The 234,108-nt window shown below is 48.9% G+C and overlaps 1 protein-coding gene across 5 annotated transcripts; it reads left to right on the forward strand.

The window, feature by feature from the left end:
* Positions 1–1,191: 1,191 nt before the first annotated feature.
* UBR4 (ubiquitin protein ligase E3 component n-recognin 4) lies at positions 1,192–137,177 on the forward strand. Of its 5 annotated transcripts, none has more exons than XM_046015857.1 (107): positions 1,192–1,409; positions 8,474–8,571; positions 9,809–9,912; positions 11,335–11,464; positions 11,578–11,717; positions 12,230–12,332; positions 12,453–12,594; positions 12,753–12,877; positions 15,470–15,594; positions 16,150–16,209; positions 16,295–16,485; positions 20,399–20,498; positions 20,633–20,770; positions 21,232–21,349; positions 22,166–22,353; positions 23,812–23,971; positions 24,093–24,178; positions 31,836–32,005; positions 33,268–33,550; positions 34,171–34,306; positions 35,221–35,300; positions 35,949–36,077; positions 37,754–37,936; positions 38,089–38,211; positions 38,301–38,530; positions 40,782–40,903; positions 42,277–42,374; positions 43,684–43,841; positions 44,619–44,828; positions 46,051–46,152; positions 46,458–46,558; positions 46,789–46,987; positions 47,381–47,569; positions 48,195–48,258; positions 49,752–49,943; positions 50,701–50,771; positions 50,863–51,010; positions 51,478–51,705; positions 52,356–52,526; positions 54,031–54,213; positions 55,179–55,337; positions 55,669–55,821; positions 56,220–56,447; positions 56,750–56,907; positions 57,881–58,052; positions 58,299–58,500; positions 60,020–60,183; positions 60,606–60,822; positions 61,842–62,058; positions 62,807–62,839; positions 63,999–64,062; positions 64,500–64,634; positions 65,592–65,766; positions 66,640–66,780; positions 67,618–67,739; positions 68,419–68,530; positions 70,976–71,106; positions 71,228–71,405; positions 71,867–71,971; positions 73,517–73,654; positions 74,476–74,650; positions 80,768–80,864; positions 81,510–81,617; positions 82,050–82,166; positions 83,086–83,295; positions 85,180–85,329; positions 86,803–87,030; positions 87,800–87,878; positions 88,421–88,666; positions 89,798–89,966; positions 90,425–90,569; positions 91,110–91,195; positions 91,871–91,958; positions 92,212–92,405; positions 93,860–94,099; positions 94,450–94,588; positions 95,525–95,650; positions 95,732–95,860; positions 96,872–97,215; positions 98,848–98,938; positions 99,558–99,642; positions 99,812–99,939; positions 102,956–103,085; positions 103,198–103,355; positions 104,048–104,157; positions 104,790–104,931; positions 105,305–105,386; positions 105,698–105,871; positions 108,201–108,322; positions 109,231–109,428; positions 110,129–110,209; positions 112,541–112,628; positions 113,134–113,261; positions 114,727–114,834; positions 115,380–115,499; positions 116,245–116,435; positions 116,873–117,046; positions 117,422–117,521; positions 121,944–122,162; positions 123,042–123,155; positions 124,393–124,535; positions 124,956–125,081; positions 126,140–126,334; positions 128,987–129,211; positions 132,340–132,430; positions 133,031–133,193; positions 135,513–137,177. In XM_046015857.1, the coding sequence occupies exons 1-107, from the start codon at positions 1,240–1,242 to the stop codon at positions 135,575–135,577; spliced, it is 15,573 nt and encodes a 5,190-aa protein (XP_045871813.1). In that variant the 5' UTR covers positions 1,192–1,239; the 3' UTR covers positions 135,578–137,177. The 5 variants fall into 5 exon arrangements, with proteins under 5 accessions (XP_045871813.1, XP_045871820.1, XP_045871816.1 ...); XM_046015864.1 differs by having other exon boundaries at positions 73,523–73,654; XM_046015860.1 differs by having other exon boundaries at positions 66,643–66,780.
* The last annotated feature ends 96,931 nt before the right edge of the window (positions 137,178–234,108 follow it).

The raw sequence follows: 234,108 nt of genomic DNA on the forward strand, positions 1-234,108 counted from the left end.
GTAAAATAAAGCTAACGTCCCAAGAGCCACTCTAAGATTTTAAGCCTTCTCCTTCAGGCTGTTTCAGTATCTTTAATTAGTGCAATACTTACCGTTTTAACTTTTTGTATGTTTAAGAAACCTGCCGTTGTCCATTATTATCCCCAGGAAATAAAGGTAAATCTCTACGGTTATCATTAAAGCCACATTTTCCTCCAAGAGTAGCCTTGACGGCATTTTATCCCTAATGCAAAATAGCTCTTTTCTCCTAGTGGAAATCGATAATCAGGTACCAATTTATTTATCAGAATGACACGGGTAACAAAAGGAGGCCCTCCAATACTTTGGGAAGAATGTCAGGGCTTCAGGATTTCAAACCGTGCACAGTTCTGGCGAAGATGTCTTTATTTAGGCAGACGGGGTCACAGGGCCTAGGGTTTAACGTCCTCCACTGACACCCCCCCACCCCGGCCCGCCCATAATGTCCTCGAAGCACGCATAGTTTTCCTTGAGCCAACTGTCAAGTCCAACTGCTTTTCCCTCTTAGATCTGGAACTCAGATCGCTAGATCGGCAAAAAGCCCGTTATTAAAGCTTACATTCTTTCTTTGCTGGTAGAAAAATGGGGGAAACACAACCTGCCGGGACAAACTGCAAAGAGCGATGTAACATGCAAGCTGGTAATATTATTAGTGAGGGTAATCAAGACACAACAGGGGTTTGGGACTAGTGACTGTAACAGCGAGAGGTGGCGCGGGGAGCAGAAAGTTTTGTAGACTACGTAGCGCTGTCGTATCACTTAGTGGGGGACCTTTGGGAGGGGGGCAAGCGGGTCAGTGATCAGACTCTGGTCCTTAGCTGTCTCGGGTCGGGGCCACTATGTCCGCAGATGCAGAGCCTGTTCCGCTGTCCTGGTCTTGCTAACTTCAACCAAATCTCCAACTCACCTTTCCCCGATGGCCCGGAGCCACAATGCTCCCACCTACAGAAACGACTCCCAACGCGCAGGCGCGGGGATTACGGCGCCCCCCCCCCCCAACCAGGCGTAAATCCTGCGCAGGCGCAGCTCCTCCGGCCCGCCTCCGCGCGGTGCCGCCCTTCTCCTGAGAGCTGAGGGAGGTCGCCCTGAGCGTCGCGTGTTTTGCTCGGCGACTGCGTCGCACAGTCTGACACACGGATTGCGTCACTTCCGCCCCCTCCCGGGAGGCGGCGCTGGGCCGGTGGCAAGCCCCCGAAGGGAGCCGCAGTAGTACGACGGAAGATGGCGACGAGCGGCGGCGAAGAGGCGGCGGCGCCGGCGCCCGGGGCCCCGGCCACGGGGGCTGACACAACCCCGGGCTGGGAGGTGGCGGTTCGGCCCCTGCTGTCTGCGTCCTATTCAGCCTTCGAGATGAAGGAGTTGCCGCAGCTGGTGGCCTCAGTCATCGAGAGGTACCAGGCGGCGGCCCCGGCGAGGCGGGCGCAGAGAGGGGGAGGGGAGGTCGTGCCGGATAGTCTGGACCCGCTTCCAGGGCCGCCTTCTGCTGCTGGGCGACCCCCGCCCCAGCCGCGGCTTCGGGGCTCCCCGATCCAGGCGGACGAGGGCTTGTCCAGGGCTCCTTCTGCCGGTCCATGTAAATTATCGTGCCTCGATTTCCCTTCCGAGGAAAACTTTTGAAGACGCCCTCTTCAGAGGGCGTGGCTGGACCCGTTTGGGAGTGACTTCGGGACGCTTCGCGCTCTTTGGGGAATGTCCCCGGGGCTGCCCCCTGTGTAAAGGTCATAGCACTGATGAGTTTGCATTTCTTGCCCGAACTCATCCCCCTGGCCTGGGCCAAAGCGGAGCCTGGGGTTTAAATTGGAGATGTGCCACATAATTTAATAACGGTCTTTCCGTGGCGCTGTAATCACTGGGGGCACGTGCTGTTTCTGTGGCTGAAGCCACTAGTGACCACTCAGGACTCTGTTTTCAGGTTGCACTTACTGTATGTTGCTACTGTAACACCGTAACGGTCTTTGATGAAACCATTTCAGTGTTAGTCTGAGGTCATTTTCCCACAGAAACAGTGCCCTCGCTTGCGCGCGCGCTCCCTCCCAAAATAAATAATCTTCAGGCTCTTACAAATGGGGTCATTTATTGGTTTGGTATTAAATCGCTTCGTCATTTTGTCCAGAGTTCTTAGATCGTGATAGTTGTGTTCAACAAGGCCATGTTATCAGGATGCCTGTGTTTTCCTGACTTAACATTGCTCAGAGGAGTCTTTCTTTGGTTTAATGGCAGACGTGCTTTTAAAGGGAGTCTCACTTTTATTTTGCTAGTCAAACCTTACTCCAATAATCTGCAATTGCTGACTGGGTCATTTTAGCTTCTTGCCAGCAAGGGTATATCTTAATGTCATCCAGAAGGTTAGAAATTGCTATTTATTGCTAAGGAATGCCCATGACTTGACAGATTGTTTATTGCAATGCCTGTTGTTAGGTTTGTGATGCTTTGGATGCAGTTTTTTTTTTTTTTTTAAGATTTTATTTATTTAGTTGACAGAGAGGTCACAAGTAGGTAGAGAGGCAGGCAGAGAGAGAGGAGGAAGCAGGCTCCCTGCGGAGCAGAGAGCTCGATCCCAGGACCCTGAGATCATGACCTGAGCCTAAGGCAGCGGCTTAATCCACTGAGCCACCCAGGCGCCCCTGCAGTTTTTTTTTTTTAAAGTTATAATAAAATAGTGGCTGGGTTTGGTAATTTTACTGTTAACTTTACAGATGGGTTTTCCTATCTAATTATTAAGCCCGGAATATTTTAAAGATGTAAGCAAGTATCAAGGTACTGCTTTCAAGTTAATGTGGCCTTTTTTTAAACTGTTTTAAACATTTGGCTTGGTGGTATTTTTCCTACATTATACTCATCATGTGACTGTTAATGGACAATATACCACTCTAAAGTATTTGCATTTTTTAATTTATTTCAAAGATTTTTAAAAAAGATTTTATTTATTGATTTAACAGACAGATCACAAGTAGGCACAGAGGCAGGCAGATAGAGAGGGGGGAAGCAGGCTCACTGCTGAGCTGAGAGCCTGATGTGGGGCTCGATCCCAGACCCTGGAATCGTGACCTGAGCTGAAGGCAGAGGCTTTAACCCACTGAGCCACCCAGGCGCCCCAAAGATTTTATTTTTAAATAATCTCCACACCGGGGCTCAAATTCTCAAACCCAAGATCAAGACTTGCATGCCCCACTAAGCCAGCCAGCTGCCCCTGCTTTTATGTGTGTGTGTGTGTGTTTTAAAGATTTATTTATTTATTTATTTGACAGACAGAGATCACAAATAGGCAGAGAGGCAGGCAGAGAGAGAGAGGAGGAAGCAGGCTCCCCACCGAGCAGGGAGCCCGATGTGGGGCTCTATCCCAGGACCCTGAGATCATGACCCAAGCCGAAGGCAGAGGCTTTAACCCACTGAGCCACCCAGGTGTCCCTGCTTTTATGTTTTTACGGACGTGACACTCTCCCATTCATCCGGTATTCCAGATCCATCTTTTCAAAACTATAATGGTTTAGAAACTCCATCAAGCTTGTAGAAGGAGCCAAAACCGAATATATCAAACTAGGTTTGAATTTTGCTAAATGAGTGACAGTGCCCCCTCGTGTACCCTAAGGTAATCAAGAGTTGCCTGTGTTTGTAGACACTAGTTAGAGCTCTCTTCACGATTTAGGAAAGATATCCAAACTAATGGATGTTTAGTAACAAAAGCTTTTATTGTAAGGCAGGATCCCTGGAGTCTTGCTTCCAGTTTTGTTGCTCAATTCACTTTGAAAGGTGGTTCTGTGTCCTCTTTAGGGTCTCTGAGAGGAATATGATCCTAAGAAAAGTTTTCAGAATACCTGGTTTACAAGTTCTTTACAGTAAAAAGCAACCAAACTTACTAGTGTTCAGTTTGGTGTAGAGCAGAGGTTGGCATGCCTTTTTTTCTTTTTTTTTTTGGGTAAAGGGCCAGAGAGTAAATATTTGCAGGCTGTACATTCTCTGCCTGGATTAGTCAACTCAGTCATTGTATAGCAAAAGCAGCCTTAACACAAGATGTAAGTGAATGGGTGTGGCTGTGTTCCACATCTTATTAGTGGACACTAAAATGTGAATTTCATATATTTACATGTCACAAAATAGTTTTAACAGTTATTTTTCCGCCAAATAAAAATTGCAAAAGCCATCCTTAAATATGGGCTGTTAAAAAAACAGTGCCAGACCTTGGTTTAGAGCAGAAGTTAGTACCCTGCTGTTCTGTTTCTCATAAGTTTTTGCCTTTCAAGAAAAAAAAAATGAGGGGCGCCAGGGTATCTCAGTCGTTTAAACGTCTGACCCTTGCTTTCAGCTCAGGTCATGATCTCAGGGTGGTGAGATGAAGCTCAGCACAGATCTGCTTGAGATTCTCTCTCCCTGCCCTCCCTGCTTGCACCTACACTCTTTAAATAAATAAATAAAGTCTTTATTTTAAAAAAATTTTTTAAAGAAGATTTTATTTATTTGGCAGTGAGAGTGAGAGAGCACAAGCAGGGGGAGCAGCAGTAGGAGAGGGAGAAGCAGGCTTCCCGCTGAGCAGGGAGCCTGATGCCCAGGTTCCATTCCAGGACCCTGGGATCTTAACCTGAGCCAAAGACGGACGCTTAACCGACTAAGCCACCCAGGTGCCCCAATAAATAAAATCTTTAAAAAAAATGAACTGAAGGTGTCAGAATTGTGAAAGTATTTCTTGAATATAAAGTTAAGGCTATCGAGTATAGGACCAGATCAGAGTCATCACTGTACAGATGCTGTGGTGGGCTTAGGTAATCAAAGGTTTAGTAGTGCCTAGGCTGCTACTTCTGGGATTGCTTCTCTCATTTGGGGTTCCCTTTCTATTGTCATGACTGTCATCCATGTTTTCCTCCCTTGCCTCCAGAGAGCTGTTTTTCTGTTGGAATCTGCTATTCTCTGCTTCCCTTTTAGATGTCCTTTTAGATGCCAGCTCTTCCTTCCTGTCTGACAGCCCGCTCATCCATTGAATTTCTCCCTATTTGACCACTGGGGACAATGACTTGCCCTGAGACTCCTCCGTGCTCCACCATTCTGCTTGCCATCTCTAGTTTTTCATACCTTTATAGTTGGAATTGAACTTTGGGTTTGAAGAAGAGGTAGATAACAATGTCTAGGTCTGATCCTGTTAATTAAGTTTGGCTTTGCAACCAGCTGTGAAACAAAGGGAGAATAGATTAGCATGGATAAACTGGGAAACATACTTTCAAAAGTGTCCTTCGGTTTTTAAAAGAAAAACATACCTGAGTTTACTTAACAAGAAATTTATTTTCATTTCTACTGCCTTTTGCTAGCATTTGTTTTAATAGTAAGGATTGAAAATCTTTACAGTGCTCTTACTTTTCCAGACCAGAAATGGAGCTAGAATAAGCTCTGTGGAGCACGTGCCATATATGGGATTAGTTAGTACAATTGCTGAACGTAACCTTATATTTTAAGGTGCTGTCAAACACAGAATTCCTTTCAAAGCTCTGTGTGAGATATGTTGGTGACCATGATTATCATTGAACACTTAGACCTTTCATAAATTACCAAAAAAAAAAAAAAAAAAAAAAAAAAAAAGTCCATATCCCATGAACCAGTCCTTCCTAGGCTGTCCTGGCCTCTTAACGATGTCTCAGTCTCTGCCTCCCAGGTATTCGATGAAATTTAAGCCAGAGACCTACTTGGGAAGGTGGAAGCTATTATAAAATCTCTATTAGATAGTTTGGTCATTTCCTAAATCTCTTGAAAGGGAGAAAGGGATACACTGATGTCACGCTTCTGTCAGGCTATAGGACAGAAATTCATGATTGACCTACAGGAAATAAAGCTTGCCACCAAATGATAGCGTGTAATTGTGAGATTAGTCCTCATGGCTGGTTAATGTCTTAGTGTACATTCACCACAAGTTTGTCAAGAGTGAAGGAGGTACCGGAAAGCTTAACTGTGTGCTACTCTGTGACATACAACAGATCATTAAGCATATATTTTTTTAATGCTGTTATTCTTAAATTGTATTCATTTTGCTTACTTGTTTCCTGATTGTGTCATGAAACAGGCATAGTGGATTCTGTTCTTGGGAGTTTATGACTGATGAAGGGAAAGGGGTGTGTGGAGTTTCCATAGTTCAGAAAAAAGATATAGATAGTATAGTGTCTGAGGGGGAGAAGGAAGGTGAATCTGTGGTCTTTTATTTTGTCCTCTTGGCATTCCACCTCTTCCTAAAAAAACCTAGATATTTCCAGACCTGAGCCAGTTATTTTTTACTTAGATGTCAAATTAGATTTCTGTGACCAGACTGCTAGCTGCTGTTTCCCTTTGTTCTCTGCCTCACATTTATTTTGTATGGGATATAAGCGTTTCGGATTCCCTGTTTTTCAGCAGTATTTCAACCCCAGCGGTGTTGTGGTTGGAATGTTTGTTAGAAGAAGCAGATGTTTGAGGAAGATAGCTTGACTACCCAGAGGAGAGAGATATTTTTACCTATAAGTCTTATTTTCCTTTCCCTTTGTTATATTTGCCTGTGGTTCTTCATTCTTCCCCATTCCTACCTAACTTCTTGCCCTTTGTCCCATTTTTTTCCATTTCTTTGAGTCTTCTGGTATCTTGGTGTTTTTCAGATTGTTGGGGAGTGAGGGTGGCAGCAAGTCTCTATTAGGCTACTCATACACACTTATTTCTTTAAAATGAAGAGATACGATAATGTCCTTTGGGCCACATGTCCACATGTCCTACTCCTTCCTTCAAGTCTTTTCAAATTAATTTCCCTATGTTTATCCTTAGTTGCCCTAAGCAAACTGTAAGTGCAGCTTGAGAGTGCTCCATTTTTCGCATGCCAATGTCCATCTTTCCCCAAAGTACATTCTTCGTTTTGTTTTTTTTTTTTTAAATTGGAATAAGGCAGTTGTGCATTTCTAGAGCAGGAAAATCACAAAGGGACAGCATTGAACCAGGCAGTTAAATGAGCTTATTCTTGTTTTATGGATGTATTTCATTATCTGAATGGAAATGAAAGCAACAGAATAAGTTCATCCTTTGGGTGAGTAGTTTTTCTCTTAGTTCTAGTAAGCCTGTTCAGCTGAAAACCATGGGGTTAAGCAGCTCTGAACTTCTGAAATAAAACAGAAGGTAAATGACTCAGTAAAATACATCAAATTACAAGGTGGGGAAACCTTAGAACAATGACTAAGAAAATACAAGGACGAAAGTGAAAGAACAACTAAGTGTATGAGGTAGAAGCGGGGATTTAGTAGAAGTTTTCTGCTGAGTAGGATATGACCTCTACCAGTGTGATGGCCACCAAGTTGAGCATTACAAGTGTTTAAAGGTTTTTGTTTCCTCTTTTTTTGTCCATCTGACAAGTAGAAATGATCCTTGGTGGGCAGGAAAGCCCTTACACACTATAGATGCTCCATAAATATTTTTTCTTGGTGAAGCAGTTCTTCTGAGATAAGGAACTGATCTTTGATAAATCCCCATTTATCCTAGATAAATCCCCACATAGCAGAGTGTTTGCAATGCCAGACTTGTAAGTGCTATTTGAGGTGATTCATCACTCACACCGGCACCTCCCCGGTATTGAACTTCTCTTTTTGGCTCTTATGTTGATTTGGCAAGTGGATAGAGTCCTGACTTTGTATATTTCCCTTCAGAGGCTGATACTTCTGGCTGGAGAATTAACTCACTGAGGAAGCTGTTTAGCCATAGCCTTCCATTCTTTCCATTTAATAAGATATGTTTTGTTTTATTTTATTTTGTTTTCATTGTCTTCTTGTTTCATGGGTTGTGGATTAGCATCTGATTTGCTAGAATTACATAAATGTATAGTTTTAAGATTTACGGGCTCCAGATTTTCATAGAAGAGGGCATTTCCTCAGCTCAGGATAAGGGATATGGTTAAAATCCCTGAATTTGTTGTGATCTAGCTGTGTCCTGGTTGGAGATAGGGGAGCGTGGGGAGACAGGAGAGCTCTGGTACCTGGTGAGTTTTGGGTTTTAATATTGATCAGGTGATTTTTCTCTGAACTGTTGATTCTTGCATTATGGACTGGTCTTGTGTGGTCTTCAAAATGGGTTGTGATGACCTGTATTCCCATTAACAGTATTTTGAGTGTTCTTGGTCTACTCCCTTTTGGCCAGCACGTAATATTACTAGCTTTTGGTCTTTGGCAACCAGTAGTATAAGACAAAATGGCATCCTGTTATGTTTTAACTTGTACTTCTTTAATTCTAAGTGAGTGTGAAAATGATTCCTGCCTATTAGTCTTTGCCAGTCCTTAAGCCTGATGCACCTTGAGCAAGGTGCTTACTTTGAATTTGCTGAGCTTCCCTTTCTCAATCTTGAACATAGGGATGGTAACAGTGCCTCCCAAATGGGGCTGCTGTAAGTGCCGTAATGCCTGTGAAGGGGTAGGGTGTCTGGCGGATAGGAAACACTAAGTGAATGCTAGCTGAATTTTTTTCTTTGCAGTGAATCCGAAATCCTGCACCACGAGAAGCAGTACGAGCCCTTCTACTCCTCTTTTGTTGCACTTTCCACACACTATATCACAACAGTTTGCAGCCTCAGTGAGTATTCCGGGCTTGTCACTCCCTTCTGAGGGCTTCGGGATGGGGGGACGGTTGTGTCTTCTCTTTGGAGGTTTCTGAACAGGTTGTTAACGAAATCTGTTTTAGCACTCCTAACCTGTTCACCTAGCAGTGGAGACCACTGGCCGTCTGATAAGGCTCTGGAAGTTCCTTTACATAGGCCAGCCAAGAGGGGTTTGCAGAGTACTTGGTTTGGATGTCTGCTTCGTAATCTATTAAGTTAAACTGTACCTTCTTAATCAAAAGCATTTTATTGGTTTCATACATGCACATGTAATTACCAGTGTGTTAATTTCTGGGGGCTGAGGGGGGATGGGCGGATACCAGCTTGAGGTTCGGATGCCACTGATGAAGGTGCTATTCTTTATTTGGTTTTGGTGAGAAAGTAAATTCTCCTTTTGTATTCTCTAGTATGTCAAGGGATTTCAATTTCAGTTCCCCATCTTTTAAACTTTTTTTACTCTTATTTTCTGCTATTTCTGAATTTTTACATTTGTTTAAATTTGTTTGTTTAAAAGAAGTCCTTTAAAAAAAAATCTAACTCAGAGTTTTGAAGAATTCGAATTATTTACTTAAATAGTTTGCTAAGCAAGTAAAATGAAAGGAAGCTATAAGGTTGCTGGGTAACTGTTGTGTGCTGTGGTGTTTATTAGCACCACTGGCTACTGGTGGAGGAGTCACTTTTAGCTTGAAGAAATTTTGTGTAGGAAACCTCTTGTAAAAGACCTTTAGAACCTATGGGAAAGGAGAAGTAGTATATTCTAGTAGTTAAGAGCTTGAACTCTAGAGCCAGACTTCCTGGATTTGATTCTAGCCCTGTGACTTTGGGCAGGTCATTTAACCTCTCTATGGTGTAATTTCCCTATCTGTTATGAAAAAGAGGGGGAGGGGGGTAACAATCGTACCTACTCAAAATGTTGGTTTAAGGATTCAGTGGGTTAATATATTTGAAGTGTTTGGTACTTACTGTGTTGTATTTTCTATTATAATGAATTTCCAGTAGATATGAGATAGATTGATCTAGAAGCAGTGGATGGTATCAGTGCCAGGAAGCCTTTGTCAAAGGCCCTTGGATTTTTGGTTCTGAATGATTGTTATTATGGAATCGTGTTGGGAATGCTGGGCACAGAGCTTGGGAGTTGTCTGGTTTGATGTACTAGCCATGAGGCTGACCAAGCTATGGCGGTCTGTTAAGTCAAGTCCATTTCTTTCTCAGTTCCCCGGAACCAGCTTCAGTCGGTGGCAGCAGCCTGTAAAGTCCTGATCGAGTTTTCTCTTCTGCGTTTGGAGAATCCAGATGAGGCTTGTGCCGTGTCCCAGGTGAGAGTGATGGGTTCATTTGTGGCCCTTATTTTGAGGTAGGACTCTGACACACTAGTGGAATGATGGAGAAGGGTGGTATAGAGCAGGGACTGGTGATCTTTTCCTGTAAGAGGCCAGATAGTGAACAATTTGCTGACCATTTGGTCCCTTTTGCAACTAGTCTCTGTCTTTTAAACTCTGCCTTTGTAGTGTGAAAGCAGCCACAGACAATACATAAATGAAAAAGCATAGCTGTGTCCCAGTAAACTTAATTTATAAAAGCAGGCAGTGGGCTGAATTGGAGCTGTGGTTCACCAGCCTCTGGTACAGAGGGCTGCAGAGGACTTTGCAAGGATTGCAAACTTCCACGTTTCCAGGGGTCAGGCAAATAACATCAAATGGGTGAAGCGTGCCAGTTGAAAAGGGTGCCTGACCCAGCTATGAAAGGCCAATCACTGTGTAGCTCCAGTCAGTCGTTGCCAGATAGGGGTGGAGACTCAGTTGCTGTGTCTTGTGAATTATTGAGAAAGATAAGAAATCTGGATTTGTCTGTTGAACCTTCCATGTTTAAAAAAGTTAACTATAGGGGCGCCTGGGTGGCTCAGTGGGTTAAAGCCTCTGCCTTCGGCTCAGGTCATGATCCCAGGGTCCTGGGATCGAGCCCCGCATCAGGCTCTCTGCTCGGCAGGGAGCCTGCTTCCCTTCCTCTCTCTCTCTCTGCCTCTCTGTCTACCTGTGATCTCTGTCTGTCAGATAAATAAATAAAATCTAAAAAAAAAAAAAAAAGTTAACTATAACTGCAAGTAAAAAAATAAAAATCCAACAACACTGTGAGCATAGAAAGACAAATTTGCAAACCAGATGTGGTCTGAGGACCATCAGCTTATGATCTCTGCTTTAGTGTTTTCCCTAATTTCAGTTCTTTTTTTTTTTTTAATTTTTTTTTTTTTAAAGATTATTTATTTATTTATTTGACAGAGAGAGAGATCACAATTAGGCAGAGAGGCAGGCAGAGAGAGAGGAGGAAGCAGGCTCCCCGCGGAGCAGAGAGCCCGATGCGGGGCTCGATCCCAGGACCCTGAGATCATGACCTGAGCTGAAGGCAGCGGCGTAATCCACTGAGCCACCCAGGCGCCCCTTTTTTTAATTTTTAAAAAAGTTTTATTTATTTATTTGACAGACAGAGACCACAAGTAGGCAGAGAGGCAGAGAGAGAGGGGGAGCAGGCTCCCTGCTGAGCAGAGAACCTGGCGCGGGGCTCGATTCCAGGACCCTGAGATCATGACCTGAGCCAAAGGCAGAGGCTTAACCCACTGAGCCACCCAGGCACCCCCCTAATTTCAGTTCTTGATATGAACCTGAATTTGGCCCTGTGCCAGTGAGAAGTCTTAAAAGAGTAGTATCTTCTGAAAGACATATTTGTCTTTGTTTTCTTTTCAGAAACACTTGATTCTCCTCATCAAGGGCCTGTGTACTGGTTGTAGTCGACTAGACAGGACTGAAATTATCACGTTCACAGCAATGATGAAATCAGCCAAGCTGCCGCAAACGGTGAAGACACTCTCAGACGGTGAGCCTTCACTTGCCAGACCTAGTTCTTTGACTGCTTCCCTGGCCAACTTTTTCCTGCTTTGGCTTCTAGTGGCACTCTGCTCATCCTTGTTTTTGGTTTTATATTTATAGTGGAAGATCAAAAAGAATTGGCCTCACCTGTAAGCCCAGAGCTGAGGCAGAAGGAGGTACAGATGAATTTTTTGAATCAGTTGACGTCGGTTTTCAACCCTAGAACTGTAGCATCACCACCCATAGGTCCACAGACTCCGGTGAGTTACTCCATCCAAACATCCTCATCCCTTGGGGTTTTTAAGATGATAATACTAGAAAAAAGTAACAAATGTATCTAACATTTGTAATGTAAATGATGTATTTGCCTAGGGTAGAAAGACAGAAGAATACAAACCAAAAAGAAAAAGCGAAACTTCCCCTAATTTTCTTTCCACTGTTGATATTATTTTGATGATCATTTCTTCTAAAATTTCTCAATGCAAATAAACATATAAAAGACATGTACACTTTTCTGTAAAAGGCATCACACTTGCTGTTAGTTGTAGAATATATGTATCTTCAAGCTTTGTATTTTTCTCCCCTTGGGAAAATAACTTGTATTTTCCCTCACATTAGAGAGGGATTCCCCTCCTCATTAACTGGGAATTCTGAAGAGTATCCATAGACCTTCTGCTTAGTTTTAGCTCTTGCTTAGATTCTGAACTGTAGGGCCGTTGTCAGCAGGTGTTAATACCATGATAGGCCTTTCACATCCTTTGTTTTTCTTCAGGCTGAAGGGGAAAATGATGAGCAGTCATCCACAGATCAAGCCTCTGCTATCAAAACCAAGAATGTGTTTATAGCTCAGAATGTGGCTAGTCTTCAAGAGCTGGGTAAGACTCTTAATTGTCATAAAGCTGGTTTCTCTGCTTTCAAAAATTCCGTTAAGTGGAAAAAAAATCAAGCAGCAGCCAGAGGCCCACTTGTAAGGTCGAGCCTTGTCATTAATGCAGGTGGCTCCGAGAAGCTCCTGCGCGTGTGTTTGAACCTGCCCTATTTCCTGCGCTACATTAATCGGTTTCAAGATGCAGTGTTGGCCAATTCTTTCTTCATCATGCCGGCCACAGTAGCAGATGCCACTGCTGTTCGGAATGGGTAAGGTGCTCCACGATGGGTGCTTTGACTTCTAAAGCTGCTCTCGAGAGAAACCGGGTGGTTGTTTATGGCATCCTACCTTTCTTTAATTATCAGATTATAGAAGCAAGGGATTCAAGGAGACACTTTGGTTAACCTCCTTCTCTGTCATGTTGTAGTTTTCATTCACTGGTGATTGACGTAACCATGGCATTGGATACCCTCTCTCTCCCCGTGTTGGAACCTCTCAATCCTTCTCGTCTGCAAGATGTGACCGTCCTCAGCCTAAGTTGTCTGTATGCAGGTGAGGGGTTGTGATGTCTGATCTCATTTTCTCAGTTCGGTGCAAGTATACTTTCTGGAAGCCATGAGATCACCCTGCGTGCTCTGCTCTCTACCCCTTCCTTGAGCCCTTACCCCTGAGGATCATCTGCTGTCTCATCTAGGTGAAAGGAGGTCTCCGTAGGGATCTTGTGAATTATCCTGCGCTTGCACAACTGGTGGCACGTGATGTGCGCGTGTGCTGTCGTCGTCTCTGCAGATAGTCAGTACCTGCTTATGAAAGCAAAATGCCAAGTACTGTTGGGATTTTGAGATGAACCATGTGTAATCCATGCCGTCAAGGAGCCTACACTGAGAACAGTTAGGGCCACATGGACTAATACACGGTAGGGGGTGATAAAGGCAATAAGAGAAGTGAAGAGTAGTTGGGTGCACAAAGAAGGGGGAGATGGAGTCTTGCTGTGGGAGCAAGTCTGAGGAAGCCTTTACAGAACAGGTGGTTTCTGTTTATATTGATAAATACAGCAGATGTTACCCTTCATGCTCCCCCCGGATCCCCTTTCTTCCTGTTGCTCATGCTGCCTCGAGAGTGGGGATTGACAGCTGGTGTTTGCTCTCTTTTAAGTTGCTATGACAGTGCCTTTTTAACCCAATTCACTGATCCTTGGTTTTCAGTACTGTAGTCCTGTATGTCTGGGAAGGTATACCAATTTCTGATGTTTACTTGGTTCTCTGAGTGAGGGTTTGAACAGCTTTGACATCCTGACCTTGGGGACACCAATAATTGCTGAGGTTGATCATTTCCCTACATTCTTTCGATAGCTTTATTTTGAACATCTGGATATAAAAAGGATATAAAGAGAAAGGCACTTTAAATTGGGTAAAGCGGTAGTAACGAAGGAGTTCTGTAGGGCAGGCGGGATTGCAACTTGGCTACCCTGAGGTAGAGGCCAAAGCAGGACTCAAAATACCCTAGAGTTTGGGGGAACATACTGTATAAGTGTGTGGAGGGAAGGGATGAAGGGAGAGGATATGTGATTAGTGGGTATTATATAGTCAGAGAGAACGGAGGACACAATCACAGAGGTCTTAGAAACGCAGTCTAAGTCATGTGGACAGTGTCCTATAAACAGTAGAAACCACTGAAAATTCTGACCTATATTCAAGAGCAGTGTGCAGGATATTTTGGTGTGGGGAAATTTGGAGGCAGGAAGCTCTGTTAGGAGGATTTTTTTGTAGTCATTCAGGCAAGACACGGTAAGAGCCTGAGCTAGGGCAGCAGCAGAGGGACGAGAAAGCTAAAGATACATGGGACAGTGTATTCTCCCTCAGCTCATCTGTAATGCTCATTTCCTCATCCTCTGTCTTTGATTTTTTGCAGTTTTTAAGTTGGGATTATTTAATTTTTAGGAAATTTCTTGTATCACATGGCTGTCCGTGTACTTAGTCAATATTGGTTAAAGAGTCCTTAAAATTTTTTAGTTGGATTAAAGATTCCAGGTTTGGGTTGTTGAAATTTGATGGCCTGGGATTTGACATAAAGACAAGGATTTGGCCTTAGTGTCTTTGAGGAACACCAGACATGGAATGTTTTTCCCCTTGACAGAGATCACAAGTAGGCAAAGAGGCAGGCAGAGAGAGAGAGAGGAGGAAGCAGGCTCCGTGCTGAGCAGGGAGCCCAATGTGGGGCTCGATCCCAGGAACCTGGGATCATGACCTGTGCCAAAGGCAGAGGCTTTAACCCACTGAGCCACCTAGGCGCCCCAATAGATTTTATTTTTAAAGGAGTTTCAGGTTTATAGAAAAGTCAAGCAGGTTATACAGAGTTCCTGTCTACCCTGTCTCCCCAGTACCATTTCCCTTATTATTCATGTATTGCATTACTAAGGTAATGAACTTTGTTATAATGATGAACCCAGCATTTGATACACTATTATCTGAAGTCCATTGTTTATGTCAGGGTTTCCTTTTGTTAGGTGGTTCTGTGGGTTTTGACAAATGTGTAATGTCCTGTACTTATCATCACTGTGACACAATATAGTTTCTCTGCTCTGCAGTTCCCTGGAGTTCCGCCTAGTAATCCCACTGTCCTGCCTGCCCGCGCTGCCAGAAACTACTGAGCGTTTTACTGTCTCCATGGTTTTAACTTTCCCAGAGTGCCCTAAAATTGGAATCAATTATACATTATATTGCCTTTTCAGACTGGCTTCTTCTGCTTGAAGTGTGCATTTAAGTTTCCTCCCTGATTTTTTTATGACTTGATCACTCACCCTTTTTTATTGCTGAATAGTATTCTCTGTGTATGTGTGCCATAGTTTGTGGTCGAGCATCTCAGTTGCTTCTCATTGTTGGCAGTTACAGACAAAGCTATAGTAAGTGCTCGTGTGCGGGTTTTGATGTGGATGCAAGGGTTCAGCTTGTTCAGGTAAATACTCTGGAGTGTGATTGCTGGACCGGATGGTAATGCCATCTAGTCTTGCTCTTGTGAACATTAGTCTCAGTCGTCAAATCATGGAATGGTTTGAGGGGTAGGTTGTGTTTTCTGTTCCTGTTTTGGTGGACTCCTGGGACTGTGCCATGATTGGAATCTGTGCATCTTTCCCTCCCCCTCCAGGTGTGAGTGTGGCAACTTGCATGGCCATCCTGCATGTGGGTAGTGCCCAGCAGGTGCGGACGGGGTCCACGAGCTCCAAAGAAGAGGACTACGAGAGCGATGCGGCTACAATTGTCCAGAAATGTGTAAGCCAGGTCCCCTGTCCCCGGGGGCCTCCGTCGTTCAGTGAGGAGGTAGTGCCAGGTCCACCCTCTTCTCCATACCCTTCCCTTCGGTAGTAGGTCTGAGAGGTGGGCATTCACATGGTTGGCTCTGCAGAAGGCATCGCGTCATCGTGGTGGCGTGGACCTTGTGAAAGATGAGTCACCCAGTCTGCACGTGTGCTGAGGGCTTGCTGTGCGTCACTGCGCTTTGAGAGGAGGCCCGCAGTGCACGAGATAGTCTCCCGGAGTGGTGGCTGTGTAGGATGCATCCCTGTGAGGTGCTGCGATCTGATGGGGGCCTGGCTGTGTTGCTTTAGGTTGTGTGGGGAAAACATCTCTGAGAAGGTGAGCTGTGAGCTGAGTGTAACAAGGAGTCAACACCATGTGAAGGTCAGGGAAAGTGTGGTGGAATCCTGTCATTAGAAAGTGACTTGAGGATATTAAATTCTCCAAGTGAAATTAATTCGGGTGGGATTAAAGTTTGTAATGAAGTAGGTCAGCTCGCTCAGATTTCTGTGTATGTTTGATGTTGGACAGCTTGAAATCTATGACATGATTGGACAAGCGATCAGCAACTCCCGGCGGGCTGGTGGAGAGGTAAGAAGTATGTCTCTGCTACATTCCTGTCTCATAGCTCGTAAGATCACCGCGGTCATCCTTTTCTTTTGTACTTTTTCAACAGCACTATCAGAACTTCCAGTTGCTGGGTGCCTGGTGTTTGTTAAACAGCCTTTTCCTCATATTGAACCTCAGTCCCACTGCCTTGGCCGATAAGGGGAAAGAGAAAGACCCACTGGCTGCACTCCGAGTCAGAGACATCCTTTCTCGAACAAAAGAGGGAGTGGGCTCTCCTAAATTGGGACCTGGGAAAGGGTACGTGTCTACTTGACTGCTGTTCATGTTGTGTTTTGTGTCACTGCCGTTTTGTATTGATGGGGAGCTAGGGTAAGCCCTCTAATCTTCACATCAGTGGAACTGTTTGCCGCCGTACCTGGTTAAATTTAACAACTAAGGTGATTATTGTCTCTTTTCTACATCATAGCTGTGTGATTTTGGACAAATTGTTCATTTTTTTCCTGAGTTTGCTTATCTCTAAGAGGGGGAAATGTCTGTGTAAGGTAACTTTCAGGGTTTTTAAGAGGTTCAAATCAGAAAAAAAATGCCTCTGTTTTGTAGAACGGGCTGGTGTGACTTGCAGGTAATTACTCACCTGCATGTTTGACCTGGAAGGAGGATTGTCAGGTCCTCTTGGCTTGCTTCCTAAAACATTTGTTGCCGTCCTGATGCAGTCTGGACAGTAAGCCCTGCTTGCTCGGAGAGGACTTAGAGATAGGAATTCCATGTGGTTCGAGGTTTTATTTTCTAAGCCCAGGCATTTCTGGATTTTATTTATCTTTTGAGTCCCTACCACATGCTGGGCTCTTCCAGGCATGGAGGATGTAGTGCTGTTCAAAGCAAATGTCTGTGCTTTCATGGAGCTTATTTTCTAATTGGAGCAACAGTGAACACAAGTACACTAGTAAGTTCAGATTGACTCTCATAGGAGTGTTATGAAGAAAAATAGGCCTCAGCGAGGGGCTGGAGAGTGACGGGGGTGTTATTTTAGTTGGGATGATGAGGAATGGGCTCTGAGAACAAGGTGGAGAGAACATATGTGAGGTGACAGAGTGAGCCATGCAAATTTTAGGGGTACAGTTCAGATTTGGAGGTGGAGGTATGATTGACTTTTTTTTAAGATTTTATTTATTTATTTGACAGATCACAAGTAGGCAGAGAGGCAGGCAGAGAGAGGGGGGAAGCAGGCTCCCCGCTGAGCAGAGAGCCTGATGCAGGGCTCGACCCCAGGACCCCGAGATCATGATCTGAGCTGAAGGCAGATGCTTAATCTGCCTGGGACCTAGTGGGGCTTAATCCCAGGACCCTGAGACTGTGACCCGAGGCAAAGACAGAGGCTTTAACCCCCTGAGCCACCCAGGCGCCCTATGATTGACATTTTTAAGGATCAGCAAGGTCAGTGTGGCTGGAGTGGAGTCCTTGGGGAGAGTGGTAGAAAGTTATGTCAGAGAGGTAGCCAGGGGCCAGATCTGCCTGGGCCAAATGTAATCTGTAAGTGGTGGAGGGTTTTCCCCAGGGGAGTGATCTGATCTATCAGTTCTTAGTGACCCAAGAACCCAGCTGGCGTGGGAGGAATAAGACTGCAGGGTCTAAGGCAGAAAGGAGAGAGAGTAGTTGGGAAGCTCATGCATTATTCCAAATGAGAGATGAAGGGACTTGGAATAGGGTGCTTGTGGGAAAGGCAGAGAGAAGAGGTCAAAGCCGCATGTGTTTGGAAGGTACAACTGACAGGATTTGGTGATGGCTTGGATAGTGAGTGTGAAAGATATGGCATCAGAATTTTTTCACATGAGCAGCTGGGTTGCATAATTTATGGAGACAGGGAACACGGGTTTACGGCTTGGGTGGCAGGAAGGGGAAGTATAGAATTTCATCTTTGCCATACTGAATTTGAGATGACTTTCAGACCTCTCTTTGTGAGATGGTGAATGGGCAGTTGGTATGGATGTCTGGAGTTCAAGGAGGAAGTCCAATTCTGGACCTCATTCAACAGATTATTCATTGAATATCTTCTCTGTCCTGAGCTCTGTGTCCTTTCTGGAATGCTGCGATGTATATTAAAAAAAAAAACAACCAAAAAGCAAAAACACGTTTCTAAGAGACGTGAAGAGGTCATGTCAGATTGTATCTAGAGAGTATTCTAATCAGGGCATTTGGCCTGGGCAGAGAAATCAAGGCAGGTTTCCTTGAGGAAGTGTTAAATGAGCTGAAGTTCGAAATAGAAGTTGGGATGGTGGATACTAGATACCAGGCAAAGAAGGGAGGTAAGCATGTTCCATAGAGAACAGTAGTTTGTGATTTTTTGAATTTCTCTCTTCACACTTGGCACTGTAGAAGGAAATGGGAGGAAGCCAAAAGGTCTATCCTTCAAAGTAACAGTAATGTTTAAAAAATAGCTCTTGTTTCTTGACATTTAAAAAGAAAATCTATACCTTATGTAAGTTGCAAACCTTAAGAAAGGGGAAAATAAGTCATCCCAAATTCTACCTCCCAAACTGGTTAAACACTCTTTGAGACATTTTTCAGTGCACATGTTTAAGATGTGTGTGTTTACAGAACAGGATTGCTGTTAGAAAATATCATAGATGGGGCGCCTGGGTGGCTCAGTGGGTTAAAGCCTTTGTCTTCCGCTCAGGTCATGATTCCAGAGTCCTGGGATTGAGCCCCTCTTCAGGCCCTCTGCTCAGCAGGGAGCCTGTTTCCTCCTCTCTCTCTGCCTGCCTCTCTGCCTACTTGTGATCTCTGTCAAATAAATAAAATCTTTAAAAAAGAAAAAAAAGAAAAAATATTGTAGATAATTTTTCAGTGGTGTCGTTTTGGATTCACTATGAGTGTTTAATGGCTGGCGGTTTTCCACCATATGAACATGCCGTTGTTAACTAATTACCCTATTGAAACACTTACTTACGCTGTATTAAATTTCTTGTGTTGATAAACTATGCTTTGATAAATTTTCTGAATGTAAATCTTTGTGAACTTGTTTAATTATCCCCTTGGGGTAAATTCCCAGAAGTATGATTGTTGGGACAAAAGGGCATACTTATGTAAAAATTTGCAGGGTTTTGCTAAACTGTTCTGATAGCACTCTCACTAGCTGTATGTGCCATCTTTGACAGTGGCTGTTATTAATCTTCATGTTTGTCTAATCTTAAAAGAAAAAGATGCTGTTACATCACTCCTGCTTGTGTTTCTTTATGAGTGTTGCTGTAACTGTCTTTTTACCCCTGTTTTCTCTTCAGTATTTCTCCTTTTTTCTTACCGATGGACATGAGCTCTTTGTGTATTAGGTGTACTAATTTTTTGTCCTGTGGTCATTTGGACAGAAAGAAAAAGTTTTACTCACATTTAAAGTGTAAAACTTTGTTTTTATTCTCTTTAGTTTATGACTAGATACTTTATAGAAGTTGGTGATTTTTATCCTTTGTCTTCTCAAAAGAATGACTTTTTTTCTTAATTGATGAGCAGTTTCTTCTAAGAGGCTATCACTCTGGAACAGCAGATGGAAGAGATACCTAGGGCAGAGTGTGGGGAAACAGCGCAGAGCATCCCTGCCCTCCGACACATACCACTCTCTTATTTCCCTCTGTTTATCAGCCCAGAAGCTCTCTGAAAAGAGTAACTTTTATTATTTTTTTAATTTTAAGTTTTTTTTTTTTTAGAGATTTTATTTATTAGAGAAAGAGAGTACAAGCAGGAGGTGTTGCAGGCAGAGGCAGAGGGAGAGGGAGAAGCAGGCTGTCCACCGAGCAGGGAGCCTGATGCAGGGTCCCTGAGATCATGACAGCTGAAGGCAGATGCTTAACCCACTGAGCCACCAGGCATCCAAAAGAATGACTTTTTAAAAAGTTCAACCACCCTTTGAATGTCATCATCTTTCACATCACCCTGTAAATTCAAACTGATAGTTTGAATTCCAAAATGCTGGTGTTTGGAAGCCTTTCTGTAGTCCTGGAGTTCTTAATCTGAAGCCTATGGGTCCTGAGGCAGGCTGTGAGTGGGCTTCAGGGAGACGAAACTTTTGAAATTACATGTAGATATTATGTGTGCATTTTTTTTCCTTCTGGGGAAAGGTCCATAGTTTCTGAAAGGGGTCAAGGCCCCAAATGGCAAGATGCCCTCTTTTTGAGGTTGTAATTTGTTTGTTTGCTGTTTTGTTTTTTTGTATGTATAGGCACCAGGGATTTGGGGTGCTCTCCGTAATACTGGCAAACCATGCTGTCAAGCTGTTAACCTCTCTCTTTCAAGACCTACAAGTGGAAGCTCTGCACAAGGTGAGGGCTCATGCTTGGGGTCAGCATCTCCATTGCTGGCTTCACTTCTGGGGGAGCTCCCATGAGCCGTCTGATCCTGCTACTTCCTGCTCAGTTGGAGGACATGAATTCTTTTTTGCTACGGTTCCCTTAAGGGCTGGGAGACAGATGGTCCTCCTGCGGTCCTGAGCATTATGGCCCAGAGCACCTCCATCCAGAGGATCCAGCGGCTGATTGACTCTGTTCCACTGACAAACCTGCTGTTGACATTGCTCTCAACCTCCTACAGAAAGGTGGGTGGTGTCAATGCTTCTGAGAATTGGAAGCTCTTACATAACCCTTTCAAAATGAAGAAGAAGATTGTATACCGTGGCCTTCATAATCTCAAGAGTTGTGGTAATGGTTTTGAAGATGAGCAAAATTCTTAAATGATTGCACATTTGAATCTGTTGTTGATTGCAGTGTTGTGCTACATTTGATTGCTTCATGCTTGGAGACGGTTGTCATGCTGATGCAGTAACTTAGAGGGCACTCTGGAAACACTCCTGATTCAATTCTTGTCTGTAGCTTTGGCTTTGGAGGGCCTTGGTGGGGTAAAGTGATCAGAGCCTAGAAGGAAAGGTGCTATTAGAAGGACTTCCTAGATTTAGAGTAAAGGAAAAGACACAGAGAAAGTGTCTCATGTGGTGAACGAGGTGAAGTAGGGCGACTCCATTTTTGTGACCAGCAGTTACAAAGCCTCCTGCTTTCCTAGGCCTGCGTCCTGCAGCGTCAGAGAAAGGGCTCCATGAGCAGCGACGCCAGCGCCTCGACGGACTCAAACACCTACTATGAGGATGATTTCAGCAGTACGGAGGAAGACAGCAGCCAAGGTAGAGAGGGCTCTTTTTGGTCTCCAGGAGACCGGCAGCAGAGTGCAACGGGAAGTTCCCCCATGGCTTCCTTTAGTGTTCTGTTTGCTGTCTTCACCTGCCTAGTGTGGATCTTGATTTTCTGTGCTCTCAAAGGTGACATCTTACTTAGGAGTAATTTGAACTGTGGAGACTGAAGGACAGAAACTACTCTCAGTGAAGCCCGGATTGCTTTTTAGTCCTTCCCCTCCAAGATTAGAATACATCTCCGTTCCTCTTTCTTTTTGTGTGGACCCATTTCGTGAACTCTGTTCTGAGCTTTCCCAGTGAATCTCCAGAGGTTGTGTATGAGGGATTTGGTTTGGCTGTTGTCATCGGTGTGTGGCTTGGGGAGGAGTAGGTAGAGGAACTCCAGCCTCTGTTGCAGTGAACAACAGGGCAAAACAAGCACTCCCTCTTGTCTTAGTTTGGAGACTGAATAAGAAAAATGTCTCAGGTTCTTTATAATCAGGTTTGTGGGTGTAATGTTGAAAGGTGCAGCTCTTAATTTGGGCATTACAACTAATAGACAAGTAAAAATCTGTTTTTCAAAATGTTTGGGTTGTTGCCAGTAAAGTGATGTCATTTATCTTCATTGGGTTCCTCTAAGAAATACCAGTTTTATTGAAGTACAGTATACATGCCGTAAAATGCTCCTGTTTTAAGGGTACATTTAGATGCCACCTGAAATCAAGATATCCTTGTGTTCCTTTTGACGTAGACACTTGCATTAAGCAGATGTACTGAAAATTTTGTAAAAATGTGTGATTTTTATTACTTCTTTCTTTCTCTGTTCAGATGATGACAGTGAGCCTATCTTGGGGCAGTGGTTTGAGGAGACCATCTCCCCCAGTAAAGAGAAAGCGGCACCTCCACCCCCTCCCCCGCCCCCTCCGCTGGAGAGCTCTCCTCGAGTGAAAAGCCCCAGTAAACAGGCCCCTGGTGAGAAGGGCAACATTTTGGCTAGTCGCAAAGATCCTGAGTTGGTAAGAGTGGATTTCTGAGGTTTAGGGGAGGGAGAGATGGGGAGAAGGGGTGTGAAAAGCAGATCGTTTGAACTAAAACATTTTGTAGGTTGGATTAACTGTAATATTTAGATATTTTTTCTTAAGACTTAAGTGTACCCATGGTGTTTGATTGAGTTGTACTCTTGGTATTGTTTCTTTGATTGAGAGTTAGTAACGTGACCTTTGGAGTTAGAAGTGGGTTTGAATCCTGCTTCTGCCACTCCTGGATCTGAGACTTTGGGCAAGAGTCTAAAACTTCTCCAAGCCTCAGTTTTGTCTTCTGTCATATGGGAGTGATTGTCTCTGCCTTTAGGGGTGTTGTGAAGTGCTCGCTCCGGCAGCACATATACTAAAATAGGGGTGTTGTGAAGTGCTCGCTTCGGCAGCACATATACTAAAATAGGGGTGTTGTGAAGAATGAAAGAGCCCTTAGCGTAGGTGTGGTCCATCCTAAGTGCTTGCTAAATTATTTGTTCAAGCAGCGTTTCTAGATGATGTACTACGCGTCAGCGCTGTTCTAAAGGTAGATTGATAAACAAGGCAGATAAGGGGCACACTTTCATACAGCTTCATCTCATCAAGGTTGTGGGCATAAAACGTTTACACAATAATTCAGTTCATTTTTTTTTTTTTTAAAGATTTTATTTATTTATTTGACAGAGAGAAATCACAACTAGGCAGAGAGGCAGGCAGAGAGAGAGAGAGAGAGAGAGGGAAGCAGGCTCCCTGCTGAGCAGAGAGCCCAATGCGGGACTTGATCCCAGGACCCTGAGATCATGACCTGAGCCGAAGGCAGCGGCTTAACCCACTGAGCCACCCAGGTGCCCCTAATTCAGTTCATTTTGAGGAACAAAATTGTGTGTGTATAAATACAGGCTTCAGAATTCTTTCTTTCTTTCTTTCTTTTTTTTTTTTTAAGGTTTTATTTATTTGTCAGAGAAAGAGAGCACAAGCAGGCAGAGTAGGAGGTAGAGGAAGAGGGAGAAGCAAGGTTCCCTGCTGAGCAAGGAGCCAGAGGCGGGACTCGATCCCGGGACTCTGGGATCATGATCTGAACCGAAGGCAGCTGCTTAACCGACTGAGCCACCCAGGGGTCCCAGAATTCCTTATTTCAGTAATGTCCTTGAGCTGAAGAAATTCAGGGCCTTAGAGGAATGACAGAAGCAAGTCTATCTAGAAACCTCTGTCTTCCCATGGTGTTTTCTGAAGTCTTTTGTGTTCAACTGGTGCCATTTTGTGTAACTGGTAGAATTATGTGGGAAAGATTGTCATAATTAAATTTTGTCCCACTGTAGGGGATTTAAAATCTGACCCTTTAATTCGTGGCTTTTGTTGCATCATATCTATGGGCGTGTTTTGGTTCTCTTTGTATTCAGGATTTGGAGGCAGTCTGGGCTTATGGACCTGACATAAGGTTCTTTATGTTTTTTTTTTCAGTTCTTAGGCCTGGCTTCCAACATTTTGAACTTCATCACTTCTTCCATGCTGAACTCGCGGAACAATTTTATCCGAAACTACCTGAGTGTGTCTCTTTCAGAACACCACATGGCCACCCTGGCCAGCATCATTAAGGAGGTGGACAAAGATGGACTCAAGGGTCAGTAGGCAGGATAGGGGCCTGGTGAATTTTTTTCCCCCAGTGGCGTTTGGCTGTTGGCAGGGAGGTGTGATGCGTCAAGGGGCTGCTTGAATAATGAGTGTCCTTATTTGCTTTCCAGGTTCATCAGATGAAGAGTTCGCTGCTGCTCTCTATCACTTCAACCACTCTCTGGTAACTTCTGACCTTCAGTCACCCAATCTGCAGGTTTGTCTGCACCGGTACCTTCGGCCAAGTGCTGTGTGTCTGCTCCCAGTAGGCTGTAGTGTTCTGATTACAAAGGAACATGGCTTGTTGTGGAAACACCTTCACTGGAAAGAGTTTGAGAGATTATTCTACTATGTCCCGCTGCCCCATCAGGATCATTTCAAGACAGAGAAAATGTGTTCTTTATCCTCAGTCGTTCAGTAAGCTTAAAGCAAAGGAAAAACTACAAAACCAGCTCCTAATGAGTGTCCTAGTAAGATAGGTGGCAAAATAGATAAGAGGGCAGTTCATAAAAAAGGGAAATATCCATGGCTAACAATCCTAGGAATTGCTTAACTCCACTGGTAATCCAAGGAATCTGTGTTGGAAATGTGTTCTAAAAGAGTCATTCAAATTATAGGAGGTAGATGCTTTCTGATACAAGCTTCCTTGCAAACTCACCAGCAAAAATAAAGCCTAGGATCTTGATTGAGGCCTTAAAAAATCTTAGGATTTTTCTCCCCACTAGTAAGTGATGTCTTGAATCCTGTGTCTCGAATTCCCCCTTTCATTAGTTTTATATATATGCTTATTTTTACATTTATATTCTTTAAATTTTCAAATTACTTGGTTGCTTTTAGCTTTATAGTAAATGATACCATCCTTTCTATATATAGTCTTGTTAGGTTTTCTTTTTTCATTTAGTAATTTTCATTATATTGCCAATATTTATCTGTGCTATTGCTAATTCTGTAGTTCTTGTTTTGACTATTATATGCTGTGCCATTGTGTTTGTGACTGTACCGATTTATTCATCTCCCCTCTGCTCCCACTGATGGACCTTTTGGTTGTGTCAGGGTTTGTTGCTACTCCAGGTGTTGCTATGATCTTGTACGTGTCCCGTGGATAACCTGGGGGTTCTCATGGGCAGATAACTGGGAGTAGCTCTGGGAGGACACCGAGTATGTGACTGTGCAGGTAATGCCAGACTGCTCTCTCAAGTGGCTGCACCAGTGCGGTACCTGTGGCTGGTTCAGTGTGAACAACGGGCGACTCTTGATCCTGGGGTTAAGTGTGAGCCCCACATTGGGTGTAGAGATTACTTTAAAAAAAGGGGGGGGGGGCTCTCTGCTGAGCAGGGAGCCTGCTTCCTCCTCTCTCTGTCTGCCTCTCTGCCTACTTGTGATCTCTGTCTTTCAAATAAATAAATAAAATCTTTGGGGAAAAAAAAAAGCACCAAGTTTTATCATTACCAGCAATGTGTCAGATTTATGGATTTACATTTTTTCCCACCATTTGACAATGTGGTGTTTTTTTCCCAATCTCAACTTGAGGCTTGAACTCATGACCCTGAGATCAAGACCTGAACTGAGTTTAAGAGTCCGACACTGAACTGAGCCACCCAGGTACCCCCACAGTGTCGTATTTTAATAATAATTTTTTAATGTGGTCAGAGTTAGTGATTCTCAGTCTCTTAGTGTGCATAAAGATCTCTGGGGATTTTATTTAATAAATGCAGATTTCTCTTGCAGCTACCCTTCACTTCCCCTAGAAGAATTAAATTTGGTAGATCTCTCCAATAGTTTGCCCTAAAATTGTCGTGAAAATCTTTCATTATTTATTTATTTATTTTTTTAAAAAAGATTTTATTTATTTATTTGACAGACGGAGATCACAAGTAGGCAGAGAGGCAGGCAGAGAGAGAGGGGGAAGCAGACTCCCTGCCGAGCAGAGAGCCCGATGCGGGGCTCGATCCCAGGACCCTGGGATCATGACCTGAGCCGAAGGCAGAGGCTTTAACCCACTGAACCACCCAGGCGCCCCAATTTTTCATTATTCTTAAGATTATTTTGGTGGATTCTCAGAATCAGGACACAGTTCAGGGGTTTGCACTCTACCCCAAGGGAACTTAGGAATCTAGGAATTCTAGGAATCTAGGAAACTAGGAAATCTAGGAATCTATTTCAAAAGGTTAAACTTGATTCTTAGCATCCTTAGTTATTTGAAAAATTCTTAAAAATTTATTTAATTATTTAAAAAGATAATTATAAAACCTGTTTATATATACCTAGTGTTAGATGAAAAAAATTGCTTTGGGGGTGCCTGGGTAGCTCAGTTGTTAAGCATCTGCCTTCAGCTCAGGTCATGATCCTGGGGTTCTGGGCTCAAGTCTGGCCTCGGGCTCCCTGCTCAGTGGGAAGCCTGCTTCTCCCTCTCCCACTCCCACTGCTCGTGTTCCCTCTCTTGCTGTGTCTCTCTCTGTCAAATAGCAAATAAAATCTTTAATAAAAATAATTATAAAACCTATTTATACAAACATTGCTTTGGGGGCACCTGGGTGGTACAGTCAGTGGAGCGTCTGACTCTTGATTTTGGCTCAGGTTGTGATCTCAGGGTTCTGAGATCGAGCCCTGTGTTAGGATCCGTGCTCAGCGCAGAGTCTGCTTGAGAGTCTCTCTCTCTCTCTCTCTCTTTTCCTCCACCCCTCTCCCCTGTGCATGCATGTGTGTGCACTCTAGAATTCTCTATCTCTCAAATAAGTAAAGGTTAAAAAATGATTTTTTAGCAGGAAAGGGAATATAACTTGAGTGGTAAAGTTGTTGACATGAGATGAAGAGAACGAAATGCTTCCATTAGTATGTGGCCTGTAGCACCTTCTCAGACTATATAGGGTCAGGATGTCCGGCCAAAGTTAGCTCCTTGCTGAGATCTAAATTTATTTAGGGAAATTTCAAAGTTCATGGACTTGGCCCTTTCCTGCCTAAACTTGTCTAAATAATGGGGGAAGAAATACTTTCCTATAGAGAATAGGAGTTCTTAAGATTCCTCTAATGATGTTGCCCTCTTAGCATTTAAAAAATAATTCCAGACCTTGTGTGGACGTGCAGTTTGGCCTCCCATAACCACTGACTTTATGGAGAGCAAATTATCAAACCTCCCTCTTCATTCCATTTCCAAACATGAGACTTTAAATTCTTCCCTGAAATTTCATTGCTATCATGGAAGAAAGTGAAGGATGGTTAGTGTAATTTAACTACCTGCTATTGATATTGTTTCTCTGGAATCATGTCCAAAGTGTTTTTTTGTTTTTTGGGTTTTTTTGGAGAGAGAGCACGTGTGTATGGAACTGGGGCAGGGGCAGCAAAGGGAGGGGTAACGAGAGAATGTTAAGCCAGCTTTACGCACAGCCCAGAACCCTGAGATCGTGACCTGAGTTGAAAGAAACCAAGAGTTGGACACTTAACTGACTGAGCCACCTAAGCACCCTGCATAACAACAAAGTTATGTACCCAAGGTGTCTAACTTGCACTGCAAGACATACACAGTGTCCTTTAAGGGAGGTTAATGAAATGGACCCCACCCAGTCTTTGAAAGAAAACAAATGTAAGTTGCATCATAAAAATTTTCTTCATCTGTCAGAGTAATAAAAAACTGGGTCTGAGCTAGTAAGACTGCTAGGCTTTCTCTCCTTACAGAAGAAATTGAAACCTGTTTATTGAAGATGACTTATGAACATGTAGCAGAGAGAGGACTTTCTGCCAAAAGGCCACGTGCTTGGTTGGCATGGCCTCTCTGTTCTTTTCTTTCAAATTTGTTTAATAGAGTAGTCTACTAAGATGATTTGTGTCTTCTGAAGCCAAATGAGAAAGCAGGCTTTGTCTGGCTTTCCATTGGCATTCTGCTCTATTGGCCATTGGTGATTAACTCAAACTCTAGCCCTGGTTGGAGATAGAACTGAAAGGTTGGGGATCCAGCCCTCTAATTATGTGGTTGGGTCTCTGGCAACCAGCCCCCCTCCTAAAGCTGTTTAAGGGCCTCATTATCATAAACACAGGTAATATTGGAAGGGACTTATTACGAAGAGCAAAACATGTTCTTCTTACCCCATCAGGAAATGACAAGATTTTAGGATCTTTGTGCCAGGAGTGGGACAAAGACCAAATAGGTATTTCTTCTTGTATCACAATATTAATATTGTATCACAATGTCACAGGGAGTTAGTGTTTAATGGGCATAGAGTTTCAGTTGGGAAAAATAAAAAAGTGCTGTAGATGGATGGTAGTGATGTTTGCATAGTGTATATGTACTCAATGTCACTTTAACTGCATCGTCAAAAATGATTTAAGTGGTAAATTTTATGTTACTTAATTTTATCATGATGTAAGTAAAATAAACATACCTGGCACATAGTACTAGTGCCTACTAGAGATTAGCTGCTGTCTTTATTAGTTTGCTACTATTACTGTTATTCATGTTATATTTATTAATATATTTAATGTCTTATGTTTATTACTATTGCATATAGGAGTATGATGATTTAGTATTACATGGTGGTATATATTCACTTATCCATTCACTGAATATTCATTGAGCACCTGCTGTATACCAGGTAGTGTTGTAGGCACTGTCGAAATCCAGATGACTGGGATTAGTTTGGGATCATGAGGAAAGGGGGCGATAAGGTGTGGATAAAGGGCCTGCGGTAGAGATCTTGAGAAATTATTTGAATGGGGTAAAGGACAGCTCTTGAGATACTGCCTGCCTTTTCAACCCAAATGAGACCAGAAGGGTGCTGTTGTCTCATAGAAAGGGGATGTCAGCCAGAATTGTTGGTTTGGTGGTAGAAGGAGCCGTATTGAATTCGCAGGGAGCTCACTCTCCTAGGTTTGAGTCAGCTCTTGGGTTCTTTTTACTCAGGGCTAGCTTATTTATTGCACGTTTGCTCAGAATGATCCTCTGGGTTCTTGAGCTACACAAGATGCATTGTGCCATTTTCTTTTCGTTCTGAAAAACAAGTCATGTCTGCTTATCCACACCACTAGGAGTCCCTTGTGGTCGGCCAGCCTGGAAGCCAGTGTGCGGTACAGCTTGAGTGCAAAGCTTTCTTTTCATGAGGGAGTAAGCTAGAGGCAGTGAGCTGTGGCATTACCATGGGACTGTGTTGTTCCTGTTGGAATGGGGAATTTTATAGCCCTTTTAGTCCAGTGAGAAAAGCAGTTTGTATGTTCTTGTATATGAAAATTACATATGAGTTTTGTATAAGAATTGGACATTTTATCAATGTTTTTAGTTAAAATAGTTATGACTACTACTATTAAAAAAATCATGTTAAGTAGGATGGCATTTTGAGGTTCCAGTGGGTTGAAGACGTCTAGAAGGTAGTTGAAAATGTGAGTCTGAAATTCAGTTCTTAAAAAATTAAGATGGAGGGGCACTTGGGTGGTTCATTTGGTTAAGCGTCTGCCTTCAGCTCAGATCATGGTCTTAGGGTCCTGGGATGGAGCCCCACATTGGGCTTCCTGCTCAGTGGGGAGTCTGCTTCTCCTTCTCCCTCTGTCTCTGCCTTCTACTCATGCTTGTTGTCTCTTTCAAATAAATTAAAAAAATCGCCCCCCAAAATTAACATTGACAATGGAGTTTTGAGAATTAAGCACTAAGAGGAAGTTGTTGAAGTAACGAGAACAGTTAGAGGGTTGGAAGATGGGACCTGAATTAGGAGGGTGGAGGAAACAAGCCCAGGTGTGCAGGCACTAGAAGGGGTGGGGACAGGGCACCCGGAGGGCTGGAGGGAACGCTTTAAGCCAGGCCTTTGTGGGTGTGCTATGGCTCAGTTTTACTTAGAAAGTCAGTTCCTCTTAGGGCTACTGAGAGTTGGAGTGGATGGGGAAAACCAGGTTCTGAGGAATGTTTGCTCATTTCTTAGGGCTCTGAGGCCTGAAACAACTCGACACAAAACAAAAAATCCTTTTAAAAAAATATGATATCAACATTATAACATCATATCCTTCCACCAAATTCATGATGTACATTTTTTTGTTTTCTTTCTAGTCCGTATCTGTATAGTTGCACAGTTTCACAGTTAAAATCAGAATATCGATACATCTCTTTTTTCCGCTTTTTAAAATTTTTCTGCTTCAAATATTGTTTTCCTTGGTCTTTATAGTTGCCACTATTATGGCTGCATGTTTCTTGATTTGAATTTTTTCTGAAAATTTTAAAAATTATTATTACAGGAGTGCTTCAGGTAATATTTTTTACATAGCTCAGGCATGTTAATTTTTTTGAATTGTTTCCTTGAGTTAGGAGTTGAGAAAATCTTTAAGGCTGTGTGGAGCATAATGATTAAGAGTGCAGATTTTCGAGATTAACCTGGCTTGGACACTTGGGAATCATGTGTCTTAGGTTGTGTTCTTAAACCACCCTGAGGTCTATTTACCCCATCAGTAAAATGGAGCACGTACCCACCTGAAACTATAACTCTGAGCATTTCGTGGGACATTATGTGTGCAGAGCTTAGCCTGTGATAGCTGCCCAATACATTTGAACTACTCTTTTTTTTTTTTAAGGATTTTATTTATTAGAGAGAGAGAGGGAGAATGTGCATGAGCCGGGTTGGGGGGGGGGGTGGGAGAAGCCGGGTTGGGGGGTGGGGTGCTCCCGCTGAGCAGAGAGCCTGATGCGGGCCTCGATCCTCGGACTCTGGGATCATGACCTGAGCCAAAGGCAGATGCTCTACCAGCTGAGCCACCTAAGTGCTCCATGAACTACTCTTGATATCTGTGACATTTTGAATATTTCCAAGGAGTGGGGTCCTCTGGGATGTTTTATAAGAATATAATTTAATTTGACAGACTTAGAAATTTATCCTATATCCCGAGGTAACTATGATTTGTGTCTTCTGAAGCCAAGTGAGAAAGCGGGCCTTTGGTTTTCCATTGGCATCGTGTTCAGTTTGTGTGTGTGTTTGAGAAGATAAGTTGCAGCTTAGATAACTGAGCTGCAAGTCAAGCTCATTTGAAAGACACAGTGCAACTGGAGACAAAGACAACCCTGACTAATTTGGGGTGCCTTGACATCTTAAGAGGCAGACTTTCTCTGCTAATACTGCTGTGGAATACAAGTGGCTGGACCTGTGAGTTTCAGGACCTTCCCACTTTGAGTTACTTGTATATAATTGGTTGTGAAAGAAAAACTGTCAGCCCGTTTGGATAGTCATCCAGGTTCTGCTGTTTCAGTGCATCGCTCCTTTTTAGGACCCCATGTCTGACACTAACTATAGTTGTGAACGGGGTTAGATTAGGAATTTTCCCTTTATAGTTTTCTTCTTTGTTGAGTGAATGACCTTTCTCCAAACCAGGTCTAAATCTGAATTTCTGCATGCTCTTTAAAATACTCTTCCAGGGGGGCGCCTGGGTGGCTCAGTGGGTTAAAGCCTCTTCCTTTGGCTCAGGTCATGATCCCAGGGTCCTGGGATTGATCCCCGCATCGGGCTCTCTGCTCAGCGGGGAGCCTGTTTCCTCCTCTCTCTCTCTGCCTGCCTCTCTGCCTACTTGTGATCTCTGTCAAATAAATAAAATCTTTAAAAAAAAAAATACTCTTCCAGGGGCGCCTGGGTGGCTCAGTGGGTTAAAGCCTCTGCCTTTAGCTCGGGTCATGATCCCAGGGTCCTGGGATCGAGCCCTGCATCAGGCTCTCCGCTCAGCTGGGAGCCTGTTTCCTCCTCTCTCTGCCTGCCTCTCTGCCTACTTGTGATCTCTGTCAAATAAATAAATAAATCTTAAAAAAAACATAGAGTAAAATACTCTTCCAGCATTAAAGAGTAACATTTAGGGCTCATGGGTAACTTTGGGCTTCGTTCTCTTTTTCCTAATGGTTTCTTGTATGTCTTCCTTGGCAGAACACACTGTTGCAGCAGCTGGGAGTAGCTCCTTTCTCTGAGGGCCCTTGGCCCTTGTACATTCATCCTCAAAGCCTCTCTGTGCTTTCACGCCTTCTGCTCATCTGGCAACATAAAGCCGGCGCTCAGGGTGATCCTGATGTCCCTGAATGCCTTAAAGTTTGGGACAGGTAAGAGAATTCCAGGAGAAGCCCTGCAGAGGTGGTTATGTGCTTTTTTACAATCTGTTTGACTTCTTTGTAGTTAACCCGGGGCTCTGAGACAGGTATGTGATGATAGTGGTATAGTGGTGGGGGCGGAGGAGTATGTTTCTGATGGTGTTGGGGGAAGATACGCTGTTTAAGAAGCAGAAATACTTAAACTGTGGTCTGGAAACAAAATCATCCCTTAGCACATGGGGGATGTGGTTGCAGTTATGAGACAGAACCTGAATCCTGAACGTAACCAATTTTATCCTGACCTGATTTTTTGAAAGACGGAATGAGGAAGCCAGCTCTGTCTTTGGTTATTTTGCTCTTAACATGAAAACCACTCAGAGTGACTTGTCTTTTTTGGACAACTTTTAAAGAATTTTTTTACTTGGGGGAAGCTCACATTAATCATCTAAATCCTCTTTAGATGGACCTATATTTGCCATTTTTGTTTACATGGTTAAGAGTCTTCAAAGCAGTTTGTTTTCCTAAAAGGCTTTGCTTTTCTCTTCCCCATACTGTGATCAAATAGCTCTAATGCTGGATTTGAGAAATCATAAACCTCCTTGAATGCCAAAGACCCACTGTATTTTTCTTGATGGAATCTTGCAAAAAGGCCAGGGAGTGGGGGAGGGGGAGTGGGAAGGGGGGTGAGGGAAACCCATGTTAAAACACAAATCTCTTTCCTAATAGCCAAAGACAGTGGAAACAGTTGACTATATTCATTCCTTTTTTGCATAAAAGCTTTTGACAAATTCTCTGAATAGTGTAATTTATTTTTTACTGCTTTTTAGTACATTGAGTTATTTTTGAGTGCTATCATGCAGTGATTTTAACCTGTAGTGTAAACTCTCAAGATAAGAATTAAGCTGTAGAGTCAAATTATAGAGAAAAGTTAATTGAACTGTTTCTAGTTTATAAAACTGTCCAGGTTTATTAATTAAAAAATGAGACATCTTTTGGGGGAGCTTATGGTTCTTTTTGTAGTCATAAGGGGCAGAATGGGTTTTTTTACGCTATTGCCACAGTTGACAAGGGAAAATGCTCTGTGGCCGAATTTACCTTTTTTGTAGCCAAGATTGAGTTTTTAATCTTCTCTTACATGTAGATTTTTGTCTTCCTTGATTTGTTATAGTAGTGCCTGGGTTTAAAAAGCGTAACTCTTCCAGGCCTTGACATCGTAACTCTTGGGGGATGTTCTGACTTCTTCCACCAGACACGTTCTCCTTTCCTCTGGGTAGGTTTTTGTCGACAATGAAGCAGAATGCCCTGCAAGGGGTGGTGCCCAGTGAGACGGAAGACTTGAACGTAGAGCACCTGCAGCTGCTGCTCCTCATTTTCCACAACTTCACTGAGAAAGGCCGGCGGGCCATCCTGACCCTTTTCGTGCAGATCATCCAGGAGCTGAGTGCCAACATGGATGCTCAGGCGCGCTCCGTGCCCCTCATCCTGGCTCGCCTTCTTCTGATCTTCGATTATCTGCTTCATCAGTACTCCAAAGCCCCTGTGTATCTGTTTGAGCAGGTATAGATGAACACGTTGTTTTTGCGTTGTTCTTCTTGAGTTGCCATGATCCAAAGCAAAATGACCTGCTAACTTTAGGTTTTAGGCATTTGTTGTGGTAGGTTCATGATTAACCTTAGGAAGACCCCCGGACTTGTGTATGTGTGCTCACACTTCGTGTCTAGCTAGGAGCAGTAAATGTAGGTTATTCAATTTGATGGTTCTGTGAAAATTGGATTATAGGTTCTATTCACAGGTGTCCTTTGAATTAACCCACTTTACCTGGTGTCCAGCTCAATGCCCTGAGCACCTGCCCTTCTTGAATATTTGTTAGCAGTTGAAGCGGTGGTGGAGCATTAAGTTTTATGGATTAGTGAACTCTTCTGTTGTAGGGATCCAACATGAGGATGGGATGGGCAGTTAAGGATTTTTCAGCATTTCCTAAAATGTTTGCTTGTGCCCTGTTCCCATCATACTTTGGCAAAAAGATGCTCCCCAAAGAAGTCACAGAAAAATCAAAACTTTCTGTTGGTTTGTGAGTTTCCCAAGCTTTGATATATTGATCAGTTATCACACCTGCAGTGAGATGTGGAATGTGGCTATGTATCTTTTTTTTAATTTGAGTATTTGTGTTTTAAAAGGTGCAGCATAACTTGCTGAGTCCTCCTTTTGGGTGGGCAAATGGATCCCAGGACAGCAACAGCCGCCGGGCAACCACCCCTCTCTATCATGGGTTCAAAGAAGTAGAAGAAAACTGGTCTAAGCATTTTTCATCAGGTCAGAAAGAAGATTGTCCGTAAGAAGCTGACTCATTGGTTTTCACTGAGGGGATTGAATTTGGTGCTTATAGACTCTTTAAGATTTAGTCTGTTCCCTACAGGTGGCAAATACCAAGGAATTCAAAACAGTTTCAGAAATAGACTGTCACATACCCCACATCGATTTAAAAACAAAAGGCAAAACAAGATTGAGGCATGAGAGTTAGGAATTCTTGTGTCTACTCACAGAGTACAGTAAATGGATTCCTGCCACTCTGAATGATTACATTTAATTTTCCATAGGAATGTGGTTTGAGCTCATAGGCTAAATATCTTTTTGGGTCATGGTGGGATACTGTTCAGAAAATAATGGGAGCCATGACCTTCTCTGTGGTGTCTCTCAGGAGCGGTTGTCCATTCTTTTCATGAAGTGCCTCTTGTGTTTATTTTTAGTGTGTGTTTGCTCATCCTGAGACTTGTTGCTGTTAAATGTATTTTGTGGAAACTCTCATCAAGCCTGTGTATGAATTTACTATCACTGGGATCTATTACCTAGTCCCTTTGATATTGGGGAGACAGCATTTAAGTTTAATGCAGTTAGTCGAAGGACCCAGTTTTGATGATTAACTTGGTGATTGTAAGAGCACCTCTGCTATCTTCTAGAGGAGTGGTTCTTAACTAGGGATGATTGAGCCCCTCCCCCAGTGCGGACCCTTGGCAATGTCTGGAGACCTTTTTGGTTGTCGCAGTGGGAGGGTGCTGAACATGCTGTCATGCACAGGACCGTAGCAGTTATGTGGCCCTGAGTGTCAGTAGTACCAAGGCTGTTTGTGTCTTCAAGTGTCCGAAGTGTTTTCTTAATTTTTACATTTTAGACTTGCTAGGAAGAGTTGAGAATGAAACCATTCTTTTAACCAGCCCATTGTTTTTCAGATGCTGTCCCACAACCCAGATTCTACTGTGTCCTGTCCCCAGAAGCCTCAGAGGATGATTTGAACCGACTCGATTCTGTGGTACCAGGAATTTTAAAACCCCATTTTACATGTGGGTCAGATGGTTTCCACCAAAATCAGTCTGTCAGGGGAAAAAGGGAATGACTTGGTTCTTGTAATGAGGGAATTTGGCCTGTATTAGGATTTGAACTTATTCTAGAAGGAAAATGTTATTTGCTGGGCTCCACTTTCGCTGTAAGGGCACCTTCTTCCTATCTCTGGCATCTTCACTTGTAGATACATTTTTTTAAGATTTTATTTATTTGTCAGAGAGAGAAGGGGAGAGAGGCAACACAGGCGGGGGAGTGGGGAGGGAGAAGCAGGCTTTCTGCTGAGCAGGTAGCCTGGCGTGGGGCTTGATCCCAGGATCCCAGGAACATGACCTGAGCTGAAGGCAGACAGTTAACGACTGAGCCTACCAGGCACCTCCCAGATATTTTTAATGACAAAAATAGTTGCCTCATTCTAATGCCTGCCCTTCTGTGCTCATAATAGCCCATAAATCAAGAGAGGTCCCCGAGTGGGAATCTTGCTGCAACGAGAAATTCGTACCTATAATTTGAATGAGGTATTTTGCCAGTCATGAGGTTAAATGATAGGGTATGGATGGGTAGTAGACAATATATTTCAGGAAGTAAGAAAAAGTATTTTTTTTCCCCTCAATATTAGGCATGTGATGTTCTTTTCTCTAAGCTTGTCAAGTATGATGAGCTTTACACCGCACTGACATCCCTGCTTGCAGCTGGATCCCAGCTTGATACCGTCAGGAGAAAGGAAAACAAGAACGTAACAGCCCTGGTAAGAGCATGGAAGCCCAGGCTGATTATTATTACTATTATTTTTTAAGATTTTATTTATTTATTTGACAGAGACATAGCGAGAGAGGGAGCACAAGCAGAGGGAGTGGGAGAGGGAGAAGCAGGCTCCTCGCTGACCAGGGAGCCTGATGTGGGGCTCCATCCCAGGACCTGGGGTCATGATCTGAGCCGAAGGCAGACATTAAATGACTGAGCCACCCAGACGTCCCACCCAGGCTGGTTTTTAAAGAGTTGAGAATGTGATAATTAGGTAGTGGTTCTACCAGAAATTTCTTTTTGGGATCTAATCAGTTACTGAACTACCTGTTTGCAGAACTGACAGATGCTTAAGTTTTTTTTTTGTTTTTGTTTTTTTTAAAGATTTTATTTATTTGCGAGAGAGAGTGAGAGAGAGATTGGGAGTGAGCATGAGTGGGGAGGGAGCAGAATGGACAGAATGAGAAACAGGCTCCCCCTGAGCAGGGAGCTGGATGTGAGGCTTGATCCCAGCACCCGGGGATCATGCCCTGAGCTGACAGTAGATGCCCAACCAACTGAGTCATGCAAGGCGCCCTGATAGTTCAGTATTTTTATGTGTTTGGGTAGTTATATTCACTTTAGAGATAATTTAACCATTTTTGCCTTTCTTTTTGTTACATTGAGGGACCTATATGACTTTGAGAGTTAATGGCAACCTAAATATCAGACTTCAGTGAATGGTGCTTGCTGTATGACAGTGAAAGTCTTCCACTCGTGTTTTTTCCCGTGATTCCATGACTATGTCTCTACCTCTAGAAGCCGTAACAGCAGTTTAGGCCACTTAAAGGGACATCTAATGATGTGGTTGCTGGCCAGGATGATCTGCTCTCTTTTGGTTACTTGGTAAATTCTTGGGGAGCCAGAGTTGTCTTAGAACAGTGACTTTGGCCTGTGAGATGTGCACAGGAGGAGCAAGTTACTATGTGTGTGTGTTGTTATTTTCTGCCCTTTTTTTTTTTTAAAGATTTTATTTATTTGACAGAGAGAGATCACAAGTAGGCAGAGAGGCAGGCAGAGAGAGGATTTGAGCTTATTAGGATTTTGAACTTATTAGGATTTGAACTTATTCTAGAAGGAAAATGTTATTTGCTGGGCTCCGCTTTTGCTGTAGGGGCACCTTCTTCCTGTCTCTGTTAGCATCTTCACGTGTTGATATAGATTTTTTTAAGATTATATTTATTTATTTGTCAGAGAGAGAGACAGGGAGAGAGGCAACACAAACGGGGGAGTGGAGAGGGAGAAGCAGGCTTCCTGCTGAGCAGGTAGCCTGGCGTGGGGCTTGATCCCAGGATCCCGGGAGCATGACCTGAGCTGAAGGCAGGTGGTTAACGATTGTCTCTGCTGAGCAGAGAGCCTGATGCGGGGCTTAATCCCAGGACCCTGAGACCGTGACTGGAGGTGAAGGCAGAGGCTTACTTAATCCACTGAGCCACCCAGGCGCCCCTCTTTTCTGCTTTGTTATTAGATATATTCTCTGTAAAAGATGAGCGGACCAGACTTGTGAGTCAGATCTCAGCTGAAGATCAGGACTGCACACAGTCTGCTCTAAACAGTGTACTGGAACGGTTCTTGCTGTCTGGAGGTTCATGACACGATACCAAGTGCCACTGCTGTGACCGGTCTCTTTGCTTCTTCCAGGAGGCCTGTGCCCTTCAGTGTTACTTCTTGATACTATGGAGGATCCTGGGGATTTTGCCACCGTCAAAGACCTACATGAATCAGTTGGCCATGAACTCACCTGAGATGAGTGAATGTGACATCTTACACACCCTGCGCTGGTCGTCCCGCCTCCGCGTCAGCTCCTACGTCAACTGGATAAAGGTACGACGGTGTCACGTACGGCTTTCTGCTGAGGGGTGGCCAAAGCCACCATGTTCTGTGCTTGTGGGAACTTGTCAGTTTTTAAGGGTAATGAAAGGTTTAGACTCTCTCTGTATTAATCTCCTGAGCACTTTTTCTTGCTGTCCAAATAGGATCACCTTATCAAACAGGGAATGAAGGTGGAACATGCTGGTTCTCTCCTAGAACTGGCATCCACCAAATGCAGCTCAGTGAAATATGATGTTGAAATTGTAGAGGAATACTTCGCTCGACAGGTATGTTCGTTTTGGGTCCATAATGCCAGGATTTAGCTTCTGCTATAGCCCTTTGCCACAACTAATTAACATCTTGGGTACTTTTGAAGATCTCATCATTCTGTAGCATCGACTGTACCACCATTTTGCAACTCCATGAAATTCCAAGTCTGCAGTCCATCTACACCCTTGATGCTGCCATCTCGAAGGTCCAGGTCTCCCTGGATGAGCATTTTTCCAAGATGGCTGCTGAGACGGATCCTCATAAGTCGTCTGAGATCACCAAGAACCTGCTTCCAGCCACGCTACAACTCATTGACACCTACGCATCGTTCACTAGGTGTGATGGGCTGCCTGACCACAGATGTCGGAAATGGGGAGTTTAGATTCTTGGGTGGTTTATTTTCTTTAGAAGCCTGAAAATTCTTCAATTTGAACTTAGTGGTTCTACTTACTGTTCACTGTGCAGATCCTTAATGACTCAGAATCTTATATTTTTTTCTTTTTGTCAGCCTGAGGTTTTTTTTTTTTTTCTCCAGTAAAATGTTTTTTTCTCTAATATAAAGAAAGGGATGCCTGATGAGAGAATTTTCAAATAGTTCAGGAAGAGTCAAGAAGTTATTTGATTTCTGTGAACCTTTAAATATTTTCTAGCATTTTATTTGTAGGATACAAGGAAAGATAATGAGATTTCCCCGAACATGTCATTTTTGTCATGCACTAAGATGAAGCTTTAGATGCTCTTTCAGTTTCATATAGGTAGAGAGACAAATTTTGTAATGAGTCAGGGAGTGTTTTGAAATCCAGTCTTTTCTAAAACAATACACGTTGCAAATTTCATGCCCTATAGAACTAGCTCTGCATGATGTTTAATTTACTTTCAGTGTATGCTGGTGGGGAGTTTATTCACAAAATAAGATTTCTGGCTTTTCTTACATGGGATGAACTGGTAAAACCGGGTCTGACTTGCCACATGACATTAGCACACCGTAGTCAAGGGGTGGCTACCCCACGTAGCTATTCTTACTGGGCCCCTTTACGCTCATTTACTTTCTCTGGTCTCAGTAGGATTTCGCCATTCAGCTCCTCCTCTGTGGAGCTTTTTTTTTTTTTTAAAGAATTTATTTATTTGATAGTGATCACAAGTAGGCAGAGAGGCAGGCAGAGAGAGAGGGGGGGAAGCAGGCTCCCTGCTGAGCAGAGAGCCAATGCAAGGCTTGATCCCAGGACCCTGAGATCATGACCTGAGCTGAAGGCAGAGGCTTAACCCACTGAGCCACCCAGGCACTCCTGCCCTGTGGAGCTTTTATGCTAAAAGGGACTTGGATCGTTGTGAAGCTTAATTAATGCCTAAGTTTGAATGTCTTGCAATAAGTAGATTGAGACCTGTTGTTGGAGGCACAGTTCTTGACGATACACAAGCAGTAGGCATGAAGAGCAAAAGGGAGTGCTTGCTGTGTGTCAAGTACTTCTCTAGGTGCCGGTGGTGGGGTGGGTATGGCAGTAGCAAAGCTGAGCAAGTCCCTGCCCTCTGAGAGCTTCTAGGCTTCAATCTCGACCATTAGGCCAACTCTTTTGTACACTAAGCTGTGAATAAATACTCCTGGCAAGTAAGTTTGGGAAGTCTTGAGTAAATAACGGTTGAACTGCTTTTGAAAAAAGTGTAGTACGGTTGACCTCTGAACACCATGGGTTTGGAGGCACCAGTTCCCCTGTGCAGTTGGAAATGTGCGCAGAACTTTTATTTCCCCCAAAACATAACTTACTGATAGCCTACTATTGACTGGATGGGGAAGTAAAAGGACTTGAGTAGAACTGGAGTTAAGGGCGGTAGTTACCCTCTAAATTTATAGCTCTTTGTATTTTCCTGAATTGCAGTAATTGCCTTATTGAAAACAAAGAGTCTGTTGGCACATATTTTGTATATCTATGTATTATATCCTCTATTCTTAGAATTAAGCTAGTGCAAAGAAAATGTTATTAGGAACATCATAAGGAAGACAGAATATGTTCACAGTATTATATATATATTTTATTTATTTATTTGATAGAGATCACAAGTAGGCAGAGAGGTGGACAGAGAGAGGGAGAGGAGGAAGCAGGCCTCAGCAGGGAGCCTGATGAAGGGCTTGATCCCAGGACCCTGGGATCATGGTCCGAGCCGAAGGCAGAGGCTTTAACCCACTGAGCCACCTGGGCGCCCCCACAGTATTATATTTTATTTACTGACAAAAATTTGCATGTAAGTGGATCTGTGCAGTTAAAACTCCTGTTATTCAAAGGTGAACTATACTTCTCAGAGCCTTCAATATATACACGCCCATCTTTCAGGGCCAGGGGGAGGTGGGTAGATAGTGTTCAATGTTTGCCAAGCTCATTTGTCCTGGAATTGTGTTTTGGGAACATTTCAGAGGATGGGATGTTCTTTGGAAGACAGCTGCCCCTTGGAATTTTTACGAGATTACAAAGGGGCAGGGACTGTACACTACATTTAATAGGGGTGCAGGTGTTTCAGTTTGTCTAAGGCAGTTTCTTCTAACTATGATGGGAGTAGATTCTTCAGTTTTCATGTATCCCGTTTTTTTTCTCAGAGCCTATTTGCTACAGAACTTTAATGAAGAAGGATCCACTGAAAAACCTTCCCAGGAGAAACTGCATGGCTTTGCTGCTGTTTTGGCTATTGGCTCTAGTAGGTGCAAGGCGAACACTCTGGGTAAGTGAATGTGCTTTTGAAATGTCTTTGCCACTAGTCGGACTAGTCCTACCACTTCTCTTCTCACTACACTTCTCACCTGTGTACTGACATTTACCACTTACTGGAACCTTTCTGCTTGTTGAATGTTGACATAGATTTATCTCTGTCACTCTTCTTGGGAGCTTTATGAAATGTTAGTTTTCCCTTTTTACTCCGTAGGAGACTAAATCTTAGAGAAGTTAATTTGCCCAAGATCCTACATCTTGCAGGACGTGGCGGCTGGGATCCAAACCAAAGCCATTTGGTCCTAAAGCATTAGCCTGTGTTTCCGTTTCATTTGTGGAGATCAGGAAGACTAGCGAGCTGCTGCTTTGTGCTGGGCAGACCTCTTCCCTGTGTTAGGAATGATCTGGTAGAAATGGAGGATGGGGATGCAAAAGGATCTGAGGAGGACTGGAGTTAAGAGCAGGTGTTACAGTCTCGATTTATAACAGTTTGTATTTTCCTGAATTGCAAGTGTTAAAATACCCTTTCAGTGTTCAGGTAGTCACACTTCTGGAAATTAAATTCTCCTACCTCATGGAATGCTGGCGTTTTTTGTTTTTGTTTTAGATTTTATTTATTTATTTGGCAGAGAGCACAAGCAGGGAGAGCAGCAGAGGGAGAGGGTGAAGCAGGCTCCCCGCTGAACAGGGAGCCTGACGTGGGGCTCGATCCCAGGACCCAGGGATCATGATCTGAGCTGAAGACAGATGCTTAACCAACTGAACTACCCAGGTGCCCCTAGAATGCTGTTCTTGATGTGCATTAAGAATCCTTGCCTCAGGGGTATCTGGTGGCAAAGTCAGTTAAGGGTCTGACTCTTGATTTTGGCTCAGGGTTGTGGAATCAGGCCAGTGTCAGGCTCCGTGCTCAGCGGGGAGTCTGCTTGAGATTCTCTCCCTCTCCTTTGCCCCCTACCTTTCTCTAAAATGTATAAATAAACCTTAAAAAAAAAAAAAAAGAATCCTTGCCCTCAGATTTGTCTTGAGAGCAGATCAAAGTGCTACTTGTCAGTGGAAGCTGTGGGAGAGTCTGAGTAGCAGTCTTAGCCTGACTTGTAGTCACACACTCCCACTTGCATTCTGTTTTCAGTTGTTGTCTTTAGTTGCAAGATTAGAAAGTGAACATGATAGGAAATGAAAACCTTATAATTGACATTGTTAGCTATTAAGCAGTTAGCTAGTTCTTGGATGTAGTACTGCTATTGAAAGATCCATCTAAGTGATCTTAGTAATTATGCTGACAGCTTGGGCAGTGGTGTATCTTTGTGCGTTTGGGCTTGGCTTTAAAATAGTATGTGTCATTCTTTGTCCCTTGTGATGAGTCGTCATCCTTCCTGTCGCCTCCAGGTCCTACACTGGTTCAGAATTTACCATCCTGGGTGCAGGCTGTGTGTGAATCCTGGAACAACATCAATACCAACGAATTTCCCAACATTGGATCCTGGGTAAGTGTCTGCTCTCACGGTAGAGATGCGGAGCGCTAGCCATCTGTGCTCTGTTCTTATTCCTTAGGCTGAAATTACCTGCCAGAGGCCTTGGTGGGCTGCAGTGTATCTGCTGTGGCTGAATCGATGACCAAAGCCTTGATTTACCCACATGGTACCTAAGTGGTTGTTTTGTTAAGAAATCTGTTACTGTGTTGTAAGACAGCTGTTTTATTACTGGAGGTCTCCATTTCCTTCTCTTCTTAATACTGGGATGTGAAGATTAATTGTATTAAATCTAAGGTACCTGGTACAGTCTTTGGCTCCTGAATTCTCAGTAAATATGAGCTGTTTTCATTTTCTTTTTAGGAAAAATGTCAGGAACCTCCTTTTGTCAGAGTTTTCTAGGGTAGCTTTCAGATTCTGGAGGCTGTTAGAAGACTGTGGAGTCTCCTGTCAGTTTACTTGACCTTTGTGTCTGCTCTGCCCAAGTTACCTCTATTAATAGATTATTCCCTTGATAAAGTTTTTTGGGAGAGTCAAGTATTATAATCTTGTTATCCCTGCTTTATAATCATGAGCTCTATTTACGTCACCCAGAGCTGTGGCAGAAGGATAATGAAGATATTTTAACGGAGGAGACTCTGATGCTTTGCAAAATATGCCTCCTTAATTATTGGAGATTGTAGTTTTAGTGTTAAGTAGAATATATTATAGTTATTTGAAAACTGGTATTGGCTGTCTTAACTTTGTACTAACATTTTCACTTACTAGCTTTTTTTTTTTTTTTTTTTTTTTAAAGAGGAGGGAGGGGAGGGGCAAAGGGAGAGAGAAAGAAGCTCAAGCAGACTTCCCCACTGAGTTTGGAGCCTGATGCAGGCTCTATTCCATGACCCTAATAAGATCTAATGATCTGAGCTGAAACCAAGACTTGATGCTCAGCTGACAGAGCCACCACGCGCCCGAGAGAGAGAGAGAATCTTAAGCAGGCTCCATGCCCAGTGCAGAGCCCAACATGGGGCTGGATCTCTATGACCCTGAGATCATGACCTGAGCTGTTGGACACTCAACCGACTGAGCCACCCAGGCGCCCCTTAACTTTTTAAATTTTGTGTTACCTTTGTACTAATTAAAATTTGTTGACTTCTTCCTTTGCTTCACCATGCTTTCCTTCCCAGGATGAGTAATAGTGTATACTGAGTAGAGCCATTGTCTCGAAACCTCAGTGGGGTCTTAGTTTATGCCAGTTGGTTCTTTTCCCCCCACATGAGAATTTTATCCTCGGTAGATAGATGGTCTGTCCATTCATGTCTGTTTTGCTTCCTTTCAGCGCAATGCCTTTGCTAATGACACCATCCCTTCAGAGAGTTACATCAGTGCTGTGCAGGCTGCTCACTTGGGGACTCTTTGTGGCCAAAGTCTGCCCCTGGCCGCTTCCCTGAAGCACACTCTCCTCTCACTGGTCAGGCTGACTGGAGATCTTATTGTGTGAGTAGCTACTACAGAGCCCTGCGTGCTCTCTGTTCCTGTGTTCCTTCGTAGCTAAATGAAGATGGAGTTTGTCAACAGTAATCATGCTTTCCCTGCATGCTTCTGTAGCAAAGAGAGTCTGGTTTCAGAGTGGAGTGTGAGCATTGACCTAGAATGTGATGTGAAAGGTAGCAGAATACCTCCTTCCCTCTTGCAGGAAAGACCATGCAGGCTTTAAATCATACCGTAATTTTGAGGTGCTTTGGGTTGGAGTTTTAAGGTGGAGTTTTAAGGTGCAGGATTTGAAATACCTTTAAGGAGGTATTTCAAATCCTGCATCTCCAGAATCCTCGTGGAAGTGAGTCTCTGCTCCTATGGGGCCTGGGGCAGGCCAGTGTAGGTACTGCTTTGGCTGCCTGTATGTAGGGCCTGGGTGAAAGCCTCCATCACATTGCCTTAACCGTGATCCAGGTTCCTGGCAGTCCTGTGAAAGTTGTCTGGGACGGGTTGATATTCTTTTCTGAATATTGGAAAATGCATCTTATATTGTTTAACATTTTAATAAATGTGGTTTATGTGTGGAAATGGTTTTGTTTCTGATACAATAATGAAAAATGAAATTATGAAGTTGTATGATTAATGATTATACCTATGTAAAAAATAACTATCAGGGGGCAAAAAGACGGGACTAAAAGTCCTCCTGTTTCAGTAAATGATTGAGTTGCCCTGTCCTTGCCTTTGCACTTTTGTGGGGGGAGTATATTCACTAACATGGTTCTGTTTTCTTTGCTGAAGTTGGTCCGATGAGATGAATCCGCCACAGGTAATTCGGACCCTTCTTCCCCTTCTTTTGGAGTCAAGCACTGAGAGTGTCGCTGAGATCAGTAGCAACTCCCTTGAGCGCATCCTGGGCCCCGCCGAGTCTGAGGAGTTCTTGGCTCGAGTGTATGAGAAGCTGATCACTGGCTGTTACAACATTCTGGCCAATCATGCAGATCCCAATAGGTGAGCCTGATGGGGACAGTCAGGTTCCCATGACCTCCTGCTGCTCTCAGCGGAATGTACCAGCACTGGCTTCTATGTGTCTAATTAATGGCTTATTGTGTTTTTTAACAGAAAGTTCAGTACTTGTGTGCATTTTATGTTCTTGTGAACATGCACGAAAGGTTATTTGGAATCTGCTTTTATGATTAATTGTTAGGAATCAATGTTGAGAAAGCGGAAGGCTTAAAGGTTCAGATTTGGAAACTTTAAGTAATTGAACAGATGCTTATCAAGCGCCATACTTGATGTAATGAACTGTACAGAGGAGCCTCATAAAATTTCTTTTTCTTTCTTTTTTTTTTTTTTGCTTCATAGAAGGACCTCTGAGATGGGTGGTGGGGAATTAGGCAGGTGGTCTCACCACCATTTGACTTTGGTGGTTTAGGCCATAGTGATGTGGGTGGGTCCCCAAGAGCAGTGGAGAAAGTTGCAGCTTCGTCCCACTGAGAACTGTACTAATGTACTTCCCTCCCTTCCTTCCTCTTTTTCTCTCTCTCTACTTCTTTTTCTTTCTTTTTTTTTCTATAATTTGAAACAGCAGCAATGATTCTTTGAACTCTAAGCTGTTGACTACATTCTTTATCTAAGATTTTAGGAACTTTTTTGTTTTGTTATAGTTTAATGTATTAGATATACTGAGCTCATGTGTAGCCAGGCTTAATGCTAAGCTTTGAAAATTTTTTAAAAAGATTTTATTTACTTATTTGACAGAGAGAGAGGGTGAACACAAGCAGGGGGAGCAGCAGGTGGAGGGTGAGGGAGAAGGAGGCTCCCCGCTGATCAGGGAACCAGGTGTGGGGGATGATGCCAGGACCCTGGGATCACGACATAAGCCGAAAGCAGACATTTAACTGACTGAGCCACCCAGGCATCCCTTATGCTAACCGGTGGCTCAGTAGGTTGAGCCACTGCCTTCGGCTCAGGTCATGATCTCAGGGTCCTGGGATCGAGTCCCGCGTCGGGCTCTCTGCTTGGCAGGGAGCCTGCTTCTCTCTCTCTCTCTGCCTGCCTCTCTGCCTACTTGTGATCTTTCTATGTCACATAAATAAAAAAAAAAAATCTTAAAAAATTGACTATTTCTCTTGATGTTCAGTTATAAAGTTTGGATTTTTAAAAATCAGTATTAGGAAGACATTGAAACAGACCTTTTTTCTGGTAGTTAATTTTTCTTTTTAATCCTCAGTGGACTGGATGAATCCATCTTGGAGGAATGTCTCCAATATTTGGAAAAGCAACTGGAAAGCAGCCAGGCTCGTAAAGCTATGGAGGAATTTTTCTCTGAGAGGTGAGCTGTATTTTGTTTTACTCAGTGAACATTTTTTGAATGTCTTAGGTATTTTTTTTGCTCAGGGAACACTTGAAGCCTGCTTTAGGTATTTGTACTACGGGGAGGACTTAGATTAATTGCTCATTCTTCAGGTTGAAGGGGTGACATCATGATGAGGGGTCGACTTCATGAAAAACTAGGGTCGTTGACTGATGAGTGACCAGTTCCCCTAGGGGAGATGACATCATGAAGAAATAGAAGCGGATGCCTTTTTATATGAGGCTTAATGTGATTCTCCCTTTTCCCTCCCTTCTGCCTCCCAGTGGAGAACTCGTGCAGATCATGATGGCGACAGCCAATGAGAACCTCTCTGCTAAATTCTGTAACCGAGTTCTGAAATTCTTCACCAAACTCTTCCAGCTGAGTGAGTGACAGCTTTTAGTAATCTTCTTATGGGAACTTTGATGTCCAGCTAATACTGTGCATATCTTCTGCCCAAGTGTAACTACCGAGTAACAAGTGCAGAGAATCCCTGCAAGGAAGTTGAAAACTTGCTCAAAGCCTTTCCTTCCCCCTTTCCGGGCTCCCAGTTGGCACCTTCCCTCCTGTCCCTCACCCTCCTTCACTGACCGCAGCCTTTCGGTCTGTCCCTAGCTGAGAAGAGCCCTAACCCGAGCCTTCTGCATCTCTGTGGCTCTCTGGCACAGCTGGCTTGTGTGGAGCCAGTGCGCCTCCAGGCCTGGCTCACCCGCATGACTGCGTCGCCCCCCAAAGACTCTGACCAGCTGGATGTGATTCAGGAGAACCGGCAGCTGTTGCAGCTGTTGACTACGTACATTGTGCGGGAAAACAGGTAGAACAAATGCATTTGGGTCACATATCCCTAAGGGCCCCAGGTGAATGTTGGGAGCATTTGCTGCATTCTTCCCTTCAGGCATTGGTCCTTAGCGTTTTGAGCAATTCGGGAGCTCCCTGCAGTAGGCGAAGGAATCTAGTAGAGCTCCTTAATTTCTCCTGTGGAAAAAGTTCTGCGTGACTGGGCCTGTCAGTTGTCAGATGGGTGACTGTTTTGTGCTCTCATAGCTGAAGTCCAAAACTGGGTGCATATATATGGAGTGGGGACAAAGGGGACAAGGAGCGTCATGTGTTGAATGTTTAATTTTCAACATCTCTTACTTTTATAAATTTAGAAGTACAATCAGATTCCTGTTGTTTACTTACTAATTTGCGGTTTCTTGTCTACCAGCCAAGTTGGGGAAGGTGTGTGTGCTGTGCTTCTAGGCACCCTGATCCCCATGGCGACAGAGATGTTGGCCAATGGTGATGGGACTGGTTTCCCTGAACTCATGGTTGTGATGGCCACCCTGGCCAGTGCAGGTCAAGGTGCTGGCCATCTTCAGCTTCACAATGCTGCTGTGGACTGGCTGAGTAGATGGTAAGATGATGAAATTGAAGGGGCCCATCTATAGGTGCAGCATTGCTCTTAGAAAAAAGGGGGATAATGAATTGCAAGTTATTTGTAGGTTGGAGTGAGTATAAAAAAACTTAAGTATGTGTTTTTTTGTTTTTTTTTAGATTTTATTTATTTGTTTGACAGAGAGCACAAGTAGGCAGAGAAGCAGGCAGAGGGGAGGAGGGGGAGAAGCAGGCTCCCTGCTGATGTGGGGCTCGATCCCAGGACCCTGAGATCGTTACCCAAGTCGAAGGCAGAGGCTTAACCCACTGAGCTACCCAGGTGTCCCGTCTCTACCTTTTCATTGGGGATTGGGGGAGTAGTTTGTAAGTGTTCATTTGAGACTCAGTCTACATTCTTAGTAGGGATTCCTCTTCATTATTCCTAGGAGAAGTCTTAGGAAAATTGTATCAGGTGTCAGTGATAAGACCAGAGTACCCCACCACACCTAAGACCAGAACACCCCACACCTAGGTGTTTTCTAAGAATGCCTTTGCGTCCCAGTGTCACAGATTGATGCAGGATTCATGAAACTGCTTCCTTTTGTTTAATTCCTTGGGTGATTTTTGTGCCTCCCCCGCCCCTCCTTTTTTTTCCTTTGGGACAGCAAGAAATACCTATCACAGAAGAATGTGGTGGAAAAACTGAATGCCAATGTAATGCATGGAAAGGTAAGCGAAGTGCAGTGTGGCAGCAGTGAGGGAGTGATGATTTTTCTTTGTGGTCATGTAGAAGGCTCTTCTTTCGACTGGCTTCTGGCCCTGGCCAGCCTGCCTACAATTTCAAAGCCTCGGGAGTGTGTGTACCATGAACTGCCTGCCCTCCTCGGGTCTCTGCTGGGTCATGAGGAGGGATGGGGGGAAATAACAGGGTAAACAAAACATCCAGCTGAATCCTTCTTAACACCTAGTGAGTTCTTGCTATTTTTTAGACATTGGTATGCTGTAGAAAATTGTCCCCTCCTCCTGCATTGGAACTGTGCGCTCTGAGTAGGTCACTGACTGCGTTCTCAGCTCTAGTCCACTTACTAGAATCCTTTAATTACCTGAAAGTTCAGGTCACTGCTGTGAAGAAGGTTTTAAACTGACAGAAATTGTGCATTCAGGCATTCTTTTCTCCCACCTTGCCCCACCATGAACCTGACATAGGTGGCTAAGAGCAGCTAAGTGGCTCTGAGACCCAGCACTGTACCATTCATGTCTTCTTCCTTCCTTGTTAGTCTTTCTCCTCTCAGCTCTGAATTGTCAGAGTGCAGAGGGAAGGGACTTAGAAATCTGAGGCCTTGATGCCAGGCTGCTGGGATTTTAGGCAAACATGAGCTACTGGCTATGGTTTGCTGGGCAACTTTTTGCTTGATTTTGAAGCTGTTCCTCCCTTACTACATTAATTTAAAACCCAGTAATGTAAATGTCTTTCACTAATGGTTAAAAAAATGTTATTCGTAGGTAAAAAGCTAGTGAGAGCCCATTCATACTTTTAATCTAGTCTTCTTTTTTAAATTGAAGTGTCCTTGATATGTAATGCTATATTATTTTCGGGTGTACAGCATAATGATTCGATGTTTGTGTAGGTTGTGAACTGATCATAATCCTAAGGCTAGTTAATATTAATCTGTCTCTATACATAGCTTGAAATGTTTTTTTCTTAAAATGAGAACTTTGAAGATCTGCTCTCTTACTTTCCAAATATGCGGTACAGTATATTGTTAACTCTGGTCCTCGCTGCATGTGCATTATATCCCTATGACTGTTTATTTCATAACTGGAAGATTCTGTCTTTTGAACGTCCTTCATCCATTCTCCACCCACCCCCTACTCCTGTCTCTGGCAACTACCATTCTGTGGTGGTCTGTTTTTGAATGATTTTTGCCTCCAGTTTTACTTATTTCAATTTTACCTCCTATTACGACATTTTGTAGAGAGTTGTTTTCGTGCTTAAGAATGAACGGATCACATTAATTCAGTACAGTGTGTTGACTGACTGCATGCGGTCACAGTGTTCAGAGCTGAGGAAATAGATAATTAAAGCCTGTTTTTTGGTCTGCTTTTATACCATGTCTCTGATCTTGAGCTTTATTGGGAAGAGTTTGAGAAAACATAGTACACAGTAATCAAATACGGAGAATTTAAGTTTCTTGGTTTGTGATGGTGGTCTTCTCTTCCAGCATGTGATAGTCCTGGAGTGCACCTGCCACATTATGTCTTACTTGGCTGATGTCACCAATGCCCTGAGCCAGAGTAATGGTCAAGGCCCAAGTCACCTCTCGGTGGATGGAGAGGAGCGGGCCATTGAGGTGGACTCAGACTGGGTGGAGGAATTGGCAGTGGAAGAGGAAGACTCCCAGGCTGAGGATTCAGTAAGTACCACGTCACCATCCAGGCGGCCGTGCTGGGTTATTAACGGCTGACTGGCAGTGACAGAGCTCGTGCTAACAAGCCTTTGGCCCTCTTTTCTAGCTCCTGTGAGCTTCAAAACTCTGCCACTCCTATCTGCTTTCTCCCTGCTTACATGGCTAATGGCAGACTGATTTTATAGGTCTGCAGAGCAAGCTGTAGGGATCTGATCTCTTAGGGAAGGGACTGTTTAGTAAGCACATGGCGTCTTTCATCCAGAGTCACTTCCTCTGCAGTTACTCAGTTTTTGTATCCTAAATGGAGCCTTAGGGATGATTTCTTCATGTCAGTGGTCTGGGTTCCTTTACAGAGAAAGCGTAAGATCTCATTTATTTACTTTTAAAAAAGAGAGGGAGGGCGAGCGTGTGTGAGCAGGGGGAGGGATAGAGGGGGAGAGCAAGAATCCCAAGCAGACTCCCTTCTGAGCACGGAGCCCGATGCTGGGCTCGACCCCACGATCCTGAGATCATGACCTGAGCCAAAACCGAGAGTCAGATGTTCAACCGACTGAGCCACCCTGGCGCCCCTGGATTTATTTTTTCTCTAACCATAAAACCTTAATCTCTCATCTGGAATTGTAGCACGTTTATAGCTGCAGATTATTTCCAGGAGTAAGTTTTATTGGTCATTTATGAATCGACTATTTATTCTCTAGGGTGTATTTTTGAGGGTGGTTGTGTAGGATTTATTTCTGACTAAAAAGACTTACTATCTTTGAAGGATGAAGATTCTCTTTGCAATAAACTCTGCACTTTCACAATCACTCAGAAAGAATTCATGAATCAGCATTGGTAAGTGAAGTTCTTTCTTCTGGTTGAGTATTTGTTGGGTCTTGGACTGCTGACCCTGCTGGGCTCATTTGCTCATTCTTACTCTTCGTAGGTACCACTGTCACACCTGCAAAATGGTAGATGGGGTCGGTGTGTGCACAGTTTGTGCGAAGGTGTGCCACAAGGATCATGAGATTTCCTATGCCAAGTATGGTTCCTTCTTCTGTGACTGTGGAGCCAAGGAAGATGGCAGCTGTTTGGTGAGAGCTTGGAACATTTGCTGGGTTAGCAGGGGTGACTTGTTAGTGACACGGGAATGCTGAAGCCAAACTAGGAAATTGCCACATCACCTTCATGGTGGCCCGGGTCTAGGAGCAAGTTCTGGGTCTGTCACTGATCATGGCCTACTAAGCACTTTGCTTAGAATGTTAGAACTTGCAGGGTCTTTAAAAATCTTGTAGTTGAAAAAAAAAAAAAAAAGAATCTTGCAGTTTTTTTCTAAGACCTGCCACAGTTTCAGATGTTGTAATTAAGAACTGTGGCTGAGAGTGGTGAAGTATTTTTGCTACTAGGTGTGTACCATGAAGCTTAGAATTCAGGTGTTTGGATAGCATTTCAACGGTTGGCCAATATCTCCTCCAAGTCTGGATTTCCCACCAAGATCTTAGGCAGTGTTTAATCTGTGTTTGTGGTTCAAGCTTGGGTTTCTGACATTTTCCGTCTCTAGGCACTGGTGAAGCGGACTCCCAGCAGTGGCATGAGCTCCACCATGAAGGAGTCAGCCTTTCAGAGTGAACCCAGGGTTTCCGAGAGTCTGGTGCGCCACACCAGCACTTCTCCAGCGGACAAGGCCAAAGTCACCATCAGCGATGGGAAGGTTGCTGATGAAGAGAAGCCCAAGAAGAGCAGCTTGTGCCGCACAGTGGAGGGCTGCCGAGAAGAGTTGCAGAACCAGGTGGGGGTTCTGGTGGTGCCAGGGACGCTGGGTGGAGTGCGGAGCCGGCTTGGTTGGTTCCCAAGCAAGCCATGCGCAGGGCTCTCCTTGCAATGCCCCTGCTGGGGCTGAGAGTTGTTTTCTCCTTTCTGAGTTTACTCATTTTCATGGGATGGATCTGATAGGACATGTTGTAAGCTCCTGCCTCATAGGGAGGGATTTGGGACTGAGGAGCCCTATGGGGGTTTGTGGGAGGGTGTGTTTGAGTTGTGTAATACCCTAGATCTCCTTTCTTGGCCAGGGTTCCTCATCTAAAGCACAGAATACAGAGAGTGATTTACATGATTGTTTTCTCAGTTTTTTCGAGGATGGCGCGTAACTAGAGTAATTCTAGATGCACAGGAGAGAATTCAGCTAATTCTGAGGAATGTGTCCTAGCATTAGGGTGTCAACATGGGACTCCTGGTTTAGAAAGATTGCTCTAGAGTTAGTAGCACGAATCCAGTATTACTGAGAGGAAGAGGTGGCTCGAATATTAAATTGGAAGTGCCCAGATGGGTTTCTAGATTCTGAAGGGTGTTATTGGCAAGATGTATTACGATGAGTATTATCCATAATTTTTCTTTTCTTTTCTTTTTTTTTTTTCACTTGTGTATTTGGATTTTTCTCAGGCCAATTTCTCCTTCGCTCCTCTCGTGTTAGACATGCTCAATTTCCTCATGGATGCCATTCAGACCAACTTTCAGCAGGCTTCAGCTGTGGGGAGTAGCAGCCGGGCTCAGCAAGCCCTCCGGGAGCTGCACACAGTGGACAAGGTGGTTGAGATGACAGACCAGCTGATGGTGAGTGTGGCAGGAACAGCACATTAACTGAGATGGCGAGGTGTACTGGATCATCTGGGGAGTATCCTGAGGATGGCCGATCCCTAGCTAGCCAGCTGGAGATCCACATGCGAGGTGTGTCTTCAGAAGACACAAGAGCTCATTTGGGCCAACTCAGTGAATAAGTCCACTTTTCATTTCATAAGAATATACGTACCCCCGAGATGTGAGGAACAACATCTGGGGACAGTTATACTAGTGAGACGTTTTTTTCTGTATATAAAGTAGGAGACCTAAGGTTTCAGTGGCTTGCAGAAATCATGTAAATCATGTTGTCTTCTGCTTATAGCCCTTCGGGCAACTGTCTTTAGTTCTTTAATAAGAAATGACTTAGAAGGGGCGCCTCGGTGGCTCAGTGGGTTAAGCCTCTGCCTTTGGCTCAGGTCATGATCTCAGGGTCCCGGGATTAAGCCCTACATTGGGCTCTCTGCTCAGCAGGGAGCCTGCTTCCTCCTCTCTCTCTGCCTGCCTCTCTGCCTACTTGTGATCTCTCTGTCTGTCAAATAAATAAATAAAATCTTTTAAAAAAAAAAAGGAAGAAATGACTTAGAAGTTGTAAGTCAGTATCTACTTTAAAACCTATTGCTCAGCACCAAGAATAGGAGTTCTGGTGTGTACTGCCTATCCTGTTTAGCAACGTGTAAAATAGTGGAGACCAGTGTAAAGTGTCTGTAATTCTGAAAGGGAAGTGTACAAATGAATGAGGTATAGGACTAGATCTCAAAAGGAGACTTTTTAAAAAAAGATTTTAATTTAATTTAATTTAATTTATTTATTTGGCAGAGATCACAAGTACGCAGAGAGGTAGGCGGGCGGGGGCGGGGGGAAGCAGGCTCCCAGCTGAGCAGAACGCCTGATGCGGGGCTTGATCCCAGGACCCTGAGATCATGACCTGAGCTGAAGGCAGAGGCTTTAACCCACTGAGCCACCCAGGTGCCCCAAGGAGAGTGTTTTTAAGGGAAAAATACTCCCTCAGAAATACACACATGTACTTGCACACAGATATTCTGGTATTGTAGTGAAAATGAGTCCCAGTTTTACAGCAGTGGCTTTTAGACCTGGAGCTATTAAAGAGGAAGTAAGTAAGTATTGGGATGGTGTTGGTGATCCCTAAAGTTGTCAACTCAGTTTTGCCAGGTCAGGTCAATGAAAAACATTCCTATCTGTTACCTCCATCATTCGACTTCCAACAAAGGTGTATTAGCATTTTAAGAAGCCAGTACTTTGTATTAATTAAATTTAGCTTTGTGAAACATTCACTACGTTGTTTTTATCAGATTGACAAAATTGCTTTGATAGGCTTACCTGACTGTCCCTGGGTTAGAGACTGGAACCTGTTACTTTTTGAACGACTGCATCGTGCAGCATCTTGGTCTGCAGTGTGGTCTTTATCCATAAATAGTGGATGAATCCACTGGCTCTCTCTGGTTTACTCCTGCCTATTCTCTGCTTCCTTCTTTGCCAGGTTCCCACCTTAGGCTCCCAGGAAGGCGCCTTTGAGAATGTTCGGATGAATTACAGTGGAGACCAGGGCCAGACTATTCGACAGCTTATCAGCGCCCATGTGCTCAGGCGCGTGGCTATGTGTGTGCTCTCCTCTCCGCATGGGCGCCGCCAGCATTTGGCTGTCAGCCATGAGAAAGGGAAGGTGGGTTTCCAGTTCTTTCTTACTCATTTTAGGTCATGTTTATCTTAAATGCTAACAAAACAGAGGACTATGCTCAGACTGGCCCCCTGGGAAAAAGTCTTTTGGGTTCCAAGAATGCCTTACAGGACAGAGCTCAATGAGCTTTTCTACTCCAACTCTGAGTTGGTTGATAGAAGCAATATGACTAGAACAGTTGCCGTTTCTGATGAGTAGTTTTTTACTCAAAACCTATCCTTCAAGCCCTTGAGAAAGGTAATGACAAGTGACTACCGATGACAGCATGGCTCCCAGACGTGGCATGGTTTGGTTATGCTGGAGGGGAGGGCACAAGCCAAGAGATGAGAGTCTTCATGAGAAGACACAGTGTTCCTCATTTAGTTCTTTCCTGCCCTCCCAGCCTGCTGCGGACACAGGGGAGCTTATGTCATTTTAGAAAGCCAGTCAGTAAAAGTTGGAAGGGTGGTAGGTATCATTTTTCTGTATTCTGGCTTCTCTAGTACTAGTGAAGTTGTTTAAGTTTATCTTAAGTGAAAAACAAACTAGAAATCTGATATGTCTATAAGATCCCTCTAAAATACTTCAAAACAAAACAGAAACAAAAAAGAAAAGAAAACAAAAATACTTAAAAAAAACACACAATACAGCAGTGCTGCCGTGGCCCAGCACTGGTATCTGTTAGGAATCTGTACAACAAAAAGTTGTACGGAAAACTGGAAAGGACGATAGTGCATAGGGACTGGGTAATTGTTTTCATGAACTGTGTATAAAGAGCTGGTTTCATTACTCCTCTCTTTTGTGGTCACCTGATGGAGGAAGTGAAAGGCATTCCATCTCTCTCCACGTGGAGAGAGGGTTTTCCTAAGAGACTTAACTGTGGACTAGGATCGCACGGGAGGAGCTTTTGTAGGCTCTGGGTTCTCTAAGAGGATGGGGGTTAGAATAAACTGGCAATTGTCCCCTTGCAGATAACTGTTCTGCAGCTCTCTGCGCTCTTGAAGCAAGCAGATTCCAGCAAAAGGAAGTTGACTTTGACCCGCCTGGCTTCTGCCCCCGTCCCGTTTACTGTGTTGAGCCTCACTGGGAACCCCTGCAAGGAGGACTACCTGGCCGTGTGCGGGCTGAAGGTAATAACCTGATGCAGATTTGAGTCCTTCACGCCATGGACCCTCTTCTCCTCTCCTGTTTTCAGTGCTGCTTTCTCGTACTCACTGTTAAGCTTAAAATCTAAAAGCCTTTGGAATATAAAAGGAATCTTACTCTGGATTTCTCCTAGCTCTTGCAGATCTTTCTTGTATTGGAAATGATTTTTGTGTGTTCTTGGAAGCCGAGTGTATTACTGGACAGTGTGGATAATACCCGGAGGCAGGGAATGTCAAGGAAGACTTGAGAGAGCTGAAATGGGTTAGTTTACTTCCCGCCGTCTTTTAACTAGTCTGTTCCTTAAACCCTGTCCAGGACTGCCACGTGTTGACCTTCAGTAGCTCCGGCTCTGTTTCGGATCACTTGGTGCTGCACCCACAGTTGGCGACCGGCAACTTCATCATCAAAGCTGTGTGGCTACCCGGGTCACAGACCGAGTTAGCCATTGTCACTGCGGACTTTGTTAAGGTACAGTTACTGCTCTTGGGTGTTGTGGTTCTAGAATTGTTTTGTTTTTAAATCCAGAGTGGCTGGTCTCCATTATGTGCTAGCTTCTCCCAGGGTGTGGGCTGGAGCTTTCTGGGTGTAGGCAGTATGACATTGTTTCTGATTCTCCCCCTGCTTTACGAAGCGCATGGGTCTTCCTGTACTTGTCACAGAAGATGTAGATGCCTTTCTCTCCCCTAGTCATTCCTTGAGGGAGAGTAAAAAGATACTCATCTTTGTACGCTCTGTGCTCGATACTTGCAGATGCTTGCTGGAGCGAGAATTGATATCCCTTACTCACCAATGGCAGGTCTTCGGATTCGCCAGGGTGATTTGGGGGTGCGACTGAACTAGATCTCCCCCTTCCTTCTGTCCTACAGATTTACGACCTGTCTGTTGATGCCTTGAGCCCAACCTTTTACTTTCTTCTGCCAAGCTCAAAGATAAGAGATGTTACCTTCCTCTTCAATGAGGAGGGAAAGAACATCATTGTTATAATGTCTTCAGCTGGTTACATCTACACCCAGCTCATGGAAGAGGCCAGCAGTGCCCAGCAGGGACCCTTCTACGTCACTAATGTGCTGGAAATCAACCACGAGGACCTGAAGGTTCGGGCAGGTGTTGCTTTCTCCTTCTCTTACTGATGGATTAGCTTGGTAGCTCCTCCATTGTTTTTCATTTTTGTTCAGTCTCCGACTTTTCCCCTATTTGTAGAAACTCTTGTCCTTTAGGACCAAACTGGTTCATTGTGAAGTTTCTTGACTCTCATGCTTTTTCTAAGATTTACCCACATGACTTAGATTATGAGAGCCCACAGTCATGATTTAACACTAATAAGCTGCAGAACTGAGTGCTGGTCCTGGAGGCGGCATGGGAGGTTAATGCAAGTGTCGTGTCTTTGCCCCGACAGGACAGTAACAGCCAGGTGGCCGGTGGCGGTGTGTCCGTCTACTACTCCCATGTGCTGCAGATGTTGTTCTTCAGCTATTGTCAAGGCAAATCGTTTGCAGCCACCGTCAGCAGGACAACTCTGGAAGTGTTGCAGCTTTTCTCCATCAACATCAAAAGGTGGGAAGGCGCGCTTCACGCTGAGCTTCCACGGTACCCGCGTTCAGCGGGAGGCTCCTCTGGCCCAGCACTGGTGTCTGTTAGGAATCTGGCGAAGCTTTGCCCCAGCAGGCTTCTCCCTTTTGAAGGCAAGAGGCACCCAGTGTTGGCAGGTTGGCTGTCTGCATGGTTTTGTCCTCCACCGTGCAGACCCCAAGCTGTTAAGAGGTAGTCTGGGGACTGCTGTCACTGAGGAGAAGCAGCTCTAGTCAAGGCAACACACCTGAGTTTGGAGAGGGGAACAGTAGTTGCTCCTAGACACTCATGCGGCCAAAATGCCCTTTAAGTCTATCCGCGGGGGTAGTTGATCAGAACACAGAGCATGGTGTCAGCAGTGATGGCGTGGTCGGAGTAGGGAGGTGAGGAGGGAGGTAGAGGCCTGCATCGGTGTCCGGATAGTAGAGGTGCGTTTGAGGTGCTGAGTGTTATTTTAGGGAGCTAGGGAGAAGCAGCTTAGGCTTTCTTCCTGTCTCTCTTATCTGCCGCTGAAGAGCCTTAAAAGTGCTGTAGGCATTGTTTCTCTGGCCTCTGTGTTGTGAAAGGTTACCTGCTTGGAGATGAAATCAAATGGGGTGCCATTCACGCAGAACTTGGTGTGCTTGCAGATGCTTAATGGGACCAGGGGTCATGAGCCTCAGCCAGCTCCGTGCAGTAGACGACCTCTAGGCACATTGGGCCACCTCTTCCCTCAGACAGCAGGAGCCAGCAGGGGAGATTTCTAAACCAGGACTCCTGCCGTGGGCACGGAGTGGGGGCGGTGTGCGAGAGTATATGCATGGCTCAGAATAAAGCTGAGACTCATGGGTAATTCGAGTCCCTGGGCACATACATTGCTGTGGGAGTCAGGTGTTTGGTAGGTATGGCCTTTAAGTCGAGCAAAGGATGACCAGGTGGTGATTGACACCCTGACTGTGGCCAGTTTTCTTGTCTGCAGTTCCAATGGTGGCAGTAAGACGTCTCCTGCCCTTTGCCAGTGGTCCGAGGTGATGAACCACCCTGGCTTGGTGTGTTGTGTCCAGCAAACCACAGGTGTGCCGCTGGTAGTGATGGTGAAACCAGACACTTTCCTTATCCAAGAGATTAAGACTCTGCCTGCGAAAGCAAAGGTCAGTGCCGAGCTTCCACCACTTGGCTGTGAACCTGGTCTAATTCTATATTTCTGTATTTCTATATTTGTCCCTTCCTCGATCCTTTCGTTAGAAGAGGCTTATGAAAGAATTTTCGCCCGTTTTCTCCCTGTCACTCTTCTGCACCCCCTGATTGACTGCAGAACTAGTTGCTTCTCTGCCTCTTTCTATAAGTTCTGATCTCTAGTTATGGGAACTAACACCCTCCTTTGTCCCCTCTGTCAGATCCAAGACATGGTTGCCATTCGGCACACGGCCTGCAACGAGCAGCAGCGGACCACAATGATCCTCCTGTGTGAGGACGGCAGCCTGCGCATTTACATGGCCAATGTGGAGAACACCTCCTACTGGCTCCAGCCGTCCCTGCAGCCCAGCGGTGTCATCAGCATAATGAAGCCTGTTCGGAAGCGCAAGACAGCTACCATCAGTAAGTACCCTCCTCAAAAGACTGGTGGGGGAATGGGGATGGCAGTCTTCTAGTCAAGACATGGAAAAGATGGTGGTAAGTGTGAAGAAGTGACTCTTTCGGGGCGCCTGGGTGGCTCAGTGGGTTAATCCTCTGCCTTCGGCTCAGGTCATGATCTCAGGGTCCTGGGACCGAGCCCCGCATCGGGCTCTCTGCTCGGCGGGGAGCCTGCTTCCCCCCCTCTCTCTGCCTGCCTCTCTGCCTACTTGTGATCTTGGTCTGTCAAATAAATAAAATCTTAAAAAAAAAATAAAGAAGTGGTGATTCTCCCACTTTCTTGTTTGGTAAAGGTAGAGAATAGGTACTAGCTGATTTCCCCAAAGCAATGCCATGTTTCCTGAGGCCAGCAGTGTTTTTGTGGCTTTTAGAGACCCGTTGTACAAATGACAAGCGTTCATTCGCTTTCCACTTGTGATCTGCAGTTCTCTGGTGCCCAGGAAAGAATGATCTCATGGATCTTGTGGGAGAGATTTTTCTCTGTGTTTGGGGAAAGCAGCTTGCCTGATGTGAAGTCTGAGACGAAACCAGTGGAGGATAGATTGCTTCCACTCGTCAATTTCCCACGGAGTAGTTAAGAACCTGTCATAGGTCTCGGAGCTGGGAGTCTTGCTCCTGACTGATAGAGGACGCTTCAGGGTGTGGAGACTTGAATTCAGGAATGAGTGATCGCGGCTAAGCAGAGACCTTTGCAGGGGTCGTCCCATGACTGAAGTTTGTGTTACACTTTATTTATTTATTCGTTTGTCAGAGAGAGAGAGAACACAAGTAGGGGGAGCTGCAGAGACAGAGGGAGAAGCAGACTCCCCACTGAGCAGAGAGCCTGATGTGGGATTCAATTCCAGGACCCTGGGATCATGACCTGAGCCAAAGGCAGTCGCTTAACCAACTGAGCCATGCAGGCGCCCCTGAAATTTGTTTTAGAGTCCATCTTTGAGATGACAATGCAGCTCATTCTCTTGTAAAGGAATAGTTTCTTATTGTTTGCTTTATTTGTTTTTTTAAAAGATTTTTAATTATTAGAGGGAGAGAGCATGAGCAAGAGAGGGAAGAGCAGACTTCCCGCTAAGGAAGGAGCCTGACCTGGGGCTCGATTCCAGGACCCCGGGATCATGACCTGAGCTGAAGGGAGACACTTAACCATTTGAGCCATGCAGGCTCCCCTGATTTGTTTACTTTCAATAAACCAGCCACAAGGGAACCTGTTCTTACTAACTGTACTCAATACCACACCTGAGTTCTTTGTCCTGCTGGGTCAGGGTGTGGTTAGGGATGAGGACTGTTGGACTGTGGGCCACGTGCAGGTATCACACTGATGCAAATGTTCACATCCCGGTTGTCTGGAAGAGGTTGGAGTGTCCTAACCTGATAGAGGTTAGGAGTGTGGCATCAGTCTGGGAAGGACTTTCCCTGAGGGGTGGGTGCAGAGGTGGGAGTGCCACACTTACTGATGCTCTGTGTCTGCTTGTCCTGTGTCCCACAGCAACCCGCACATCTAGCCAGGTGACATTCCCCATCGACTTCTTTGAACACAACCAGCAGCTGACGGATGTGGAGTTTGGCGGGAATGACCTCCTGCAGGTGTACAATGCGCAGCAGATAAAGCACCGGCTGAACTCCACCGGCATGTACGTGGCCAACACCAAGGTGAGGACTGCGCTGTGTGGGGGCTGTGCCTGGGTAGAAAGACTTCTGGATGGTGTGGCTGGAAAACACCTGTCCTCTTAGAACGCAGGTGTGAAACAGATACTTACAGTCACTAACCCTTACGTTCTTGCTGAGTGGTCCCTGGAATAAATGGCTCTTCTCAGCTTCTGCAGAGAAGGGCTCCTATTTCAGTGTTAGCAGCAGGAGGTGGTTAGTGGTGGGGAGAAAGTAGCTTGAAACTGGAGACTGTCCCACTCCCTGCCTTTTTTTCCCCCGCTGTCCTTGGAGGTAAGGAAATCCTTACCAAGAAGTTAGGAGGCTAATGGACTTGCCTGGGGTCACACACTTCGGCACCAGCAGACAAAGGGTTACAGGTTTACCCTAAAGAACTTGTTGTTTGACTTGTGCCTGTCTCCCTCTAGCCCGGCGGCTTCACCATCGAGATCAGCAACAACAACAGCACTATGGTGATGACAGGCATGCGGATCCAGATCGGGACCCAGGCCATTGAACGGGCTCCGTCATACATTGAGATTTTCGGCAGGACCATGCAGCTCAACTTGAGTCGCTCCCGCTGGTTTGACTTCCCCTTCACCAGAGAGGAAGCCCTGCAGGCCGACAAAAAACTGAACCTCTTCAGTGAGTCGCTACCCCCTGGCATGGCCTCCCCTTCTCATTTCTCCGTGACTGTCTGGTAGTCTGGGAGCCCTCTGCTCTCTGCTTCTCAGTGGTCTCTGCCGTCCTCAACCTCTGAACTTTCCTGGAGATGGGCAAGGGAGGGGCGTGCTGAAGAATGGGAGGGGTGAAGACAGGCAAACCCTGCCTCTGCGTCTGCTTTGGTGGGCCTGGCTCAGCTTTGCCGGCCCGGCTGCCTGTGTGGGTGGGCAGAGAGGAGGCAAGGTCAGTGCATGAGAGCAGCAGGTGTTCTTAAAGCACACGTGCCTCCTCGAGAGGGATGTGTAGCGACGCCTGGGCTTGGTGAGCTGTCGAATACTTTAAACCCTCAGAGAACAACTCCCTGAGCCTGTCAATAGCCTGGCATCTTCCTCTGCCATTTACTGACCGCCTGTCTGATGCTCTTGCTCCTAGAAATAGCTGCTGTTAGGATGAATGATGATTTGTGTTTTGAACCAGGGGGGTGCTTAGAGCTCTCTGGGGAGTGGAATCTGGGGGATGCGGTGCCCCAATAGCACTGGAAGAGTCCTGCTGTGATGCTAACGGGCTCTTTAAAAAAAAAAAAAAAAAAGATTATTTATTTATTTATTTAACAGAGAGAGAAAGAAGGAGATCACAAGTAGGTGGGGTGGGAGGGAAGCAGGCTCCCTGCCAAGCAGAGAGCCCAATGCAGGGCTCGGTCCCAGGACCCGGAGACCATGACCTGAGCTGAAGGCAGAGGCTTAACCCACTGAGCCATCCAGGAATAAGGGGCTCATCTGAGAGCTGGACTTCCTAGGCCTTTGGTCAGTGGGACTGTTTCATGTATAGTCAGTGTCTCCTCAGGGTTCAAGTGCTGTTTGAGTCTCAGGAGACAAGGTTCCTCCCTGATAAAAATTGGTGGGATTTGCTACTTTGCCCTCTTAGTCTGGTCTCCGCTTTGGAGGCGCTCACTTTCGCCCTGTAGAGAATGTGCTTCCTAGAGCTCCTCTCACTTGTTGCAGTTGGGGCCTCGGTGGATCCGGCTGGCGTCACCATGATCGATGCCGTGAAAATTTATGGCAAGACCAAGGAGCAGTTTGGCTGGCCTGACGAGCCCCCGGAGGAGTTCCCTTCTGCCTCTGTCAGCAACATCTGCCCTTCCAACTTGAGCCAGAGCAATGGTGCTGGAGACAGTGACTCCGCAGCCCCTGCCACCACCAGTGGAACTGTCCTGGAGAGGTACCAGCGCTGGCAGGAGTCAGGCTCTGTCCTTGCCATTTCCCCCTCTCCCGGCACAACCTGTTCTGAGGGAGTAGCCTCTCGGAACTGCCCCAGTGTAGCCTGTGAGTTTCAGGTCGTCCCCCAGCAGCCCAACACCCTGTGTCTCCTTAGTGAGCACAGAGCCTGGCGGAGTGCTGAGAGCCGTGGGATCCTAGTCGGCCTGGGGGTGTCTGTGCCTTCTCTTAATGCTGGAGGAGCCAGAGGTTGTGGAGTAGAAGATGCTTAAGTCACCGCTAGAGATTTGGGTTCAGTCTTGCTGAAATTAGAGGGGAGAGTCTTCTGTTCATTCTGATGTCATCATCTTCTCTTGCAGCGGCCAGGTGGTAATGGCACTGCTGGCCAGGTGCTGGCTGCAGCACCTGCGGCAGAGTTCAGAGCCTCCCTGGGCTCCCCCTGGTGGCCTTCTGAAGCATTGCGCTTGGCTTCTTTGTGCTAGGCGGCTGCTGGTTTGCCGCGATAGATGAGGCGACTCATGATGTAAGACGCTGAGTTTCTTACATCCTAAGTCGGAAGAGTAGCCTGGCTTGAAATCACTGCCTCCCACTGTCAGACTGCCCCCTCCCTTCTCTCTCTCTCTCTCTCTCTCTCTCTGGTTTCTTTTTTTCCCCCCTCCCTTGTTCTTATATTATTTGCTTAGGATGTGTTACTAGGTTTCTCTGAGCTTCACATTTTTTTCCTTTTTTTTTCCCTTTGCTTCTCCCCCAAGTTCTGAAACTGAGTCCCTAACCAAGCTGGACCGGTTAGTATGCCCTCTTTCTTTTCTCTGCACGGGTGAGTGTGTGTCAGAGAGCAATGTAACCAATGGTGTGGCTTCGCATTGATTCTGCTTCTGTGGAAGAGTCTTCCTGCTTCTTTCTGTTCTGGTCCTTGCATGGCTGCAAAGCTATCCTGTGTGAGAGTGGAGTGTGTGGAGGGTTGTACGTGCACACTTGGTGGTAGCCACTCCAGAACCTGCTAGCTCTCTCTTCCACACCCTGTCCCTCTGCTCCCTCCCCACAGTGGGTGAGAAGGAGGTGGGTATGGGCAGTGGGTGGTGGGAAAATCCTAGCATCTGACAAGCCAGTGGAGAGCTTGTTCTGCCCAACTTCGTTTTATGGCTCAGGCCCCTCTTCGCTTGCTCTTGGTTGCTCTCAGCTACCCCTTGACCCTTTTCTCTCTAGCTGCCTTCTCCATACCGTTCCCTTTGTGCCTGGAGCCTCGGCAACCTCAGGATGTTGGTCTTTTCACCATGGCACAGTAAACTCCCAGGAGTAAGCCCTGAGGAGCATGTTGCTAGGTGCCCTTTAACAGCTGGGTTTCCAGTTCCTTTCCCAGAAGATAGTGGCTCAGTTTTCTAAAGATGCTTTGTTGTGCCCTGTGAATGTTGGCAATTGGCATGCTCCTGAAAACAGTTTGTTTTCTCCCCATACTTAATGGACTTACGGGAAGTGCCTTTGTGCATTTTCTCGGAGATATACGTAAAATATAATGTGTACCTTCCCAGCATAAGAAGGTAGTTTTAACCTTTCCCTTTGTGTATCCTTTTGCCTCCTGATCTGTGGGCACCTGAGCTTTGGGTCCCATTGCATCAAGACTGTTAAGCCCCTCTCAGTGATCCCTGCCACAGGCAGCAGAAGGAAGCACACTTATCCGCTTTGAGGAAGAAAAGCCCCGTCTTTCAGTTACGGATTATGAACATGGCCTTAGGTTGGTTTCCAAGTGGGAGCCAGGTTTCTTCTGGCCTGTAACACAAGGAAACGATATGCATGGTGCCTGTGGCAGGTCTTACTGTGCTTTGATTTTGTATTTGGCATTCATTAGCTATCCCCAAGGTCCCCTGACTATAGTTTGCACAGGCTAAACCACAACCAGAGAGAGGGGTGGTGGTTGTACTCAAGCCAGCTTTTCTGTCTCCCTAGGCTGGTTGTGAGTTCTTTAGAAGCCCTGGAAAGCTGCTTTGCTGTTGGCCCAATCATCGAGAAGGCAAGTAACTTTTTCAAAGCGCATGGGAGCTTTCCGAAGAGGCAGGAAGTCAGTGGAGTTGTCAGAGGCCCGAGGCCTTGCAGCTAAAGAATACTTACAGCATGATCTTGATTTGCAAGAAAGCTCCAGAGAAGTCTATAGCTTAAGGCCTCTGTCCTACTTTTGGGGGATCCATTGTGAGAGTGTTTCATAGACTAGGATGAGTGCTGGCAAAAAGAACAGTGTTTCCAGGAGTCACAGGCTTGGACTCGATTCCTGCTCTTGTCTTGTGGGAGGATTGTAATTTCTGAAATTTTTCATTTTGCTCTTAGCAGTTCATGGGGCATAATCTAGCCCTTGTGGTCTAGAAAAGAGGAAGGGGGAAGGGCAGCGTGTACCCAGTTGGTTCTGCATGGATTTGGTGGGGTCAACGATTACCCTGCTGTCTTCCGCATCAGGAGAGAAACAAGAATGCAGCTCAGGAGCTGGCCACTCTGCTGCTGTCCCTGCCAGCACCTGCCAGCGTTCAGCAGCAGTCCAAGAGCCTTCTGGCCAGCTTGCACACCAGCCGCTCGGCCTATCACAGCCACAAGGTAATCGTTCCCTCCCTGGATGCCCTCTGTAGCAGGGCAAGGTTTGGAAGTTTTGGTACCGACAGGGAATCAGGCCAGTTGGCTTTTCATATGGAAAGTGAGGAGGACACAGTGAAGTCACTGAGATGAGATACCCACACTCTCTAAAGTCTCTCCTGAGAAACGAATGACTCCCCCTCAAAACTGGGGACAAGCCAACTAATGGGCCATTGGTTTGCATTGATTTTTTTGTCACTAGTAGGATCAACAAGATCTAAGTGAGACTGGCTTCTCTGGAATAGAGCTAGGGCAGGGGAATCACTGAGGTCCCTCCTCCAACTGTGGCACAGCTCTCTCGTAGGTGTCCTCGCTTGTGAGGAAATTGCCGAATGATTGTTGGAGAGATTCTGAGGGGGAGATCTGGGGCCAGGGGAGGGGCTTGGGTCTCACTTATAACCGAGAGTGGGAGCTGAGGGCAGTAAGTTGGGCCAGTTGCCATAGATGACTGTTTCAGTTCCGTGAGGAAGAAGCCAGCAGCCCAGGTGCCTCCGTGAGCTTTTGTGCCTCCAGCCCAGAGGCTTGAGAAATGCAGCTTTAACCTGCTGAACCTCTTGAGGGATGGCAAGTTGAGAAACAGAGTCCTTGCGCGATAGGAACTTGCAGAGAAATGGCTCTTCTGCTCTAGCAGAATCATCTGGGATGTTAACAGTTCTAGAGAATGAAGCGGTTCCACATTTTCCTATCGTACTTCAGTACTTAATGACTTTCGAATTTTGTGCCTTTAATGTTTCATGATTTAAGAAGTTTACCTGTACGGGACTGCTTTGAAGACTTGTTCCAGGTAGTTGGCGGTAACTAACCTGCTCTCCTGAGAGGAGGTGGCCATCCTGATGACCTGCCAGCTGTCCTTTCCTCTTTGCTTTAGTACCCTACCCAGCCCTTGCTTTTGGTTCATCCCCTGCGATCCTTTCATTATAGGATCAGGCCTTGCTGAGCAAAGCTGTGCAGTGTCTCAACACATCCAGCAAAGAAGGCAAGGATTTGGACCCTGAGGTCTTCCAGAGGCTGGTGATCACAGCTCGCTCCATTGCCGTCATGCGCCCTAACAACCTTGTCCACTTCACGGAGTCCAAGCTGCCCCCAATGGAAACAGGTGAACTTGGCCTACATGGTCGTGGTCCTGAAATCTGCTTGATGCATCTTCTATACCTTCTCCCCCTCTTCTTGTTGTCTCTGGCCTCCGCCTGACTGCATGCTCTGAGACGGGTTTTATTCTTGTCTTTGTACCTTGTAGGGCTTTTGACATTTAGATTTTACCATTTAAGCAAATACTCTTTGCACTGCTTACCCCTTGGAAAATCATGAGTTTATTTAGTGCTCTGCATGTCGGATATAATCTGTCTCTGAACTACCTACCTCTTTGGGATCTTTCAGGGCAAAGCTAAGCTTTGGGCCGGTTGCTTTAAAGAAATAGGGTCAAATCTTGCTTTCGTGCTATTCTTTGGCCAGTGTTTTATTAACATTGCTGTGGGCTTTCCGAGTGCTTGATTCTGTTTCCTCGTCTCTCCTCCTGTCGGCTGGGTACCTGACTTGTTTTGCGTCATCACATAGAGCTTACCTATGCCTTTGCAGTTCTGTTACTTACATACTCCCATTTGCTGTCGTCGTACGGTTCCTCCTCCTAATGTTCTTATCCAGGAATCATGTCAGAAAAATGTCAGCTGTTCCCCTAGTTTTTGGAAGTTGAGCAGCTGGACCTGAAATCCCTGAGTCTGCTGTAAAGATCCTGAATGCTCCCCTTTCTACTTAATTCTAACATACAGTGTTTTCTGTGATATTCCTTTCCCAGACTGTTTTTTTCCTAGATGTGCCTGCTGGAGTCTAGGGATAGTTGGCATATTGATTGGGGCCCCACTTGAAACTCCCTCCCCAGGCAAGCTTCCTTGACCTGAGTTAACCTTAAAACAAATTAAATTCCATGTCAGATTTACCATCGTTAATCATTTTCTTTCTCCTGTTCTATTAGAAGGAGTGGATGAGGGGAGAGAACCTCAGAAGCAGCTGGAAGGAGACTGCTGTAGTTTCATCACCCAGCTGGTGAATCACTTCTGGAAACTCCACGCATCCAAACCCAAGAATGCCTTCTTGGCACCTGCCTGCCTGCCAGGTACCGTATTTAAAGGGGTAGTTAAAGCCCGATCGGAGTTCTGTCTTTGAACAGGTTGAACCGTTATCCTTTCGCTTCATCATCTGTCTCTTCCAGAATTAACGGAAGATCAGTGCATTCTTTTAGACACAGGAGTTACAGCAGTGTGGCAGAGAAGTGGGATTTTCTGGTACTGTAGCTTCTGTGGGGTTGAATATTTCACATAAAGAGGAATTTTTGTGTTCCTGTGTATCCTCAGTGGTAGTTAAAAGTGTTTTGAAAGCTTGGGCAAAGCCACTTCAGAAGGTGAAAGTGAAGCATCACCTTGAGAATTGTTTTATTTCCCAGCTACTCCTGTGTTTGGCATCTGACTTCTCACTGTCCAAAGCTTAAGTGGAAAGGTAAGGATCCGAAGAGCAATCTAGGAAAGTAGAGTGAGCCCTGGTGCCCATTTGTGTTTGAGGTTGCTTGGGCAGTCAACCTAAAAGGTCAGAGGCCAAGTTTATCATCACCTAAGGTTCGGGGATTGTGGGGAACAAGTACAGTCTGCTCACCTCTTCACACTTTCCTGCCCTGTCTTTTGATATCCAAGAGTAGAGAGTTACTTACTTCTGTGAAGCAGGATACCTGCAAGGGCTTTTGAGACCATTTCGGAGAGGAGGAGACGATAATAAAGCAAGTCACAGATAATGCTGACAGCCTACAATCTGTACATGTGTGCTAGTCTGTTTTGCTGTGTGCTCACCTGCCGTTGTTTTGTTAGGCTGACCTTTATGCGGGGATAAGAACTGGCCCTCACCTTTATTCTAGATTCTCAAGTAGCCGGATGTTTTCCTACCATGTTTTCCTCCCCCGTAGGCCTGACTCATATCGAAGCTACCGTCAATGCCCTGGTAGACATCGTTCACGGCTATTGTACGTGCGAGCTGGACTGTATTAATGCAGCAGCCAAGATCTACATGCAGATGCTGCTGTGTCCGGTACGTATCATTCACCCCAGATGATTCCGTACTGGTCTGGGAGTGTCTAGAAGTTTCTCTTTTAAACAAGTTTGTTAAATTAATGAAATACAGTAGAAGGTTGTGTGAAGAAAGAGTTTTTAAGTGTCAATAAAAGTTTTATGATCTCATTCATTCCATGCAAGGGAAAGGTTTGAAATGGAGATGGGTTTTGTTGTTCTTGTTCAGCGCTAAATCCCAAGGGAATGTACTGATGTTGCTGTGTTGTTAGTGCTGAGTTAGTGTTACTTAAATGAGCCTGTGAATGAACATCGTCAAGATGCATTTCCAGGGACGGTGTCATAGGGGCGGAGCGTTAGAAGTACTGACTTTAGCCCAGAGCTAAGATGAGCCTGCTATCTGACGAAAAGCCAGAATCCATTTGTAGAGAGCCAGTGTGACCTCAGGAGCAAATGACCTTCCAGTCTCTTACCAGGAACTGAGATTCGGAGACGTGGGGGATGGGTCTTACCTATGCCACATCAGGAAGTGGGATTAACACTGAACTTGGTCAGCACAGTTGCAAGTGAGGGTAGGTAGATAGGTACTTCACATGCATGTCAGTGATTGGCCAAAAAGAAAGTCCTTTGTAGACGATTTCATTAATTACAAATATAAAGCCTAAGCATATTTTTGTTGGTTTGTTTGTTTTTAACTTCAGGATCCTGCTGTGAGCTTCTCTTGTAAACAAGCTCTAATTCGAGTCCTAAGGCCCAGGAACAAGCGGCGACACGTGACCTTGCCCTCCTCCCCTCGCAGCAACACTCCAATGGGTAATGTGAGGTCTGGGTTTAGGCTTGTGTGTGCATGTGGTGGGGCTGGGGGAGAGGGAGATATAGCCTTAGGAGGGATTGCTCATGTGGACCAAGGTCCTGGAAACTTTTGTTTATGTATCCATTGTTTTTACCCTACCTTATTCCATGAAGACTTTACGGTGGCACTTAAAAATGCATATGGTAAGTAGAATAAAAAAAAATTGAGGTCATAGGAAAATAAAGATGTAAAAGCAAATCAAGGATGCAGAAAATGTCTCTTTTATTTTTTAAGATTTAATTATTTTAGAGAGCGTGTGCACGCATGTGTGCGTGCATGCACGTGAGCAGCGGGAGGGGCAGAAGGAGAGGGAGAGAGAGAATCTTAAGCAGACTACTTGGCTGAGCACGGAGCCTGATTCGGGACTCCATCTCATGACCCTGGGATCATTACCTGAGCCAAAATCAAAAAAGAGTTGGACACTTAAGCAGCTGAGCCACCCAGATGCCCCTGGTGCAGAAAATCTCTATCATGAGATTCTTGATGTGTCTTGTGTTATTGCTAAGTGAGAGTCTTTTCTTCGGCTGAAACCATCCCAAGAGCTTATAGCAAAATTAAGAATAGTCAAAAAATCACAGGACCATAAAGAAAAAGCAGCCATTTTTCAGGAAAACTATATTTTTCGTGGCATAAAAAAACTCTTCATTAAGGGCCAGCTTTGCTGCCTAAGGGGTAGTAGCCCCAGTGGACTTAACCTACAGTTGGTTTGATAGCAAATACCGCAAGAGATTTCCCACCTGATATACTTGCACATAAGTCAAGGGCGTAACATTGAACATTTTAGTAAAAGCAGTTTTGCAAGGTATCTGAATATCAGCATTATTATGTAACTCTCTGTTACTTAGTTTTGCTCCAGACGAAATTTCCACCACAAGTCACATGTGTAATTTTAAATTTTCTATTAACTCCATTATAAAGAGCAAAGAGAACTACATTTGGCATATTAAAAAAATACCATTTTAAGGGAGTTAATATGAAAAATTAATGAGAAATATTCCCTTTTTTTGGGGGTGCCTGGGTGGCTCAGTTGGTTAAGCCGCTGCCTTCAGCTTAGGTCATGATCTCAGGGTCCTGGGATGGAGCCCCGCATCAGGCTCTCTGCTCAGCGGGGATCCTGCTTCCCTCTCTCTCTGCCTGCCTCTCTGCCTACTTGTGATTTCTCTCTGTCAAATAAAATAAAATAAAATAAAATAAAATAAAAAGAAATGTTCCCTTTTTTTTAAAGGATTTTATTTATTTATTTGAAAGAGTGAGCGAGAAAGAGGGAGCACATGAGCAGGGGCAGAGGCAGAGGGAGAAGTAGGCTTTCTTGCCGAACAAGGAACCTGATGCAGGACTCGATCCCAGGACCCTAGGATCATGACTTGAGCCAAAGGCAGACACTTAACTGAGCCACTTAGGTGCCCTGAGAAATCTTCCTTTCTGTGAATTTTTTTTTGCACTGCTTTTAGAATCTAGTGGATAGTTTACACTAAAACCACATCTCCACTTGGACTAGCCGCACGTGGCTGGGGACTTCCTTACGGTACACTTGCAGATCTAAAGGAATGTGTGCAACTTGGTGGTCTTCCGATAATCTTCCTTGAATATCATTTGTTGACATAAGCTTGAGTTAGGCAACTCTGTGTGCCTCTTTTCTCTGGTGAGAAGCTTGAGTACAGGGAATGATGTTTCCATTTCAGGCCGCGGTCGCCTGTTTTCACATCCCGCACATCCCAGTGAGTGGAAGTTGAAGGCTCCACCCTCTCCTGACAAGTAGGAGTCTAGCCCTGACTTCTCCTTTATGCGGAGGGCTTTACTTCACACAGAAGCCAGCTTGGGCAGGACTTGTAGTGGAGTTCTTCAGCTTCCACGCGATGGTTTTACATTTCAGTTCTCGTTCTCCTCGTAAGGATTATGTAGTGTGAAAACAACTACACTGACCCAGTTATTTTGGACGGGAGTAAAATGATACTCTGGGCTACCATGACATCACAGATAAACATCTCCGGTGTATTATTTTCCCGGTCTTGCCCAAGGTCTCCTGCAGTTGGTGGGAGCTCATGGGGCCTGCTGGTTTTTATTTCTCTGCCCTTGGAAATCTCTTGGGAATCCAAGGGTTTTTTTTTTTTCTTTGTTTTGTTTTGTTTGTTTTATTTTGTTGTTTTTGTTTTTGTCACATCATCGGCTGTGGGAAGGTATTTTCCTAAGGGGACAAACTGTCACTGCCAACCCTGTCTTCCCAGATCCTGCTGGGTCCAGGAAGTGGGAGGACAAGGCTGGGATGATCTTGCAGCTTCCCTCTGAAGCATAGGGCTCTCACTGGTAGCTTGTCTCGGGTTTGTGTTGCTTTGTGACTTACCGCACCACATACCAAGGGAGGAAAGAACAGGCATCTTCAGGTGACTGGGGTTTCTCTGACTCAGGAGACAAGGATGATGATGACGATGATGATGCAGACGAGAAAATGCAGTCATCAGGGATTCCGAATGGTGGTCACATCCGTCAGGAAAGCCAGGAACAGAGTGAGGTGGACCATGGAGATTTTGAGATGGTGGTGAGTCTCTGGCAGCAGGAGAGAGGAGGACGAGTCTCACAGCTCTCTTCCGGCTCTCACTCTGTGGACTTGCAAAAGCTGCCGTTTACCATGGGACACTGACAGAACTCTCTCTCTGCAGTCTGAGTCAATGGTGCTGGAGACAGCCGAAAATGTCAACAATGGCAACCCCTCTCCCCTGGAGGCCCTGCTGGCAGGCGCAGAGGGCTTCCCCCCCATGCTGGACATCCCGCCTGATGCAGATGACGAGACCATGGTTGAACTAGCCATTGCCCTGAGCCTGCAGCAGGACCAGCAAGGTAGAGGCCATGCCAGGAACAGAGCCGCCCGGTGGCCTTACACAGCAAAGAGGGTTTGGCAGTTACTGATACCCAGCTGACTTAGCTTGTCCCCAGATTTGGGGAGAGGTTGATCTGGGTGAGAGCTGTTCAGAGACACAGGTGGAGAGTGAGAGGGACGTGGTGGGATTTGCCATCTGAGAGTCCATCTCCTCATTTCCGTTAGTTTGGTCTTTGGGATTATTTCCTCCCAAATCTGTTAGATTACTCCAGCCTGTGTCTTGCCTGAGCTGAAGGAAGCCTTCCACCATGTCTGTAGCCAAACTTGGTGGGTAGACGGTGGTGGCTGTTGATTAACTTCCTCTAGGCCAGAGGGGGTCACACGCTGGTGAGTTTAGGCTCCCGAGGGCAGCAGGTGGCCAAAGCAGCGCTGTGGAGGGGGTTGGAGGGAATGCTGTGCTCACTCTCCACTTGTTTCCCAGGCAGCAGCAGCAGTGCCCTGGGCCTGCAGAGCCTGGGGCTGTCCGGCCAGGCACCCAGCTCTTCCTCTCTGGACGCAGGAACCCTCTCTGACACCACAGCATCAGGTAACTGTCCACAGCAAGGAGCACGGCTCAGGGCCCCAGGACCCTCCAGCCTTGTTTCCAGTGCTGTGAGAGTGGAACGGGCAGCTGCTTTGACAGGCCATTCTGGACTTCCTGCTTCTGCCTTTGCTTTAGAAACACGGGCATGGAGGGCACAGTGCTGCAGCTTGGCAAAGGCGCTCATGGCTCTGCTTCCTCACACTTTGCATGCTGCCTGGCTCCTGCTGGTTCCCAGGGAGAGGCCAAGAGAGCGGCTTGCAGGGTGTAGGGGTGCAGTGACAGCTTTTAGGGCTCTTCACCAGAGTCTGGACGGTTTTAGACAACAGGAGCAGGGAGACGAGAAGTAGAGCTCATGCCGTGCACTGTTTTCTCTTCATCTACAAGGAAAAGCGAAGCTGCAGGAAGCCAAGTCCTGCCTCATGTCAGCGTGGCTCGCCGTCAGGGCTGTGAGCTTGGGAGGTAGCGGTGTGTGGACAGTTAAAGTGCGTAGAAACTCTTCAGACGTCGTGTTGTCTTCGCACTCAGTCTCTTTGCTGATCTGGTAGAGGAAAAGAAAATGTCCTCAGTAGAGAGTTGGACCAAATAGAGGAGGGAACACCTGAATAATCACCTCCTGAGGAATGGAAGGGTTGGGTTAGAGTTCTCCCGAGTGCTGCTTCCCTGTGTTTCTTTTTTCTTTTCTTCCCTTTCTTTCTCTTCTCTTGGGAGTGTTGCTCTGGGTAGAAGAGAAAGGGAGACATTGGCTGTCCCCTCTCACCTGCTGCCATGCGTGTCGCTTTCCTCACTTCTTGTTAGCTGTTGTCCCCTAAGGCTTGGAGGTGGTTGTCATGCTGTGCCGATTGTGTTCTCTTGTGCTCTGTGGCTGTCTTGGCTTTCCTCCCCCATGTATCTCATTCAGCATTTTCCTCCTGTCTCAGCTCAGCCCTGATCCTGGATGCTGTGGCTGTCTCTGGGGGATTTCCTTGCTTCATTCTTAGTGTCTAAGGAGGATGATGAGGAGGGGTGAAATTTCCCCATGAGCTCCCCTCTGGACCACCTGACCAAACCAACCAACCAGCCAACCAACCAAAACCAACAAGGTTGATTCGAGAGCTCATGACAAGTGATTTCCTACCATAAGCACAAATTAACTGATCGCAAAACAACTATCATTAAAATTCAGAGTCCCATGCTTTGACCGGTCATGGGCAGTTTCTGATCTCAGCAGGTGTCAGTAACACCTAGACAGTGGTGGCCATGGGCATTCTAGCTAGAAAACTGAGTGTCCATATCACAGTTCTCGTTGGATCTCTGCGCTGCTTGCACTATAGCGTAGCAGCAAAGGAAATGCCCAGCGAGCTGGGGTTTCCTTCTGTCTCAGTACTGTTCGCAACGCTCCGTGTATAGTGTTTGTTCCTGTTGGTGATGAACCAGCAAAGCAGATCTTTCCCTTTTTCCTTCGACGACAGGGTGTATAAACTGCATCGTGTCCTCTGCGCTATGTGGTTTGATGCTGTCGCCCCCAGGAGGGGTTTTTTTTACCTGTAACAGCTCTCGTTACTCTCTCAGCTCCAGCCTCGGATGACGAGGGCAGCACGGCAGCAACTGATGGCTCCACCCTTCGGACCTCCCCTGCTGACCACGGTGGTAGTGTGGGCTCGGAGAGCGGGGGAAGCGCCGTGGACTCGGTGGCTGGCGAGCACAGTGGTAATGTGGCTGGAGGTCCTGATCTCCTTGGGCAGGGGTGGAAACGCACTAGGAATCTCTCCCTGGCTCCTGGGATTGGTGTCAGCAAAGAGAAATTTTGAGGGCTCACTGAAAGTCTGGTGGAATTAACTTGACCTAAACACTGGAGTTTCAAATGTTTAGTGATAGGAGCTTAGGCATGATGTGGTTAATGTTGGAACATTTTACAGGCAGATTTTAATTGTGTCTTATTGGAAGAAAGCAAGGATATGTGTTATCCCAACACAGGAGTAATCTAAAATAGTTATGGTATGACCTTGAAATCCATCATACTGTGGCTTTTGTCCCCTCTGTTGGGGGAAGCTGTCGGGCAGTCTTCCTCTTAACATAGTGGGCTGCCTTCACTGTCTGCGGCTGACACGGTGGGGCTGTGGAATAAGGAAGCATGCCGTTTTGGTTTGACCTTGTAAGCCAGCCTGTGGTTAAAGATCCGATAGCAAAATATTTTAGGGAAGGGATTAAGAGTAGCTGACAGTTCCTAGATTCCCAAGTTAGTGTACATTTCCCCTGGGTTAGGAGATGGAAATGTATCAACAGCAGAGGTTGTTCTTGTAGGTGGATCTTTACCTACCGCAGAAGGGTGAGGGGCTACCCTGAGAGTCTTGTAGCATAGTGCTCTGGGGCCAGAATCTTGAATTCAGTCCTTATTCTCTTCTTCACACAGAAGAAAAAAATCTCTGAAGCGAACAGGCATCTCTCAGCTATTGCTGACTTCAGAGTGTATTGGATTCCGTCATGCTTGAGGATTTGATTTACACTTTTTTTTAACCATTTCCCTCTAGTATCCGGCCGGAGCAGTGCTTATGGTGATGCCACGGTGGAGGGGCACCCAGCTGGACCAGGTAGTGTCAGCTCAAGCACTGGCGCCATCAGCACCACCACCGGACACCAGGAGGGAGATGGCTCCGAGGGAGAAGGTGAAGGGGAAGGCGAAGGCGATGTCCACACTAGCAACAGGTTAGGACCTAGTCATTTGTAGTCAGGAGGCTATGGGAGAGTATTTCGGGAATAAGGTGATGGATCAGTTGCAGGAGGTGGGTAGATGTTAATAGTGTATTTATTATTTTTTTTTAATATACAGGAATAAACTCAGGAAACTGTTCAAGATCGTAGGAAGCATTCTAGGCCTGTCTTCTTTGTCCTAATGAGAATTACATCAAATTAACTGCGGAGAGAATACAACATGTTTCTTTCATTAAGGCCCTCCAATATCCCTTATCACTGTAAAGTGATTGTCTTGAAAACGTGTATCCTCCTGCTCAGCTGTCTCTTCTTTCATCATTACCGATAAACTCACTTTGTAGCATTCTCTTTACAAGTGGCACTCTTCCAGGCTTCCATCAACAGTGATGGCTGTTACGTGTATGCTAGAAATGGCTCCTTGTTCAGTGGGTCTACAAGGTAGCAGAGGAATAAGGCAGACCAAATACATATTTACGTCTAGAAATACCAGTGGGAGGGCATTTGGCAAACTGAAAGTAATCTATAAAATCCTGCTCCATCCGCTTTAAGAAGTTGTGGTGGTTGCTGCTGGATTGGTGGAGCGAACATAGCTGTAACTGAGAAAGGGAGACTGGAGAAATACATTTGTGATCTAATGTTTGTTAAATTTGTTAAGGCCCCAGATTTTCACATTAGTGCAGTGCAGAAATAACTAGCATTTTGGATCAATGATTTCTATCCAAATAAAAGGTCACTGAAACTGGCGGGCATAAGACATTTTCAGAGGACATCAAGGAGTGTCTCCTATACTGTTTCCTGCTGCTTCAGCTTCAGTTCTTGGAACATCTCTTGGGTGAGGGTGACTTCTGGCTCCACTAAGTGATGATATTTTGATGGAGTCTGTTCTTTAACATTTTACCATAAAGGGGATTTTACTTAATCTTTTTCTTTTTCTCTTAACAGGATGCCTATGTTAATTCCATGTGTTTGGAGATGTGGTCTTTGTGATTTTTTTGTTTTTTGAAATTTATTTAAAACATTTTTAATCCAGTCTGCCATTGCTTGTGAATTGAAACAGTTAAGTTCATTTGTGATAAGTGTTAATTACTGATGAATTGGAGTTTATGCCTACCATTTACTTTCTGCTGCTTATTTGTTGTGCCTGTTTCTATGTTTTTTGTCTTCACAGTCCTCTTTTGGGTCAGTTCGCTATGTTTTCATCTCTTTTTCTTTTCTTTTTTCTGCCCCTCTCCTACATTTGCAGGTTGTTCACTGTTTCTAGTCTTTGGTGGTTACCCTGGTCATTTCAACATGTACATTTAACTTACCCAAAACTAAATTTATCTCACAGCTGCATCTTCTTCCTGCATAATATAGAGGACCTTGGAAGACTTGACCCCTTCTTACCAATTTAAGCTGTTATTTTTGTGTGTTTTAATTCTTTTTCAAAAAAGGCTTTTGAAGCTTTCAAGGTACTATTGCTGTTTTGTACAGTTTGTGTGGTCAATGTTTGTTCACGTTTACTCACATGCGTACCACTTTCTGTACTCAATATTTGCCTGTGCGTGTCAGACCTTCTGTCTGGGATCATTTCTTCTTCTTCTTTTTTTTTTAAAGATTTTTTTAATTTATTTATTTGACAGAGAGAGATCACAAGTAGAGAGGCAGGCACAGAGAGAGAGAGAGGGAAGCAGGCTCCCTGCTGAGCAGAGAGCCCGATGCGGGACTCGATCCCAGGACCCCGAGATCATGACCTGAGCTGAAGGCAGCGGCTTAACCCACTGAGCCACCCAGGCGCCCCTGGGATCATTTCTTCTTGAAGTGCGTCGTTTAGATTTTCCACGAGGGGAGGGCCACCACTTATAAAATCCCAGATTTTCTTAGTCTGGAAATGTGTTCATTCAGCTCACATTTTGTGGGCATGTTTTTGGTGGGTATAGAGTTTTGTGCTGGTAGTTTTTCTCCCCACAAATTGAAAATGATATCCACTGTTATTGTCAGTGAGAAGTGACCTGCTCTCATAACCGCTGTTTACTTGAATATAGTGTTCTTACTGCTGCTTATAAGATCTTTATTTAGGATATAGTTCGGATGGATTTCCTTTTTTCTTTTTAAGATTTTATTTATTTATTTGAGAGAGAGAGAGAGGGAGAGAGTGAGCGAGAATGTGTGCATGCACGATTGGGAGGTGAGAGAGGGAGAAACAGACTCCCCCGTTGAGCAGAGACCCATGCCTCGGGCTGGATCCCAGGACCCTGAGATCATAACCTGAGCCGAAGGCAGACTCTTAACCAACAGAGCCAACCAGTTGCCCCAGGATAGATTTCTTTACATTTATTCTGCTTACTCTGCTTCAGGGACTCCTGAATGTTTGGGTTAGAGTCTTTTATCCTAAAAAATGCTCATCTTTTAGTCTCCTTAGATACTGCTTCTGCCTCATTTTCTGTCATTTTTCTTCCTGGGACTCTATTTACATAGTTTTACTATCATAGTCTTTTTTCATGTCTAATGGTATCTTTTTTTCTTTAAAAAAAATTCACTGTGCTTAATTGTTTTTGGCTTCTTAAGATCTATTTGAGTAGCAGGCATAAAACATGAAATATAGGGCTCCTGGGTGGCTCAGTCAGTTAAGCGTCTGACTCTTGGAAGCAAGAAAAAAATTGAAGAGTTCGTGTGATGTTGTCGTTATTGCACCTATAAATTCTTGTAAAAACTCAGCAGCGGAGTCATCTGGTTCTGGACTTTGTTTTTTTTTTTTTTTTAAGATTTTACTCATTTATTTGACAGAGGGAGAGATGGAGAGATCACAAGTAGGCAGAGAGGCAGTTAGAGAGAGAGGTAGCCTGATGCGGGTCTCGATCCCAGGACCCTGAGATCATGACCTGAGCCGAAATCAAGAGTCAGATGCTTAATCAGCTCAGCCACCAAGAGCCCCCATAATTTTTTTTTAATCATCCTTTTAATGTCTTTAGGGTCTGTAGCAATGTACCTTTTTTCATTTTAATGTTGGTAACTTATATGTGTGTTTTTTTTCCAAAGGTCAGTTTTTCTTGGAGTTACCAACTTTATTTACAAGAAACTAACTTTGGCTTTTCTGTTTTATGTCCATTCTTCTGTTTTATCTCCATTCTTATTTCCTTTCTTTGCTTAATAAGCTTTTATGGTACCTTTTGAGAGTTAATTTTTTCTTCTTTTTTTAGCTTAATAGAAATTTGAATCACTGATTTTAAACCTTTCATTTTATTTTATTTTTAAAATTTTATTTATTTATTTAATAATGGTTTTTTTTTTTTTTTTAAGATTTTATTTATTTGACAGACATCACAAGTAGGCAGAGAGAGAGGGGGAGGCAGGCTCCCCGCTGAGCAGGGAGCCCAATGTGGGGCTTGATCCCAGGACCCTGAGATCATGACCTGAGCCGAAGGCAGCGGCTTAACCCCCTGAGCCACCCAGGTGCCCCTAAACTTTTCATTTTAAATACGTATTTGAAACTAGGTATTTCTCTCTGAACTTCCCTTTCAGGTCTGCTTTGGCTGGGACCCATATATATATATATTTTTTTTCCATTTTATTTATTTTTTCAGCATAACAGTATTCATTGTTTTTGCACAACACCCAGTGCTCCATGCAAAACATGCCCTCCCTATTACCCACCACCTGTTCCCCCAACCTCCCACCCCTGACCCTTCAAAACCCTCAGGTTGTTTTTCAGAGTCCAGTCTCTTATGGTTCGCCTCCCCTTCCAAATGTGGGACCCATATATTTTGATGTGTTGTATTTTTATTGCTATTCAGTTCAGAATGTTTTCTAAATTCTGTTGTAATTTTCATCTTTGGCCCATGGGATTATTTAGAAGTATGTGGCTTAATTGCCAAACCTTTGGGGAATTTCTAATTATTTTTCTGTTACCAATTTAATTTACTATGATTGGGGAACATACTGTATGATTTCAATCCTTTCAAGTTTCTTGAGACACCACATTGCTTCTAAAATGATATTCTGTCTTTTTTGGATTTTTAATGTTTTTTAGGAGGACTGTTTTAGGTAACCTAGCCATGTTAGAGTAGAAGTCTAAAGTGTCTTTTTTTTCTTTTTTTTAAGATTTTGTTTATTTGAGAGAGAGAGAGTGAGAGAGCTAGTGAGAGAGCAGGAGTGGGGAGGAGAGCGAGAAGCAGGCATGCCCCCCTCACCCCCGCCCTGCAGAGCAGGGAGCCTGACAACAGGGCTCTATCCCAGACCCTGCGATCATGATCTGAGCCGAAGGCAGACACTCAACCAACTGAGCCACCCAGGCGCCCCTAATGTGGTTATAATTAAACTTTTTTTCAAGGATAAGTTAATTGAGTAATTATTAAATGACTTACTTTAAATAATATCGTAACTAATTTGTTTTTAAGTCACTAAAGAAATGAAACTTGTAATCTTTGGTATAGGGTTTACTTTTTTTGTTAGATTCTAAGAGTTTAAAAAGCCGTAGTTTGACAGCATCTTGGTCCAGGTCCAGACTCTGCTCATTTTGTTGCCTTTTTCTCTCATACATGTACATTCACAAGTATGTTCTGCCAATCTGAAGACTTGCATCCATCTCAAGTAGAAACTGAACTGCTAAATTTGAGCTGCCGTTGTCCTTTTACTTCTCTTTGCTGTGTCTTGTACATTCTTGAGCAATTCTTTTTTTTTTTTTTTAAGATTTTATTTATTTATTTGACAGACAGAGATCACAAGTAGGCAGAGATGCAGACAGAGAGAGCAGGAAGCAGGCTTCCCACAGAGCAGAGAGCCCAATGTGGGGCTCAATCCCAGGACTGTGGGATCATGACCGGAGCCAAAGGCAGAGGCTTTAACGCACTGAGCCACCCAGGCGTCCCATTCCTGAGCAATTCTTACTCATTTGGTCCCCACACAGCTTGCTTTATTCTTTACATGTATGTGTGAACTTTCACGTGTGACCGTATTCTGAAGGACTTTTATTTATTTATTTATTTAGTTTTTAAAAGATTTTATTTATTTATTTGATAGACAGAGATCACAAGTAGGCAGAGAGGCAGGCAGAGAGAGAGGGAGAAGCAGGCTCCCTGCTAAGCAGAGAGCCTGATGCAGGGCTCGACCCCAGGGCCCCGGGATCATTACTTGAACTGAAGATAGAGGCTTTAACTCACTGAGCCACCCAGGTGCCCCTGAAGGGCTTTTAATAGCTCATGCCTTTGAGTTATTTTTGGAATCATGGTCATTTATCAATCAAGTAAGACCCCATACTTTGATTGAAATTTTAATATTTTCAAAATAATGTAGTTATCTCCTAGGTATATGTTACACATGAAAATCAGTTTTTTTAGGCATATGTACATCTGTGGTTCATGATACACAGTCTGTAAAGTAAAATGAATCAAGAACAGTTGATGAACTATGAGAGTGAAGGCATTGATTCCGCAAATTTGTTCTTCATCTGTGTAAGATTGTGCGTTAGGTAGGACTGCCAACCAGATTGTCAACAGGACTGTACTTAATTCCTTTCCATTTTGGTCCTCTCTCGAATCAGCTTATTCACCCAGAGGCACACATACAGTAGGGAAGCCCCGCCACGTTATTGCCCACCTGAATATATGGGAGAATTCATGGGTCCAGTGTGGAAAGGGTAGAGTTGAGATTGAATTTTCCGCTAGGAAAAATGGTAGGCGAGTTGAGGGGGTAAAGCAGTGCCAGACCTTCTGGGAAGCAAGAAAAAAAAAGGACTGGGTCACTGCAACTGGATGACACAGACTTTGTAGATGGAGTGGTCCCAGAAGATAGTTCCAGGAGGCAGGCTGGGGTCGTGTGTTGGAAAAGGCCACAGAGTGCGCTACTGAGAACAGCTAGGGCTGATTGCTTGAGAAATGCTAACTTTTCCTGTAGCAGGTTTTCAGGGCCATCTGTTGTATTTTGGACTAGTTTGTTCCTTTTTACAGAGCGAGATTTCTCCTTCTGTGTTGGTGGTGTTACCAGATACGCATTTCTGAACATTTTGCTAATGGTAGGATTGTTTCTAAGCAGTAGGCTCCTTGTTTACCTTGGTAGCAGGAGGAAAGAACTGTTTGCAGCCGGTTCGTGGTTGTGAACTAGCTCACATCTCATGTGTTTTCCTTGGCCTTTTAGACTGCACATGGTCCGTCTGATGCTGTTGGAGAGACTGCTGCAAACCTTGCCCCAGTTACGAAATGTTGGAGGTGTCCGGGCCATCCCGTACATGCAGGTATCCCCTCGGTTCACCTGGGTCTGTCCCACTGTGGTCGGACCACCCTTCAGCATGCTCACATCTCTCTTCTAGAGGCTCTATAAGGCTTTGTTTGGCATTAGGTCAGAGAATAATGGAATGCAATTTTGAACTTCAAGTTGTAGCCCTTAATGCTGTAGATGAAAAGGCCGAGAGTCTGAGAATTGAAAGAGATGCCTGCAGTCATCCAGCTAGTTATTGACAGAGCCAGGAGCAAATGTCTGCCCCTGAGATTCTTAGTGTGTAGTGAGTCTTTATTAACACCATGTTGGAATGTGGTCTGGTAGCTGTTCTCCCACTAGCTGCCTTCCCCTTAAGTGGAAAGTTCTTTACTTTTGAGCACAACACTTCGCCCTCTGTCAAGCCACTTTGGTTGGTTATAATGTAGTTTAGTCAATTCATTTTGTAAACTCTTTGCAAAATGTTTTTTGTGATGCCAAGAGTGGCATGTACCAAAATTGACTCTTAAGACCTTTGGATACCTTGGGATTTAGGATCTTTTTGTGGATTACATTTATGATTGATTGGGTAGTCAGGAAGATTGGGATTTCCTCTGAACCCTGTGTGTCTGGAGTCCTCTTTAGGGTCCTGGCGCTCATGTTTTCTCTTTCTGTTGACTTCCAGGTCATCCTGATGCTCACTACAGATCTGGATGGAGAAGATGAGAAAGACAAGGGGGCCCTGGACAACCTGCTGTCCCAGCTAATTGCTGAACTGGGCATGGACAAAAAGGTAAGATTGGAGAGTCCTGACATGGGAGAAACAGGGACTGAGGTCCATTCTCTTAGAGGAACTTCGCTTAGTTTCAGGGATAACCGCCCACTGAGGGCTCCAGTGCTGTTGATGGCACAGAAATGTTGGCCGTGCCGTCTGTGGCCCAGGCTTCCTGTTGGATCTGGATGTAAATGAGAAACAGACTGGGTGCCTGCCCTCACGGACCTTTTGTAGTTCCCTAAGCTGAAAACAGTAAATTAGTTGTTTGTCCCTTAATACAGCCTCTTAAGCATATTGGGCTCTAGGTAATCCGGATATAGTCCTGCTGGCACCTGTTTTGACTATAATTCCATGTAAGGAACAGTTAGTGCTGATAGGCTGAGGAGAACCTTGTTGAGTGGACGCCTCAAGCTTAAAGTGTGGGCTTCTGGGCTCCGCGTCTGCCTACAGGACGTCTCCAGGAAGAATGAGCGCAGTGCCCTGAATGAAGTCCATCTGGTCGTAATGAGACTCCTGAGTGTCTTCATGTCCCGGACCAAATCCGGATCCAAGTCTTCCATCTGCGAGGTACTGTCGCTTTGAGTGCGGGGGTGTGGGGAAAGGTAAGAGGATTGTCAGCTAGGGCTGCGGGCAGAGGTGATAGTTAGAATAGGCTATTGTTGCTGTAGAGGAGAAGGAGTCTAAGCTGTCACTTCTTTAAGAGCAGAGCCACCACCTTTTCCAGAATCCCTTCCAAGCCCTGATCTTTGCCAGCAGGCCCTCCATTGGAGGGGTTACAGGGTTTGGAAGTTCCATTATTGAAAAGAGGGGACTGTTCTGCCAGGCGCAGGGTGGCTAAGAGGATTCCCCTACTGCGTGTTGCTCTAAGGTATGGAAATAAAGCAGAGAGAAAGCAGTGTGTGTGTGGTGGAAAGGAGATTAACACAAAGCAGAGAAGGTAGAAATGGAGGCTGGACTGCATCCAATCTTAATGAGCTTATGAGCTGTGGGGTTTGCGGGGATTGGCAAGGCTCTCCTAATGGTTTTATTTACAGTGGCTTTTCTCCCGCTTTTTTTATTCATGGGATCACTTACCCCAACTCCTTTAGAAGCTGGTTTGGTGGGGAGAGCCCCTGTCTGGAGGGTGGGGTTGCTAAAAAGTGCTTGGAGTAGAAAGTTTTCTGTCTCCTTGAAATGGGCTTCTTTTCTGGTTGCCCAGGGAAGAAGAGAACCTGCCCCTCCCAAGGGAAAGGTATCCAGTCCTTGACCCCCTTGGCCTCTAGCATGTGCGCATGGGCGAGTAGAGCCGGGACCTGTGGTTGGTTGGTTCCTAATATGCCATTGCTGGAAAGAGATGGGGAGCGTTTGAGTTAGTCGGGAGACTTCTAACTCAAGAGACGAGCTCCCTCCCCCAGCGGCCCACTCTGAGACTGTCACTGGTGGGTTTCCTACCCCTGCCCCCAGCGGTCTTACAAGCCCTTCTGCCCCCCCTCCCTGTTTCCCCCAGTCTTCTTCTCTCATCTCTAGCGCCACAGCAGCGGCCCTGCTGAGCTCCGGTGCGGTGGACTACTGCCTGCACGTGCTCAAATCCCTGCTGGAGTACTGGAAGAGCCAGCAGAACGATGAGGAGCCCGTGTCCACCAGCCAGCTGCTGAAACCGCACACCACTTCATCCCCGCCGGACATGAGCCCATTCTTCCTCCGCCAGTATGTGAAGGTGAGGCCTTTCCCCGGATGCAGGAGCTCTCCTGCCTTCCTCCAGAGCACTCTCCTTGCATTCTGCTAGTAGGGCTGAAGGAGCCAGGGCAGGAGCTGTCGGAGGCAGACCGTGGGCCCTGGGGGACTTTGGTCTTGGTGCTGTTTAGTGAGTAACCACTTCTCCCGCCCTTCTGCTGGGGTTTGGACTCCTGACTCTGTAAAGCAGAGGAACCGAATGAAATCAGATAGACCTGTTCTTTCATGTTAAGTTCCTTAGAAAAAGGGGAGCAGGGTAATGTCACAGGTGGATCACGTGTGTGTGTCAGGAACTCCCCCGGCTGTCGTCAGAGGCCGTTGAGGGAGCTAGTTTAGAAGATGGGCTTTCTGATCAGGTGAGTTTGGGAACAAGCATTCCCACTTACCAGCTGGGAAGCTCGGACAAGTTATGTGCAGCTTTCGTGCGCCTCGGTTTGCACACCTAGAAACCGAGGCTCACACGGGGTTTGCTGTGTAGGGTCGTTGTGAGCACTGGCTGACCTGACGCAGGAAAGCTCAGTGCTGAGTGCGCCAGGGCCTGTCCACGTCCAACATCAGTGCCTTTTCTGCACATTTGTGTCTGGGCAGCCGCACGAGTGCTCCTTGCGGCACACTCCAGCTGCTTCGACTGCAACATAGATAGAACAGGCGTAAAATGTGAATTGCATCACCTTCTTCTCTTTTCTTAACCTTTGCTGGTTTTCTAGAACTTTTAGGCCAAGAAGTTCTTTGAGTACCCCAGCTATGAACTTAACTCTCTAGCTGTGTCACTGCTGCCCCCGGCATGCAGTCCCCATCCTGTGCCTTGCCCCAGATGTGGCACACTGCCTTCCTGTTTCCTGTCCTGAGCTGCTCTCCCTCTGCATCGCTTCTTTCCCCTCTGAGTTAATTCCTAGTCTTTCAAGACCCGGCTCACACACTGGGTCCTGGGAAAAACCTCCCCAACATGCACTTCCTGCTAGAAGGTCAGATCGAGATGGTCTTGCCCTCGGTCCCTAGAGTGCCCTGTGCACACGTGGTGTGTACCCCTTGCTTGCATCCCTAGTGCTTGGCAAAGACCTGATGAGTAACTGGTGGTTGAATACGTGAGACACGTTGTGCCTCAAATTCTTGTAGGCTCTTCCCGGGGGACCATGTGGCCTGCAGGATAGCTGCTGCTTCCACCGTCCTCACACCCCTCAGCTCCCCTTCCTCTGTGGGCTATGCATTAAGTGATCCTGGCCGCCTTGGTTGGGTGGTTGGGTGGTTTCTTTCTTTTTATAAGATTTATTTATTTCAGAAAGAGTGAGCACATGCGTGCGCACACTCATGCATGCATGCGGGTGAGGGGAGGGGCGGAGAAAGAGGGAGAATCTTCAAGCAGACTCCCCACTGAATGCAGAGTCTGAGGTGGGGCTTTATTCTAGGACCCTCGGATCATGACCTGACCTGAAATCCAGAGTTGGCTGCTCAACTGACTGAGCCACCCAGTTTATTTAAGGTCTCTTGATATCCTAGAAGGTTTTGGTTCTAGGGAATAGACTGCATCTCTCACAGGAAGTCAGAAATCCTTCACTGCCACTGTTTTCCCATTTTTTTTTTTCCCATTAGAAGTTTATTTTTTGTGTAAGCAAAGTACAGTCAGCCCAGGGACCAAACCCAGAGTGTAATTTTGGGACTTTGGAGACAAGTGAGGTCTGTGTCCTGGAGCCTGGAGCTTTGCTGGGTTTAAACCAAGCTGTCAGGCAGTGATGGCTCCAGCTTTGAAAGATACCGTTTACAGCTCTGGTGTAAGCTGTGCCTAATGAGCAGCAAGCCAGCCCTTTTCCTGACTGTGGTTGTGGACAACTGTCTGTCACAGGTTCTTACACAGATGTTCTTCTCCCAGGGTCATGCTGCTGATGTGTTTGAGGCCTATACTCAGCTTCTGACAGAGATGGTCCTGAGGCTTCCTTACCAAATCAAGAAGATTGCTGACACGAACTCCCGAATCCCACCTCCTGTCTTTGATCATTCGTGGTTTTACTTTCTCTCAGAGGTAAGTGAAGCCCAGGCAATGCATCAAACAAGGAGAGGACGTTGCTGTGACTGCCTTTTTTTCCTTTTCTTTTTCTTTTTTTTTTTTAAGATTTTATTTATTTATTTGAGAGCGCATGTGGATGCAAGCACGGGGGGTGGGGTGAGGAGGAGAGGGAGAAGCGGGCTCCCTGCTGAGCAAGGAGCCCAGTGCGGGGCTCGATCCCAGGACCCCAGGATTATGTCCTGAGCCAAAGGCTTCACTTAACCAACTGAGCCACGCAGGCACCCTGGCTCTGATGGCCTTTATGGCCCCCTTCTGTCCTCACTGTCAGGAAGCGTTTCCCCTAGCAGCACCACTCACGCCATGTAGGTCTTGCGCCGGGTGCGCTGTGTGGTGAAGCTGTGGAAGATGGCTGTCAGAACAAGCCATGGCTTTAGTTTCTGATTCTGTACGTTTGACTGTTTCTGTATAAGGGATGAGTTCAATAATTTGGATCCTGTCTGGAAAACAGAAAATGTACTAGGTAAATTATAGAGAGATTTTAACGTAGGGAGTTGGCTGAATGTCCACTAAGGAACCGAAAAGAAAAACAGGGAATGTTGAGGTAACACAGAGACCCTAGCTACAGGCAGCAGCCGCCAGCAGACCTGTGTCTGAAGAGGAGTCGGCCTGGTGGGCCTGAGGAGGGAGTGCTGCTTCTGATACCCCAGGAACTGAGGGGATGTCATGTGGTTGATTCTGGAAGTATGGAAAAAAACTGATGATTAGAACCAACTATAGTTGGTTTGTCCCTGAATACCAGAGAGCTGATGGGGGCTGCCAGAACGAAGGGCTGCTGTCAGGGTAGCAGGCAGACAGGAAGGAGCCAGTGTTTTTTCCTTGGGCCCTCTGGTGTTCTTTTTGTTCCCTCCTGGCAGGACCTGATGGGGAGCCAGCTGGCAGAGAAGCATTGTAGTTAGTGTACTTTGGGGCCGGCCATTGCAGAGCAGTGTGTGGCCAGGGTTGCGGGGGGAGGTTGGAGGCAGCTGAGGGACGGTAGCTCACAGTTAGCTGCCGTCACGCCATCACAGCGAACTTAAGATTTACTCTGGGAAGACTGACATGTTAGCAAACCCCAAATGACCATTTTGGGCTGTATGGATGGAACAACAACCCAACCTTTTCTGTACTTCTTTGACCTGAAAGATTTTGAAGATGTTTTCCTGACCATTTCATTCTGGGTGGGCTGGAGTGGAGTTCAGCTTCCTTGTAGATTCCAAAGGACTCCCAGGAGGGGAGCGGGAATATTGCTGTTTTCCCTTCTTCGACAGTTTTCTTTTCCCTGTCCACTCTGTAAGGAGTACTGAATTCACTAGGGTCTAGCTTGGCTATGAGGAAATAGCTCGGTGTGTGTTTCTTGCAAGTTTCTAACAAAAGTTCAAGAAAACCCAGGGCGCCGCTGCTAACACCGTTCCTGAGTCGTTGACTCTCTGTGTTGCCTTTCCTCTCAAGTACCTGATGATCCAGCAAACTCCATTTGTGCGCCGTCAAGTCCGCAAACTTCTGCTCTTCATCTGTGGGTCAAAGGAGAAGTACCGCCAGCTCCGGGATTTGCACACGCTGGACTCCCATGTGCGTGGGATCAAGAAGCTGCTGGAGGAACAGGGGATATTCCTCCGGGCAAGTGTGGTTACAGCCAGCTCAGGCTCTGCCTTGCAGTATGACACACTCATCAGCCTGGTACGAGTGGCGAGGGGGACGGTGGGGCAGGGAGCCTCATGTGAGGCGGCTCAGGGAGGTGGGCAGTCGGCTGGAGGAGTACAGGGCTTTTATATATTCAGAAAACGTCACAGCCACAGTCGAGCTCAGGGTGGGTCCATAATGCTGCATATTAAGTGTGGTTGGCTTCAGGGTCTGCGATTTCCCTCTCACCGTTCCTGCTCCCACGTGGTAGTGGTACCTCCATTATGAGGAGGAGTGGTTTGGGCTTCTTACCTGTGTCATTGGCTCATATGGGCAGAATTGACCTGGAATTTGCCAACCTTTGATTTTTGCCCTTGAATACTAAAGAAATGATGGGTCTGAAGGTAAATTGTTTGGACTTCGGGGAAGCAAGCAGTATATTGCATGGAAGCCTCTAGGTGAGAATGTCTTTGGTATTCTCCTAAACTAGTGTCTTTACTATTGTGCGTTCACAAGAAAAAAGTAAACTGGGAGGGGAGGAAGGGAAGGAAAGAGAAAAGTAAACTGGATTGTAGTTTCCCGTCATGGCCTATCTTTTCTGCTGCTTTACTGAGTGGTATGACGGACCCCTGCAAACAAAGGGCATTTGTGTGGTAGGAGCTGAACGGAGGAGGCTCAGTAAGAGTGACAGTGTGGGGCCTTGGTCCCAGGTTCCCTGGGGCACTGGATCAGCAGCCTCGAACAGACCCCTCAAGGCAGCAGGTGTGGTAGGTGCAGGCTGTTTGGTGGCATTACTTACAGTTGGGGAGGTCGGTTTTCATTTCAGATGGAGCACCTGAAGGCTTGTGCCGAGATTGCTGCCCAGCGAACCATCAACTGGCAGAAATTCTGCATCAAAGATGACTGTAAGCAGTGCAGCGACTTTTGGTGGCTGTTGTTCATTCATTCATCTCTTTGAGAACTGTTTACTGAGGCCTGCCCTGTGCCAAGCACTGAACTGGAGACCAGAGATGAGGCTATGAGCGAGACACTAGGACACTAAGAACTAAGACCTTTCATGTTCTTAGAACTCTTGTTCAGCTGAGAAGACAAGTCAGAACTTCAGAGTGATAAGGGTCATAGATAAAATGTGGGGTGCTTGGGGGTACAGTAGGAGTCGCTGACCTCCAGACTGTGGGGCGAAAGCTAAAGAGGAACCTGTGGAGTCTAGAGAATCATCTTAGTTGAAGAAGTGGAGGCTGGGAGCCGATCCTTAGGTATCTGTTAGGATGTTTACCAGCTCATTTCTATAGAGGGCGGGAGCTCTGGGCAGCATCTGGCAGAGAGGACTCGGAGTACAAGCTGGTGGGGAGGGGAGCAGTCCTGGCCGCGGGCAGACACAGCTCCTGTGACGTGTCCGCCCAGTGCATATGTGTCTGAGCTGAGCCCCCATTTCCTCTGCCTGCAGCTGTCCTGTACTTCCTCCTCCAAGTCAGCTTCCTGGTGGACGAGGGGGTGTCCCCGGTGCTGCTGCAGCTGCTTTCCTGTGCCCTATGTGGCAGCAAAGTCCTCGCCGCCCTAGCTGCCTCGGCCGGCTCCTCAAGTGCTTCCTCCTCTGCAGCGCCTGTGGCTGCCAGCTCTGGACAGGCCACGACGCAGTCCAAGTCCTCCACAAAGAAGAGCAAGAAAGAAGAAAAGGAAAAGGAGAAGGAGGGTAAGCGTCACTCTCTTGTCTTGGTGACCTGGGTGAGATGTTCTGATTTCTCTTGGATCACATGGCTTATGCTCCTCCTTAGAAAGAGCTTTTTTTTTTTAGATTTTTTTTTTTTTTTCTTGGCAGACAGATCACAGGTAGGCAGAGAGGCAGGCAGAGAGAGAGGAGGAAGCAGGCTCCCCGCTGAGCAGAGAGCCCGATGCGGGGCTCCATCCCAGGACCCCGAGATCATGACCTGAGCCAAAGGCAGAGGCTTTAACCCACTGAGCCACCCAGGCGCTACTAGGACTTATAATTCTCCTGCTTTCCAGTGCCTAGTTTTCGTGTCCTTGTCAGTTACACCTTGAACATGTGGCTTCCTATCCCAAGGAATGGTCAAAGTGCACTAAATGGTTTTAGTAGGCCAAGTTTGTTTTCCCGTGAAATAATAAATGACACTGGCTGCATGGAGACGTTGTCAGTGTCAAATGATGCTTGCAGACGTGCCTTGTGAACTCTTAAATGTCTGCATCCGGAAGCTGTTTTAGCTGATTCCTTATTATCAGAAAGGCAAAAGCCTTTTCTGCTTCACAGCTTTTCATGGTCCTTGGAGGCCTAGATGGGTGATGGGGGTGGAGAGCAGTGGAGGTGGTTTACCTTCTCCCAATTAATTATTCAGCTAGCTGTTTTGGGTAGCAAACCTCTGAAAGGAAATGCCTCCTCCAGGGTGGCTGTGCGCGTGCTCGGTGTCCCTTCAGGGTGGCTGTGTGTGTGTTCGGTGTCCCTCCAGGGTGACTGTGTGCATGCTTGGTGTCCCTCTGGGTGGCTGTGCACGTGCTCGGTGTCCCTCCAGGGTGGCTGTGCGCGTGCTTGGTGTCCCTCCAGGGTGGCCGTGTGCGTGCTCAGTGTCAGGCCTGTATCGGCACTTTTTCCTGTGCTTTTTTGGTAGTGTTATTGTCGCATGTCTCATATGGGGCTGGCCTTTGTTTTCCAATAAACCAGTAAAAGTTGTTTTCAAATTAGAACCATTTAGTTGAAGAAACTAAACTCTCAACTCTTAGATTCCCTCCCTCTCCATCTGGTAGCACTGGCTCTAAGACCCTAGAGCCTGCTTCCTGCTCTCCAGTCCTCAGGTCTTCTATGATCTTGCAGGTGAGAGCTCGGGCAGCCAGGAGGACCAGCTGTGCACAGCGCTGGTGAACCAGCTGAACAAATTTGCAGATAAGGAGACCTTGGTTCAGTTCCTGCGTTGCTTCCTGTTAGAGTCCAATTCTTCCTCGGTGCGCTGGCAGGCCCACTGTCTGACCCTGCACATCTACAGGTAGGGTCCTGGGCTAAGTTTTGATGGTCTGCATGGGTCCAGGAGATGAGCGGTTGATGTAGTTCTGTCTTGCGTTGTGTTACACACTCATGGTCACGGTGCCCATATTTGCATCAGCCTGGATCCCTTTGACTTACAGATGTCTTCATCTGATTATCTACTTTGAGCCATTAAACTGACATCATAAGCAAGACATGATCACTTATTCCCTGAGCGGGCTATGTTTAGAAGTTTGTAAAGTGACCAGGCTTGACTCTTTAGGCCACCTTCTGAAGAAAGGAAAGGACTGAGCTACACCTGTTAGGGTCTGCTGTCGAAAGAGTGCAAAATGATTCGAACTTAAACCCTCGCTGTGGGGACGTAGACATATCTACAGAAGCAATACCTGGGTCTTGTTGATAAATAAAAGGAACCTCAGGGTTTTCTGCTTGGTAACATGAACTGTCCTTTATCTACAGAAACTCTAGCAAATCTCAACAGGAGCTCTTGCTAGATCTGATGTGGTCCATATGGCCAGAACTCCCAGCCTACGGTCGTAAGGCTGCCCAGTTTGTGGACCTGCTAGGATATTTCTCTTTGAAAACCCCACAAACGGAGAAGAAGGTAACAGCTGATATGTGGTTAGAGGGGCTAACTTTGTGTATTTGACATTTTTTCTCTTGAGTTAAGGACATCGTGACCAACCTGCATAGGGGGTACCCATGTGAAATCTCTTGAGATGGATCTTAAGCACAGCCACCATGTGTCCCACACAGATGACACACACAACTAAGTACAGGCTGAATTTGCCTTAGGCAGCAGGAGATCAGGTGGGAGGATAGTAATACAGCCCATTATAGTTGCTTTAGGAAAGAAGGTGTCCCCCTGGTTTTCCTGGTAGCCCTGACAACATCCCTAAAAATGTCTCTGCAACGGGATAACCATTTTATTACTTCTGCATGGGAATAAAAATTACCTTCATCCACAGGGTCTGAAAAGACAGCTGTTGCAAAGACTGTGAAACTTGTAGGAGTTAGGCCCAGCTTTGTATGACTCTGGTGGGGTCTTCTTGGGCAGTCTTAGTGATACAGTAGAAGACCAGAGTCTTTTGCAGTAAGACTTTTCCTTGGGCTTTAATGTGGTCTTGATTGATTTCTGTTTCAGTTGAAGGAATATTCACAGAAGGCTGTGGAGATTCTGCGGACCCAGAACCATATTCTTACCAACCATCCCAACTCCAACATTTACAAGTGAGCTTGTTCTGCTTTGTCCCAATTTGAAGCTCCATTAACAGTCCCAGTTGCTGTTTCCACATCAGTTTTCTCTTACCCAAGAATCGATATACCTCTCTCTGCTTGGTCTTTGAATCGCCCCCCTCATAGCTGGGGCGTTGCACACACAGGGTACTCAAAATACAACTGCTGACTTAGGTTTTGGTATGCAGTCATTTGAGAATGCCTCTGATTTACGAGTGTCTAAGTCTAAGTTAGGTAAGATAGGTTTACAGAAAATGGCTATATTTAAAAAAACTTATTTTCCTGGTTTAATGGTCACTCTTTTTTTTCCCTCTAAAGTTCATTAAGGCATCATTTATATACCACAGAATTCACCTATTTTAAGTATATAATTCAAAGATTTTTAGTAAATTTAATTGTAAAATTTCTTGGAGTCAAATTTTAATATCGCTTTTTTAGGATTCCTCTGGCCTTGGAACAGCTCAGAAATAGGAAACATCAAGGGTTGATTGGTTGAAATTCTCTTCCTGTGACTTCAAGGCCCTATTGGGATTTCTTTCCCCTGTGTTCTTACTAGGGTGGGGCTCGCTTTAGGGAATGTTGAGCTGTGGTTCATTTGTGGCTTCTTTGTGAAGCTCAGTGCTTTCTAAGATGAAGATTTCCTTATGCTGAGACTGGTTTCTTCTTTAGCACCTTGTCTGGCTTAGTGGAATTTGATGGCTATTACCTGGAGAGCGATCCCTGCCTGGTGTGTAATAATCCAGAGGTGCCGTTTTGTGTAAGTGCCGTCTTTCACCTGGGTGATCGTGAGTCTTGGAGGGCCTGTGGGTTTCTTGTTTACAGAGGTTGAGTGTAGCTACATAGGTGTTCAGTCACCAGTGGTATGAATGCTTACCTGCCGCACTTACCACCTTGAATAGAAACTTCATCCATGGATGAAGAGTGGGCTACAGTGATCAGTTTTGAAGGAGGCAGGATGAACCAGTGGCCTTGAACTGATACAGTGTTTTGTGTGTTACTCCCATGTCTAGTATATCAAGCTGTCTTCCGTTAAAGTGGACACGCGGTACACCACCACCCAGCAGGTTGTGAAGCTCATCGGCAGCCACACCATCAGCAAAGTGACGGTGAAGATTGGAGATCTGAAACGGACAAAGATGGTGCGGACCATCAACCTCTATTACAACAACCGAACCGTGCAGGCCATCGTGGAGTTGAAAAATAAGTACGGGCTCTTCAGACTTGGGGAGGGGCAGCTTGTCAGGCTTAACACCGGTTGTTGGCTTTGATGGCTGTACTCGGGTGAAGCAGCAAGTCCCTAGAGAGGCCTGGTATGTCCTCTTACACACTGGAATCCTGACTAGGGACAGAAGTGAAACACAGTTTCTAAGGGTGTTGACAAATGTTCTTTTAAAATCTGTCCGGTGGAGTCTGTGGTGTCTAAGGAAGCAATTCAGCAGCCCATCTCAGGAGGGGAAGCTGAGTGGGGACTTTAAGCTTTTCCTTACCCATGTTAAGTAGGGCAGTTTTAGTTTTATATAACACCTGTGTTGGGAAGTAGTTGTCATTTCTTGGGTTAAGATGCTGTTTGCTCACAGCTCAGGCAGTATCAGGAAGCTTCTCTGGCACATAGTCCTTCCATTTCTGCATGGCACGTTTTCTCTGTATCTGCCAGTGTTGGATCTTTCTGCTCAAGTATCCCAGTGCCTGAATAGGGGCACACTTTTTGTGGGCCAGAGAAGGCGCCAGCATGGGGTAGAGTGTTGACTTCTGGAGACAGTGTTCTTGTTGAAATCTCAGGCGTTGCTGTCACCTAGAGGATGTGGGGAGGTGCTGCTTGAATAGTAAGGTGCTGTTCTGCACGGAACGGAAGTTCCATCTGGTATTATTCCGAGAGACAGAATGTAGCTAGAGTTCACCACATCAGCAAACGGAACTCTTCCTGCTGGAAGCTTTTTTCCTTTGTGGAGCAGTTCACATTGGTGATCTGCTGGTAGAAGCTGCCCATTGGGATAACCCATTCCCTTCTGGAGGAGAAGGGAGATTTAATTTTCTGTTGTGTAGAGTCAGCCCAGCAGCTGGTAAAACTCTGACTCTGCACCCCAGCTCTACTACCCATGTCTCTTGACATGGGAGAAGCTGTGTAGCCTTGTCTTCTTTAACCATAAAGTGGAGATCAGCCCACTCTCAGGGTATTTTTTTAAGGATTGAGTTTGATGTATGTAAAGTGCTGAGAACAGACCTAGCACACAGTAAGTGGCCAATAAATGTTATTTGTAATTACTGTAATTATTCTAAGTGATTACATGCCTTTTCTTTTTCTGCCTCTACGTGGCACATGGTACAAGGCACCTCTTAGGATTATAAGTGTCCGGGTGGCATACTTGGAGAGTAATGTCTTCCCTTGATATAGACTTTGTTGTTTTTCTGGAATCTGAAAAATTATCTTGTATAGCATCTTAAAGCACTTGTGTTATATCCTTTTTTTATAGAGAATGTTTTTAAAATTAGGTTGCTGTCACTTGCCAGGTCTCCTTTTCCTAGAGGAACCATTTCACTGCCTTAGGAGAAGGCATGAGGACAGTCTTGCTCTTTGTCTCCTCAGACTGCCCTTATGGATGAGTGGTACGTGAATGGCTCTCAGGCCCTTGCCCCTCTATTTGCCACTGTCTCTTCTAGGCCGGCCCGCTGGCACAAGGCCAAGAAGGTTCAACTGACCCCTGGGCAGACAGAGGTGAAGATCGACCTGCCCCTGCCCATTGTGGCCTCCAACCTGATGATTGAGTTTGCGGACTTCTATGAGAACTACCAGGCCTCCACAGAGACCTTACAGTGCCCGCGCTGCAGCGCCTCCGTCCCTGCCAACCCGGGGGTCTGTGGCAACTGCGGAGAGAATGTCTACCAGTGTCACAAGTGCAGGTGAGGGAGGGAGTGGCGCCCCGGCCAGGGCCACGTACGTTCCTTGTATCTCCTCCTGTAAGAGTCTCAGTGTGGGCAGTCATCATAATTAGAGGGTTATGGGTCTGGAGTCCGAGGCTGGAAGGTGGGGGCGAGAAGAATGGTGCACACGTCTGTCCCAGGGTGGTCTGGGAGTGGGGGGGTGTCCCTCGGTTTAGATCCAGGTCTTCTTTTCTTGTTACCTGGTTGTGTGAGTCACCGTTGCCTCTTGTCATCCCGATACGGTTCCAGAGAATGTGTGTGGCACTCATAGTCACCCTCCCCCACCCCAACCTCTGCTGTCCCCGGACTCAAACACTTTGGTGTTTCAGGTCTATCAACTACGACGAAAAGGATCCCTTCCTCTGCAATGCCTGTGGATTCTGTAAATACGCTCGCTTCGACTTCATGCTCTATGCGAAGCCTTGCTGTGCAGTGGATCCCATTGAGAATGAAGAAGACCGGAAGAAGGTGAGGCTGGGTCCGACCTAGACTCAGGGCGGTGTCTTTAATGTGAGCTTGGGGCAGCAGGGTCGGTGGAGGGTAGTTTGCTTTTCTTCTCTCCCAAGTCTTCCTCGACTCAGCACTCTCTTCAGGGCCCAGCTTTTGGGGGTGAGCAAATAATGGCAGAGGGTATATTGGAACACGTGCTTTGTGTAGCACTCAGAGAAGTGTTGGTTGGGAACGAACTAGGATGTCTGCAGGGGCAAATGACTTCAGATTTGGAAAGGCAGGAGTCTGATGAGTGCCTTGCACTGGTTCCACAGATGACTCGTGTTACAGCTGTTGGCCTTTCCTCAGTGTCTGCTTATCCGGGGGCTGATTCTCAGTCTGCATGGTGTGGTGGGACTGGGGATTAGGTGGCAGTCAAAAGTGGGAAGCTTTTTGGGGCACCTGGGTGGCTCAGTGGATTAAAGCCTCTGCCTTTGGCTCAGGTCATGATCCTGGGGACCTGGGATCGAGCCCCACGCGGGACTCTCTGCTCAGTGGGGAGCCTGCTTCCTCTTCTCTCTCTACCTGCCTCTCTGCCTACTCTCTCTCTGTCAAATAAATAAAATCTTCAAAAAAAAAAAAGTGGAGAGCTTTTGGGATTGCTGCTAGAAGCAGCACATGGGAAGCAGGACAGCATTTAGCTGTGGAGTCAGAAGGACAAAAGTTCCAGTTCCGGCTGTGCTTTTTTGGCGTCAGTGATTTCTCTAAGCATTGCATGCTTACGTGTATGCTGTTATACAGTACGTTGCATGTTGTTACAAATAACATATGAACAGTGTGGATTATTGTGAGGAATAGAAATAATGGATGTGTGAAACACAGTGCCTGACGTGTGGGAAGTATTTCAGGAAATGGTTAGCAACTGGGATCACTCAAGGAGAAGCCTTCACATGTGCCCCTGTCTTTTCCTGCCAGGCGGTTTCCAACATCAATACACTTCTGGACAAAGCTGACCGAGTGTATCACCAGCTGATGGGACACCGGCCACAGCTGGAGAACCTGCTCTGCAAAGTGAACGAGGCAGCCCCTGAGAAACCGCAGGTAACCCCAAGCTAGAGGGGCAGGTGGAGAGGACTCTGGGTTAGAAGCAGGAGACTCAACAGCATGCTTCTTGGGTTGCAGGACGATTCGGGGACGGCCGGGGGCATCAGCTCCACTTCAGCCAGCGTGAATCGGTATATCCTGCAGCTGGCTCAGGAGTACTGTGGAGATTGCAAGAACTCTTTCGATGAGCTCTCCAAAATCATCCAGGTAGAGAAATGGGAGCCACTCTAGAGTGTTCTGTCAAGCATTTCCCATGCTGTTTTCAGAGACGTCCTCTTGCCCTGCTCCAGCAACTGGAGTCTTGGGTTTCCCTTATCCGATTGGCTGGAAAGGCAGGGTCTGGGTGGCTGCACCATGTAACTTCTTTCCCACTGTAGTTTCGGTACTTGGCAGAGACATGAAGGTAACAGATTATTACACACGTGGTTTCCTTAACCCGTTCACAACCCATTTTTTAGCAGAGGGCTTGCTAGAAAAACAGGGTGTTAGGGTTCTGTTCCCTCTTCTTCTGATAAGCCGTGTTTGTAGGCTGGAAGGGGAGGGCCCACCAGTGCCAGTCAATGAGGGTGGGCCGGGCAGCCAGTGGAGTGTTACCGACCTGATCTCTGTGGGACAGGAAGCTGGCCGCAGACAAGCTGGCTCCTTGCTCCCCAGAATTGCCTTTGGTGCCTGGGCTTGCATCTCTGATCTTTGTGTTTGTTATGAGAGAGCGTTGCATGGGAGTTAAGGACATGTGCCTGTGATCAGGGGCTGAGTTCTGTTTTTGCCACTTGCCTTAGGCAAACCAGTCCTCTTAAGCTGCAGCTTCCTGCTCTGTAAAATGACGATGAGGTATCCAATTGGTGGGGTCATCAGAAAGGTTAAATTAAATAACACATATAAAGTGGTTTTTCAGGGGCGCCTGGGTGGCTCAGTGGGTTAGGCCGCTGCCTTCGGCTCAGGTCATGATCTCAGGGTCCTGGGATCGAGTCCCGCATCGGGCTCTCTGCTCGGCAGGGAGCCTGCTTCCCTCTCTCTCTCTCTCTGCCTGCCTCTCTGCCTACTTGTGATCTCTCTCTCGCGCGCGCTGTCAAATAAATAAATAAAATCTTAAAAAAAAAAAAAAAAAAAAAAAGTGGTTTTTCAGACCAAAGCTGATTTCCAGTTCACTTTCTCTTCTTCCTTCTTTTAATTGCTGATTTTTCTTTTACCCCCCCTTTTTTTTTTTGCAATCTTTAGAAAGTCTTTGCTTCACGCAAAGAGTTGTTGGAATATGACCTGCAGCAGAGGGAAGCGGCCACCAAGTCGTCCCGAACCTCTGTGCAGCCCACCTTCACTGCCAGCCAGTACCGCGCCTTATCTGTCCTGGGCTGTGGCCACACATCCTCCACCAAGTGCTACGGCTGTGCCTCGGCCGTCACAGAACATTGTATCACGCTGCTCCGAGCCCTGGCCACCAATCCAGCCCTGAGGCACATCCTCGTCTCCCAGGGCCTCATCCGGGAGCTCTTTGATTACAATCTTCGCCGAGGCTCTGCGGCCATGCGGGAGGAGGTCCGCCAGCTCATGTGCCTGCTAACTCGGTCAGAGCCTGCATCAGGATTGTGGGCCCGGTAACCCCTGCTAGCTTGGGGGTGGGTGGTGGCAGCGACCCAAGGAGCTTAGGGGCGAAAAGTGTGGCGTTTGTCACAGACAGGCCGCCACTTATGAGGGAGGGAGAAGGAGAGATGCCCAAGATGTGGGTGAGTGAACTCCATGAGCATTTGGGGCCAGGTTTTCTTGTAAACAGAATATTTGCCTTGTACTTTGTTGGTTCTGGTGAGGTTCCCTGAACAGTCTGTCTGGGCTCTGGTGAGAGAGGAGACAGGAGTGATCAGGCACTTGGACTCCAGATTCACATGGAAGAGGCCAGTGGAACAGCGGAGCCTAGAGATGAAGCTTAGGCTCCGTGTCTGATCCTCTGTGGCCTGGACAGCTTAGCTAACTTCTCTGAGCTGAGGTTTTCCTCGTCTGAAAAATACTGATGGTCGTAAATGCCTTAAAGGCTTGTGGTGAGGGTGGAATGGAGTACTTCCTGTGGGCAGTGACTCGTATTGTTGAGTACTTACTGTGGCCAGTGCAGTCACCAGGGCTGGATTTACGGAGTGTATGGCATAAGTTCTGGAACACGTTAGGTGACGGCTAACCATTTCTTGCTGTCTTAGTCACTCAGCGGGGCTTTTTTGAGCATCTGCTGAATGCCAGGCACTGTTCTGGACTCTGAGTGTGCAGTAGTGAGTGGAGTGGAGTGGAGTCTCTGCTTCCTGGAGCTTGCAGTCCAGGTGGGGAGAACTGCAGAAGCGCACTTGCACAGTGTGGTGTCTGTCAGGAGATCGGCTTGCGAAGAGAGGCACAGCTGGGGTGGCTCCCCTGACCGCAGCAGGGCTTGCTTCTGGGAGAAGAGGGTCAGGGAAGACCTCTGAGAGGTGATGCTTGAGGAGGCGTGTGTGCAGTAGGGGACAAGCCATGCAGATGTCTCAGCTGTGGCTGTGCACGTAGGGCACATCATGTGCAAGAGCAGGAGGCGGGGCTCTGCCAGCGACGGAGTGGGAGCTCCAGAGGCCCACGTAGGTGGAGTGAGGGCCCCACACGGAAAATGGGCAGGAGAACCAGGAGTCTCTGGGGGCCAGGTCCTGGGCGATCTAGGCCATTGTAAGGACTTGGGATTTTATTCAGAATGGGGTAGGAAGCAACAGAGTGATCTGGTGCAGTTGACATTGTCAGCACTAATATAGATGTTACTATAGTGGGGTGTCGGTGGGAAGCGTGGGTACCTTGTGGGAGATAAATTGGCGGCAGATGGAGATGAGGAGGAAAGTGTTGTGACCCATCCTGGCGGGACACTGTCAGTTGCAGAGGTTGGAGGCTTTGGTGTACCAGGCAGCACCTGGGGGCTCCGCAGCCTGGGCTCTGCACAGGGAGGGAGGAGCTCTCCTGGGTGCTGGTGCTGCTCTCCCCTCAGTGACAGCTGCGGGAAAGGCAGCTGAGATGGGCACTCTGTTACAGACCCGTGTCTTGTGGGGCCACTCTTGTGGTCGGGCCACTCTTGTGGTCAGGCCCCTGGGGAGGCCAGGTAACCCTGGGCATTGAGTGCCTTTTCTCTGTGCTCCTTCAGGTGGGAAGGAGGGACACAGCCAGTGGTAGATAACAGGACTCCTATTTCTTTGCTTCTCCAGAGACAATCCAGAAGCCACCCAGCAAATGAACGACTTGATTATTGGCAAAGTCTCCACTGCCTTGAAGGGCCACTGGGCCAATCCTGATCTGGTGAGCAGGACAACGGCCCTTTGACTCTTTCCTCTTTCTCTTTCTGCATTCCCTCGATTTCTTTCCAGCAGTCTCCCCGGGGTGTTTGGGAGGGAAGGAGCACCAGTCTGCAGAGCTCTCACCTTAGCATGACTGTCCCAGGTCAGAGCCAGCCCCAGAGGGAGAGGAGGAATGGGTGGTTGGCCAGATGGAGGACAGGGGTCTCCACTCCTCCTTTCTCTTTTTCTTCTTAAGTTTTTTTTTTTTTTATTTTTTTAAAGATCTGTGATCTGTGTATCTGAGAGAGATAGGGAGAGAGATCACAAGCAGGGGTAGGTAGGTAGAAGGAGAAGCAGACTCCCCACTGAGCAGGGAGTCTGATGTGAGACTTGATCATGTCTCTGGGACTCATGTTATGAGTCTCATGTCATGAGACTCTGGGATCATGACCTGAGCCGAAGGCAGACGCTTAACTGACTGAGCCACCCAGGCACCCAGTTCCTTTCTCTTTCTGACGGTGCCACCGGGTACCAGACATCTTCAATCCAAGTCCCCTGAGCAGAGCTTGGACATAAGTCCCAGTCCCGAGTCTTACCTGCAGACCTTCCTCTTCTCATGTCTCCTTTCCTTGGCCTTCTAGGCAAGCAGCCTTCAATATGAAATGCTGTTGCTGACAGATTCCATCTCGAAGGAGGACAGCTGCTGGGAACTCCGCTTACGCTGTGGTGAGCTTGGGCCACCTCTGGTTAGAGGCTTTTCAGAGAGGGATGGGGGCTTTGGGTATAGTCCTAGCTACAGAGGTGGCGGGGTGGGGCAGCCGCCACACACAGCCTTGCTGGAGCCAGGTGCAGGGTGCTCTGTGACCACAACTTGGCCTGTCCTTCCCATCCCTAGCTCTCAGCCTTTTCCTCATGGCCGTGAACATAAAGACTCCCGTGGTTGTGGAGAACATTACCCTCATGTGCCTGCGGATCTTGCAGAAGCTGATTAAACCACCTGCTCCAACCAGCAAGAAGAACAAGGTACTGGGCAGGGGATCACAGAGGGCAGGGCAGGATGGTAGCCCCCCTACCCCGGCCAGCACCGTATCCTGCCTCATAAAGGTCTGCCTTACTCTGTACTCGCCCTGCCCGTGGCAGGGCACCAGTGCTTTCTTTACCATAGTTCAGCAGATAGGAGTTGGGATTTTCTAGAAGGAAGATTTTTTTTTTAATATTTTATTTATTTGACAGAAATCACAACTAGGCAGAGAGGCAGGCAGAGAGGGAGGAGGAAGCAGGCTCCCTGCGGAGCAGAGAGCCCGATGTGGGGCTTGATCCCAGGACCCTGGGATGATGACCTGAGCCGAAGGCAGAGGCTTTAACCCACTGAGCCACCCAGGCGCCCCTAGAAGGAAGATTTCTTGGAGGAAACTCAGGAGTAAGATAAACGTGAAAATACGAGAGCCTAGAACAGGGTGGTTTCCTGGAGGACTCTCTCTCCAGTTATGTCAGAGGACTCCCAGCTCCCAGAAAGCAGTGTCCTTTTCTGCCCCTGTGTGTTCGCCTGTGCGGCATGGCGCAGTGGTGAAGGTCCTAGGCTCTGAAGTGGATGTCTTGATTTCACGTCTCGGCTCTTCCCGTTTAATCGCCTGTGACTTTGGGCAAGTTCTTAACTCAGGCTCCTCAGTTTGCCCTGCTCTGAAACGAGGACACAACACATTGAAGTGTTGTAAAGAATCAGTTACTTGATGCGGGTCCCGTGCACTGAACGCTGGCTCATATTAGTCCTCAATGAATGCCGGCTGTGGCTGCTTGCGATCTGCTCTGCGTAGAACCTGCCCTCTCTGTGAGCTGCTTGTTTCTCTAGAAGATCCAGTGCTCTGCTTGGCTGGTGTGAGCTCCTTGAATCCAGGGATGTCCGTTTAAGAGTATTTTTTATGTCCAGGGCAGACTGTAATACCTAGCAGATGATAGCCACTCAGTGAATTAGTAAGTGAATGAGAAAAGCCCAGTTTTTATTCTAAAATAACCATAACTGAGCCCCAGATTGATCTCCCTGCACCGGCTTGTGGAAAACACTGGCCGTAATTCTTCCTCTCAGCCATGCCTGAGGCTCTCAGTCCCTTACCCCTCTGTGGTCCTTGGGCTGTTTGACTCCTCCATTTCCTGATGGAATCCTTTGGTAGAAACAGAGTCGTCATCATTTCAGGAAGGCTGCTTTCTGAGTGGTAAGCACTAGGGAGGAAGCTGGATCCTGAAGAGTTGACTACATTTTCCTTGGCTCCCGTCTTCCTAGACAAAGGCAGGTTTGCGGGTTCCCACCTTCCTTCCCTTTGATGAGGTTTTTTTTCCCTTCAGAGCTCGTTCTCAGCAGATAAAATCAGTCCTTGATTTAAGAGGAACCCCATCCGCACATCACTTACTCCCTTTTTCCCGAGTGAGGCACAGATTTTCAGAGTTGCTTACCTTCTAAGCACTGGAGCCCAGAGTCGATGTTCGCGCTGTGTTTAGTTTTAGCCTAGAGAAAGCAGCAGTTCTCAGAATGTGTGCTCCCAGGTGCCTGGGTGTTCCCCAGACTATTGAGGAATCTCTGAGGTTATCCCACGACCTTGTTTGCCCCCTGTGGTCTGGCGCTGTTGGTGCTGATGATGCACAGTCACCGGGGGGTGAGGCTGCCAGGGCCCCGGTGGGAAAGGCAGTGGCTCCCAGCTACCCTCCTGGGCTCTTCCATTGCTGTGCACTTTGGCTCAAGGGCATCCTTGAAGCCCAAGTGGCTATTAGTAGATCTTAACTCGGGGGTCCTCATGTTTTGCACACTCAGGGTGACAGCGTGGAAGGACACAGAGGAGCTCCTGTCGCCCACCGAAGTGTGGCGCTCGTCCTGAGAAGCACACGGGTGGTTGTTTCAGAGCAGGCTGAGCCAGATGCTTTTCTTACGCAGCCCCTGTGTGCTTGGGAACATGTGTGCCAGGCCGGCTGTGGTTATTCCGGATCGGGTGGTTGGGAGACATTTTCTTGAAAAATGATTGAAGCAGGTCTGTCACGTCCAGAGGAATTGGCATAACTCAGTGAGTCAGTATTTTCCGAATGACCAGCACATGCTACAGAGTCATGCATGGGTAGAAGATTGAGTTTTAGTGTTAAGGACTATGGAAGGTTTATCTGGTGATTTCAACCTTCGCGTAAGAGCTGCTCTTTAAGAACCTAGAACTTGCTAAAGGCAGTATCAAAGAAAGAAACCTGCAATTCAATGAGAAGGCTATTAAAACAGTCATCTCTTTTCTAACTATGTATCTGTGTGCAGTTGGGTGTTTTTCACGCATTTTAACCCAAACACATTCTCCAACAGTTGGAACACAGAAGCAGGTCAGAGAGTCCAGCTGTCTTATTAAGGCAGTCATTAAGCAAATTTTTAAAAACATAAAGTAGTGCCATTCCTTTAGATGATTTTCCCATTTAGGTACATAGGTAGTGGATTTATTATTTTAAGATGGAATTAGTAGATATTTTAGGGTTTTCTCATGCTTAATTTTTAACATGGTAATTATTGGTAGATAGCTAGAACCACACGGACAAAAGTTGTTTAGGGTCCTCAGTAATTTTAGAGTGTAAACAAGTCCCGAGGCCAAAAAGCTTGAGAACGGCTGACTTAGAGTTCTATGTGGGTCTCTTTATTGTACGTTTGTTCTGCTCAGTAATGGCTTTTAAAATTCTGGAGACCGCTTGGGGACTCCTTGAAGATTGACGTTTAGGAAACAGTTGGGCTCGGGATAGGAGCTTTTGTCTACGGCCGTAGGATGGTCTGGAGGAAGCGAGCTCCATCTGATCCTGCATAGTCAAAGCAGTGACCATCAGTCCAGCACGGAGATGCTGCTGCTAACTAAATTGGGCCAAAGTGCTTGAACAGGAACACATGTTGGGGCCTAACTGATACGAATGTTGATTCTTCTGATCTCCTTTTGCGTATGTCCCTCTGGGACGTCCGTGCCATTGTGTTGGAGCCCAACTTTTAGTTGTGCTCTGAAGCTCCCCACCCTGTTCGGCTTTCACACTGCAGGATGTCCCCGTCGAGGCCCTCACCACAGTTAAGCCGTACTGCAATGAGATCCATGCCCAGGCCCAGCTGTGGCTCAAGAGAGACCCCAAAGCGTCCTATGAAGCCTGGAAGAAATGTCTTCCTATCAGAGGTCTGTCTGTCTCTTCAAGACATACCCTCTTAGCCCTGTCCCGCAGCCCTGCATTGCGCCCTTTCTTTCACTTCCTTTTCCTTATTCTTCGCTGCACCCCTGTGCCTGCTAGGGGTTGACGGCGATGGGAAGTCCCCCAGCAAGTCAGAGCTCCGCCACCTCTATTTGACTGAGAAGTACGTGTGGAGGTGGAAGCAGTTCCTGAGTCGTCGTGGGAAGAGAACGCCCCCCTTGGATCTCAAGCTGGGCCATAACAACTGGCTGCGGCAAGTGAGTGACCTCCTCCTCCGCCCTGTCCCTGCTGTCCCGGCTCCCGAAGCCAAACAGCGCATTTCTGCTCCTCCTACGTGTCTGTTCTGCTTTTGCTTGCAGCAGAGGGACGTTCTTGGCGGCAGCCACCAGCGTGGTACACTGGCCAAGACAGGATTTTTCTGTGCCGTTCTCATCAGGCTGGTGGGCTTGCCACTCCCCTCTCTGGCCACCTACCAGAACTAAGTCTCGGTGTCACCCTCTTCTCTCCTCCTCTCATCCCTACCTCCTGCTGCCTTCCCTCTCTTCTTTCTAGTGAACCCTGTGAAGGATTAAAGTAATTAAGGGCATCTGTGGTCCATTAATACATAAAATGAGAAAGACACTGTTGGGCCCAAGCAGTTAGCATGTCGCTATCCCCAGAATACAGTTAGTAGAAATTTGTGCTGAGGAAAGTACTTGCTGGCTTGCTTTCCTAGCTCAGTCATCTTAGGCGTGTTCTCCAGATTCCTTGAGGGAGAAACTTTCCATGAAATTGTGGGCTCCCGAGCAGCCACAGTTGCATCTGGCATCAGCTGGTGGTTGTCACCTTTGACCTTTCCCTGGAGAGGTGGCCAGAGGCCTTCTGAAGGGTGGCAGTGGACTGTGCTCTGCTGGGGGCCTGGTGAGACCGGCTGTCACCTGAGCTGGGGCTTCTCTCCCATGTCCCACAGGTGCTCTTCACTCCGGCGACGCAGGCAGCGCGGCAGGCGGCCTGCACCATCGTGGAAGCTCTCGCCACCATTCCCAGCCGCAAGCAGCAGGTCCTCGACCTCCTTACCAGGTACCGCTCAGGCTTCACCTGGGGTCAGCCTTCCCTGTGTTTCCACTAGGTCAGGGTGATGGAAGGCACATCTGGGCTCCGTACCCATGCCGTGCTGCATAGAAGAGCGCAGGGACAGGAAAGGGTAGAAGCTGAGTGGTCGCCCTGGGAATGGTAACAGAGCAGCGGTGCCGGCCTCTCATGGTCACAGAGGTCTAACGAGCGTATAAACGCGCAGCCTGTGCCATCTTCTTCCACCCTCGCGGTGGCCTGGGCTTGCTGCAGCTGGAGGATTTGTCCACTGAAGGCAGGGTTGGAAGGCAGTGGTCTTCCAAAGCCCATACCATCAGTCGCTAAACTCTGTGGCATTCTTGCCTTCTCCCTGAGCTGCTCAAAACCACTGTCTCGCCGCTCAGAGACGCACCGTGCAGTTGGTCCAGAAGGGTGTAGCTGACTGCATCACGCTCCTGTTCAGTGCTCCAGATTGTCCCCACCTGTGGGGAATTCCCGAGGGGGACATTTGGAGTTTTCTCAGGTGCCCAGAAGGAAGGGGGAGCCCAGGACAGCAGAGGACGTGGGGTGGGGGGAGGAGAGGGGGACAGCTGGTGTCCCCAGAACTGTGTTCTCACTGTGCCCTGTGGCTTCCGTGGCAGCTACCTGGATGAGCTGAGCATAGCTGGCGAGTGTGCCGCAGAGTACTTGGCTCTCTACCAGAAGCTCATCACTTCGGCCCACTGGAAAGTCTATCTGGCGGCTCGGGGAGTCCTGCCCTACGTGGGCAACCTCATTACCAAGGTAGCCACCCCTGCCCTGAAGAGCCCTTCCCCAGTTCTTCTCTGATCATAGTACCCTGATGTAGATTTCAGGCTACTCCTCTTTGCAGAGAAGAAAAATATTTATTGGAAAAAATCAATCGTTTTGGCTCTGTGTCATAGGAGGTAGCAACCTGCTGGGGTATTGTGGCTGTTTCCGAGTCTTTAAGCTATCCCTTAACGTCACTGCCACTTCCCTCGGCTTCTCAGGAGTTCTGCAGGGGTTCAGCTCAAGGGGTCTTTGGAATAGGACAGTGACTGCAGAGTGTGCGGTTGCTGTTGTCGGCTCCTGGACCGCAGCTGGAGGGGCCGATGCTTCAGCACTGCTGTCACTGACTGCTTGTCGTCCTGTGTAGGAAATCGCCCGCTTGCTGGCCCTGGAGGAGGCCACCCTGAGCACTGACCTGCAACAGGGCTATGCCCTCAAAAGTCTCACAGGTAGACGTAGCCGCTGTGCCCTTCCTTTAGGCACCCTGGGTCTAGTTTGGGGGCTGACCTTAGTTCCTGGGGCGCGGAGGTTGACAGTGCCCTCTTGTGTTGACTCAGTACATATGTCAGTGCTGCGTGTCCCTCTTAGGTGGGTTTACGTTTTTGAACAGCTGTTCTCAGTTGAGCAGTTCACTTCCTTGAGCGCCCACTCTCTGCTCGGAAATTGCCTTGGAATTGCTCATGACCTTTGGAAGATGTGGAGCTTCCCCGCCTTCGTTCTCATTCAGAGCCCTCGCAGCAGCTTTTTCCTGTCCCCACAGGCCTTCTTTCCTCCTTTGTCGAGGTGGAGTCCATCAAAAGACACTTTAAGAGTCGCTTGGTAGGTACCGTGCTGAATGGGTACCTGTGCTTGCGAAAGCTGGTGGTGCAGAGGACCAAGCTGATCGACGAGACCCAGGACATGCTGCTGGAGATGCTGGAGGACATGACGACAGGTAGCACCGCCTAGCAGCCCGGAGCGGGGACGTCGTTCCTGCTGGAGGACAGGGACAGGCATCTCTCTACATCCGAGGAGAGAGGGCAAGCAGCTCTGGTTCTCAGAGTTGTGAAATTCCAGAGCTGGGCTCAGTCTGTTTAGACATTTAATTAATGAATTAATGTATTTATCTAACGTTTTATTTATTTGACAAGGGCGGGGGAGTGTGCAGACAACAGGCAGAGCAGTAGGCAGAGGGAGAGGTAGCCCAATGTGGGGCTCTGTCTCAGGACCCTGGGATCATGACCTGAGCTGAAAGTAGTTGCTTAACTGACTCAGCCACCCAGGCATCCCCCATTTAGACATTTTATATAAGCTTATAGAACAGAAGGAACTATGTGTCCTCAGATTAGTGTCTTTTGCTGGTTCTGGAAAATTCTCCACCATCATGTCCTCTGTTGCCTTTGTCCTGGTCTTTCTGTCATCCTTGTAGACCCTGCTCTCTCATCTGTCTCTTTACCGCTCCATCATGGGGCTCATCGCATGGTCTCTTTATGCTGACTCTGGAGAGTTTCTTCAGTTCTTTGATTTAGTTTGTTAATTTTTTCTTCACTGTGTTGGTTCTTTAGTCTTAAACTGTTGAGTCCTTGTGGTTCTCTGTAGGTTTTATAGTCTGTTTTTCACTAACACTTCCCATTTCTCTTGTAGTTTGCAAAAATAGCAAACATTTCTGTGTCTGATAATTTTAAGGCTTGAAATATTTATCCATTTGATTCTGCTGTTTGTTATTCCAGCTCTTGCTTCTGGTGCCTTAAATCTTTTTGTTTTTTTGTGATTTTTGACTGTGAGCTCATGCACTCATGTTTCAAGGGGTTTATCTCTGGAAATTCTTTTTTTTTTTTAAATTTTTTTGAAAAATTTGTTTTTATTTTAAAGAGTATGAGCGGGGGCAGGGGGCAGAGAGAGAGGCAGACTCTCTGCTGAGTGCCAGGGCCTGACATGGGGTTTGATCTCAAGACCCTGAGATCATGACCTGAGCTAAGCTGAAACCAAGAGTTGGACACTTAACTGACTAAGCCCCCGAGGCTCCCTCTGTGGAAATTCTTTAGGAGCCAAGCCAAATACGGATTTCTCCAGTGAGGATTTGTGACTGCTCCTGTGAAGCAGCTCCCAGCACTTCTGTCACAGGGTGGTCTTGAAGGAAGTTCTGAGCTTTGGCTTTCTCAGTCTCGTAGGTAGGATGAATTTTGAGCCACCAAGCCCCGAGAAGGGCAGCCTGTTAGTTCTCTCAAGAGACATATTTTCCCCCTCTACTCAATGCCACATTGTAAGGGAAGAAATTTTGTTTCAGTGACTTGCCTGGGGGATATGGAGAGTTATTTCTAGTTGACCCTGGTGACACGGTATAGCTCTTTAGGGGACTCATACTTTTGTTGGGAGAGAGGTGTTCCCACTGAATTCTCCACATTGGCTGACCTGGGGCTTTGCATCTAGCTCTCAAATCCTGGCAGGTTGTGGAAACCAAAGCTTAGATACCAGCTTTAGAGTTTTGCTAACTGCATGGGTTCTGAATTTCTCCTGGTTTTTGGTTTTTGATTGATCTTTGCTAGTATGGCAGTTCACTGATAAACATTATTCAATATTTTACATTATTTTTAAGCAGTGAGGAGTGAGAGTAGGTCAAGAAGTGTGGTCTGCCATGTTACCAGACACGGAGGCCCTTTTGGTGTATTTTCATCATGCCATGCTGAGCCCACAGCCCGTCATGGGGCTTGATCCCAGGACCCTAAGATCATGACCTGAGCTGAATCCAAGGGTTGGATGCTCAGCCGTCTGAGCCACGCAGGCGCCCCACTGTTGGACCCTTTTGAAGCATAGTTCTTCCTTCTCTTGTGATTTGAAATTGTCTCTTTGGCGTATAGAGGGCCGTCCACCTAATTGTTTTAAGACTGAAGATTAAAGTTATAACTTGCCTTTGATTTTCCTGGAGTACAATTAGGATTATTATTTGACATTTTGGAGTACCTCTTTTAGGCAAGGGGATACTAGCTGAATAAAGCATAGTTCCTTTCCTTGAGGTGATCATTTGAAGAGGAAGCAAGAGGTATACACAGCCAACTATGATGCAGTGTGTTGACTTGGGTGCTGGGGCTTTCAGATGGAAGGAATGTGGTCTGAGCATCGAGTCAATCATCTTCAAGTTTCCAGTTGAAATACTGATACTGCCATGGAGGGCATTTGAAAACTGACCAGGAAGAAAGAACCTGTTGGTGACTGTACCTGTAAAGTCTCATTGTGTGTGTGTGTGAAGCTCTCTCCTAACTGACGTGGCCACTGATTCCTGGCAGGTACAGAATCGGAAACCAAGGCCTTCATGGCTGTGTGCATTGAGACAGCCAAGCGCTACAACCTGGATGACTACCGGACGCCTGTCTTCATCTTCGAGAGGCTCTGCAGCATCATTTATCCTGTAAGCGGGGCTTCTTCCTGTGCCTCCCAGGGTTTCTGCGTGTGCCGTTCTGCCGGGAAGCATCTCGGTCATGGCAGTCTGACCAGCTGTCGGCCATTTAGTCAGCATTTTAGAAAGCTCTGCTGATGTCGCAGTCTCCTAATTTTCCTCCTCCTAATGATGGGAAATCTGAAGACCTTCCTTCCATGGTCTTACTTCTTAGATTTAAGGTCTAGGTCAGTCTTCTTAAAAAAAATGGGATCTAACCTCCGATTGCTAAGATCCTGTTGCTTTACCCATTCAGTATGTTATGAAAGACACAGTATGGAGCTAAAGTGAGAAGAAATCACTCTTCTTTCTTACACCTGTGTTTGGTTCGTACGCACACGTGTGTGTGTATGTGTGTGTTTCCCTCGCCTAGCTATCCAAGAGCACGGCGTGGTTCAAAGACAAGGCTGAAAACCACCAGAGTCGTCAGTTAATGATGAGAGGTCTTTGGGGTTAGGCACACCTGAGCTTTATGTAATAGAAGGACCCTCCTCTCGACGTGGGGATTATCGGTGGCAGAGTCGTCCAGCTGCGGATGAGTTAGCATTGCTTGAGGCGAGCAGGAGGGAAGCCCCCCTCCCCTTGGTTCAGTACCATGGCTTTGATACATTGCCCGCGTGCTCATTGTGGTAGGCTTTCTCCTCTCCCACCCTTGAGTTTCAGAGGAAATGCTTAATATTGAAGGCTATTTGAAGTACATTTGGAATCCATTCTGAGTTTCCCATCATTATATCTTAAAATGTGTAAGGGGCTGGATGAGTTTGTGTTTCTCTCAGTGTCCTTGGAATGAAGTAGAGTCGTCTAAATCTGAAAGGTCTCTCCTGTCCTTCTGTGATGTCTTCTGCTCTTCCTGCCAATGTGTCCTTTTCTCTGTCCTTCAGGAGGAGAATGAAGTCACTGAATTCTTTGTGACCTTGGAGAAGGACCCCCAGCAAGAAGACTTCTTACAGGGCAGGATGCCTGGGAATCCATATAGCAGCAATGAGCCAGGCATTGGGCCACTTATGAGGGATATAAAGAACAAGATTTGCCAGGACTGTGACTTGGTGGCTCTCCTGGAGGATGACAGTGGGATGGAGGTAACAAGCATAAGACATTGCCACTGTGGCTAAGAACTCGGGCTGGGGTGACATCCAGGTTCCTCCCTACTTAGTAGCTGGTTAACCCTGGGCGGGTAGTTTGCTTCAGCTTCCTTCTTTATAAATGGGGCCAGTGGGTCCCCCCTACGTACCTTACCTGGTGTTGAGGTTAATTACCTATAAAGGGCTCTTCCCAGTGCCTGGCATGCAGTAAGCAAATGGTTAATGGCTCTTGCTTATCACGGAGTAGGAGTTTATTATTCTTATTGTTCCAACAGAGACTTCCCAGGAATTCCAAGTTAATTAAGCTCCATAAAACTAGCGTAGTGGCTCCTGTGAAGATTTCTGGCCCTATGTCTGGTACCTTGTGGTAGACGACCTCCAGGGTCTGGCCTTGTCACCTAGGGGTGGAAAGCATATTGGAGAAAAGAGAGAATGGTTTTTCCACCGGAGCCTGAGGGGGTCTCTGGGTGGGATCCTGGAGTCCGTGGTTTGGGATAAGGGTGGTTGCTGCCTCTGAAATTGTGTCCCAGATTGTGTGTGTTGTGCACATACGTGTAGTTTTTAGAGATGAGGAGTCGATGGGTCCAGAACACAAAAATGATGAGTTATGAACCACTGCTGTAAAGTGTCTTTTGACCTTGAAATGTACTTGCCTTATAATTATTTGGAATAACTGCTCATCTCCTCTGCTCTTCAGCTTCTAGTGAACAATAAGATCATTAGTTTGGACCTTCCTGTGGCCGAGGTTTACAAGAAGGTCTGGTGTACCACGAATGAGGTATGTGCTTGTTTCCTTGCTTGGAGGTGGGGTTTTACTTTTCTGACTTATGCGGACTTGTACCGGCAGGAGCCGTTGTTAATCATCTCTACCTGGCTGATAACCACACTCCCACAGCTGGCCTTCCCTGTTTGTGGTTGTGGAGAAAACCAGTCGTCTTGTTCTCCTTTTGAGGCATCCAACCAGAGGTAGAAGAGCTTCAGGGAAGGACGAGCGTTTCTGGCCGTGTGTAGTCGGACTGGGCAGTGTCGGAGGAAGCATGTGATGGGGCGTGCTTGCTGTCTTGTACCCTTTATACATGGACACTTCTTGACCAAGACGAACTCTCTGCTTCTAGGGGCCTGCTCACTTAGAGCGTTCTCCTGTGGCGGCGGCAAGGAGCGAGCATGGTTCCGTGATTCTAGCCAGGGAATTGAGATGCAAATAGGCAGTTGTTCTTGAGGGGGAAGGGAAGTGGAGGACACTTGGTGCTCTGGTCCTTTGGCCCCCTCAGTATTACTTGACCTGTCCTAAGGGTCTCAGATACTCCACTTCCTCCTCCCTCTTTCCCTTCCCTTTTTCCCGTTCCTTCCTTTCCTCCTCCTCTATTTCTTTCCTTTCTTTCTGTTTTCTTCCCTTTCCTTTGGTGGGGTAATTTTTAGTCAGTGAGTCAAACAAGGAACTGAAGCAGGGCGAGCCAGTGTGCCACTGAAGCACGGTGAACTTTTCTGTGTTTAGTCCCAGTATTTCTGGGGAGTTTAAGACACTACATTGCGTCTTCATGTCTGCTAGTACGTTTTGACTTTCAGTCTGTCACATGCTTTTGCTTGTTTCCTTTCTGTTCTGCTGCTGTGCTGGGAATCCTGGTCAGTTGGTACTGCTGCCGGTTGGCAGAGGTCCATGTCGAAGGTTGCCCCATCTAGTGATCTTGTCATTGACACTTGAGCATCAACACAGAATGGTACAGATGTGATCCCTGGTACACAAAAAAAGAAAGACCAAGCTTGTATGGCTGCCCTTGGAAATGGTGGCACGGAACCCAAAGAACATCCATGGGCAGCTCCCCTTTGGAACCACGAGGCAAGGAAGAAGTTGAGGGGCACTGCCTTTCACATTAGGACTCAGTCCACCGATGGGTTCTTCTGGCAAAGTCCAGAGTTTGTGGTACCTTTTTATCAGGGTCTTCATCAACTTGCCTTTTTCTCCACTCTGTTTCATGGATAAACAACCTGTCTCTTTAGCTGCTGGCTAGAGCCTGTTCCTGTTTTCCTTTTCTTTTTTAAGATTTTGTTTATTTGAGAGAGAGAGAGCACACCAGCGGGGAGAGGGGGAAGGAGAGAGAGATCTCCAGGAGATTCCATGCTGAGTGAGGAGCCTGATACGGGGTTCAGTCTCATGGTCCTGAGATCATGACCTGAGTTGAAATCAAGAGTCAGACGTTTAACAGACTGCGTCAGCCAGGCGCCCTGAGCCTATTCTGTTTTCTCTGTCTCTGCCTTTGTTCTCCTGCTGTTCTTTCTGTAAGTTCCCATTGGGCTCCCATAGCTGCAAGCAGCCTTTCTGACCGGGAGGTTCTCTCCCTCGAGGGTTTCCTCTCCTGAAGCTGGGCATGGGGTTTAGAGGCAGGTAACTGGAATTAATGTGGTACCTGCTCTTCAACTTCATTTCTTACAGGGTGACTTCAGACCCGTTTCTTACCTCCAAAATGAGAACGATGTAGATGGGAGAGTGCCTAACTTAGTACCCAGCGCACAGGGACCTGTCATGATCCTTCAGTAAAACCTTGAGTAACTTGGGAAGAACTCTTTCCTTGTTACATGGTTATGTGAAGACCTCAGGATTGGATTATGCTCTTGCTTTTGATTCCTGCATCTTGAATCAAAGCTCTTTGATCTGATTGATCTTGCTTGTCGTGATTCTTTGGGAAGTGGTCCCCATTGGTTAGAATTCATGCTCCTGAAGGAGGCACAGGCTTGGAATTAGACTGTGCTTATCATTGGAGAACTCTAAAAAAGTCGCTTCACCTAGTGTAAGAGGATGATGTGAAATGCTCGGTTAGCATAGAACTTAGCACAGAGTAAAACACTCAGTATGTGATAGTGGTTATCTTTGTTATGTACAGTTCTAATGAAATTAACAAAATCGTGTTTATAAAATGTTTCACACAACTCCTGGCCCATAATAGACACAACGTAAAATTAGCTGCTCTTCTCCTATGTGAATTGCAGCATGCTTGGATTCTAGATGTTGTGGTTAAGATCTTGTAGAGAAATAGAAGAATAGGGCCTGGTGTTGAGTCCTTGCATTTACTGGACCTGTTTATAAGTGTCTTTCTCCACTGCCTCTGCTCAGGGAGAACCCATGAGGATTGTGTACCGCATGCGAGGGCTGTTGGGCGATGCCACCGAGGAGTTTATCGAGTCCCTGGACTCCACTACAGGTAGGCCCTTCCCACAGACACTGCTGTGCCTTGGGTGGAGGGGTCTGGGGCAGTGAGTGGTTCCCGTTCTGGGATTTAGGGGTATTCTGAACACATTCTCCTCTAGTTCCAACTGGAATTGATGGGAGGTTACTTCGCCAACTGAAGAAAAGTGCAGGCATCTATGACTTGATTCCGATCCCTCGGGTCAAACAACAACAGACTAGGGATAAAGTGCAGTTAGCAACAGACTTGAGTTCAGATTTATTTTTAGTTTAGATTTTATGTGTGTGTGTGTGTTTGTTTTTTTGTGGTGGTGGTGGTTGTGGTGCTTGTATTTTCACATACAGTACTTGTAATTGGCTTCAGTCTCATAGTTTAATATCCAGCTTTGATACTTCCATTGCTACGCTTTTCGTGGAGACAAGGAAGAGGGAACCAGCTCTCAGCCTGGAAGAGGATTATCTGTTTTTTTTTCCATCTTTCCCTTCCCTTCCATTTCTGTTTGGCTTCCCTTCTCCCTCAGATGAAGAAGAAGATGAAGAGGAAGTATATAAGATGGCTGGTGTGATGGCCCAGTGTGGGGGCCTGGAGTGCATGCTCAACAGACTGGCTGGGATCAAAGATTTCAAGCAGGGACGCCACCTTCTCACCGTGAGTTGGGGGCAACAAGGTGGGAGCAGCCCTCTGCTTTGAGAGCAGCCCCTGTGGGGAGAAGCTCGTGGCCACTGTGCTGTGTAACTCTAGAGGGCGGCATGGTGCCATAGGCCGGGGCAATCCAGCCCAGGGCCTGGCAGCCTCCCTGAGCTCTCTGGCCCCTGGGGTGTCCCGTGTTGTCGGCGTCTAACCCCCCCACCACCCCCCCCGGTCCCCTGCTTCTTGGCTCTGCTCTCCCCACCCGAGCCAGTGCATTGGCGCCTTCAGCCGCGTCTCTTCAGTCACCTGTGGAGCCAGTGCCTGCCTGTTTTTCCTCGCCAAACTGCGCTCGAGTCCATTATTACTGCTGGTGCTTTTTAAATTGATGTTCTAGGTAGTTCTTTCATTTTTTTGGTAGGATCTTGCTTGGATCTTCATCTGTCTCCTAAGGAGTAGAGGATCCCAAAGGCACCATAAATATTACACTATTATTTTCGGCTCCTGAAGACATGAGGACGTGTATTATTATAATCATGTTTTAAATGACCTATGTGAAGATTTTTAAAGGGCATTAAAAGAATTAAAATCTGAAAAATGTAAAAAATTTCTCATATCTTGATAAAAGAAAAGTGTTACTTGAAAAAAAAAATAAATGACTTATATGGTTCTGAGTTCCCACAGGCCGTGAGCTTTGGGACCTGTTTACTCTTAGAGTCTGAGTTAGTAGTGGAATTTCCTTGAGACAACAAAAGTGTCACCTGTTCCACTGGGAAGCGGTGTCATTGCTATACTTGTAGAGACGGTAGAGACATGCCAAGCCCACGTGGACTGTTGCCAGAGAACATTGCTATTTAAAATGCCAGTCTGGCTGGAGAGCCTCCTCACCTTACTCTATGTCTTCTCAAGAAACACTTTTCCTTACTGTTCCTACAATTTGGGAAGAGTACCTACTGATTGTACATGACCCCTCTCAGACATTTTTTTCTTGCTGTCCCCACGTTTTATACTCTTAGATGGCCTCTTGAGTTTTTTTTTTTTTAAAGATTTTATTTATTTATTTGACAGAGATCACAAGTAGGCAGAGCAGCAGTCAGAGAGAGAGAGAGGAGGAAGCAGGCTCCCCGCTGAGCAGAGAGCCCGACTTGGGGCTCGATCCCAGGACCCTGGAATCATGACCCAAGCCAAAGGCAGAGGCTTTAACCCACTGAGCCACCCAGGAGCCCTGCCTCTTGAGTATTTTTTTTTTTTTTTTTTTTTTTAAAGATTTATTTATTTATTTGACAGATGGAGATCACAAGTAGGGAGAGAGGCAGGCAGAGAGAGAGAGAGAGGAGGAAGCAGGCTCCCTGCCAAGCAGAGAGCCCGATGCGGGGCTCGATCCCAGGACCCTGGGATTATGACCTGAGCGAAAGGCAGAGGCTTTAACCCACTGAGCCACCCAGGCGCCCCTGCCTCTTGAGTTTTGACCAACGTTTCTTGGCAGGTGCTTCTGAAATTGTTCAGTTACTGCGTGAAGGTGAAAGTCAACCGACAGCAGCTGGTCAAGCTGGAAATGAACACCTTGAATGTCATGCTGGGGACTCTAAACCTGGTAAGGAGTATGGGCTGCAGATGACAGAGTGAGCCTCAGAAGTCCTGGGTGGAGGAGGGGCATCTCCACTCTGGGCTCAGATGAAATGGCTTTGTGGTCCTTTATCTCTGGCTGACTGCCCCAAGGCATGGATCATTTAAATTGTCTCTTTTCCTGCTGGCTCATCCCTGTACTGCTGCCAGGACATGCAAGACCTTTCCTGGTCCCTTTCCTGAATTCAGATCAGAGATAAGAGGAAGTCAGTCTGTGAAACAGTCCAGACTGCACAGCGTTGGAGAAGTAATACCAGTGTCCTCGGGGCAACCAAGATAGAGATCTGGAACATTACAATTTCATTGTCTGTAAGAGTCCACACACTTACCTCTCAACACACACACACACACACACACACACACACACACACACACACGCACACGCACACAGATACATGCACATGCACACATGTCTCTGGCAATAAGGCCAGGAAGGACATTGGTGAGGAGCAGATCCCATTAGCAATGAGTGGTGTGGTCTTACTCCCAGAGTAACTGAGTCTCCTCTTGCAGGCCCTGGTAGCTGAGCAAGAAAGCAAGGACAGTGGTGGTGCAGCTGTGGCCGAGCAGGTGCTTAGCATCATGGAGATCATCCTGGATGAGTCCAATGCTGAGCCCCTGAATGAGGACAAGGTGCGTGGGACCAGTCCATCTGTCTGCAGACACTGGGAGCAAATACTGTGTCTCGTTGCCAGCAGCAGGCTTGTTTGTGTGTCCAGCTGTGTCCCCCAGGAATGATTGGATGTGTCTGGTCAGAGAAATGACAACGCTCAGCTAATGGTGACGTGATGGCATCGAAGCTTGAATTCTGTGGATCTGAAGGAAACAAAGCTGCTAAGGATAGTCTTTGACGCACAAGCTGCTCATTAATGGAATGCTGACATGTTCCAGCGGATAGACGGGGCCTTAGCCCAGCCCCTCATTGTCCAGTTGAGGGAGCTCCCAGCCCAGAGAAGTAAAGGAAGCTGTTCAGTGTTCTGTAGTTGGCTGCTGGCAGAGTCAGGCCGAGAACCTGGGTCTCCAACTTCCCAGTTCAGTGTCTCTCCACTGATTTCACCCTTACCTTCTCCTGTCCCTCATGGTACTCAGTGTTTTGGCTAGAGGTATGAACAAGTTGAGTATGAGGCAGCCTGTGTTCTCCTGGGAGAGGGGAGATTGTATTAATATTTTTGACTATCTGAGACTATGAGTAGCGCCACACAGAAACTTAGCAACTAGTATCAAGTGGAACTCACACTGTTCATTAGTCTCCAGGAAGTACTGAGACAATTTTTCTAGGGCTGCTTCTGATGGAGGTGGGTGACATCTGGGGTTCAGATACTGGCTGACCAAAGTCCTGACCCTGTTTCTGAGCCTTTTGTCGTCTTTTCTGCTGCAGGGAAACCTCTTGCTGACAGGTGACAAAGATCAGCTTGTGATGCTCTTGGACCAGATCAATAGCACCTTCGTTCGTTCCAACCCTAGTGTGCTGCAGGGCCTGCTCCGTATCATCCCGTACCTGTCCTTCGGCGAGGTGGAGAAAATGCAGATCTTGGTGGAGCGGTTCAAGCCATACTGTAGCTTTGACAAGTATGTGCTTGGATTTCAGATGGCCACATGAAGGTCTTCCCCAACACCGAGCTAGTTCTGTGAGACTTAGGAGAGGAATCACGATTTTTGTTAGATTTTCGTTTCCTTGTCCGGCCTTTAAGGGGTTCATTGTAAGTGGGGAGTCAGTATGTTGTATTGGCTCAGCAGAGGGGGTGAAGGGACTGGCGAGATGGGACAGGGGCATGACAACATGGAGAGAGTCAAGTGTGCAACAGCATGAAAGCGCGAGAGAACGTTGGGCGTGTGGGGATATAGCTGGTGAGGAGGAGTGGCGGGAACCAGACCAGTGGGCTTCTTGTGTCATGCCAGGAAGTCCAGACGCGATCCGTAGACTATTGAAGATCGTTAACCAAGAGGACAACATGATGCACGTGTGTCCTCTCCTTCATACCCTGGGGCTCTGCTCTGTGCTCCAGGTACGATGAAGACCACAGTGGCGATGATAAAGTCTTCCTGGACTGCTTCTGTAAGATCGCAGCTGGCATCAAGAACAGCAGCAATGGGCACCAGCTAAAGGATCTGATTCTCCAGAAGGGAATCACCCAGAGTGCACTGGACTACATGAAGAAGCACATTCCCAGCGCCAAGAAGTAAAGAACAGCTCTGTCAGGGTGGCCACTGTCCTTTCTCTTCTGGTTCCTTTTCTCCTTCATTGCTGTGGCCTAAAGCTCCATGCAGTCCCCTTTGGCCCTCCTTAGGGTTTCCCTCCCCTTCTAGAAACCATCAAGGTGACCACTCAGCCACCGCAGAGCCCTTGGGGCTGGGAACGGGGTGGGGACAGCCTAGTGCTTCCTGTTTAGAATACTCACTTCTGTCCGGCTGCCTAGCTGATCTGGGTGATGCTTCGTGATTCTTGAAGGCCCTCTGGAAGGGTCCCTTTTAAAGAAGCCGGAATAGAATCAACAGCTGGTTTCTACATAGGTTTTGCCGCTCTGGCCTGCTAATCAGCTGCTTTTCCTTTTCAGTCTGGATGCTGACATCTGGAAAAAGTTCTTATCTCGCCCAGCCCTGCCGTTCATCTTGAGGCTTCTTCGTGGGCTGGCTGTCCAGCACCCTGCCACCCAGGTGAGTGAGTAGCCAGTGTGCCCATGGGACCTTACTCTGGAGGCGGGACACATATGCTGAAGGAACCACACACTCTGATCTCATCTGTCGTGGCTGAATAAAGAGAACCGCCTCGATTAGCCTTAGGTTGTGACTTCCCCCAGCATGTAAGACCCCTAGAGTAGAGGGGCCTCGCAGAGGTCATTTTTCTGGTTCAGCTCTGTGTGGAGAGGAGTAAGCTATAGTGACTGACTTCATCCTTTGACTCTTTCTTACGTGGGGCTTTATTATCCCATGGGTCAGCTGAGCAGCAGTGGAACTGAAGGTGCGGCTGGCCAGAGTGTGAAATAGTTGTGATTTCTGGCTGTAGTCGTTGGGGTCATTTGGGAGATTTACAGAACCAGCACTGCCCTCTCCTGCTCTGCTTCGGGCAGCTGGAAACTTTGTTCTCAGAGAGACCCACCATTCGTTTCTGCTGCTCATCCCTGATCTATCTCCCTGCACTGAGCGGGAGTATCTGGTACCCCTCACAGATCGTTACTGGCCCAGACAGGCGGCCAGGCTGCCTTTTTCCTAAAGTAAACTTCATTTTTAGGTAATTGTAGGTTTACCTGCACTGGTTAAGGAGAAATCCCATGTACCCATTTCTTGATGGTAACATTGTACGAAGCCATATACAGTATCATAGTTGGGATATTGACACTGATGTAGTCAGGATTCATGACAGTTTTGTCATCACAGAATCCCTCGTTCCCTTTTATACCCTCATCCACCCGGCCACTGATCCCTCGCCGCTGTCCACGGCCATATTCTTGTCCCTTCAGGAGTGTCACATCAGACAGCACGGAGCCTTTCGGGCTTGGCTTTTCTCACGCGGCATCGTTCTGGGGGCTTCTGTGGGTTGTGTGTATTGACAGTCTGTTCTTTGTGTTGCTCAGTAGTGTTCCGTGGTGTGGGTTCCACAGGCTGTCCCACGATTCACCCATTAAAAGAACACCTGGGCTGTTCCCAGTTTTGAGAAGTCACAAATGAAACTGCTGTGAACATTCACGTGCAGTCGTTTTGTGTACGTGTAGAAGTCTTCATTTCTCTGGGGTAAATGCGTGGGCATGGAGTTGCTGGGTTGTATGGTGGTGGCGGATTTAATTTTACTAGAAACTGCCAAGCTGGTTTCTGGAGTGGCTGCCCCGTTTTATGTTCTCACCAGCAGTGCGTGAGTGAGCTACTGGCCTGTGTCATCACCGGCATTTGGGGGCACCTAGCCACTTTGATAGGTGGATGGTGATGTCTCATGGTGATTTTAATTTGTATTTCCCTATGGTTAATGGTGCTGTACATCTTTCCATGTGCTTTGTGTGTCTTGAGTGACCTGCCTGTGCATATCTTTTGCCCATTTTCTAATTGAATTTTTTTTTTTTTTTTTTTGCGGGGGCGGGATACTGAGTTTTCAAAGTCCTCGTGGTGGTTTTTCTTCTGTGAATGCTGTTCTTCATGGAACATAATCCCATGTTCTCACTTGGTGATCGGTTCTGATAGCTCATTCCAAAAGTAGGGTAGGGTAACTTGGCTATAGGATTCTTACGTCTCACCCATTCTGTATTGTTTTAAATTTCTGTTTAGTTCGGTGGGGGCGTTCATAATTAGCACACCTTTGTGGAGGTGATTATTCTTGCATGGGAGTCGCCACATATATTAGTTTCTGTGCTCCTGTCTCATCTGTTTTATATGCTGGTGAGTCCAGGAGTGGGGCTGTGATGTGGCCATGTTTGGGTCCGCTGATTTCCAGGCTTCTTTGGACTTACTAAGTCAGATTACTTTCTTCAGATGAGGACTTTATTTATTTATTTTTTTTTAAAGATTTTTAAAATTTATTTGACAGAGATCACAAGTAGGCAGAGAAGCAGGCGGAGGGTGGGGGGTGGGGGAAGCAGGCTCCCTGCTGAGCAGAGAGCCTGATGCGGGGCTCGATCCCAGGACCCTGAGATCATGACCTGAGCCAAAGGCAGAAGCTTTAACCCACTGAGCCACCCAGGTGCCCCCAGGTGAAAACTTCAGTTAGGGAGTTGGCATTCGCACTTGACTGTTCACTTCCTGGCATCATGCTGTTAAGCGCTTGTGTACCTGTGCCGTGCTAGGCTGAGGCGACATTGGCCACCAGGGTGGTCACAGCCTGTGCCTCTGGGAGCTCGCTGGTGGAAGGTAGAGCCATGTACCCGGTGACGAGTGCAGTGGGGAAGGGGCCAAAAGAAGGAGGATGCTTTAGAAGAAAGCATGGCATCTGCTAAGTCTCAGGAACTGAAGGCTGCTGGGAGCAATCGGGGGTTGGCAGCGGACGGGGCCTGCGAGAGCTGACCCCAGTGCAGCATGGGTCCAGGGCATATTCTCCAAAGAGAGGAGTATGCGTTTTCTCCTGAGGGCCGTGACCCAGGGCATGAACTGGAAGGAGGGGAGATGACAGATAGGAGAGACAGTTGGTTGCCTTTTATCGTAATCCAGGTAAGAGGTGAGGGCAGCTGAGCTAGCGCTGGAGGTGGACAGTGGGCGGGGCTCAGCACAGTGTGGGAGGCAGAATGAATGGGATTTGGGGATTGGTTGCACATGAGGGGTGAAGAAGCTGGATGAGTCAAGAACTCTGCTCAGTTTGGGGTTGGGCGACAGGGGAGTGATGGTGCCCCTGAAGGACATCCTAGGAAGTTTGAAGCAGGGTGCAGGAGGGCTTGTTCCGTCAGACTGCTGATGTGCGTCTGCTCGCCCAGTTGGAGTGTAGGCTTCAGGAGGATCGGGCCTTTGTCTCCCCAGCCCCTGATGCATGGCTTCCTGTGGATGTGTGCACGCGCACGCACGCAGCGACCACCCGGCGTGAGGCTGTCGGGGTGCTTCTGCAGGAGTTCCCCAGACCGTTGTGCTGTGAACTCAGCATTTAGGAGCAGGAGACAGGAGGTGACCTATAGTTTTGCTGAGGTGCAGGTTGGAAGTATACCTGCTATGAGGGCAGGTTTATAAGCCGCGAGTGGTCTTAGTTGAGTGCTAAGCTTTCGCATTGCAAGTCGCTTCTATTGTTTGTCGTTTATTGTCAAATCCATATGGTAGTAATTACTGTTAATATACTTATGCAGGGGGTCGGGGGATTTTGTTGGGACAGTGCTCCTTCTCCACTCACCTGGAGAGCTTTGTCGAACCTGCCCTGCTTTCCGTGTTCTGTTCTCCCGCCCGTGTCAGTGACATGATGCAGGCATGCAGTGATTGCCAGCCTTCTCAAGCACAGGGGTTTCTGGGTGATACCTATTTGTTTTTAAGATTTTATTTATTTGTCAGAGACAATGGGGGGGAGAGAGAGGTAGGCAGAGAGAGAAGCAGGTAGAGGAAGAAACAGATTCCCCGCGGAGCAGGGAGCCCAATGCAGGACTCAATCCCAGGACCCTGGGATCATGACGTGAGCCTAAGGCAGATGCTTAACCAATTGAACTACCCAGGCGTCCCTGGTGATAGCTGTTTTTTAAAAAGTGTCTTCTTATCCCCACTCCCACTTGTAGTTTTATCTCTAACATCCCTAGGTTGAGAAAACCCTGTGTTCCTGGGTTTGGTGGACACAGGGCTCCCAGAGGAAGAACTTAGCATAGTTCCTATGAATGTCAAGGTCTGCTCTGCTTGGGACCCTGAGCCCACCACCCAGGCCTCATTGGGTGCTGCTGCTGTAGGGAATCTTACCTGAGCCCCTTTCTCTTTCAGTGTGCTGGATGCTTTACATCCAAATACTTGTGACTAATTTTTAATCTTCACTGCAACCGTGACATTATCCTTTTTATTTTATTTTACTTTTGATTTTTTTAAAGATTTTATTTACTTGTTTGACAGATACAGCAAGAGGAACACTAGCAGGGGGAGTGTGGGAGGAAGAAGCAGGGCTTTCTGCTGAGCCTCAGGCGGGGCTCCATCCCTGGACCCTGTGATCATGACCTGAGCCAAAGGCAGCCCCTTAACGACTGAGCCACCCAGGCGCCTCTATCCTCTTTTCTTTTTTTTTAAAGATTTTATTTATTTGGGGGGAGGGGGCGACAAGCCAGAGGAGAGGCAGAGAGAGAGGGAGAATCAGACTCCCTGTTAAGTAGGGAGCCTGATGAGGGACTCAATCCCAGGACCCCAGGATGATGACGTGAGCCGAAGGCAGACGCTTAACTGAGCCACCCAGGTGTCCCTATGATCCCCATTTTATAGATGGGGCACTGGAGCCAAAGAGGAGAGTGACTGGTCAAAGATCAGGGACAGGGTCAAACCCTCCTGCATTTGTTGAAAGTTTTGAAGCACACAAAGGATCTGATTGAAACTGAACAGATGACAAGAGATTGAGTACAGTCTGTTGAGTTTTCTAAACCTACAAGCTCCTGGATAGAATGCTTGTTCACCTAACCGGAAGCATATATCTCTGTGGTCTCTACTTGGTAGGTTCTGATTGGCACAGACTCCATCACAAACTTACATAAACTGGAGCAGGTGTCCAGTGATGAGGGCATTGGGACCCTGGCGGAGAACCTGCTGGAGGCATTGCGGGAGCACCCTGATGTAAACAAGAAGATCGACGCTGCCCGCAGGGAGACTCGCGCTGAGAAGAAACGCATGGCCATGGCAATGAGGCAGAAGGCTCTAGGCACCCTGGGCATGACGGTAAAGCCACTCTCCGGGAGTCCCCGTGTTCTTGTCTATGCTGCTGAGGAGGAGATAGCCATGCTTTGGGACAGAGCTGGGTCGGGGACAGTGGAGGTGAAGGCTGGCGAGGAGAAAGAAGGAACTAGGTGTGCCAGGCTCTGTGCCAGGTTCTTTACCTCCTGTGATCTTCCTGAGAACCTTCAACAAGGTCTGTGACTGTGGTCCTGCTGCACAGATGGGACTCAGAGGTTAAATAACTTAACAGGTTCAGGGAAACGTAAAAATGGGGATGATAACCCTTGCTCATGGAGGATTTACTGTTTGCCAGGCCCTATGCTTAGGCACCTTGCTTGTAAGACTTTATTTAAGCTCTCATGTGGTTCTGTGAGGGTGATATTACTGTATTCGTTTTCTGGTTGAAGTCATAGAGGCTGAGAAGCGAAGGAAGTAGGCCAAGGCGCATGCTCAGTAAGAGGTGGACAAGAGCATGAATGCACGTCTCTTGGACCCCATAGTCTGTTCTTGTTGCCCCACGTTGGAAGCAGCAGTAGTTCTGTGAGTGCCTTCTCCAGAGCAGCAGGCTGGGTGTGGGCAGCTTCAGAACTCCCATGGGAACCGTGAAGTGAATCCTGGTGCTACAGCCCTTGGCGGCTGAGACTTGGGAGTGCTGGCGCAAAGAAAGGGGGCTTTTCTGGTGGCACGTGGCAGTCTGCAGGAAGAGAAAAGCAGAAGAATCTGGGTCTCTACCCTCATTGGAAGCCACCTAAAGAGGTTTTCTTTCCATGCATCCTCCCTCTAGTGTCTGTGGAAGGGCAGCCCCGCTCCTGAGCATCCCCAAGCTAGGGTGGGGGGTGGGTAGAAATCCCTTTCTGACATGCCACTTGGGTTCCCCCGCAGACAAATGAGAAGGGACAGGTCGTGACCAAGACAGCGCTCCTGAAGCAGATGGAGGAGCTGATTGAGGAGCCGGGCCTCACGTGCTGCATCTGCAGGGAAGGGTACAAGTTCCAGGTAGAGTGCTTGTCCTGGGCCCGGTGGGCAACCTGGCTGCTAGCTCCGGTGGCATCCTTCTCCTGCGGGCCTCCTCATTCTTAGATGAGCTGGTGTCGAGGCGTGTCTCAGGGCCAGCTGTCCTTTTTTTTTTTTTTTTTTTAAAGATTTACTTATTTGACAGAGATCACAAGTAGGCAGAGAGGCAGGCAGAGAGAGAGGAAGGAAAGCAGGCTCCCGGCCAAGCAGAGAGCCCGATGCGGGGCTCAATCCCAGGACTCTGGGATCATGACCTGAGCTGAAGGCAGAGGCTTTAATTAACCCACTGAGCCACCCAGGCTCCCCCCGAGCTGTCCTTTCTAAAATGAGGAAGGCAGACTGCTCTGAACATAAGCCTTCACCGTCGCCACCATCACCTCCCCGACTGCCACCGTGCCACCACGCTGCCATCACCACTGGCCCCACCACCCCTGCCACCACCATCACCGTGACCACCACCACCATCATCCTTGGAACCGCCACTCACCGGATTCCTTTTGTATGCTAGTCCCCGTGCCCAGAGCTTTCTGTAATTTTGTCTTTAAAGCTACAGAACCCGTAAATTATGGATGGGAAAACAAGGGTCACGTGACAAAGCCAGAATTCTAGCCCATGCTTCTCTGACTCCAGACCTGGGGCTTTAAAAAAATATATTGTGCTGCTTCTAACCAGGATATCTGGGAGAAGATCAGGACTTCTACCAAACTAGATTTACAACTGGAAGGATCAGAGCAGCAATGACCCATTTGTTCCCCTAAAGGCCTACAAGGCGTCCCCGTCCCTTCCAGCTCGAACGTCCTGCTTAGCGTCCATGCTGCTGAAGGGCTGCAAGCCTTCTAAGTCCTGCTAATGGCACAGGCTCCTGGGAGCAGCCCAAGAAGTTTTGTAAAGCAAGTGACTTACCCAGAAGGCACTTTATTCTTTCTTTTCAGCTGTATAAAGCAGCCAAAAGAGAAGAGTGACAATGTAGACTTACTTCCATGTCTGCCTTCCCATTCGCACAGCCTCTGCTTTACTTTGGTTGCTCCCCATGTTCCTCGTCTCCCTAGGGCTGTGTCTGGCCAAGTGCTTAACCAAGAGACCAAGGTGCTGGCCCAGCACTGCCGCTCTGAGTGCATTCCTTCTTGGTGGGGGAGGCCTGCGGGTCCCTCTCCTCTGCTTCGCCTCCTCCCAGAGCCTGCCTTGGGGGTCACCTCACCTTCTCCTGGTGTCTTTACAGCCCGCAAAAGTCCTGGGCATTTATACCTTCACCAAGCGGGTAGCCTTGGAAGAGCTGGAGAACAAGCCCCGGAAACAGCAGGGCTACAGCACCGTGTCTCACTTCAACATCGTGCACTACGATTGCCACCTGGCTGCTGTCAGGTAGGCCCGGGCTCCTCTGTAGGCTGCTTCCTCAGCTGTTTCTGTCCAGGCCCGTGCTGTGTCAGAGCGGGGGCAGCTTGCCCAGGGCCCCGTACTGGGAGGAGGGAGGATTCTGACTGTGAGGTTTTCGTCTCGGAAGTAGGGTGTCGTGCCTTAAACCACACAGGTCCAAGAGCCACCCGTGCCATATGACTAGGAAATCCACTGGGCTCGTGGCCTGAGGCTGGAGAAAGCAGCCTTGCCTCCCCGAAGCAGCAGTTAGCGCTCACTGCCCTTCGATGGAGAGGGCTGAGCCCTCTAGAGCCAGGTGCACGGGCTAGCTTCTCTCCTTAGTGGTAGCAGACCTTTCCCCACTCGCACTCGCCCAGGTTGCCAAATCAGTCCCAGCAGTCACTTGTCCCTGCTCTCCTCCCAATCCAGGCTGGCTCGTGGCCGGGAAGAGTGGGAAAGTGCTGCGCTTCAGAATGCCAACACTAAGTGCAACGGACTCCTTCCGGTCTGGGGACCCCATGTCCCTGAATCTGCTTTTGCCACCTGCTTGGCAAGGTGAGTGTTGAGCGGTGTGTATGGCAGAAAAGAGGGGCTTGCCAGGAGAAGGGGGGAGATCAGCAATCAGCTCTGTCCGGAGACCTGTCGCTGTCCTTGGGAACCCTGGTCTGTCTGCGTGCTGGCAGGGAAGTTGCGTCTGAAAGAGGGAAGAACTCGGCTGCGAGAAACCAGCATCTTCAGCGTCTGGTACACCACGTGGAACTTCTGGTTATCCATTCCCTCTTCTCCCTTGTTGATCTCAGGGCATAAAACACGGGACCCTGACTTTGTCCTCAAAGCCGACATTTCTGAGATTTCTCTTCTGCAGCGTGTGCCTCTGAGGTTTAAATAGCGCAAGTAGCTGGGCAGCATGGGAGTATCAGGCTCCTTTCAGGCCTCCCTCATTCTCCAGAGTTGAGTCGCTAAAGCTTTGATGAGGTGCCCGCTCTTGCTGATGCCCTGGGGAGTGGTGCCCCACCCTGCATCCTATTAGAAGGCTCAGGTATGGAAAAGGTACCTACCAGTAACAACGGTGGGCAGTGTATTGAAATGCTTACCATGTGCTGTTAACTACACACATTCATTCTCTGGATGAAGAAGTTGAGGCACAGAGAGGTCAGGCAAATCACCGAGGTCACATAGGCAGAGCCCAGGCTGATGATGGCATACACTGACGTAGAAAAATACCTTTTGTTTGGAAGTTGAGAAAACATACTTATGGATAGATCACCTTGTCAGAATTAATACCTTCCACATTTCTTCTTCCAAAATGTACTTTCAGATTTGGCTGTGAGACATTCTGTGACATTTGTCCATCAGGAATTGAGCCCCCCAAAACTGGCGAGCTCTCCTCAGAGCTTGGAGAGCATCCTGTTCCGTCCTAGCAGAAACGGAAATGTCCTCTGTTCCCATTTTCCTGCGGGTGCCGCTTCCCATCCTCGGCTTGGCCTTTCTCTCCTCTGCCTGCGGGGCCTTTGCAGCCATCAGGCCATGCCGTGCTGGGGGCTCTGCCATCCAAGCCGGGCTGTCCCCAGGGAACTTGCTTTGCTCACGATGTTTGCTCTGTTGCTCCCCAGGCACAACACTTACCTCCAGGAGTGCACGGGCCAGCGGGAGCCCACGTACCAGCTCAACATCCACGACCTCAAGCTGCTCTTCCTGCGCTTCGCCATGGAGCAGTCGTTCAGCGCGGACACTGGCGGGGGCGGCCGGGAGAGCAACATCCACCTGATCCCCTACATCATTCACACTGTGCTTTACGTCCTGAACACGTCAGTATCTCAGCCCTGTGGGCAGAGGCCATCTGGTCTCCCTGTGCCCCTCTGTCCAACAAGGTCTCCACTTTCTGGGCAGCCGAGGGCTGTGTCTTTGGACTGTCTCTTACCCAGAGGGGAGCAGGAACTGGGCGAGGCCAGACCACCAGACTTCCTTAGCTTCCATTGCCCTGTCGCCTCCTCTCCTCATGGGAGTCGGTGCTCTTGGATGGGGGAGGCTGTGGGTCAGAGCTGACACAGTCACTGTCAAGGGCACACAAGGTGTAACAGGAGAAGGTTTCACGACCAGGGCCTGCGGCAGAACCAGGGACCCTTCTTATAAATGGAGAACTGGACTTGCCGTACCTGTTTGCTGTCCGGTGAACAGCGCTTCTGGCAAGTTGAGGGGCAGGGAGTGTTGAAGATTATTGAGAAGGCTAGGTGGTGATAGAAGGAGAGAGGGCCTGTGTTTTTATCGATTTCAACTGTCCCACGTGGAACAGTTAGACTGATAGTGAAAAGTATAGTTTTAAAGAAGCAGTTAGGGGAGAGAATAGTATTCATTCATTTCAGCCTAGATTTTTAAAAGAGAATTGGGAGATTTAATATACTTGAGCTCTTAGTTTGGACAGTTTTGTGCTTTAGGCCCTGTTTCCCCACAAGAGTCTGACACCTGCATTGGGCAGGGAATCAGTGGCTGTTGAAAGGCCGTGTGCCGTCTGCCCGAGGCAGCTGCAGGCCAGGTGAGGCAGCAGACAATTTGTCTCTTGTCCTTTCTGGTTTTCTGCCTTCAACAATGTTGTTTTCCCCTTCCCTTCCATTTCCCGGTGAGCTAGAAGGCTGACCTTGAGCCGCAGCCCTCATTGTTAAAAAGATGCATGGGCAGGTCTCTGTCAGTGGGTGACCTCATCTGCTAAGCTGTTGAGACCGTCAGAAGAAACACCCACATCATTGACAGCACAGATGTTCCCACTCTCCAGACTGCTGCAGGCCTGAGTGGTGCTAATTACTGGTGTTCGTGGGGCCTTTGACAGAGTCCGTGGCTTTGTGGAGACCTGTCTCTTGGCGGCTGTGAGGCAGAGTGGACTGCTCACTCCAAGGGGGGGCACAGCCCTACGGAGGCAGCGTGATTTGCCCGACAGAAGAGAACCAGGGACTTTGTGGCACTGGGTTTCTCAGGTGCCAGATACTTGTAACTCTTGCTCAAGTCCCTTGCTTAGGGAGTGAGTCAGTTGTGTCTCAGAGGTCCGGTAGAAGCTGACCAGAAGCTTCATGGAGAGGCACTGTTGCCCAGCCACCAAGCACTTCCCTAGCTGGTCACTTCAGTGTGGGGTGAGCTTGGTCACAGCAGGGCCTGGGTGGCACATTTTTGTGTCCACAGGCAGGAAGTTCACACTGAGAACCAGAGCAGAGTTGGGCAGGTACTACAGTGTCAGGGAGCTTCTGACTCCCAGTTCTGGAAAGTCAAGCTGGGAATGTTCATCTGTGTCATCCATGTCCGTTCTTCTGGAGCAGAAGGAAGCAGGGTGTCCTTACACTGTCTCCTCCTGCATTCCCACAGTCCCATGTCTGCTAGTGCTGTCTGCAGGCCTGGTGACTTCCATCCCTGTGGCTGCTGGAGTCATGTTTCCTTTCCTTTCCTCCCACAGGATAAGGTTAGAGCATCAAGTGCCCTTGTGAGAGCACTGTTCAGGCTATAGGGCAGGAGTACGTGATAGGAAGGTGTCCAGTGATGTCCCCGTGCTGTTCCAGTGGCTACTCGCTGAAGCTGGTGGCGGGGCGGGGGGAGGTGTATGTGTGTGCAGTGTTCATGGGGATTGAGAATGTGGAGGTTTGGCTCGGCATCCAGAAGCCTAGGTCTTCCACTCCCCAGTGTGTGACTTCGGGCAAAATAGTTACCTTTTCTGCAAATTCCTCTTCTCCATTGTTTTCCCTTCTGTGGAATCGGGGTATTACCTCTGTCCTAGGGCTGTTGTTAGGAGTAGGTGAGATGATCCTTTTTATGCTCCCAGAGTGGTGCCTCGTGGTGCGGTTCATGATCACATCCTCACACTTGAGGCGAGAGGGAGAACAGGGAGCACTGCTCACCCAGAAGTAGATGTCATAGACACATAAGGAAACACCGAAGTGGAGTGCCCAAGTGCCCAGAGTGGGGACCAGTGTGAACGTAGCACTCACAGCCTAGCTGTGAGGACTGCGTGGACTGAGCGAGAGCATAGGCGGGCTCACAGAATCCACATCTGGGCTCACACTGGCTCCTTCACTCATGGACCTGCTGGCTTTGGGAAGGTCACTTCACTGCTCTGGGCTTCAGCTATTGTGGTAAAAAGGTGCCAACTGTCACCTTCCAGAGCTTTGATGGTGGAGTGTTTGTGAATGTGCCCTCCATGTGCAAGGGGGCTCAAGAGCTCAAGTTGTTTGAAATTGTTTCAGAGCTGAATGTGGGGTGGGTGCTGGTGAGGGAAAGGAACATGTCACCGGGAAGGGCTTGGAAGGGAAGCAGCAGCCCTCGGAGCGGGGATGGGAGAGATAGTCAAAGTGGGTGGCTGTGTTCCATGATCCAAGTGTTCCAGAAGCTTAAAAGAAGAAGAGAAATTGACCAACTTTCATTTCCTCTTGCTGCTGGTGCCTTGCTTCTACCCTGGCTTCATTGTGTCCCATTTGTTCCAGAACCCGAGCAACTTCGCGAGAAGAGAAGAATCTCCAGGGCTTTCTGGAGCAGCCCAAGGAGAAGTGGGTAGAGAGTGCCTTTGAAGTGGATGGGCCGCACTATTTCACAGTCCTGGCCCTACACATCCTTCCCCCCGAGAAGTGGAGAACCACACGTGTGGAAATCCTGCGGAGGCTGTTGGTGACCTCTCATGCCCGGGCAGTGTCTCCAGGGGGAGCCACCAGGTCAGTCCCTGCTTCAGGGGGTACCATCTTCGGGGCTTCCTAATGTCTGATTTGTGTACTCCCTGTGTGTTCTACGTGAGGGCCTGCTCACTCGACTCAGTGCCTTCTGTCCCTTCTCATCTCCGTCTTTCATGCCGAGAGGCTAGGCCCAATGGCTGGCAGGTGCCTGGCCACTTCCGGGTCTCTTGTGTTCAGCCACTAGAAAGGCGGAGCCAGGTTCCAGTCTGGACGATTCCAGAGAAGTAGCCAGCCCGGCGCAGGACGAGGCTACTGATGAGGAGAATTAGGGCCAGCAGGGAGCTGGGTCAGGTAACTGGGTTTTCCCAGTCCTGCTGGGCTGGCCATTAACTAGGAAGGCTTCCCCATGACTGCACTGGGGATTTTCTCTTCTGACCACAAAATGCTCATTATCTCTCTCCTTGGTCACATTCCTGTCCTGTCTCCCCGATGTTCCACGAGCCTTTCTTGTCCTGTTCATGTGGACATGTCCCAAAGAAGGAATGACATTTCAGGAAGGAAGTGTCTTTGTTTTCATGACCTGGTGCTGTGATTTGGGTCAGATGGGCGGCATCCTAAGAGAAACGACTATATACAACGGGAAGCCCTTTGAGATGACCGCGGATTTCCACACATTGCGTGGACTCCGTGGGCACTCCTCTAGGCACGTGGTGGCCCTGTGCAGCCTCCGCCTGTCCTGGAGTCCAGAGTAGGCTGTAGGTTTGTCAGCTTGCTTCTGCCACTTCCCTGGAGTGGAAGATCTGGGCTCATCTGTCTGCTTTTGCTAAAATCTGAGGGAACATTTCCACATCTGCAGGCCAACCAGGGAGTGGAGGAGGAGCATTCCAGCCCCTGACAGTGACAGACCAAAGGGGCACAGACCAGCGGGGGTGAGAGCCGTGTGCCTGGATTGGCACATCCGGTACTTTGACCCCCACCGCTCTGATCGAGGCCACCTTGCTGGCCACAGGCGCCTCCCACCCTCAGAGAGACCAGGTCTGGGTTCTGGTGTTGAGTCTGGCCGGTACCAGCTGCTCTGTGGAGAGGAGGAGGGGGCGAGTCTTGTCAGCCACTTCACCCCTCCCCCATTCCAGTCGTAGCACCTTCCAGTGTTCCCAGAGTCCAAAGCATTCATGCTGAACTAGCTGCTAGAAATCAGAAGTTCCATCCGGAAGATAACAGGTTGTTGATAAGCCAGGCTCAGCCCGTCTCCGTGGCACGGAAAGTGGCTCTTTGTGGGGCACTGGCTGTGAGTGGCAGGTGTGGAATATGAACCCACAGGAGCTCTTCTGCTTTCAGTGAAGAGACCAGAATTCGTCACTGTCCCAGGCAGTTCAGGAGAGGCCCGTGTGGCCACAGCTTATGCAGAAATGCCGGTGTGGGCTCTGCTCCCAAGCTGCCGTTTTCTCTGTGGCGGTTTAGTCACCTTTGCTAATTAGCCTAAAATAATTAATTTGGGCAGGTCACTCATGATTCCTGCTTAGCACAGCGCAGCAGCCACCAAACCTGGCATGGGGTGGAGGCCCAAGCGGGCACCCCTGAGACAGAGTTGGGGAGGTGCCGGGCGTGAGCCCCATATTGGGACACCCTCTGAGGAGAGACCGTGCTGGAGGGACACTCAGAGGGCGACATCAGAGAGTGTCCCTTGCAGGAGGCTTTGTCATAAGTCCACGATGGGGTGGGAGGCAGCAGCTGATACAAGAACCTATAGGGATCTGCACAAGAGAAGCTGGCTGCTTCCGCTGTTCACAGAAGAAGGGTTCCTCTGCCAGCAACTTGCCAGTAGTGAGGCCTGGGACTTCCCAGAGGCTTCCGTCAGAGCCTTATCTGGCGGCTTGTATGCAGCGTGCAGAGCTGCAGAGGGGCGGGTGTCCCCCTTGTCCCCTGGCTGGCCTGGCAGTCGACTTCACTCGAGGCTGCAGAGTCCCCCATTCAGGGCCGCTGGAGAGAGAGGGTGCTTTGGAGGACAGTGGAGTGCAGGGAGGGAGCAGAAAGAATATTGAGCAAAAGAATTGTCTCATTTGTTATTGTTTTACTTTACTTTTGTTAATGAATTTATATTTATTGTGTGTGGGCTTGGATGGCCCATGCCCGGCTCAGCAGTCTCTTCTGCTTGAGGCCCATATGGGATAGTCTCGGCTTCAGTGATAACCTCTTTGCCTGTCTCACTTCGCTGGTTCTTACATACACTTAATACTACATTTTAGTCCCTTTAGTTATGAGCTTTGTTCCAGTGTGTTCTAAGATACAGGATTCCCATGACAAGGGCTCATCTAGCTTTTACTTCGGATGTGAGGCAGTTTGCAAACAAAACCAAACCCTTGGTCATAACCTTGCACTGATCTTTCACTGCCGGTGCAGAGGGCGTCAGGGCTCTCTGTCACAGTGGCTTTACCACTGTGATTTAGAGTCATTGCTCCTCACACCAGCATCGTCTGCCAAGAGGGCAGGGGATGGTGTCACAGGCCGCCCCCGGCATTCTGAGGGCCTGCTGCCCTTTGATCCTGCACTGAATCACTAGGTTGAGTGGAGATGGTCCTGGGCAGGGGCAGAGGGTGTGGTGGCAGCTCTGGGATTAACCAGGACTTAGGAGGTGTCCTAGATACTACTCTTGCTCAGCCCCAGTGCCCCCCCACCCCTGCCAGCTCGCTGTCTTTCTAACACAGCCTGTGGTTGCCGAATCCCTGTGCTTGGCTGGCTTGGGTCTGCTGTGTGCGAAAATTCTCCCGGGGGAATGTCAGGAATGAGGGAAAACCCTGTTTCCCACTTCCTTTATGAGGGCCCATGAAGTCCAAGGGCTTGTGTTGGGGCTGAAGACCAGGACATGTGGGACTCCTTGGCATATCTTCAAGGCGGTGGTCTTGGGTTGCCACGTGCACCTTATGTCCCCCTGGTTCTGATTCACCCTGATCTGGAAGAGAGTCCGTACGACGGGTGAGTATTTCATGGATCGTTGTCCCGGCTTCAGAGATTCCTGCCCACAGCTGCTTTTTTCTGCCAAGATAGGTGGCGGGAATGGAGTGGCGCACAGATTAATGTGACCCTGGCCTTGCTGCCATCGTGCTCTGCTCTGTCCTCGTGCATGTCGGGCCAGGGTCTTCATGGGCATGCCATCGGATTTTCTTTTCCAGGCTGACAGACAAGGCAGTGAAGGACTACTCTGCCTACCGCTCTTCCCTTCTCTTTTGGGCCCTCGTCGATCTCATTTACAACATGTTTAAGGTAGGGAAGCTGCTGGAAGCTCGGCTGGTTTCTGCGAGGGTGTGAAAGGTCTGTGCTGCTGGCTGCCTTTGCTCCACGGCCTCTCACCGGCAGCAAACCACCGACCGGGGAAGCATCTGCACGCTCGCTGAGAGCCTGCCGTCTGTGATGCACGTCTGCAGCCGAGGCCGCGCTGCCCTCCGCGTCGCCCTCGTTTGTTCTTATCTGCTCTGGGTGACCTGCATTGCCTTGTGTGAGTGTGACTCACTCCGGCCCAGCTCACAGGACAGACACTGCCCTCTGCCTCGAGAGAACCCTGGGGTCGGGGGATGCCGGTCAGTTGAGGCATGGTTAGTGTCCTTTTCCTGGGGAAATGCAGATGGGACCTGTGCCAGGAACAGCGGTCACTTGTAGCTTGGAGGTCACGTGACGTGGTGCATCATTAAGGGGCTACAAGAGGAATGACACGAGACTTTGTTGTTCCTAGAAGCAAACACATCCTCCAGGGAAGCTTTGATGTGGGGGGAGGGAGGAGGGCTGCTTTTTGGCTTTGAGAGCGCCTGACTGACTCGAGGCATTAAGTAATCCAGCCCCGGGCCTGTCTCCTGTTGGTTCTTGTAGAAGGTGCCTACCAGTAACACGGAGGGAGGCTGGTCCTGCTCTCTAGCGGAATACATCCGCCACAACGACATGCCCATCCATGAAGCTGCTGACAAAGCCCTGAAGACCTTCCAGGAGGAGTTCATGCCAGTGGAGACCTTCTCGGAGTTCCTCGATGCGGCTGGTCAGTGTCAAGGATTTATCCATCAAAGATCTTTTCCAGCAGAATCCTCGTGTATCTTAGCGGGGCTGATCTTAGCTTTCATCTCCTCAGCAGCAGACACACAAGCAAGATCTGGGAGGGAGATGTAAACACCAGGCCCCTGATAGTAAGCACAGCGGCTGGGGCATGTGGGGACTCCTGCCTTCCAGGCCCTGGGCTGCTCCTGTGTTTGAGGCGGGGACCATGGTTACCCCCACTTCACGATGGGGTAACTGAGGCTGTGGGGATTAGCTCTCTCCTGTGGGGCATACCTGAAAAATTGGTAGAGCCTCTTTTCAATTCCTGGCTTTTTATGACAGAGAATTCACATCGAGCTGACCTGCATTCTTCCTGCCTCTTGGGGACTGAAACTTCTGTCACAGCTACCCAGGGCAAAGAGGGGAGTGTTTAACTCTAAAAATAAGTGGTAGATAGGAGAGCAGAGCAAAGAGCATCTTGCTTGGAGAAACACGGCAGCACTTTGAACTGTTGTCCTTCGAGACACCCTTAGACAGTCCCTCATCCCACAGCTGGTGAGAAGTTCTAGTTCTTTCCTGGCCACAGTGCTGTCTACAAACTTGTCATCCTCCTTGCAAACATGGCATCTCATCAGCAAGCCCCCGGGACGGCGGCAGAGGTCGTTGGGGAAACGCATGCGGGTTTGTAAAGGCCCCATCAGGCTGCGGGCTCTGGTGCATCAGAGTCTGGTCTCTGATGAGACCAGACCAGACCAGAGTCTGGTCCCCGGCCTTGCCGGGGGACAGCTGCCAGAGCCAAGGCCGAGGGAACAGGACCTGCCCTGCTCCTGCTTTTTGTGAAGTGTAAGGAAACTAGAAAAAAATTCTCAGATCTCGCTATCAAGAGAAAGCCTCCACTAGCATTTTCCTATCTGTTGTCCACTGGGAACCATAGCCCAGAGGTCCGGAGCGATGCTCCTTGGGATTGACTCCTTCCTCCCAGCTCAGTGCCACCTGATGGAGTGCCCACGTGCTCTGGGGCTTCCCGTGTGGCCATGCTCTGAGGTGGCGTCCGTGGAAGCTGAGCACAGCTGTGCCTTTGTTGGCCTGGGGCCGACCCTGGGATCTGGTGGTCACGCATTGGCACTGCTCAGCGCAGTGTCTTAACTGGTAGCCTTGACGTTTCTCCCCAGGAGCGGTCGGTCCCTGCCTAAGAGCAGGTGGCCCGGGTTACGTGTGTCCTCAGTGCCACGCTCTGCCCGGCACCAGGGCTCTGGGGGTGTCTGAACCAGGCCGTGAGTGGGAACAGAAGAGTCTGAGTAGCGGGAGGAGGTGGCAGGGGAGGAAGGTGTTCGTCTCATTCCGGGGCTTCCCAGCCGCCCTGCAGCTCGCGGCAGTGCCCGTGGCCTGGAGCCGGGGAGAGCGGGAGCCCGACGGGCGGGGAGCCTCTGTTGGCTTCACTCAGGGCCGGGTTTTACAGCACAATTTTATTGCTTTGTTTAAACTGGTAGAAAATTTCAGAACATCGGACACACCCTACTCAATGCAAAGGCAAAAACAGCTTCCAAAGCCAACAAAGGGTGACGGGTGCCAGGCTTCACTCCGCTGGGGTTGCTGCGGAGAGAACTTCGGCGTGAGTGGCTCCAGGCCTCGGGCTTGACCACTCATGACTGTGAAACGGGAGCGCCCTGCTCGGTGAGGGAGGGCCACAGGGGCCTCTGTGCACCTTCCGTGCACTGGCACGTTCACATCCGTGGCCTCATTTAATCCCCCAGTGACCGAACCAGGACTTGTTAACTGCCCCCATTTGCCGGTTGCGGAGACGGAGCTGCTGAGCTCTGGCGGCTCACTGGAGGTTGGGACGAAGCCCGGCTGAGCCCGGGGGCCTACTACCCTGCTCTCCTCCTCCCCGCCCTCGGGGGCACCCGTATTAGCTTTTCCTTGGCCCTGACCTCTCCGAGAATAGGCTGAATGCTGTGGGCTCTCTCCCCTCAGACGACCCCTCGGCTTCGCACTCAGTGTCAGCGGACCGGAGCTGTCGCCCCACCCCCTCCCCCCGTGCGGTGGTCCACGGACCCGGGTTAGGAGCTCTGCCCTGGGCAGCCGTAGGGTCAGCCTCTGCCGTGTTAACACCTTTAAACATGCAGTGGTGCCAAGTCCTGGAACACAGCTAACTCCTCTGATAGGACGAGAGTGCTTGCTTGGTGACTGTCTCCCCAAGCGGCCGTGTCGGAGCTTGTCGGGCACACCATGTTCTCTATGTGGATGGGGCAGCCGTGACTCAGTGGGGCCGGGGGCTGTGTGTGCCCGTGCCTAACGACCTCTGCCCTCCCCTGTTTTCCAGGCCTGTTGTCAGAAGTCACCGATCCCGAGAGCTTCCTGAAGGACCTGTTGAACTCAGTCCCCTGAGCACCACACGGAAGCTGCCGTGGGCAGAGACCGAAGCTAGCTTGCCTTCCGTCCTCCGCATTCTTCCCTCCTGCGCGTTGACTCCCCCTGCGGGACTCTGCGGCATCATTCCTCCCTCCCCCCCTCATGTCTTCTTGGAGTGGCTTGGGGCTTTTAGGCTTCCTGTTTTATCGTGTGTGTGTGTTGCACTAGCTATGAAGTTGTCTGTAACCCAAGCCACGGAAGGACCTGTACGTACCTAGGAGCCACGAGCTGGCCTGGCCGACTCAGCACCTGAGTGTGCACATCTTGAGAAATAAACGACTGACTGACTACACATTGAGAGAGAAGGTGTTGCTGCTGCTTAAACCCACCCTCAGTGCCCCTGGCTGGACGCTGTCCTTGGCCGCGCGGCGCTTTCTGGCGTGAGCACAGGAAGACTGACATAGCCGAGTTGTCGTTCTTGTCAGCACCAGACGGAGCCCGTTTGCTCTCGGCCAGCAAGCTGGGGCAACATGTTTGAGGAGTGTGAGCTTTCCTAAAACAGATCCCTCGGCCTCTCTTAGTTTTTTGGCCTTAAGAGTTGGAACCCAAAGACTCGCGAAGCCGATGCCTGCAGTCCTCGGCCAGGGGCAGGCGCGGCGGAGTGAGGGCGTTTGACGTTCCTGCTCGCTGTGTGTCGGAGAGCTTTTGGTGACTTGCTTCTGGGTTCCTGTGTTAGGAGAGGGCCCGGGGCTGTCGCTGCCCTTTCCTGAGCTACTCTCTGCCGGGCTCCAGTCTCTGCGGGGGGTGTGTGTGTGTGTGTGTGTGCGCGCGCGCGTGCACTTCTGCTCTTCCCAGTGGCCCTGCAGGAAAGGATCTGGGGATGGGCATCGTTGGTGGTCTGTTGCCCTGAAGCTGTGTCCTGTGCCACGGTGGCAACTGCCTCTGGGCGCCTTGAAAGCCACTTCCCCATGCTCTTGGGCAACGGCCCTGTTGCTAGTGAGGTAGCAAGACCCACAAGGGCCTCTCCCCAGATTCTGGGGCAAGGCTGTGCCAGATGTGGGGCCTCATGGGGAGGAAGAGCTCGCTCATGGCCATCTTTTGTTCTCCACGAGCCACTCTGCCAGCCTTCTCTGAAGACTGCCGCCTCTGTCCCGATGCCCAGCTTATGTGGCTCGTTCCTCAGGCCAGACCTTTTGGGACAGGAGGTCCCTCTGGACCCCTTTAGAAGACATACACATCCAGGAGGACTTGGTGCCCCTCCCTCAGAGCCGCTGACCAGATGGGCACAGGCAGGCGGGAGTGTCCTGCTTGGGGCTTCGCCAGAGAGACAAAGGCGATCGGTGGCAAAAGCCCAGCTGGCGGCCTCGACGGGCGGGAGCGTGTGTGCCCGCGTGCACAAGAGCACGTTGGTGTTGGTGCTAGGCGAGGAGCTTTCTGGGGCGCTGATGGGCGCTGGGGAGGGGCTCTTCCTCCTTTGCTCAGATGCCAGCTCGGCTGCCTCGCATGTCTCCACAGCCTCTCCTATAAGATGGGACTGTCGGCAGGTGCAGCAGAGGGCAGTTCTGGGGCCAGGGGCTCAGCTGCCTGCCGTGTAGTAAGGAAATGGCTGCTCCTACTAATGAACTCGTTTTCAATCCACCTGAGTTCGCCTTTTTCTTTAGCAAAACTCTGTGTCTCAGTTGAGGTCCAAGTGTGTCTAGTGGAGGAGGATGAAGGTCCTTAGTCTTAGGGACACAGGCTTCTACCACCGACCGTAGCAAGCTCACACCGGCTCGCGCCCCTCGCCTCTCACTGGCTGCTGGTCTCCCAAGGGCCCGTTCCAGGTACATGCTTGTGTGCTGGATTGCTGTTCGGTGACCTTCCAGCAGGGGAGAGATTGCAAAGCCAGCAGGGAGAGTGGGGGAAGGAGCCAGGGTAGACGGTGGGGATGACCCTTGCTTACCAGGTGCTGGGCCGGAGCCACCTTCACAGTGACCCCTTAGGGCATCATAAGTGTGGACAAGGCACCTGCAGACGCTTACCTACAGTCTGCTTCCTTTGGCCTGCAGAGCCGGAGTTGCCAAAGCTCACTGCAAGGTGTTGGTTTATTTTTCTCTGCCCTTCATTTTTGCATTTCTTGCAGAGGCCTCGGGGAACTCTGACTCCAGCCCAAATGCCCCAGCCTCTTGCTTTCACTGCTGCAGCTTTCCTGTGACTGCCGCGGTCCCAGATGGGCAGCTGGTGTGGTGGCCGCACAGGCTCTGTGCTGGTCCCAGGGTGGCGCCTTAGGCAGAGCTTGGGCGGGAGAGGGAACTGGTCCAGGGACAGACTCAGCCTTCTGAGCCCTTGCCTCCTGACCTCAGCGTCAAGGAATCCCAGGCAGAAAGCTGCTTCGTGCCTTCCTGCCCTGAGCCATCTTCTGGGCTCATTGCTTCTTGGACTCCTGTCGTCTTCAGCAGGCAACCTCAGTTGGGGAGTTCAGGTGGTTCCAGACGGGCAGCCGTGGTCACAGCTGCAGTGTGTCAGCCCCTCAAGTCTAGATGGCATGTCAGCACTTCGCTCCTGGGTCGCTAAAGCCTCTGGTGTCCTCAGTCTGCGTCATGTCTCTCCTGGCGGCTGGCTTTCTGAGTTCGGTTTGCTGTGAGGGGCTACCTGGGAGGCTGGGTGGCCCCGTCTTCACAAGGCCCTCTCTCCCCTGCCCCCAGTTACGTTTGCTGAGAACCAGGGGCTGGCCAAGTCCTTTGCACGTGGTTCCCATGGGGACCCTGCAGGTTATGGTCTTAACCCACTTTGCTTGAGGTGACAAGCCCCCAGAGGGAGTGTCTTGCCTGCCGGGGGTCAGGAGCTGTGGGTGGGACTCCAGAGAGGTCTCCCCACCCTTACTTAACTTCTGCACGCAGGTCTTTGCATCCAGTTGGCACCAGGCACGTGCTGAGGGCATGACGGTGTGTCATCTCTGTCCCCATAGAGCCCAGGTTCCAGCAAGGGGCACTAGGTAGGAACAGGTAAGGGTGGGCAGGCAGGTGGCAGTACGGGGCTTCAGCCACCACACAGGATGATCGGGGCGATTGGGTCAGTGCGCTTCCCCTCTAGCGCACCCATGCCCACCTCTCGCCCACTTGTAAGGGGCCAATCCCAGCAGGGCACCGGGTCTGTGTTTGGCTCCCAGCTATCCCTGCTGCTTTGGCCAGGTGGGCACTTTCAGAGCCTAGCCCGATAGGGAGGTTCAGTCTGCTTTCTGGTTTCAAAGTACAGAGTGTCCTGTCATCCTCTAGCCACCTGTCACCATGGCTGCACCCTTGTCTCAGGAACCCCCCATGGCTGTCCCTGCTTCCCTTCCGCCCCGTGCAGCCTGCTGAGTTCAGGCCGATGCTACCTTACTTGGACTCCCAGTTCATGCGTTCACCTCTACGGTGGAGCCTCGGCTCTGTCCCCGAGCCGGTGGCCGCCTGCTCAATCCCACCCCCTGCCGCCACTCCAGGGGGAGTCCCTGCTGTACGCTTGCTGTCCCTCACCGTCCCAGCAGCACCGAGGGGACGGCAGATGGGGGACGAGGCTTAGACCGACTCCTCCAGCTTCTCTAGGCCACCTCAACCCTCTTTCTGCCTCAAGACGGGTTTATCGAGACTCAGATGCAGCGGAGGGAGCAGGTGGGCCTCTGGACAAGAAAGGATGAAGATGAGTCTTTCCCAAGTGCCCGCAAGGCTCTTTGCCTGCGGCGCCTCTGTCAAGCCCTCGTCAGAGAGCATTGCTGGCGTGGAGAGAGCTGGGGCGGCTGGTGCTAGTGGGAGGCCCTGAGGAGGGGCTAGGAGGGCGGCCTGGCTTGCTCCCTCCTGTCCCCGAGGCCGGGGGAACCCTCGGCGGTCTTTGCTGGCACAGGCAGCTAGACTGGAGGAGTCTGCCACGTGAGCTCCGAGGTGGTCATGCTGTTCTCCACTCTGCCGGCCGTGAGCCATGTGATGTCATGGGGAAGCGCGGGGCTCGGAGAAGGCTCAGCTGTGCTGTGCACCGGGCGGTGGCCTCTCAGAGTGAGCGGGAAAGGAGGGGATGCCGTGGAAGTGATGCACGGCCCAGGCACGGGTCCCCTTAGCTGATCGCGTTAGTGTATCGTCCCGTCGGGGATCGCAGACTGGCCGAGGTCGGGAGCGCTTGGGAGTGTGCCCCCCCTCGTGTCATGGCTGTCGGGCGGATGTTCGGCCTGGACGCGCATACACACATGGGCACGTGCCCGCATGTCCCACAGCCGAGCCCGTTGCTTTGGTGACTGTTTGCTTCCGAGTTACTTCTGCCTCTGCCGCTCTGCATTCCCTGTCCTGGGTGCCGCTCCCTTTCCTGCCCGGCCTTGTCTGTTGCCAGATCTTGGAGCCTTGCGGCCTGCCGGCTCGCCCACTTTGGCCTCCTAGAAGCCTGGAGCGGCTGTGCAAGGCCTGGCCAGGGGCAGAGCACGGGGGCCCAGGCGGTGAGGGGAGGTGCCTGCCATCTGCACTGCCCCTGACGACCCCTGGGCTGTGCCTGGCCACTGTCGGTCAGGACTGGCATCCTCCTACCTCTCATCTCTGCCCCTTTGCCGGCTTTGGGGGTGCAGAGAGGAAGGGGGACTTGCCTGATGCCCACATCCCACGCCTACAGGGTCCGGGCAATCAGGCTCGGGGACTACTCCTGGCCTGTCACCCTGAGTGCCTGAAGAATGATTTCCACATACTGGCCGACAGCAAGAAAGGGGACCAGGGATGGGCTCAGAGGAGAGAATGTTCTCTTTGGGAAGAGAAAGTGGCCAGTGGGGTATGGAGCCCATGAACTTCAGCATCTGGAATGGGCCCTGTGCTTCTGCCTGAAGTGGGGTGGGGGGTTGGCCTGGCCCCTCAAGGAGCAGGAAAGATGAGTGCCTCGGGTGTCCCAAGCAAGAAAAGAGCTGGGTGAGGCCAGGGAGCTGGGACAGGGCCAGAGTTAGCCCAGGGTGACCAGCTCACAGGGCCATCAGCCAGTGGGCCCAGAACTCCCACCGCAGGGCTCGGCGCTCGGTGTGGGCAGCACTGAAGGAGATGGGACTCGAAGGTCTTGCTGGTGGTTCTTTGGACTCTGTACTTCAGGTCCCTCTGCCACCTTTGCCCAATGTCCTTGTTACCCCATCTACCTCACCTGTCCCCTAGCCTGCTCGGCCTTCACGGGAGGGGGGGTGGTCCTGCTGGACCCCTTCAGGCTCTTCACCAATTTAGATATTTGGGGACCCCCCCCCCTACTTGTATTTACTGGGAACCTGCTCTGGGCCAAGCACTGCGGCAGATGTGATCTCAGCCTTGGTCACTTGTTCTTTCCCTCAGGTGAGTTCACTCGCCCAAGGCTGCACAGCCCGTACGGGGGATGCTGCTGCTGTCCAGCCAGCCGGACCCCTGCTCCTTCGCATGGATTTGGTCACATCCGCCCAGCTCCCCACACAAGGGACCGCTCTGGGAGCCAGGGCCCAGCCAAGTGCCCACAGGCAGATGGGGTGGCCACGCGCTGGGAACCATGCAAAGGGCGGGAGAGACGGGAGGCAAGGCCCTGGGAACAAGCTCCTGGATGGGATGATCGGGCGGATCCGTGGGCCCCACTGGCCCTAATGCCAGGGCAAACAGGGCCATTAAGAGGTAGCTTTTGTTTGGTGGGGCCCGAGCGCCGGGCTTGGGAGCTGCAAGTGAGCGGCCAGCGGCCCAGTCCCCAGTCACATGGCTGCCCTCAGCCCCTCTTCGTGGGGCAGGAATCTGCGCGTTCATGGGGACGAGGTCACAGCCCTGTGGAACGTGACTGCACGCAGCAGGACAAAGACACTTTGTTTCCTCTCCTGGCTCCGGAAGTGGTGGCCGGTGGGCTGATTCTATTCATGGCACAGGACGCCAATCCTTCCCTCCTTCCCTGCTCCCAGTAGCCAGAGGGGCTCCGGCTTCCTCAGTGAACTCGCAGGCGGGAGTCCCAGCCTGCAGGGACGGGGCCCACCAGCCTTCCCTTTGCCCTCCCTCTGCTTTCCCTGGCCGCCGCGCCCCACACTCATGGCTGTTACGTGCACACCCATGGCGGTGGGCATGAGCAGCTCTGATAAGAAGAGGGACTAGAGGCTGGAGGGTGGGAGTGCCTCGCCCAGAATTGGCCCTCCGGTAAGGGTCGCCAGAGGAAACACTGAGGACCGAGCCAAATTCGAATTTCAAATCAATGACGAGTTCAAATCCTAACTACTGCATAGGACCATTTTTTAAGACTACAAGTATATCCCATGCAACAGGACATACTCATACCATACTAAAACATTTATTTATTTATCTGAAATTCACATTTAAGTGCATGGCCTGCATTTTCATTTGTTAGGCCTGGCAACTCTAATTTGAGTGGTTGTCAAACAAATTTAAACAAACCCAGACCCCGATTTTGAGGGAGCCCCTTCGACTTCTGTGGGAGAGAGAAGTCCCAGATGCAAACCCCTGCGGTGGGCTTGAGGGAGCACCAGGTGCTCCGGCCTGGAAGCTGGAGGGAGCCTGGTGTGTCTGGGGAGCTCGCAGGCCTACAGGCCTGGAGTGTAGGGGAGGGGGCACCGGGACTGGTGAAGAGGTTCCTCCTGAGAGCCGGGAGGAGCCTGAAGTGCGGTGAACAAGGGGAGGCAGGGATGAGAAGCCTCAGCTCTCACCCTTTGTCCCTGGACTCTGCGGAGACCCTAGGGACTGGCCCCAATTCCCTCCACAGCACACGCACCCTTCTCTGCCCCACCAAAGCCGCTCAGCTCTGGGGTCATGTTTGAGCTCAGCTGGCCGTGCAGCCTCGGACCCAGTCCTTCTGTCCGGGCTTCAGTTTCTTCAGATGAACGTGCCTCACCTGGTGAACCAAGAAGGCACTTGCACTGTGCCTGGCCGAGGGGAGGCTCTGCAAACATGATTTGTTGGGATCGGGAATGACTCAGCTCTGCGAGGGGCTTTCGCAGATGTGGTTTGGCTTCCACTGAAGAAAATGTAGCCGCCGGCAGGGCTCCTGCAGTGGCAAGCCGTTTGGAGGGAATGAGTCTCCTGTCATCGGAGGCATTCCGCCAGAGCTGTGCATCAGACATGCCATAAGGGGGATGATGTTGTCTAAGGTCATTTCCGACTCTAAGGGCTGGGCAGCAGGTGAGGAGTTCAGGGGCTTTGAGGTCAGGCAGTGCTGGGTTCTAATTCTGCCGCCTCTGCCCTGTGTGACCTTGGCTCCCTGCCGGCCTCATCCTGCAGCTCAAGTTTAGGCCCCTGTGAAGGCGATCAGCAGGGCTGCCTCCCAGGGCAAAGGTGACCGTGTTTGCAAAGTGCCCAGCGCAGAGCAGATGCCCACGAGTTGTAGGTTCTGAGAAGCATCTCCCCAGTGTGGGAACGGAGGCTTCGGAGGCTCTGCCGGGAGCCACATGTCCCCTCCCCTGTCACTCTGGCTGTCCCCCAGCAGGTGGGGCAAGGCTGCAGTGACGGTCACCCAGGTGTACTTAGAGTCCAAAGGGCACCTGGGGGAGGCAGCAGGTCAGAGAGGGTTGTGGGTCCCGAGTCTGGGCGCCGTGGTTTGAGGCAGCTGTGAGCCTGACGGGCAGGTTGGGGACCGGGCCAGGCTGCCCTCCATGCGGCCCTGTGCTGCCCCAGGTTGCTCTGGCCCCCTGGAGGAGCTGCCGGCCCAGGACACACACACGTGCACGGAGGCTTTCGTTTTATGAACTCCTGGAGGGTGGAGGTGCACAGAATGCTGTCCAATTAGCAACTTTTGGGGAAACTGAGGCCTGAGAGGGGTGGGACTCGCACAGGCTCGTGGGTATCCGGCACCGTGGGGCAGGCAGCCCCATCAAGAAGCTGGCGGAGCAGAGGCCCCAGACCTCTGGGGCCACAGGACCCGTCCCTACTTCATACCTGCCAGCCGACGTGGGGTGCCTCGTTCCTGGATAAGTCATCCCCATTCCACAGGGAAGGAAACTGAGGCCGCCCTGTCAGATCAGAAGCGGCAGCACAGAGCTGAGTCCAAGTCCGCCTGGGGCCTCAGCCCTTCGCCATCTCACCTCTGTCCCATCCCAGCCGGACTTGGTCTTGGAGATGTCTGGAGGGTCTTGGAGCGGCCGGAGGGGTGGAGGCTATCGTGAAGAGTTTCTCTCTGTCCCAGAGGCTGAACGTGGCAAATCAGTTCAAGAAGGGTTTTCAGGGGGCGAGACACATCTGGCTTGTGTTTGTACAGCCCGAGCGTAAGAATAGTTTGTGCGTTTCTCTAAAAGGTTGGCAGAAATACAAGAACAGGGAACACAGACCGTATGTGGCTGGCTGAGCCCCAAACACTACCACGTGTCTCCTTGCAGAACGTGTTGGCCCAGGCCTGGTTCGGATGGAGGGTCTGGTGGCTTACGGAAGTGAGCCTGGGGACTGACCCCCACATCCCAACTCCCTAACACCCTAAGCCATCCTGCGCCTGAGGTCACGCTGCTGAGCATCGCCTTGCTGGGAAACCCTCGCAGGCTGACTCCCCAGTGTGTCCCTGGGTCTGCCCAGGGCCGCGGGAAACAGCCCTGTGACCAGGGATGGGCTGTAGGTGTTTGCTGTGGGAGTCGGAGTGGCCGAGAGGCTCCCGTGGTGAGCGCCAGTCAGCCCGGGCAGTGAGGGGACCCCGCTGTCTCGCCCACCAGCACGTCCAGAGCGGAGGCCCTGGGGTGCTAGATCCCGTCGGGCCTGGGGCGCTACCAGTCTTGTCCGTCAGCTCTGCCCCAGGCTGGCTGACCACGGGGTCCAGGCGTCACGTCAGTCCGTGGTGATTCCTGCGTCTTCTTCTCGGGAAGCCTCTCTCGGAAGCCTCCAGAGGTTTCCCCTCCGGTCTCGGCTTGGCTCAGACAAACCCGCGTGTCTCTGGGGCTCCCCCAGCAAGGAGAAGAAGGCGGGATGCTGTCGGGTGCGCAGTGACTGTGCCTGCCCCGTCCATCCTGGGGCCCCCTGGCACACCTCACTCCTGCGCGCTTGCTATCAGAACCCGTCACGTCGGCCACCGCAGTCCACCTGGACAAGCCTGTGCCCCATGGCCACGGCCATCCCCGCTGGCCCCCGACTCGAGGATCCTGTTTCTCCTCGCTTTGGCTTCAGAGTCTGGGCGGGGGCATCCGAATGGCTAAGGGGGGCTGGGAAGGCGAGATCCTGGACAGCCTCGGGGGCAGTGAGGCAGGGCCCCCGAGACTCACAGGGGGGTTCAGATGCTGGGTAGTCAGGAGGCCAGACAGAAGGACAGCCGTCCACCTCAGACAGACTGGCGGTGACCTGGAGGGACAGAGAGTGCCCATCAGAGGGCAGCTTCAGTCTCAGCCGGCCTGAGTCCCTTCCTCCAGGAGGACATACGACCCTGGACAGCAGGGTTAAGTGATACGATGACCACTGCGTGCCGAGTGGTGCTGTCACTGACCCCCCTACAGCCGTCACCGGGAGCCGCCGGTGCCCTCTCGGTTCACAGGACACAGGGCCGGCGTCCAGGGGAGACTCTCAGGAGCCAGGACTCAGAGTCCCAGTGGACGGAAGGAAAAGTGGGAGAGAGAGGGAGAGACCCCGACAGGTTGGTGGAGGCATGCCGGCGTCGGGAGGATTTCTCCGAGGAGGAAGAAGAGGAGGCCTTCGAGGTGGGGGTTCCTAGGTCAGGGGAGCAGACCCTCAAGAGGGACCAGGGACGTCTGCAGTGGGATGTCTCGAGAGAGGCCAGCTCCTGAGGGTGGCGTGTCAGGAGCTGATGGAGGCCCTGACTGGGAAGGCTTCGGGAGAGTCTGGGCATCAGGTGTGCAGCTGGGGGAAGGAGGGAGGGGCGGCAGGTGCAGGGTGCGGCTGGGGGTGGCTGGGGGACAGCAAGGAGGGGAGCAGCAGGACGACGGGAAGCTGGGGGGGCTGGCTTGGCTGCTGTGTGACCCCGGGTGAGCCTCTGGACCTTTCTGGACCTGGCTTGTCCATCTCCAGCACAAGGGGGTGGACTGGATGAGCCCAGCCCTTTCTCCGGCTGCTCCTGGCAGCCCCCAGAGGCTTCCCCTCTTCCCTCTTCCGTCCTTCCCCAAGGACTGCCAGGGGAGCTGGACAACGATGCGGGTTCCGGGGCACCCCCCAGCCCTGTCCCCTCATGTGCCGGGCCGGCTGTGGGGACTGTCCCGTAGCGCGAGTGATCGTACAACCCCTTCTGTGAATGTGTGGCTGGTGCCGGGTCCTGGGGTTCAGAGGTGGACAGGCCGCCCCTGCCCGTCCCAAGTGTGATGGAGGAGCCGCACCCTGAAATGCAGTGACCTCCCACCGCATGTGCGCTGGGCCTGGGCCACCTGCCTGCAGCTCAGGCAGGGACCCTCCCCGGGGGTTGCTAGTGGCCACAAGATGCGAGGTGCAAACACTGCTTGGTGTGGAGTCCTGGGGGGAGGTGGCCCCCAGCCCCCGCGTGAGCTTGGGGGGCTGCTGCCCGACCCTACTGTGTGCCACAGTCCTTCCTGGGCGGCCACCAGGGTCTTCTGGCCCCAGCCCCCTGCTTCAGGAAATCTCCATCTCTTGCCTACTCTGCCTCCTCTCTCCATGGCCTCGTGCAGCCTTATTCCCCCATTTTACAGATGGGAAAACTGAGGCCCCAGTTAGGGGTAGGGGACCTTTAGGGCAGGGCTCAGTGAGTGCTTTCCAGAGGCTGACGGGTGCCTTTTTCTTTTCTTTACGTGTAGCCTTCAGTTTAGTTTTTGTTTTTGTTTTTATTCACTTTTCTTCCAGAAGCTCTCCACCTGGCCCAGCTCTGCCCTCCCGCAATGGCTTTCCAAAGCATTCAGGCCGGTGGTCTTGGAGGCTGTTCCCACCTGGTTTGTCTGGCTGCCACCGTGAAAGGTCATTTAGCTGCTGCTTCTCACCACTGTCTGTCCTGTGAATGGGAGGGCGGGTCTGACGGCTGGATCGGGGTCTCGTCATGACGTTCCGGCAGGTGCAGCTGAGGCTGGGGATGGTGATTGCCAGCCCGTAAGGTCCAGGGGTTCGGCCGCTAGGGATGCCCTTGGTCAGTCGGTCAAGGAGGGCATCACGTAGCACGTTCCTCTTGGTGTCCACTGAGCCCAGGAGTGGACAGGGGCTAGGGCTTTTGTTGGAGGATGAGGCCAGGATGGAGAGGACACTAGTGGCAGGAAGGGGTGATGAATGCGGGGCAGAGGGAGGAGGCACCTGGACTGAGTCCTAAGCAGCTGGTAGGAGTGAGACCAGGGTGGGTGGGGCAGCAGGGGCAACAGGGAAGGGCATTTTGGGCCAGACAGCAGAGGCCAAAGGGGCAGGGTCAGGAGTAGCACGGGGTTATGGGGGATTGCAGGTGAGCGGGGAGCACCGGGGTCACCCCCCGGGAGGGACGTGCGGCCCAAAGCCCATGGCCGGGCCCTGTGAGACCTCGGTGAACTGAGCTTCGGAGGAGCCACCTGCCAGGGTGGGAACTGCGGGGCTGCCTCCCACAAGTCTCCTCGGTGACATCTTCCATGGTGACATCTCTATCTGGAGCACCTGCCAGCCCAGGCACCGTAAAACCTGCTCAGAGAGGGGGTCCTCCTCTCTGCACCTCGTCCTCCGGAAAGCCTCGCTGGCAAAACCCGAGGGTTTCCTGGCTCCTGGCCTCGTGGCAGACACAGACGTGGGCCCCAAAATGGCCCGTCAGTGTGTGGACAGGCCTGGGAAGGGTGGGAGGTCTGGGACCTGTGACAGAAGCATGTGACGCATCTCGGCCCGCCTCCCTCTGGAGTCGGGGGCAGCCTGTTCTTCCCGCCCCACCACCAGGACAGGCTGCCCATCACTCTCGATCGAGCGGGTCCCCGGCCAGAAGGCAGTGACATCACCTCCTCTTGGGCAAGCTCCATCTGCCAGGGCGGGGTTCCCGCCAGGGAGAGGCTGGCACGTGTCGGGGCACCTGAGCCAGGCAGGCCGGGGGGACAGGGAGGCAGCCACGCAGCCAGGATCCTGAGGTCCCTGTCTCCTGAGTCTCGTGAGTGCAGGCCACCGTCCTCTCCTGATGGCCTGGACCCTGGTCTCCACGATGCAGGAATTGTCGTCTATGCTCTGCATCCAAAGGTTAGAGTTAGGGCAGCTTAGTCTCAGGAGACGGAGGAAGCTGAGGTTTCTCTGGGGGCTTGTTCCTAAGTGCCGGGGTAGGGATGGTGGGGGGGTCAGGCAGGTGCCCCCCAAAGGCAGTGGGGCCGCCTGGCCTGTGAGGAAACAGCTGTTATCCACATTGACCTTTCTGTTCCTCCAACAAACCAAACCCTTTCCAACCCCAGGGCCTTTGGTTGTGATGAACGCTCTTTCCTGAGTTTCATAGACCCTTCGAGGCTGGTGCATATGGCATGTCCTCAAAGGGGCCTTTCCCAGGCACTTGTCCAGGGCTGTCCCCCATCCTCTCTACCCCATCGCCCTAATTCACTGTCTTTGTGCCACCTGTCCCATTCTGAAGTTGCCAGATGGACCGCTTGGTTGTTCGTTAATGGCCGGCCCCTGTCTGGCTGTGTCTTGGTCCCAGCTCTCTCCGGCTTGGGTGTAACTGTAGCTTTAACCATCAGCTCCCCGGTACCCGAGACGCCGAGGTAGGAACACAATCTCGTTCTCTCCATACTCTTGGCATTGAACTGGGGATACCTGGGGGTATTTCTACCAGTAGCCTCACGTTAGTTTGGCCTTGCAAGGATGAGCACTTAAGGGAAACCAAGGCAGCTCTCAACTCATTTCTGTCCCCAGCCCCATCTTCCGGACCTGAGCTTGGCCCTGACTGTTCACAGGTGCCTTCTTGACTATCCCGGGACAGGAACCAGGTGTCTGGTGTGCCTCAACGGGTCCTAGTGCCTGGTTGGGGCTGTGTCTCCCGGAGGCCCCTCTGTGTAGTCTGAGTGCCGAGTGAGCTCAAGACGAAGGAGGAGGGAAGGAAGCCAGGAGTGGGCTGTGGGAGGCTCCTAGGTTCCCCGGGTTAGTGGTTTTCATACCAAGTCTACAGAAAGCCCGGTGCCCAAACTCACCCTTAGCCCGTACCTGAAGAGCAGCCCAAGGTCTAGCTCTGGGGACACTGTCCCAGGGGGATCTGGAGTCCTACCTGCCTGGCATGCCCCCTCCCCAAATAGTGGCCCACAGCTGCAAAACAGAATAGTTACCGCTGGTCGGAAATAACAGTCTAGTTTTACAGATGGGGAAGCTGAGGCGTGACCATGTATCCCCTGCCCGTCAGTGGGTGGGAGGGGGGCGTCTCTGTGTGACCTGCCCTTTCCTGGGACACCAGAGCACCCTCAGGGGCAAAGTCGGCCTCCAATGGCCACTGGGGCTGGCTATGGCCTTGTCCCACACCCTGGGGGGGAAAATGCCCCCCCGGGGGGTCCCTTCAGCTTTCTGAAGGGGTTGTGAGGAGGGGGAGCGTGCTGAGATTCAGTGCCCCTTCCGTGGCATTTGGGGGACAAAGGCTGTTCCCACCATGGGGAGTGGTGTTCCCGGCAGGCCAGAGAGGAGGCTCTGTGCTGAGCTCAGCGTGGGGCTGACTCACGCAGCTGCCTTTCCCAGGGGCCCTGCGGAGTCGCCCCGGCCGCAGGAGCCTGGCCTCCCTGGGGATCCCACGAGGCAGCCCGGTGGCATGGGGCCCCATACACGTGCGGGCTGGAGTGGGCCACCCGCCTGCCCTGCTCCCCTGCCTGTGACGAGGCCTGAGCGGAGTCAGTCACAGGCACGGGGCTGTGGGTGCTGCCCTCACTCACTGGCAGGCCTTGGCCCCGGGGGCCTGCTGACTTGGGGTTTTGTCCTGCGTCAGGGCTGGGCCCGCCCTCTGCGGAGGACGTCTGTCCTGGGTGCTCTTGGCATTCGCAGGGGGAAATGGGGCAAGCGAGGAGTAACCCCACGCAACACCCAGCTCCCCCCTTAGTTGGTCCGGCTTCTAGGGAGAACGGGCGTGGCTCTAGCCCCCCACCATTGGATGGCCGGCTTGGAAGGGCAGGGACTGAGCTGCCCAGCCCTGCCAGCTGTGACCGGAGCCACACACTTGGGGGTCCTCGGGAGGGGCTCAGGCAGGGCCAAGGGAAGTGGAGGGGTGAGGTGTCAGGGGAGGGGATGGCAAAGGGTGGGCCTGGTGGTGGATTGCCGTGTTCACACCACTAGCTGTCAGGTTTCTTTCCCACCGAGCCTTGGTTTCACTGACCACACAAGGGGTTTGCTGAGCCTGCCCTCCTGGAGCCGCTGTGGAGACCTGGCGAGTTTACAGAGGGCTTTGTACACTGTCAAGGGCAGCAAAAACGGTGAGCTGTTTTATCACCGGCCCCAGGCAGGCCCGTCATTCCTGAGTTCCTCCACGGCCAAGGTGGGGGTGCCCGGCTGCCCTCCCCAGGAGAACCTGTCCCAGCTGAGGCTTACGGCGTCCTCGATCCCCGTTCCAATTTCCAGCTGGGGATCCTCACTTGGAGAGGAAGCGTGCCCCTCCTCAGGCCTTGGAGGAGAACACAGTGGTGGGCTTAGGGTCTGCAGCCCAGACGCCTGCTTTGGAATCTGCGGTTTGCTATTTCTTGGCTTGGGTAAAGAGAGCGTCCACGGGGGTAGCGTGACCCCGAGGACAGTCAGAGCCCGTGCAAAGGCAGAAGGCCACCCCGTGGAGGGCTGGCCCGGTGGGGGTACCAGAGCCCAAAGGGGCGAAAGGTTGCCCACATGGGGGAATGGCCCCGAGGGGATGCCAGAGCCCGAGAGGGGTGAGGAGGGCACCCCATATGTGCTCGGGGGGCTGTGCAGGGGAGGGGATGAGGTGGGGACAGCCGTGGGAAACAGGTTACATATAAGGGGAGCAGCCAAGTTGGTAAATATGGTAAGAATAAAGGATGCCAAACTTTGTCAACAGAGAAGGGGGCCGCAGGTCCAGAAAGGGAGAGAAGGGGCGGGAGCCCTGTGTGGTCGGACTGCAATTCTAGGTATCTGTGTGCATGCGTGGTTTTCAGTGCGAGAATATGGAAATAAATACAGATTGAAGTGTGTGCACAGGGGGCTGCCTGGGTGGCTTATGGGGCGCCTGGGTGGCTCAGTGCGTTAAGTGTCTGCCTTCGGCTCAGGTCATGATCTCAGTGTTCTGGGATCGAGCCCCACGTTGGGCTCTCTGCTCAGCGGGGAGCCTGCTTCCCCACCCCCTGCCTCTCTGCCTGCTTGTGATCTCTGTCCAATAAATAAATAAAATCTTAAAAAAAATGTGGCACAGGGTACTCCTCACGCAGACACATGTGTGTATACATGTGCGTGAGTGTGTCTGTACAGATAGATTTCCTGTCCCTGCCCCTGTCCCCTGTTCTGCCTGCTGAGAGGGCCTGGGGGCAGCAACTTCCCACTCGCAGGGAGCACATCTAGTACCCAGATGTTGGCTTCTAGGTACCATTCTCCACTACAGGAACCAGGGTTCTTTGGAGACGTGGCTGATTCTAAGGGAAAGTATACGATCCGACTGGGATATCTTGTGGCAGAAAGCAGGGAAATGCTCAGAGAATGATGGAGACATGCCACAGTGTGCCCCAGGAACCACCTGAAGGGGGTCACCCCAGGCCCTGGCTATGTCTACGATCACAAACAACGGTGATAATGGATTGTAAGCTGTTGAATACAGTAAGCAGCCATGGGTCCCTCCTGCTATAACTCAGTAAGAGAATCAATTGAAAGTCTGACAAATCACAAAATACGTATTAATATACTGCTTTTGCAAATTGGACAAACACACAAGCGAATGGAGCCCACTGTGGGGGCTGGGATCCTTGGAGCCTTGGGGCCTCTGCGAGCTCATGCCCCCTTGTCCCCCGGTGAATTTACCTGTGCTCAGAGAGGTACAGTGACTTGCCCTGGGTCTCTCAGTTCACAAGGAAGATTTGACCCAAACTCCCGGGAAATTCCCTCTCCCGTCCTCTCTCCTGGATCTTGCCACCATCTCAGAGTGGGCGGGGGCAGGGGAGGGTGGCGCTCTGTCCGGCTTTAGGGTGGGGCAAGTTAGAAACCCCAGGCTGGGAGCTTCCCAATAATCCATGTTCTTGGGCCCTGGGACCCCGCCTAGACACAGACTTTGTGGGCGGAGCCTGGGACTCTGTATTTTCAACAGGTCCCCAGGTGAGGTGGAAGCGGTCACCCCCATGGGGACACCTGGCTCCCAGATGCCCCCTCCTGCCCCTGTCACCTCTGCGTGTGGCTCCCGGCCAGGCTGGGTCTGGCATTGCGGCTGAGGTCCGGGTTAACTGCTGTGGGCTGAGCGGGCCTCACTCCTCAGGTATGCAATTAGCAGCCCCGAGAACAATGCCCTTGTTTTACTCATTACAGCTTCCAGCTGCCTGGTAATTTGCTGCTGCTTTTACTGCAGTGACAAGCTCTGGCCTGGGAACAGGGGGCGGACCGTCTCCTTTCATCCTGGCATTCCCAAACACCTGCTCAGGGGGCTGTGGGAGAGCAGGGGCGATGCCTCACACCGTCTGGGATAATCTGGGGAGTCTTCCTGGGGGAGGTGGCTGCCAGATGTCCATTGGCAGAATCCAGAAAGGGGCTGGAATTTTGGCCCCACGCTGGAGATGTAATGGCAGATAGATGGGGGCGGGGGCACCACCCATGCCCTGTGGGGCTCCGGCTGTTGGAGGCCAACAAGTAGAGAAACCAGCGCAGTCAGGGGCAAAGGAGGTAGTGGTCAAGAGGGGCCCCCACTCAACTGAGGTGGGGCTGGGATCAGAGCAGGCTTCCTGGGAAGAGAGGACGTCTCCATTGAGCCCTGAAGGGTGAGAGAAGGTGGGCCAGGAGAAGGGGGTGGGAGCAGGCCGGGCAGGTGACGGTTCTGGGCAGAAGGGACAGCAGCTGTAAAGAACGATGAAACTGCTGACACAGAAGGCCTCAGCGGCCATGCTGAAGGGTTGGACCCCAACCGGCGAGGGACAGGTGGTAGACTCTGGTTTTCCAGAGGGGGCTTGTAGCACTATTTCCCATCTCTCTTATCTTACTCTTTTTCCAACACGACCTCGACACTCTTCCCGTCCAGTGCTGGGTCTACTACGTCCCCTTCCCTTGAACGTGGGTGGAGCTTTGTACATGGCAGGACTTAGAGTCTGGTACTCTGTGATCTCCAAGGTGAGGTCAAAGAAACGCCTTTCCATCTCGCCTCTTGGGATACTCACTCTTTGAACCCGGCCATCACGCTGTGAGGAAGCCCAGACGAGTCCGCTTGGGACAGACCATGTGTGGGTGTCCGGCCCACAGCACCCCTGAGGTCCCACTGAAAACCAGCACCAACCAACAGCCAGACGTGTGAGCAAAGACTCCTCCAGATGGTTCCCAGGCCCAGCCCTCGAGTCACCCCTGCCTTCCAGCTTCCCCAGCCGAGGCCCCAACCATCGTGGAGCAGAGCCCGGTCGACGCTTGACCCACAGACTCGGAGCGCAGTCATGCGGTTGTTTCCTGGCCTTGAGTCGCGGGAGCTTTGTTGCTGGGCTCTAGCAACCGGCACAGGTGGCCAAGGGCCACAGGACCCATGCAGGGGGCCAATAGGATGGGAGGGCTGCTTTGGGAAGCTCACCTGATCTGCGGGGTGGGGAGTGGGTTGGCGGTGCTGAGACTGGAGACGCGGTGGGGGGGGGGGGCTTGGTCGGTGAACGAGAGGAAACTTGAAGCCCCCGTCCCAAGGCCACGTGGGTCCGTCCCACCCCCAGCAGCGTCGGAATGCCAGTCCCCCTGTGCGCAGTGACTGGTCAGCCTCTGCCTACGCATGCCTGGGGACCTGACGCTCATAGATCCCCAGGCTGTCCTTTCCTCTGTCCCTCTGAGCGACATAGTGTCTGTCTCATGTCAAATGGCAATCTGCTTCCCCGTAGCATTTCTGTGTCAGACAGAAATTCTGTCCTCGGGATTCCCAAGCAAGCCCTCTCTTCCATTCTGTTCTTCAAGGATGTGATGACAGGAACCCCACAGCCGACGCTTATGTAAGATGAACAGCTCTGGTTGCTCCTCACGTGGCTTTGAGCTGCGGACCCCGGTTCGAGTCCCAGCTCCGCTGCTTGTAGAGAACAGGGGTTGACAGGCGTGCCCACCTCCTCTCCCTGCGTGACGGTGGCACGGGGGAGTGTGCAGGAAGCACCTGGCACAGGCCGACGACTGGCGACAACTCAGACAGCAGGGCCGCACCTGGGTCCTGCCTCCTCTCCTGGCTGTTGAGAAAATCCAGGGGGCCGAGGGTAGGAAAATGCTTTACAAACGGAATTGCCGCGGTGGGCAACGCCGTCACTCTTCTATTATTATTCTGAAGCAACTCACCATTGGCCTCACTTGCTCTTGAGGACCAGGAAGTAGCCAAGGGGGCGGAGGCCATCTTTCAGGGGACACTGGGAGGACAAAGGTGGCCCCACGCTGGGGAAGGCTCTGCGCTTTGCCAGGCTCACCATTTCCCCCTTGGTGTGACGTCACGGTGGGTGGCAGGGGGGCTGGGAGGGATGATGCGACTGGGGTTCACAGTTCCCCTAACTCTCCTTTGTACCCCAAGGCCCCACTCCAACGCCTGACCTTGTCCAGGCTTCCCTAGACACTACCTGGGCAGGTCCACCAACTTGACCATGTTGACTCAGGTGGCTGGGGCTTCCAGACATGGAGGGAACAAGGGGGGCTCCTGGGGCCTTTGCGGGAAGGCATAGGGACTAGAGGGTGAGGGTCCTGCCTCCCCCTCCCTGGCGTCCACCCCAACATTTCCCCTTGGATCTGATTTACATAAGACTTGGAAACAAATCTTTTTTTCTTTTAAAGTAAAACGAGGTTTTAAAAGATCTGCTCGAGTCCACTGAGCCTAGAGAGGGGAATGGATTGCCCAGGTCACTGGCCAAGCAGTGGCAGAAACGCCACCAGAGCCGGAGGGAGTAGAGACCAGCTCACCGCTCCCACCAGCGCGCATCTCCCCAGTTCTGCATTACAGGTGGGGGGCACTGGGGTGGGAGAGGGTCATCCAAACTAGCCAATCCGTGTGCTCCATTTCTTCCGTCTCAGGGGTTGGCTCAACGGTGGGCACGTGACCAAAGCAGGACCAATCAGAGCGAACTTCAGGGCTGCGGGGGGGGGGGGTGATGGGGAGGAGCCCCGGGGCGGGACTGAGCCCCCCACGAGTGGGGCTGGCTCTGCAGTAGCCCCGGGAAGGGGGAGCGATGGTGGCCTGGAGTGGGTCCCTGGTGGTTTTCAGAGCAGCTGTATCCAGCCTCGCCTGCAGCTGCCGGACTTTTGGCTTCTTTATGATTCGGGCCATATCTTCAGTTCAGCCACCCCACAGCGCAGGTGACAGCATCTACCTGGGGACACGGATGCCCTGCTCCTTCCCCGGCAACCGCCGGGCGCTTCCAGGCTCTTGGCGCTTTGACCTCCGAGCCCCTCTGGGTGGCTTTCAGCCGCCACCCTCAGAAGATGCTGGTGGTGGGACCCAGGCAGGCGCCCACACGGGGCTCCTGGCCCAGGCCTTGGAACTCGTGGGGCTGTTTTTCTCACCGGGGCCACCCCCCTCAGCCCACCCACCGCCCCCACAGCCCCAACCCCAGGCACTTCAGACCCTGACTCATCCACCTGCCCCAGCCTCTGCACCTGAGCTATGAGGAAGATGCCTTCCCAGCCGAATTCCCCGCTCAGCCTCTGGCTGCTGGCGGCACAAGGAAGGCTCAGAAGGGGCTGCCTCCCAGTCGGTCATGACCCGGCTGGGCCGCAGCTGCCTGGAGGTCACCCCGGGGCTCTTCCCACGAACGTCTGCCCCCGTTAGGGTTGCAGCGGTCACTTACTACCTGCCCACTGCGTGCCAGGCACCTCGCCAGGGACTTTCAAGGCAGTCCTTGGCTTAATGTATACTGTCTCCCTGGGGGACCGGCCGTGTGGGCGCAGGGACTCGGAGCCAGGTGCCCGGGCTCAAATCCTAGCACTGCCACGTGCTGGCTGTGTGGCCTTCGGTGAGTTGCTTCCCCTCTCTGTGCCTCCACGCTCCTGCAAAATCGGGATGCTGTAGGACGGACTCTTGCATGAGAAGCTGACTGACCCACATCTAGGACTTAGAACAGCAGCGCCAGGCCGTGGCCAGTGCTCTGTAATGTCCGCGATGGTGAGGATCCCCGTGTCACAGATGGCAAAACCTAGGCTCAGAGAGGATGACTAACTTGCCCAGAGCACACTGCTGAGCAACCCAGGTCTGTTTCATTCCAGAATCAATGACCCATTTTATTGCCACTTGAGTGGCATTTTATGGCTCTTAGCACATCACCTGAATGGCTTTCTGCAGCTGGGACCGGCCAGGGCCCTGGTGTTCAACCCAAGGCAAATGTCTAGGGACTCTAGCCCGGCCTTCAATCCCATCCCATAACCTTAGGGGCTGCCCTGAAGGTCGTCCATACCAGCGCTGTCCACTGTGGTGGCCCCTCGCCACGTGGCCGTGGGGCCCTGGGGCCATGGCTCGTCGACTTTGAGCCGTGCTTGAAGTGGAAACTGCGTACTGGATTCAGAAGTTATAGTACAAACAAAGAATGAAAAATCTCCTTCCTGCTTTTTGATATCGACTGTGTGTTGGGCTGATAACATGTGGGATATAGTGGGTTAAATAGCATGTATTATTAGAATAAATTCCACCTGTTGATTTTTTCTTCTTTATATGGCCACCAGGACATCTGTGACTCACCCCGTATTTCCCCCAGACCATGCCGATCTAGGCCATTATCCCATTTTACAGATGAGGCAAGGGAGGCTCAGAGGTGTGATTTGCTTAATTTAGGGATTCCCATGGGCGGGGCGGGGCCTCCAAGTCCCGCCCCCGGGCTGCTTCTGGAGATGAGGGGGGGCGCACAGGGGCAGGGGGGGCATGGGGGCGGGGGTGGGGGGGCTGCCCCATGTGATAAAGAGGCTGGCCACAGAGCTGGCTTCTCCAGGCCACTGTTGCCTCTGCCTGTCGCTCACCAGCTGCCCCTTCCCCACCTACACCAACTCCATGCTCACGGCCAAGATCACCATGTCTGAGAATGCCCCCCCACCACCGGTGATTTCTGAGAGGCCTCTGCGACCAACCCCGTCTGCGGGACGCAAACACCGGGATGCTGTTCTAGAGGGAAAACGCACCTCGGCCTCCACAGACCTGCTGCGATGGAAGTGCTGTTATGCCCCTGACGTGGCTCATTCCGGACTCCAGCACCGTCTCCTCAAAGTCTTCCTGGTGTCTAACCCTTACCCTTCATGCTGCAGTGGGGGCCTCTGCCCCCCAGGCTGGCCTCCGAGGGTTTTCTCAAGAACGGTTGTGGTGGTGTCATGAAAGAACCCCATGGAACATCGGGATGCGGGAGCTCCTAGCAGAGGGAGCAGCTGCTCACCTCCCCGATGGCGGCTGCTGGACCCCCCGCTCTGCCTAAGCACTCAACAGGCCTGATCTCTCCCTGGGGTCTCCTGAGCCCTCACCTCTGGGTGCCCAGAGCACATTGTCATCCCATCCCCGGAAGCTACTTGATAGTAACGTCAGGTAGACGATAACAGAGGGCATTGACTTTCAAACAATTGACCACAACTCACCATAAAAAATATATTTTCCATCACGATCTGGTATACAGCGCACACACACACACCTTGTTTATGAAGCAAGCCTTCCCGTACTATGTGCACTTTTTAAAACTCTTTTCCACCTGCCTCTGTTTTTTAAATGCTGCTCATAGTCTGCCACATCGATTTCACACCCCACTAATGGGTAACAGCCTGCAGACTGAAAAACGCTGGTCTATATGGGCAAGAACTCAGGCTCTGGAGACAGAGTTGTCTGTGCCTGGTTTCTGTCTAAAAGGGAACATGCTCATCCCGCGTCTGGGGCTGTTGTAAGGGCTGGGCAGAAAGCTGCGGCTGTGCCTTGCACACAGTAGGAGCACGAGAAGCAGGTGACAGCTGCAACCGCTGCACAGATGTGCCCGTTGGGAGGGTGGGCAGGGTGGGACGTCACCTCCGGGCTGTGATTTGGGAAGCCAAGTCTCGATGTCTAGGATGGATGTGGTCAAGTATTACCATTAGATAGTCATTCCTTTGGCTTGAACATTGCCCTGCCCAACTTGAGTCCCTTGATGTGTGAGTACACCTTGTTGGGGAGCAGTAGTTCTCGGGTCCCCATGACTTTGCACAGACTCTCCCAGCCTTGAGGGACAGAGGGAAGGAAAACCGGGGGCACGAACGTACCTGGAATGTGGGGACGAGAAACCTGAAAGGTTCTTTCTGGACGCCCAGATGTAATGCCTGATCTCTCCTCCTGACTCCCACCCTGCCAGGCCAGCCAGCTCCGACCTCCCACTGAAGCGACGCTCTGGGGTGTGGATCTGGCTTCACCACACACAAACTGAGTGCTCTTGGGTTGGTCCCTGGTTCCTCTGAGCTCAAGATCCCCCTCTGTAATCCCGGGCTTGTACTCCTCGCCTCACTGAGTCAGGGTGTCAGGCTTCAAAGATAGGGTGCGTGCAGAGTATCCCACCCAGGGGGACCCAAGGCATCTGAGTCAGCCCTTCCCAACACATGTTCCTTCTCCACATACTCCCTAAAACCACCTCTTAGAAAAGATCTGCCATGTGAGGTAGTGAGTTCCCCATTATTGGAAGTATCCAAAACAAACAAACAAACAAACAAACAAACACCGGAGAACCAAGAGAGTTGTTCTGGAAGAGGTTAAGATAATCCTGGTTTCCAGCACGGAGTAGGTGCTTTGTACATGGCTGTGGAATAAATAACCATGATTCCTGTATTGGGAGAGAACCACACCACGGCGGCCACCATAGCGGAATCCCCAGGAGCTTGTAAAGCCTGGGTGTCTGGATCGCACCCCCGTGGATTCGGACTTAATTGGTTGTCAGGGCCGGCGGAGCATATGGGTATTTGCAACATCTGGGGGATCCCACATTTGAGGACAGAACACCAAATTTCCTTCTAACCCCAAGATCGCGAGTCTGTATCAAAGTCATTGACACTTTGTGTAAATTTAAGGGAAAGTTATCTCCTACAGGATGTGATAGAATAAACGGTTTCATACATGGTTTACAAAGTCGTCTCAGATGGCAGAGCCCAGCTGGGTGTTCTTTCTAAGAAGCAGAAAGTGTTCAGCGGGGTCAGCTCAGCTCTAATGCTGAAGGGGAGGGGGCCATCGGCCCCCACGTAAGTGGTCCAGGAGGGTCCACGGAGCACAGTTTGGGTGCAGAACCTTCAGGAACCACTGAATTGAAACAGGAATCTCCAGTTTGATGGGACCTGACTCAGGGGTTCCGGGTCTGATGGTGGAGGCACAGCCCCTGCCCTCAGGAGGCTGCCAGCGTGGAGATGCCTGTCTCTGCTCCCAGCCTCGTCTATCCACTGTCCTCATGAAGTAAAGTTTCTAGCGAGGGGGGACTGGCCCCAGCTGCCAGGGAACTAGCTGAGTAGGTCGTCCTTCTGACCTTGGGGAACTTTCTGTAGAATTCCTCTCCCCGGTATCCTTGGGCGGATGGGAGAGACCCGGTGACCGAGTGTCCTTAGGGAGTCCTTGGTCTGATGCTCTCCCAGGTCCTCGCCCTCCAGTGTCCCGGCAGGAGACCGAAGTGGAATCCCCCTTCCCTGGGAACCTCCTGGCCACGGGGGTTGGCAGCTCACGGTGCCTCCGGCTCTCCGGATTGTAATTGTCTCTTTGGTTGCTTGTCTCCTCCCTCAGATAAGAGCTCCCAGTGGGCAGGGACTCTGTTAGTTTTCTCCGGATCCCCAGGTTTGCTGACTGACTGGCCGATGGACCAACATAGTGAATGGACACGTGAGGGGGTGGGGAAGGGGGGTTGCAGGCAGACCCTCAGCGAAGCCACGTTCCCTGCTTATTTGTCCCCGACAGCCTCAAACCCCTCCTGCTTCTCTCCTTGGAGTCCCTGCGTTCCCAGAGAGGATCGTGTGCATCTCTGCGGGTGTAGACACTCACTGGCCTTGTCACAATATGCCCGGAGGCCAGGTGGAGACTTGGGGCCCCACAGGGGAAGGGTCACAACTCAGCATACAGGGACACTTAGCTCTTTCCAGCACGAATCCTGTGGGGCCCAACAATGAGGGTGGGGCAGGGGTGGGACAGCTCCCCTTCCTGGCTTTGTGGGGGATCCCTTGCCTCTGCTCTTTCTCAGGTGGAAAACCACACGTAGAAAGAGCTGGAAGGAAAGGCACCCAAATAGAACGACACTTGTCTCAGTGGGAGCAGGGGACCCGTGATCACTTCTCTGCCGCTTCCACAGTTCCCAAGTGTGGCCTCAATGAAAAGCCTACTGCATCCTCCCATACTCCTGAGCAAAGCCTGTCCCGGTGGGCCCCCAGCATGGCTCTGCCTGTCCCCTCGGGGTTAGTTTAATTTCTTGAGAGGCACTGGAACGTTCTCCAGGCGCGGCCTGCCAGCGGCCCACGGGTGCCCTGGTTGGTCTGAGCTGTTCCAGCCGTGGTGCTGGTGCTGGTGCTGGTGCTGGTGCAGGTGGGGGGTGGGGTGGGGTGGGGAATCTCTTCCTGTCGCTGGGACAGGGTCCTGGGACAGGGTCTGTGCCAGGAAGTGGCCCAAAAGAGCCCCAGGGGTGACCTAATACCTGTCACTATCTGACGGCTGCTCTGAAGGGGGGGCTCCATCCTGTTCGTGTCCACGTGCTGAGGTCCTGGCGAAGGGGAGAGGGCACAGTCACCCGCCTGCAAAACCTGCCGCCCTGTGAACTCCGGGCTCGTGTCTTCACTGGGCCCCGAGATCTTTCTCTACTTCATCAACCCATTCGTTCCTCTCTCCATCCCTGTATTCGGTGCTGGCTGCACGTTCCTGCCTGGCCTTGCTCACTGCTTTTCTGGTCTCCTCTCCCATCCCCTTGGCCTGTTCTCCCCCAGGAAGCTTCAGGGCACACCCCCTTCTCTGCGCCCGGCCCCACACAGAGTGCAGGGGCCAAACATTAAATCAGCAAGACCCTGGCTTAAAAGAATGCGTCGCTGGGTCAGGAAGAAAGACGGGAAAGGGAAGAATCTGGGTGAACCTTGTCCAGTGAAGGAGTGGAGCAAGGGAGCAGACAGGGTGGGGTGCGCGATGGTTCTATCAGGGCAGGCTGCCCGGAGGAGGCAATGCTTGCATCACAGGAGTTGGCTGGGGAGGGAGTGGAGAAAGACCGTCTGGGCCAGGTAACCGCAGGACTGCCAGCACCACCCGGGTCACCCTCTCCCCTTCCCTTCCATCCTGCTCCTCACCTCCTCCCAGAACCACTGTACGAGGTCACCAGGTGGGGGCAAGGTGAGAAAGGCAATTCTCACCAGCCACTTGGTGGGAGGCTGCGGTGCGGTGAAATTCAGAGCTAAATCAGCTATGGGGATTATCTGGGAGCCTCAATTATCCTGGCTTTAGTTTATCTGTCTATCTCTTCCTGGCTTTATGGCGGGGAGTTAATGGGATTATCTATGATATTGCTTTGGGAGGGACCCAAGGCATCCCAGAGAAACAGCCCCATTTTCCCTTCTGGATGCCGTCCCTCGCCCCCACCCCTCCAGGCCTCCTTACAGGGGACATCCCTGGGGCCACCTGGTCGAGGGGCTGGATCCAGCTCAACTGGGCGTGAGGGACAAAGCCCTCAGTTCTCCGCAGAGCCTGCTGATAAAACTCCTCCCTTAGGAGGTGACCTGCCTTCCAGGACTGTTTGTTTGCTTTTAAAACAAGCGATAAATCAAAACTGATTCCTGCACCCTATGGCGAGCTCCCAGAAGGCACCGAGTATTCTGTGCTGAACTCTGGGGAGGGGTCCAGAAACACCAGCTGATGGGACCCGAGTTAGGGCAAAGCAGAAGGAAGTCCCAGTGCCGCAGGAAGGGGGCCGGGATGCGTGGCCAAGTCTTGGCTCCCGGTGACCACCTGCTCTGCAAAATCTAATGTTTGGCTTGCTTTGGGCTCCCCACCAGGACAGTTTGGCAAGAGACCCCAGGGGTCCTGATTTAAGGGCCAGAGGGGGGTATCTCATCCTGAGGAGGTCCTTGGAGAAATGAGGTGTCAGGAGGCCCCCCCCCGGCCCCCCACCATGCCCTGATGGGTCCCATCAAGGTCACAGCCCGGTGCCGAGCCGGGCCCTGACTGTAGGGGGTCGGGGGGTGGATATCTGTGCCAGGTGGGGTCCTGCCGGGGAGATTGGAAAACATGACCGGCTACACAATGAGCGGGCACCCAGTACGAAAAGGAAACGCAGGCCCCTTGTTCAGAAGTTGTTAAGAATTAGGGATGGGGGACATAAAACACTATACCAAGCAGATGCTTTGGAGCACAGGGCCCCAGGCAGGGTCTCCCCACCCCTACGGGGCCGGCTTGCTCATTTCCAGCGGCTGCTGTAACAAACCAGGGGGCTTGAAATGACAGGGGCATGTGTCTCCCAGTTCTGGAGGCTAGAAGCGTCGGCAGGGGGTTGTCACTTCTGAACGCTCCGAGGGACCCTTTGCTCTCGAGCTCTCTCCCAGCTGCTGGGGTGGGCGATAGCCCGTGGCGTCCTTGGCCTATAGAAGCATCCAGTCTCGGCCTGCACCCGGCCGTCTGCTCCCTGAGGCCCTCAAGTCCTCTTTCCTTGGAGCATGTCTGCTTCTGTGTCCAAATATCCTCTTCCTAAAAGTCCATCTGTCACATTGGGTTGGGGCCCATCCTCCAGACCCCAACTTACCTAATTACCTCCATGAAGACCCTATTTCCAGAGAAACCCATGTTCTGAGATACGGGGGGGTTAGGACTTCAGCATATCTTTTGGGGGACTCAGTTCAACCATAACTCGGGCCCTACCAAAAGGCTCCCTTCGGTCCTGGTCAGCTGGGGGACATCAAGAGACACTTGCCTAAGCCTGGCTATGTCTAGGGGCAGATGAAGCTGCTCTGGAGGGATTTCTCATCCCCCTGGAAACTTCAGAAGGACGCAGAGTGGTTCTTGGGATGTGGTGGCCGGCAGGTCCCTAGAGGGCTAGAGTCCCGGTGGGACTTTGATGGGGATGCCGACCCTGACCTCTGGCTATGGCATAACCCACCCTCTCCCAGGGAGGGGGGTGGCCACTCCCACCCGCACCTGCCCAGCTCCGTCTCCTCACGGCAGGTCCTGTAATGAGCCCTCAGGAATAGCCCTTGCCTGGGAATGGCAACAGATGCCATCCCTTTTCCCAAAAGGATGCTGCCGTGGGGCCTGTGTTGTGCTGAAAGAGAGGGTTTGTCTCCTGCGTGGCCACTGCCCAGCCACCAACCTTGAGTCCCCTCCCTGCCCCCACCCGGGTGTCTGTTTCTCCACCTGGCCCGCCAAGTGGTTCTGCGGTTTCCGAGACAGCCCAGAGGACAGAGCCTGTGAACGGCAGGGACTCAGGGAGAGGCAGCAGTTTGAACCCCATTTTGAGGTGTCTTAATAGAAAAGCCGCAGTCTGCCTGGGAGGGGTGCATAGAGGCCTCACAAACCCCTCCCCCTGGGGGCTGGGAGGGAGGCAGATGTTTGGGAAGTGACGGGATGGGGGGCGAGGGGTGAGTCTGGAAGGCGGGGCGGTGTCCTTGGCACACGAGGCTTGGGCTGGGTTAGGGGCCCTCCACCTGGCACACACCTGGGGCTCTTGTTTTTTTGGCTCAAACCGGGGATGGCGTCATCCATTCTTTCCGAGTGATCATTAATTACCTCCAAGAAAAAGCGCCAGCCATGGGACTCAAGCCTTTTCCCTCCTATTTCTTTTCTTTTTCTTTTAATGAGAGCAATATGCTCGGTAGGGACTTGTGGGAGGGAAGCTGCTCCCTTTTTAGGGCAAGGCGTCTCCCCTTCTCTGACTCATCACCTTGCTTTCCAGCCCCCAAGCGTGCACCTTGCCTGTTAAAGCTGTCGCGGGCGCCGCCCCTCCCTGGGAGGGCGGCCCCCACCCTCGTGTTTGCGAGGCCTAGTCAGCAGTGAGGTCAGCCCTTGGCTTGGGCTCAGACAAGCACCTTCTTGCCTGGCCTGCCCGGTTCCCACTAGCACCCCAACTCCACCCCAGCTGTCGCATGAGCCTGCACCCCGGGCAGGTGGTCAGCCCTTGTTGGCAGACAGGGACTCTGGGCTGCGCTCCGATGGGGGCACCGGGCTGTGAGGGTGAGGAGGGCCCCGTGCCTGCTGGGCCAGGGCCCACGGGCGCCCAGAGGTTTCTATACACCCGACCGTTTGCACTTGGATGCACTGGGGAATGAGAGGGGCAGCACCCAGCTGCCCAGAGGTCAGGGAAGGTAAAGCTGGACATGAGTCCTGAAGGACAGAAGCTGCCAGAAAGGGGGAGGGGGCATATTAAGCAGAGGGAACAGCATCAATCAGAGGGAAAGCAAAGGCCTAGAGACAGGTTTCGGGGAGCGTGTGCGGTTTTCAGGGTGAGCCCCGGAGGAGAGAGCGGGGAGCTGGCAGGGCCCGGATAGTGGGAGGCTCTCGGTCCCACCAGGGAGCTCAGGCCAGGGCAGAGGGGACCCCGGAAGGAACCGAGGCTGGGGAGAGAGCGGTCCCGGTTCAGTTTTCAGGGCAGCGATGCGGTGGCAGGGTGGGGAAGATGGGTGGCTCGTGGCGACGGGGTCAGAAAGCCAGGGTCAGGGTCATCGGGGAGGCAGAGATTGGCTCTGGAGCAGGCAGCCCAGGAGTGGAAGGAGGGAATGGGCTTGGCGAGCTCAGGGCCCCTGGTCCCTGGAAGCAACAGGTGCTCTTTCTAGCGGCCACTCCCCCCTCCATTGTTTCTGGCCTCCATGCCCCTGGTCCATGATGTCTCCCACAAGTCAGCTCAGGCAACGTGTCCCAACGCGTTCAGGCCCACTGTCTGGTCTGTGTCTTCCCTGTCGCCCCAAGGACGGCGCGGGGAGTGGGAAGTTTCTGCTGGTTAAATGAGGGGTCAGGCCAACTGAGGCCGAGAAGGGTCCTAAGCTCTCCTGCTTCTCCGGGGTGGGTGGGCTCCAGAACCCGTCCCCACACCCCAACCTGGGGCCCTCCCGTGGCTGCCTTCTGTCTGCACCGTGCGATACTGGCCTCATGCGCCGCGGGAGAGAGCACCGGCTCCTGAGTCAGACGCAGGTTCGGGGCCCGGCTCTCCCAGCCCCCCGACTGCGTGATCTTGGGCAAATAACTTGACTGCTCTGTGCTTTCAGCTCCCTCACTTGCAAAGTGGGCTGACCCTGGGCCAGTGTGAGACTTGAACGCCTGGCATGAAGCCCGGATATGGTTGATACCTATGACTGTGTAATATAATCATGAGCAAAGCCCCCTGCCCGCCTCCGAATACGGAGTACCTTGGGACATATGGAAGACTCCAGTCTCCTGGTCTCCAAGGCCACGTCTGCCAGGACACCCAAAGCCCACTTAGAGAGCAAGGACGTGTGTCTACAGCAGCTTCCACTTTTTTTTTTTTTTTAATTTTACTTGTTTAGTTGAGAGAGAGAGAGAGAGAGAGCATGAGCAGAGAGAGGGAGAAGCAGGCTCCCTGCTGAGCAAGGAGCCCAACGTGGGGCTCGATCCCAGGACCCTGAGATCATGACCCGAGCCGAAGGCCAGAGGCTTAACCAACGGAGCCACCCAGGCGCCCCTCCAGGCGCATCTAAACAGCGGCCGCCCAAGGTCAGGATCAATGTCTGGTGACAGCCTGAGCCGGCGCCCTCCGGCCCGAAAGACCGTTGCGTTGCCTTGTGCCTGAGGGCCACCGTGTCGCGGGCCCCAGGTGCCCATCCCTTGGGCTCCCTGCTCCGCTGACCGCGTCTCCTCCCAGGGGCTGGGCCTTGGGATCAAAGCAGGGGCCCGGTCTGTGCTGCTTCTGTGGGCCAGCCGCCGCCAGCAAGAAGTGGGTGAAAATAAATCTGTGATAAAACCACCCACCAGCAGCATATCGTCGCGTCTGCCGGGGGAGGGGAGCCTTGGGCCCAGGTCACTAGGATCCATCCCCTTCTATGTCTTTTTCTGGCTCCTCCTAAGGGGAGTGAGGACTCGGAGGCGGTAACTCGTCTGCCCTTGGTAAACATGCCAAGGACATGGTCGGGCTCCACACTGCCTCGAGGACAGTGTCCTCCAGCCGTCGTCAGCGGCAAGCAGCCATGTCCACGTTACCTTGTTAAAAGGAAAGATCCAGGTCCTAAAGAGGGTGTCGACTCGAGTCCTATCTTGTCTAATATATAAAATAGACACACCCAGAAAGGGTCCAGAGTGAAGCCCACCAAGATCGAGGGGAGCAGTGATTTCTGGACGAAGGCTCACGGGCCGTGTTTTCTTTCTAACCTGTTTCTTGCGGGGCCGTGCAGGACGGGGTTTGGCAAAGTGTGGCCTGAGGGCCACGGGCTGTCTGTGGCCTGTTTGTGTAGAGCCCATGAGCTAAGAGCGGCTTTCACATCTTGAAGGCGTTGAGAAAACAAACAAAGAGTAGAAGAGTATGTTAGAGAGAACACACGCGACTCCTGAAACCTCAATTACTGGGCCCTTTACAGAGGAAATTTGCCAACCCTTGGTCTAGAAAAAAACCCCAAAACACATGAGCGTTTCTCATGTCTGTAATAGTAAAAAATAAATGAATAAATAAATAACAAAACAAACAAAAGCCATGTGTTTCCTTTCTGAAATTTTGTCAAATTTAGTAAAATGCTAAATTCCCCCTTAGCGAACAGAGGCATCCAGAACGCGTTTTCGTTTTGCTAACGCACGTATGGGTTGGACACTGTGCAGGGCTCATCTCTCCCTCTGCTCTCCCCTCCCTCCTCCCACATCCGGACGGAGCCCCAGCACCTTCTCCGGTCCAGCGGCTCCCCATCTGACAGGAAGACGGTCCCAGGGACAAGGCACCGTGACTTCTTGGGCTGAGGGCCACAGTGTGTCTGTGGGTCGGGGGCCAGAGGTCATGGGGCGGGAGCATGGACTTTGCCTGGGATGGTGAAGGGTGTTCCAAGGAGGGCTCAGCTGGGAGTTTGCCACGGGGACCCAGGAGCCGGGATGGGCCCCCTGAAGGTGATTCTGAATGCCAGCCGCCTGGGCCAGAGTGCCCCAGGTCAGTGTGGTGACCAAAGGGGCTTTTTTGAGGATTTTATTTTATTTAATTATTTACTTTTAAAGATTTTTATTTATTTATTTGACACAGAGAGAGAGATCACAAGTGGGCGGAGAGAGAGGGGAAACAGGCTCCTCGCCGAGCAGAGAGCCTGATGCGGGACTCAATCCCAGGACCCTAGGATCCTGACCCAAGCGGAAGGCAGAGGCTTAACCCACTGAGCCACCCAGGCGCCCCTTGTTCGAGGATTTTAAGAGTCGCCCATTGACATGTAGGAGACGGGAGCGGACGTTGAGCGGCCAAGACCAAATGAAACAGGGCTCGGAGAGGCGTTTGGGAACAGCAGAGAGCTGTGATGCGGGGATCTGTGGGGGATAAGACTGAAAAGCAGAGCAGCAGAATGTCAGGCTGAGGAGCTGGGCTGCGTCCTAGGGTGAAGGGGAGCCCCAAGGGCAGCCTCACACGGGCTGGGGGGTATGAGGCTCAGAGGGAGGCAGGGAGGCCGGGAGGCTGAGGCACCCACACCCCCCTCCCACCCAGCCGGCTTCGGGCACCTCCTGCAGGCCCGCCCCCCCCCCCCCCGCCCTCCCTCCCATCAACTCGGTCAAACCAGTAGAGGGAATTGGGAAACGGCTGTGTGGGACAGGGGTGGGCAGGCCGAGGACACCCCTTCCTTCCTCTTAGTCATCGAATCTTACTTTCGTACATCTTTGCAGCCTTAGTCACGCCCGAGATGAGCGTGACCTCCCTTAGCTCCCAGGAGAACCGAGGCAGGGAGCCATGCGGACAGGGAGGCTCTGGCCTCAGGCTGCCGACCTGCTGCCCTTCTCCTGGGAGCTGGGGTTCAGCCGGAGGAGACCGACACACGGACCAGGCCTGGCCATGCCCTTGCGCCTCCAGGATTTCTGAACAGCTCTCGGCTGCTGGTCCAGGACTGCAGGCAGGGCTGGGGCTGGGGCAGGGCAGACCACGGTTTGAATCCCAGATCTGCCTGAAGTCTGTGTGACTGGGGGCCAGTCCCTTCACCTCTCTGGACCTCAGCTTCCTTATTATTTATTATTCCTTATTATTTATTAATTATTATTATTTATTTATAATATTAATTATTTATGATATTTTAATTTATTTATTTTATAATTTAATATTTTATAATTTAAATTTTATGATTTATATAAATATATATTTTATAATTTATAAATATAAAAATATATAATTTTATATAAATATAATTTTATATTTATATAAAATTATATAAAAATATAAATTTTATAATTTATAATTTATAATTAAATTTTATAATTTAAAATTTATAATTTAAATAATTTAATTTATTTATAATATTAATTATATAATAATAATTATTATTTATTAATTATTATTATTTATTATTATTATAATAAATATATATATAATTCCTTATATAATAAGGAATAAGATTCCTTATTATTTATTATTATTTATTCCTTATTATTCCATGGAATAACGCACTGCGTAAGGACGGCCTGCTCTCGTGCCCATGAATTCCACAGCAGGCTTGCAATGAACATTCCTCTGTCCTTCGCAGACATATAAGGAAACATGTGAGGCACAGGTTCTGCCCTCAAGGGGTTGCCATGGGACAGAGACAGAGCGACGCCCTTGGGACAATTAGGTACGCTAATGCAGCTGAATAACATCATAGGACTCTGCTCCGCCCTTGGAAATGGCAGTCTATACCCCACACCTTGGTGGCTCCTTTAGGTCATTGCTAACTAGGCTCTGGTCACACAGCACTTGGGGACGGTTGCTCGAACCTGCCAAGTCCCACTGCGGGGCCCTTGGATGGGTGGTCCTCTCCGCCTGCTGCACTCTCCTTCTTGCTACCTCCCCTGTGCCCACCCCACTGGGATCAAATTGGCACCCAGGAGATGGCTCCAAAGCTGCCCTTAGGGTTTTAGACGGAGGGGTCCAATCCGGCCTTTGCAACGCCCTGGGGAGACCTTAATTATTCCAAGAGGTGTCAAGAAACTCTCCAGGCAAGGTTCCTTTTAACTCACTTTGATTAAAAGAGAAATGTCAGCACTTGGTGCTTTGGTGGGTAGGCAGAGGAGGGGCACCGTGCTGAGAAAAGGAGCCAATAGGCCTATGTCCCACTGTCTTCACTGCCCCCACCGTTTGGGTTCCAAGAAGGCCTGCCCCACCCTGGAAGAGGTTGACGGGTCCCTCCCTGGCATGCCCACAGTCCTGGGGACTCTAGTGAAGCCTCATTGCGTTGCTTCCCAGTGACTAGGTCACATGCCTTTCTGCCCCGCTGGCCTGGGGACCGTCTCTGTGCCCCTCACCTTCCCAGCCACCCTGCCCAGGAGCTTGGCAGTGCGTGGTGCACTCTGTCGAGCCCGATGGGGGGATATGGGTCAGACCGCTGCCCCTTGTCCCCAGTTCTTTGACAGCTTTACTGAAGTATGATTTTACACTCCATAAACTTCACTCGTTTTATACATCTGCTTCGACAAATTTTGGTAGATATGCGTGGTTGGGCATCCACGTTCATCGTCAAGGTTTGGGACACTTCCGGCACCCCCAAATTCTCTCCTACCCCTTTGCAGACAAGCACTGCAAATACCAATAAATACCGATGTAATTTCCACCACTGTAGATTTTCTTTTCTGAGAATCGCAGGTAAATGAAATCAAACTGTACGTCATCTTGGGTGCCTGGTTTCTTTGCTTAGGATAATGTTTTGGAGATTGTATCCATAAGCTGTTCCTTTTCACTGCTGAATAGTATTCCAATCAGATGGCTATATCCCATTTTACTCAACTGTTCTCCTGTTGAAGGGCATTGGGTTGGATCAGTTTTTTTGGATTATGAATAATGTGGCTCTGATCATTGGTGTACAGATCTCTGCGTGGACATAGATGTTTTGAATTTGCTCAGGTAGAGACTAGAACTACTACATCATGACATAAAGTGCTTTTTAAGAAACCGTCAAGGAGGGCTTCTGGCTGGATCAACTGGAAGGGGTGTGTGACTCTTGATCTTGGGGTTGTGAGTTCAAACCCCATGTTGGATGCAGAGATGACTTAAATAAATAAAACTTTAAAAAAAAGAAAATATGTTTATATAAAAAAGAAACCTGTCAAGGTGTTTTTCGAAGTGGCTAGACCTTTTGGCATTCTCACCCACAATGCATGGGGTACCATTTTCTCATATCCTCACCCAAACTTGGTATAGTCAGGGGTAGTGTTTGGGTTTTCATCTTAGCCCTTCTGGTGGGTGTGCAGTAGCCCAATGTCAAATGGTGGTGAAGCAGACATCCTTGCCCTGCTCCTGATCTCAGGTAGCAAGCATCCAGCCTCTCGCCACTAAATCTGATACAAGCTGTGAGTTTTTGCCAAACGCTCTATTGGGTTGAGGAAGCCCCTTTCTGTTCCGAGTTGGCTGAGGGATTTCCCTGAGAGTAAATATTGCGTTCAGTCAAATGCTTTTCCTGAATCTCTTGAGATAATTTTATGATTTTTCTTCTTTATTGGATAATATGCTGTAATACATGAATTGATTTTGGGATGTTATGCTAACCTTGTGTTGATAGGATGAATTTCACTTGGGCATGATGTGTTATCCTTTGTATACATTGCTGCATTTGATTTGTTAAGAGTTGTTAAAGGTTTTTGTATCCATATCATGGGGGATATTGATGTCCAGTTTTTTCTTCTTCTTGAGATTTCCTTGTCTGACTTTGCTATCGGGATAATAGTAGCCTCATTACATGAACTGGAAAATGTTTCTTCCTCCTGTATTTCCTGTTTCAGTAAAATTGGTAGTCCTTCTTCCTTGAATATTTAATAGGATTCACTAGTGAAGTCATCTGGACCTGGTCTTTCCTTTGGGGGATGACTTTAAACTACCAATTTAATTTCGTTAGTTGGTTTTGACTTTGGAAGTTGTGACTTCTTTCTCTTTGTGTTGATCATTCTAGCTAAAGATTTACAAATTTCATTGATTTTTACTGAGAATGAACTTTAGTTTCATTGATTTTCTCATGTTTTCTATTGTATTAATTTTTGCTTGTCTCTTTGTTACCCTCTATCTTGTAATCCTTGTCTTAAAGCCTATTCTGTTGGTTATAAATATGGTCAGTCCAGTTCTCTCATGCTTCCGTTTGCATGGGATATTCTTTCCCATCATTACACTTCCTTGTGCAAAGCGTGTAGTTGAGTCTTGCTTTTCAATCCAATCAAAGCGTCTCTGCCATTGGCTGTCAGGTTTAACACATTTGTATTTATTGTATTACTGACCTGGCTAGAGTTGGTCTGCAATTTTGTTTATTTTGTACTTGTCTCTCTCTTAGTTGTTTCTCTGCTTCTTCTATACTTCCTACATTTGTGTTAAATAATTCTTTTAATATATGATTTTAATTCTCTTTTCAATATTTTTGTGGGTTTTTGGTGATTGATGCAGGCACTGCCCTATGCATCTTTACCTTATGGCAATCTAATTTAAGTGAATAATAACTAATTTCCACCCACTCTGTACTAGCATAGTTGCACCCCCTTTCCTCTGACCTACCGTTGTCATATATTACTTCTATTTATGTTATAAACACAGTGTGATAATTTTTGCTTTCAACAATCATATATCTTTTTTTTTTTAAAGATTTCATTTATTTATTTGACAGAGAGAGCGAGCACAGCAGGAGGAGTGGCAGGCAGAAGGAGAGGGAGAAGCAGCTTGCCAAGCCATATAGGACTTGATCCCAGGACCCTGGGATCATGACCTGAGCTGAAGACAGATGCTGAATGACTGAGCCGCCCAGGTGCCCCAGTCATATATCTTTTAATGAAATTAAGAAAACAGAGAAAAAACAGGCCACATAATCACCAATTTCAATGCTTTTCATTCTAACCTGTGGATCTGGATCAGGTAGCATTTCCCTTTTCGCTTTTGTTTAAAGTTTTTACTCAGTTTTCCTCTATCTTTTATTGTAATGCAGATCTGCTGACAACACATTTGCTCAGTTTTTACTGAGCTGCAGCATTCTTTCATCCTTATTTTGCAGGATAGTTTTACTATATAGAGAATTCTTTGTCAACAAGTTTTTTTCTTTTGTCACGTTGAATATGTCATTACAATGTCTTCTGGTAGCCATTCTTTCTCCTGAGAACCCAGCTACTTATATGATTAGTCCTCTATATGTGATGCATCATTTTTGTCTTGCTTCTTTCAAGATTTTATCTTTGTCTTTCAAGTTTGTGATATATCTAGGTTTGACTCTCTTTGTGTTTAGCTTTCTTGTTGAGTAATAGGATCTGTTAGTCAAAGTTTTCCACCAAATTTGGGAAGATTTTGGCCATTATATGTCAAATATTTCTCTGCCACTTCTTTCTTCTCTCTCCTATTGGGCTACGATTAAACATATGTTGGAATGCTGGATACTGTCTGGCAGATTTCTGAGGTTCTGTTGATTTTTCCTCAATCTTCTGTCTCTGTGGTTTTCTTTTTTCTTTCTTTCTTTTTTTTTTTTTTAAAGATTTTATTTATTTACTTGACAGACAGAGATCACAAGTAGGCAGAGAGGCAGGCAGAGAGAGAGAGGGGGAAGCAGGCTCCCCGCCGAGCAGAGAGCCCGACGCGGGGCTCGATTCCAGGACCCTGAGATCACGACCCGAGCCGAAGGCAGAGGCTTTAACCCACCGAGCCACCCAGGTGCCCCTGTCTCTGTGGTTTTCAATCTGGAGACTTTCTACTGACTTATCTTCAAGCTCATGTTTTCTCTCTTCTATTATCTCGCATCTACTGCAGAGCTCATCATGTGGATTAACATTCTTTTTCAGTTATTGTATTTTTTAGCTCTAGATTTTTATTTGATTTTTTAAGTTTTAATTTCCCTGTAGAGAGTTCCTCTTTGTTCACTTCCTCCTAGTATATTTTCCATTCATTCTTTGCATAGATACTCTTTTACTTCTTTGCACAGATTTATAAGAGCTTTTTTGGAGTTTTTTCATCTACATTTAACCCTTAGGCTTACTCAAAGTCAGTTTCTACTCACTGCTTTTTTTTTTTTTTTTTTGGCCCTGATATAGGTCACACTTCCCTGTTTCTTTGTGTGTACAGTGCTTTTGGTTCAAAGCTGAACACTGTAGATAATGTGCTGTGGTAACTCAAGATGATTGGTTTTCCTGAAGTTGTTAGTTTTTTGTTTTCATTAGGCAATGAACTTACCTGGACTCTGGCTGGCTTGGCCCACAGAGTGTGCAACTCTTGACCTGGGGGTTGTAGGTTTGAGCCCCACATTGGGTGTAGAGATGACTTGAAAATAAAATCTTTAAAACCAAAACCAAAAACTTACGCGCGCTCAAACTGCAAACTGTTTTGCAGCGTGAAGCTGCTAATGCTTCTGCTAAAATAAAAAAATTTTTTTTCTATTTTCAGTTGGCTCCATAGGGGTCTCTCCTGTGTCTGAAGAGTTCAAGGTCAACCAATGACTGGGCAAAAGTTATGGTGAGCCATCTCAAGCTAATGAGGATTTAAACCCTGTGCTATCTGAGCTCTGGGTGGGTTGAGGAGCTCGTTCAAAGGTTCAAGTTTCAGGTCTGCTAAGAAGAAGAGGAAGAAAGTGTTCAAGAGTCCTTAGGCTTTCAATTTCCTCAGAGTTCTGTGGGCTCCCCACATTCACGCTTAGCTTAGCATTCAGCCCAAGATGTGTGAGGAGTTTGTTGTTCTCACCTTTCTGTGGTTCTCAGGGTTCTCCAGAGAAACAGAACAATAGGATATATAGATACAGATAAATAAGAGAAGATTTATTATGGGAGTTGGCTCAACCAATTATGGAGGCTGAGAAGTCCCACAGTCTGCCATCTGTGAGTTGGAGAACAAGGAAAGCCAGTGATACAATTCGGTCCAAATCTGGAGTCCTGAAAACCAGGGCGTTGATGGTTTAATCTAAGCCCGAAGGCCTGAGAATCCGGGGGCTGATGGTGCACATTCTGGTTTGAGTCTGAAGAAGACTCAGAAGACTTCTTGAAGGCTCAAAACCAGGAGTGCTGAGGTCTGAGGGCGGGAGACGATGGATGTCCCAGTTTAGGCAAAAAGAGCAAATTCCTCCATCCTCTATCTCTTTGTTCTGTTCAGGCTCTCGGTGGTTTGAGGGATGTGAGGGTAACAATCTTCTTTACTCAGTCTGCCTACCCAAATGCTAATCTCTTCTGGAAACACCCTTGCAGACACACCCAGAAGTAATGTTTTACTAGTTATCTGGAAATCCCTTAGCCCAGTCAAGTTGACACAGAAATTAGCCATCACATATGGCTCGTTTGCTTTCAAAATCTCCCTGAAAATCTTTGCTTTCCAAACTTTCAATGGGCAGTCCTCCAACCACGGCCACCACCTTTGGCCAGTGAAGCGATGGGTTGTTGTTGCCCTTGCTGGGAGAAACCCAAACACCGCCAGACACAAAGGTCACAAATTCACTCCTCCTAACCTCAGCAGCACTTTTTCCTGAGGAAACACTAGCCAAGTTGTTACCTGCCTTGGGTCATTTCCAGTGCTTTGTTAGCAAAATAATTTTGTCCCGTGTTATACTTGTTTTCTATGGAGGAGAATTGCTAAGGCCTCATGCTGATATTAGAAATCTTGCTCATTGCATTTTTTCAGGATTTTATTTTGTTATACAACTAAAGCAAGTTCATCATAAATAATAATTTGAAAATAAGATAATATCTCCAATCACTCATCATCTACTAACAGGAGATAATTGCTGTTAACATTGTAGATACCTCCTTTTGTATATAATTAAGGATATACATTAAAAAATTAAATTAAAAATGGGATAATTTTATGTATCCTTTATTATTGTGCTCAAACACCCATGACATAAAATTCGCCATTTTAACCATTTTAAGTATACAGCTCTGTGGCATGAAGTACTTTCACTTCGTTGTGCAATCACCACCGTTGTTCATTTCCAGAACATTTCCATCTTCCCAACTGGAACTGTGTACCCATTCGACATTTTCTTCTCTCTCAGCCTCTGGCAATCCCCGTCCTACTTTCTGACTCTATGAGTCTGATTACACTAGGTACCTCATGTAAGTGGAATTATGCAATTATTTGTCTTTCTGTGACTGGCATATTTCACTGAGCACAATGTCCTCAAGTTTTATTCGTATTGTACCATGTGGAGAACTTCACAATTAGGTCTGAATTATATTCCATTGTATGTATATACCACATTTTGCATCCCATCTTGGGTCATTTCTCATTGGGGTTATTTCCACCTTCCTGCTATTGTGAAAAATGCCGCTATGAACACAGGCATGCATAGATCTGTTCCAGTTCTTTTGGGTACATGCCCCAATGTAAAATTTTTGGATCACAGGGTAATTCTGTTTAATTTTCTTAGGAATCACTTCAGTATTTTCCACAGCAGCTGCACCAGCAATGCACAAGGGGGTCCGATCTCACCAATCCTCACCAACACCTGTTATGTTTTGTTTTGGGATGATAGCAATGTTAGTAGGTAGGCAGTGGTATCTAATATGGTTTTGATTTCATTTCCCTGTTGATTAGCAACATGGAGGATCTTTTCATGTGCTTGTTAGCCATTTGTAATATCTTCTTTGGAGAAATGTCTGCTCATTTTTTGCCCATTTAAAAATCAGGTTATTTGTTTTATGTTGTTGAGTTACAGGAGTTCTTTATATATTCTGGGTACTAATCCCTTATCAAATATATAATTTTCAAATATTTTCTCCCTTTGTATGTATTGTCTTTTCATTCTGTTGATGGTGTCTTTTGATGCACAAAGTTTTACATTTTGCCAAAGTGCAAATAATCAAGTCTCTATTTTGTTGCTCGTGCTTTTGGTGTCGTATCCAAGAAATCAGTCCCGAATCCAATGTTGTGAAGACTTTCCCCTATGTTTTCTTCTAAGGTTGTTATCATTTTGGCTCTTCCATTTAGGTCTTTGATCCATTTTTCAGTGAGTTTTTGTATATGGTGTTAAGTAAGGATTCAGCTATATTATTATTATTTTTTGCATGGGAATATCCAGTTTTCCCAAAACCATTTGCTGAAAAGCCTGTACTTTTCCTATTGAATAGTCTTGGCACTTCTGTTGAAAATTATTTGACTGTATTAGTGAGGGTTTATTTCTGGGCTTTCTTTTTATTCCCTTGGTCTGTATGTCAGTCTTTATGCCAGTATCATATTATTTTGATTACCATTGCTTTTTTAAAAAAGATTTTATTTATTTATTTGACAGAGAGAGACACAGTGAGAGAGGGAACTCAAGCAGGGGAAGTGGGAGAGGGAGAAGCAGGCTTTCCACCGAGCAGGAAGCCCAATGTGGGGCTCGATCCCAGGACCCTGGGATCATGACCTGAGCCGAAGGCAGATGCTTAATGACTGAGCCACCCAGGGGCCCCCACCATTGCTTTGCGGTACCTTTTGAAATGAGGAAATGTGAGAATTCCAACTTTGTACTGCTTTTTCAAGAGTGTTTAGCTATTCAGGTCCCTTGAAATTTTGCATAAATGGATTTTTCTTGTTCTCTTTTTTAGTTGAAGTATGATAAATTGACATAAAACATTATATTAGTTTTAGGCATACCACATGATTCAATGGTTGTACATATTACAAGATGATCACCGCAGTAAGTCTAGTTAACATCTGTCACCATACATAAACACTTTTTTCTTGTGATGAGGACTTTTAAGATCTATTTTCTTAGCCACTTCCAATGCATTTTTAAAAGACTTTTATTATTTATTTGACAGAGGCAGAGAGCACAAGCAGGGTGAGCAGCAGGGAGAGGGAGAAGCAGGCTCCTCACCGAGTAGAGAGCCCAGCTAGGTACTTGATCCCAGGGCCCTGGGACCATAACCTGAATGGAAGGCAGATGCTTAATCTACTGAGCCACCCAGGTACCCTTTTCTTTTTTTTTTTTTTAAAGATTTATTTATTTGACAGATAGAGACCACAAGTAGGCAGAGAGGCAGGCAGAGAGAGAGAGAGAGGAGGAAGCAGGCTCCCAGCCAAGCAGAGAGCCCGATGCGGGGCTCGATCCCAGGACCCTGGGATCATGACCTGAGCTGAAGGCAGAGGCTTTAACCCGCTGAGCCACCCAGGCGCCCCCCCTTTTCTTTTTAATGCATTATTTATTTTTTTTAAAGATTTTTCTTAGCAACTTTCAAATATGCAGTGTGGAGGATGGATTTTCTATTTCTGTGAAAACGTAACTGGGATTTTGATAAGGATTCCATTGAACCTATAGATGACACACACTACTTTTAAACTATCTTTTTTCACAAAATATTATGACTATATGAACAATATGTCATGAAATCTTTTTTGTTCATAATATACGTCAATGATTTCGTTTGTAATGACTGCATAATACTCCAATGTGTGGCTACATTATAATTTATTTTACCATACCTTATTGTTCAGCATTTTGGTTATTTCCCATTGTTGATATTATAAAAAAATGCATGATGGCTAGCCTTGTACCATTATCTGTTCACATATGGCCTTTTTCTGGGGATGGGGAGTCATCACTGAGTTTTATTTTTTTTTTTTAAAGATTTTATTTATTTATTTGACAGACAGAGATCACAAGTAGGCAGAGAGGCAGGCAGAGAAAGAGGAAGGGAAGCAGGCTCCCTGCTGAGCAGAGAGCCTGATGAGAAGCTCAATCCCAGGACCCAGAGATCATGACCTGAGCTGAAGGCAGAGGCTTTAACCCACTGAGCCACCCAGGTGCCCTGTCATCACTGAGTTTTATTTTTTGAAATTTCTACAAACTTTATTTGTTTATTTGAGAGAGAGAGAGTACAAAGGGAGAGGGAGAAACTGGCTCCCCACTGGGCAGAAAACCCAACTCGGGGCTCTATCCCAAGACCCTAAGATCATGACCTGAGGTGAAAGCAGACGCTTAACCGACTGAGCCACCCAGGTGCTGAGTTTTTTGTTTTTTGCTTTGTTTTTCCCAGGCTCTGAGTTTTAATGATAGAGAGAACATTGATATGAAAAGGAGCTTTAAAAACTGTTTTGTTGTATCTCCTCCATTTTACAAATGGAAAACCGAAAGGTCCCACAGTGCGAGTGATTTGTGAATGGGTCACACCGAGCTGCAGCCACGTTTGAGTCCCATGACTTTATTCACACGACTACCCTAACCTCCCTTCGCGGGGAAAGTGGCAGCAACAGAACTCAGTTTGTAGGGCAGATGGGGCAGCTCTGAATCCAGCACAAAACAGACATTCTGTGAATACTTCTCCCTCTCGCTGGCGTGCAGGGAGCTAGAACCCAGGGTCTTTCCTAACCCAGTCTTCTTTCTGCAATCAGAAGCCTGAGATGCTTTCTGGTTCCATAGTCTCGCTTGAAGGGAAGGGAAAAGCCCTTTCTCCTTTTCCTATCTACCCCCAACCCTGACTACTTTAATGAAGTGATCACGATTTATATTGATCCCATACCATATCTTATGTATTATATTTTATGTGTATTGGCTTATATTCTGTGTGATATAAAATGATGGTTCCTATTCATTACCTGCCAGGCACTGTTTGAGCACTTAAAAAAAAAAAAAAGATTTAATTTATTTATTTGACAGAGATCACAAGCAGGCAGAGAGGCAGGCAGAGAGAGAGGGGGAAAGCAAGCTCCCCACCAAGCAGAGAGCCTGATGTGGGGCTCGAGCCCAGGACCCTGGGATCATGACCTCAGCCAAAGGCAGAGGCTTAACCCACTGTGCCACCCAGGCACCCTGTTTGAACACTTTAAGAGTGTTAATTCATTTTTTTTTAGATACATATTTTTAAAGATTTTATGTATTTATTTGATAGGCAAGAGATCACAAGTAGGCAGAGAGGCAGGCAGAGAGAGGGGTGGGGGGAAGCAGGCTCCACACTGAGCAGAGAGCCCAATGTGGGGCTCAATCCCAGGACCCTGAGATCATGACCTGATCTGAATGCAGAGGCTTAACCCACTGAGCCACCCAGGCATCCCCCATTTAGACATTTTATATAAGCTTATAGAACAGAAGGAACTATGTGTCCTCAGATTAGTGTCTTTTGCTGGTTCTGGAAAATTCATTTAACACCTTGTAGCTGAGAAAGTGAAATCAGCTGGGACCGGATCTGCGGCCGTTTGTCCGTCTGGAATGGCGGACAGGGAGAAGGCCGGCTGCCGAGAACCAGGAAAGGATATTCTCCCGCAGCAGGACAATATGCTGCTGCAAAATATTCTAACAGCTCATGTCTTTCAGGGACTTGCTGAGGAACGGCTAAGATCACAGACTCCCTGGAACTTTGCTGCTCGAACTTTTGTCAGCAGGAATTTGGGGGAAGAATGGAAGGTAAGAATGAAACGCCCCACCTTTGCACAGAAAAGCAACCTCATTTCCAACCCGAGCATGGGGGTTCAGAGAAGGGGTTTCTGAACACGCCGCCCCACCTCTGTCCTCACCTTGTCGTTTCCAAGGAGACAGGACTCTGGGTCCACTTGCAGTCCAGACTCGATGTTGATCTCTTTCAACACGGTCCTGCTTTGCTTTGAGGTGCAAACACTGCTTTGTTTAAATCCCACCCTTCTCCCAAGTTCTACGGTAACTCCGTCTTTGCTTTTGTTTGGTCCCTTGGGTGTGTGTTCTCCCTCATTGCAACGGATTGATAAATAAATCTGACTTTGCCAGACTAAGACTTGTTTTTGGTCTTAGCTCGATTGGGCTGGGATGCACTTTTTAAGCCTCAACTCCAAGGCTGTGCTCGAAAAACGAAACACAGGCTGCATATCACCCCTGGACCAAGCCTTCTCAAACTTGAGCACCCCCCGAATCACCCAGAGAGCTCGGTTGAGCACATATCGGTGGCCCCCACCTCCCAGAGTTTCTGTTTCAGGAGGTCGGGGTGGGGACCCCGAGAGGGACCCCAGAGGGGGGAGGCTGATGCTATGGATTCCAAGGGATCACAGTTTGGGAACGTTGACCTAACTAACCCGCAACACCCTCACCCTGTGGAATTGCGAGGACTAAGTGAGATGTGTGAAGAGCTTAGGTCAGGATTTGACCTAGAGCAAGTACACAATAAATGTGAGCTATTAACTATTATTTTTGAATGAACCACTCAGATTTTCCAGTAATCCATGCACCCGTCTGTTGTTTCTTCCAATCCACTGACAAGTTCACTCTGTGGTCCTCTAGGAGCTTACGATCGGGGCGGGGAGGGGAGGGCAGATAGACAACAAATTAATTGCAACACAAGGCAGAATGAAATAAGCTCCTTGCACAAGTGTTGAAAACACAAATTCAGTGTCATATTATAAATATGTAATTTTGTATATTTTCCCCCACCAACTCTTTTTTCCCCCCATGTCATGATTATAAAAACTTCTGAACCAGAAACATTAGACTGTGTCTTTGCTGAATTCTCTGTAACCATTCTATTGTTGAATTCTCTGTAACCATTCTATTGTTGAATTCTCTGTAACCATTCTACTGTTGGACATTTAATTTCTTCCAGTTGTTACTAAGATAAAGAACTCTCCTGTCAAGATCTTTGTATCTAAACTATGTTAAGACCACAGATGATTTCTTTAGGAATAAGACCTAAAATGGGGCAAGTGAATGGGTCCATAGGCATGAACTTTGCGGACTCTCCCGATAGCTATCGTCAAATTTCTGTCCATCTTGGAACAGGAGGGTTGCTGGAATGAGCTTCCAGATGGCAACATCTGTGCCCCTTTCGCCAGATATCTGTGATTCTAAGCACCAGGCAAAGATGATGTTGGTCCTTGCAGTGGATTCGGTTTTGCCTTTCGCTGCTTCTTGCCGCGGCCGCGTGCACGTGTTGGCCGGATATCCCCGGGCACCTGGCCGCCATTTTCTTCCTTGGTTAGAGGGCAGTCTCGGGCCAGTGTTCGCCGTGCTGTAAGGAACTTAGTTAGCTTCTATTCCCAGTGCCTAATCGTGCATGAATTGCTTTATAGGTTTCAGTGAAACATGAAGCTAATGGGAGTGAAATCATTTCCTGGTGACCTTTATTTAAACCAGAGCTTGGCGGAAGTTTGAATAAACTGAGGCAGGAAGTGGTTAAGTTTATGATCAGCTCTCATTCAAAATAAATCACTCTTCAAAGGGAACAGCCACCTCCGCCACCATCACCAAGGACAAATGAACTGGCCTGGCCTGTGTGTATAGAAGTGGGCATCAGACATCACCTGTTCAGTCTTGCCCTTGCTTCTAAGGACTTGTGCAAACCCCACAGGAGAAACCTCCCCAGATGCCCACAGCCCACTTTTGTCTCTGCACCCCTAAGGGCTGCCCTAGGCACAGGGCTCTTTGCATACCTCATCTTACTCAATACCCGCGCCTATTGGCAGCCCATTTCACAACCGAGAATACTGAGACTCAGAGCAGAGTGGGAACTTGCCCAAATGACAAAACAGGAGAACAAGGGTTGGAAGCCAGGTCACCTGAGTCCAGAGGGTCATCTCTGGACTATGTGCCCAACCCAGAGTCTTTTCCAACTGCTGATTGCTTATATCATGCTTGAAGCCCTTGTCTGTGCACCTGTCCTGACTCATTATTATTTCAGAACTCAGATGCTTGACTCGCTATTCTCTGGGTAACCCAGGCTAAGCACGGGGCTGGGCACAGTGAAGGTGCTCAGAGACGCTTGAGTACGTCTGCTTTGTTTTCCCTTCCTTCTGCCATCTCTCTGCCTCTAAAAGGAATGATACTGGGTGACCAGGCTTGTTTCAAGAAAATATACTGAGGAGGCAGAAATGTCTTCTCTCTACCCCTGTAGTTCAACGCTTTTTAGAGAGAGACCTGAGTTATCTACATCACCCTCCCCGTAAAACCACCACGATCTTAAAGACAGCAATAAAAGTTCTAGATGGTTGAACATTTAATATTCACAAAGTGCATCGAACAATTTCATCCCCAGCCTCCCTGTGCTAAACACCAGGCTGGGAATGCCAGGGGGAAGCGGGTGGCCTTGGCTTTCTTGGTGATCCTCCCTGGGTTAAGATGACAAGCACAAAGCATCAAAACCTGCCCAATGATAGGTCAACATTTGGTGGATTGTTAGTATTATTAGTAAACAAAATGATAAGATATTTAAAGCATATAATGTGATGAATGGATATATATAGGATTCCTCCCATCCAGTTAATTAACACTTCCATCACTCATGTTTGTGTGTGTATTGTGAGAACATTTAAGTTCTACTCTCTTAGCGGATCTCATCTATATGATCCGTTGTTATCAACTACATTCACCATGTGGGACAGACCTCCTTCTTCTTAGAGCTCAGAACATGTACCATTTTACCAACCTCTTTCTGTTTCCCTCGCCCCCCAAGCACCTGGCAACTACTTTTCTCCTCTCTGTTCTCTGAGCTTGACATTTTGTTTTGAGACTTCTTGTACAAGGGATAGCAGGCAATACCCCTCTCTCCTTGTTTGTCTGGTTTCACTTAGCGTGATGCCCTCAAGCTCCCTCCGTGTTGCAAATGGCGGGCTCTCCTTTCTCGTTGCATGTACATACGTACACTGTGTCTTCTTATCCACTCACCTGTTGACAGACCCTTGGGTTGTCTCCACGTCTTGGTTGCTGTGAATAAGGCTGCGATAAACACGGGAGAGCTTTCTTTGAGATCCTGTTTTTATTTCCTGTGGGTAAACACCCAGGAGTGGAATTGCTGGACTGGAAGGTAGTTCTATCTCTACCGTTGTGAAACACCTCCCTCTGTCTTCCGTAGCAGCTGCACCGATGTGCATTCCCACCGACGCAGCGCGGGAGGTTTTCTTTTTCTGCACATCCTGGCTGATGCTTGTCATCGCTTGTCTTTTTGATAGCAGCCATCCGACAGGTGCAAGGTGGCAGCTCTCGGTGGTTCTGATTTGCATTTCCCTGATGAGGAGTGAGGCCGAGCACCTTTTCATGGACCTGCTGGCCATCTGTATGTCTTCTTTGGGAAAATGGCAAACTGGTTCCTCTGCCCAATTTTTCATTGGATTGTTTGGAGATTTTCTTTTTTTTAAAGGGAGTTTTTTTAAAAAAGATTTTATTTATTTATTTGACAGATGGAGATCACAAGTAGGCAGAGAGGCAGGCAGAGAGAGAGGGGGAAGCAGGCTCCCTGCTGAGCAGAGAGCCCAACGCAGAGCTCGATCCCAGGACCCTGAGATCATGACCTGAGCTGAAGACACTTTAACCCACTGAGCCACCCAGGCACCCCTATTTGGGGATTTTTGGCTATTCAGTTGTGTGATTTCTTTGTACTCATTTTAGATACTGACCTCTTGTCAGGTGTATGACTCATGCATAGTTCCTCCCACTCCGTGGGTTTGCCTGTCATTTGGCTGGTGGTTGCCTTTGCTCTGGAGAACACTTTTAATTTGATATTGTCCCACCTGTTTATTCTTGTTTCTGCTGCCTTTGCCTTTTGGCGTCAAATTAAAAAAAATCATTGCCGGGACACCTGGGTGGCTCAGTTGTTAAGCATCTGCCTTCAGCTCAGGTCATGATCCCAGGGTCCTGGGATTGAGCCCTGCATTGGGTTTCCTGCTCGGTGGGAAGCCTGCTTCTCCCTCTCCCTCTCCCCCTGATTGTGTTCCCTCTCTCTCTCTGTGTCTCTCTCTGCCAAATAAATAAATAAAATAAAATAAAATAAAATAAAAATCTTTGCCAAGACCAATGTCAAGGAGCTTACCCCCTTCTGTTTTCCTCTAAGCAGCATATTCTTTATAAGACAAGTATTGCCAGGATCCTGGATGTGAATTTTCTTTTGCTCTCAGGACGAAATCAGGGGAACCATCGCCAGTGCGGGGTCTACTTTGGGCAACCACCCAAGGATCCCTCCGCCCCTCCTTAGCCACCACCCAGTGGCCCCTTTGCAGGGCGTGTCCTGTGGAAGGCAGGTGCCGAGTTCAGCTGGGCTCCTACTGGAAAACTGCTGTTCTATACACTGGGCGGAGGTTCTCTATCACGAAATCAAATCATGATAGTGTTCTTTCGAACCACAGAAAAATTAAAGTAAGGGAAAGAGTATTTTCAGCTACAAGGTTCTTCCTACCTACAGCCTTTCGTCCACACCAATCAATTCAAGATGGCATCAGATTTCACCCCAAATTAGTTTGATCTGTTGATATTTCATAGTGTTCTCTGCAAGACCACTTGAAGACACGGGGGAGCTGCTGGCTTGGACCATCAGAGCTGGAATCTGCCCTCGGGGGCTGCAGGCTCCGTCCTGATTCCCGCCTTCCCGCGCCCAGTGCCGTGTGGTCGGTGCTCCCCTGGCCCCTCACCCCGTGCTCAAGGCATGCTGCCCTTCTCCCATGGAACAGGCCAGGGTTCTGCTTCTTTGCAAGGGGCTCGCTCACAGCTTCTCCCTGCCAGGCATATCTCCCTTCTCACACTCCGTTGTTGCTTCTTTGGGAGGTCTTCCCCGTCCAGCTCCTGCCCACCCCAGGCTGGGTCCAGCCCCCATCATGGGCTCTTAGAGCACCATAGAGCTCGGCGCTAATCACGGCTGCATTTTAGTATTAATTTATGGAATTGTGTGATTCCTCTGTGTGTGTGTGTGTGTGTGTGTGTGCATGTGATTCTTTACCACAATCTCGATTGTGCCCAGCACAGTGCCTGACGCATAGAAAGCACTTGATATATATCTGTTGGTTGAAGGATTGTGTAATGCTGGGTATTTTTTTTTACAATCCCGGTCGTAGTGACTTCATTTCACAAATGGAGAAACCGAGGTCCAGAGATGGGACTTGCATTGGCCGTCGTCCTGCAGCTGGAAGGGGGCGGAGCTGGGGTTTGAACCCGGACCTCTGACTCAGTTTGGCGCCCTTTGCCCTGTTGCAGGCTGCCAGCTTCCCTCGAGGTCTGGCGGGTCAAACAAAAATAAAAAGTTCAGAGGAAACTTACCGCAAGGCAGTGTTTACCAGCGATGAGTTCACTCCAGGCCGGTGAGAGACTTTGCAGAATAGAACTGAGAAGAAAATACTTTTGCCATGAATGAGCTGGACTGCTGGGCCCTGGCTGACTCACAAGAAGTTTTCACTTTATAAGGACTTTCTTGGGGTCCCCTGGGCGTGCCTTTGGCCCTGTGTCCAGGTCTGGGAGAGGGTAGGTGGGGTGAGAGCAGGTTGCATGGCTCACGGCCCGCAGGCCCGGCTCGGCCAGCTGTGTATCCGGCGGCCCGTCCCTCCCTCCTCTGTCTGGAACCTGTCTCTCCTGCCTGGTATGTAAACCGGCTCGTGTTAACAGCACCCACTCAGTGGGTCCGACTGCCAGCTGCTCCTCGGGGTGTCTGGACCCTGCAGAACCCTGCCCGGGGGCCCGGGAGTCCTGAGGGCTCAAACCTGCTCCATTCACCACTAGCCCATCTATCTGTTTGTCCTTCTTTTTGGCCACTCCTCTCCCCTTCTGTGTCTTTTGTCCTTGAAGTCGCTGAAGGGGCATGGCCAGTGCTGTCTGCAGGAATGTGGAAATTCACGCCAAAAGCGGTTTCCCAAAGGTCCCCCAACCCCGCACCGGCGGAGCTGTGTTCTTGGCAGAAGGAGGGGAAGGGTTGTTCTTACTGTTCCCTTCATGCCGTGGTCCCCGCAAACAGCACTTCCTGCCCCTGCCTGGCCACATCCTCCCAGGGCGCCCACACTGACCCCATCTTCCCTCCTCTTCTTGCAAACAACCTCTTCCACCTGAGAGCTGCTCGGGGAAATCTACGCTTGTGCACCGGGCTGACCTCCGGACGGCCCCTGGCTGTGTTCTCAGCCAGGCAGAGAGAACTGTGGAGACCCCTGGTCACTTCCAGGCAGCCCCCATACTCCTCACAGCCCGGGAGGCTGGGTCCTCAGCATCCCCCATTTCAGAGATGGAGAAGCTGAGGCTCAGAGGGGTAGAAATCTGCCAGGATCTCACAGCTGGAGGGACGGAGGTGGCCCGGAAATGGTCCCCCCCTCCTGTGTCCATGGACGGGGCGTAGGGCATTCTCTCAGATCCCTGCCCTCTGTGGAGTTTCGCATCTGGGATCAGGCGGAGCAGGACTTGTAGGAAGAAAGTTAGGAATGCACGAAGGCCATCTCCGGGATTCTTGGCACCTGCCGGCTGATAAAACTCACTGGGGGGTGATGTCACACATTGGTGACCCATTGATTGGCATGTGTTTCTGCTTGTTCAGCTCGGTAGGAATTGGATAATGATTAAGCCAAAGGCCGAGGGTTAGGAAGGGGAAGGAAGTGTGGATTATGATCCAGGGTCGTAGACTACACCCTCCCCGCAGGTGGGAGATTGAACGGGCCAGAGCCTGAGCAGTGACTCAGCAACCCCCGGGTCCAGGGCCATGTCCCCTGCCTTCTTGTAGCTGGGCCAGGAGCCGACTGTGGCTTTGACATCAGGCAGACAGAGCTGCCTGCCATCCTGTGTCTGCCATTTCCTAGCTGGGGGCCTTGGGAAAGTCCGCGCCTGTCCCTAAGCCTTGCATTCTCGCCTGTACGATGAGAATGTAAAGCCCCCTACTTCATAAGGGGGTCAGGAAGGTAACGGGAGATGACCCAGGTAAGGGGTTTGCGTGGATGCTCCGTGGATGTAGGCTTTCACCTCCTCCTGCCGCCGGGAGCGTCAGGGCTCACTTTCATCAGCTCTGGAGAGAGACAAACCCCAGATCTGAAGCCCACCCCCCCTCATTTCCTGCCCGTTCAACCTGGAGAAAGTTATGTCTCCTCCCAAAAGCCCAGCTTCATCTGTAGTAAGAGGGATGATGACACAGCCGCCGTGGAGGGATTTAGAAGGTTCAAATACGATAGTGCTTGATGGTACCTAGCGTGTCTCAGCCTCCTGGCTGAGTGCCAGGAGTCTTTTTTTTTTTTTTTTTTAAGATTATTTATTTATTTACTTGAGAGAGAGCACCAGCAGGTGGAGGGGCGGAGGGACAGGGAGAAGCAGGCTCCCCACTGAGCAGGGAGCCCGATGTGGGGCCCGATCCCAGGACCCTGAGATCATGACCTGAGCCCAAAGCAGGTGCTTAACTTGGCTGAGCCACCCGGATGCCCCCAGGAGTCTGCGTTTCTAACAGGCTGTTGGTGATACCGATGCTGCTGATCTGAGCAGTGAGACGATGGATGAAGGTCAGTGGGGTTGTGGGGGGGACTGGGGGAGGGCGGGGCCACCTGCTTCACAGTGGGCTGTTGTCTTCGGGAGGTCACCTGAGTGAGACAGAGCCGAAGATTACCCGGCATTTAATGCATCTCCGTAATTGTTAGTTCAGTCGACAACCATGTCAGTGCTGGGGGCTGGGGCATCGGCTCCTGTCCCCTTGGAGCACGGGCTGCCGTGGCTTCCAGGACAGAGCCCTGGGCCAGCCTAGGGGGTCATGCCGCCGACTACAGGTGAGGGCCCTCGAGCTGGTGTCCAGGACGGGGAGGAGGCAGCTGAGGGAAGTGTTCAGGCAGGTGTGCGGTGGGGACCGAGTCACACAGACACGCACTGAAGACAGAGTCTGCTCTCACCGTCATCACTTTACAGCCTCCCACGGAGAGCACCCAGGCTTGGGAGACAGGGAGAGCGGAAGTCACAGCTGTGCCATCGACATGCTGTGTCACCCACGTGCTGTGTGACCTCAGGGAGGGACGCCCCTCTCTGGGCCTCAGCTTCCCCTTCTGTGAGGTGGAGGTGACGTGTCCTATCCTGAGTGCTCTGGGCAGCGGGGAGGTACAAAGAGCAGGTGTGGCGTCTGGCTTCCAGCCCCTGGCCGGCCACCATGGTGTCCCTCCCCTGGCAGCACGGAAAGCCAATGTCAAGCGTAGGGGTCCTGGTCACCTGGTGGCCTTCACCAGCATGGGAGCTCTACCCTCTGGCTCTCCATATGCCTCCCCTTCTCCCCCGGTCAGACTTCCAGGCAAGAGGAGATCGGGAAGCATGCCAGGGTCCCAGGGAGACTGGTTTTGTCAGAGCCTGAGACCTTAGCCCCCTGCACTGTCCGACAAGAAACCAGAGACCTGGCTGAGATAAGAAGGCCGTTATCATGGTAGACAGACTCCTCCTGGGATGAAAAGAGGAATAGAACAGACTGTTTGTCTTCCCCTGGCATGACACCCAGCTGGCTTGGCTGCCAGGACCCAGGACCCCTGCTGACCTGACTTAACAGCGCCCCCCCTCCCTTTACACAGAATAGAAACCAGGAGGCTAGGCCCACTCTCCTCTCTGCCCTTAGCTTGCTGTGTGACCTCAGGCAAGTTGTTTCGCCCCTCTGGGTCTCAGTTTTTCCATCTACAAAATGGAGAGTTGGACTGCACTTTCTAGCTCTAACCCTCGATGATCCTACGGTTTAGATGTCCCTCACTCTCCACGCCATGATGGAGGAAATACTGAGGACAGGAAAGATGGTCTGGTGCCAGGAAAAGAGTGAGGAGGAAGGAGCCCAGCTGTCCGCAACTTCTTAAGCACCAACCAACATTTGGAAAAAATCACAACAGCGTCTTGCAAATAGAGCAGCTGGTTGATGTCTGCAAAGCAGGTCGGGCACGGTCTCCTGATGCCCTTGGTTTACTCAGTCCTCGGTGTACCTGTTCATTTGGGTGGGTCCTTCCTTCCTCCCTCTGCTTGTTTATTCTTTCACTGAGGGGTTCACCTGGCGATCGCTGGTGGGGATTCTGATGCTGATTTGCTTGGGTTCAAACCCTTACTCTGCCAATGCCTAGTGGTGTGTCTGCAGCGAGTTGTTTGACTTCTCTGTGCCTCTCTTTCTCCACCTATGGAATGCAGACCACATACCGGCTTTGGGGGAGGGGGGGATGGTGGTTTCCTGTCCAACGTGTTAACGCGTATGGAGTTCTTCAAACAGCTCCCGGCAGTTACAAGGGGCACTGATCACGCTTGCTGCTATTGTTCCTTTTTTCCTGTCATCGTTTCCTAAGTGACAAGCATGTGGCAGGCGCTGGGCTGGGCAGCGACCTGGGATTCCCATCAGAAGGGCGATCCCCAACCTTGAGGAGGTCACACGGGCATAAACAGGCAATTGCAGTCATGTGGTCAGTGTTGTGCAGGTAAGCTCAAGGTGCCATGGGAACAAGGAGGAGGGGCACCCAGCCTGGGTGAGGGTGTGCGTCCAGAAGGATTCCTGGCAGAGATGTCACTCGATGTGGGTGCGGGGACACAGGCACCTGCGATCTGCAAGGAGGCGAAGGGGGTGGGGTGCCTAGAAACTCGGGCGGAGGGAACAGCTTGTGAATCGGCTTGGAGCGGGAAACGTGGATGTCCGGGGACACACGGGGTTTCGTCTGGCTCGCTGCGGGGTGCGGGAGCTGGCAGATGGAGCTGGAAAGGGAAGCAGAGCCTTCAGGATGCTGAATATTCCAGGACAACTAAAGAGCTAGTATTTCATCAGTTAGGCCAGTATCCCAACTTCTAGGATCATGTTTGAAATAAAGGAAAAAAAACCTCCCATTAAATGGACATTTATTTATAAAAAAATCATGTACACATGCTACCAGGAAAATACATCATGTGCATCATAAGACATTATAAATTTATTTCATATAAAATATATTTCATATAAATTTATTTATATATAATTTCTCACAAAGAGAAACATTTAATTGGATTGTTTTTCTTCCTCCCCCCTTGAATTGTATGATATTTTGATATTAATTCTTTACCAGACGTAGGGTTTGCAACTGTTTTCTCCCATTCAGGAGGTTGCCTTTTCAGTTTGTTGATGGTTTCCTTTGCTGTGTGAAGGCTTTTTAGTTTGAGGTAGTCTCACTTACTTATTTTCGCTTTTGTTGCCTTTGCTTTTGGTGTCAAATCCCCCCTAAATCATCACCCGGACCGATATGAAGGAGCTCACTGCCTGTTTTTTCTTCCAGGAGTTTCATGGTTTCAGGTCTTACGTTCAAGTCCTTAATCCACTTTGAGTTTATTCTTTCTGTGTGCTGGGAGATAGTTGTCTGGTTTCCCTTTTCTGCACGTGGCTGTCCAGCTTTCCCAATAGGAAAATATTAAACAAGAGATAAAGTGAATGCATATAAAGAGAAATTCTTGTACCTTTTGTCCCTCGAGCCTATGGTTCTCCTTGTGCATTTCCTGGAATGCATCCTTCCTTCCAGTGAGAACGTCAAAGGAAGGTATATAGAAGGGAGTGGATTTTTACCTTTAAAAGACATCATGACATTTATACATGCTGATATTCCTGAAGAATAGTTTTATATTATTAACCTTGGAGGCAAAAAAAAAAAAAAAAAATTGCAGGGCGACGACTATCTGGGTTGGCCCAGGACTGAGTGCTTTCCCATGACACAGGGTCTTTAGTGAAAAAACAAGCAGTGTTCTGGGTGTGCCCAGTCACCCTACTAGTCTAGAACAATCCTTTTTTGTAAAGAATACAAAAGAGTGGGGGCACCTGGGTGGCTCAGTTGGTTCAGTGTCTGCCTTCAGCTCAGGTCACGATCCTGGGGTCTGGATCCCCTCTGCTTGGTGGGGAGTCTGCTTCTCCTTCGCATTCTCCATCTGTGTTCTCCCCTCCCCCTCTCTCAAATAAATAAAAAAAAATTTTTAAAAAAAGAATATAGAAGAGTTTTTAGAAAAGCACTGGAAGGGTGTTCATCCAAAGATTTTTTATAAAAAAGATTTTATTTATTTATTTGACAGACAGAGATCACAAGTAGGCATAGAAGCAGGCAGAGAGAGAGGAGGAAGCAGGCTCCCCACCAAGCAGAGAGCCCAATGTGGGGCTCGATCCCAGGACCCTGGGATCATGACCTGAGCCGAAGGCGGAGGGTTTAACCCACTGAGCCACCCAGGCGCCCCAAGTTCATCCAAAATATTAACAGCGGTTATCCCTGGGGATGGTATTTTACTTCTGTTTATTAAATGATTTATTTTGGGTTTGCTTGCCTGTATTAAATATTTTCTCAGGAGAAATATGTATTATTGTGTGATTTCTAAAACATCAAAACAAGACAGTTGAACCTCCCTTCATGTGTAGGGCATAGCTCAGACGGGAGCTGAATAAGGCAGAAGTCTTTGGGCAAGTTAGAGGGTGTGGGAGAACAAGATGAGGGATGAGAAGCGGCCTTGGATTTGGCAGTGGTGGGGGGGCGGGGAGAAATAATGCATTTGAGAGATCAGTGTGAGAGACAGTTTGTCCCAAGACCTCCAAGGGATGCTGGGATAGACCCAAACCCTGTGCATATTATGTTTTTTTCCTAGACATACATACTAATGATAAAGTTTAGTCTATAAATTAGGCAGAGTAAGAGATTAGCAATAACCAATAATAAAATAGAACAATCATAAAAAGATACTGAAATGAAAGTTACAGGAATGTGGTCTGTCTCCTGGAAAATATCTGATCCTGCTCTACTCACCCTTATTGGGATAACACAAGATGAGAAAATTCCTGCGGGATGAGATGAAGCGAGGTGAGCGCTGTAGGCATGTGACATAGCTTTAGGCAACTGCCGACCTTCTGATAAAACATCAGAAGGAGGGTCACCTGCTTCTGGACCGCCATTGACCACCGAGGGCTGAAGCCTCAGAAAGTAAAACCAGGGATATCGGTAAGTTTCCCAATGGTGCTGTTAACTGAGATGGGTAATTTGGGAGAAGCGGCAGTTTTGAGAAGAAGGTCTAAAGAGGAGGGGCTAGGAATCTGTGGTCGGCTTGGTTTGGGACACACGGACGTGCCTGTGGGACATGCAGGAGGAAACGCAGGAGATGGATCGATCACTGGAGCTCAGGCAACCAGCTATCTAAAGCCCTGTTTCTCAGCTCAAGCTACCATGACCAGCGCTCTCCCTTTGAAAAATTGTCTAGACGTTCAACAACACGCTCTACTGGCCTGGGCGTCCCTTCTGACTCATGGCCTAGTTTAAAAGGAGTTAAGTTTAAAGACACTCAGCAGTAATCCATTGCTATCACTTGTAAGCAGCAACCGATGACTCATCTGCATAATATGGAAAGTGTCTCTTCTCTACCTTGTAGCTGGAAAAAAAAGCTTGGGCACCCCCTTATCATTTTTTTCCCCTCCAGAATCAGTGTGGTGATTTCAATCCTTTGAAATGTATTGAGACTTGTTTTATGGGCCAGCGTCTGGTGTATCTTGGTGTGCCCTGGATAATGGTTACTTGATTGGGTGGCATGGTCTCTACATGTCAATTAGGGAAGTCAGTCGACAGGGTTGTTCAAGTTTTCTTTATCCTTGCTGACTTTCTGCCTACGTGTCCTCTCAAGTATGGGAGTGTTAAAACTTCCAACTCTAGGTCTGTCTATTTCTCCTTTCTGGACTGCCAGGTTTGCCTTAAGTATTTTGAAGACGTGTTACTTGGGATGTACATATCTGGGAGCTATATCCTCTTGACTGGTTGATCTGTTTCTCATTAATACTTCTTAATCTCTGGTCATATCCCTTGTTCTGAAGTCTACTTTGTCTGATGTTAATATAGCCAGTTTTATTACGATTAGTGTTTTCTGACTATATGCTTTCTCATCTTACTTTTATCTTTTGATTGAAAGTGGATTTATCATAGGCAGCTTTTAATTGAGCCTTGCTTTTAAAATCCAGTCTGACCATCTCTGTCTTTAAATTGGATTGTTTAGACAGTTTACGTTTAATGTAATTATCAATAAAGTGGAGTTTAAATCAACTGTCTTAGAATGCTAAGCAAAATAATTCTGTCAGAGAAAGACTAATACCAAATGGTTTCACACATATGTGGAATTTAAGAAACAAAAACAAATATGCAAAGCGGGGAGAAAGAGAGAAGCAAACCAAAAAACAAACTTTTACCTATAAAGAACAAAGTGATGGTTGCCAGAGGGAAGGTGGGTGGGGGAATGGGAGAGATAAGGATTAAGTAGCACACTTGTCCTGATGAGCACTGAGGAATGCACAGAATTGTTGAATCACTATATTGTTCACCCGGGCCTGATATAACACTGTATATTAACTATACTGGAATTAAAATAAAAAATCCGATAAAAAATTATGATGGAAAAAGATGCTCGTCTAAATAAAATTAAATAAATTATTTAAAAAATCTACTATCTTACTACTTGTTCTCCATTTGTCCCATCTCTTCTTTTAACTTTCCTTTGCTTGGCTTCTTTCGGATTAATTATTTTTATTATTCCATTCTGTTTTCACTCTTTGTTCTATTTTTAAAAGGATTTTTATTTATTTGAGAGAGAGAGAGAGAGAGAGAGCATGAGTGGGAGGTGGGAGGGGCAGAGGGAGAAGCAGACCCCCCCTCCCAACTGAGTAGGAAGCCTGACACAGGGCTCAATCCTAGGACCCTAAGATCATGACCTGAGCTGAAGCAGATACTTAACTGTCTGAGCCACCCAGGTGCTCTGTCTCTTTGTTCTATTTTTTTAGTCGATGCTTAGGGTTAATTAAATGGACCTTACCTTATCACATTATATTTGCATAATATTATGCCACTTCACATATTTATTAGGGTCTGATCAGAAAAATGGTACTAAGAATGATCTAGAACATGGGATTTATTATAGGAGTTTGACCTTATATAAATATATGGAGCTGGCTAAACAATCGATAAAAGGCCATTTTCTTTGTGTCTGGTGCTGGTTTACCACAGACTGAAGGAAAGGAAGTTGGGAAGGGGAGATGGATTTAATGTGGGGAAAGTGTGGGTGAGAGCAGGAACAAACCAGCACCCACCTATCCTCTGATCTCCTCTAAGGTGCCAACTTAAGTGAAGTGAATGACCTATAGGGCAAACTGGGGCATTTCATCCTTTAGCTAAACACACCTAGTCTAGGGACCAGAGAAACTTGAAGGACAATCCAGCAGGAGGTAAAGGAACTGTTGGCCCAACTCCTACCTCCCAATGACAAGGTGACCCAGGAGTTAAGAGATAGAGTGTGTGAACTCTGTCTGCTGTTCCTGTACCAACATTTTGAGTGGGGGGGGAGAAAGCAAGTGGCAATTGCTTCATTCCACCTTCAAGATGTTGCACAAAATGTCTTGTGACCCACACTAGCCTGGAACTGTATAGGGAGAGGAATTCTGGGAAACGGTGTTCCTAAAATAGCTTAGCTGAGTTGACCCAAGACAACTGCACTACAATAGATCACATAAGAAACTTGTACCAGAAGTACATTTCCATTCCCCATTCTGTCCTTTTTGTGTTATTGTTGACATACATTTGCTCTTTCATTAAAAACCCCAGCATACACAGTTAGTATTTTGTTAATCTCTTAAAGAAATTGACAAACGAGGAGAAAAAAGACCTTTGTATTTATTCATGTGTTTATTATTTTGTGTAGAGTCAAGTTTTCATCCAGTAATATTTTTCTTTCACCTGAAGAATTTCTTTTACTATTTCTTATAGTGAAAGGCTACTGGTGACATATTCTCTCAGATTTTGTTTTTCTGAAAAAGGTTGTATTTCTCCTTCATTGTTTAAAGGATATTGTGGTTGGAAATCTAGAATTTTAGGTTGAGAACTTTTTCTGTCAGTGTTTTAGAGAAGTTCCATTGTCTCTTGGCTTGCATAGTTTCTGATGAAAGTCTTTTTTAAAAAGATTCTCTCTCTCTCTTATCTATCTGTTTGTCTATTTAGATATCTATCTATCTATCTATCATCTATCTATATCTATCTATCATCTATCTGTCTATTTAGAGAGAGCACAAATGTGGAGAGGGGCAGAGGGAGAGGGAGAGAGAATCTCAAACAGACTTCATGCTCAGCATGGAGCCCAACATGAGGCATGATCTCATGACATGGAGATTATGACCTGAGCTGAAATAAAGAGTTGGATGCTTAACCGACTGAGTCACCCAGTTGTGCCAGAAGTCTTTTAATTCTTACCATTATTTCTCTGTAATTAACATGGTTTTTTCTCTCTTTGCTTTTAGGATTTTCTTGTTATTACTGGCTTCCAGGAATTTGATTATGAAGTACTTTGCTGTAGGGTTTTTATGTTTATTGTATTGGGGATTTACTGAAGTTCTTGAATCTGTGGGTTTATAGTTTTCAGCAGATTTAGAAAATGTTCAGATATCTTTTCTGCTCCCAAATTTTCCATTTCTCTCCACCCCCCTCTTTAATTACTCATGATAGACTACATGATGTCATATCACAGATCACAAGCTCTGTTCATTTTTTTCTCAGTCTTTTCCCCTGTTGTGCTTTAGTTTTGATAGATTATATTCTTATATCTTCTGGGTCAATGATCTTTTCTTCTGCAGTGCCTAATCTGCTGCTAGCTTCACCTAATGAATATTTTATTTTACTTTTATTTTTATTTTTTGGTAGACAGCAAAGCAAAATTTATTGAGTAATAGTAAAGTTTATTCAGTGAGAGTACAAAGTCCCAAAGAGGGAGGGGACATGAGATGGTTGCCTGAATTTTTTATTTTAGGTATTATATTTTCATCTTTGGAAATTCCATTTGATTCTTTTTTATGTCTTCCATTTCTCTCCTCATTATGCTTATATTTTTCTTTAAATATTTCAATATAATTATAATAACAATTTTAACATCACAGTATATAAATTTCATCATCTCTGTTACTTCTGGGTCCATTTCTATTGACTGATTTTTCTTCTGGCTATGGGTGCCATTTTCTTGATTCTTGACATATCTAGTAATTTCTGACTGAATGCTGAACATTATGGATGTTATGTAGTGGAGGATTTCAATTTTGTTGTCTTCTTTTAAAGAGTGCTGGATTTTGTTATAACAGGCAACTATTTTACTTACAAATCAGCTTGCTCTCTTTGAAACCTGTTTTTAAGCTTTGCTGTAACTGGTCTGGACTAGCCCTCACACTAGGGATATCTCAGCTTACAGTTAAGGCATGACATCTACAAAGTCTTCACTGACTGTTCTAGGTTTTCAGTGACTTCTCACCACTCTGGCTGCTCACAACTCAAATGCCTCCCCTCCTTGGTGAGCTCTGGGAATTGTTCAGCTTGCAACTTCCTAGTTTTTCTTGGCTCAGGATCATGGAACTTCACCCTAGTACTCAGCAACAACTCCAAAGGCCAGATGTAGCTTTCTGGAGCTCTTTTTGGGCTCTTTCTTCTTGAGCTCTTTCTGGAGCTCTTATTATTTTGTGTAGATTCAAGTTTCCATCCAGTAATATTTTCCTTTCACCTGAAGAATTTCCTTTACTATTTCTTATAGTAAAAGTCTGCTGGTGACAAATTCTCTCAGATTTTGTTTTTCTGGAAAAGGTTTTATTTCTCCTTCATTATTTAAAGGATATTGTGGTTGGAAATCTAGAATTTTAGGTTGAGAACTTTTTCTCAAAGTTCAGGTTGAGAACATTTTCTCAAAGGAAGCACACTTCCTCCTTTCTAGAACTTTGCTGCACAGCTTCTAGCTGGATACCTCCAATCTCCACATCCTCAAATCAGCCAGATTAATGTAGCCTGCTTGGGATCCCTTTCCTGGAACCCTAGCCTGGAATATGACTCCATGCAGAAAACCAGGACAATTAAGGGGTCCCCTCATTTGTTTCTCTTCTCTTAGGGATCACATCCTTCCATGCCTGTTTTTAAAAAGTTTTTTTCCTATATCATCCTATATCTTCATCTGTTTTCTAGTTGTTTGGGGTGAGTAGGTAAGTTTGATCCTTGTTACTCTATCACAGCCAGAAGCAGAATCAGGAATTGATATAAAGAAAAACTCTCTAATGGCTCTTTAAATGCTACCCATCTCTCATGAAGTTCTGAATTTCTGTCTCTTCTGTGTTTTATGCCATCACACTCTGCCTTAACTTATAATCACATACACATGTGACTCACTGGACGACATGGGCCGTGAAGGTGAGCAGAGTCTCTCTTAGTAACTTCTCTGAGTCTAGTACATGATAACCCCTTGGGAAGTGAGACTGAGTTTCCTTGTGTGGCAGTGAACTGAAGTGACTCTGATGAGGTAATGGGTATCCCAAGCTGAAACCCAGGAGGACCGGCTCTCTCCCTTGTGTGATCAATGGTAGGCATACTCCCAGGTAAAATCACGAGGGTGCACAATTCTCCCTTATTAGGCAGGGCACCAAGCGATTGGTTAAAGGACTCCAAGCCTGTCCAGACTTGCCAAATACATCATCATGACATTAGAGCTCACAAAGCCTCAGATCTTGGCATAATGGAAGGGTTTGACCACAGGTGCCCTGACAGTGTCACATGATCTCCCAGACTGAGGCCAGATCATTCCCCAAGGGGCAGGTCCTGGAGTGTCCAGGAACTCAGGTTGTTGCTGCTCTTGCCCACTTTCCCCGGAAATGGAGCAAGGATGGGGAGTGACGCGGTCTGGGTCCTTGCCCTAGCTAGGCGACCTTAATCAGATGACTCAGTTTCCCCACCTGCAGATCAAGCCTCAGACAGGTTGGTCTCTAATGCCTTTTCTGCTCTCAAGAGCTGGATCTCGCACCTGATGGCTTGATGGTCCTGGAAGTCTGTGATGCCCTCAGCAGCTGTGTCTAGGCTTCTAATTGATGGTATTGAGACACTGGCTTTTTGTGGCTCTGTGATTAGAACAATCTGTAGTTCTTGAATGATCCATGATGCTGTGAACCTAACCTTCCATAGTTCTGATGGCCATCGTCCACGGCAAATCTGTGACACCGTTGTGTGGCTCTGTGGCTTTGAAGCATTCACCTCATTGAGCTCCATCAGCCCCAGTGGTGCTGGTGTGCCTGGGACCCAGACTGCTATCTGCTCAAGAACTCGTTCCTCATTCATTGCTCCCAGGGTCATTAATCCGAGTGATTCACTTGCAGGAGCCAGTGAGAAACAGAGGTACAGTGAATGCCAGCCTGGCCGCCTTCGGCCTGAAAGGGCTTGATTGTTTGCCTGCCTGAGAGAGCTCTTGTGCTCAGCTGTCTAGTGAGGGCCCAGCTGGGCCAAGCCTGGCTGGGCTGGCACGAGGACACAGAGCAACACTGCACTGTGCCCGTGCTAGAGGAACATTCTGCCCTCCCCGGCCTTCATCCCACATGACACTGTGCACAATGAAGAGGGATGAGCCCGGGGCCCTATGGGCAGGGACCCACTGCTGGTTCTGCTCCTGGTTCCTGGGACCACCTCCGGCTGGGCTTGTGCCTGTTTTGCCAACCCTGGGTGGTGGCCCTAATTTGCCTGGTTTCTGCCCTGACCCCACCTGAGAGTCCTCTGGGCCTGGTTGTGCTGTCTGACTGGGGCCTATGGACACGCCCCCTGGAATGGCTTGTTTCTTTTTCATTTTCCTGTAAGTGAGGACCCAGAAGCTTCTGCCTGAACTTTGGCCTTTGGATCAGGGACAAACCTCTGGCAATCCCATGATTCTTTCCCTGACCTTACTTACAGTCAGATCCTGATCCCCAGGGACAGGCCAGAGGAGAAGAACCCCCTCCCCCCACTCTGTCACCTGTTCCTGTGTGACGACTCATATCCCCTCTCTGAGCTGTGGGCTCGTCAGTCTGTAAAATTGGAGCATGGAACCTCCCTCCCAGTGGCGGTGGGGAGAAATCCATGAAAACCCGTGTGCAAGCGTGCTCTGGGCATGAAGGCTGGGGATTACTGTGCAGGCAACAGGGTGTGTTCTCCAGGAGCCCATGTGAGCCACACCACAGAGGGGTCCCCTGCCCTGGGGAGAGTGTCCGGTAGGAAACTGGGTCTGCCTCTCCTAGTAGGAATTGAAAACTTGCTCCTTCTGGGGCGCCTGGGTGGCTCAGTGGGTTAAAGCCTCTGCCTTCGGCTCAGGTCGTGATTCCAGGGTTCTGGGATCGAGCCCCACATCGGGCTCTCTGCTCTGCAGACAGCCTGCTTCCTCCTCTCTCTCTCTGCCTGCTTGTGATCTCTGTCTGTCAAATAAATAAATAAAATCTTAAAAAAAAAAAAAAAGAAAGAAAGACTTGCTCCTTCTGACAGAGGAGAATGTAGTCAGGAGAAATCCATTCATTCATTCATTCAACATTCATTAGTTCATTGGTTCATTCATTCATACATTGCCAGTCACTCTTTATGCCGCTGGTTTTGGTCTTGGCATTTCTACCTTGAGAGTGATTTCATTACCCTCTGGACTTTGAATGGTGCAGGGTGGGGAGGTGGGAGTGGCCACACCAGCTCAGCCCCCCTGGGGGAAAGCATTCCAGGCAGGGGTTAAGAGTGAGCATGTTGGAGACAGACTCCTATGGGTCTCTGCCATTACTCTCCTCGCTGAGTGGCCTTGGGCACATTGCTTAGTCTCTCAGAGTTTCTGGCAGCTCAACTGTAAAAATGGGGGAGGGTAATGACGATCCCGCTTCCAGAGTTGCTGTGAGGCCTGAATGTAATCAGGTATAGTCCGGAGCGGCCAAGGATGAGCTCCCTAAGTGGAGTGGAGGTTAAGGTCATAGGAATCAGGTGACCAGTTTGAATTTCAGCTCTGCCACTTGTGTGCTGAGGGGCCTTGGGTAAGCCATTTGGCCTCTCCTGCCTCAGTGTTCTCTTCTGTCAGATGGGACTCATAGTGATATTGTGAGGTTAACATGTTTTAAAAGGTAGATCACATAGCACAAGGCCTGGCATGTGGAGGAGCTTGATCAACTGTAGCCAGCGGCATTATTAAATATTCCTTATGATACCTGAGGATTTCATTCAGGAACTTCTCAGGGAAGCAAATGCCCCTGGATGGCCTTGGAGAAAGACTCTGGCCACATGGGAAGCAGGGATTTGTCTTGGAACTTGGGATTTCTTTATATGGAACGAGTGTCCCACACCTGTCTCCCAGTTGGCCCCACTGGAATTTCTAGATTCCTGTTACCGGTGAAGGAGGCTCCCCTCCTCACCCCTTGAGTTTCCAGGAAGGGTTTGGTCTCTGTTTTGGTGCCTTGTTGTGGGGTTTCCATGGGGAAACGGAGCCTGGAGATTGCACTGATCTCAGCTGCAACACCCCTGGGACCAAACCCGACTCACCTTCCGGTGTGGGAGGGGGTAGGGGGAGGGCACAGCCAGGGCTGGGCCTTGATCAAAAACTCCTAACGGATCAGCACTGCTGGGCTCCAGATGAGCAAGAGGACAGCCCCATCCAGGTTGTGCCCATCTGGGCACGCAGCCTTCCTGACTCTGATGCCAGCGTTCTGTTCCCTGTCTGTTCCACTCTGTTCCAGTTCCCGATGTCTTGGGCTGCCAAGGGGCCCAAGAGTGAAGGGGTGCCTGGGTGGCTCAGTGGGTTAAGCCTCTGCCTTTGGCTCAGGTCATGGTCTTGGGGTCTGGGATCAAGCCCCGCATCGGGCTCTATGCTTGGCAGGGAGCCTGCTTCCCCCTCTCTGTCTGCCTGCCTCTCTGCCTACTTGTGATCTCTCTCTCTGACAAATAAGTAAATAAAATCTTTAACAAACAAACAAACAAAAAAGAGAGTGAATCTGAGCCTGATACCCAGGCTCCAAAAGCATGCATTCATTCACTTATTCATCCCAGATCTCACTGAAATTCCTGCGCTGGCATCTGGGGAGAACAGTGGTGGACTTGCCCTCAAGAGGACCTGGTCAAGTTATAACCCAACTGAAACAGTGTTGTGGCAGCTCTTTAAAAAAAATTATTTATTTTAAGTAATCTCTGCACCCAGGGCTCAATCCCACGACCCTGAGATCAAAGAGTGACATGCTCTTCTGACAGAGCCGGCTAGGTGCCCTGTGAAAATTCTTTTGTGTTTGGGCATAACCCCTTTAAGAACATGATGAAAAGGGGCGCCAGGGTGGCTCAGTGGGTTGAAGCCTCTGTCTTCGGCTCAGGTCATGATCCCAGGGTCCTGGGATCGAGTCCCGCATCAGGCTCCCTGCTCAGCCGGGGACCTGCTTCCCCTCTTTCTCTGCCTGCCTCCCTGCCTCCTTGTGATCTCCGTCTGTCAAATAAATAAATAAAAAATCTTAAAAAAAAAAAAAAGAACATGATGAAAATACAGAAAATTTTCCCCAGGAAATGGAGTAAGCACAAAGTGTTGCCTACAATTTTAGGGTGTTTGCAATTCCCCAGACATCCATTCAAGAACCTCAGATCAAGAATTCCTCCATCCTAGTGGGAAAATGGCTGAAAGAGCCAAGCCAGGAAGCTGTAGAAATGCAGAGTTAAGGAATGCTCCTTAGCCTAGGAATTCGGGAAAGGTGGGCTGGAGAAGTCCTACTCACTCATTCAACAAGCACTTCCTGAGCACCTACGAAATGCCATCCATCACCTATGAAATGCCATCCATCACCTACGGAATGCCATCCATCAGTGAGACGCCACCAAAGAAACAGGCCGAGTCCCTCCTCTCCTGGAACTTATGGTCTAGTGGGGACAGACAAAAAAATAAATAAGAAAACAAATCAACGAGCACAGGGATGTCTGGAGGTGACGAGGAGCCTGCTTTAGGGGAAGTACCAGGCAGAGGGAACAGTTAAAAGGAAGGTTCTGGCGTGGCTGTGAAAATATAGGGCTGGCAGAATGTGTGAAAGAAAGCTAGTGTGACTGGAGCTTAGCGAGGGGTGGGAGATGGGTGAGGCTGCTGAGCAAGGGCTGTATCCCAAGGCCTTGGGGTCCCGGGTAAGGATTAGGATTTTGCTGGGGAGTCCTGTTTCTCTTTAAGTTCAGAATTTTAAATTTGTACAAATGAGAGCAACGTGCACATTTCTTTTCACAGATGCCTTTTTTTTTCATCCAGCGATGCTTGATAGCTGTTGAATTAATTCATCTTCATCTGCTATATAGGATTATATGGTCATATCCTTATCCATTCTCATACTGATGGGCCTTTAGGCTGTATCCTGTTTTGTGATTGCAACTGAATCCGAAATGGAAGATCAGTGGGTTGAAGGGTGTGCACGTTTTCAAGCTTACGGGAAGTTGCCAGATGGCTCTCTAAAGTTCATGTACTAATTTAGATTCCCACCAGCAGCGTCCGAAGGTTTCCATTTCTTTATATCCTTGCCAACAGTTGATATTGTCAGCCTTTTAAGGTTTTGACAACGTTTTGGGTGTAAAATGGTAACTCACTTTAATTTGCATTTCCATGATTACTAGTGAGGCGAAACGTGTAATTTCCTATTTACTGGCTCTTGGGAGTTTCTTCTCTTGAGAATTGTCTGTTCCTATCCCTTGTCATTTTCCCACAAGGATGTCTCTTTCTAATTGATTGGTGGACATTGTTTATGTATTCAACTTACTAATCCATTGTCTTTTATAAATGTTGCAAAGCTCTTCTCCCACGCTGTTTACTGGAGGGTTTCAGGGAGAGGAGTGACATCCTCTGATTTACATTTTTAAAGATCACTCTAGCTACTGTGTGAAGAATGGATGGGGCGATGGGCATGAATGAAAGTGGGGAAACCAGTTAGAGGGTCATTGCAGTGGTCGCAGGATGAATGACGGTGGCCTTGGCTAGGGTCATAGGAGGGGGAATAGAGAAAGGACAGTCCCAGAGTACATTTTGGAAGTAGAGTTGATAGAACCTGCTGATAGATTTGATGTGGGGCAAGAAGAAAAGATAGGAATCAGGATGACTCTTAGGTTTTTGGCCTAAGCAACTGGGTGGATGATGGTGCCACTGAGTGAGATGGAGAACGGCAGGTGGAGAAACAGGTTTAGGCTGAGAGAGGGGGAATAAACAGTTCTGTTTTCAACACGTGAAGCTTGAGGGAGCCTGTGGATATCTAAGGAGTTAAATTGAAAAGGGAGTTCGATTCGTGAGTTCAGGGGAAACAGCCAGGGCTCGGGATAGACATTTGGGAGTCATCAACACATGGACCGAATTTAAAGCCTTGAGACTGGGTAAGGTGGAAAAGACAAGAGGCTCTTAGGTGAGCCTCAGCACATGACAACATTTAGAGGTTGAGCAGAAGTGGAGAATCGATAAAGAATGGCCTAGAAGGTAAACTCCATGGGACGGGTCTTGTTCTGTTGACTGTATCTAGCAGAAGACTTCGCAAGTAGTAGGCTTTTAGTAAATACTTGTTGAAGGAATACAGGACAATAAATGAATGAATCAGGAGATTGAGAGGGAGTGGCCAGTGAGATAGAAGAAGAGATACCTTAGAAGCCAAGAGAAAGAGAAAGGTTTCAAGAAGGCAAGAATGGTCAGTTGTGTTCAACGTTATCAAGAAGTTGCGTTAAGAGCTGGACAGAGAATAGACCCTTGGATTTGGCAACACGGACATCACTGGTGACTCTGACAAGAACAGTTGAGGCTTGAAAGAGGAGGGGTGTGCCAGATCCTGTGAGGTAGGGGGCGGGGGGTGGTGGGGAGTGGAAGGACGTTTAGAGCACGGAAGAGCATGGGACAATGCCAGAGGACAAGCGGGGCGGGTTCCTGTCTCTGCAAGTTGTTCCAGCTGAGGGGACGGTAAGAGAATGGCCAGGAGGGATGAGGCTGGGGCCAACGGTAAGACAGGCCGAGAGGCTGAGGGCAGCCCAGTGGTTTTGAACTTGAAGACTTGGTCTGGAGTTAGTGGGTATGTGTCTACGTGTTATTCAAGACTCCGGGGACAGAAGTCCAATTCTAGTTGACTCTTTTCCTCATGTAACTGAAAAGTCCAGGGATAGACCCTGGACTGCCCTCTTGGTTCTTCCGTCTGTGTTGGCGTCTGTGTTGGCTTCCTTGTCAGGCAGGCCGTCCTCTCCGAGGGGCGAAATCTTGGCTTCCGTCCTGCTCCCTTAATCTCAGGCAGAAAGCCAGTTTCATTTCCAATCCTGCCATCAAATGAAGTCTCACTGGGGGGGGGGGGGGTCTGCCTGGGGGTCGTGTGTCATCCCTGACCCAGTCACTGTGGGCAAAGGGAGGGTGCTCTTCTCTGATTGGCCAGGCCCGGGTCATATGACTATCCCTGGACCTGGTGTGAAAATGGTTCTATCAGAAGGAATTTCCCATTGGAAAAACAAAGTGCCCACGTAAGAGGAGGGGATGTGTGTGTGTGTGTGGGGGGGTGGGGGGTGATGTCGGACAAGTCAACCCACAGAATTCAATGATTATGGAGCACTAGAAGGACATAGATTTGTAGACTATCAGAATATTAAAAAACGGGAGGTTGGGGGGAGATCTTTAGGGAATTCCTACAGAGATTCCCTAATTCAGTGTTGTCCAACAGAAGTGGAATGTGAGGCACAAATATCACTTTAAATCTTGCAGTGCCCACATTAAAAACAAAAACAAAAGAAAAGAGAAACAGGTGAAATTAATTTTAATAATACATTTTACTTAACCTACAAAATCTAAAATATTTTCATTGGAAGGTAATCGATATAAAAAGCATTAATGAGATATTTTACATTCCTTTTTCCTATTAAGTCTTCAAAGTCTGTATTTTCTACTTATAGAACATCTTAGTCCAAAATCTAAATGTTCCCCAGAAATACTTGATCTGTGTTTAGATTTTATCAAATTTACAATGGAAAAAAGTAGGTTCCCATCCCCAAGTTTTTCCAAATGTGCTTGAGAATTCTCCAATGTCTTAAGACTTATACATCCATTAAAACATTCAGATTAGGGGCACCTGGGCGACTCAGTGGGTTGAAGCCTCTGCCTTCGGCTCAGGTCGTGATCCCAGGGTCCTGGGATCGAGCCCCACATCAGGCTCTCTGCTCCGCGGGGAGCTTGCTTCCACCTCTCTCTCTGCCTGCCTCTCTGCCTACTTGTGATCTCTGTCTGTCAAATAAATAAATAAATAAAATCTTTTTAAAAATTTCAGATTAATTAAAAATAAATACAATTTCAAATTCAGTTCCTTCGGTCCCACTAGCCACATTTCAAGCAAGTGGTTACCATATTGAACAGCATGCCCCGATCCAGTGTGTTTGTGGGACGGAAGGGGAAGTGACGTCCGGGGAAGGGAGTGGCCCTTCAGGGGCCCTGGGCTGGGCAGGAGCAGACCCCAGGTCTTCTGACTCTGTCGGGGGCTTTCCACGCCACCTCACACCTCTCTTCTTCTGAGCAGGTCGGTGAACCCCGGCCAAGGAAGCAGCACTAAGATAGTAAAAGACCAACTCTAACTGAGGCTCAAATTCTTGCTCAGACTGGAGAAAGCTTTCCTTTATTTTCTGTTAATCTTGTCTGTAACTATCTCTGGACTGGATGATAAGTGTGTTTGGAACGAGTGCATGAATGCATCAGCAAACAGCATTTACTGAACACCTCTGTGTTCTAAGCATTGCACCCGCCCTTGGGACATGGAGATCAGGCTCAGTTCCTGCCCTTAAGGGGCTCACCATCAGGTCTGGGGCGGGGGGGACAAGGTGGTAAGTGCATCCCTTAGGGTACGCACAGGATGGTGTGGGGCCAGTGCTTGTGGGAACGAGCTGATCAAACAGCCTCTGGGGCTGGTTGGGTCCTTGGGAAAATCCACGGGGAGCCTACACCTGGCACTTCTGGGTGTTGGGCCTTGGCCTGTGGGTGTGGGGGTGTTTGGGTAACAGCCCAAAGGCTAGGAGGGGTTGTTTTGGTTGTGGATGTTTGGAACCGAGAGGGGCTATTGTTAGGTGAAGTCTCAGCTCGTTGGTGTGTGGGGTTGGCTCGGGACCATGGGGTGGGTCCTGGTTGGGGTGTCTGCCATCAGTTACTATCCCTTTGTTGATGAGAACATCTCTTCACTGAGCACCCACGGTGTCCTCCTCTCTGCTCATCATTGTGCGCTCGAGAGCGCTCTCTCTCTCTCTCTCTCTCTCTCTCACACACACACACACACACGCGCGCGCGCGATTGCTTCATAGTTTAATTGGTGGAGCCCCATGCACGACAAAAATGCAGAGTCCCTTGATCCCAAATTAAGAATTTCAAATTGGTGGCGCAAAAAGCAGAATGTTAACAAGTGTTGGGGTCCCAGTCCTGAGTCCCAGGTCCCGAGTCTGGGAAGCCAGCCCTGCACACCTGTGACCCACCAAGTCCCTGCTGGTGGAGCTGGCTTGTGCCTTCCCTCTGAAAAGTGCCTCAAGTTGTACCAAGTGCTTCAGAGATTTTGTTCTCTCTTGCAACCTGCCCACATCCGGACGTCAGCGATGACTCTCGTGCCCTCTTTACATAAGAGGGTGTGGAGATGCTGAGGACGACCCAGCACCCGAACCCCGAACTCTGCTGAGTCCGGAGCTCAGACTTGCTCCTCGGCCCGCCCACCTCTCCTGCCGAGAAGAGTAAGCCTCCTTTCTTGGTTTCTTTCTGATTTTTCTCTAATGTTCTTTTCCTCTGAACTTTCAGATGGTGAATCGGATAGAAAAATGGAATCTCCAGATTCCTCTAGCCATGCGGGGGTTGGTCTGTCCTCCCGTCCGTGAGTCCCCACCGTGAGGACCTGTGGGGTCCTCACCGGGCCCAGATCACTAAAGACACCCCAGGGGCGGATCTGAGTCACCTCCTGTACTTGTCTTCTTCTCTCCGCCCCCACGTGGACACGAGAGCAGCCCATTTTCCTTCAACTCCTTCTCAAGGTGTCACTCACCTGAGCAGCACAGGCTTGTACTAACATTTGGGCTCCCGGAGAGAATTAGGTCACAGGACAGCAAACAATGGGAAAGTGACACGGGATGCTGCTCCTCTTAGTCATCTCCAGGCCCCCACCACCTCCCAGGGCTCCTTCCTGACCGAGGCCGTCCTGGAACCTGCCATGTTCTGTACCTCTTGACTTCCGTCCCGTTCCTCCCTGCTACCCAGGCTGTCTCTCCTCCATCTTTCCAGAGATGTCCCGTTCATTCATTCATTCATTCATTCACTCACTCAGTCACTTATTCATTCCTCACTGAGCAGCTAGTGTATGTCAGGCACTGTGTTTGGTCCTGGAGATACAGGGAAGGAGTCTCTGCCTTCATGGGCTCCCCGGCTGGTGGGAAGATGGACTTGAAAGGCCTGACCCAGACACACAGCCTGGCTTCTGAGTTGTGCTTGTGACAGCGGATATGAAAGCAAAGGATGGAAGAGCAGAACAAGATGGAGAAAACCCATCTCAGATTGTGTGTCCTTTAAGCCAAGATCTGGAAGACGAGCAGCAGCTGGCATGGGCAGAAAGAGACAGAAGGCGCTCCTTAACAGAGGGAACCCAGAAGGTCCTTAACACACGGGCAAGGTCCCTGAGGCACGGAGGAGCTGACGGTGGTGTGCACAGAGTTGAAGGGAGCCAGGGTGCCTGGGCTGCATTGAGCAAGGGGGACAGCAGAGGAGACGGGGTCAGGGAGCAGGTGGGGTCTGTTGGTGCAGGGCTCCATGGCCAGGGAAGGGGCGGGGATGTGATTTCCAGGCCAGCAGGAACCTCCAGGAGGCTTCCGAGCATAGGCGTCATGGGATCTGAACTACATTTCAAGAAAGACCTTTCTAGCTTTTGGGTGGAGAACAAGCCAGAGTGGAAGTGGGGGATGATGGCTGACAGCATTGGGGTTCACACCTGGATGAGGATGGCCAGGTGGCAAACGATGATGATGGAGGCAGAAGAGGTGGACAGATTTGACGTTTCTTTCGGAGGAAGAACTGGATCGTGCTAGAATCGTGTTTGGTGATGGAAAATGGTCCCCACATTTCTGGAACTTCTCCCCTCATCTACAGCCCCAATGGCCCTCCTTCCCTTGCCTTCAGACATAGCAATGATTCATGACAGCGGCCACCCAAGGCCCTGGGTACAAAACCATGTTCCTGGGTATTCAAGGTGAGCACAGAAGCCTGTGGAGGGTTTACGTGGTCCCCGTCAAGCAGCACGTGGAGGGGTTAAATGGGGTGACCTTTGATAACTCCATTTCCTTCCTTATCATTGAAGTTATTAAAAAAAAAAGTGAAAAGATTGATGGTGTCATGTGTCGTTGGCAAGGACTTGGAGAAGGAGGGAGCCTGAATACCATGAAGTGGGAAAAACCACCAGGCAAATCTCATTTTTGGAGAGTACTTTGGGGTTATATTTACATTTAAAATATATTTAAAATAAAAGTACATTCAAAATTTGCATGACCATAAACTCAGCTCCCTAGAATCTCCCCTAAGAACTGAGGACGTATGAACCTGCGTGCGTGTGAGCGTGGCCTGGGATCTTCATGGCACTGAAGTCAGACGCTGTGGACCGACACTGTAAACGGTCACCAGTCGTGCGTGGGTAGACAAACTGTGGTCCATCCACACATACTGGAGAGACCACGCAGCAGTTAAAAGGACTGAGGCAGCTACCTTTACGAAAAGCTCTTCCAGGGCGCCTGGGTGGCTCAGTGGGTTAAGCCTCTGCCTTCGGCTTAGGTCAGGATCTCGGGGTTCTGGGATCGAGCCCTGCATCGGGCTCTCTGCTCGGCGGGGAGCCTGCTTCCCTTCCTCCCCCTCTCTGCCTGCTTGTGATCTCTGTCTGTCAAATAAATAAATAAAATCTTGAAAAAAAGAAAAAAAAAAAAAGAAAAGAAAAGCTCTCCCAGGCCACCAGGAAAGTAAAAAAGTGAGTTACGTATCAGTACAGTACACATGAGACAAATTATGTAAAAAAAAACAAAAAAAAACAAAACCCCTAAAGAACATACATACGTATATACATAATGTAATATGTACATACATACATAAAGAACATACATACGTATCCATGCGAAATGCACAGAAAAAGGATGCAAAGGCATGACATTAAATGGCTCACAGTGATCTCGTCGGTGGGACAGGATGGGCGCCGGGGTGGGGGTTAAACGTGATGTTGTGGCCTCAGGCGTTCTGCTTGACTTCTTCCCTACTAGTCTCTTTTCGTGCATTACTGGTGTCGTTAAAAAGTTCAAACTAAAACACATACTCATTGCAAACCATCTGAAAAGGCAGCTATGAGACACGAAGGAGAGAAAAACACCCATGATATTATATCCCAAAGGTAACCATTATTAAGGTCTTTATTTCCAAATCTTTCCTGCATTTTCCCATGCTTTGAAAATATGACTCTACTATTAAACACACTATTTTATGACCTGCTTTTTTTTTTTCACACTTCATATCTTTCCATGCCATTAAAATTCTCCCAAACCAAGTTTTTTTTTTTTTTTTTTAATTCATTATCTTATGCTGCTGGGTTTTACATTTCGTATATAAACCTTTATGGTGGACAAAGAGTACATTTCTAATTTTTAAAATTTTTTATTATTTTTATTTTATCTTTTAGAAGATTTTATTTATTTATTTGACAGAGAGAGAGAGAGATCACAAGTAGGCAGAGAGGCAGGCAGAGAGAGAGGGGGGAAGCAGGCTCCTTGCCTAGCAGAGAGCCCAATGTGGGGCCTGATCCCAGGACCCTGAGATCATGACCTGAGCCCAGGACCCTGAGATCATGACCTGAGCTGAAGGCAGAGACTTTAACCCACTGAGCCACCCAGGCACCCTTTCTAATTTTTTTTTATTATATACAAACTTTTAAGTGCCTCTTTATGCAGTTGTCCAGTGGTTTATTTAGGAGAATTTTATTAGGAAACTATGGGTTAAGGTGATTTGCAAGCTCTCTCTCTCTCTCTCTCTCTTTTCTAAGTTAGGCTCCATACCCAGCACGGAGTTTGAACTCAAGACCCTGAGATCAAGAGTCACATGCCCTACCAGCTGAGCCAGCCAGGCACCCCTGGAAACTCTTGGTAGGCAATGCCCAGTCGCCTTCTGTGAAAGGGAAGCCACTGCAGACTGAACAGGGCAGTATGTCCCTGACGGTCCCCTTTGCCTCAAGGTTTTTCAAGAGGAGCTTCTTGTCCAAAGGGAGAAAAGTTGCCCAGAAGAATCAGTGTAGTCTTCCTCCCAGGAAACCTTCAGAGGGGCCAGAGACATTAAGTCTGGCCAGCTTGGTCTTCAGAGGCCATGCTGCCCAGGTGACCCCCGAAGTCCCTCCCAGAAATGATTTGGGGTTCCAGGGACAAGAAGAATACCGTGGAGACTGAGTCAGGGTTAATCATGGGTGCCAAGGCCCCTGGGCGGATCTCCGAAGACTCTGCCCTCAGAGGGAGGTCAGGCGTCAGGTTCCCTCGAGGCCCACCAAGACAGAGTCTCTCCAGGTGTAGCCACTGCCCACGGTGTGCACATCTCCCCAGACAGCATGCCAGGCATTGTTGGGAGGTAAAGACGAAGCCATGAGGGAGAAGGGCTCTGTGCTGGGCCCAGGGGGTGACCAAGTAAACTCCCCGGGAGTTTGCTTGAGGGCTGGAGCGGCTGTGGACTGCACACTGGGCTGCCAGGGCTGGCTTGGGACAGCTTCCCCAGCAAATCCTTGACCCTCCATCCTTCCTCTGAGCTCCCCATCTAGCCATCTTCGGTCCAGGGCACACAACATATTGATAAAAGTTAACCATTCACGTGGGCATTCTGCAGTATACACAAATATCCAGTCCTTATGTTTTATACCTGAAACTGATGTAATGGTATGTGTCAATTACATGCCAATAATAATAGTGATAGCAGTAATGGTAGTAGTAGTAGTAGTAATAATAATAATAAAACAACCTGAGGGGCACCTGGGTAGCTCAGTTGGTTGAGCGTCCGACTCCTCTTGATTTGGGTTCAGGTCTTGATCTCAGAGTAATGAGATTGAGCCCTGTGTTGGACCCCATGCTGGGCAGGGAGCCTGTTTGGGATTCTCTCTCTCATATGCGCCTCCCCCCCAACCAAATCCCACCCCAAACCATCCACATGATTCAAAGATACATCCAGGACAGCCATCACCCCTGCAGCCCACAACTGCTTCTCCTCTGCCGTCCCTGCTCAGTTTTCTGCAAATACTAAGTGAATTGGTAAGTGCCATGAAGTCATAGTATCAAGTTTGATCCCCACTTTGCAGTCACCTTGAACTATGTTTGATCTCTGTGTTTGAGATCAAACTATATTTGATCTCTCAAACATATTCCTTTTTCCCTCTGTACCTGCTACATCAGTCCAACCACGCACTCATCATCGCCATAAGAACAAAGACTCGCATAGAGCTGATGGTGGGCAGGGCGTTCTGTTAAGCACGGTGCCATCCGTGATTTTTCTCATAAGACCCCGAAAGGGTCACAGTCTCACGGCAGGTCTCCCCTGTCATTTCGAGGCCGCAGTTTGCACCATCCTCATCATTGGGAGTATGGGTGCCTAGGTGTGGTAGTTGCATTTCCTTTTTGAAATTAAGAACCTTTCAGGGTCTCCTGGCCTGCTCAGACAGTGGAGCACGAGACGCTTGATCTCGGAGTTGTGGGTTCGAGACCCACGTTGGGTATCGAGATTACTCAAAAATGAAATCTTCAAAACAAGAAAGAAATGAAGAACATTTCATCCATATGAAACATACCTTAAATGTGAGATATTAATAAGGATGATCATAATGATGGTGACAATGTTAATAAATTCATATACCCACATCCATCTTGGGAGGGCTGACATTACAAGGTCCCAAAGCTGCCCCCTTGTGCCTCCCCAGTTCTTCCTCTCCCTCCCATCTGGAGGCAATAACTATCCTGGATTTTGTATTTATCATTCCTTTAACCCTTTCTTTACAGTTTTCTCACAGTTGGATGCAGTTTTGAACAATACATTGTCTAGCTTTGCATGACTTTGAAATTCAGAGAAACAGCATTGGATGACTTTTTTCTACAGGGCCTGTGTTTGTTGCATGTTTTTCTTTGTTTTGTTTTTTTTTGTGACATTCACCCACGTTGTTGAGTACAGCTGTAATGTGTTCGTTTTTACTGCTGTAATGCACCGTATTGTATGAATAAACCACAAATCATCAATCCATTCTCCTCTTTATGGACACACGGTTGCTGCCGTCCACATTGATTACAGCTCCTGACGCACACATGGAAAGGTTTCCAGGTGAGGCACACAGGAAGGGAAATGCTGGCGAATAAGGTGTGTACACCTGAACTTGACCCGATGATGCCAAGTTGCTTTCCAAAATGGCTGTAGGAATCTATGCTCTCATAGGCAGCATATAAGAGCTTGCGTTGTTCCACAGCCTTGACAACACTTGGTGTTGTCAGACTTTAACATTGGTGCCAATTTGGTGGGTGTAAGTTTGCATATTATGGAGGATTAGGCTTGCATTTCTCTTATTCCTGATGAGGTTGGGTATCTTTTCATGCTTTTTGCAATATTGTTTCCTTGCCTGCACAATGCTTGGTTATGTTCTTTAGTCCTTTTTCTAGCGTGTTGTCTTTTTCTTATTGATTCTTTAGAAGCTCTTTATATATTATGGCCCTGATTTTTTCTAAATTACTTGCATTTCAATGCCATTTCTAAATCCGTGGCTTGTCCTTTCATTTTCTGAATGGTGACTTTTTGTGAACAGATGTTCTTACTTTTAACATAGGAGAATGTATCAAAGTTTCTCCTCATGATGTGCGCTTTTTGTGTCTTTTTAAAGGAACTTCTCCCTCCCCTGAGGTCCTATATTTTCTTTCAAAAGTTTGCCTTGCACATTTAGGTCTTTTTGTCCACCCTCAATTGATTTTGAATCAGTAAGGATCCAATTTCAGTTATTTTCCATGTGGATAAGCAACCATCCTGGCTTTATTTATGGAATGCTTCCTTTTCTTCCTTATTTTGCAAAACCACCTCTTCTCTTGATCACATTTCTGTTTATGCTTGAGTCTGCTTATAGAATCTCTAGTTGGATCCACTGGTCTGTCCTGAGCCAAACTCATACAACTCCAATTACTAATGCTTTGAAACGAGTCTTAACAATCACTTTGTATTGTGCATATTGATACCTGGTAAACCGAACTATACACCTTGTAATTCTTCAGGAATGTCTTGGCTCTTTTTGGCCTCTTGCTTTTCCTTATAAAGTATAGAAAGAGATTGTCACATGCCAGGAGCACTTTGTTTGAATTTCATTTGGAATTGCACTGAATGAAAATGGATCTGTGCAAAAATATATTTTATATAGTCAATATTTATTTGTATTTTACCTGCATGGTTATCTCTTTTCTTCTCATTGTTCTATCTTGCATTTTAACCTTTCATCTGGGACCACTTTCCTTATTCCTGAGTTAAATCTTAATTTTCTTTTTAAGATTTTATTTATTTTTTTGAGAGAGAGCAAGCATGAGAGGGGGGGAGGATAAAAGGGAGAAATGGACTTCTTGCTGAGGAGGGAGCCCATTGGGGGACTTGTTCTGGGACTCCAGGATCATGACCTGAGTGAAATGCAGTGGCTTAACCAACTGAGCCACCCAGGTGCCCTGAGATACATATTTAAAAGTGTCTTTGTGGTCTGCTTGGGTGTCTCAAAGAGTTGGTAAGCATCCAGCTCTTGATTTCGGCTCTGGGGTGTGGGATTGAGCTCTGGATTGGGCTCCATGCTGAGTGTGGAATCTTCTTGGGATTCTCTCTCCCTCTCCCTCTGCCTCACCCCTGCTGCTTGCTCACTCTCTCTAGAAGAATAAATTAATTTTAAAAACTAAAAAATAAAAGTGCCTTTGTTGAAGCTTTATTGGTGGCCAGCACATCCAATATTGGCTTGTTTGAAAATTTTGTCCTTATTCTTGAAAGACAGTTTTGCTGGATATACAATTCTAGTTGATAGTTATTTTCCCCAGGTCTCTGGTTCCAGCTGTTATAGTGGGAAAAGTCAGCGGTCCACAGAGTCTTGGGATTTTTGTTGTTGTTGTTGGTAAACCTCTTTTCTTGGGTTGTATTTTCTCTTTGACCATGCTCTCCTGTAGGTTCATTATATTCTATATGGATGTGGATTTGAACTTTTATCTTGCATGAGATTGATTGTGTTTTTTGAATTCATGATTCACATCTTTCACCAATTTTGAAAAATTATTAGCCATTATCTGTTTGATTATTGCTTTTCTCTCATTCATTCATTTCCCACAGCCACAAACTTGGGGGCTAAAAACAACAAAAATTCGTTCTTTCACCGTCTAGGGGCCCAAATCCCTTAATCAGTATGCTTTGGCTGAAATCAAGATGTTAGCAGGGCCATGTTTCCTTTGGAGGCTCAAGGGGGGAATCCACTCCTTGTCTCTTCCAGCTCCTGGTGGCTGCCAGTGCCCTTGGCTGGCAGCCATTGTATTCCAGGCTTCAAGGGCAGCGTCTTCAAACCTCTCTCTGCTTTGTGTTCATACTGACTTCTCTTCTGTGTGTCCCTCTTAGAAGGACACATGTGATTGCATTTGGGGACCCTTGATAATCCAGGCTAATCTTTGCATCCTCGGACCCTTAACTTAATTACATCTGCAAAGACCCCCCCCCCTTTTTTTTGCCGTGTATGTTTAAACTTACAGGTTCCAGGCATGAGGACAAGGAAATATTTTGGGAGGGGCTATTTTCAGTCTACCAGTGACATGTGTGTTACACCCTCCCTCTGGCCCCCATGTCTTTAGTCTTTATTTCATAGTTTATCACACTGTCCCTCTGTGCTACAGTCTAGGCAGTTTCCCTTGATATAGCTTCCATTTCCCTGAATGATATTTTCAGCTGTGTATAATCCACTATTTAATCCAGACACTGATGTTTACAGTTTTGCTTAATACATATTTCTTTCCTAGAAGTTCTATTTGGTTCTTTTTCAAATCTCTCGGGTCACTTTTATAATCTCTTGTTCCTTGCTCAGTCTGATCCTCTTTTTAAAAACTTTCTTGAAGATTTATTTATTTGAGAGAGAGAACACGTGTGTGTGAGTTGGGGGAGGAGCAGAGGGAGAGAATCTTCAAGCAGGAACCCCGCTAAGCATGGAGCCTGACCCAGGGCTTGAGCCCATGACCCATGAGGTCATGACCAGAGCCAAAACCAAGAGTAGACCCAACTGAGCCCCGCCAGACACCCCAGTTTGATTCTTCTTTTAATTGATTCAATTCTTCACATTGAATATGGCTGGAGAAAAATTCACACTCTTTAATGAAATTTTCCTGTGGAAATGATCAGAGACATGAGCCAGTGGCTGGAGAGGGGTGTAGGGTCAAAGTAATAATCATAATGATGATGATGATGATGATGATGATGATGGAAGATGGAAATTTATATGGTGATGAGAATGACTTTGCAGACAAGAGTCAGTTCATGGGACAATTTCCTTGTGTGGGGGAGAGAAGAAGGGGTACAGGGCATGAGGGGAGCTATGGTTCTCAGATAGAGTTGGAGAGTTCACTTATGGCAACTGGGGAATGGCAGAGCATAGAGTCAGGTAGGTTGGAAGGAGGTAATGGAAGGCTGTGTGCCATCTCTTCTGGTTGCTTTGCTTCCTCAGTAAATAGGAAGGAAGGTCATCAGCTGAGAAGGAAAGTGGGGAAGAGGTGCCCAAGCTATGAGAGAGAGAAGGTGTAACACGGTCATCTATGAGAGTGGGAATTTGAACGGAATGGATCATTCAGCAGCCCAAGACACACTGGATGCTAGTGGGTTGAATTTAATGAGAGACTGATCAGTGTGGTTGTATTTTTCTAAAGCACGGATTTGACCATGTCCCTCCCTCGCTTAAAGTCCTCCTTCACTCCCCTGCTCCACGCTCCTTTGTGTGGCATTCCCGGTCATCCATGACCCCAGCCCCACTCGGTCCCTGTCCTGCCTTTTACACCCCAGCCATTCAGAGCTACTTGAAATTCGCCAGACAGATTTCACACTTCTCTGCCCTGGTTCTTACTGTTCCCACTGTCTGGAACGCCCTTCCCTGCCTCACCCAGCCACAGCTAGCTCCCCTCCAATGATGAGTCTGCCCAGGGAGTCAGTTTCACTTCCGCCTCCTGTCCCTCGCCCCATGGTTCCCCGGACAGAATTTTCTCATCTGGTACAGCCCCAAGAATACTTCACTGGCCATCAATCATTTATGGTTCTGCCCTGTCTACCTCCTCGAGGGCACAGACCGCATCCTGTCCTTTCTGTGTCCCTGGCATTCTGCACCGAGCAGGTGCTAAGACGGTGTCCACTGAGAGCACTGACTGATGGCTTCTAGAGGAGAGCTGGGTCAGGCCAGCAGGGGTGTTACCCAAAGGGCCATTAGTGGGATCACTGGACTGCAGGGAAGAGACAAGAACATTAGCCGGGAAGCTGAGCCAAAGCCTGAGGTCAGGAGAAAGGAGGCCAGGCTCTCAAGTGTAGGGCTGAGAGGGAAGCGGAAGGGGAGGCTGATGAAGTGAGCAGGGAGCAGGTGGGGTAGAGCCTTATGATCCATGACACACATCTTCAACCTATGAGTACCTGGCAGGGGGGATCTGTGCTATCACCTGGTCCTTGTGCTGGGGAGGGGCGTGGGCTGCAGCGGAGCACCTTTGTTTCTGGAATCTTAGCTTTCTAAAGGTAGGAAAGATGTTGGGGGGGGGCTCAGCCCCTCCTTTCCAAAGAACCAAATGCACAACTCCCAACAGCCCCAAGCATGCCTTTGGGGAATGAGGTCAAATGGGCGTCTGGACACAGCCTGGAGTAACGCCAAGGACAGAGCTTAGGGGTCAGGCTGCCCGTCCCCCCCCAAGCTATGGCACTGTGGGCAACGGCTCTGCTTCTCTGAGCCACGGTTTTCTCTTGTCAAAGGGGGATGTCGAAGAAGACACATCGCTAATTAAAACAGGCAAAGGAGTTTGCAACAGCGTGGATGAACCTAGAGGGTGTTATGCTGAGTGGAAGAAGTCAGAGACAGACGGGTACCGTATGATTTCACTTCCATGCGGGATCTAAAAAAACAACACAGATAGACAAGCAGAAAGAGCCAGAAACAGTCTCGTAAGCACACACAACAAGCTGGTGGTTGCCCGAGGGGTAATGGCAGGGGGATGGGTGAAGTGGGCGGAGGAGATTAAGAGGCACCAACTTCCAGTTAAAAAATAAGTAAATGACAGGGATGAAAAGAACAGGATGGGGAATATAGTCGGTCATCCTGTAGGAACTTTGCATGGAGACAGATGGTAGCTGCACTTATCGTGGGGAGCGTTTTGTAATATATATAAATGTTGAGTCACTCTGTCGTACGTCTGAAACTAATATCGTCTTCGATGTCAGCTATGCTTTCATTAATATAAACGGGCAAATGATTGGAATAGATACAGATCCAAAGAAATCCCACACTTGGCCAATAAGCACTGAAAAGCTGCTTAACCAATCCGTGGTCATTAGGGAAAGGCAAATCAAACCCATGGTGGGATACCCCTTCACTCTGCTGGGCAAGAGTCCAGCATTGAAGCCTTTGTGCATCGCTGCTGGGGCTGTCCCCTGTGGTACGGTCTCTTTGGAGAAACATTTTCTCAAAATGGTAAACATGAAGTTAGCGTAGGACCCAACAATCCTGCTCCTGGGGACTTACTCGAGAAAAATGAAAGCAGCGCACCTGGGTGGCTCAGTTGGTTAAGCGTCTGGCTTAACCTGGCTCACGACCTGGCTCAGGTCGTGATCTCAGGGACCCGGGATCGAGCCCCGCCTCCGGCTTCTTGCTCAGCAGGGGAGTCTGCCTTTTCTTCTCCTCCTGTCCCTCTCCCTCTTCCTGCTCATGCTCTCTTTCTCTCAAATAAATAAATGAAATCTTAAAAAAAAAAAAAAAAGAAAAATGAAAGCATATATCTACCCAAAAACTTGGACGCAAGTGTTCACAGCAACATTAGCCGTCATAGCCAAAAAATGCAATCAGTGCAAATGTCAGTCAGCTGGTGAATGGAAAAGCGAAATGTGGCATATCCACCGGGCAGAATACCATTTGACAATAAAAAGGAGAAATACCGAAGCACGTACAACACAGACAAACGTCAAGAACATCAAGCCAAGTGAACGAACACGGACCCGAAAGATCGCACAGGGTATGATTCTGTTTACATGAAATGTCCAAAGAGAAAAAATTTATGGAGACAGAACATGATCTGTGACTGCCTGGGGCTGGCGGGGGTGCTGGTTGGGGGTACGGGGAGCTACTGTAAATGCGCAAGTTTCCAACGTTATGTTGCGGTAACGACGTCCCATCCTGTAAACATAATAAAATACCTTGCGCTGTACGCTTTTGTGGCGTGTAAGTTATACCTCGATAAGGCTATTTAAAAGGGGGAGGGACCGTCGCTGTGATCTATGGGAAGTCAGGAAAAATTGAAAAGGAGAGAGAAGGGGAGGGAGGTAATGATGTCCACCTTGCCAGGCTGTGGGGGGACTGAGTGAGAAATGGTGCAGAGGGTACCGAGTGCCTGGAAGGGAATAGGCACTCGCAGCTGGGGCAGTGGCTGCGCCCAGAGGCCCTCACCCCTCATCCCAGCACACTTGATGACAGCCACGAATTGGTGTCTGAAGACCCCGCCTTGCTCAGTGTGGAATTTCCCGGTTGATGCTGAGCTCCCGCTGCCCGGAGCTTAGCTGGCTGCCTTCCCCAATCCCCTACTGGCATCTCCTGGGATGATCTCTCTAGGAAACTACGGGCTCAGGTAGTGAATCCTTGCACTGGGTCTGAGGCAGTGCTCCCAAGCTCTAGCTAGGACCACAGTCCTAAGGAGGCCACGCTTGTGACCCCAGCTGGCTTGTCTCCATCTTGCTCCCAGGGCGCTGTCTCTCCATTCCCCTGGCACTGCTCTGCTCTGAGAAGGGAGGCCGTGTCCTGGAAGGAGCTGAGGTCCAGGGAGGGAAAGAGAAGGACCCAAGGATTCTCCAGATGATGACGGAACTAGATGAACTGAAGATTTACTTGGTGCCTGGCACTGTGAGCAAAGTGCCTCCCGGGTGTTATCCTCACAGTGGCTCCGGGCCTCACCTGACTGAGGTGGAAACCGAGGCTCAGAGAGGTAACGTGACTTGCCCAAGGTCACACAGCTATTAGCTGTGATGTCTGAACTTGAAACCAGGGCCCACCTTCTTTGTCACTGCACTACTCTGCCTTTCCCAGAGCCCTGTTCAGCAGGGACCCACCTTTTTTCCGTCTAGACTTATGGGAAGTCTGGCTTTACTGGGGAGGTTTCGCTTTGCTCTGCGTGCTGCGGCGTTGGCCCCCGAGCCCAGCTGTAAGGACACCATCCAGGCATGTCTTTGGTTGGGTTGCTTTTCTCCCGATTTATGGTTTGGGGGAACCCACTCTCGGGAGAGGACCTGGGGACTGGATGGGGAGCAAGGACGTTAGTGTGGCCTCCTTTGAGGTCCCACTGACTCATGAACAGGACAAGCCTCTAAATCTGTTTCCCGGCCCATAAACTGTTTATAGGGTATCATCCTCAGGATTTGGAAGGGCTGCTATGAGGGCAGCCTTTGGCCTGGCCCTGGAGTCTGGGGCCCCGGGTTTCTGGTCAGAGACACCTCCCCCTCCACGAGTGAGAATGCAGAGCTGTACTTGGGCAGGAGGGAGTGCCAACCTCTCCCCGGCCCACCCCCAGGCCAGTTCACTCTGTTCAGCTGAGAGCAGGGGTTGAGGTGGAGGAGAGGAGGGACAGGTACGGGGGAGCCCACTTCTACTGTGCACTTGGCCTAGACCCGCTGCCGTATTAAGCGCTGAGAGCCAGTTCCTACTCCTGCAGAACCCCAGACATTTGGAGGGCGGGGGACAAAGAAACTGCCAATTACAATGAAAGGGCAGCCATAGCTGCATTTAGTGAGCACTTACTGTATGTAGGAGCTTCACAGGGCATTCTGTAATCCAGTCGTCACCCTGACCCACACCTGTTGCTGCTGCACAGCAAGGCTCAGTCACTTGTCCAACAGTAGAGCTAGAACTGAGAAGAACCAGATTTGAACCCAGGCTCTCTGACTCCAAGCCTCCCCCTCTATAGTCTCACCAGAACTGGGGGCATGGATGCAGCCTAGGGGAGCCTGGTCTGTTGGGGGTAGGAGTGGGAAACACAGCGGTTTTCATACTGACGCCTGACTGGGGCTTTGAAGGATGAATAGGAGTTGGAGGCAGAATGGGTAGGGAGCACGTCCCATCAAAGGAAGTCGCTGGAGCATAAAACCTAAGCAGGGGAGAGGTGAGGTGAGGCCATAGTCCAGGTTCTAGGCACGGAGGGCCTGCCCTGTCCTGCTAAATCGTTTGTTCTTTGTATAAGTCACAGTCCCCACCCTCCAGGGGCCTTACCTGAGCTCGGGGAGGTGAGCCGTATCCTCAGGAAATGATGAAAAATCCACGGCCTTGTAGGTGCGTGTGTGGGGAGGACAGAGGGGGGAGCCTGCCCTGGGTCTGGGGGGGATGGGCCATGGGGAAGACTTCCTGGAGGAGGTGCCATCTTGCGGGGGGTACGTAATAGGAGGAAGAGGTATATGGACAAAGGCGCAAAAGTACCAGGTGTGTTCTGAGGCCGTGGAGAGGTTAATGGGGCAGGGGGTATGGAATGAAAGGTCAGTAAAGCATATGTTACCTTCAGCCCTGCCTACCTAAAGCCGTTTGCCGTCTGACTTGGGTTCAAATCCCAGCTTGATGCTTCCTAGCTGGGAGACCTCAGGCAAGTCACTAAACCTCTCTGAGCCCGTTTCCTTCTCATCTATAAAATGGGTGGATAGAAATGACCATAACCTCCCAGAGTCCAGATGAGGGGTTCTCTCAGTCTGGTACCATCACGAGGGTCATTGCCATGTTGGCCAATCACCTCCACCCGGGGCTGGCAGAATTTTTCTGTAAAGGGTCTAGTAACAAACGTTTCAGATGTTGCGACCTCTTGGGTCTCTGTTGTAATCACTCTGCCATCGTAGTGTGAAAGCCGTCAAACAAAATGAGAATGAATGAGCACCGATGTGTGCCAACGAAACTGTACGTATGGACACGGACATTTGAATCCCAGGTATATACCTGTATCTTGTCTTCTTCTTTTGATTTCCCCCCAGCCACTTAAAAATGTAAAAGTCAGGGGCGCCTGGGTGGCTCAGTGGGTTAGAGCCTCTGCCTTCGGCTGGGGTCGTGATCCTGGGGTCTTGGGATCAAGCCCTGAGTTGGGCTGTCTGCTCAGCGGGGAGCCTGTTTCCCTTCCCCTCTCTCTCTCTGCCTGCCTCTCTGCCTATTTGTGATCTCTGTCTATCAAATAAATAAATAAATAAATAAAATCTTTTTTAAAAAATGTAAAAGTCATGGAAGCCTGGGAGGCCCAGTTGGCCCAGTTGGTTAAGCGTCTGCCTTCGGCTCGGGTGATGATTCCAGGGTCTTGGGATTGAATCCTGCATTGGGCTCCTTGCTCTGTGGGGAGCCTGCTTCTCTCTCTGTCTCTGCCTGCTGCTCCCCCTGCTTGTGCTCTTTCTCTGTCTCTGACAAATAAATAAATAAAATCTTTCCAAAAAAATGTAAAAGTCATTCTCAGTTTGTGATCCATATAAAAACAAGCAGTGGGCTGGATTTGGCCTGTGGGGCCCAGACTGCCAACCTTAACCCAGACTATGCTTTCTTTAATATCTTCTTCAGATTCACCCTTTCCTTGCTTATATGTATTTGAGAAGGAAACTTTACATCACACCAACATGCCTTAACAGAAATAGGCGGCAACTGTAAAAATAGCCTAAAAAAGCAAATGGCCATCATTAAATTTTCACCAGATCCAGCCCCAGGGCCGGGGGTGGGAGGGCTCTCCTGTCTTGGTTAGAGCTAGAGAGAGGTGTCAAGGACAAAAGAGGACAACACTGAGACTTTCTCCAGGTCAAACTCAGGACAAAGGCGGAAAAGGAATGACAGTACTTCATTGTAGAAGCCAAGATTACTTGTCTCTGTGTCTCCTATGCCCAGTGCCAATGTGGTCTCCTAAGTGTCCAGCACCGTGTCTGGGGGTGGTACAGGGTGCTGCTGGGCAGCATGGCCTTGAGTATCAAGGTCATTGACCTTCTCGGGAGAAAATTGCTGCCTTGGACCAGCCCATCGGACAGGAGTCAACCCCTCCTAACTGTCTGGAATCACCTGAAGACAAGATGATGTCCAGAGCAGAGGATTACTATTGTTAATAAAATACAAATCACGGTAATGGTGAGTGATGAGACGTTAGTGCCCAAAGGCCTCAGAGCATCTTTTTAAAAGCATCTTTTAAAAAGCATTCTTTTAAAAGTAAGAATTAAAATTGCAACAAGGGTAAGTCAAGTTCAGAAGAGCAACTTAGCTCTGGTGGAAAAGCCAATGGGAACAGCCTCGGGCCCCCAGTGGTCCCTTCCAGGCAGAGACCACTTAGGGCTTCAGGAGGCTCAGGACATGAGACAGCAGTCGGGTGGCTGGGAATTTTAAGGCTCCCGGTAAGATGGTGGCTTCTGACACGTGGCCTCTCATCGGAGGTTTCTGGGCCTCCATGACCTCATCTGCAAAATGGGGATAATTATACTTTGTGTGCAGGAGAAAGGGACTGGACCAGACCAGCTCTTGAGGTCTCATCCCAGTCCTGCCAAGTCTTCCCTGATGTGCCCTGTCATCTTGGGTCCGGGCGCTCCCCATCTGGGAGAACATACTTAAACTCCGGGGTGGCCAACTTGCTGCCTGGGACCCAGAGCTGGCCCTTAGCTATGTTTTATTTAAATGGGAAGGTTAAAAGCAAAAAAATGGGGGCACCTTGGGTGGCTCAGTAGGTTAAGCGTCTGCCTTCGGCTCAGGTCATGATCCCAGGGTCCTGGGATCGAGTTCCGCATTGGTCTCCCTGCTGGTCGGGGAGCCTGCTTGTCCCTCTCCCTCTGCCTGCCGCTCCCCCTGCTTGTGCTCTCTCTCTCTCTGTCAAATAAATAAAATCTTTTTTAAAAAAGTGAAAAAGCGGTTTTGGGGATTTATTACCTATTATGAGGTACTGACGTACAGACAGAAACACGCACAATACGCACAATCATCACTAGCTGATCCATCCGTCACATGGCGAGCAGCTGGGTGACCGGCAGCCGGGCCAACGGAGATCGCACGGCACGGATGCCCCCAGAAGCCCCTTGTGCCTCTTCCCAGCACTTACTAAATTTTTCAAGATGTGGCGTGTTTTTTCTGACACCATTTTTTCTGACACCGAGTGGTGTGGGGGTTTTCCACACGAATCCCGCAATCCTCTGGTAGCAGCTAAGCAACCAACAAGTGAGTTTGGTTCTGACACGAAAGTACTTGGAGTTCCGGGTTCGGTCCCGTAAGATTGCCCCGGTTCCAGACACCAATCGCAAGTTCTGGGGGGCACCTGTACTTCTCGCCAATGGGCTATGAGTGGGGGGATCCCGTGACCCCTTCCTTAGGTGTGATAACTCGCTAGAACAACTCACCGAACGAGGGAGACACTTCCTTTATGTGTTCTGGGTTGTTCTAAAGGACATAACTCGGGAATGGGTGAATGACAGAGACGCTGGGGACCGCTCATGTGCCTGGGGACTCGGAAGCTCTTTGAAACACGTTGCTAAGGGGTTCTGCGGAGGTCTTGTCAACTAGGTGTGTGATGGAGTAAAATCACTGGCCATTGGTGATTGCAGTCCATCTCTAGTCCCTCTCCCTTCCCAGGAGCTTGGGGAGGGCAGGCTCAGAGTCCCAACTCTCTAAATCATGCCTGGGGCTTTCTGGCCACCAGACCCCTGTCGTGAAGCTATGCTGCCCTCCTTCCCCCCATGACTCATCTCGTAAGTGTGCAAGGGACAGTAAATTCCAAGGGTTTTAGGAGCTCTGTCCTAAGAACGAGGAACCGGAGACAAAGACCAAATATTTGTTTTTTATTAGGCCGCAGACCATCTTTAAGCAGGGGCACGCACACTCCACTCTGCGGCAAATCCCCTCATCCCCGCTGATCTGCCTGGGCCCAGTTCATAGATTTTTGTTACTGGCTCAGCCTTGGCAGGCATCTGAAGGGGTGATCCCTGCTTTAGCGTTGCTCTTAGTCTTTGTGGTAATAGACACAGTTGCCATCATCATTAATAATAGTAATAGTAATAATAATAAAGTAGCTATCCACTGTTGGGTACTTATAACATGCCAGGGATTATATTGAAGCTATAAGATACAGCATTCTATTTAATCTTCACAGAAATCGGGGCACCTGGCTGGCTCAGTGGGTTAAAGCCTCTGCCTTCAGCTCAGGTCATGATCTCAGGGTCCTGGGATCGAGTCCCACATCAGGCTCTCTGCTCAGCAGGGAGCCTGCTTCCTCTTCTCTCTCTCTCTGCCTGCCTCTCTGACTACTTGGGACCTCTCTCTCTCTGTATCAAATAAATAAATAAAATCTTTAAAAAAAATCTTCACAGAAATCCTTCCAAGTAAGGACTCTTATGCTCTGTATTTTCTGATAAGGAAAACATGGATCAGAGAATTTCAGCACATTTCCCAAGGCGATGTAGCAAGCAAAGGAGAAACTTAATGGAGACTGGACTGCTAGGTGGGACGGGGCATGGGAACAGTTGTAACCCTTTGGAGCAGTTTTGTACTGGGATGTGGCACAGGTTAGGGGGTCAGATAGGTCTGGACTTCAGCCTTCACATAGCCACCCTGGACAAGTGACTCAGTCTTGTGAGATGAAGCCTTCCTATCTGTCTATAGCATGGGCACAATGACAGCAAGGTGCTGTTGGAAATCAATGATCTAGGTATTGGGTAGACGTTCCATAAATAACTCTTCTCTGCATCTGGCCTAAGCAGAGAGGTTGCTAAAAGGCTGCGATCCCCATGAAGCATTCCATGTTTGCCTCTTTCAAGACCCAGTTCAAGGCCACCTCCTCCAGTAAGCCCCCCGAGATTTCCAGCAGCCCCACGGTTCTTGTCCTTACTTTCAAATTCTCCAGGACTTTGATTTACAAAACAACATCCCATCCTGCCCCTGCTGCCTCTCCTAGTCCAGTGTACTCACTCCTAGCTTCGACTACCTCTGACTTCACAGGGCACCCTGGATCTTGTCTCTCATCACTTTTTTTTTTTCAGACCTTAATTTTTTTTTCATTTATTTATTTTTTTCAGCGTAACAGTATTCATTGTTTTTGCACAACACCCAGTGCTCCATGCAAAACATGCCCTCCCTATTACCCACCACCTGTTCCCCCAACCTCCCACCCCTGACCCTTCAAAACCCTCAGGTTGTTTTTCAGAGTCCATAGTCTCTTATGGTTCGCCTCCCCTCCCCAATGTCCATAGCCCCCTCCCCCTCTCCCAGTCCCACCTCCCCCCAGCAAACCCCAGTTTGTTTTGTGAGATTAAGAGTCATTTATGGTTTGTCTCCCTCCCAATCCCATCTTGTTTCATTAATTCTTCTCCTATCCCCCTAACCCCCCATGTTGCTTCTCCATGTCTTCATATCAGGGAGATCATATGATAGTTGTCTTTCTCCGATTGACTTATTTCACTAAGCATGATACGCTCTAGTTCCATCCACGTCGTCGCAAATGGCAAGATTTCATTTCTTTTGATGGCTGCATAGTATTCCATTGTGTATATATACCACATCTTCTTTATCCATTCATCTGTTGATGGACATCTAGGTTCTTTCCATAGTTTGGCTATTATAGACATTGCTGCTATAAACATTCGGGTACACGTGCCCCTTCGGATCACTATGTTTGTATCTTTAGGGTAAATACCCAGTAGTGCAATTGCTGGGTCATAGGGTAGTTCTATTTTCAACATTTTGAGGAACCTCCATGCTGTTTTCCAGAGTGGTTGCACCAGCTTGCATTTCCACCAATCTCATCACTTTTGACCTGCTGTGGGCATCACTGGTGGGAGGTCAGATGGTCCCATGGATGGGTCCAGCCCAATGGCAGAGGTTTGTCTCAGTGATAGGGGAGGTGGGGACCTGTCTGACTTTGGGGAGCAGGAGTTAAAGGGAGGTGTATGTCCAGCCACTGCATCAAAGGGAAAAGTCAAAGGGACAGAATGTGGGGTCTAGAGAGAACGCAGACTTTGTAGGGCCCAAGGTGCAGTCCTTTATGACGGATCATAAATTAGGTCGTATGAGCTTTCTGGGCTTCAGTGTCCTCATCTGTAAAAGGGGGAGGCAAGCACGTGCTTATGGCATCACTATGAGGATTAAATGGTTTCCTGCGCGAGTAAAGCAGAGCAATATGTCTGACCCGAAACCCTTGCTCGGCAAGGTCAGCTCGCATCATTACTATTTTCCGCCCGAGGTCAAGCTGCTGGATCGGGCTGTGTGAGGTGCTGAATGGTGGTCTTTCCTCCTAGATGAGGCTCTCCTCAGAGAGGTTCTGCCCCCCAAGGCCCCTCTGGCCCCCGCCTCCATCTCTTATCATTCCCCGTGACACCATCTCCTGCCCCTCTCCAAGAGGTCGGGATGGAAAGTAGTGGTTGCTAACCTTCCCAGGGGTGCTTTCATTTAAAGGGGTGCTTGAGGGGCACCTGGGTGGCTCAGTGGGTTAAAGCCTCTGCCTTCGGCTCAGGTCATGATCTCAGGGTCCTGGGATCGAGCCCCGCATCGGGCTCTCTGCTCAGCAGGGAGCCTGCTTCCCCCCTCTCTGTCTGACTCTCTGCCTACTTGTGATCTCTCTGTCAAATAAATAAATACAATCTTTAAAAAAAAAAAAAAAGAGGGTGCTTGAAAAGCCCCAACAGCAAGGGTCAGAGTCTGATGACTTCAGAAGTCTTGGGAGTACAAAACAGCAACAATGATAATAACAGCTACTTCTCTAAAGTGCCTACTGTGTGCCAGGCATTGCTTCAAATCACTATTGCGTGCCTTCCCTTATTCAAGCACGAGGGTGGGACTTTTATTACCATGCTCAATTTATAGCTGAAGGAAGTCAGGCCCAGAGGGGTTAACTTGTCCCTTGTGGCAGAGCAAGTGGCAGGGAAGGGACGAAGCCCAGGCAGTCCGAGTCTAGAGCCCCCAACACCAGACATGTTTTCAAGATGCTTTACACACATAACTATCTTGACCGCCTCTGCCTCGTAATACACCAGATTCCCTTTGCTCACGCCATCCCTGTGGAGGGGTACTACTGCCCACAATTTCAAGGTGAGAAAACAGAGGTCGGCAGAGAGAATTGCCTTCTGTTGCCTCTGCTATGTCTTTCGTTCCATCTTCTCTTAACACTGTGCCCCGTTCCTCTTCCATCCCACTTACCAGATGCAAACTAGGATTGTTTAGGTACCCGGGGCTGGATCCTTCCTGAAGTCAAGGGCCACGCCCACGTGTCTTGAGATCTTCCACCGGGGCCGGGGCCTTTTAGGTCACTGTATGCAATCTATTCCTTTTTCAAAGTGAAAACGGTTTTCTGTTTTTCTCTTTTTAAGAGTAATACGTGCTCTTTGCAAAATGGGGAAAGAATTTTACTGGCCTTGCCGTCTTGATGTGAGGATTAAATGAGAGAACACCGATGAAGTGCTTACCCTTGTCCCTCGCACAGAGCTTTGTGGCAACTGTTACATTATTCGGAAAATACACAATGATATATATTTTTTAAGAAGTAAGAACCATCAGCTGACCTTTAGAAGGTCCTTACAGACTTTTTTCTCAGTGTATACACACAGACAGCCCCACAGACAGAAGAGGAACACTTCTTTTTTTTTTTTTTAAGAAGATAAACACTTTTAAGATTTTATTTATTTATTTGACAGAGAAAGAGAGAGAGATACAGCGAGAGAGGGAGCACAAGCAGGGGGAGTGGGAGAGGGAGAAGCAGGCTTCCCGCTGAACAAGGAGCCCAATGCAGGGCTCAATCCCAGGACCCTGGGATTGTGACCTGAGCCAAAGGCAGACACTTAACCACTGAGCCACCCAGGTGTCCCTAGAAGATAAACACTTTTAAAGTGGGTTTTACAGTGTTTTATCATGTGCCTCTTCATTTCAGTGCTAAATGATGGATCCCATCCTATGCTATACCAGTGTGTATTGGCCTCTGGCCTCTGGATTGTTTGCATATTTTTTCCTTCCTTCCTTCCTTTCTTCCTTCATGTCTTCCTTCCTTCCTTCCTCCCTTTCTTTTTTTTTTTTTAAGATTTTATTTATTCATTTGAGACAGTGAGATATATAGAGAGAGCATGAGCAGGGGGAGAGGCAGAGGGAGAGGGAGAGGGAGAAGCAGACTCCTTGCTGAGCCGGGAGCCCTACGTAGGGCTTGATTCCAGGACCTGGAGATCATGACCTGAGCCGAAGGTAGACGCTTAACCATCTGAGCCACCTACGCGCCCCTGTTTGTGTATTTCTTGTTACGGATGCACTGTGGCTTCCTTAGTCGGTCCCATGTTTTGTCACCGGGGCTTCCTTAGTTGGTCCCATGTTTCTCCGGAGTTGGGCTGGAAGGTGCAGGGCCGGTGCAGACCAGGGAAGGCTGCTGACACCCTATGGTTATGAAACAGCCATCTGGGAAGTCCCCAAAGCTGACATGGTGACTTTTGCAGCGAGTCATTTCGAAGTTGGGCTGAGGACAATTAGGGAGCTGGTCCTGTCATCAGGGCCCGGGATGAGCTCGTACACATTCCTTCTTTTGTGGTACTGGAAGGGCAGTCCTCCGGGAAGAAGGGCCTTTGACTCACCCCATTCTTCAGGTGACTTCCCAGGAGGTGTCTCCGTTGCTGGGACATCTGTTTCAGCAGAAATAGGTCCATCAGGCCACCGAGGACCTGCCCTGCTGGCTGTGAGGGCTTTCCCTGACACGTGAGGCAGCTGACTGCAGACCAGAAGTCAGAGGTGATGTGAGTGTATATTTATCCCACTCCCCTGCTTATGGGAGCAAGGCAGCTGGCGGAGAACACAGGAGGGACCCCAGGGGGGCTAGGGATAGCTCTGCCCTGCCTTGTGGTTTCTGGAACTGCCAGGGACCCCCCTACAAAATCCACTCATCCTGGTCCCCCACGCGGCTGGTGGGCTCCGGTCGCCAATGTGGGTGTGGGCAAGGCAGTATCCGCGCAGGACCCCCACCTAAGGTTTCAGACCTATGATCTCTGGGTCCTGAAAGGGGGAGCGAATCTAGCTGCTCCTCTCCAAGTCTCGGTCTCACATCTGTAAGAGAGGAATGGAGGTCCTTCCCCCAAATTGATGAGGCTGGGGTAGAAGATGACCATGAACGTGCCAGGCCTTGTGTGCAGAGTCAGCTGCTGGGACTGGCCCAAACAGGGGAGCACGAGGAATGAGGGAGATGCCGCACGGGGAGCAGGGAGAAGGCTCTTGGTAGCCGTCGGTCCTTGACATCAGGGACCCATTGCTTTGTGCAGAGATGGATGACTTGGGCACTTTATAAAGCTTTCTAGTGGTAACAAGACAGCCAGGAGAGGCATCTCCTCTGAGAAGCTACAGTCTTTAGAGTGACTTCAGAGAGCCACCTCCTGCTCGGGACCCTTCCCAGGACTCAACAGATGGCATTTCAGTTCGCTCTTGCCAGAGCGCTAGGGTTCAGAGGTATCCTTCCCATTTTATAGGTGGAGAAACTGAGGCTCAGAGAGGTCTGGCCTCACACACCCGGTAAGGAGCCATCTCCTGGAGCATTGGGCTTGAAATTAATTAGGGCCCCTGAAAGAGAGGGGTCCTGTGTCCTCGGTCCTGGGCTTCTGGCTACCCTAGAAGACGATAAGTGGCTGGGGACTGGGGTGACGGGGTCTAGCTTCTTGGCAAGGGAGCAACGAGTCCCACAGATGGTGTCCTCCCTCCCTGAATGAGCCCTCCCTCCAGGAGATGAGGGTGACATGAATTGGTGGAAAGGCCACAGACAAATGAACCCCCATGGGGAAGAACAGGAAGGAGCCCCCTAATCTGGTTTGGGGGGTGCAGAGTGGCTTCCGGGGACCGTGCTGCCTTTCACATTCACCAGAAAGGTTAAAATGAGAAGGACCAACTAGCAAAGATGAACTAGGATATGGAGCCGTCAGAATTCTCACGCCCTGCTGATGGGGGTGTAAATTGCACAGCCAGCTTGGAAGGCTGTTTGGCAGTACGTATGAATCCTAAACACGCACACGCCCTGTGGCACAGCCGTCCTGTCCCCGGCCTTATTCCCTGGAGGAACAAGAGCTCACGTTCATCAAAAGACATATATGAGAGAGTACATACAGTTTTATCCTGAAAGGCCCCCAGCTGCAAACCACCCAGATGTCCAGCCGCGGTGGAAAGGATAAATAACCAGAGAAAAGCTCATACCCCAGACTACGTACACAGCAAGGGGTGAGAACAACATGGTACATGGAGCTCCACAGGTAGAGCTCACGCAGACGAGACCGAGCAAGAGAAGCCCAAAATGTGCTGCGTGAGTCCACAGATGCGAGGCTGGCAGGGCATCCTGGGGAGAAAAGTGAGAATCTGACTTCCCTCTGGGGGTCTTCAGGTGTGTGGGCAATGATCTGGGGGGTGGGTCCTTTGGGGTGCGCACGTGAAGAAATGCACTGGGCCAGACATGTCACATTTGTGCACATTACTGAACGTAAGGTATACCTCCTTGCAGTGTCAAAATGAGACAGCAGATGAAGAAGGAGAGGTATTACCAACTAAGATCAGAAGGGTAAGTAAGAGCTGGCCAGTAGGAAAGGGGAACTGTGCTCCTGGAGGAGCAACCAGCATATGCAAAGGCCCTGAGGCAGGAGAGCATGGTGTTGCTTCTCATCTTGCTCTGGGTTGATCTGATGATGCCCCTGGACCTCCATTCACTATACCTCTTTCCACTCATTGGAAGGTTTCCACTGAGGAACAGATTGACCGAAATCCCCGCAACAGCTCACCGTTCTGGTCTACACTGGCACATTCCTCCTTTGAGTTGTTGAGGAGGGAGCTCTAGCCAGAGTGGCATGGGCAGGTCTTGGAGTTCAAAGCTGGGTTCAAAGTGCAACACACATGGATTGTCTTCTTGGGTGGCTCCTTCACACCCCAGCCCCCAGCAACGTCTCAGTTTCCCCATCTGTAAGAAGAGTCTTTAACAACATGGAGTTTTGGTAACAGGATAAAGGAGATGCTCGACAGATGTCTGTCACATGGGAGTCATTCAGGAGAGCCTGAAAGCGAGGGCCACCCAAAGTCACAGCTCCCCCTTGGTGATGCAACGTGGTGACAGTCAGGCCTCTGCAACCCTTGCCTTGATTTCATGTCACAAGGAACTCAGATCACCACCTGGAATGGCGCCTGGCGGGGGTTCAAGGAATGTTGGCTCGTGATAGCTCGGGCTTGTATGTGCCAGACACCGCTTTGAGCTCTTCACTCATATGGACTTGCTTAATGCCCACAGTAACCTCACCAATGACCACCCTCCCGTTTTACAGAGGGGGAAACCGAGGCACAGAGCAGCTGAGTGACTCGTCCACAGGCACACGGTTAATGGATGGAGCCTGGCTCTGGATCCCCTCCTCCTCCCCCCACTGCCATACAGCGAGATTATACAGTGCTGCCCAGGCTGGCCTTCATGAGACAGGCCTGGAGAAGGTTCTGGAAGCAACTGGGGCTCCCCCAAGGCTGCTGACCAAGATCAGCGCCGTCTGGGCAGCCAGTGGGACACCCTGGCGCCTGACAGAGGTGAAACCCACGCCCTTTTTGAGGAAGGCAAACCCACCCAGAATAATTGTTGAAACAACAAGCAGCTTAAGCCGCTTATAAGCCCGGAGGTGCCCAGAAGGGATGAGGCCTGGCAACGTGCTGCTGCTGTGGGCACAGCCAGAGCCACTCTTCTGCCAAGACTTCTTCTTCTTCTTGGTTTTTTTTTTTTTTTTTTTTTGGCTGTTGTTGTCATTATTGTTTTCTGGGAGGAGAGACAGGACATCTCAAGAATTTGCCTGTGCTGCCGAAAGAATGAATTTTCACCTGCCGCACCACACAGAGCTCGCAGCCACTCCCTTTCGTCTGTGCCATCGCATTTCACTGCTCTCTTTCCTTTTACCAGGAAGAAACAGGGTGGGAATGTTCTAGAAGCTGCAGCTGCGGGGGAGGAGGGGTTCAGGGGAGGAGGACACAGGGGAGAGGGAGCAGTTTCTTCTCCCTGGCAGCAGCACTGACCTGAGATGCCAGAGAGGGTCCCTGCGTGTGGGATGGTAGGAGATGCTCTTTCCCCTGCCTCTTTATATATTTGTGGGCTTTCTGTAGGCGCGTAAGCAAAAGAATGGAAAAAAAATTAATGGTGCTAATAACTGATTTTTTAAAGAGATTTTATTTATTTATTTGACAGAGAGATCACAGGTAGGCAGAGAGGCAGGCAGAGAGAGAGAGGGGGAAGCAGGCTCCCCACAGAGCAAAGAGCCCAGTGCGGCTCTCGACCCCAAGATCCTGGGATCATGACCTGAGCTGAAGGCAGAAGCTTTAGCCCACTGAGCCACCCAGGCACCCCTAATAGCTGATGTTTATTGAGCATTGACTACATGCCCGTTTTACATGTATTAGCTCATTTAATTTTGACAAGCACTCTGTGAGGGAGATATTCTCACTTGGTCCTATTTCCAGTGGAGGAACTGAAGTGCAGAAGGGTAAAGGAGGTAATGAAGGATCCAGACCATCAAAGTCTAAAAAGAGGTTGTCAGTAACGAGGAGTGATCATCCCCGAATGCTACAACATGGCGAAAACCTGATGCTCAGTGTTAGAAGTAAGACACAAAAGACCACGTATTGTAGGACTCCATTTATGTGAAATGACTGGAAAAGGCCAATCCATAGAGACACGCAGGGGCCTGTGGGACAGGGCGTAGAAACAGGGAATAACAGTAAATGGGCACTAGGGATGTTATTGGGAGAGATGAAATATTCCAAAAACGGATTTATAGTGATGGGGGCACCACCTGGTCAATTTACTGAAATCCACTGAAACGAGTGAATTATGTAAGTTGGTCTAGTAACTGTTGCAAGGTTGGGATGGGGATGGGGTAGAGATGCAGATGAAAATGCCGGCAATGACAAGAGAGCGTACCTGGGGCTGTCATGGGGCAGGTAGGCGTGGTGCTAATGGAGCCTAAAGGAGGCACTTCACCCCGGACCTGGAAGATTCTGGGAGGGCAGAGGTGTTATGCATGAGTTTGGCACCTGCGGGCTGAGGGGTGGTTACCAGGTGAAACGGCAGGGGAGTGCGGTGGAGAGAATGAGGTTGTTTGTCCATTCGTTAATTCTTTTAGTCATTCATTCAGCAACCATTTATCGAGGGCCTACCATGTGTCCCCAGCCCTTTGCCAGAGCAGGCAGCATGGCCGTGATGGCAGGCAGAGGCTATAAAAATGGACTTGTGGGTGAAGTTATGCCCTTTTCACTGATGAAAAAACCTATCCTTGTTCAGCAGGTGGAGGGAGGCTGGCATTCCTCTTGGGGATATTCCTTTGTCTGTGTGAGTGATGCCCCCACCCAGGGAGGACCCACCTCCCTGGAGGTGACAGATGGAGGAGGTATGGGTGTCCGGGACTGAGGGAATGGGAACATACAGCCCGGGGTAGGACCGAACATTGGCTGGGTAGTGGGACCAAATTCGAGACCAAGCTTTGCCACCATTTTCCGGGTGACCTGGGGCTAGTTCCTACCCCTCTCTGGACTGGACTTAGAAGTCTCCAGAGCTCCATGGGCTTGTCTTGGTGGGCCTGGAACTTTCTGGTTTTAGCATTGAAAACCCCACATCAAGGGGGAACCCTTGGTCCTGAGCAAATGAAACAAATCGGGTTGGTTACCCAATTAGAAAAGGGACATTAGGTTAGCCTCCCCTCTTATCTTATCCACAAAGAGCAAGATACACAATGGCTCATTTTTGCACCTATGTGACCACAGCACTATTTTCTAGCCATTTTGTTTGTATATATCATATTTCTATGGCTCCAATGGAAATTCCTTTCAGCCTGGGTACTACTTCCTCCATTTCCTTTAGATCTTCTGGTCTCTGCCTGGTCACCTCTTCCAGGCCAGGTGTCCCTTCCTGCCATCTCCCCCCCGCCCCCCCCAACCCCTCGCTGCAGGAGCATCTTTTTGGTTGTCTTCCTTAGCTCTCCCAGGACTCCTTAAACTCTTGCCTTCTATTAGCGCAGGGTCTGTGCTGAAGCAAGCGCTCAGTTAATGAATGATCATGGAATGTCTGAATCTCTCCAATGCCCAGGACAGGGCTGGATGCTCCCTGCCCCCCACCTCCCCACCCCACCTCCTTGTAACGCTGCTGGGTAGGACATATCCTCCCTGGAACCAGGCTGAAGGGGAGCCACTCCCCATGTGTGTGACTTCTTAACCCTTTCTGTCCACAGGCCCCTTAGGCATCTGGTGAAGCCTGTGGACCTCTTTGCAGAATAATTAAAAAAAAAAAAGTGTTGGGGCGCCTGGGTGGCTCAGTGGGTTAAGCCTCTGCCTTCAGCTCAGGTCATGATCTCAGGGTCCTGGGATCAAGCCCCTCATCGGGCTCCCTGCATAGCAGGGAGCCTGCATTCTCCTCTCTCTCTGCCTGCCTCTCTGCCTACTTGTGATCTCTCTGTCAAATAAATAAATAAAATCTTTAAAAAAAAAAGTGTTAGGATTACAATAGAAACAATTTTTACTGAAATACAGTTATCAAAATATTTAAAAAATTTTGTGATATAGGTGCTTCTTACTAACACATTAAATAATAAGATTTAGTGGTGAGTCTAATATGATCTTAATTTCAGAGTTGTGGTAGCTTAAATGGTATTTTGAGATATCTACAGTCTCCGTAGTTATTGATAGGAAAATATCTTTGATTTCTATTAGTGACAAAATTGCAGGGTCTTTTACTGGTTGCCTGCACTCGTGATCAAAGGAGATGCTAAATATCATTTAGAGATAAGTGAAAATGAAGATATAACTTTCGTCCCTCTCAGTGTCATAAATTCCATCCTCGAACTTCTTGGAGCGGGGAGTCCTGGAAGTCTTGCTTTAAGGCAAGGGGGGTTTGATTCTTTCGGTCAGATAAACAAAATCACCAAGAGCTGAGAGAACAAAGCGTGGAGAACGGTGACCACACTGGGTACCGCAAAGCAGAGGAAGGTTTTGAGACAGGTGAGTTTCGGTGCTGAGTGTTGTAAAGGTGAGCCCATTTTGGCAGGGAGCACGGAGCTGTAGTTGAG

Source organism: Meles meles, chromosome 1 (genome assembly GCF_922984935.1).
Source record: "Meles meles chromosome 1, mMelMel3.1 paternal haplotype, whole genome shotgun sequence".
Taxonomy (NCBI): domain Eukaryota; kingdom Metazoa; phylum Chordata; class Mammalia; order Carnivora; family Mustelidae; genus Meles; species Meles meles.

Bases quoted from the DNA above. Each gene is read 5' to 3' on its own strand.
- UBR4 (XM_046015857.1), top strand. From the start codon at position 1,240: ATGGCGACGAGCGGCGGCGAAGAGGCGGCGGCGCCGGCGCCCGGGGCC. The intron at 62,840-63,998 runs GTTAGTATGCCC...CTGTCTCCCTAG, and splicing joins TCCCTAACCAAGCTGGACCG to GCTGGTTGTGAGTTCTTTAG. The intron at 105,387-105,697 runs GTAGACGTAGCC...CTGTCCCCACAG, and splicing joins TGCCCTCAAAAGTCTCACAG to GCCTTCTTTCCTCCTTTGTC.